Source organism: Stigmatopora nigra, chromosome 12 (genome assembly GCF_051989575.1).
Source record: "Stigmatopora nigra isolate UIUO_SnigA chromosome 12, RoL_Snig_1.1, whole genome shotgun sequence".
Classification (NCBI taxonomy): Eukaryota; Metazoa; Chordata; class Actinopteri; order Syngnathiformes; family Syngnathidae; genus Stigmatopora; species Stigmatopora nigra.
In genome coordinates this window covers 8,461,065-8,720,084 of record NC_135519.1, presented here as the reverse complement: position 1 = coordinate 8,720,084, position 259,020 = coordinate 8,461,065, and the positions used below count along the sequence as shown (strand labels likewise).

Genomic DNA, 259,020 nt, shown 5'->3' with positions numbered 1-259,020 from the left:
AACTCATAAAATAACTAACACAGAATTTTGGCTTAAGGACAATTTTTTTCAACCTTAAACCAAAGTCATTCTACCAGTTCAAAGGATTTGAACTTTTTTTGTCATCAGTGTCAGCTTAGGCGTGAGAGGACTTTAAATGTCTTGGCTGTTAATAGTGATACCTTTTCTAATTAAAGTAGTCAAAGGCACCTACTGTTTAATGTAAAATGAAAAAGCAGAAGGTAGTTGGAGATGTAAGCAATATGTTGAGAATCATAAAGGCTCCATACAAAAAAAAGCTATTATTAAGAAGATAATGAATGGGTCATTAAAGTGGACTGTTTGGCATTACAGAGCCTCAAGTGCATTGTATTGCAGGCTTGACATAAAAGAGTGCAAACTGCATATCTCTGAAAAGCAGAGGGGCTCTAAAAATAGGAGAGGTGTTCCAGAAGATGCGATAATTGAATATTATTTTCAGGAATGATTAAGTTGACCTATTCAGTAGACTAATTATTTTTTTAGAGCCCTGAGGAGAACTTGTTTAATAGATTGTGGTTGAAGTGAATAAGGCAAAAAATAAAGGCACTAGCCTCCAGGCTTTTGGCACGCCACAAAGAGTTTTTAACCTTTTAAAGAACGAATACTCTTGCCGACAATAAGATGTCTTTCTTGTTTTTGTGTCCAGTATCTTTTTCTTCAGATGTGTTGAAAGTTTAAGGTCAGAACTTAGTTTCAGGTTTTTTCCAGTTACAGTGAAAGTGAATCTGTGTTCATGCCAGTTTACTGTGATTACAGCAAAAGAGCAACTGCACAATTTTACTGGAAAAATATATATCTAAAAAAAGGCATCTAATGCTATCAAAAGGAGGGCTATTTTTAAAGTTTCTGTCGTTCATATTATGGTAGAGCATACAAAACTTGGTTTAGCTCCATCAGAAGTTTGTGTTTTTCTGGGTTAGGACCTCATCCAGTTATGAAATGTAAATCAGCTTCAAGTCACACTGAAGAATACAAACTGATTTACATAATAATTGCCAAAAACGGAGTTTCAGTGAATGACTTTGAAGCGACATCTTGGCTATACTGTCTGAAAATTTATCATATCATAGGAAAGCCCAAAGGTAGGTAGAGCTACACTGGGTTTTGCTGTGTATACATAGTTTTATAACCATTAGCTTTAGGATATTTTCCATAGAAAAAGAAGTGCAAACCACATCTTATTTCATTTAAACCAGAAAATGTTGATTATGGTGTGCAAGTAGAACTATAGCCTTATTTTATATTTATATGCATGATAACCTTGTATCTGTGTAAGGAGTAATTCATTCATTTTCTGTTACGCTTGTCCTCACAAGTGTTGCAGGGGTGCTGGTGCCAACTTTAGGGCAGTAGGTGGGACACACCCTCAATTAGTTGCCAGCCAATCGCAAGGCATTCTGAAACAAACAACCAATCGTGCTCCCACTCATACTTAAGGACAATTTAGAGTGTTCAACCAGCCTACTGTGCATGTTGCTGTGATGTAGGAGGAAACCAGAGTATCCAGAGAAAACCCACACAGACAGAGGGGAGAACATGCAAACTTCATATAGGAAGTACAAAACAAGATATTGAACCATAAATCTCAGAACTGTATGGCAGAAACGCTAACCACTTGGACGTGGTTCTATCTGGACTGACTTTGATGCACGTTTTGTAGGAAGTATTTTATGTGTACAGGTGTGTGTACGGGTGTGTGTGTGTGCGTGCATCCGTGCACGTGTCTCTTTGTCACTTTTCATTGACTTCACCTGTCCTCCACCCATGTAATCCCTGGACACACCTGAGCCCATTGGCTTCAGGGCTTTTAGCAGATTGCATGTGTCGCACTTAGGACAATTACATTGATTGTTGCCCTAGAAACTCTGCTGACTCCCTGCCTTGCAGTGGAGGCATGTACTAAGACAAAAAGTCTTGCCAGATCCCCCCCCCCCCCCCTCACATATTGCATGGTCTAACGAAATCAAATTTAAAAGAGCGCTAAGTAAAATGAAAGAAGTAGTGTAATTTAATTGCTGATCTGCAAGCAGTAGATATGATTTCTGGAAGATAATCACAACAACTTCGTATTAAATCTGCAGATAGTATTATCATGTTTTGTAACATGCAATGATTTTTTAGCAGCTACTTATGCCAAAGGGGCGGGGCTGAGCAACACACCCGCGGCGAAATAGCTTACCCAGTATTTAAGGACCGCTGCGACAATCAGCAGATTGTCGGAGAATTGTTTTGTGCTTTGCTTACCGCCATTGAGACCACCTGCAGTCATATGGTTGTATATTTTTGTGATTATTTTGGTACTTTGCATATTGTTTGTTATACCTTTTCATATGCGTGCTACGTTTGTTAAATAAATTCTATTGTGTGTTTTGATTTCCTTTGTCTGAGTTTTGTCAGTATTCACATAAATATTATATTTCAATTACATCAGAGTGCCAACTAGAAGCAACATGTTTGTCATTGATTGTCAAAATAATTGTCCAAAATTGGAATATCCAACTCCTAATATTATTTATAAATGAACTTGTTTGTAAAAGAAAAAAGGAAATGGATGGAAATAAGGAATTAAAGATCTTGCAGGGAGTTAGTTATCTGTATAGGTGAGATATTTTCTGTCGCATTATACTATATTGGTCTATTAAAATTGCATAAAATATATACTAGAGTCCATGCTGTCGTATTTTCCGGAATATAAATCGCATTTTTTTTAAGAGTTTGGCTTGGGCCAGTGACTTATACTCAAGTGCAACTTACATGTATAATGTTGTACTTTTTAGGCTATCCAAAAATATTATGTAAGGTTATTATTATTGATATTACTTTAACATTTAAAGTTTTTCTTGGTTTCTGGTCAATTAAAAAAAATCCCCATCAAGAATGCAAGTTATGCTTTAGTACAATGTATGTTTATTCTTCACTATGCATTCCATGGTTGGTGAAACTTGTAGTCTGAAAATAAATAGCCAATCTGAGCATGTTGATATTTTCTGAATGAAAAAATAGTTTTACATTCTATTAAAGAAATGGTGTTTATTCATTTCCACGCATTCAATGGATATTCGGTGTGGATGTTTCTGTAGAGTGATGAATGGATTTAATAGAAGCTGTAGTTAAAGGCAAATTGGACTCGTTTCATTTGCCTAAAATAATTGTTTTTTTGCGCAACTCTTTTCATGTTGTGAAGCATTTGGTCTTACATTGATTGGAATTGATGAAAAGAGGTGTTGTGGGACTAGATTGTGTCAGGAAGAGTGGAAATACTAATTAAACCTGCATCGGCTGGAAGTTAAAAACATTGAAACACATTTGTCGTCGGAATCACAAAACAAACCTCATCAATGAAATAATTTGTTTTTTCCCATTTGCTCAACGGCTACCAATGCCAACTTCATAATGGATTAGCATAACCTTTCAGAGACGTGCAAGAATCGGGTCTTTCTTGACTTTGATCGAGAAATGCTGAAATTTGGGCCAGTTATTTTTATTTGTGTACCCAAGGCTGTGAAATGATTTGCTTAGGATAGTATATGCCATCCCCTGTAGGGCTGTGTCAGGTAATGTCTTAGTCTATTAGCCCTGATATGAACTATAAACCTAAATTTTGTTTATTAGAGGGGCATTGGAGCATTGTTGAGTGATGATATTTCATAAGGGAAGCATTATGTACACTTCATAATATTGCCTGCTCAGCACATTTTTGCTCTGCTTGTCCAGCCTTCCTGTTTATGGTTCCAGAGGGCTTTAGGACACTGTAAGTCAGTGTTTCCTGTGTGAGGGCAACATTATGGTTTCATTCCTAGATGTAATTGTGTGATACATTACAAAATGTATTAAAAGTGCCATCATCTCCATTTTTCTTGGGTGACGTCAAGATTTCTGTGGTTTAGGGTATTACTTGTGTTTAGACAAGTATTGTACCCTATTTCTATCCTCTGGTTTATCGCATTCATTTTACATCTCTTCTGTTCATGTGTATCCTCTCTTTAATGATTCTTGAAACACTGTAATTTGTTTTGAGAGGCGGCAGGAGGCAAGAGAGAATTGTTTTTGTTTTTTTTTCCCTGCAAGAATCTTCAAAGAACGCTATAGGCTATGAATGAGAATAGTAGACACAGGAACACAAGCTGGGGCGCCACCAAATGATCCAAAGCAATATAAAGTTGTAAAGGGAGGGCAAGAGAATCGTCTGGAACGGAAGCACTTGTCCAATTTTACTATTCACACTTTTGATCTAGAAGGAAAATCCTCAACTCTAACCAGAAAAAAAAATACTATAATACCGCCATTACCACACTTTTGCCTGCCAGGAACACAAAATTACACCTCTAATCCTCAGATGCTGAGAGAGATACAATTTGGGATTATTTTAAGACTTTTCTAACATGATTCCGATGGGTTATTGTTAAGAAAAAAAAATGAAATAGCTAACCTATGTCCACATAATTGCCCTCACAAACCAACACGTTAGTCCTTGTGCCGAAACTGAGACTAACTCAGAAGAGAACTGAATTCAAAACAGGTTTCAACTAACAATATTTCAAATGCGTTGAGCCTTTAAACAGATAAATTGAATTATGTGCTGACATTACAATCATGATGCATTGCTTTTATGCTAGAGCGTAGATGTGCACCCTATAAAATAAAGCCCCAACATTTACCAAAGGTTAACAGTCACTAATTTCTTGACTCAGCATGGAAGAGTACTTAGTGATCCATGCTTGACCCAAGTATTGTACAGTAGCTGTGCTTGTCAAGTTGCCAGACAAGATGAATGGTGGCAACATACATCTTTCTGCAGACCTTTATATATTCTGTACCCAAAGCCAATCGCCATGTGCAATACAATATTGAATCTAAAAATCTTTCTGTTATAATCTACATGAACAAACTGACTTTTTTTTTATATTTTCCTAATTCTAACTGATGCCTTTGACGTAAAACATTAGTGTTTCAACTAAAATTCCTTTATTCTTAACAGGGCTTTTTGTACTATGTTATATTTCCTAGGAATCATAAGTCAACAGTACTTTTTTTAGGACAGAACAAGATGTAGCAGTACAATGAGTTCGCATACGGTGTAGCTAATTTTCTTCAGTTCACAAACATGCACACACTCAAGCAGGCACACTAAAGGAGGCAGAAATGAAAATGATTGGCTAATGGTCAACTTGCCAATTGAATATGAGAAAGAATGATTGCCCTTTTCCATGAGTCAGACAAGTAAATGAGCCCTGGTCTTTGCAGGATGTAACCTGCCTCAATTGGGAGGGATTAGCTCCCAGAAAACCTCCAAAAGATAATCAGTAAAATATCCTCACAGTTCATATGCATTTCCTATTTAGAGGAATTGCTATACACTCATGTCAGTATTTAATACATTTTCAATTTGGCACAAGAGAGTTCACCCTGGGAAAGTGTATTGTAATTGCACCCCAACTCATAAAGCAGTAGTATATTTGTCGATGTAATAAAATTTAAAGTACTTTCTCAGCAGCTACAATAAAATAAAATATAAACAACAACAACAAATAAAATCAGCACTTTAAACTATGTGGTAAAGAATAAAAAAAAATCAAAAAACTAAATATGTTTTGTGTATAGTGAATAGTTTGATTAACAAGAGTCATGTTTCACTACACATGATTAAGCAGTTTATGAAAATAGTCTAAATGCTTATTTGTTGATATTTTCAGGCACAAAAAAAGCCAATCAGGATAACAGTGAATTTATGAGTTTAGTTGGACTAGCTGCCGCATTAAATAGCCAATTAAAATGGTAATAATAGCTTGGATTTGTGCAAGATGGCCATGAAAAACAGGGGCTGACCTCACTGTGCAGCCAGTTAGTGGTCATGTTATTAGCTTGGAAAAGAGCTCAGGTGTGGGGGCGCGTTTTGTTTGTCTTTACATCATCTCCCATCATGGTAAAATCACCTCATTTCAGAGGAACAGCAACAGGGGAGAAAGAAAAAGAGGAAATCTGAGCGAGAAGGAGGTAAAAGTAAACCAGAGGAGTAAGTCGAACTAGAAAAAATACAATTTCCCCCAATAAATGGAATATTGTTGTTTTTTCCTGTGATGGGTCAAATTATACACTTCAATGTCATCAGTGAATGTGCACAGTGATCACAATCCTAATCAGAAGTCCTTGTGATTTGCCAGTTGCGGTACTTTTACTTTTCATTAGATGCAAATGAGAAATATGTTTGCCAAGCAAATGTATGCAAATCATTTCAGTCAGCTGAGAATACAATCACAAATTAGGTGCTGGACATTATTCAATACTGAATAAGGTCAGTTAAAAGCCATATTTGAACCATCACTATTAAGACATATAAGTAAATACTGTACTGTATTTCCAATAAACCTTTTTCACCTGTGGAATATGGTGACTTTTCTTTCATTATTTCAATCTTGAAGTCATTTGCTGCAATTTTTTTTAAAACGATGGCATTATGAAATATACTATGAATAATTTCTAACTGTGTTGATACACATTGTGTATTTTCAGTGCTGTCAGTCTAATTTAGGATCAAATGGTTTGTGCAATCATTTGTCTTTATTTACTTTTAACTCAATATTCCTATTTCATTGCCAATGCATAACTCTAAGATAAGTGATTGCTTCAAATTTGACACTATAAAAGGGAAAACAATATGAAAAACCAATTTGTTTACATTTTAAATAATCAGGAAGGCCTTTGTTGATAGCTAAATTATATTATTTCTTTTTTGTGCAAAGTGCAACACCAATAATCTGTCTTCATAAAAAAAATGACAATAGTACATTTATAAAGTCGCAAGGGGATTTGTTGCTGTAAAACGCTAATGACATTATTATGATTATTCATCTGGCTCTGTCTGAAGAGCGCAATAGAGAATGCTTATGTTTACATGCTGCTGGAATTTAATATTTCTTGTGCAAGTTGTTTGCTTATTGCCAAATCAATTCACTAGTCATCGTATCTGGTCAGAAGCCAAGATGAACTATATTTTTTGCCATGCCCAAAATATTGTCAGGTAGTTCTTCATTTGTGTAAAACCAATACTGACAATATGACATTTTATGTCGCTGGGAACCACGTGCCATAAGTTTCATTTGATCATAATAATCGTGTGACCAGATAATAATTTCAAGTGTCAGTCATGCGGTTGAGAAATATAAAAAGGGAGTACACGTATCTACCTTCATGCTACCTGTCCAGTGTCAAGTCACTTAAGAAAAAAAGGACAGCCAAAAGGTGAACCAGTACACATTAATCAGAAGCTGGCATTGACTGCTTTCCTTGCCAAGAGACAGTGGTAAAAACACTAGAGACACATCTGCTACATGTGGACTTTGGGCTTCATTCTCATCATTTGGAAAACAACTGTCTTTTTATTTTTCGCTTTGTGGAAACTCATCTGTGACCTCTTGTCATGCAATCAAAGTTCAGCCATTTCAAAAGCGAGTGATCCCTTGAGGTGAAAAACAGTGATAAATCTGACGCTGAGAATTTCACAACCTTCCACCCAGGGTCTTTAAAGTCACAACAAAAGGGTGACGACAAGATACAAAAGAACAAGCACACAACTAACTCTGTGTTAACATGCTCCCTAGCTGCCTCGTTCCCTTTGGAAGGCACATTGCAGCCTTTCATCTGTGTATGCATCCTCTCATCTTTCTGCTTTATTGCTGCCTTATGAGCACACTTCAAACATTGGGGACCAGTTTAAAAAGCGGAGGTTCCCAGTGCAGTGCAACACTCAAGTAAATCCTACAAAGAAATAAAAAGAAGCCTTTGCTATGGTCCATTTTTCACTGTCTACAATTGCATTTGTATGAATGGACCCCTTTTCTTTTAATTAAAGCATATTGAGAGCTGTGTTGTTACACTGGTCGTTAACTTTAAAGCCGAGGCTATTAACGACCAGGAGAGGACGGATCCAGAAGGACGCGAATGGCTGAAGCCAGAATATGATATACCAACAGAAAAAGCAATGCAGCTTTTCAAATGTAGGAATCAATATACACACACACACACACACACACACACACACACACACACACACACACACACACACACACACACACACACACACACAAGCTAAATAAATGGAAGGAAAGACAATGCACGAGGGTCGATATGCGCAGGGGATTCAGAACAAATAGGAGCCTCGCGTGTTTATTTACATTTTCTGTAAATTTAGGGCCATATTTCAACCATGTATTGACCATTTGTTGGACAAGAAAAAAATGTCTTGTTTTTGTCGTGTATCATTTGGATGCTGACTTCTGGCCTACTATCATTCTTATTCCCTTGCTTGATTTGTAAGGAAAAAAAGCTTCCTTCAAGTAAAGAGTGGGTTTCAGTGAATGGCAAACAATAAGAAGCAAAGCAGAACAACTTGATGTAACTCTTAAGCACATCATTGACCAAACTCACTAGCATATAGCAACACTCAGCTTCCACAAAATTCAGACAATCCAAAACATCCTTCTGAATGCATAGCAAAAAGGCCTCACAGAGGAAAAAACGGGAAAAAATACGAGCCAATAGATTCACAAGTCACCAAATTGATTGTGTATCTGACATAAAATCTCGTAAGTCAGATATTAAATAATCATAAATTAGATTGAGCTACTAATACCTCATTTCAATTACCTTAATACTGCACTTCCGTCAACTGTGCATACCTGTGCGACAGGGTTATTGTGTCATGAGAAATTAGATTACACAATCACAAACGTCCCAATCGGGACTCATGCATATTTCATCCCGTCTGCCTTTCGTAATTACTTAATTAATTCACCGCACAAAGAGATAGACCAATGCTAATCCCCGCCCCTGCCTCCTTTGGAGAATCCCAGCAGTACAAAACAAGTTGCAGGCCATCACAATTTTCTCTCTCTTTGTTTACGTCAATAATATACGTAGGTTGCGATCCAGGATACTAAATTCCGAGTTAAGACCTCGTGGATTCAAGTTAAGTTTTTCCAGCCCACTGCGAGTCTTACCAAATTTCATCACCTCTTGTATCTGCTCTCAGAGAGGAGAACTGATTACGTTATTTTTGGTGGAAGAAGGTAGGAAGACGATACCTGCTCGCATAATTTCGTGAAGCAATGTACGGCTCAGCTTCAGTTGTTGTTTTTTTTCTTCACTTTGCCTCTTTTACTTTTTTGTTCTGTTCCTTGGAGTGGTAAAATGCCTCATGCACTCCATTTGGCCTGCAGGCAGATTAAGATGTATAAAAGGGAAGCTTTTTATATGCACTCCCACGTTGTCATGCTTTTGAATACTCAGCATGGGCACAAACATTGGGCAAGGAAACATTTGAACATCATTTTTGCGCCTTTTGTTCTGTGTTAAGATTTGAGCTTTGAATGTTTAAACACTGAAAGAGCTTTAAGGACATTTCCTTAGGACTGATGAAGTAATTTTGGTATTTTTCTATATGTGAAGTCTACATTTCCTTTCTTTCATTAAAAATTGTGGAATGCAGTTGGGAGTGTTTAGCAGTGCTACCTCAAAGTTGTAACTTCTGCATCCAATTACAGATCCCAGGTTACTTGAATTTGTTCAGTTCACTGTCATTCAAAATCAGTGGTGTCAAAGTTAAGGCACGGGGGGCCAGATCTAGCCCACCATATAATTTTGTGTGGCTGACAAAAGCATACCAGGTCCACTGATAACACCAGTGTGACCAATATTTTTAAAAAAATGATTGTTAGTCTTTAATATGTTAATATAACTACAATGTAGAGTATAACAAATATACATTTGACCAAGTCCAAATGATCGAACAAGAGCCCGATGATAGTAATTGCTAAAGAAAACAATAGATGAATTAAGGAGTAATTTACCTTGGTTGTGAATCAAATTAAATTGAGTTTATATGAAATAATGACATTTATTTAGAGGCACTTATGCAGTAATAAACCTATATGGGTCCATTCAATTCATTAAACAGACAGAACCCCATAATGATCTAAAATATGATGATATTTTATAGGCCTTCGATTTAGGGTCATTCTGCTTTATGGGCTCATATTTTTATACACTTTGGGCGCTGCAGTATTTTTGGGACTTTCTGTATAATTAGCTTTATAGCAACAGTAAACAAATGCCTTAAAATTTGCAAACATTGCAAAATTCATTTACTCACCTCTCCAGAGGTCCAGTGGCAATGCCAAACAACATCCATCACTGGAATGATGTTGATCTAAAATATCAGTCGTCACGCCCTTGAATCCTTTTGCCACCTTATGAGAAATGAATTAGGCTGTGCCCAGTAAGAACCTGCAGAAACAAATAATTTATTTGAGTAATTCAATATCCACAAGGAGATAAAGGCATCCCAGTTGAGCCTGCGTAAACATCCGGCAAAGTAACTGGTGACCCGCGGCTCTAAGTTCCCACACTGGGACTGTAGTCAAGACACAGTGTCGCCAGTGAGGGGGAAAAAACACCTAACACTCCAATCATTTTGATTGTCTCAGGGCTAAATCCGTATAGATAATTGCAACGACTGTTTGGGTGGTACAAAATTTCCATTGCAGGTGCCCAGAGGCTCTTGGGGGACTTGCACCGTCTCTTCCCCTCATTAACTCTTCTCGTCATTGCCCCTTGTCTGCCTGATCCTGTGAGCAGTTTCGGCTGCTGGGTAATTCCGAGCCAAACTGTTGCCGGAGGCTTCAACCGTACCCTACTGATTTTTAACCTTTATTAGATTGTGCAGTTTTCCAAAAAATATTTCCAGCAACACTTTTTTTGCCCAGTTACTTGTTCTCAAATACAAGGAAGCCTCATAGGTGGGTGACAATTTTCACATCCTGGAGGAAGTTCTCCACCGTGAGATCATGTCGGATTTGAAAAAAATATCTTCTTTTCAAAAGAATTGAATGGTATTCTACAGTAAATAATCCATTCCAAGAGGAAACACATTCTATTTGAAAGCATTTATGAAGTCTATTTGAAAAGGTATTGTTATTCATCCTTCATTTTCCTCTTTACGAGTTTTTTGTTTTGAGTTGATTGCAAATTTGATATACAAGAGATTCTGTTATGAACTCTGAAAGTGAATGCAGAAGGCATATGAATGGCACCCCAGTTTCCCGTTAGCTCATTAGAATGTATTACATAGCTTTTGACTCAACATTGATTTTGCTTTTGTCTTCAATACTGCAGCTTTGATGTCCTTGGGATTATTACCATGATAGAAATATCGAGGAATTAATACGCTCACACAATAAAAACATAAGTCGAAGCGGTCAAGAGGTCCGATAGAATGCAGGTAGAAAAACATGATTCTGTGTTGTCATAAATTTGATAAGGGCCGTGCAGGGATGCTGTTCTCATAGAAATCCACCCACGCATGCACGCACACAGTAATGAGTTAGATTTCACATTATGATTTTGCACATAGCCGTTAAAGCTTGGCTACAATGTAATTATTGCCTGTGACAAATGAAGAGGTTATATTCAAACTATTAAACAGCTCATAGCTTTTGATGGAAGACATATATGATCTTTTAAAAGTAGCTTGGGCAGAAACCAGATTCGACTTTTTCCTTTTTGTTCCCAGCTCACTAGAACACAATGTGCACTAAATATTACGTGTGTCGTGTTTTAAATCATGCCATAATGTGGGATTTGACATTTATGGAAGATAAATCAAACAATGCAAAATTTTTTCCCCACTCAGAATCACAGAGTCGAATGAGCGTAAATGTGAATGCGCACACATACCGCACAGGGTTGAACTCTCAAATTCTAATCATTGAAAATCAATGGAAAACAGGTAACTTATGGTGACAGCTGCAACACACTTCACTGAGCTGCTTCACCTTCCGCCGCATTGTGACATGGTGAGCTGGTCTAAGCAAAGCGATGACTGTCACCGCTAATCTCCCAAATCCAATAGGCGCATGCTCACGCTTAGAAATGCATCAACCACCACTGGCGCGGAAATATGTTATGCTTTACACTCTGCATGTCTCATGGTATCCTGAATCACCCAGAGGGGAATCAAAGTCAATGTTCCCCAGAGACTCTATTCTCGCACAAAGTATGTGCACTCCCAAAGGTTTTGTCCCATCTCATGCTGGCCAAGCCCAGGCAGGCAAGCTGTGCTTTGATGACTTCCTTCTGCCTTCGGTTACAGCTCTGCATTTTAGGTTTGGCTGCCATCAAAATAAAAGGAAATGGGAGGTGGGGGGGATTAGCATATCAGAGGTACAGATTAGCGATGATGTGGTGTTTGCGTGTACTGACAGAAGGTGGTAATGAGAAAAAGCCCCACCTTGCTCCAACGCCAATGCTAGACCTGATAACCCCCCACCCGACTCCACCCGATGTGAGCAAAAGAGTTCAGTTGGAACGACCGATAGGGGAGCAGGACCTCTGCTTCGTTATCTTCCCTTTTCAGGAAGACAGGCTGCCTGTTTTTTTTTTTTTCGTTACCAAGGGAAAGGCTGCTGAAAATGGGAAAAATGCATTGAAATGACTTCCAAGGACCTATCATATCAAACAGAATGTATATTCTTATTAGGAATTACATTCAAACTCCAAGTACTATGCAACCTTTGTTGAAATACATTTTAATACCTTTTACTGGTGAGGCTGTATTTGGCCCATTTCCCATTGTGTGTAACTACAAAAAAATCAGCCTGTGATACAAGAGACATGACCTCTGTTGCCCTTTTTTGCCACAGGACTGATAAGATCTTAACCCAATGGATTTTTCATTTGTTGGTCTTGCAAAATCAATGTTCTTTTTTTGCTTTCGTAGATGTTGAGAAAGGATTCCAATATCCGTTTGTACACTTTTATTTCTTTTGAGATTGGCTAGTATTTCAGAGATGATTTTTGGGGATTTCATTTCTTTATAAAGTACATCAACATGATGGTAGAGGGGCCAGAAAGTTTTAATTTAAAACACTTTGCAAAATAATTTAAGAAATACACACAATGAATATAGAATACAATGATGGAAGCAGACTTGCAACAGAAGCAGACTCAGTAACTGGTATTATTGTTCACTGTATGTTTGACTTGCACTTTGAGGGCTAATATTTGCGCCAACTTCAGGCTGGCCAAGGTCAAAAGAGGGGGTTCAAGCTTAATTTTTACTACAGCAATACTTAAGAGGTTGACCACAGGTCAAAACAGAGATCGTAGAAATCATATATTTATGGCTCTACTAACAGAAATGATGAAGTTCAACTTTCTGGCAAAACATTTATGATAGTTTTAGAAGGCCAAAATCCATGTCAGTCTCCAAAATGTGTCCTTGAATATTACTATCAGGGCTTAGAGCGAAAACATCTCAGACTGTCAGATTTAGGCCTACGCGAGGGAGAACCTGTATGAGGAAGAATGCAGGGATGTGTTGTTCTTGCAAACACGAATTGTCTGCAATAACAAAAGCCAAGGTGAGGATGGCCTCACTTGGCCAAGACAGAGGAACGTGACAGACTGGAAGGAGCATGACAAGAACGCCTGACACGATGATGCCTGGATTCTAATTGTTTGATTTGCGCTACACACCGTGAAGTACTTTTGAGGTCACGCCTTTGTAGTACACACGTACATCATAGGTGGGCTGAAGGACAGTACAGATAATTTGCTGTAAATGGACTTTACACTGGTCAAGGGCAAGATAACACCAGCAGGATCCTCTATTGTACTTTGAAATGGCAATAAATGGTTAAAATATCAACTGATTTTTAAATAGTCTTCTTTCATGAAAGACAGAGATGGAGTAAATTACCAGAACAATTAGAAATATCACACTTTTGTCAAAATCCATCCTGAATCGTACCTAGATTCTTACAATTTGCTATACCAATCTGTTTCTAAATCCACCAGGAAATCAGTGAGTAGTTGTAAGAGTGTTTTGGGAGAGGAAATCACGCTGGTTACATTCTCAGCAATACAGCTCTCCATAGATCTCCCCCAACTTGCGCCACCAACATCCCCTTTGGACATATAGCCATTATAAGTTTTGCCTATGCATACAAAGATATCCACTGATTTTAGCAGGCATGACCATGCTAAAAACAGGGATGAGAATATTTGGCAAAAGAGTCGTCTTGGAAAGATGTCACCATGGAATAATAAGTTCACTGCAGAAGAGGCAGTAGACCTTGGCTTTTTGTAGTTAACTCTGTCCCAGATTCCACCATTTGGGTCATTTTCTTAAAATGTTCACTTAATACCTCATTGAACTAGGGCACGTTTTATGATGGCTGCTGCTTCAACTGGACTTTGCGTTAGGAATTGGAAACCTCCCACACAGCTTTAATTACCATTCTCAAGAGTCAAAGAATAGCAATATCAATCGTCAATCAAAGTGAGGGATTTAATTGAACAATTATGGCAAGCATGTTTATTTGTTCAATGAAACTTGTTAAATGCTACAGACCCCAGGAAACAGAAGATGATTTAAATTTGCTCCAAGATATGTTTCTTCATAGTTAATATAAGCAAAGAAATGCAAAGAGCGGCCAAAGTCAGAGGGTGACACAGCTATCTATGGTTTAATTTAAATGCCTCAAAGAAATGTGTCGGTTTTCTAAAGGAATATTCCTGCTTCAAAGTCATAATCCATCTTTGTCCCATCAACATTCCACTCAGAAAGCTCTTATCTTTTATATGGGCTACCATATTAGATTTTGTCATTCCCATGGTTGGGCTAGAGTAACACATTTTCTCTCCCAAAGGTGTGGCTTCTTCGTCACACCTACCCAGCCTTTCTCCCCCGATTATTCTCACTACCCCGGGTCCTGTTTTGTTATGCAACAATGCCATGTGCCAGCCGTTATGCGCTAGCCGCCAAATAGTATCAGTGTCCAGCTTTATTTCCATGACTCCTTTCTCTATAGCCAGGGGACAGATTAAAAGCACGGGTAAGAAGTTATGCAGGCCTTGCTTCTCCTCCTCATTCTGCCTCTTCCACCAGATATTAAAACCCACCCACACCCTTGGAAAGCAGAGCGGCTGTAAAAAGCACCGCAAGAGGAGGGAGGGAAGGAGGAATCATTACATGCAATTTATAAACCATTAAAGGCCCTATTAAAAAGCCTGCAATCTAATTCATCCAGCAGTGGGCGCTGGCAATGATGGTAGGTGTGGGAGACAGTTCAGTCCTTCATTTATTTACACAGTGTGCTTGGGCACTCGTTGAGTGTGTGTGATGAGATCCATAGTGTCATTGTGACCAAGGCTAACTGCTTACCCCTGTACGGATGCCCAAGTCAGCAGAGGGAGAGCGTAAAATTTGGCAGACGGAGAAAGATGGATGCCATCTCATAATACAGTGGTACCTTTCATTCATACATTTTCTGCACCACTTATCCTCAAAAGGCAGTGATACCTCTACTTACGAAATTAAGTTGTTGCAAAAGTGGTTTCGTAATTTGAAAATTTCGCAATTAAAGTTGCATTTTAAATGTAAAAGCCCTAATCTGTTCCAAGGATCCCCAGACCACACAAAAAAATTCTAAAACTTGACCAACAAGGGTCAGAGGCACACAAAATGCAATATGGTGACGCAGACCACTTAGCCAAAGAGAGGCCAGCGGGGTGGTGAGACATAGCCAATGGGAAATAACCTCTACCATGCCAATTTTGAAATAAATTCAGGTATATTTACATTTCGGGAAGTTTCATAAAAAAAACAAGGATATCTAAGATCTGAGGGTCAGTCTGCAGTCCAAAGAGTCAAGTGACATCAGTGTCGCTATCACTGCGAATTAATTTTTTTTAGTTGTGATGTTTTGTAGTCTCTCAAAGTCCCGAAAGGCTTCCACAATTAATTGTGATTAAATTTGGGGCACTCTGTCTTTCGCCACTAATTGATATGCAAATGGAGACTGATTCAAGTGCAGACCATTTCGTTTGGCTAACATAAAAATACCTTACAGTAAACAGTAATATAGGAGAAGGTCAAAAGGGTCAATAATTGGAGCATTGACAGCGTCTTGCTGGAGCCTGAGGCGTTATCACCCCCCTCTTATCCATATCATAACAACACCACAGTCAATATCATCCAAATTGAGCTTTTGTGCAGAACACAGTGAAAATCAATATTCTTAAAAAGGTAACACGTCAAACTATTAAATAATGCATTGATCTCTATGTGATACGTAGTGCCCATAAAAAATCTATATACATTTTATCCCCGTTTAAAGTCGCTAAAGCTGTAAAGCAAGCTTTCATATGATGGTTTTATCGAGTATGCCACGGTAAAGTAGGGTTTAGAGAAATTCAGATGACTCTTATTTAATAATGCTGCTTACCGTTTTTTTTTCTCTTGGGAGACAATTGTCAAAACGTACGCCAACAGTTGACAGTTTATTGTTTTTCTAGTAGCGTACGTAGTTTGATGAAATGTTCTCCCTCATTCATAAGAACAAAGATGCAAGGGATGACGGAATCTTCCAACTCAGCCCCTTACGTAAGCTATGTTTGGAATATCTCTGCAAACAGACGGCACATCCCAATTTGAACCCATTCAGCTTTTGTCTTACAGCTGTCAACATTTGGAAGACGAATTTAGCTCCTCAGGCCGACTGAGTCAGACAATTGCATGAGGGCATCAAAACCTCCAAAATGAACTTTTTCTCCCCCAGGTGCACTTATCGCATTTACTGGAGCAACATGACCACACCGCATTTTAAACTAGCTAAAGTGGTGTAATCGAGATTTAGAATTCTTGCACCAATTAAGTGAAATTGGAAAATAGCCAAGACCACCCATGGTGATGTCTGTGTCATGGAAGATTATTTTGTCAAATGCCTTTTCAAAACAATTATTCACACAAAACTGATTTTGAAACTATGTTTAAATACAAATCTCAAATATGAAAACAGGTTTAACAGAGGTAACTACCCTAGGACTAAAATTGGTGACCACAAAGGAAACTATAAAATGAATCTTTGGCATCGCCATTTCCCACATCTTTGAGAACTACAATTACATGTCATTATTAAACAACGTTAACCACTGGTGAGGCGCCATACTTGTAAATGAGTCATCAATGTGAGCTTTACCATTACCCTTTAACGTCTATGTAAGAGCTGTCAAAATTATTTTCTGCTAGGGCCGCTTTTCGAAAAATGTAAGGATGCAGGGAACAACATGAAGTTCTTCCAATTGTGCTAAATAGATAATTGGAAATAGGTTACAAAAAAGATTGGGTTTTCAAAATGTATTTATTTTTACGTATTAGCTCATTAGATGCCATTGATGACGATAAATGATCCAATTTGACTGTCGGGGCTAGCAGCGATTGGCTCAACGACCTTGAATCATGTTCACTCAATACCAGCCTTCCCAGTTAAAATTGATTTGTTTAGAAGTGCCCTACCTTGATTTTAACATGTCAGGATTTTACCACTGCAATAAGCGGTGGAGAGGGAATATTTAAGTAATTGGCTCTGTCTGGTGTTAAAGGTGAGTACTGCGACAGAATGTAGCCGAGTTCAAGCTTCATGTCCGGGCCATGCTCAATTATATTAAAATAATTTGCTGAAAGGCTAGTAACAACTAGTCAGCAGGCTACAGTGATGATTTCGAGACCCCTGGTCTATGTAAACTACCGAGTCTACAAACAAAGGTAATAAAAGCAGTATGTGATACCGCCGGATATTTATTGTTCTAAAGGGGGAAAAGGAATCGCCTATTTTGAGAGAAACGCTTGTTTCGCAGTGACAAACGCAGCCAGAGATTATCGGCTTCAGGGTGAAGGCAATTGTTTTTGGAAATAATACGATGCCGTCTAGCAGATTTAGCAGAAAATGGGGTTTAACCGAGATGCAGAAATATTGCTAATCAAGGTGAAATGCGTACAATCACAGAAGAAAATGCAAGGCAAGGAAGAAGTTTGAGCAATTAGCTGCCAGAAAAAAGGTTATCCAGAGATATTGATGTAGCGCTATTGCATGTTATTATTTGTGATCAAATTATAGTGAGTGGCATTCATAGGTTGGGTCTTCTGTATTAGCCTTTAGGACGATGAGAGTGAGAGGAACATCCCATGTGGGACTTCAAATGAAATTGCCTCTGAAATGCAGGGAAGTACCAGAGGCAGTTATGAATGCAGAGTCAATACAGAGACTGAGAATAGACAGGGAGGGAAAAATCGAAAAAGGGCAATCGCAAGGCAAAATAAAGTGAGTGGGATGCGGACACAAAGGAGTGACAATGAAAAATGGAGGCAGTTAAACAGATCTGAAAGAGTGATCTGTTATTACACAAGGGTGGATACAGACTATAGTTTTGTTTTTTGCAGAATAAAGACAGTCATCAATTTCAAATGTCAAGGTTCCAGGATCTCACCTGAACGGTGTCAGATACAGAGCGGAGGAGGCACGCTGACCCTCCCGTTTGTACATTCATCACATGCGTGAAGAAGACACCCCTCTTGGGGAATTCTGGGTATTCTTGCGTGGCCAAACAGCATTGGGAAAGGTGGCCGTGGTGGAGCGGGTGGCAGCCGGGCTACTTGTTATTTACTGCTCACTTAGCCCTTCTGCACCCCGACACACACACAATTTATGAGGACAATTGTAAGGCTGGGCGCGCTCCACTGGAGCACTTCCTGATGGATGTACGGGGAGCCACCAGAGGAGAGGGTGTGAGACAAGGTTGGTGTTTCCGGTGGTTTTCATTCACTATAAACCGCTCCTTGAGCCTTAAAACAGGTCAGATAAAACCAAGAGTAATGAAACTCATTTTGTTACAAGAAAAATATGTATGGAGTAATAAAGAAATGTGTTGTGAACCAGCCGTTGTTGTACAAGTGCTTCAGAGGAATTCAGATATGTTTGCAAGCTGAGTTACCCACTCTTATGTCTTTTGAAATGCCACTGACACGCCAAATGTCACTAGAATGTCAGTAGTTCCACACTTAGTTTTTTTTAATGATTTTTTTCATCAATGTCACGATTTATCCACTTTTCGAAATCTAGGTGTTTAATCAGAAATGGTGTGCAGAGCTCAACGATCCATCAGAATGATTACTGATTGCAAATCTTTTTCAAAGAAGAAGAAAGGAATTCACGACTTTTTTTAATGGATGACACTAAAGTTTTGTAAATCAATAATGCAATAATGGTCTGGCTTAGTGGGGGCAACAAAGCCCTGAAAGCACCAACCCCCATCCATAAAGTCTTATTTGAGCTGCTCTTTAGTTTGCAATAAAGTTGTCTTTTGGGACAGCTACTGCTATTTTTTTAGTCGCTTTGACCTTTGCCCGGGTAAACCTGGAAATATGAAAAAGTAGGATGTAATGTATGTATTATGGTTTGTGAAGCACTTTACCTAAAAATTGAGACGAAGAAAAATTAACACAGGTATTAAGTAAATAATTTTCAACCAACAATAGATTGAAACATAAATTATTTTAAAGGGCTTTAGTTTTGGTGTTTTTCAAGTTGAACATTGGATATTATCGAATTCGGTAAGGAAATGAGAAAATACTGTTTGTGATCATTTTTGACAGAGTGGTATCTTGTCCAAAATGGGATTTTCGAACATTTCCTGATGTTTATTTCATAGTAATGGGAAGTTAAATAGATTTTTCAAAAGTTTTTAAAATTCAATTCATGAGGAAATGGGAGTTTTCTAAAATTTGACCTCAGAAATAAAACATTCTTGAACATTCATCTTGCCACCACAGTTTACATTCCTTATTTTCATTTCTTTGTGTAACTGTTTTCTTTACATAAAACAAAATCCAAAACAGCTTGGCCTTCACTCTTCCCACAATTGACAGAGACTGAACACATTTGGCATGAATTTTTGCTATCATGCCAGTCAATTATACAAAAACACCATCAACATAAGCAGATAAAATGTAATTTCTAATACTCTGCATCCACCCCAAAACAGTATATCCAAACTATGGCCCGTGGACCAACTGCATCCCAATTCCTAGTTTTTAGTGGCCCGTGGCAAATAATGAGAATATATCATTGAATATAGTGGTTGTGATTTTCTCGACTGTTTTTGTTTGTCCTGCAAAGTTTAGTATGAATCTTAATATACATATATATTTTGCAATATCCTTATAGCTCTTAATTATTTATTTGCCTTTGTCCTTATCTCATTCACTCCCATTGAGAGGATCATTTGATAACTTCCAACCCTCCCAGTGAACATCAGTTGGATGTCTACCACCATCAATGGAAACCATTGAGTATAAACCTACAAAAAACATTACTACAGCCATGCAGTTTAAAAAAATGTCCTTGCATTTCTAGTTTTACTGAAAGCGGCTATTAAAGAAAAAAATGAGACATCCTCGATCTAGGCAATGTTCCAACCTGACGTACACATAATTCCTTCCCTTAAAGGATTTAATGTTTATCTTCAACACACTTTTAATGACCCCGTACAACACCTGTATCTTAGCAATGAGAACTGTATTGAAGCCAGAATGCAAGAAAAAAGGTGAGCGATAATGAGGAGCGAACTGAACTGCAACAACAAGTGAAGATAGCAGGGATGAAGATAGAATTTTTTTTAAAATTATTATAACATGCCTTTGTTTGTTCACGGTTTATTTTTGCATCTCACTCTTTATCGTTATTTTTACACCTCACCATGATAGCACATCAGTGATTCGTGATTTGTTGTTCATCCACAAATTTATAGAAATGACAACATGATTGAATTATTTTTTGTCTCCTTTCAATTTTTTCACTAGTTCTAAAAAGCCCTGCGACCAGCTGGCAACCAATTCAGGGTGTACCCTATCTGCTGCCCATTAGGGTAGGTAGGCTCAAGCACCCCGCAACTCAAATGAGGATAAGCTAACCTAATAGCCTCCCAAGAAGTGAACTGACATTTCTCCAGAAACCTGCAACTGTCAATATTTTCCATCTGTACCAGGTTTTCCAGTGCCATTGTACTGCCTCAATCAAAACCACTTTTACAGTACAAGAGATGAATGTTGATGTAATGACTTTTGTGATTTTCTGAGTGCTGAATGACTTTTGGAGCACCAGCTGGCAGTTTTTTCTTCTTTTCCTTTTCTCATTTGGCAGCCCACTCCTCCACATGACATTGAATACTCACGTGCCAAAACCAAGCCCAAACATAATAAAGTATTATCCTCTCAGGCTGTGTCATTGTCTGCAAATTAGAGAATAACTTATTTCATCGTAGATATTGTTTTCATTGATATTCAGTTAGTATCCTGCCGACAGAACCCTGATGCTGACTCCTGCTTTGCCCTATTTGTATTTTAGCTGACACAGCCCCCACTGCACTCCAGTGCAATATTTACAATCAAGAAAAGTAAGGAAGGTGATATTCCAAAAGACGATAGCTCACTCAGGTAAAGTTTCCTGCCCTCCAAACACTATCTTGCCATATTATGCAAGTAAAGCAGATTAGAAATGGCATGTTACTCCTGTTACATAACAGCATAATGGGCTGGAACTGTGTGGGGAATCAGTGCAATACTATCTAATTGGAACCACGACTTCATTAGAATAACTACCACCATATTTGTGGAAATTTATCCTATATTACTATCAAGTGCAGCATCTTAAGAGTGCAACATAAGTTCAGCATTCCCAGATGAGATAAGTAGAAGACAGTCGTAAGAATGAAAAAGTGCCAGAGGCCATCTGCACGTGCTATTAAACCGTCCATTGCTTTGCACTAAATCCCAGCAGTGGAAAGAGTCCAGCAATCAAAGCGCATATGGCGGACGAATGGTGACTGAATTATCCTTCAAATGTAGGTTAATGAATTCAGGAGCTGACTGCACTGGTGAGCATCGCATCCTTAACAACCTGATGGACACACCTGTCCATGGGGAGAAGCCAGGGAAGGGAGAGTGCTCGGGGGCGTGACTATCGCGGGTGGGATCGATGGGGCTAGTCTGTCGAGGGCCGGGACACCCAGGGCAAGGCCATTCATCGGAGGCTATCAGGAGCTAATGAAACACGGTCAAAGAATGATGAAGACAGAGATGCCTACCTAGTACAATGTCAGGGTCTTGTGTACGATACATTCATCACCGTCGCTGTCTACAAGTCTTCATACATAGAATTACTGCATTACAGAGGTGCCAACTGCTCCAGTATGGTGGTCTGTATTAATTTTCTAGGGAAGGCATAGACAAGGTTCTGTTGTCGTCTTTGGATTTGCCCTTCTAAATGATCCATTGCCTTTGTGATTGTGCTAGTAAATGTTGATGATCTTGAGTATCCCGTCAAGGCTAAAAGGCTGCTCATAATGATCGTTAAACCACCAACATAACAAAGTGGACTCACTTTACTAAAAATATAATCATTTTGAGGATTAAATGTGAGAAAAGCACACAATCTTAGAAGAATTATTGATATTTAGATACTGCTAGTTTTAGAGGTTGCATGATTGGAAACTGTCAGGATGTTCAATTAATGCTTGGAATAAACAAAAGTGGTCATTTAAAACCTCCAACCCTTCATGGAACAAGTGACTACTTTTAGTCATTTAAAAAACTGTCCATTTCAGCAATTATTTGTAATAATATAGATTCAAAATGATTAAAAATAATTATATTGTTTATGTATTTGTTTACAACTTGAAATGCATTTGGAAATTGGGTTAGAAGGAGGTTTTATTACTTAGCTTTATTGCTTAGCAAGCAAAGAGACTTGGGGTGATTATTTATTTCTGTTAATTAAGTTAATTAAAGTGGGAGGATTTCCTGTTCAGCCCTTGTTATTAATTACCGTAAATCTCCGTCTACAGCAAAGGGTAACCGCACCAAGTCCAAATGTCATTCCTAACCAGACAAACATATTTTTTTAAGAATACGCTCATTTGTACTAACAGATTTTGCTATCTTTCGCCAAGGTCAGCAAGCATTCTGTGGAGTGGCTTACATTTTTCCCTTTTCAGAGCCGAGATGGACAACAGTGAAGTGCAAATGAAATATAAATAATCCCTAGAATGGCTCATGTTCTCCCATTATGTTCAGTGTTTTCTCAACCACACCAACTGGTATTACGACCTGCAGAGTGAGCAAAATTGCTCTCTCTCATTCTGTCCCTTCATCAGTCGCACTTGTGTTGCTCAAATGGGACAGCGACCAAGGGGTCTGCACTACAAGCAGCAGATTAGAGGATTATCATTAATTAGATGTCGGGGACAGAGAGGGGCTTTGCCTGTCTTGGCCATGATACAATATCTGTTAATCTGCTATGCTCCTGGATAAAAAGGAATCAACCCATTGACAGGAAAATTGGAAAAGAGCGACAGGGCCAAGGAATAATAGGAAATAAGAACAAAGAGGTAAAGGAGAATTGCGGGTATACTAAAGATAGAGGAAGGATGAATGAAATGAAATGTAATATCACTGGGGTCCACTTGAAAGTACACTCAGTTTTCTTATAGAAGCAAAGATGTGAAGAGAGGTGAAAAATGTACACAGAAAAGGTAAAAAAATAAAGTATGCTTCTCACAAGGCCTTGTGGTTATTTCACATGGAGAGTCATTTTTCAGTATTTCATATTTTTCCACCGCTCAAACTAAGACACGTGTTCCAGATTTGAGGGCTATTGCATTAAAAAGATCAAGTCAAAGTGATTTCATATCATGTCTAGGAATTAATTTGAATAAATTAACTCCTAGACATCATAAACTCCATTTTAAGTAACATTTTAACATCCATCCATTTCCTTTAGTACCATCTTTTCAGGGGCTGCCGCTAAATTAAAGCCTATGTCCAGGGACAGCCTGGACTGGCATTTTACCACCACTTATCATCAAGGTATGAAGAAAGATTGACTATATCATAAAAAACTAAATGAAGATATCAGCCAAGTAAAAAAAAACAAAAAACGTGACCACTCTTTTTCATCTGAGTCACCAGCAATGATAGCATTGGCGAACATATTGAACACCACTACTTCTCCAATTGAAAGAGAAACAAAGAACAAGCAAACTTCTGAATTAATGTGTTTCTCACTGATAGAGCTATTTTGACCATTTCCCTAATTAACGATTCCTCAAACGCATGGCAGGTAAGTGAGGTGACTGACAGATGACTGGCTCCAGTTTGATAAGGCACTGGTCCATAATGGAAGATCTGACCCTCATTTTTTTACGCCATTAACCCAGCCCGGAGTGGCTGTGTTTACTTCGTCTTATTTGACAAGGAGTTTGATGTTGTGCCTGAGGCAAGCAATGGAGCCAGTAAATACCTCCTAGTAGCAGGGAGATAACAAGCACCCAACAGCCACTATGCAGCTATAGCAAATGTCCTCCTCATCTGGACAGATCACCCACTGTACGAGACCCAAGTTGCTTCAACGCTTAAGGCGCAGCACGTATTTATTTTATTTTTTTACCCCCATAAATCAGTGAGTAGCACCTAATTTGAATTATAAGGAGGTAATTGATGGAAAGGGTGTGGGACACCACCTTTCATAGGGCATTCCCTCTATTTGAGTAGAGTGACTCCAGGCACCCCTATGAGCCCCTCTCGCCTGAGACTCTAATTACATTGGGGACCTGGAGAATTCAAAAGATTTAGATATGAGGTGGGGTGAGGGAGGATTTCCAATTTACTGCGCTACTTGATGTTTGCCCCCGTTTGTGCTGTAACTTGTGCTTGAGGAAACACGCGCCAAAGTGCAACATTTGTGCATCCTGATAAAAGCTGAACATTATTAGAATGCTGTCACGCCTGTATTTATCTCCAGGGAGTGTTGGATGCTAATCTTTGGACACTGAAATCGCTTCTACAACTAACTACAGCTCACTCTAATGTTAATTTAAGTCTCTGGTATTTAAGCATGAGGTAAAACAACTGATATTTATCGATGCATTTTTATATTGTGGAACATGAGAGTTTGAGTTCTTTAAAGCCTGTACAACTTGGGGTGTATTCAGATCTTTTTTAATATGCCCTAAATGAAAGGTACAGGTAAGTTCAAGTGTAGCCTATCTGGATTTGAATATTTTGTAACTGCTGTTGTATATTTAAATTCAATGCGTGCTCTTTCTTGCTAAGGAACACTAACTAAAGTCATAGGCAAATACGTTTCTAAGATACCTACACAAGTCCTGAAAGCTTTGTTCAGTGGGTGTCTAAAAAAATGACCGTCTTTGTTGTCATACTTATTCCAAAAGCATGTGTAACCTCAACCAAGAGAGTTTCGAAAAGAACAAGATGGTACAGAATATCAGAGGTTGCACTGAGAAAACTTAAGGGAGAATTTTTTTCTGGGTGGGAGTTCAGCTGTTAACTTTTGATTATACACTTGCAGAATGTTAAATGTGATGGATGAAGCATCCTCCATTTTATTATTATAATGTAATATAAACTAATAAATAATAATGGGGAGTACATGCACAACAACTTTCATTGTTGACTGTAAGACTGTAAAACCTATTATTTCTATTGCTTGTGGGAATTTTTCCATATTCAAATTTGAAGTGAATTTAACTATGGTCTCTAAATCTGTTGCTATTCTTAAAAGCTTCCGCACTTAATCTACAGGTAAGATGACATTTTATTTCGATACTTTCATTTCTAATAACGTTTGTCACCTATATTTACATCTGCAATATCCAGAGAGATCTACAGTGTCTCAGACATTTCATTAGTTTTAACTGATATCTTTTCATCCTCCACCAATTACAATTTTGTGATGAAATTCACTTTTTTTGGAAATGACCCTAACTTACCTTCCCCCCTGTTTTCTTTTAGTTTCTGGCTTAGATTACATTTTTGCTCGACTGAGAACAGCCCCCTGCGGAGTGTGGAAGGTGCTGTCTCAACAGTTTAAACATTGCTTCCTTGACAATAGACTCTTTGAAGCATGATAATCAGAAACACATTTTGGTTATGAGGTCAACCGACAGTAATTGGCAGGCAGGTTGGTCAATTAACACTTTTCCTTTGGAAAGTATCTGGGTCTGCAAGTGCATGGCTCACTTTCATTTAGTGACTATGAAACGTTCATTTTTCCCATTTGCATAAATGGTTAACAAACATTAAAGGATGCTAATTACACGAGCGGTTGTTAATATCAGCGAGCATGCATGACTTTCATGCAGACTTTGGAATTATTACGCTGTAAAAACGAAAAGGGATTTCTTTTAGGAGGGTTCCATTGTTGTCTCATAAAACACATGAAAAAGTTTAGAGTGAAATGAGAATTTAGTAGTGTTGGGGGTGCTTTGAAAGTTCCCAGTGATTCAGTTGTGATCATTTGAGATCAACAAAGACAAAACAGGCAGCGTAACTGTGGAAAGAAAGTGTGAGAAATGGACAGTAAACTTCTTTCATGTTTAACGGGGATGTTTTGCAATCGCTCTGAGTGGCCGGCATTATTAAAAGCATGTTTGACGTACTACTGGCTTCTTGTTGACAAAGATCCGGCACAAGAGAGAGAAAAAAAGACAAAGTCATGAAGGACATAGAGCAAAGTGATCCTTCCTCCACACAATCTACAAGTGAATGATTTAACAGCACAAATGTACTCTTTAATTGAGCATCCTGTAGGCGAAATGTCAAATGTCAGTTCCCTAAAGGGTGGCATGAATGCTGTTTTGTTTGTTTGCTTTTGTAGAATGTGTGTGTGTGTTAGTCTCACCTGTGTGGGAGTGGGATGGACAGAATGAGGCCTCACAACACTGGGAGACAATCAATATGTTGCAGGCTTTTTTTCAGGGTGGAAATCTGGAGTCCGGCTGAGGACGAGCCCGGGGAGCATGGGAACGTGCTGCCAGAGGTCTTGTGACGCTGGCCTTTCCTGTTTTTTATGATACGTGACAAGATAATGAGTCTGTAGCACCCCTGAAAACATCCCCCAAAGGTGTATTGTTGCAGTGTGGTGGAGTGCTACTGTGCTTCTGGCATCATTCATAGAGGCTCTTTTATTTTAAGTGTGATGATGGTGCAAACAGAAGAACTATATATGAGGATGTTACAATAGGTAGTCTATAGAATTTGCAGAATGTGCAAGTGTAGGATATTTAAATAAGAGGCCTCATTATCTGGTATTCTAAATGTGGTGTTGGCAAAATTATCATTCAAACAAAATCATTCAAGCATTATACAAAGCTGTTTGACAATTCTGTGAAACCATCATTACGTTTTAAAAGTTTCATACCTATAAACTTTGCCAAACCGCTGATATTCCTCCTTAAAAAACAGAATCCAGGAAGGAGTCCAACAGCAATAGAATAATGCATCTTCACAGGAGTCTGGAAGGGAAATAAAAAAGATTAATTTAATTCATGGAATATTAATGCCAGTAAAAACAGGGCCAATGAACTTTCGCTAGTGGTAAGAATCAAGTTTTGTGGACATGAAGTGAACCAATCTTCCCCACTTTTTAGATCAAAAGTTGCAAGATGAGCTTATTGAGGTGTGCATTACATTTAAGTGGAAGTCAAGCCTTTTGATTTCTTCAGTGTGACACTGAAAGTACAAAATGTATTGACTCTTTCCCATTGCCATTTTTATCCGCGATCAGCCACGATTCATGGAAGCCAATGCCATGTAAATGACAAGACATCTGAAAATAAACCATAGATTTTAACTTTTTGTTGACTGGGAGGACCAAATGGTGGCCAATAAAGTGACGTAAAACAACAAACTATCTTTCTAAAATGTTGCTGTGATTCACAACATTATAAAAAGCAACAAAAGTAACTTCATTACACACACTGGGGAATAAAAAACTGACGGAATGAAGTGACAACAGTGTTACAGCAATTAGGCTTGATTTAATTATGTTGCAACATATTTAGGGTTCACCGGAGGCAAAGTGTTAATTGGAACAACTCGCCTTTTCCACCTTTTTTTTTTGGTATTTGCAGTCAATTATTTACATTGGTTTTGTGCACAAATTGAGATCTGTATTTTAAAAAGAAATATTGATACTTTTTGAACACTGTTACAATGCGTGCAAAATATGCCGAATGTTGACATTAAATTGGAAAAGGGCATGTATTCAAATGGATAAATGAATTCTCTTATCTAGCCATTTGTTGCTATTGTTGCATTTGGTTTGAGTCAACCTGAAATATGGCGTTTACAAAGGTCACAACCAATCTCTGACTCCTATTTTTTTTAAATAACATCCTCATTTTTCTCCTACTTTCTCTTCCCCTGACTAAATATGCCAAGTTAACTCACTCAGAAGGACTTAGGTGCACAAAGTAGATTCATAATACAGCTTAGAGTTGAAAGCCTTTCCAATGCCTGTTTTTTTTATTTGTTGTTTTTTTATTTTTCCTGAAGCGACAGGGCGCTGCAGGTGTGGTAAAGGCCGTTCACTAGCAGATAGAGCCCAAGGATTATAGCCACTCTAGATAAAACCACCGATGTTGCCTTCTGGGAATTCTCACAATGATTAGTCTTGTGCTTCTGGGATGTGAGACTGACGGGGGAAACAGTGGGGTCCTGAGGCAGAGCAGGAGGAAGCCCAACATCGGCTGTCAGGCGGCTAATGAACATCAGTCTGTCACATTAAGATAAACAATGCCCGCAGGGCAACTATATTACAGATTACGAAAATTTTGAGAAGATGGCTTCCACCATGCTATGTCATGCGGCTGGGTGAACAAAAAAAAACCCTATGACTCCTGCCATTTTGTTTCTGCCAGCATCCGTGACTTCGCGCTGGCCACTGCTGCTGGGGCTGAAAATGTGCAAGGTAAGTGCTCCCTTCGGCCACCCACTCCAAATCAGGAGTCGTTTTGGTGCCTGTTGTAAACTGATGGGCCCTTAAGATGCCATGTCGGGGAGAAAGAAGGGCCCGGAGTGATGGCAATAAAACAACATATGCTGCTCGCCTGCATTTTTTTTGCACTTAAGATGCTCTGTTGTTCCATACGCTCCGATTTCACAGTTAAATTCCTGTTCGCCTACTTTTGAGAAGTCATTGAGTGTCTTTGACAAAAAGCAGGCAGAGTGAAAATCTGCTGTTGGCATTGTTGACTCATTGCAGGTCATCTGACCATTGGCAGCATTTTGGGCCATTAGTCCAACCTGAGAGAATTGGGTAGTCACTGCTGCCAAGCTGCTCCACTCTCCTTCAAGCTTCAGACCCTCTCCCTTTGGGGGCCGACTCCTGCTCAGTCAGATCCAGCTAAAAAAGTAGAAGGTAAATCCAGCACACGCTTGTGTGTGTGCACGCTTGCCTGTGTGCAATGTCGTTGAATGGCACAGATATGAAAGACCACCAGTGGCAAAATGGCTCTCCTAAGTGGAGTTGTCAAAGGAGGTTCAGTCCCAGGTGGGCTAATTTTATTTGGTTGGCCAGGTGACCTTGATCTTGGCTGCTATGGAAACGTTTCACCCGTGACTTTGCGAGGTGTCTTGGTGGCGCCGCGTTTCTGTAGCGACAAAGCCCCCTCACCTCACAACAGAGAGAAATTGCCTGAAGCATAAAGACTGGAAATATTAGGCGGGCACCTTGAGTCCACAGAGGAGAAGACATTTTGGCTGGAAATCTTTTGTTGTGCATTTGCCACGAGTCCACTTCAGAATGATAGTTCTATTGATGGCGTGGTTCAATCGATGGAGCAACAGAGTAGTGGCACGTAGAAGGTGAAGAACTACATTGTGCAATTTCTTTTAATTTGGCGAGTGAGCCTCCTGATGACATCCTGGTACACCCGGCTTCACTTTGGTACGGGCAAACGTGGGACCGATTCCCCCCCTGATGTAGGTATGTATGATTGTGAGTGCGAGAAAAAAGAATGGAATACCTCAAGCTCACAGAATGCAAAATTGAGCTAAAAGACTGACATCCATGGGTTTCATCCACAAAAGGAATTCTCTCTAAAAGGCCATTAGGAATTTGCCAGGGTCCAAACTAAAAAAGTTGAAGACGAAAGGTGTTCTCTATACTGGGGAAGAATGAGCCCATGATGAATGTTTTCGCATATGCTGGCTTTCAAACTGAATGACATTCCTAAGGATGACAAGCATGAGCTGCTTCCGGAAAAAAATGGAAATGGTAGTGTCTCTGTGTGTAGGTCTTTACGGGGCGGATGTTCGGAAGCTCTGATTTATTGATGGAGTCATTAATTCACATATTCCTTTCATGCTTCTCAAAAAGACCCATACTGTTGAGCGTCACATATCTTTTTGTTTCCATAACATTGATGGAAAACAAATATCAAAGGAGGGCACTCAGTGGCCAAGTAGTTATCCTGATCTCAACTGAACTCTCTGGAGAAATTAAGAAGGAAATAAATAGAGCATCTTTCCTAGCCATTTGGCTCCAAAACATGTCATTTGTTGAAGTGCAGTTAGGAAGGTACATTCAGACATCATCGAGAGCATTTTTTTTGAGATTAGACAACTTTGTTCATCCCGTGATGAATTGAACCTGCACTTAACCTCATTCTTCAAACCCTCTTTTTTTGTCATGAACTACATGAACAGGATTTGTGAGGAAAAAGCGAGAAGAAGCACCTCTCATCTTGTCGTATCCCGCCCACTGTTAGCTGGCCTGTTAATTTGATACACAAAAACAGCAGGAAATACAGATTGTGCCCTTTAATTTAGTTGCTTTTCTTTCACCGACAAAGAAGCCTGAGAAATGTGATTTATTTTTGTAAACACTGCTTACGAATCCTTTTTTTTTACCCTTTGGAAGGAATTTGGACTTACATGATAACATTGATTGAACAGAAATCAATTCCAGCAAAACCCTTCTCCAAATAGAGACTAAATAGCTTTTGGATTGTGATTTAGTATTTACACCTAGCAAGCATCTGAAGCACGAGCTGCTATCTCTGCTCTTGCAAAGTGCCCTTGGAAGCAGTCTTTTATATCTCAATTAAAGCGCTTTCCCTGCGCTCCCTTGCTCTGAGCGTGGCCATTATCACCATGGCTCCCGATAGCATAATTACGTCCCCACCCTGCACTACTCCATCACCTCACTGCACCCACGCATGCTGCATCTTGGACCTTTGCAAACTCACCCCAGTCTCTTGCAGCAAACACAGCATATTGGGTCATCGTTAGAGTTTAGCTGCGTAGCATCAGTGAGTGTGGCCAGGCTGAAGAACTGAACCCCCGCATTTCTTGAGGCTGAAGAAGGAAAGGCAAAACCTTCATGTAAGTAATTACTCTTTGACAATAAAGTCATTTGCAACGTATACATCCCTGAAATAAAGTAAAATATTATACATATTTTGTTCAGCTCCATTTTAGGGCACAAGACCTTGTAATATTGATTATAAAGCATTTGGCTGCAAAACTTTACAGATTTTTTTTTGTGACTTTATATTCATTTGGCGCCATTTTAGTTCCACATATTTGCCAATTCATTTTAGGCTCAAATCAAAATTGATTGGATTGAGTGTATAAACAACTGTCATGCATGACTTTAGAGTAACTGTGTTTCTATGCTTTGTTTATCATTATTATTTTCTCATTAATAATTTGAGCCACTTAAACTCACGAGGGTCGTGTGCGTGCTGGAGCCAATCCCTGCCAACGATTGAGCAGCAGGCAGGGGACATCTTTGAATAAGTTGCCAGCCAATTAGAGGGCACAAGGAGACAAACAACCATTCCTGCTCACATTCCTACCTAGTGACAATTTAAGTGTGTGCAACCAACCAATCATGGGTTTTGGGGGGGCATGTGTGGAGGAGAAAGCCAAACATTCACGGGGAGAACATATAAAGTCTACACTGGAAGTTCAGAACCCACCAGAGCTGTAATCCTCAATCTCAGAACTGAAATGCGGATGTACTGACCACTTCCATCATGCCGTCACCATGAATAAATATGCAAATAAAGAATATCACCGGACAACTTATGTGTGGGGCCCTAGTGAAGAATGATTGAAAGACAATGTTTACGGTGGTCTTCAGAAAAATAATTACTCCTGTAGCGTGTTTCATGCAAAACAACTTGCGATTTCTTCCTGGTGTTCTTGGAATTGCTTTATAATTCATTTAGCACCATGCAATGTGTCATCATCATTTCGCTGCGTGCTTGTCCCGCATGGGAACTGCTTCTGCACCGCAGGGTGCGCTTCGTTCTGTAAAATAGCAGCATATTCTGTAGCCGGTATGCAATCTCGCAGTATAATCAGCAGGCCTAATGATCCCCGGTAGATGTCTGCCTCTTCTATTACATTTCCGCTGCCATGTTTAACAGTCGGCATCAGACATTGTGGCTTGAAAGCGTCATTTTCTTTTCTCAGAAGTCTCAAGGAGATGAAAGATTTCTCAGATGATATTGGCTCACAGCATCGCTTTGAGTTTGGATCAGGGGATGCAAAGCTTTCTTTAGATGGACCTTGTCACTCAAATCTTTCGAGGCCAAGATTTGTGCTCCTCAAGAAGTCAAGTTAAGTAGTATATCATTTACTTGCATTTATGCTGCCTGCCAGGATGCCTTATTACCTATGTTTTATTTCTTCTTCTTTTTTTTTGCAAAATCTTTGAAATAATTGGCTCCTGAGCTGCAAGTTTGAGATCTCTGACCAATGTGGATGTGATAAAAAGTTTGGAGAACAAAAACTAAAGAATCATGCATAACATTTTTAACCTTGTTTCCATGAGAACGTGACACTTATTGATTTCACACCGTATGTAGACTGACAACATTGCTCTGAATTCGGTCTTCATTTTGAAAAAGGTAAAACTCCGAATACCCCATATTATTGAAATCACCATATCGGTAAGTGCATTGATAGTTTCCTCCTGCGTGGAAATTTTAGGAACCCTATAGAATTACAGTATGAGCTTACATCTATACTCATAATGGCAATGAAGATGATGCATTTTAAAACCCAATCACAATACATTGCTTTGCCTGTCTTTGCTACATTGTTACTGAGTGTAAAAAAAAGCTGATGAATCAATTTCTAAGTAAAAGAGTAAAAGGGGCGAATCAGCCTTCTGAACAATTTGTATTAATCAATTTGTACCATTAAAGGCAATGAAAATTGTTGGCAGACAGCTTAGGTAGCACATTAATTCTAATGGCATTTCTGTGCTAAGGCCTTCAGGTATTGTGGCCCTGTTAACCTCAGTGAGCTTGTCTGTCTGCATTGTGGGGCTACGCATCACATCACTGATCACACTACACACACACACACAAGCGCACACACACGACATCATTAAGAGTCCATCTATCAGTGCACCGTCTGTGCCGTTTCCCCCCTCAGGTCATTGTGAATCATCCGGGAAGGAGCGAACGAGCAAAAGAGACAGCGATACTGTAAATATTTTACGTACTTTTGTACAACCGAGCTCTCCTAAAACTTAAATGACAAAGTAGCATTCATTTTCCGTTAAAAAAAAACGATATAATTTTAATCTTGGCTACAAATATCGAGAAGCTTTTATTCATTTAGCTAATGAGGCTTTGGACTTAATGGTTGATCTTTAATTTAGAACCTGTTTTTGTTTTTACCTCTGTTAGAAAATACAGTTAAAAATATCAGCGTGGATGTATCAAATTTAATTGAACTGCCGCTACGTTCAATCAATATTTTTGTATTATCACAACAATAAAAAAAGTAGGACGAGGCATAAGAAAAGTAAGCTGAGAGAACAAAATATGCAGGGAGCCAATTAAAAGATGTCTGTTTTTGTTGGAGACTAATAATGATTAGGAGTGAAACATGATGATTACAAATTCATAGACATGGAAACAGACAAACAGCTATACATCTTTTCATCAACAATTAAAAAGGACAGCCCACCAAAATAGCCTTATCACATAATTTATATTGCCAGCCGGTTTAATGCCTGTTTAATGTCTGCTGATGAGGAAATTGTACTTGAAAATAAAAAAATAACAAAACGTTGAAAAGGCCTAAGTATTTTGAGCTGCATTCAATATTAGAATTTCTTACTGTCAATGCATTCTTATACGGTAAATATTAGAAAACAGATTTATAGAACTATGTCATATCTTTTTGATTCTTTGGGCTATGCAATTCGACTACATGGGAAGGGAAAAATACCAGAAACACCTCCCGGCATAACACTATTAAACTAAACCTCCTACTGCTATTAAGATGTCTTTGACTAAATCAGGCTTGACAAATATTTTCCGGTCTAGCACCTATCTGAAGCCTCACGTATAAGACAACTAACAGCATGGAAGGAAGTAGCAAGCAGGGCACGTAATCAATACATTGATAATACTTCATAATCCAAACTCACATGAAAAAGGAGGACTCGGACTTTAAATTGGTTGTCAGAATGACAGACGACACATTTTGATGAGGTGGCCGTAGGATGGACAAGCAATCTCAATGACGGACATGGCCTGAAAAACAAAACAAAATAACTCAACGTTAAACTTTGTGTGTGGTCTCCAATGACCAAAGATACATGGGCAGGTGGACTACTTCTTCAACATACAACACACCGAAAATTCATAAAATCAACTTGTCCAAAGTTTATGAAGCTTTTTGCCAAAAATCCACAACTTCACCAACTGACAAAAAAAACACATTCCCAGTAATTTGCCTCATTTAATTCAAATGGGGAGAGTAAAATAAAAAAAGACCCAATATCAACAATAACCTGACAAGGCCCTAAGATCTACAAGAAAAGACCACAGATCAAGATGAAATGATACCAAATGTGCAGGAAATAGGTAAAAATAATAAAATACCCTAAAATTAACAAGGAAATCACCCAAAATTACTTCATGGACCTCCATTGACAACGATAGATATCCAATTTATTGAAATAAGGAGGAATGGTTTTGAATGCTCAGACATTTGATTCATTTTTACTGGGAAGGACGAGCCAAGATTCAGTAAATTCGTTAATTTGGCATTCCCAGTCAAAATAAATTAGGTGTGTGTAATGGTAACCATTAAGCCAACTAAGAGATCATCTAAAAAAAAAGTTGCAAAATTAATAAGAAATGACTGAAATATTACACTGTGTGACCCGTGGGGGAGAGAAAGCATCACTCTACGCAATTTTCCTCAGAAAGTGTATTTTCCTTTTATCTAGAGTAGTTCACACGGGATCAATAATGCTGCTCTTCAGGAACTTAGAGACTCATTTGTTTTTAGTTTCACCAATCAAAACAGCGTTGGAGAGAAAAATGGCACCATTGTACTTAGTTTTTATTGTTTAATTATGTTTATAGAACTAATCATAAGAAATCAGTTTGGGTTCAAGACGGAAAAAAAAAGCCAGATGGCGGGGCTGATCCAATCCTTGACTGCTTTGACATGTCCCTCTTCTCTTTGACAAATGGGCATAAAGTGGGCTGGAAGAAGATCACCGCTCATGAAAAGGTATAATCGCAGAGGGGGTAAAATGGAGGTTGCCAGAAAGGAAAACAAAAGAACGGGTGAAGACTGAGTGCGAGTGAGCAGAAAAGAAAACTTTATCATTCAACGTGTCAGTCATGTGTCTGTCATCACATCTAAAAAGCAGCACCTTGCTAAAACGTTAACTGTTTCCAACAACTCTGCTCAATGAAGGGAAGATGTGTGAAGAAGGGACAAACTTTAGATAGAAATATATATATAGTTGGGAAATAAAGGGAAGAAGCAATATACAGAGGCCTTGTCATGTGGAGAGAAATTAAATAATAAATATCCAATTGGATATATGCTGACCATTATATTTGCTCTGGTAAATGGAATTCTGCCGTTGACTTTTAGGCCCCTATGAGAGATATTACCCTCAAAGAAATATAATTTCCTGCCCGGTGAGTTTCTTTGTTGCATATCCCGCCTTTCAATCCACAAGGAGTTTTTAGATTTTTGTGGTTTCAGAGACCAAAACACCATCCCTATCCAAATAATAGGATATGTCAACCACCACCATCCCTGTCCATTGTCGTATAAATGGCCCCTGAGAGACCATCTGTTAACTCAATCTCTGAGTACTTCTCCCTTTTCAGAGTTGGATGGGATGATTAATTATTACTGTCTATCTGCAACAATGCAGCAATGATAATGGACTATATACCAGTAATGGTAAGAAGACTGCAACACATAGTTGAAGTGAATCAGTGGTCAACCAATAGCAGGGGACAAGGAGACCGTCACACTCATACCAAGGGGCAATTCAAGTGTTCAAACAGCCAGAGTACCCAGAGAAAACCCACGCAAGCCCGGGGAGAACATGACAACTTCACAGAGTGAAGACCGATCTGTGGCAAAATCCTCGATCACAGAACTGTGAGGCCGATGCGCAAGCCTCTCCTTTAATCCAATGTGTACATTTTAATGATTCGGGCTTTCATCGTTTTGAAACGTTTAAAAGACTTCTGAACTAAGTGGGATCTGTAAACTGGAAAAGAAAATTCCTGCCTGGCTTTCACAGGTAAGTTGGTGAAAAGTGCTAATGCTGCTTCACGGGGGAGCAGTCCCACTGGTGTTTGGCTCCGGCTGTCCGGGCAGCAACTCTCAGCTCCCACGAGACAAACGAAGGAATAATCAGTCATTAACTGGTGTGGGCCCAGCCCCAGCTCCAGAGTCCTGTGTCCCTGGGTGGATCAATAGTCCAGGGTAATTAAAGAGCTGACCAGAGAGGGTGGGGGGCATGTTGCCAGTAAATCCACCGCAGCGACAGGATGCCTGCAGCCACAATGACTACAGCTCTGACACTGAGAATGCCACTAAGGGAGCTTGACTGACCACACGTATAAGAAATCGGACACATGAACCGAAACATCGCACACAGCAGACCTGAGCGTGTTCCGTAATTACCTGACGTTTTGGATGAGTTTGTTACCGCAAAGAGAGCCACGCGAGTTAGTGGAGCCTGCTGTAAAAATTGGCAGAGATCATCATAATGATGGTGATTTAGAGTTTTATCCTGAGCACAAACAACCAATGATTAATTGCGCCTTCTCGTGCATCCAAGCAGAGAGTCAAATCTGTTGAGCTGTCAGTACACATGGTGATTTCGTTTCACTAAGCTGCATTATTATGAGGAATATTTGTTTGGAAAAGGTAATTGCACAAGGTAAAGCTAAAAAAAATTAAGCCATGCATCTTTTTACTTCCAAAACATCAAGTAGACACGGCTCATTTTGAGTTGGATATATCCTTCTGCGTTACTTAATCAAAACAATTATGCATGAAAGAATAGGGTAAATCTCCATGGAGGTTTAAAAGACTCATTGCCAGATACATAAGTTGTTGCTACACAGGGTCGAGGAACTATTAGGCTTAAAGGGATTTAATTTGTTGACGTTTCTGCTTGCTTTCTGCTGTCTTTCATGAATAAAAGCACCAACATTATCTTTGTTTGGTAATTACTTTTGTATGATGACCTTAAGCTTTTAGTGTCTCTAAGTCTGTCGTTTTCGCATAATTTGATATCAATGAATCGATCAATAACTATTTTATCTTTGCATTTATTCCATGACATTAAATATTCCTCTTTAAGAAAAGATAAAGGATTACTATCACTTTTTCATCTCAAGTAAATTACTAAAGTGACATTTACTTTCATTATCCAAAAAAACATAACGAGAAAACTAAATGTAAGTTATAGATAAACATGCAGATAAGTTGAATTGGCACAGGACATTTTTAACTTTGTTCGAGCCAAAGTTTGTCTCATTGTATGAAGGACAATGTTCTACAGTTCTCCTGAATGAAATGGAAATGTACCTTAATTATTTTGACTCTGGCCATTAATAAAGGCACTGTCCCTGAAGCTCTCAAAGTGCAGGTTGGTTCAAATGGAACCAATAGAATCAGACAATAACCATCAGTAATTGAAAAAGCATAGTTTTTCTGTTTCTGTGTGGGTGAGGCAAGAACAGATTTTTAAAAACTTTAATCTTGTGCTAGCCTGCAAGGTAAACTGGACTCAAATGTCGCAAGTGGTTACTACTCTGACGGGAATAATTTATTCAAAAAGTAATTGTAAGGGGATAAATGAAAGGAAAGTGCACTACTTTCTTTAGAGAGAGAAAAAAAACCTGACCAATCACCTTGCATTTTTTTGCAAAACACAGCGTGAGTGAATGTACCCAACAGTAAGAAATTAAGCTATGGGGAGCAGATGAAATACAATAATTACCTGTGAGTAAACTTGTGACTAAAGTTTCTGGTGCCAACTGAATCCCCCATACTTTGCATGCTTCATTGCTCAAGTTAATCTGATCCATTAGTGCCCCACACTTCTGTTTAACAAGGACACCCAGGACTCGTGTAGCTGTGAACCCTTTCACGCTTGGTACTTTTTCCATCGGAGTCCAGAAGGCTCTTTACTTACAATGACCTACAGCAGTCAGTTACAAGATTGCGTGGCGTATTCAGATGCAGGCAGATTGTGTCGACTGATGAATAATTAGCTCCTATATACGGTGACATATCACTTCCTATATTGGGATCGTTAACCAACAGAGTGTAATGTCAAAGGAGACAAGGCACTGCATTTGTCACAGAAAATGTCAGTCATCTCGCACGATGTAAGGTGGCTGTGGCAGTAGAATGTAGGTTTTAAAGTGAGTGTTTGAATATTAAGTAGGCTCTACCTATAAAAAAATAAAAAATAAATCAAGCCATAAATGCTCGCATTACCTAATGTTTACATGAGCGATCCCATTCCTCTGTCTATTTAATCCCATCTATCTATCTGCAATAAAACATATACAACCAAGTTTTTTCCCCTCTTGCAAACTGTGCGGATTAAAACTCACAACTCTTGTTTGTACATAGAATTAATTTAGTTGAATATTTTAAAAGACAGGTTTTCATTTTATGACATTGCTTTTAGCCTATATTTTAGTTATTTATTTATTCATTGCAACTAGTCCCAAAGCAAATTAAAATCATGCCTTGTTATATGTTAGATGGCTAGCAATTCATTATATTTTAGCTTGAACCAACCTACAAACAAATACACTTTCTTGCTCATCTTCACAATTTAGATTCCTCAAAGAAATGCATGTCATTTTTAATGTTAGGAAGACAGACAACCTATACAAGGACAATGAGACCAAGCAAGGAAAATATTGCATTTCCTATGTGTCTATATTATGCTGCTATGTCTTCTTTAACAGGGCCAGATAACTTACATTACCCAGAAGCTTAATGTCATCAAGGAGATTTTAGAATGCATTTTACATACCACGTAATGTTTGTCCATAATACAAATACCGTGCTTTCACTTTTATGTCTGTCTAATTCCCAATGATAACATTTGTTTTCTTGTTGGGCCGACAAGCTTGTTAAATGTTTATTCGTTGGGGATGGAACTTCTCAAAGTTTCCTTACTGCAATGTTAATCTTCGTTATTTTGTGTAATATTGCAAGGGCCATTTGGAAAATTAGAGTTGATTTGCTTGTCAACTGTAGAGGTTTTGCCCTGGGTATTTTTATTTTGAACAATAGACACACTAATGGACTAAATTACTCTGCGATGCTTAGACGTTGAGGGCCTGGAAGATTGCAGGTTCACGTCTGACATCCCCGTCAGTATTTTAGCGTACAAATGAGAAGTACATTAACAGAACATCTTAGTTGTTATTTGTTTCCCTTTCTTTCGTGGAACATACTCCTTTATAATGACGTACGTACATTCAGTCCTTAAAAGCATTAGTTCAAGTGTGCTACCAATCTTAATAACTTTTGTACATTTTTAGTATTTCATATAATTGTCTTATGTAGTGTATTTGAGCACAAGATGAACTTTGAAATTGCAGTGATATAGAAAAATGAATGAAAAAGAATGTAATTTTGTGCAATAAATAGTAACCTAGTCACCATTGCAATTAGACCTTTAAATATATATATATATATATATATATATATATATATATATATATATATATATATATATATATATATATATATATATATATATATATATATATATATATATATATATATATATATATATATATATATATATATATATATATATATATATATATATATATATATATATATATATATATATATATATATATATATATATATATATATATATATATATATATATATATAATATATATATATATATATATATATATATATATATATATATATATATATATATATATAGAGAGAGAGAGAGAGAGAGAGAGAGAGAGAGAGAGAGAGAGAAGCAGAAGCATAGTCTTTGATATGCAACATTAAATTATGATAGTTCTTTATGTGTGAATTGTACGGTGTAAAGATTGTGATGCTCCTAGAATATAGAGCATTAAAACTCTAAAAGTCAATTAATAATATGTAAAAAGTGTACCAATCCTCAAAAAAAAGTTTGGTTTTACACAAGATAGATGATATCATCAAGTGGTCCAGAAAAACAAAGTAAAAAACAATCTGACTCCAGTGCAAACCCCAAACTACATTTCAATGAATCGGTGTATCCAGCTTTTGGAATATTTTCTTTTCCGGGGGGTTCTTTCCTTGGCATCATCAGCGACTTTGTAATAGGAGAAGGCTTTAAGGGTATTTAAAATATTGTATTTTCTAAACCCATGTGCAATGACTAAATAAAAAATTTGGACGACGCAGCAGAATAATGTTCAAAATGCTTATTTGCTACACTGCTAACACTCCAAATAGTCACCATCTTTCTTTTTATGCTGAACATTTTAAAGTTGCTACTGAATATCTATGCTACCTCTAAGGACCTGCCCTACTGATGACTTTCCAGGCAAAGAACCTGACCTCTCACTGAGTTAATCCTTCCAGGGACTCTATTCCTCATTGACTATTGATCGGACTGATGTTCTTTCCATTAGGACGTACAGGAAAACTTTGTCCAGCATTGAAGGAAGCAGTGAACAAGACAGGAAGCTGCAGGAGCACAAGTCTATTGATTCTTTGGGACAGTGACTGTGATGGCTTTGAACAGCCTCGGATCAACAAGAAGTCCCCAGACGAAGGATAGTTTTGTTCCAAAAGTGGGAAAAATAGTCGCCAAAGGGTGTGTCACACAGCAGCAAATATGCCACTGTTCAAAAAGAAACGAGTGGGTATTAATTCTAGGATACCCATTGGCGGAAAACTTGCAGTCGGAAAGACCTGCTGGCTGATTCAATTTATCGGGAGACTGAGACGTTGCAAAGAGGACAACAGCATTGTTAAAAAGGCCATTTTCGTAATCAGCACTGTGTTAAATAAACAGAACTGGTCTGAAGCCACATGGAACCACAACATTCTTGACCAAAACAATTTGCAGCCAATTATTCAATAATTTCTCAATTTCAAACCTATTTTTTTTGGAAATGACAGACTATTTTTTATTTACTCCCGATTTTTAAGTTATAAGAAAGAAAAAGGAAGAAAAGACGTGATGGGGACACAAATTGTCCTCTACATTTGAGCTGAATTGTGTGGGATGACGAGTGCCTCACAACCCTCAAATTACATTTCCTTTCACATGCTGCGATGTCTAAACCATGAGGCCTCAAGTAGCAAAGGCAAGTTTTTACAGACAAGCAACGTGGGAGATCTGGAAATATTTGTATGGAACCTGACAACCATCATTGTGTAGGGGGGCATTGAATGGCTGCATAAGAATGCATTTTAAAATGGTGTTTTCAATTTCCAAGGAGAGATGGAAATGTACTGTATATATACTACATATTTACAGCTTTAGGTTCATATCTAAGTCTTTGTTTCACTTTTTCTGGACTGACACTATGAAATTACTCAATAACCATGTTGTCTTTGTTGATTGAAAATGAACTGTTAATTAAAGATAAAATTGAAAAAAAGGGCCTGTTCAAACCATCACCATTTTATGAAATGATTTTAAAAATGAACAAAAAAATGTTTATTTACCTCTGCATCATGAAGTCCACCTGTTGAAAGAAAAACAAGTTTGATTTAGAAGTTTTGCAGGCAGCAATGTAAAGGTTAAGCTGGTAAAAGGGTTTTTCTAAGTGGATGGAAATTTAATTCCTTAAATTAGCATTTTACAAATAGTTCAATTTGATTAAATTTGTCCCATGTTATGTTTCAAACAAGTGATTTTATCCCAGTTCATTATTTATTTTGTCAATAGTCAATCAGGATAATTAAGTGTTTGTGTAGTGATACGCCACACACAATATTCTCTCAATCAAAACTAAATAATTCATTGTTGTAAATATAAACTCTGTTGTCCACCTCAGCCAGAACTATTCCCCCTGTATGATATGATTGATTGATTAATGTCCACGGGAATGAAGTCACCACCCGATTCTTTTGAAATGCGAGAGTGAGTGAGCGAACTGACAGTTTGATGAAGAACCAATCTAGCAGCATAACAAGAAAAGCTTATTGGAATTCATTGAATTTTGAACGGCTGTCATATTTGAACAGGTCAAAATTTGCTCTTCCCAAAGCCGCAATTAAAAAGGGCTGCATGTGACTAACTGCAGTCATAAGAGACAAGCAGTGGCTTTCTAATCATACGCATTCAGATGTCAAAGAATAGATGTCTCTTCAAATGACGAGTGAAAAACGTAATTTCTGAGAAAATCATTCCACTGAAATGTTTTCTTTAAAAGCTTTTTTTCTTTCTGGGTCTGTGTGACCTCGTCATAACAATAAGCAGGTAGGCAAGCATTCTCGATATTTAGTAGTAATACGTTACGAACAGTAAATTGAACTTGGTGGCTTTTTGGACTCGATATGAAGAATTATTTTTAACAAAAAAATCTCATTTATTGTGGGGGGACAATGTTGCAGGCCTACTTGTGACAAGTGAACCTTTGCAACCCTTGTGGTAACACTCAGTTAAGTTTCCTTCTCCAGTAGGTGACAAAGTACAAACAACCACACAAACTCTTGGCATTCCTAATACTAAACGTGGGGAGGAAATCGTTCGAACCTGGGGAAAACCCACACAAGCCTTGGAAGAACATGAAAACTCCCCAACCTGGAATTGAACCCTTAATCTCTGAACTGTGAGGCCAATGAATTAACCACTCGTCCACTGGGCTGGTCCTTATCTATACCAAGATTTGATTATTTTTTTAAACAGATGTTTTACCCAGGTAAACAATGTGACAGAAAAAACATGCACTGTTATTTTATGAGTGGAACATTTTGTTAAAAATATTTCTTGCAGCAATTGGTTGGCGACCAGTCCCAGTGTATACTGGTGTGTATGTCAGGGGTAGACTCCAGCTCAGCCATGGCCTTAATGAGGACTGCAGATAATATTATTATTTTTATTTATAACAAAAATTTTCGGTTATGCATCCATGACCTTACCTTCTATTTGTGCTTGCGAATAATGTGAACACAAACTAACCCACAGTGAAAGGTATTTGGGTTACATCGGGTCCTTGCACAATTTTAATAGAACTCATTCTAACAGATGCTGAAGATTTTCTCCTAATTTAAATCTCCAATTGCCAACGGGTCACTAGAAGTGTACAGCGAAGATGGAAATGTCCCAGGAATAGATTAACAGAGCAAGCTTTTATGTTTTATCACTGAAACACACACAGATGTGGTCAGGTTGCTTTGAAATAACTGAGTCAATTAGCTCGTCCATATGGTGCAACAGTGATTTGGGTATGAAAGAAAAGCAGAGTCGAGTATGAAGAGATTGTCTCAAACCCCCCCATGCACCCACCCTAACTAGCAAATGTCCCTAAAGGCAATACTTATGAACACCTGACTGACTGACGGATTTGCGGCGGTGTGCTGCTTGCGATAGCTTCGGCACGACACCTGATCCAAGACAAGCTGCTAATAAGAGACTCCCAATATTAGATTCACATCACTGCACCTTTTAAATATGTTTTGTTGCATCTGTCAGCTCTAGAACACTTAACGCACACTTGTGTGATGCCGTTAACTTCTTTCCAGTAACAAATATGATGACAATTAACCGAAGGGAACCGAGCTATGAAAAATACGCAGCATGTACTAAAGCGGCAACATTTCACTATCATTTGATGAGAGGTTATAAAAAGGATTCAAATCATTCTGCCTAATATTATCATTACAATGATGTACTTCTTGTCTGTTTGGCAACCAAAGTGTGACTTTCCTTCTAGTCGAATCCAGTTGTCTTCCAGACCGCGGTGAATAATCCATGTCATCAAATGGTTTTAATGCAATATGGCTTTTGGAAAGGTCACCTACAGATCTGCCATTTCTTATAAATCCTGTCCACTCCTCCGGTCAGCCAGTCACTAAAAGTCACGGCAGACTCGTCTCTTGCAGAAGACAAGGAGCTCAGCCAGGGTATTTTGTCATCCAAAATACATTTAGTCAAATTCTAGTGCAAAGACATCCTTTCCAGACAGTTTATAAGCCTTTTTTTAGAACTGGATGTAATTTATTAGCTCCATCCACTACATTTTGCAGAAATTTGACAATCAATTCATCAGTAAATACTTAATATATGTTATTTATGGCTGAGATGAATTTTCTTACATGATTTTCATTTTCCATTCCTTCTTTTTTTTAAATCAGATCATCTTTTCACAAATCACACAATTGACCAAACAAAAGAAAATCTAATCTCCCTGCAATTGGCTGTTAAGCCAACCAGGATGTACTCTGCTTCTCGCTCCGAGTCAGCTGAAATAGGCTCCTGTTAGCTGCGACTGACTGTAAAGGGGATGAGTGCTACAGAAAATAGATGGATGGACTATTTTTATTGAGGTGGGAGTATGCTCTGATCTGCAGTTTTAAAGTCAGTGTGACCAGAAAAACGCTCTGAATTCATCCTGAATCAACAGCTCCCATAATAATTGCAGCCAAGCAGTGTGTTCCAATTAACTACTTTTCAAAAATATATTCCATGTGGTATCATTGACAAGAAGGAGATATTTTGCAGGCATATTTCACAATTTCCTCACTAAGGAAGATTAACCATGTCATGTGCTAATTATTTTTTTCAAACGAGTTAAATGAATGTTCAAGCTAAATGCCTAATGAAAATGATGGTTATAGGCTGTTAAAAGAAGTAGTCAAAACACTCCAGATTATTTCTTGATTGCATGATTACTTCCCAGAATATTAAGCTTTTTCCTAGAAAAGTGCCTTTATGGAACCTTCATCTTTAGATTTTCTGCTGAAATCCAACGTGGAAGCTTCAGTTTCCATAGATCTAAACAGTTTAGTGGCGTAACGGGACCATCTGCAACAAAGTGACACATTGGAACTCTATAGCCAGCTCCTGCACTAAAAATTCTCTGGAAAAAGTACCAAATGCGTCTCCCCTGAGCGCAAGCATATTTATTATTAATAAGGGAAATCATGAGTGGCTTTTAATTGGAGATGCTCTGGTGGGCGTCTCAGAGGAAAGCGGGGTGCTGTCACTGTCAATCTGCAAACTAGTCCGGCTCTGAGGAAAACGACGGGATGTCACACTTTCATCTGCACCTCCTGATGACTGTGAAGGATGTAATTTGAAGACATCCTTGTCCTCTCACCACAGTTTTCTGATTAGCAACCTCAACTCCAAAGCTGGAGCGTGCTAATTCAGGAACGGTGGCTCGGGAATCACCAGTGGCAGGTATAGTATAAAACGGCATGATGTTCAAATGGGAGTTGAGAATCATCTTGTCTGTCAATCACAGTCAAAATTAGAAGAGGAAATTGCATGACCCAGAATAATGACCACTCCATCAGAGGGAAAAGAGATGCATTGAGGATATATTTAATAAGTAGTGCAGGAATCAAAAACCAAATGTTCTCCATGGACGGTACGTATGTGAGAGCTGGGGTTGCACAACCACCCATCCGTTTTGGCACTAGAGGAACATTTCTTCAAGTTATGATATCCATCCCTTATTCTTTTATCTTGATGTCCTAAAGTTCAAGTAATGATTGCCACCGGACATGCTCGTTAATATAAAAGGCATACTGAAGGAATGACTCTTAGCTGCATTGAACGACTACCTGTCTGGATTTGAACACTTTTAACAGCACTCTAGTCACAAATGAGGCCAGAAGTCAAACATTTTTCTAAATCATATTCCATCCAGGCGGCCGACGGACAAGTGGTTAGAGCATCTCTCTTGGCTTGCTTGGTTTTTCTCCAGGTACTCCGGTTTCCACAAAACCATGCAGCACTCTAAATTTCCCCTAGTGTGCCCTGCAATTGGTTGGACACCGATTGAGGGTGTCCCTTACCTGGTGCCCATAGTTAGCTGGGACCTCCCGTGATCCTAGTGAGGCAGGTAAACTGCCTGTGAATGTTCATCTATCAGTGGCCTTGACAGTGCCAGACGTTCAATCCATCCAACGAATGATTGTTGCCATCCCTTCCACTCCAATTGGTCAGTGGCAGCCAACGAGTGAAAAGAGGGGCTCAAGTTGCCCTTTTTCATTTACACCTTCTTGCCATGCACAGGTGTTTATATGTGCAACTTCTTACAGCTGCAACCTACATTCTCACTTCCTCTTAACACATGTAGGTAGCAACAGCTGCTACTACTAATATATATGTGTCTCTTGGCTCTATGGGTGAAGCAAAGGTTAACCTAAGCCCGACTGACCATGCCATGGCAGCGGTTTGTTGCCCTCAAAGCCACTTAAACACAATCATTTCACATCTAGGCAATCAGTCAACAGCCACGGGCTCAATTCTCACCCACTGAGCTGTGAGACGGGGAGCGCTATCAACCCGTGATGGCGAGCCTGCCTCTCCCTCCTTTGTCACCTCAATTACTGTGAAATCAAGTCAACACGAAACATCATACATCTACTATTATAATCAGTCGGATCTTACATATGCGTCACAGCTGCCAAGTTTGAAAACTCAAGAGTGAGAGAGTGAGATCCTGGCACATTGTAGCAGAGAGAAAGCATGGCTAATTATAAAAGCACTCTGACTGCCTGCTTGTAGGGAACCATGGCTGCCGAGCTGCTCCATGCAGAGTGGGGAAAATGAGCCTGTCAGTCCGGTCCCAAGTTGCAATGATGAGGGCAAATGAGGTAAGGCCCTGGGAGTCTTTTGGAGGGGGCATACAAGAGAGGTTACACAGAAGGGTGTGAAAACACACAAACTTACGCACACACGCATATATATAAATATATATATATACAGTGTATGTAACCTGATTGCCTTGATGTGTGAGCTGTCAGAGGCAAAGTGGGTCATTATGTGACAGACAGGAAGACATTTCACATCCTCGTGCCAGCCATCCTAGTGACTAATTATCAATGGGAACCATCTTACCGATCATACATTTGCAAATATTCTATAGCCTTTTTGTAACTTGTGATATTTAAAGGACAATTCAAATGGGGGATATTTTAAATGTACATCTAGTCAGCTGTAAGATTCATTCCTTGACTGAACCGCTTATCCTCACAAGGGTTACATGGGTGCTGGAGCCTATCCCAGCTAAATATGGGAACCAGGAGGGGACACTAAATAATAATAGTAATTAAAAGGATTAATAGTAGAGTCAACAATGTGTTCTCTCTATTATTTAAAAACATAATAATATAAGGAACTGTTATGTATTTTTAAATTTGGACGGATGGGAGGGAGGAAGGACATAAATAGAAGAGCACAGTGACTTGAATAAATTATACTTCAATCCAATTAACATTGAAAAGAATGACAGAAAACGTTTTTTTCTTTAAATACAAAACAAAAACTACTGTATTGGATTCACATTTTACTGTCATAATTGTGTACCATGATGGCAAGGAGGAAAACTGTGATGATTTACATAAATCTGAGGTGACTATCAAAATAGTACCATACTAAAACTAAAAACTTAAATTTCATAATATGAAGAGATACACCATCTTTTAATTTCCCCCTCAACAAAAAATATGGAATCTTCTAGTTCATTCTAAGAGGTTCTGGTGTTTTGTATATTATGGACTTGTCAATTAAAATGTTGCTGTAAACATAAAAGCACAATGTGCCTCATCTAAAGTCAGAAAACCACCTTCATTAAGAGAGATTTTAACATAGGTGACTGTTCCAAGTCATTTGTGGTAGGGTTTCTGATTAACTAGATTGCAAGCAATGAAGACCCACTTGTTCGACTTCCCCTCTTGCTTTTTAGGACGGACGGCATCTGTTGCTTAGCCATGCATAATAGAGAATAGCACATCCGCCGAGTGTAGAGGTGGAAATGAAGCGATCAATTAGATTTTAAAAAATGACTCTGTGTATTACCTAGCAGCTGTTAAATCGGTCAACCCTGGCAACAGTCCTCTCTCGGCGGAGCGGATGAAGGGGCTTGTCTGCGTCGTGTGTTACATCCTAGAAAAATACAAAGAAAGTCAGATGTGGCCTGGAGCTGGAGTTTGCTTTGTGGAGTCTCGCTGTGGACAGAGATGGAGGAACAGAGGATGGAGGTGGGTCAGCGGGACCCCGGGGCCCCCAGGAGGGATGGTGCATGGGACTTGGGGGTCAAGAGATGGGCCCGTTACAAATGGAGGTCCACCATTTCCTCAGGCAATGGCTCGAGCGAGCCATTTTCTTAGTTGCTATTCTTTGTAAATCTATCAACTAGAAGTAGCCGTCATGCAAGTGTCGACCTTCACCAGGACTGAATGTTCCTCATTTGGATACATAGAGACTCTATACCTTTACAGTCCCCACCCCGAACCCGAGATTATAATTCGGAATTTTCGACTTTGACATTCAGCACTACACCGAGGGCAAATAATGGTGAAATTGGATCAGTTGCAAACCACACAAACATAACGAACATGATATAAATATATTGTGGTTTTACTATTGTATTGGTAAAACAATGTTCAGGTTTCTCAATTAAGTCATACCCTAATGCAAGACCTCCCAAAATGGTTTGTTTAATTATAATGCTTTTAGTTTCCTTAAATACATTCATGTGTGCAATAATTGCAAATAAAATAAACAAGCAAAATAATAACAGTATAAGAAAACCACAAGTCATTAGATAGATTTGAAACAGAAATGTATGAATCCAACCTATCACTGTTAGCATTTTACTGTAACGTACATTAAGTTGTAATTTTGAAGTTATAATTAGAAGAATGCATTAATTTTCTGAACCACTTATTCTCACAAGGGTCAGAAATTCAAGTCATACCAATAAGAGTCCTGTGGACAAAACCAAAGAACAATGCTTGAATCAAACTGCAATAATGATAATGCAGCTGTATCCAGAAACAATCAAAAACACAGCAACAGTATAACAAGAAGCTCCAAAACAAACAGTGATAAAAAATACATCTTCCTTGGTAATAATACTTGTGCCTGACTACTGCACTGTATATTCATAACCCCAAACTCAATTGAGGCACATACCCAGATTTCATTCTCTTAATAATCTCCTTCTTTCAAGCGGTCAAGCCACAGTCAGCCCACAAAATAGGGAAGTTTGAACGTTAAAGCCCTGCCGTTGCCTCATAAAAGAATTCTAAAGACATTTAAAAGCTAGCAGCAAACCGCTGAAGTGAAAGTGGAAACGAAACAAAAACTTTAATGAGCACACATCTGAGTGAGAAGCTGTTTCTGACAGCAGCGAAGGCACGCGATGTGTGATTTCATTTGCAGGCTTAGCTTCAACATTTCACTTGCTTGGTGTTGTTACATAGAGGTGTACTCCACTGGGTGCCTTTTCCACAGCTTCCAGATTGGTAATGCTTGACGACAAACGGATGTGTTATAAAGCCAAGGAAAGTTATTCCCACTTTGGAAGCATATGCCGTTTTAGAACGGAACCTATATACATTATGGCCAGAAAATTGTAAGATTACTGATCACATGAGAACAAAATGACCACAGTCGTGACATTCTAATCACTGTGCACAATGGGTTGAAGTGATTTAACCTACAGGAAGTACGGCAAAATTGCAGAGTGCTTGGTTCAATTAAGCTTTCGTAAGTGTTTGACGTGCTAACTGCCAGTGACGGAAAGTTATGTTTGGTTCCTTTAACAGGAACTTACAGAGATTTTTTTTCTAGTAATTACCTCCACTTTGCTCTAAGTCTAAGGACTCCCTTGACCTTATTCTTCTACGCCATTTTTGTGGTGTGGTGCCTTGTGCTAACGGGGAAAAAATGTCATTAGTTCTCTTGGTTTAAATGATGTTAAATATACAAGAGACGGTTCAGTTGATTTACAGGCGAATACATAACTGGAATATTTGAACTGTTGGTGTATTTCACAGATGTGGTGCATACATTTAAAAAAAACAGTTTCAACCTAAGAACTGCAATTATATCTCAAATGATATATATTATATATATCGTTTTTTTTTTTTTAATTCAGGCCGTTTCATACAACACAGATTGGAAAATGTTGCAAAGTACACAAGTATATGAGTGCCAACTATAATTATAATTTTCCATTACAAGTTCAAAAAGCGTACTCTCAATTATTGCATTTTCTAATTTGAATACCAAATGGTTATGTTGGGACACATTTGGACCGAGACTGCTGTTGCTCTCTTAATTCGGGGAAGAAAGACAAAACTGAGTTGCATTGCCACGAAATGTGAGCTGTAGGCACAAGCAGCTATTTAATTGCTTTGGGTTCTATTTTACATTCAGACTGTGTCTTCCTCATAATATTCTGTCTACTTCTGTCTCTTGTCTAATGTTTTACTCTGTCAGTGCACCTCTCTTTGGAATTATGATTTAAGCGCAATATTAAAACACATACACACACACAAATGTATTAAAGTGTAACTTATTTTAGAATGATATATTTTCTCATGTGTGTCTGCCTTTTTGTATTCCAGTGATCAGATTCCACATGATTTCAGTTGACTTCTTCATTTCAAAATACAGTCATACTTAAATTATTATGGGGTATGTTCATTTAAGTTATTTTATGGCCAGGGTCTCAAGTCCAGAGCAGATTCAAATGATTTCCAATCGTAATAGTAAATAAAATAAATGAATTTTCAAGATTTAATCTGGAGAGCAGGATTTTTTCCCTTGTTGAAAAAAAGTCAATTTTTATTCCAAAGAACATAGAAAAGGTATTGAGAGTCACACAGGTGATTTGCATGCTTATAAAAAAAATTAAAAAAAACCTAACATTTCCGATATCCTTGCAACTCATTTGGGTATAAAGTGCAAAAGTAAACATTATTTTGAGGCACCAGCACTTCACCTTAGGTTCTTTGCGGCTTCCACCTCCTTCACATTCTGCTCTCAAGAGACGATAGCGTTTGCACCATTTCGCTTTCTGTTATTGCTGAAGCAAAGGCTGTCTATTTTTGTTACTCCCAATAGGAACAGGATTATACAGAGAAAGAGCTCTTTTGATGAGCTTTTTGTAGAATTACCTCCTTTCCACTAATTTGATCTGCCTTAGAGGAGGAGCACACAGTCTGCATCTTCACGTTAGGATGCATGTTTTGACTTTTTTTCCCTCAGAATACAGAAATTTGGGAAAATATTTCAAAGTCGGCTGAGATGTAGTGTTTGTGGAAAATGAGGTTTGCAGTGCTTAGTTAGTGATCAATGCTATTGAGTGTTCAAAATGAATGGAGAACAATTTGGATAGTGCAGTGAGACGAGAGGAAAGTGGACTTTGGAGCCAAAAGCAAATCGCATCAGTAACTGCTGCAGTCCGGGGTGAGGGCAAGCTCACTCAGCCGTACTGTGCAAGTGGTTTAATTAATTTTGGAGCGCAATATCAACCGATATAATTGAGCATTCTCCACTAATGAAGATCCTCTGTGTTGTCACCAGTGAGGCGCTAATTGATGGGAGAATGATGGGAGACAGAAGAGAGGAGGGTTGGGGGAATAAGGGGGGTCCTCTGCGGGATATGATGATGGAAGTGCTGCTCACAGTTTTCAGCTTGGTTGCTTCCTACTCGACAAGTTTTTTTGTTTTTTTTTAATTTCACCAATGACTCACGGTCTGCTTTCATTCACTTTGAGTCCATGATGTGTTTGAGAGAAGCTGCCTCAACAATGTTTACCCTCGGAGTAAACGAGGAAAAAGAAAATCACAGGAGTCCACAGGACGAGGATGGAGGCAGTTTCGGGGTTGCACAGGTCGTGTTGCAAGTTTCTATTGAGTAAAGCGGAGGGTCAAGGTTTTGTGGAGTGTGGGGTTGTGTGAGGAGGGGTGCTGGTGAAATCACTTGAGGGAATAATAGGACAGCTAATTGGTTTTGACAAGTTTGGCGAGCTGGAAGCAATGTAGGACCTTTTTTTTAAAGCCGAGACAAGAGAATATCCAGGAAAGCTATGAGATAATCAGGGGGACCATTCAGGAGTCGAATGAAGAAAAAGAGTGTGAGGGGCCCGAGAAATAACACTGGGCCCTGATGAGTCTGAGAGAGGACGTGCGGTCTTGTTCAGACTCAAAACAGAAAAAAAACTGAAAACGAGCAAGGTCAAACTTATTCTTCATCATTACATCAGCTAAGAATGACATTTGCATGCATATGAATCATCTAATCATCATTTAATTGTTCTAAATTGAAATTTTGTGGCCCAGAAATTGGATATTCGGGCCAGAAGTATTAAGTCCATCCCAAACTTTTAAACATGAACTATATAATAGAATGTTGAGTACTCCAACAAAGAATTATCTAGACTCACAGAGTTCCATAACTATTGGAATTGGACAATAACAATAATTTATGTAACGGTTTGCCTCTGCATAGTTGAAACTGTTGATCTAGTAGAAGGTAACGATTCGACAGAAGGCGTATTACTTAATGGAAAATTATATAGGATAATCATTGTTCTTTCTATGTATAAAAAAATCCCTTCGAATCATTTTGGGAAGAAAATATTCTTGGTACTTATACAATGTTTGTAGAGTAAAGGTTGTCAGATGGTAGTAGGTAAAGAAAAATATCTGATTCAGTTGAAAACAAAGGAGTTTATCGATCTACTGTGTGTGACTCGAGTCAAGAATCGGACATCATCCGATAGTGCATACTGCCACTTCAGGTCGACTGGCAGCCTGATTGACAGTCAGCTTCCAGCATCCGCTGAGGAGACACACTAATGCACCGCAATGAGGTGTTTAAACACCGATACGGGATTAACTGACTTGTTGGGTGTGGTAAATAAAACAGCAAACACACCTACTTAGAAGGAGAGGGATGACCACACGAGCATACAAAATTCTATTCTCAAATGAATGGAATGTCAAACGATGCAGTCACGGCTCTATTAAAAATGCAGAGCAAGGCGAGCAAAGCATCCAGTCAAGATGATCCCTTCAAAAAAGGAATGCTGAAATATGGTAGTCAGATGGCAGTCCTTTGTCAGACTCAAAATGTGTGAAGTAACCAGTTGAGATAATGACAAATACTAGCCTCAAGCCTGCTGACAGCTGCATTGCTCCATAAGCCTTTCAGATGGCATCACATAGTAAATATGCCAAAAGAAAAGGCATTAAATGATTGATGTGAAAGCGCCTACTTGAGAATGATATAAATTGAATGCATTACATTATACGAGTTTTAAAGCTTCACCATAAAGTGAGTACGTAAAAAGTAGGCATAAAAATATAATTTAATTACTTTCCATTTGGCTTATCCTCACAAGGGTCGTGGGGGTGCTAGAGCCTATCCCAGCCAACTATGGGCAAGAAGTGGGGATTGAACTTTCGATCTCAGAACTGTGAATCAGATGTGTTAAGCACACATCCACCATGCCCCATTTATAAAAGTCCACTTTAGTACTATTACAAGTAGGTGTGATAAAATTAAAAGTTTAGATCACATGGAAAAATATATATTTATATTATAATAAACGTAAGAAAGCAAACAAATATAGTCCTAGGCTGCTCTTTGTTCAGAAGTGAAAATGTAATTCATTTTCATGCTAAATTTAGACTATCTCTAGATAGTTAAATTTAAGACTTTGAAAGACATTTTTAGACCTATAATTTAACACGGTTCCCTAACAGACAAAAATTTCACAATTTCATCAAAGCAGCCGAAAATAAAATTGAAAGACTAATATTACCACACTAAATGTAAGTAGGAAACCCAGAAAAGGGCAAAGTGACACTGTTGAAAACTTGAAAGCATCTTTTATCAGTCCTTATAGTGATTTTGGATTTGAAACCCAGTTATTATTAGATTTGTTCAGGATGTATTATGAGGCAATCCTAAATTTAAAATGTTTTACTGCTCTGGTCGAATGTCATTTATCTATTTGAATCATATTGCAGTTGTTAAATGTAGGAAATGGTAACTTCAGTGCAAAAGCAGAAATGTTCACATGTTTCACCTTGTCCTTGTTTTCCGCGTGACTCCATGTTGTTTCACATTAGTTCAGCGCTGCGAAAAGGCGCTTCAAGAATCAGCATGCGGTCAACTGTGACTGTGGAGGAAAAGAAGAGAAGAAAAAGGAAAAATAGTTAAGGCCTTGCTCTCTGTCAGCTTTCCCTTCACTTCCTTGCTTGGTCTTTAATCCTGGCCCCCAACACGAAGCGGTCACAGGTTTTGACAGCAGACTGAAATGACCTAAGCTGTTGCCGGTGGGGGGTTGGGAGAAGGAAGGATGATGAATAGAGGTGGACCATTATTTAATGAGAAAGGATTTGGTATTTATTACCAGGTGTACTGCAGTTACACAACATGGTCTCCTGTGGACTGACCTACATCAAACATTTCTAAGAAGTGTTATTAAGAGCGTCAGAGTCAACAGGTTCTCTCCTTAAATTTTTCCTTCGTGTAATGAAACAGAGTTCTGCCTTTTAACCGAGTGTTTATCACATCCGCCTCACAGTTCTGAGATCGTGGGTCCAATTCTGATGTCTTACAATCTTCCTCTGGGGAGTTTACATAGTCTCCCCGGGCCTTCGTGGGTTTTCTCAAGGTACACATCCCCAAAAACATGCATGGTAATCTAGTTGAACACTCCAAATTGTCCCCAAGTATGAGTATGAGCGTGGATGGTTGTTTGTCTCCTTGTCCCCTTGCAAAAATGAGTAAAGTTTCATATCTCAGCAGGTATGGAATCCATCGCCCACTAATTTGAGTCTGGAAAACCCATCTTTCGCCTTCAAAAGTGATGCCGTTACAGTAATTGCTTTCCGCACAGCGGCAGCGACTAAATAAATGTCTTCGTTAATAAGCATTTGACCATTGAATTCTCTTGACAGGCAAGAAGGGATGGTTTGCCTCAGACAGATGTGTCCTTTCAATGCTTCAATTCATCAAATTCCAGAGAACAGATTTATAAAGTAGTGAATGCCTTGTTTTGTTTACAAATGTAATCCCACCTTCTGCGTGTTAGTTTTACCCCCATCTGTTAAACAAGGCTCATCCCATTAGTTTCCATCACTTCACATGAGAATTGGCTGACTTCTTGTTGAGCCTCCAGCTTAGACAGACAAAAACTGCAGCCCAAATTGAGTCGGATGTTCATATTCTAAACACCATCATATCCCCTGTGGTCTCTAACCTTTCTATAGTCCATATATTAGCTGTGTACATTTCATCTCTCATATGCCAATCAAATACTAAATTAAAGGTTTAATTAAGAAATATTGGACTGGAGGATTTAGAGGTTTGCAGATTGTTGGCTAGAAAGGGGCCAGAAAATACTATCGAAACATTTCAGTCATAGGGGGCACCACAGAATGGCGGAATTACCGTAATGCATCAACAGTTGGATCACTATAATTTCAAATTCGAGATACAGGGGGCCACATAAAATTCCTCATACATAATATTCAACACAGTTGGGTACATTGAAACTACTGCATTTTACGGACTATAAGTCGCACCCGAGTTACAGTCACACCACTCAAATATATTTTTTTAAAGTTTGGATTCAGAAGTCACGCCAAAAAGGAACATTTTTATGACCATTTTGGTGATGAATTTGGGGTTTACCGAGCAACAACATAAGTAATGTACTATAGTGGGTTATTTCCCTCAGAGATACAACAGATCAGAGAAAATCCTGAAATGTAAACAGCGCATTTTTATTCTATTACAATACACATACATAGGTATCTGCTTTGTATGTTGTCCTCTTATTCCAAATCTCTAGCATTGCCTGCAGCCCCAAATGTCTTAAATCTACCCTAGGTGACACATAAGCCTCACCTGTCCAAAGCATAATAAAATGATATTTATTTAATATCCAGAAGCTTACATAAATGTCACCATCCACTTGGCCCTTTGTAATAAAAAAGAAAACTCAATCGAGAAGAGCATACAAAAAAGATATACTTTTCCCTTTGTAATCACCTTTCCAAGCAAATACACTGTAGTGTAGGATTCATCAAAATTAATTGCAGTGGAAATGAATTTCAAGCCTAAGGTATGTCTCATCAAAACCACACTCTCCTTTATCAGGGTGAGTGAGTCACCGCAGCAATTTTATTCGGTGAACATCCTCTGTGTTGCTGCCACTACTTCATGAGCTTCTGACATATCTGATTCTATTAAAAACTGAATCTACGTATGCAATGCCTGCATTATGCATTGAGGTATTCACAACCAGTCATGCATATGCAAAACAAACCACATACAAGAAGTTAAAATGATACAAATTGTGGACAAAAATTCTTCTACAGACTGCTGCATTCATAAAGCCATTGTATGTACCATGTATGTATATATGTGTATATGTCTATTATTTTTCCTAAAATGCAATTCTTAAATACGGTGTATATGTAGTATAAGTATTCAGACCGTGCAATACATTTGTGAAATTTCTCAAAAGAGGAGCAGAATGTTTTTTCTTGTTTTTTTTTTTAATTAGGACTCCAATTGATGTAGTTTGAGGCATTTTTCTAGAGTGTCACTTTGTCCCTGCCCTCGAAACGGCCAGCTTCACAGAAGGTGGGCCAGTTAGTTATGTTGAGAAAAGTAGCTCAGGCAGGGGAACACACTCATTAAACAATTCGCCCTCTCTTCTCTTCATTATCTTCCCCTTTCTTGAACATATCCTTTCTTCCCCTTTCTTCACTTTCCCTATTTCTCCTCTTCCTTGTTCCATAAAGTAAAAAGTACTTCTCCCGGAGTCCAAAGGTAGATCACTTTAATTCTGCTTCATAGATCTTTTTCAAAAAGACCCAAGACCCGAGGACCTCGAAACCAGTGACCGTTAGATGAACTCTGGCCAGCAGGCTGGTTCCTGGATGCTTGTAAACATGGCGATCGTCTCACACGCTCTTATTGCCCCTTATTCCTCCTCCCCTGGCCTCTAAAGGCATCCGTATTTGAGTGTTTTCAACCACTTGTCACACTCAATGGTCTTGTTGGCTGTCACTTTGTACAGAGAGACCGCTTAATGATTTAAAGGTACATGGCTAACACATGACTCATTAAGTTGTTTTGGGAGGAAACGCGGATTGTAAAGTCAGTTGGGCTTGAAATAGAAAACTGTGACTGGACTCATAAGGAGGAGTATCTTTTACTTTGAGAATTCGCGATTTTTATCATCTCACTTGGAATATTCATCCAATTTAAGTCAACTATAGTACGTGCAGTTTGGAATTGCTTAATTGCAGTACAATAATTGCAAACTGGTGGTTTCTACAGTAAGAAAGATGAAATGTTTGGTTTTATATTTTGCTTTCTTTAAGTGTCCTTCCTTAAAGGGCAGGATTAGAGGATAAAACATATTACAATTGAAAGAACGCACCTATGATGATGACCTTTGCTTAGATGACGTACATGCACAGCAAGTGTGAAATATGATGACTGACATAACCACAGGCTTTGCACTTTGGAAATTATTGGCTATATTGTTTATCCTGCTTAGGGTCACAGAAAGCTGGAGTCTATCCTAACATTCTATATTAACAAAAGGAGAAATACAACTTTAGACTGGTTACGAGTCAATAATAGCGGACATCCAAACAGCGAGCATTCTCAACATGACTTTACAGTTTGTGGTGTGTCTTGCCTTCTCTCCAATTTGAAAAAAAAAAAAAGTTTTTCAATGAAAATGGTTGTCACTCTCTGCAAGATAAACCATGAATGATTCTAACCTTGAATACTGCATCCCATGATTTGGGGATTGTGTCCTTCCAGAATGTGGCTTCACTTGACCTGATGTCCCTCTTAATTCCAATAGTATTCTGTCATCACATTTAAGGGAATATTCAATGCTGTATGAAAATTACCTACAAAACACAGAAAATGCATCATAACTAACATAGCAAATAATTATGGAAATTATTAGTGCAAGGACCATAGTTGGTGGGAAATGGTTTGATTTAGACAAACAGCTCTGGTGAAAACAAATATCTTAAAAATAAAAAAAGAAGCATACACAAAAGAGATTAGGTGAACATCATCACTGTCGGTGAAACTTAAGTGTGGTTAGAACGCCTTCCAGTGGTGGATGTGAAACTTGCATGATGGAGAATTGCAGTGTTGGTTGATAGTGAATTTTTCATTTAAAATACCCAGTTTCAGCATTTGAAAGAACTCTAAAGTGTCCAATTCAAATATACTTCATCTAAAATACCAAATATATGACATGACACACAATCAACAAAATCAGTTACTTGGGGGAAAAAAATACCAAATTAAAAATGTATTTTTTTAAATGTTTCATTTATTTATTTTGACATATACATGAACACAGAAACATTGAAAATTACATGCATTTGCATAAAATTCAGAATATACAGTGTACTTACTACAAAGCAATGATACACCAGGGTATACAAATAAAACTTGCATAAATAGTATTGTTTAAAAAGAAGGTAAATATTGGTGACATAATTGTATGTCTTCGATAAACATGAAAACTTCCCTTTCATGTTTGAATACTTTGTGTACATAATATTGATATCTGATAGTTTTAATACCTTGAGTTTCTATTCCTCAACCATATAAAGCACTCACTCATTTAAAGGTTTAAGTTTTCTATGGATCTGCAGTTACTGCTAATGACTTTTGCACCACATTCCAAAATAGCTCATCAAACAACTGTTGGGTGACAACACAATGACACACTAAGAGACTTCTACTCACCCTTTTCTTTTTTAACATCCCTTCTGAGTCAGTGGAATGAGAGCTTTAACTGTGCGTGTATGTTTCTCAGTGGAAATAAATCCTAACAGATAATGTAGCACTTGTTTTGTCTCTCTTATTTAACTTGTTTAAAGTAAATAAACCATCAGACAGCCACGTGAGCTCTTCTTAATGGCTTTAATCCTATGTGGTGTGCATAATCCAACAGGCACATCACATTTGAGCAACTCTATGCAATGTAACTAACACATGCATCTTGTGAACCAGGTAAACTCTACCTGAAAAAACTGTGGTACAACAACGTCAAAGTCAATAATATATAGTTGAGTGTATGCGGTCGGTCAGCCGTGTTTGTGATATTGCAGTCGCTGCTGTAGCAGCAGTGAACACTCACACCAGGCGTCTTGCCGCTCTGACTGTTAGCCTGGCTGCAAAAGGACTTGTAGGAGCAGGATTTCATAACTCCACCTTAAAAGACAAATTCCCTTCCACTCATTCATTTCTTCTTTGATTACGGAAAATGTATATTTGTATTGCGAATGGCTAAAATCTTTCATATCTTATCTTTATTTGCGATTTCTAGTGTTTGGCAGTATCTTGGGATGATGAAAAACAAAGCAGACCATATCATATATAGTAATGCCTTACCACTTCACATATTGACTATCACCACATTGCTGCTTGTTTCTGCCAAATATTTATGAAAGTTTATTGTGTCGAAAACAAAATAAACGGAAAAAACGCACAATTATAGTATTTCACTGCTCATCAGAGGTCAGTGTCTACCTTCAGGAGTTAAATAAGAATGCAGATGGCTTAAGGTCCAAATAATGTTAAATAGACCATAAAAAACAGTGTCTTAACGTCACGGTTATCTATTGCGACGAGTCTTAGAACCTATTGAAGGCGAAAAACGAGGTTTTACTGAAGCACTAATAGAAATTGCCCACAATGTAGAGGTCTGATAAAGTACAATAACTAACTAAAATGTGACTGGGTGAACCGCAGAACCCCACACTTAGCGATTTTAATTAAGCGCAATTTACACTTTGACGCCATATTTACTAGCGAGAGTTGAGGTATAAAAAACGGTGCTACCACTACACCGTCATGCAGTGGTGGACTCACTGTTATGTCCCACAACAACAGCACAAGCATCAGAGAAGCTGGGACATGTTCTGGAACCTTGACGGTTGCAATCTTCATTGTTGGAGCCCATACACGTGTAACATTGGAGGGCCTTACCTGAATATGGGGAAACAGATGGAAAATTAGTAGTTATTATGAACATGCACAATTGTAAGATTTCAGTACAAATATATTTGAAGGAGAATTCTCATCAAAACACTGCCATATTGATTAAGACCAGATCTCAATGGAGTTACAGTTTATGAATATTTAGTCGGACCTAAATTTATTATTATCATTATTTTATAAATACAGTTCCAGGTGTTATCCAATGGGTTACATGAGATTTCCTGTCTCTGAAAAGAAGATGAGTCCCAGCTAGGGAAGTGCAGGTGTTATACTTGGCAACCACATGCCTCATACTGACTCAAATCAATCCCCACAGCATAAGTGCTCTACACTCACGCTAAAAGCATTAGCCCACAGTCCTATTATAGGATTAGATGTTGAGATTGCACGGTAGTTGATAGACAAGGACTAATTTAAGGCAAAAATAGCAAACGTGACAATGCTTCATTTATATAGTCAGTAATGCATTTCTAATAACAACCTATCTCCTATCTAAAATTAACTCATTTGAAAATAGGAATACATTTTAGTTTAAAAGACTGTATACATTGACAAGGTAGAATAAACTTCACTAGCTAGTGTCAAAAATTGGAATAGTTATATTACAAGATAGATAGAAAATTAACTCACCATTTGATATGAGCAAAACTTGGCAAAGCAGAATCAGCAAACTGGATCGTAACGCTCTCATGGTGCTTTTGTCTTGATCCCGAGATGTAAAGCAGGTTGTTGTTCCCGATGAATCCCCCGGCAACCTAACCCAAAACCTAATCTAATCTGTCAGACAAGCTATTATTTAGAAGAGATAAGATTAGCAGGCCCTCAATATGTTTACTTTGTTGGAACTTTCTGAGTTACTAACTCCCAAGACCAACAGAAAATACAGTTGTGGAGTTCCATCCTGAAACTGGCGCATCTTTCCTCTAGCCACGCCCATTCTTGTTGTGAGCGCTCACTGTTTTCCTTTTCTGCTCAATGCTGTATTGTTTAATGGGACAATGTATTTAGATATGCAAAAAGTGACACCGAATACACTGGATAATTCCTTTGCAAAATTTATCACATGACCTAGCTAAATAGATGGCACAGAAAAACAGTTGTTCCTTTAGTTCAACAACTTCATGTATTGTCAAAAACATGTTTTATCAGTCAAAAAATAGTGTATTTTCTCAACAGTTAAATTAGCAAAACAAGTGTTTTTTCTCTTCATTAAATAGGGGATTTTTGATGGAATGGAGACAAATTGGAGACAACATTGCATTTGCAATAGTTTTTCTATTTGTTTACATATGCAATGATAACAGACACCTAATACTGTGTATAATTCTTTTGTAATATTCATCACGTGACCTACCTATACAGAAGGCACAGAAAAATAACTGTTGTCCTTCAGTTTAATAACTTCATACATCGTCAAAAACATGTTTTATCACTCCAAAAATACAGTGTATGAACCTACTGATAACGTGCCATTACAACACTGCATATAAAAAATACAAACTTTTTTTGCAATCAGACGACTACTTTTTGACTTGAGTATAATAGAAATATGTATTTACAGACACAAAACATCCTAAACTTGCATATGCATTATCTGCACTTTGACGTATTGTGCATAGGTCACATCAGACAGGTCCCCTTTTGCACAGATTATGTACAGACCAGTTACTGTATTTCCAAATGAGTCCCTTAATTGATGACAAAAATACTGCAAGAAAACTGACCTCCCAGCAATTTGGTGTTGTGCAATTGCCTTGTTTAGGGCTTGTTGTCGTTCGATGTCTCGGTCTGCTTTGGAAGCAATGCAGCCCAGGGATCCTCCAACATGGACGGACTAAAGTACCGCTCGATGGACTCAGACGTCTCACGCTGAAAACAAAAGAAGAAATGGCTTGTCACTTCATTAAGGCAACCGTTGCTTTGTTTTTAGTTTTCATCTTTTTACATTACTATTATATAATATTTCTTAATACACCTTTTACTTCAATGTTTTCATGACCTTTACGACTCGACTCCAACCATCTCGTGTGAGAGGCAGTCATTGATCTATTACCTTAGTTTCCTTATGCTAGTCCTGAACACCAGGCTATTGGTCCTGATGATCAGCCATGGACTACTGAGGGACTGTGTGGATGGATCATCTTGGAAGAGTTAATTCTGCATATTTTCAACCTAAGCATCAGTCTGCAGAAGGTTCAAGGTTTTATCTAGGTCTATATTATCTTTTCCCGTGTTTGTGCTTGCCTATAAAACTGATTTTCCCAAATGCAGGATGAATAAAGTATAATCCAATCTAAACTATTTGGAAATCTTAACATGGTGACCAAGTATTCAAAGTCAATTTGCAATTGGTTGCACTAAAACAAATAAATGGCATGGGGTTACTTCCCTTAATTTTGGGGCATTTACAATACACGTACGTTTCAACTCATCGTCTGCCATTGACGACACAGGACGTCATTTCATACATTTCAAGTTATTACTTGTTATAGTTCCCAAATGGAGATCCTTTTTTATGAGACCTTACGGTTTTGGCACCTTGATGTTCTGATTTTATTAAACGTAAACTTTGCACATTGGATGCTTTTTAAATATAGAACGAGATCTTGATATGTTAAATGTTTTATGCCATTGGAAACGAATGGCGCTTTGATTGCCCAAAAACTGCGTTTTAAAAAAATATAAAAGTCATCAGAGCATTCCCAATTAATAAAAATGTTGAAATTCACCTGCACATTTGAAGATGGTGTAAAATTAGACGGCGATCCGAAACTGTGTCGCCCTCGTGGCTTCTCTCCGAAGTAACGACCGCCGCTACCGGACATACCCGGAGAACAGCCAAAGCTCCGTCTTCCCCCACCGGACCCATACGGGGAGCATCCCCTCTGGCCACGGTTAAAGCCAGGGAAAAACGGAGGGGAATTGGGCGAGTGACCGTGGTAACCCCGGCCAGAACCACCGCGATGTATTGGACCTCTATAGGGTGGGCGACCCCAACCCGATGGCGGGGATAAAAACATTTCGTTCCACCGAGGTCCAGACGAGTTTCCATCCATGTTGATTGAAAACAATTTCCTCCACGTGACGAACACCACCCGGAACAAGAAATATGCTACGCACGGAAAAAAAAATCCAGTTTGTAACTGCAACGCCATCTAGTGGTCACTTCACACCACTTGTTTCCCACAAAGCTCTTTCAAGCAAATCTTTTTTTTTCCTCTTCATAATCAGATATAATTGTGTTCTTTTAAATAGTTAATCCCTCTTTTCATGTAGTATTCCAGTATGTTTAATTAGTTCTTTTTGACATATTCTGAAGTGGTGGACAAAATTGTTTATAGTCTCAAAAACAGTCAAAATGTTATACAATTATAAATTTAACATAATACATCAATAAATTCCATCTTAAATTGACATCTTTTATTGCACTTTGTAAGCAGATGCTATACAGCAGCTGTGTAGACAACTTTTAGTCATAAGAGTGACACAACCACCCAAACAGGACTGCAGCACATCTGTATACAGTCACAATTAGTTTGATTTATATCAAAATAAAATAATAAAAATAAAGTCCAAGGATATCCTCATGATGGCTATGACAAGTATGACAAATATCTACAAAGTTACATGAAGAAAACACAATAATGTAATAATTAAAGCAAAAATAATCATGTTTGTTTCACACGGAGCACACGTCTCTTCCCTAAATAACACTTTCTACAATGTATACAAAATGAAGCAAAAAGGGGGTTTTATCTTCTCTTGCATGCAATAGGCTACTGAGTTTTCTACTTTAAGAACTGATAAATTGTATAAAATGGGTCGATGCTCCATTTTCTTGTTTTGGAAGAGGCATTACAGTGGGTAAACAGTCTTCTCCTTCAGTGGCTGTCATGGCAACAATAAATCCCACAGGCAATCATCATCATATGTTCATTTGCACACACACTCATACACACAGATAATCACACACACACGCACACACTGATATCAAAGTAATTGATTTGGAGTATATTCCAAAATTTGAAACGACAACCCTGGTACATAACAATACAGTGATACATCAAAAAATATACACCATGATTAAAGAAAACTGCCCGTGCTCATCCCCTAGTAGAAAATTCAAACAGTGTGTTTTCTAAAGTCCCCCTAAGCATGTTTTCCCTCCCACTGAAGCTACTCACATGTGAACAAGGCTGGTTGCGTAAGACTGATTCACAATGGTGTCCGTTTGCTAACACTTGCCCATTTTGGCTATTAACTCATCGCAGATCTTCGTTAACTCCTCGATCTCTTTGTTCTGAAAAATAAAGTTTTACAAATAGATCATAAATTGAGTAAAGAAGAAAAGCCTCCCAGATTTGCAAAAATCACATTTTTATAATGAAATTTAACTTTAAAGTCAACATCGGAGGGGACTAATTGAATTAAATGAGTTTTTCAAACTATTTACATTCAATGGCATTGATCTGTTTTTTTTTGTATAATTGAGAGCATTCTTTTTTCGGTGCATTGCATTAATTGTGCAGAGGGATCAAAGATGGTGCCAGGTTAGATTAAAATGCTCAACCAACAGACCTTTTGTTCCAAAGTGCGCTCCAGAGAATCCACTTTCATCTGCTCCTTCCTCAGACTGGCTTGGTGGGCTGCCTGCTCCTGCTTGGACTTGACCCTCACCTGAGCTATTTCCGAATTAGCCCTGGAAACAAAAAAGACCCCTTTCAAAAACTCCCATAATCTCCAGGTTTGAAAACAGTTCATAAAAAGGTAGAATGTTTCTGAAATCAACTCAATCATCTATATCTTTAATTGTCTTTCTTTCGATACATAGCAATTGAAAATGATTAACATGCACACCAACTTACTTGTCTAGCTTCTCCTCTGCATGTATTTTCAAAGCTTGGTATCGCTGTTCCTCTTTACGGACGCGAGACAGATATTCTTGAGCGCATTTCTTCAAAACTTCTTCATTCTGCACAGGGTGACACACAACTACTGCGTCAAGTCTACGATTCTATCCGCCACGTCATATTTCTGCAGAAATGTGTCATGCTGGAGATGACCTACTACGTCATGAATGCAGCAAATTTTGTCATTGCTGCAGACGGTGTCACCTATCCTTAATGTCTAAGTAAAAAAACATACATTACCTTGCGGAAGCCCTCAAGCACATCTTTCATCTTCTCGTAGCGTCGAAAGAGGTCGGCCAGTGACTTTTCCACAGAATTGAGGTCGGCTAAGGCCTGGTCCTTTTCCACAATCAGCTGTTGAATGGTGTGGTGGGAAAGAGACTTCTCTTTTTGGTCATCTTCTAACATGTGCACAAATATAGTAAATGCATTAGAGAATTTGAAGGAGAAATGGACTTTTAAAACATGTTAACACATTTGTAAAATGTTTTAGGGTGACTGTTTATATACACTTGATAGATTATGTTAATTAGAGAAGGACTGAATGAATAATGGGGGTGTCCATGATAGAAAAAGAGTTAATTTGATGTTAAATGTCATTATGTCACCATTCATAATCCCAGGAATCTTTCAAAACATTAGATCATATTATTGATAACATGTTTTTGTAGAAATTCCGACTGTTTTTGTTCTAATTATCGCAGTTAGCACCCGTATTTCAGTAATTCTGTATTTCAAGTAAGTATTTGTGGTTGGATAATTTAAAAAAAATGATGATATACATTTTTAGCCGAGGTAAAGTGCCTCAAATCATTTTCCTGCAGTTGTAAGACATCATTCTTTTAATTGCAACTTCATCACTTAAAGACTTTGCATTTATTTTCTTTTTTCTATTAAAAAGCAAACCAAAGTTGCAATTGCTGTAATCAAATAAAGCAGGTGGCAGGCGCATCAAACAACATCTTGACCATGCTGTCCTAAAGCTAAAGTGACAAAAATGTTATGGCTTGTACACAAACGAGCATGGTGAGTGAAGCGGAATGACAACAAACAACGTGAGGCAAACCAAGGGTAATGTTGGATTCCCATTTTATGACCAATGATGAGCAGATATGAGCAGATATGAGCAGGCACACACAACTTGAAGTCTGCAGTACTCACCTGGCATGCCTGTCAGAGTTATCAAAAAGTAAGAGGCAAACATAGGAGCAGAACAGAAACAAGGGAGTGCGTTAAGTCAAGCTGGGAGCCGACAAGGCATGTGAGAGAAGAGCTTTAGCAGAGTGTGACTGAGTAGTATCAGATTTCCAAAATTCTGTAAAAAGACACGCGCAAGCACCCAAGCTGGCATAAATTTCTCATTTGCAGTGCGGCAAAAAGTGGCATTGGGAATTGTGACTCAAAACAAGATTTGTGTGCATTCAAACTGCTTGTGGAGCTATTTGCCCATTTCATCAGAAACTCACCTATCATCTGTGCAATGGTCTTCTCATACTCAGAAACGATTCTCCTATGGAAAAGAATTGGGATGTTATTAGACGGAAATGTGGCTCAATGCTTTGTATATTTCAGCAATGGGTGTTGCTCTATAACCTGAAAAGCAAAACCACTAACATTTGAAATGTAAGATAGCCCTTATCTTTTATTTCCCTTTTTTTTGCTTGCAATAAACTTGATTGAAATTGGCAAATGTAAGAGGATTGATTCATACTCCCCATCCTCCCAACCTTCTTATCCTGATAATCATCCATAGGAAATAAGCCAAGACTAAATGAAGCTTCTACTAGCTGAACCCTGACCCACCACTATGCATTTTGCTTTGCAGGGCTATATTCATGACAATTTCAAACCTCCAAATATTACCTCATTTCTAGCACTTCCTGTCGGCTGTCTTCATATTTCCTCTGCCACTCGAGCACCTCTCTTTCTTTTGTCACAATCTAAAACAGGAAGCATCTTAATGAATTTGGTGTGAAAGGCTTGTGCATATAAAGACAACACCATGTGACCCATATTTTGTATAATGAAAATATATAAGCTGATTTTATAATATAGAGGAACTCTTTCAGTGTCGATGATGCGGCTGTTTTCATCATTCTGGTGTGAATTTAAATTTCTTTGCAACTAGAAGACGCCTCGTCCATTTGAACTGGAAGAGGGGCCCCAGGAGTTCAAATGGAATGGACATCTATCGCTGTCAATGGGAACCATTGTGTTCATAATAAACCCAGTATATATTTGTGATGGCCATTTCTGGTGATATTAAAAATGTCGGGGGGAAAACACTACCATATATAGAAAGCAAACTTTGGAAAAAACATCAACAAAGTATTTTCCAAATTTTAGCAATATGAGCTCCATGAACAAAATCCTTTTTTTCTTCTACATCCTATCAAGTCTGATTGGGTCGAATTTGTAATAGAAAATTCATAACCAGGCAAAAAAAATCCAGCAAAAATAACCAAATAAATAAAATAAAATAAATCCCATTTGCGCACCTCCTCTTTGGCGATTCCCAACGAGTGGTCGAGGTCTTTGGGAAGATGTGGACTCTCTCCATCAATATAGCTGGGAGCGGTCCGGACATACAGCGAGTTCTTGGAGAGCAAAATCTCTGACGTTGAAGATGCATCTTTGTGCTGCTTCCAGGTTTCAATTGAAAGAAGTGAGAGGAAAGGAAACATAGCAAAGTTACAATCCAGACAGGTTTGAACACGCTGCCCCCGGCTGGCTAGTCTAACCGCTCTCAAGGAGTCGGGGGGTAACCTCAACCCGAGCTACGGGGTGTCATATGTAAATGAGGCAGGCTAGCAATGTTCCCGAAGACTTGGTCAGCTGCAATATGAATTGATGGAACAGTCTTCATAGCCAAGTTATTGGCTTGTTAGAAAGCATAGCTTGTTTGCCATTGGTACAGGCAAAGGGGAGGAGGGCAGAAAACGCATACTGTATAAAAAGGAGAGGGAGGATGAGATAGCAGCCTTTACAACATGGCAAACGTGTTAGGGTTATGTTAAAGCACATAATATTTCATTTCTTAAACACGGTCAAGTGCTGGCTGATTCCTGACTTCTCTTCAAATGAGGCCTGACCCTAAACGTTAAATTTAATTTTAAAGGGCAGGGTCGATAAACCATAGTACGTTTTAATGTTTAAGGACCACTCTAGGTCTCTAAAACTATTATGCCCTCAAGGATTTATTCAATGGAGACGGATTAGGCTTAGACCACATGGAGGTAGATAAATGACATTGAGACTTAAAAGCAGAAAAGGGAGGAGAGGGAGCATGAAGAAAAAGCCAGAAAATTGTCTACTTCAACTCTAGACTTCCATTGATGGGGCTTTTTTCCTGGCATTGCTTCAAAAGTATTTAGTGTGTATACAACAACAACAAAAAATCTTAAATATTGACAGTAGCTGCATTGAATAAGTGTAAACGGGAGTAAGACCACAACCCCTTCAGCACAGAGCATACTGACTTAAATCACATACTAAATATGATTTCCATCTTGTGATTCAATGTCTTGCATTTGGCAAAAAGTAGAACACATCACTTTCTGCAGCAAGGTTACTAACAGAGATAAAGTTTACAGCATTTCAGGGATGAAAAAGGAGAATGACAGAGACTTTAGTAAAGGATACTACAGTTCTAGGGATATGTTTTCTCATGAGATATAGTATGTAGTATTACAAAGATCTAATACACATCCTAGAAGGGAGTGACAGGGTGTATTATTTCAAAAAGAACTAGGGGTACACAATGCAGTCGCCTGGTATTTGGACAGTGATTTTGTTGGTTTAAAGCTTGAGAGAATCATGAGTGTATTGGCACTTTACGTTGATCTTTGTGAGAAGTGGAAACATGTAACCTTATTGATATTGTGAAATTAAAATTATTCTTTCATTATAGTGCAAATAGTCTTGTAAAGTGTCTATGCAGCAAAATCACTGGATGTAGGTATTTTGTGCCTACATCAGTGTTGCCCAACAACTATTAAATCAAGGCATATATTTTGCAGAAGTACAAGAGCACATAGTTATTCTTCACTGTCACTATATATTGCAAATCAGCACACTGTCGGGAATCACTCCCGTTTTACAAATTCAGTGTATACTGAGATGCAAAGCTAGAGGATTGACTGTCAAAATGTCCAAGGACTGAGCAGACATGGTACAAGGACGGGTTACATATAAATGTTCCTCTTACTTTCAGTAAGGGTGAACCGTTGATGTTCCACCGTCGTGTGCTGGGTTTCTTAAGGCGCGACTGTGAAATGTGTGGGACAACGCTTGTGAGAAGCACTCAGAGTGGCGTATACAAAGCGTAATCAGCAACCGTGAAACTCAAGTTAAGCACTTGTGTAAAATAGGTAGAACACTTCAGAGGAAATACTGCTATATATTCCAACGCTGACTAGAAGTTGGGGATTTAAAAACCTGAGTGACTGATTAACATCTACTAAGAAGCCATATCTGATTTTTTTTTGGTACTATCTTCATTTGAGGGAAAAAAACGGAATAACTGAATATTAATATAGTTTGACACCCTGTAATTCTTTCTTTTAGAATCTGTTTGTTAGCAGTTTTAGTAACACTAAAATCACAGAATGTTATAAAAGGAACAATGATAAGCAATGATTGCCTGAACTGCTTCTCCAGTACAATAATATACATAAGCAGTTGCATTCAAGCCGCCTGTAAACAGCCAACATGCAAAAAAAGAGGCAGAATGGCACTAAACTCTTTTCCTAGGGGGGCAGCCTGAAAGTACTTTTTCTAAGTTTTTCTAGATGAGGGAGACTTGACACTTGGTCCTTGTCTTACAGGGCTGACAATGCAGTGGTTCACTGAAAATGGTGTGTTTAAGGACAGGGATACTCATGCACCATTTCTACAGCGCTGGTCATCAAGATGCATCCTGGCAAAATGCCCCCACCACACCCACACACACCCCCACACACTTACAGCAGGTGCAGGCTAAATCAGCGAAGTACCTGGGGGGCTAGATTGGAGAAAGAGGGGCACTGAGAGATGTTTTTGGCTACTTGCAGAGCCTCTATCCTCAAAGCAGCGAGCACCAGCTCCTCCTGGGTCGCACAATTTGGGGGAGTTGGGGGTGCGACCCAAGGATGTGAAAGTAAGGGAAAAGCATATAGAAGACTTGAGTTGGTCACACACACACACACACTTGGCACACTTCACTTATAAGCTATCACAAAAAGGGAGGAATGAAAAGGAAAGGGTGGAATGTTTACACAAAAACACAACAAAAGGAAAACGAAACGTGAAAATTATCAGGTTGTTAACACACCTGTAGTTTTTGGGCGAACACATTAGGGTTGGTCTCGGCGAGGTCAGGCTCCAGGTACCGCACAGGATCGTCACACTCAGACAGTCTTTCTAACAGTGACGCGGTCAGGGCGGAAGCAGGGATCTCTTGGCTACTGAGCTATAGTGAATGACCGGGATGGGGTGGGCAAAGGGCGGAGGGGTTGGTTGGTTGGTTGGTTGAGGTCAGCATGGTACAGCAAGCGCTCAGCAGCTGAACTAGGAATGTGTTTAGTGTGGTTTTCTATATCCTGTTGTCAACCTGACTAATGAGGATCTTACTGGGGACGTACTTGTGGTTATCTAACTGTTGTACCTTAACTTAAATTAAAGGACAATGGAATGGACAGTGATGCTTTTTTTCCACTCAACAAACAATGAGCTGTAGAGTATACAAATCTATAACATTCATCCCAACATATATTTTTGTTTTTCCAACACACCTGCTCATCCCTCTCCGTGCTTTGTGTTCGACTGAGCACTTCGCTTTCTCTTTTCCTGCCTTTATCACCAGCAGATCCTTCAGGACCAGGCCTGGAACTTAGGACTGGGGACTTCATACTGGCTGTTATCTGAGCTTCCATTTCCTCAAAACTCCTACAGAGAAAAAGTGAACATTGAATTTCAAATTGTAAAGCTTGGTTCATGTAAAAATGCAGGAATAAAATGTCAACTTCATGATGACAGACGTACCCTGTGCATGGGGAGTTGGGTTCAGATCCATGTGCATCTTTATCCTTTGGTACGGTGTTGGATAACGAGTCCAATTTAAGGTATAAGGATGGTTTCTTCACAGAGAGTGGCTTCACACATGAGACAGTATGTTGGCAACATATTTTTCATTTTATTAAATAAAAACTGATCATACCACTGATACATCTTAGACAACATACTCACAGGTGAAGAAGAGCCAATCTTTTCCATGTATTCTATTTCATAATCAGGCACTGAAAGGAAGAAAATGGTATATATCAGATGCAGATGAATGAATTTTTGTTTAAAAAAAAATCAGCAATACGGGATGAAATAAGGTTGTAATGATGTAATCTAAATATTTTTGTTTGAGTTTAAAGGTGAATGTATTCGAAAGTATGTCTCACCTGAAGACTGAAGACTCCTTTCATTAACAAATGATGTCAGATCTGACGGCTGAGGGAAATCTTGTTGGTCAGAGTTCAGTTCTGCATCCAAATCATGCAAGCCTCCCCACTTGTGAGTGGTGGAAGAGGCTAGCTTTTCCTCATCTGTTGCGTGGTCGTCCTGCGGTTGAATGGAGGCGGGATCATCGGCATCCTGACGTACAAAGAAATCGAGTTAGACAGAGCTAATACAGCAAAGTACAGTGATATAACGGATGTCTGAGTTTACCTGTGAGCTGTCGGACAACTGTGATTTCTTTGGTGACCTCTTCACCCTGAAAGTATTACTGTGGGAAAAGAAAAGTCATATATTATGTTCATCATTCTTTACAATTCAACCTCTTGTAGATTTGATTCTTGAATGTTTGCAAAGCTGTAAGATTTAAAAATCTATATGATTCTTGCTTTGGAAAACACTCAACTTGCCAAGCTAGTATGTTGGTTAGGAGGACATTCATGAAAAAAAATATATCATCAGTTGCTATAAGAGGCATGAGGCAAAATGTAGAAAGCATTAAAGAAAATCGAAAAAGTAAAAAGCGTTTTGATGACCCACAAAAAAATAAGTAGCGATCATGCGGTTTTATAGGGATCCTGATGAAACTGATAGGGAAATATGGTAAATAGTTGCATTATCCCTGTACTTACAACAAACAACATAGAGTTGAAGCACCTCTGGACTTCCTGTGATACGAGAATACAGTCATAGCATGGATATGTAAAAAAATCTACACACCTGTGATCAAATGTCAGAGAGGGGATTGTGTAAAAAAAATATATTGACAAATCATCAAAAAAAAAGAATGCAACCAATAAGCTGCATAATATAATTGAAAACTAGACTTTCTAGGGAAGTAAAAATAAACAAATATCATCTGCCATTTGTACAGAATTGTGTAGACTTTTCATAGCCACTAGTCCAGGTGACTTGAGAGAGACAAAAGACAGTAGTGTAAAGAAGTGAAGAGCACATAATACAGCAAAACTAATCCAAACAAAGAGACAAAACACAATCGACAGTGTCAATACTTAACTTACGATTTGATAGGAGTTTTCTTTTTTTTGGCTGGTTTGTTCTGATTTTGATCCTCCAATTCCCCGATACGGTCATTGTCGTTTTCTAAGTCGTCATTTGACAACAACTCAACGGAGGCTGAGGCTTTAGGTGGTGATGTCGCTATCTTGTTGGAGGATTTAAAATGGTCCCCTATGGAGTCTTCAAAATCAAAACTGTAAGAAGGTCCGGATGCTTTGGGAGAGTCGACCACAGCTGTCTTAGTCAAAAATGGATTGAAATTTGGATCGTCCCATTTATTTGATTCAAAGTTGTAAGAACCTTTGGATAGGGGCTTTTCCTCTTCATTAACATTGTGTTCTGACAGAAGGTGGTTGTCCAGTTGCTCCGCCTGCCCCTGATGGGGCTTTTTTAATCCTAGTTTTGGCTTTCTCAGAGGCATTTTGTGACCAGGTTTCTTGCCTAGTTTCTTGGGCGGTGGAGAAGCTCCGTGTGTTGCCTCACTATTCTCTTCTGAGTAGTCAAACTCTAGTCTCACAGACTCACGTTTGGGTGGAATGGGTTGTTCTTCGGGGTTAATTACCGGTGCTTCAATTGTAGCTGGATGAGGAGACACCCTCAAAGCAGGGATAGGGGAGCTATCTGACTGGGTGGCTAGGTCTTTACGACCAAGAACTGGTGAGTTGGCAATCTTACTCCCACCAGTCTTGAAAGGGTCGATACCCTCAAAACTCTCTGGATCCCATTTGTAGGAGCCCCTTGCGGGGACAGGGAGGTCTTCTGTTGCAGGGGGAGGAGAAGGGTTGCTGTTCTTCTGGCACGTGGGTGAGGGAGAGACAGCAAGACTTTCGACTAATTCTGTATGAGTGCTTTCTTCTGGTAGTGGAGGTGGAGAATCTACACGAGTTTTCCTTGTCTTTTTGATGGTTCCTGTAGGACTTCCCCCTAAAATAGGGCTACTATTTTCTTTTACCTCCTGTGTCACAGTTTGAGGCTTTGCACGCTTAATGATCTCTGGGGTGCTACTAGTTGAACTGGGTTTCTCTGGGTTGGAGTTCTGCCTCAGGAGAGGCTTCTTCTTCACAGATCCAGGGCGGACTTTCTTAAGCCTGCGGAGCGTTCCTGGGTTGCTTTCGGTGCCTACACTGAAAGATTCTGAATGTGGACGGAAGCCTTGTGTTCCAGATCCATCCAAGTCAAAAGTGTCAGGTTCTCCTCCCTGGAGGCTGAGGGAACGAGTAAGTGGTTGAGTTGTTGAAGCTGAAGCAATTTTTTCAAAGTTGTATGAGCCACTGGCAGCAATTGGCTTATCCTCATCAAAAACAATAGCGAAGGGATCAGAAATCAAGTTAGACGAAGCGTCTCCACCTGAAAAAGATGGAGAAAGGAACACCATGAGTTTATTAGTTTCATTTATTTATACATAATATTTGATTAATACATTAAGAGTGGGAATTCGATCATCCTTTTGGGACAAAGGATCTGCAAAACATGATAATCTCTAAGAATGTACTTAAGTGGTTGGTGTTATCGCATTACTTTTGGGAAACAAAAATGTCACCATTGCAATTCTGCTGGATGAGAGACACTGTTAATCTACTAAAATTAAACACAACCCACTTGTGGATAAAGAAATCTTTGGAACTAATTACAATAAGAGATCTCCTGACAGGAATGTGTAAAGAGGAGGAAGAAACTCCAGAAACGTTGACAGCATGGAGCAAAACATGCATAATATTGTGTAATTCCTCTGCATAGAGCCTCTTCTGAGGCTACCTAAACACCATTTTTTCCTCACCTTTGCCATCAATAGTTAATAGTTGGCTTTGCAAATCTGCAGGGCCCTTCACAGGAGTTGTCGATTCAGGAGTCTCGAACGCTCCATCAGAGTCAGAGCTCCTACAGCAAAAAGAAAATTGCATATTGAGTCAATTGTGCATTGAATCAGTTCAATACCTTAACTGTGAAATAATGATCCTCAATGATTTACCAGAGGAAATATATTGGTGTCAACTTGGAGCCGATGATTACAGAATGAAAACGATCCAATATAAATACATTTGTCTTTCCCAGCACAGGACACAGCACCAAAGAAAAAACCAATTCTCTTGGATCGATGCAGATGATGATGATTTTGGTGTTGTTGAATAGCATGCGTTTCTCGCATCCCATTCTGTCTCACCTCTGCCTGACCAATTCCCTTGCAGTCTTAATCATGTTTTCATGATGGGAGCTCCAGGAGAGACGCCGGAACAGTCCTAAAGCTGGATCCAGGTCTGGACTGCCTGCTGCCCCTCCCAGCAGCGTGTCCCAGCCCCAGCGTGCCCACTGCAGTGGAGAGAGAGCCTGCCACGTACTCACCGCCATATCATCCAAAAAACACACGCCACTGTCTGATATACACGTAGATGCCCACTCTTCTGCACAAGTTATCTTTTGCTGTGATTTTCGATATTCAGCTCTTATTTGTTCTATGTTGCATATACAGTGTTTTTCACCTATAGCCCCCAGTCAGCTCTCTTCCCATCTGAATGAGACGGCAGACTGCTTGCACTCTCTCTCTTCTCTCATCCTTACTCTGTTCATCGACTTTCCCCCTCCCTGCCCGTCCTTCTTCTCTAACACTTGGCTAAATCTAGAAATAACTTCAATGTTTAAAATGTTACCATGGACACAGACACACCCATTGTTTTTGAACCTTGAATTAAAAAAAACATAGACTCCAGCACTTACAGAATTGAAAATGAATGAATGAATAATGTGTTCCACCACCCATTGCTCAAACCAAGGCTGGACAATCGAGGCCAGAGGCAAAGTATGTCTGCCTTGTATTGATGACCAGTCAAAATAAAATCCCAATAACTTGCAAAAGCTAGTTATATCCCGGTTAAATGTTCATTTCAGTTTCCCTGCAACTGCAAAACTGAAGTTGTCATAGTAACTGGAATTGCCACCATATGTTTCATTCATGTGCAAATATATTGGTTATGAAAGGCAGTCTTGCAAATGGATTTTACCCAGACAAAACATGCAACATATAAGTGAACAGTGAGAGAGGGGAATCAGAACAAATGTAAACAAATGAAGCAGCCCAAACCCTACAAAATAAATCCAGCAGCTATGACACTGGAAAAAGGGTGCGTGGTTACCTGCAAGTGCTCTTCACAAGGATTAACTGATCCCTCTAAATCTGTTTAATCGGTTTTGTGAATGATGATGATCAATAATCTCATCCTATCTCTCTACACACAGCATCTAAAGAAATGTTGTTTTCTCTTCCCACTACCTTCTAAACACCAACTTCTTTCCACTTTTTCCTCAATCATACTAAACAATTAAGTGCAAATGAACGTGAGGCTACCATGTCAATATAGACCAAAGTTTTTTGGTAAATGCATCCCACTAAAGACAAAAGCAATTTTGATGTCTAAAAGTGGCCCCACTCTGTTCCAGCAAGTTAATAAAGTGGTTGTGTTTGTTCTTCAAAACCATAAATTAGAGGCAAATACACCAACAGATAAAGACACTGTTTGTTATGACACTTCAACAGCGTTAAGAAAAATGTTGACGGTCATGGGGAATATACGAAGTAGACGATTTTATTTAATAAGGAACTGTCTATTTTTAATTACAGCTGTCGAATTGGGATCAGTGCAAGTCAAGGTGTTTCAAAACGCCAAACAAGAGATCTAATTAGCTGGAGTTAAGGGTCAAGACAAACAGGATTTCACACAGACAAGAAAACAATCAGATGAATAATGATGGTCAAAACAATGAAATACATTGGTTTCCCTTCCTGCCTTAAGAAAGGGGTTATCCCACATGGCCTAATCTGACATATTAAGAGCAGGCAGATGGCATATCAAAAACAACAGTGCTGCAAGTGCAGCAAAGGCAGGGTTTAAATAATTATCATTATGCTAATGAGATCAGAGGCAAAGGCACCTCTCAAAAGTCCCAACATTCATCCCAACCGACTGTAACACAGCTCTTAGTTTTGATTTTTAAAATTTTCTCTATAATAATACAAGAGCATATAGAATACGTTGATTGCTTAATTGTAATCTCACAACTGTGAGCCAGTATAATAAACACAGCAATATGACATGAAGAACAACTCAAACAACCATCTACCTCTGGAGTCCAGATTTAGAAAAGCTTTCTTGTAATAAATCATTCATTCCTACATTCCAAATGACATCTCTCTCACACACGCTCTGCACGAGTCCTCGCTCCCTAGTGCAGAAGTGTCTGAGCTATAAATAACACAAAATGGAGCATTCTTGCTCGCGTCTCGTCCAGTCATCTTCCTGCACACCATCCTCTGTTTCGACTCTGACTTCTGCCCATAGCAACAATGAGAGCAGGCCAAAACATTAGCCCACCAGCTTGAACTTATTGCCTCCATCTGTTCCATATAACATTGATTCTCATGTGTACGCATGTGCCTCTGACTGCGCATGTGTGCTGATCCCTCTACTATTTACATCACAAAAGCAAAATGACAAAAAGCTCCGTTGACTGTACTGCTTAAAGAGACAAGTTAATGGCTAAAGGAAGGGGAGGGGAGAAAAAGCAACCAGTCTGAGACTCACATATGTTCTTGAGTAGGACAGGAGGTCTGTCCTTGCTCCATGGATTCGTTGGCTCCCATTCTCAGCTGACTCTGCTCCTTCCACCTGCCACTGTCCACATGCACCTGCTTCCACTTAAAACTCCTTCTTGCATTTGCTGTGATCCTTGCAGCAAGGCAGCAATCGAGGCGAGTACGACCTCCTAAAGGTCTACAGAAGAAAATAACAGCGTCCCGCTCGTCGCATCGATTCACCGGATGATTAAATGCTCGTCAAATTATGCAAAGCATCTCTCATCTTCGGCTTCTTCACATGCTGGAGCCATCATTCCTTTTACTCCACGCAGTTAATCCCATAAATGCTGATGCAATTAAATTCAAGCATAGACTAATCCAAAACGATCCAATAACAATTCAGCTTTCTTCCTGTCTTTTGTGTGTCTGAGGTACCTCGTCCCTTGTTTTTATGTGGCTGAGCTCTATGATGCTGCGCACACTGCCTCCTCCCCCTTCTATTCCCTCTGACACCCCCCACAGCAGCAGAAGATGCCTGTGCCTTTAAAAATTCAAGCAGCCTTTCCGAAGTAACTACCATAGCCATTAAAGAGAGAGTCAAACAATAGCCCATAAAAAAAGACAATGCCTTCATTTTGCCTTTCTTCCACCTCCTGCATCCAAAAGCTTCATGGAAAAAATACATACCCCCGTAGTGATGTCAGAAGGAAAATCCTTGACAAGAATAGTGGTTATAAATCATCCAACTGGAGTTCTGTCCCATTTCATTGTACCAGTAATCATAAGATCCAACTCTGTTGTTGCAGCTAATGTAAAGAAACAGCCACATCTAGCAAACATATTGGCCCTTAATCCTTTTAGTAGGACAACTTATTATTCATGGGGACATTCCATTTGGGGTCAGACAGGCTACAATCGTAACATGACCCCAAATGTGAAGTCCACATAAGTGTAAGCCACACACATGTTTTTATTTATTTTCTGTATTTTACCAAATATTATAAATGATTAAAACAAATTAAAATTAAAACTGAAATGGACAGCTCAGATGAAATGCACATTTTTTCCTGATAATTTCATGGTATTTAAGTCATTGTCTGCTATTGACAACAATAGACATCCTATTCATTAAAATTTGGAAAACTGGCTATGAAAGCTCATCTTTAAGTGTCATTTAATTATCACTATCAGCCCTCCCAGTATAAATTAATTGGATTTCTAGCAGCCAACAAGTCAAATATTTGCCCTACAAGGGTTAAATAATCCCACATGCATGTGAACCCGAAACACAACCACCCACCCACTTTTAATGCTGACTTAGCGAACTCAAGCCCGTCCCAGCTGACTTGGGTCAAAGGTCTGGTATATTTTGAACTAAAATTACGTGCTTGTCTTATTAACTGAACTCTGCACCAATTTTGAGCAGCATTGTAAAGTCCATTAATGTATTCCACTTTGTCATTTTCAGACATCTGCTATAGAACAAGTCCCATGAGATGGAATAAGAGCTGGAACATGTTTCACTATGTTCCTATTGAGTGTCCAAGAAGAAAAGAGGGGCCCAGGGGTCCGGTGTGAAATTTAAGGAGGATGAATCTGCTATGCATTCATGTAAAAGGTGTGTGAATTCGGGCTTACAAACACAGAAAGTGCCCACAGCACTGAAATTCTGGGAACAGAGACTCAGGACTCATTTTCACCCAAAAAATATGAATATTAATATCATGAATGTGAAAATAAAAGTCGTTCATGTACAATGCAACATCAAGTCAGCTCTCTGTGTCAAATGACATTTTCTTCAATGGGGTAGTGCAAGTGGGTTATTCGAAAATGTGCATTAAGGGAATACTAACATAACTAAATAAATACCCCCATTTATGAAGTTCTTGCTTAGTATGGCCAGTTCAATGTTCAAAGCATGCAAAGCCATCTGGTCTTAAATTTCAGCACCAAATGCAAATCAAAGGCAGTAATAAAATATTCATTGCAGCGTGGAAGTAAGAAATGGTGTTTTCCTTGAAAGATTTATCAGATGGCTCACGTGAAATCAAGGTCACTTCCATCAGAACTAAAAGGCTCTTAATAAAAGGATTGATGCTGAGTGTAAGATGAACTAAAGTCAATTAAACCTCTTGAGTGTAGTAATATTTGGCAACAGAGGAAAATCTACTGTATATTTCCTTATATAAACACATGATGCACATGATAGATATGTGAAGTAGACTTGCTAATTACAAACATATTTGTATTCTCTGTTTATTCTCATATTCTCACTTAGCAGCCCAAAAGGATGAGTGTCAGACGTGGGTAGAGCTACCATCTGAACTGATAGGATGAACAGAAATAATCAGCCTAACTCAAACAAACAGTTGTATGTGTACAGTTTTATCGCACTAATAAAAAAGACAGTTTGGGGAAAAGTTGATACCTTAGAAGGAGGCAGGGGTCCTCACACTTGTGATTGGAAGGTGCAGTTGTAGGAATAGCAGACTGGTGGGAAGATGCAGGTGAAGAAGCAGGGAGTTCGGGAAGGGTAGTAGATGGGATGTGTTTGGGTAAAGTTAAAGGGAATTCACCACTCTCCTCCGTGTGCTCAGTGATAGGGGGTCTAGAGGAAGGGGAACACATTCAATCAACAGTTGCATCTTCTCAAGTGATGTAGACGTACCTCACAAGTCCTCTGTGACTTCAGCCTCACCAAATATTGAGTTGAAGAATGACAAACATACGAAACATTTCCAAGTATGGCCTTTGTATTACTATTTCAATCAGTTGAATGGCGTGAATGGAGAAACTTGCTCGAATATGTCAAGCTCTGTTGTAATAGGCTAAGTAGAGGAGTGGATTTGGCCCTGATCCAGGTTCATCTTATCAGGAGTGTTAGGCCCTAATCTGACAGGCAATGCGGTGGACACCCATGCAGCTGCTAGCACTTTGGGGAAGCTTCCTCCAAGCTCTAAAAATATTCAGGGAGTCTACAGAACTAAAGCAAGTTATTTTGTTTTTTTTTAACTCAGAGGTTTGAGTATTGTGACTGAAATAAGAATTTTAAAAATTCTGTTACTCATCCATCTTATTTGGCTGTGTTGCGTGTCTCATTTGGCAAATGCATGCCAGAAATAGACAAAGTCACAAGATAGAGTCAGACAATTTACTTCAGACTGTAAATCAGTCAAAAACACTGCAGATTTAAAAAAAAAATCAAGAAAAAAAATGATATGAGTTAACATGGGTTCAATTCTTACTTGGGCCAAATTAAATTCCAAAGGAAAAAAAAAATGAAGAGAGAAGAAAAAAGAAGCGAGATCCCTTTCAGTGACACACTTTAAAGGTAGTTGAACACTTATGGCGGGAGTCTGTGTATCTGTCAGAACACGTTTGGCTATGACTGGCTCTTGGAAACTTCATGAAAAGCATATTTGTTGACTTATTAGCGGAAGTGAACAAAGGTGGTATAATTTATATATACAAATGACTCCAATAAAAAACTAAAACATCATTACCAATTCTTGACCCACGAGATTAAAAGATATCAAGCAGATGAGGAAGGTAAAGCATGATTTGAATAAGTCAATTCAACCTTCTGGACCCTCGTCTAACTACTTGACCCTCCCCTATGCCCATCTGCTAAGGTCAGCAGAGTGCAGTCATCACCTCCACACCATATGCTATATCCACCTGGACCTACTTAATCAAGTACACAAACATTAAAAAGGCATTGACTTAAAAAATATTTAAAAAACTTACCCCCATTTCTGCCATGGAGTCTAACTTTAAGTCTAACTAAATTAGTGGAAACGCTTCCGTAGAGTTCCAAACCAATAGAGTCCAACAGTGGTTCAAAGAATGTCCCAGGGCTTCCCTTTAAGCCGCTATTTTATACTGATCGAGTCAGTCATGCACGCTCAACACATAGCACATGCTCAAGTGTTTGTCTTCATTCAAGTCTGGCTTTTGTTCAACTGTCTGCTTGGTGTAAATGACTTCAGAGGATCGGGTAGAAGAGGGCAGGCTGGGAAGGGAGGGACATGCTCATCTAGGGGTGGAGTAAACACACATGGGCAGACTTGCCCAGCGAAAGGATTTTTGTGTACATTGATGAAATGTCTAATAATGATTATATTGTTTCTCATTAAAGTATGTGATTAAAATGCCTTGAATGCAAAAGCCGAGCCATAATTTGAAGACTTCTACAATGCTTGTCCACTTGATCTCAGTTGGTGGTGGTAATGGAAGTTAACTCATTGTGTGGACAACTGTCAAAGAAATTGCTCAGACTGCATATCGAAGTGGCCAGTTGCAGGCACAGAACGTGCGCTGTGACTGGCAGAAACAAATGTTAATCTGGCATGTCACACGGCTGCTGGGCTTTCACTAGTGAAGCGAGAGTCTCTCATAAAAGCCATTGAAAATAATTGTGGACATCATGATATACAATCCGTCAACCATGTCCTGATGTAATTCTTAGCAAAAGTCAGTCAACATAGATGTATCCCTTTGAATGGCAAAAACCAAAATGCTGGCACATCACAGCACCTTTTCAGAATTAAAATGCGGTATAGTATTATGTAATTAATAAAGTTGTGAGGCAAAAAGAAACAATGCATGCCAGGGAGATTTGTGTGTTGGCAAAGGCACCAAAGTCCAGAGTGTAAATTAGAGCAAAACCATTATGCTGACAGTCTCATCTGTAAATATATCATAATTATTATAATTTTTTTTAAAACACTTAAAGTGGTAATTTTCACCGCAGTCATATTTCTTTGAATCTCTTTACATACAAGTGGCTCTGTAGTTATGGATTACAAACATGTGACTTTCCATCCACTTTAAGAATGTTAAGGAGAAGCATGACTCCCATTGTTTATTCTTACTACAGGCGGCTTACTGAACTGACAAGAACAAGAGATTGATCAGGTTTGTTCTTCAGTAAAACGTCTGGTGTTATGAGTAAAATAGGTGTGTCATACTTAATATTTAATCTCAACATTGGAAGAAACTTGAATGGTAAAAATAGAATATTAGTTTTAAGCAAGGATACTAGTATTTTAGTCACTTACCCACTTTCTTGTTCCACCCAAGCAGGATCATTGATTGTTGTTGTGGTTTCCTGCACCGTGTTTTCTGGTTCCTTCTCTAGATGTTCACTGTTTGGCCTTTTCTCCACTTTTTGGTGGCTTGTTATTTTCTGACCTTGTTCTATGGGCTCTATTTTGCTCTCCTGTAATTCCACAGCCTCACCAGTGATTTTTGATGTTTCTATGAGCTCAACTTCATGTTCTAATGTTGTTCTGCTTCTTATTGGATGCTGTTCAATAGATTCCTCTTCTTTTTTGTCAAGTTCTGTTTTCTCCTTTTCAAGTTTCTCCGTTAAATCCACCTCTTGTTGTAGCACTGGGATGTCTGTTTGCCCCTGATGGATTTGATCTGGCCCCACAGGAGCAACTACCACTTCAGTAGGAGTGAGAAACTCTGGCTGGGGAGAGTCCAGAGGTGGGAGGGGTCTGTAAAGTATCATAACAAGAGAAGGGGGAGATGGAGAATTGTTTAGTTTTACACACATGTCCAAGCTACGACTGTCAAACTACTAATGTGTTTGGTTTGCCAAGGTACAGCTGCTTAGGGTTTCTCCTTGTTTGTTTTAAAAGCTGTACTTTATTTAATTGGGTGTCACACTGTGTCAAGCTAAGGGTGCCGTGTGTGGAAAAAAACAGCTCCATTCAAGATGTGGAGAGATGTCGCAGTTGATGTCATCCTTCCGATATAAAGGGCTGCATTACTTCCATTAGGCTCCAACATCTGACCTCAGCATCAGTTAACACAAAGTGAAGCAGTGTACTCACCTCCTCATTCATATTCATTGTGGGCCTGTTCTCTTCAACAATACTATACACAAAAGATAAATATTGCTTCACTCCATACAAGTGTGATTAGTAGCTATACAAAGATGAATGATAACGGTGATGTGTTTGTATTGTAAAAAAATATGTAAATATTATTCATCATTGGTTTTTTTTTGGCTAATTTATTGTTGAAAAATAAAAATAAAACCAATCACACTATATAACCATCGGACACCTAGTGAAGTATACATGCAATATGTGTAATTTCAAAAGTATTCAGAAAACTGTAATAGTTGCACTTAATAGGCCAACCTGAAGGGCAACAGATAAGAATCAAGAATAACAATGGTGGAAAACTATTCAAGGTCCTGTGTAGTTCTGTTTACTCCAATTAATTTCATGTAAAAAGTCATTTACTTAAGAGTAAAAATCTTTCTTAAAACCCTTCATGCTTTACCTTATGATTTCTGTGCTCTCTTGTTCAGCCTGAGCAAGGGAAGCAGCTTCTCTGAGAGATGTTATCCATTGTGAATCAGATTCTTTTTCCATTAGTCCAGTGAGGGAATTGTCTGACGTATGTGGCAGTTTGGTGTCTGCAGATGCTTGTTCAGAGTTGCAGGTAGAATGACATACCACACCCTCATCCAGTGCATTTGAAAAGGAGGTTGGATTAGAAAGTTTCACATTGTGAGATATCACTGGCTGTGGGAGTATTGAATTATCATCTTGATTGTTCAACACTACACTGGTTGTGTTTGAGGCACTGTTAAGTTGTGACTTGCTAGTTGTGTCTTTGTCATTTTCCATTGTCTTCAAAAGACTCGAGTTGTTATCAGTGTGGCAAAAGTTTGAAATGTCAGCAGATGGTGGGTCTTGAAGAACTTCTGTTAGACTTGGTTCATTCTTTATCATTGCTTCATTGTGTGCTACTTTAAACACACTTGTTCGCTTTCCCAGGATATCTGAACTGTCTACATATAAAGCAGCATTGTTGCCAGTGGCAATTTCCTCTGCATGTGCTCCTGTAGGAGTTTGGAGTGCTGAACCATGTGCTAGGGCTGAACTTTTATTGGAGAACTGGGGCTCAAGAATCTCACATACTGTATCTGGGATTTTATTATTCTCAGTTTCACTCTTTTTGGTGTTCACAGCCTCTGCAGGACTCTGATCCTTTTCTCTGGGACTATTGTTTATATGTTTATGCAAGTTGGAATCCTTGTTATTGCCCATGCTGACATCTGTAGAGAAGTCATTATTTTCTATCTTGTCTTTTTCAGATGCAGAAAATCCTGAAGGCAAAGGGTCATGTTCATCCAATAAAGGAACAACAGAAAGGGTGTTGCTTCTAAAGTCAAAATGATTTTCTGGTAACAGTCCAAATGATTCCGATGGGCTGTTTTCGGTCTTGGCTTTACAATTTTCACTCTGGCGAAAGTCATTGTCCTGCATTAAATCTGTGCTTGAATCCTTCTCTGCTAAACCACATTTTCTTTCAGTAGTCATTTCTTGTTCAAGCTCATTTATGTGATCTGTGTTTGTTGTCTTTATATAATTTTCTTTTTGACTATCATTTAAATCACAGACAAGAGGTGCGAGAGTGCTGCCGACACCAGAAATTATTTGTGATTTGTTCTTTTCAAATTTATCGACAGAACCAGTTTGTTTGGCGAGACTGCCGTCACCGATGGACAACTCATTCTGACCTTTTGATGTCTCAAAAGAGCCATTGTCCTCTCCCGTGGTGTCTGTCACCACAGATACCGGTGCTTGAAGCCATTTGACCTGGCTGCCCGTCTTTTGCCCCTCTTGAAATGCCTCTCTGCAATCACCTGGAAATCCATTAGTGGAATATTTGTACAACAAACTCTGATGCAGTTCCTCCTGATGCTGGGCCTTCAGTTCAGTACTTGAACTAAAATCAGGTGGTGTGTGCTCAGAAATTGAATGGTTTTTCTGTTGAATTCCTTCCTCCAATCTTATAACCATATTTGTTTCAGTATTTTGGATGTCATATTTGGGAAACAACTCCATGTCTGCACTTGCCTCTTTAGCGCCACAATCAGACTCTTCATTCTGTTGTGTCACATTTCCTATATCAATATTACCACTCCTTTCTGTTTCCTCTAGATTAGTGAGCTTTTCAGTTTTGTCATTAAATGACACACAGTTTTTCTCATCTATATTCTTTTTTTCCTCAACATCACATAGTTCTGCAATATTATCCTTCACATTGGGCTTGTTAGAAGAAGTGAGGTCAGGTTTTTCCTGAATCATTATATAATTGGAGTCATTATTTGCTAGTACAAACTCCGGAGGCTGTTTCACCTCACGTAAAGGTATCAAGTTGTTGTCGGATAGCAAATATTTGCCACAATCAACATTATTTCCATCCAAACATTTTTTTTCTACTCCATCGTTAGCTTCCCTATGTTCCTGATCATCAAGAATGTTACAATCAGCATTGACATCACTAATAACGTCAGAAAGAGAGACTTCTGTTCCATCACCCACTTTTAAGTCACTTAACAAAGGGCCTTGGCATTTCAATAATAATGTAGATTCACTGGCACATTGCTCACTAACAGGAATTGGCCGCTCAGTGACTATAGCCTCTGAAATTACTGACTCATCCCTTAGTAGGTCAACAGAAGCCACAGACTTCGAGTCCTCCCTAGATTCCATTGGCTCTGTGCTAATTAGTGCATGTGATGGTGGATGATCGAAGTCAGCAGCAGGCTGACAGCTTTGTTCTCTCTGTTGTGTCTGAGGGGGTACTGAGCAGGTCAAAATCTCAGTTTTAGGCTCAGAAAAGGAATCAAGATCATTGGCACACTGTCCCTCCATAGAATCAGTGAAGACATCTTCGATTACCTTACAGGTAGCATTACTGACAGAAAGGGAAGTGCCTATTTCACTGACCACAAACGTTTCACTTTTTATCTCCTCTGGCTTAACAGGAATGATCTCCATATTAATTTCAGGTGTGTTATTTCCCTCTGGCATTTGACATGAAATTCCAACGCCATTTTTTGGAACAATTTCTTTCTGATTTGTAAGCACTTCAACCCTGTTTTGGCAGAGTTGATTACTGATTGACAAAGGGTTTGTCGTCTCCTCACATTGCTCGGGCGGCTCCTTCTTTGTTGGTTCATTCACTTCACACTTATTGTTTTCTGAACGGTCTTCAGTGTTTTTTGCTGGTTCTGAAGCAGCATCTGTTGAAAAATTGGCTTTTTCGATGCCAATATGTTCAGTCCTGCCAAGACTTTCCTCAGTGGGCCTTTTTCCATCTCTACCTGACGGATCACTGTTAGCATCCTTGGATTTATCTTCGTTATCTGAAAGAATATCATTCCCAGACGTTGTGACATTTTGAATTGCCGCTCCAGCTTTAGTAGATGTTACGTCAGTGCTGGTTTGTGGCTTTTTTAAGCCGAGAAAGTCTGGGTAAGTATAAATCGCCTCGACAACAGGATGGTACAAACTCTCGTGAACTGTCAACGGGGGCAATGAAGCGCATGTCATAGCAGGCATAGCCATATTTTGTACCTCTAGAGTAACACTATGGTCTTCGTTGACACTGTCCACAAAGCGAACTCTGTTGCTGCATCCACTTTTTTGACGTGCAGACTTACCCCCACTTGTGGTTTGGTTCCCAGCCTGTTCTTGGATCTTGACTTCTGTTATAGGTGCAGTGGATTTGGGTATGAAACTTTCTGGTTGCACCTGTTGAATTCTTGCAGTAGAAGAAAGTGACGTGTCGGTGATGGCCGACGCCTTGCATGTGGCTCCCGAATGAGGTAGCTCCTCCAAATTAAAATTTTCCTGCGTTCCGGCTCCGCTTTCTATATTGCTTTGGTCGCTGTGAAGTGGAATCGGTGAAAATGTTGTAGTGAGCTCCTCCTCAGTGCACAGGCTGTCTGTGCCAGTAATGATCGTCTCACCATGGCTCGGTGACTTCACACATGACTCTGCAACATCAATGGGTGGACATAGCTTTTTCTCAGCTTCCAACGCCTCACTAGCAGCCCCCTCCGGAGGGCTGAATGAACCGCTACCAGCGACATCTCCACCCTCCAGTCCTGCAGCACTATCATTCAGATGATGAGCAACAGCAAGTGTCCCATGGGGGAAATTATTAAAAATGCCTTCCAGGCAGAGAGGCTCAATTTCTCTGTCGCTTTCTTCCGCAGGGGAGATTCCTGCATGTACGGTGCTCGTCTCCCTCTGTCCTTTTGAGCAACTCTCAGTTGATGTGTGTGGCATTTTGCTGTCGGAGATTTTGTCACTAGCAGCCTGTTTCCTTTCGTTTGTGAAATCAAGTGAGTAAAAGTCAGATGAGAGCTGAGCACTACTATCCAGGAGTGTCCTCCGTTCTTTGTATCCCTCCGAGTGCTTTTCAGCCTTTCCTTTCCCAATGTCCGCAATAGAATTAGTAGCTACTCCCTCCAATGAATCAGAGCTCACTTTTACTCCCTCACATTTTATCACTTCTTGTATCGTGGGTGTTGTTAGTGGCAACGCAGCAGCCTCCACTAAAGCATCTTCAATGGACCCATCTACGCAACTCTCTCCCACACATGCTGTGATGCTACATAGGACACTTTCTTCATTGTTTACCCATGCCTCAGTGTTAAAAACATCATGATTTGAATTCTTTTCGGATTTATTATGGACACTATCAGCTGTAATTTGGTCTGTTCTCTCATCTTTTTTTATAAGACTTCTGGTGGTATCTTGAGTCCCCGGTGGTTTTTTGTTTATGTTATTTTTTACACATTGAGCATCAGTTTCACTGATTTTATCAGACAGATTCAAGTGTGAAGGAACAAGATTGGAAGCAGAACCGACAGAGTCGATAAAATGATCCTTCAGGCTATGAGAACAGGGTGGGGAGGTGCGTGGCATCCCCTTGCTACAAAATTCATCATTATGCTGTGTTATACATGTCATTGTCTCTGTGATTGGGACTGAAAGTGCAACAGACTCTGAATGATTCTCTGGATTTACAAAGTGGGGCACCTGTAATTCATTTTCATCCTGTGCCATTGTTCTATGTTCCATTTCAGTCTCTTTGTTTGTCCCCGCCCTTTTCTTTTTATTGTGCTTTTTTCTATCTCTCTTTTTCACCCTTTTGCCTTGCGCAGCTTCACCCTGTTTGTTTAATGCAGGGATCACTTTTACGTCATCAACACTGATTGATCCTGATTCCTTCTCTGAACATATTTTCCCAATTAAATGTTGACTCTCAAAATAAGGACAATTCAACTCAGGTGATTCTTGAAAAGAACACATTGTGTCAATAGTATTACACGTGGGATTTTCGCTTTTTAAATCCACAATCTCATTTTTTTGTTCTCTGTCTTCTTCCACATTCTGTGAGCTTATTTTTCCAGTAGCGGAGTTACATTGAACATATTCTTCATTCAAACTGACATTTTCTGCCACTTGTTCAAGTGTCGCTTGGGACTTTTCTGTATGTGTATCAGATAAATTCTGCTTCTCCTCTGTGATTGTTTCCTCTGATTCCAAATTCTCTGTTCCAAGTATGTAGTCCCTGAAACTAAACAGAACTGAATCCATCTGCTTGCACCCTGCCTCACTTTTTCCATGTGCACTTTCGTTTATGAGCTTATTACTAACATGATCCAACGAATCTTCAAATTGAGGCGGTGATGATGAATCATCACACTTTGTAATTGTTTCTTGTCCAGCTTTTCTATCCTCTTGATCCAATTTTTCACACTTAGGCTTGATGGATTCTTTGAGATGAGGAACGGTCAACGAGGCCATTTGTTCCTCACATTCTTGATAGGCTGCCAGAAGTTCCTGGTCATGAAGCACACACGGAGTCAAAGTCAAAGGTTGACCAGCTGGGTGAGGTGTGGCAGTATGCAGAGGTAAAAGTGGAGCATCTGGAAGGAGTGGCTCAGCCTCGTGAGGCCTGAGACGAGGGTAGGGTAACACAGTTAAAAGTGTGGATTTGCAGGCAAACAGCTGCTAATTCCACGATGCCACACAGCGCCACTTGTGGCGGACAAGGCTCATGCTCAAGCTCTGCACCAATGCCACTTCAGTTGAAATGCCGATCATACTGTATGTCAGCTGTTTCCAAGCATTTGGTTGTTAATATAATACCATGTTTAAATCCACAACACCAATTGTTAAACGCCTACATTTAAATATCCAGCCATCACCAGGTTATAACAACTGCAATAGTTGCAAAACAATGTTATTTAAGCACTGGCAAAATATTATTAAACACAAAGAGTTGAATAATGCAACAGTTGGGCCACAGTTAGCCATACATCGCAATGCTGATATTTCTGTTAGCTTCATGGCATCGTTCCATGCACACTGATTATTTTACCATCATGAAGTCCGGTACCTGTTATCTAGAACTACTGGAGGATGACTGACTTCCCTGTGATGCTGCAAACCAGCCATCAAGGAGTTCACCTGCTCATATGTCCTTTCTCCTGAACTAGTCTTAGGTCTGTCAACACAACCCCAGTATATAGCCATATACACAGAGAAACTATGAATTAATATGTTGTGCAAATCTGCGCCCTTAAAACAACAAATACAGTCCACTTTCTGCCAAGGAAAGACTATGTCAATAAGTGGATCAATTGCACAATTAAATAATAGGTTGTATTTTAAAACAAATAACAAAAAGAGCATTATATTCCTGATTTTAAACTTTTTTTGACTCAAAATTGTTTTTTAATCGGTATCAATTACTGTGGACAAGTCATGACAAAAAGCTGCAAAAAATATAAATGTTTTCCATCCCACACTTACCCAAGAGAGGACTCCCAGATGTTAAATTCACTGCTGAAATCTAGACTGGGCAGCAGATCATGGGGAAATTCCAACTCCTCCTTGTCTTCAATGGGTCCTGCAGCACTTTGGCTCTCCTCTACACCTTTGATGACTGGGACATCTAGGAGCAAGGGCTGGAATGGCAGATTTTGTTGGCTGACAGGCTCCTTGGTCAATTCCACGCCAGCATCTTTAACTGCCTCAATCTTTAAGGAGAACAAATACAAATGTGAGGGAAAAGCCAAGTACGAATCACCAACCTATTCTTGGTTCGCTATAAATGAACTCAACATTTTGCATTTTCTTTCACACGCACACCTGCAGAATTCAACCTCAAAAATAAACAAAGAAGAGCAAATAACTCCACCCAGAGCTACACTACACAATAAAACTTTTTGTGTGTACAGCCTGGAGTGATGCACACGTAATATTAACTGATACTTCACTGCAACTTCCCAGTGTGCTTTTATAACAGGTAAAATGTATACCTAAGCAATACAGCTTTATTAATATTCAAACACCTGCTGTTGTTTACTTGAATTTTAAATGAATATAAGTTGCATAAATTCCAGGAGTCTTTTTATACCCTTCATCTATACTTTTCAAAGTACTCTAAAGGTTTAGAGCAAGCGAGTATTGAAATCCATGACTAGACAAACCTGTCTTTATTGCTTATATTCTGATGAAATATAGTGTCTAACTGTAAGGAGCTGTCTAAATAACATGGCAGCCTTAAAGCCTATCACTTACTAATGTGTGAAGTAAACAGTGACTTACATGTAAATAGCATGTAAAGTCCAGTACATCATTATTATTTTCCAAAAAAAAAGTGCAGTTGGACATTGGTCAATAGGAAATGTCTAAAATGAAGACCACTAAAGTATAATGTGTACAGTATGAATTATTACGATTAAGAGCACTTGTGAATTATTTATGAATGTTTCAGTGCAAAGAAAGCAAGGACACATCTTAGCTATTATATTTGTTAGATAAGAATGGATACTAGATAATACATCAATGTGGTTGACTTGCCCACTTCCTTGATTTATATCAATTATTTCTCTTCCATGGCTATTGTGATGTCACACATTCACAGTGAAGCTAATTTGGTTTAAATATGCAGTTCAGTTAAGGTGGAGACCAAAAAATGCTAAGGTGGCTGGTGTCACCTGTATTGTTTTGTTTCTTCCCACGGTCAGTGGCGAGGGAAAAAATATTGCAGTTTTTCCAGTGTATTCTCCTAATTATGGAAATCCAAGACATACAACATGCTATTGCAAATTCTCAACAACAATAAAATACATTTCATAAGAAAATGGTTGATAAGATCGCTGTAAAAATTCTACATTGATTATAGCTCAACTTCAGTGTTTTAAAAAATGTGTACTGTGAATCACTTTTGTCCCATTGGAAAAATATTCAAATTTAAGTTCACATTTGTGGACAAATCTGAACCTTGTAATCAACCAGGCACAACTTTTAAATTATGGAAGGATCTCAAAAATAAGGAAAAAAAATAAATGCATGTGGACTTCTTCCAGAAAAACAGACATCCAATCCATTTGACAGGGAGGCGTGGCAGCAAAGCTCTAGCACCCTCAGTGGCACAGAAACATCAATCTTCCCTGTTTAGATTAATGGCACAGTTTCCATTGTTAAAAGCAGGAAATAAGTCAACAATGCTACAAAGGAGACGAGCAAAAACAGATGGGAACTTTCTGACCCTGTTTCTTACATGTGAAATCTGAACATTATCAACATTTCTAAATGTATTTGTGAGATCCAGGTGTACCCAGTGACACATCAAGTAAATTTCTCTCTCCAAAGAACATCTAATGTCACTTTGACAACTGCCCACTCTGCAAAAGCAAGGTTACTAAGACACAAGAAGCCCTTTAATTAAAAATCTATTTCCCAACTCATGTCAGTCCAACCCAAACATAAATAGTACACGCTTGGTTACTTATTAAGCCAACTGGAAGCAAAATGACTCTCACTCTTCAATTTCCACAGCAAGAAGTTCCAACAAATATATACTTACTTACTCAGTACGATCAAGGAGATTCTACCAGCTTTCCTTTCTGTCCCCGCTGTCAACAGGCCTCCATGGTTTGTTTTGAAACACGCAAACATGCCGCAACGCGTGCAGCCGCTTTCCTGGTCGATCCTTGACTGAGTGGTCTTGGATGCCCCTCCTTCTACTGCCTTCTGCCGCCTCCCTTCTAGATTTCCATGCAACTCCAGAGGCTCTTTAACTGCGCAGACACGTGCGTATTGCTAGTACAAACACTGCTGCTGCTGCTGCTGCTGAATCACTCGGCTGGCAAGGGCTGGGAATTCTCCTCCCCCATCCAAACGCATGCTTCCTACTCCCTCCCCTTCCTCACCCCTCGTTTCTGGGCGGTGCCATCCCTTCCTTCCCTTCCTTCCCTCAGGTTTACTGTATTGACCCGAGTATAAGACGATCCCCTCCTTTTCAAGACTCAAGTTTGGGGAAAAAAACACTTCAAGTGGTTTGCACGTCAGCCTCACAGTGGGAGAACTGGGTTCAAATCCAGGTCCGTCCACCTGTGTGGAGTTTGCATGATCTGTGTGGGTTTTTCTCCGGGTACTCCGGTTTACGCCCACATTCCAAAGAGATGCATGGTAGACTGATTGGACACTCTAAAATTGCTCCGGGGTATGAGTGTGAGCGTGGATGGTTGTTTGTCTCCTTGTATCCTGCGATTGGCTGGCCACCAATTCAGGGTGTGCCCCGAATCTGGCCCGAAGTCAGCTGGGATAGGGTCCAGCACCCCCTGCAACCCTAGTGAGGATAAAGTGGTTCAGAAAATGAGATGAGATGAAAATAATGACCGCACATTGGAAACAAATGATTATAACAATATATTGTTACTCACACTCATACCTTGGAGCAATTTAGATTGTCCAACCAACCAGTCTTTGGAAACCGGAGTACCCGGAGAAAACCCACACAGGCCTCATGCTCACACAATGTACTACTGAGTATATGTTTGTTGAAATAGGATATCAAGATATTAAAAGGGTGCCAAACGTCTCTAAGAGTTATTGTGTAGTATTGTAATAACAAAAATGTTTGTTTTTGACACAAGCAGTGCTCGTTTAATTTTTCACTCAACACAAATTCACACATTTATTCCCATTCATTTTGTACCTGTTCTGTGTCATTTTCTTGTGGTGGAAATAGAACAACATGTTCTGTAGTGCCCTCTTCTGGCTGAAATTACAAATTCGATGGTTCAAGACTAATTCAGGGAATGGGAAAGAAATTATGCTGTGTTTACAAAACATAATGAGGACTAAATGTAAGCAGTATGCAGCATCATTGCCTTGAAATGATGCACTACTAAACACATACTATACTCCTGCAGAGAGGGTTGAATAATTTCTCTTTAGACACAATTATGCTGATCTTTATTATTAATTATGTTGGAGCTTTACGAGAGTATAAAACGTTTTTCACCTCCAATTGATTCTCATTTGATATCATACCAGTATTAACATTTATAGTAGTACTAAATCAAAGTAATTTTAAAATTATAGTACAGTGATTGTACTAGTTGCACTAACAGTGCCATGAAATGTGTTTGCTGAATTTTCACTTGTGTTAATCTGAGTACAGTTGCAGTTTTAGTGAAGCAGTAGAAGTAGTTGTATTACCAGTAGAGGAAAACTATTTGTTTGAGTAGTAGTAGTAGTAAAGTTATTATTTTAGCCATGACAGTAGTATTTGTCTGAGTACCAAAAGTAGTGATGGGAGTAGTTTCTTAGAAACATTACTACTGCAGCAAATTTAAGTACTTATTTGGAGCTTTTATGTATACACGTTAGTTCTTGCCCTGTAGCATTTTTAGTAAGTAGTTGTGAGGTTATAGTATTGTTCATTTTTATTATTATTGCTATTGGTAGTAGTACTAGGAGCAGCAGCAATAGTAGACAGATTCTCTTACCAAAGCCTCAGTTGTGCTGCTCTCATTCCCCATGTCTCATCAGGCCAAGTGGCATAAGGACGCTTCAGGCCTTCCCAGACTCAACAGAGAGAGACAAAATGTGAATGGCTTCTTCCACATGATTAGAGCAGCAGAAAGTGAAGTACTATGCAAGGTCATGTATAAGACTACAATACAGTATGTATAGGTTTTAAGATTAGGACGTGGTGACGTAGCACCACTTGCTCAGGCCAAAGTTCAACCCTAATAGCCTGCAGAATGGCTTAAAATCCAGAGGGAGTATGTTCAACAAAAACTTACATTCATTCATGTTCATCCCATTGAGTTCAATGAGTAAATTATTCTTTTTTCCTCATAAAGGGATTATTTGTAATAATGTTGGTGTTGATAGTATTTATCAATATTTGATGCTTTATGTAGTATCTAGCTACACAAGAGGTGGAAAGTATAATATATTTGAGTGAAAAACAACTACTCTTTTAAAGTGATAAATCTAAAATACAAAAAGTGGCCATATACAAACTGAATAAATGTCTTTTCCACCTAAAATCTTGCAGTCAGTCATTATATTGTCATCTACAGCTTCACTACTCTACAGAAAAGCTCATTTCTGCATGTTATTTACTACACAAAAGTGCACACACACAATTAGAAAGCACTGACCCGCAAATACACAAGATTTTATAAATAGATACTCTCTCGTTTGACAGTTTCCCCTCAGGTTTTCGGAACTGTTTGTCACAATTCATTGAAAACAACATCTGGCTGAGTATCTCACAAGCTCTAAAAAAATCAGCTTATTAAGAATCATGACACCAAAACCGGCATCAATAATCCTCGCATTTTCATTTTAAAACATGTGTTACGACAGCATCAATTCTTCCCGAATCCAAAATAGCTTAAGAGCTTCCATTTTTCAAATCTCCTTACACTCCATGTTATATTTTCCCTTTCACTGTTTTTGCTAGTGAGTACATAATATTATAAATAGGAATATGACAAGGCTGTAATGTGTTTTGTGCTGTTTATTCTGTGGCGCAGCAACACTTCTCTGCTCCTGCCTGCTTGCTCTTTGGATAAAAGGATGTAATTTCAGCCTTCAAGCTGTAATTGTGTACGCACTTGAACTAAGAGTAACATTTCAGAGTTTAATGTACCAACATAAGAATAATCATTAAAAATTGGATCATAAACGCCTGTCAAAAATGACCATTCAACAACAAGGCCAAACTGGAGATTGCAATTTATTGCCTTTTATGCAATTCATCTACTTACATAACTTCAAACAAAACCTATGTTTCTAATAATACTCTCTATGAATTGTATGTCCAATCTATATATGCATTCTGCACAATGTCCCTTCAAAATGACAGATAATAATTACAAATTACAAAGAGCAGCATTTCACTACTCACCGCCGGCAAGAAGACACGATACGTCTCCTTCAAGCTTTGCACAAGCTCGTCCGGTCTGCTGTGTTTACTATCTGACTAAAGTTCTGTCCTCTCCTCCGTCACGCCTCAGTTTCTCTGATGCTATTTTTGCATTGCACGTGGGGCGAGCAGGTGGACAACGGGCGCTAAAGTGGGTTGACAGCGACCCGAGGTGAACGCTGGACCGGAGAAATGAAGAGAGTGGGTTTGAAGGGAGAGAGGGCAGTACTGAGGGGCGGGTGGGAGACAAAAACTGAGACCAGGAGGCCATTATTGCTCAGAGTTGAAGTGAGAGGTCATTCTGTTGAGTGTTTTTTCAAGCACTACTTGGTGTATGAATGCTAGGGTATAAAGTCATGAGACTTTGTCCCAGAGGGGGAAATAACTTAGTATGAACTGTAACAGAATTTAGGATGCAAGGGGCACTCTAAACCAACAAGTAACCTCACATAAGGAAGAGTAAAAAAAAAGTGTGGGTACTATAAATGCGTGTTCTAATTTGTGTTTATTATCATGGCTTTATCACATTATTGAACAAATGATTTTCCAAAATACTTTTCTGCGTGAAATTTGAAAATACAATTAACTTAATCCATATATTTATGCAAGAGAATAATAGCTTGTAGCAGACATTTTGAGGCACAACACGGGTGAAAAGTGGCCCAGCCTGTTGTTCTATATATCTATGATTTAAGTTCAGCATCCTGTATTCAAGAAATCACACTATGTATGTAGCTAAGTGTTATGAAGAGACATCTTTTTAAATACATTTTTTTGTCAATTTCTAGGAGAGGTATGAAGTAGTATTTCATATTCATGGGACAACAAGCAACAACAAAAACAGAGGGATCCAAGGGTTAATATCCCATGCTGTTCAATTTCTTAATTTCTCATCACTGTAGTTCCACAATCATTAAAATGTTGATACATATTTCTCTTCACTCACCTGGCACCAACTACTAGATCTATAATTGCGTTGTGAAGGGCAGATTTGAGCAACACATCTGAACTTTAGTGCACTCAGCATGTTTTCAACATAAGTAAAAATGTCAACCGACATTAATTTAACCAAAAATCCTGCATCCTATCCAATATTTCATCCTCCCCATCATCCTCTCTCTTACTCCCCCTTTCTCAGCTCCCTTTGCCATAACCAAGATTACCATTTACACTGTCACAAACAATAAAATTAACACTGCGCAACAACTCGGACCGCCATTTACCTGTCTTGGTGATATTCCAATGCAGCCCCCCATCCTATATTCCATACCCTCCTCTGGCGAAGTGACTCTGGCACTACAAGGCTTGCACAGCACCTTCCTGCAGAACTGCATCCTCGTTAGTCAGCCGCACCATCGCAGAGGGAGCAGAATCTTTGAAAAGATGCGCGCCGGGGTGACTAATGCATACACTGGCTTGCATTGCCTGTGGTGCATCTGTGACATTCTTTCAAGCCATCGTTATATAATAAAAAATCTACATTACATGAGGAATTCTGGCTAATAAAACGAGTGATGCTTTCCAGCCTTGAGTGCATCGCTGCTTGACGTCAGTGTGAGGATGAAACACAAAAAAAAAAAAAAAACGGTTTGGAGGGAAACATAGAGGAGGAGGAGGAGACAGAATGGAAGAAAAATAAAGGGTGCCTTTCCCTTTAAATGTGGCAGTAGGCAGTGAGAATGACGAAAGTAGATAGTGATGGAGAGCAGTACAAGTGTTGCTACAGATTGACAGGCAAAGAAAAGAAACATACCATCTGTATGTGTGTATATATATATGTATACCATAAATATTTTTCAAATGCAACGACAAATAACAGTTTCCCCTTTATATTTATCATAATGTATGCAATTTTCCAACATTACTTTTGTGAAAAGTAGCAATAAAATGAAAAAAAGCAATGAGACACCTTGATAATTGTGCCATTGCTGAGGATACACTTTTACTCAGACCGCTTTTATCCGAGGTATGAGGATAGACTCCATGGATTGGTCACATGTGCACACTAATCCTCTAAAGACTGCGTCACACTAGATAACTAACTGAGCCGTGGTCCACTTTCAAGCGCTTCACTGCACCTTTCCCGTCAGATAATCATCGTTTTATTTCAATATGGGAGAAATGAGGTCGCCTCCGCCTCACTTGGATCTGAACAACTTTGACTCTGCTGATGCAGAAAAAAGCAGGTATGTTTTAACCAGTCCACGCTCTTTGGAGTCCTGTGCACGACTTGGCGTCAAACCTGTGGATCTCCTAATGAAATCGCTGAATGACTTATGTGAGCAGTGTGGCTTGCCTGCAGAAGCGGCGAGACTCGTGTACGAATCCAAAGAAAAGGAAAGAAGGAAGCTTTTGCAACTGTGCCGAGATGAGAGGGAAAGGATTATCCACCAGGTTGCCATGAGGCCCAGCCCTACGAAAGTTGCCGGGCGAAAGGATGACGCTGCACTTGCGAAGACGATGGATCCGATTCTTTACGCAGATTTGTGCAACAGAGACACTTGTGCCCGTAAGACATCATCCTGCTCTACTTGGGAACAGGACAGGACGACGGTTTGCAGTCTAGGTGGACTCAGGCCTTCCCAAGCTATCCAAATGAAACTTCAGAGACTCACTGAAGACATAAACAAGGAGATGCGTGTCCCGATATCGCAGACAGATCGGAAAATTGCAGCTCTGATGCTGCTGAAGCACCAAGAAGAGTTGGACCGCCTTGGAGAAAGGCAACGGAAGGACGAGGAGCGAGAGGAGGCCCGCAGACTGCAGGAGGCACGGCAGGCAGAGGAGGAGAAAAGAAGGAGAAAAGAGCTCATGCAAAGTGTCCAATGTTGGCACGAAGAGCTGGAGGCCCGCAGGAGGTTGAGAGCGCGTCGAGAAGAGGAGAGAGCGGGACAACTCAAAAGGGAGGTGAAGTTACAAGAGGAGAGGTGGAAGAGGCTGAAGGAGCAGGTGGAGGCACAACGTAGAGGACAAATGGCAGCAGCGCAGAAGGACGCACAAGTGAGGAAATACTGCCAGGAGAATGTTTTGAGGGAATTGGAGGAAGTGGACGCCAAGAATCAACGCTTGGAGATGCAGAGGGCTGTGGAGAAGGAGTGGAAAGCCAGGAGCAGCAAATTACGCCAGGAGGAGAGAGAGATGAGGCGTCTTCGGGAGGAGAACGCAAGAGAGCTGCTGCATCACATTCTACGAAAACAACAAGTGGAAAAGCAAATGGAAGAGGAGAAGGCACGTTTGAAAGAGTCGCTGCAGAGGAAGATGAGGCGTTCATGTGAGAAATACGCCCGTGACACGGCGGCTCGTCTCACAGCGCAACAGGAACGAGCAGCCCAGGAAGAACAGCAGATTCACAAAGCGCAACTTCGAGCCAAGTTGCACACCATCCAGCATCTCACGCATAAACGGAAACTAGTCAGGATGAGTCAGGACCGGATGCAGTGGGCCACAGAGCACGTGGCCACCCGCCAAAGAAAGAAAGTCCGGCAAACGCATCGGCACAACTGCCGGAGGCAGCAGCGCCACCAGCGCCTACGGGAAAGCGTTCGTAGAGAGGAGGAGGCTTTGAGGACAGTGAGAGAGAACAATGTCGCCATGAAGCAGCGGAGGTGCCTGAGGCTGCTTGAGGAGCGAGAACACATCCAACAGGAGTCGCGGAAACAAGCTTTCGCATCCTTTCATTTGAGGGAGAGAGTGAGGCAAGAGACGCAGAGTCGAACTTTTGCTCAAATGGCTCAGGAAGCTCAACTCACAGCATCCATCGGTCGACTCAACCTCTGACACATTCTATAGCAAGGGGTCACCAACTCTAGGGATGCCTATCTAATCTGCTTTCCATATCTCCCTCCTACAATACACCTCAATCATCTGACCAGGAATGCTATTAGTTTTCTGGAGATATTGCTGAGGACTTCAATTAGGTGAGTTAAAGGCATGGAAAACAGATTGGACTGGAATTTGTGACCTCTGTTCTGTTGTGACAAGCAGAATAATTGATGCTTTGCCGCTAGATGGCAGAATTCGTATGTGTATGAGGTATCCATTTGTTGGCATCCATCCAGCAGAATAGCTTGTAATTCAACCAAACAAGCCAAGATTCCACCCTGGGAAAAATTAAGACTGATTATAGATGCTAAAATATGTAGAAATGTTTTCCTATCTTTACATGGTGGTTTCTTGTGGGGATTTCCTTGCAAGTAAGATATGTGCCTTGACTCAAAAAAAATTGGGAAATAAAGTTTTCTACTAAGACAGATGTTGCACGCTTTAGTGATACATGACACATGTCATGAACCTTAATGAATGAACTCAAGCAATGACGAGTATCATTAAGGTTAACCCTAAAAAAAATTAAAAAGCTAACCCAAAGACGTGAAATTGTCAACTTTTGCCTCAAAATGTACATGATTGACAGTTTAATGGCACCGTAATAAAAATAAAATCTAAACCTTTGGTTCAAGCCTAAAATGTCCAAAGCTTCCACCTGATTTTACTACTGCTTCAAAATGTAATTCTCTATAAAAGAAGGTGAGGTCATAATATTAAAAACAGTGCTGCACCCTACACTTCTAAAAAATCTTTTGTGCTGTTTTAATCGAAGATTTTTCTTCAATTTGTGTAAAACACAGATGACATTTTTTTTAATTCATTAGTGCCATCTGATGGAACAATGACCTATTTGTTCCTAAGGCAAATTGTCCAAAAAAGCTTGGTTTTTCTCACAGGTGTGAGCAACCGAGCCCTTCTTAGTCATCATGAACCACCACAGCCAGCATCATTGGGATCCCCACTCCGAGAACAAAAGTGAAACTCTCCTCAATCCCCAAATGGCTCTGCTGCTGTGGAGGTTCTGATTGTTGTTGACTCGCACGACCGCGTCTGCTACTGTTGATGATGTCAGGAAGAACGTGCACCGTGGCAACAAAAAGGAAAGTCCCACCTGAGAAAAGCATTCCAACACCAGTTGCACCGATTTGATTCTGAGACGACGTACGAGTCTGGAGAGAGAAACATATTCATTCCTGGTCATGACGGTAATTGACTCAAAAATAGCAGGGGATAACTTGTCGGTCGTGTCTTACTGCGTGCAAAATGAAGTACGTCGCAATGGCAACAATGGGTGCGGCGGCGGAAAATGCTAACAAGTGTCCCTGGATGGATTTTTTTTCCAGTCCCGCATGCATCAGGAAGGCAACCAAACCAAAAGATGCAGGAGCCTAGTAGACAAAGGAGAATTTATTTTAGTAATGTGACAATCTTACTAATTTTGTGGGAATTTCTATTTAAAATTAGCCCTTGGAAATAATCCATGAACACATTAAAGAAAAAAAAAAAAATTAATGTATACACCAAGTATATATGGCCCATTTATTAACTATACTCAAATTTATCATTGTACTATATTATTGCTACATTTGTGTAAAATAACTAGTGTCTTTCTTGACATAAACACTTTTGTATTGGAATTACATTAACAATCTGTTGGTTATTTGACACATTTTTAAAATGACACCAGGGCTAATTGTTGGTCTAAACCAGTTCTAAACCAGTTCTGCATGAGTTGTCATCTGAGCAGGTTTTTTTTACTAGAATGCAGTAACGGTATAGATGAGAACTAAATTTCGCCCTTAGGTATGAATGTCTGTGTGCGTTGTTGTTCATCTCCTTGTGGCCTGTGATTGGCTGAAAACTAAATAAGCCCACTGCCCAAAATTGAGAGTATAAGTGGAATATCACAATATTCTCACCTTGTGTAGAATAACAGCCAAAAAGACAATGATCTGCACTGTGACCTGGCCTGTGGCTACCACTGCACCCAGGGCAAAACCATCAACTAATTTCCAAAGCAAAAAACAAACAGGTTAGTGCAAGTAAACACACCTTTCAACACATTAGTTTAAAAAGAAAAGTGACATGTTTCATTGATTCAATAAAAACTAAAATATCAACCCATCAGCAGTATTAATCTGCTGAAACCAAATTGGTATTAAAAACAATTCTGACATGCCTCCTCAAATCTTAATTTGACAAAATACACAGAAGTGCTGAATATTTTTTCTTATGCACAATTAACCAATGATTTAATATTTTTCGATTAGGCTGCAAAAAGAGTCTCTGGTGATTTGTAGGAGGAGAAGGGGCGTGCTTAGGCGAGTGCAGAGTGCAAAACAAAGCTAAAATGATACACGGCGGTATAAGATAGTGTTTAAGTCTGAAAATATTTCTGTCAGGCTCCCCGTCTTTGACTGAAACAGCCTGGTGACATATATGGGTTATTTTTGTCTGAAACTTGAAGTTCTACAGGTAGAACTGCTTCGATTTTTTTTTTGCAAACTATAAAAGTAGGTTAAGATTTTATGACATCAGGTTCATAACCTCAAGATGTTGTAAAGTTTTGCTGTCATAAACTTTTTTCCCTCGACACTAACACTTTGAGTTCCTTCCAACCGACCGAACGAGAAATGCTGCTCTAAATACAGCCCTAAGAAAAGAAAAAAAAACACATGATGGTCACATGAAGTCTGGATATTGCTTTGTGGATGACCCTTTGTACTACTGATATGTTATGTGCCACACACTAACAGAAGTGAAATTTTTAAGTTTTCTAATTTACCGTACCTGCAGCGTGAATAACCAGCCCCAGTGTTGCTGTGATGGCGTCAGTGTTAGGAGTCTTTTTTCCTGAAATTACAAATAATTTATCAGGGTCACTCGGCTAGTTTACCATCTGAACATAAGCAAAAGTACAGATTTATATTCACGTTCCATAAAATGGTATTATGTTTGCAATTGTTTATCTTCCTCATTTTACAGGATTTCTTTTCACTGCATTATCCACATGAAGGTGAGACTTAAAGTATTTCTCCATTCTTTTGGTTAGGCAGCTTGAATGAAGCATCTGATCATATTACATTTAACCCTAACCTTAACCACCCCAAGATGAGGTGGTGTTAGTTAGTACCCAATTGAACTCCTGGTACCCAAAATTTGACAAGTGAGTTCTATGTTTGCAAATCACACCCACCTACCACATAAACAGAAGTAAGCCCCCACTTGATCCACAATGAACATTAAGGTGAAGCCGGATGTCAAAGCTACTCCGATCCACAGCTGAGGCAAGGGAGCTCCTTCATTGGTGGGCGTTACATTCACAGCAAGCACAGAAGCTGCTAAGAGAAGATCCACAAATTAGGCCAAACAGACATCAATGGAAACGAAATATGCAGTTGTGATATGAAATTAACCATTCTGGTGTTTCTGGGACTCTTGCATTAAGCCCACTCCTTCGGGGATGGTGATGGCTAAGGCTGTACCACACAAAAAGCCTGCACCCAGGATGGAGACAAAGTGTAGACTTCTCTGGAAACACACAAAACACACACACACGCGCACACACACACGCGCACACACACACGCGCACACAGACACACGCGCACAGACACGCACGCATGAACGAACACGCACACGTATACACAAACTATACAATTATGACTGAAAATCCACATTTCTTTCCCCACGTGACCATTTAAGGACACAAACCACAGTGGGTTTTTTTTAACGCCATATGAGTAAAACGACTTCACAAACACTGAAAAATCCTCTCTTTTTTAAGACTTACCTCCGAAAGTCGAAACAAGAGAGGGATGAATCCAAGTAGGAAGCAACCGATAAACATTGCTACCGATATTAAAGTAATACTCAACCCCCCGTCCATTTTAGTGATGCTTTTTCGGGGCTGGTTTATTTTCAAGTCACGAGTGATGTTTTTTCTTCATCTTGGCTTGTGAAAGCCAATAATAAAACTGTCTTCACGAGGACAACATTTGTCATAAGACATATTTTCCCATTCCCGTCTTCCACGTCGATGCTCCTGTTATTGCGATTTCTGCCTGTCAGACATTATGTTGAAGTTGACCTCACCATAGTGGAAATATAATATACGCACTATAGTAGTAGTATGTATTATATATTTCATTCGTTTGTATTGGGTTTGTCTCCGCCCAACAACGTCCGATTCGCTGCAAATTGTTCGCAAACGTTTGTGGTACTTTTGTCCAGAAAAATGTTGTTTCTGTGTGTAACATGGTCGAAATGCATAAATCTTATGTGAAATAAGTAATAGTTACACAAAACGTGGCTACTAATGTATTATTTTATAATGTTTATGTAAATTCGGAAAAGTAATTTGTGTTTTGTTTCCTGTACGTCAGTTGTTGATGTAACACGTTTTCCTTGTAGTTTTTCTGGTATTGTGGTCTCTTTTTTTTCCTCCTAAGTCAATAAGGAAGTAAGCACAACGTGCTTGCAGAAATGTTTGTTTTTGGTTTTAAATTTTAGCGTGTGCAGAATGATTTATTGCAATTATTTGTTATTAAACTTGAATAGCATCGCTATGTGTTTGGTAGAATTGTTTTGTTTGCTCTTGACATGTTTGTCATCGCTAATAAAACAAATTGTAATGACATTACATCGGCATGTTTTTTGTAGTCCTACACTGACCTCGTCTGGGAAAAAGTCGTAACTGCATCTCTTTTATGCCATGATATTAAAGGTGCTATGAAATTGTAAACATGTCTTATCTTCTTTTCTGAACTGCTTTATCCTCATTAGGGTCGCAGGGGGTGCTGGAGCCTATCCCAGCTCACTCCAGAGGAGGGTGACACCACGAATCGGTGGCCAGGTGATCGCAGTCCACCATTAGATGGACCACCATTCACACTCACACCCATCCATACCTAGGGGCAATTTAGTGTCCAATCAGCCTAGCATGAATGTTTTTTTGGAATGTCGTATGAAACGGGAGTACCCCGAGAAAACCCACGCAGGCCCAGGTAGAACATGCAAACTCCACACTGGCAGACTTGACCTGGATTTGAACCCGACCTGTAAGGCCGACATGCTAACCACTCATCTGCCAGGCTGCCCTACTAACATATTGAGCCCTAAAAACATATACAAACAATAATTATTCACAAAAAAACCCTAAAACTATAATTGCGAGCTGTCATCCACATAAGTAAACGGCACATTTTGGGTCACTTACTTGCACCACACCAAAAATAGGTTAGCGCACGTCACCCTTTTAAAACGTGACCATTTTTAATGACTAAAAATGCTCCTTTTATCCAGCACTCCTTTCCCCCAAATAGAACAATAAAAATCCGGCTTGGCGAAGATAATCTTTATACACATCCATCCTAAAATGTCCTTAGACTGGGTGGGGGGAGTAAAATAAGACAAACAGAGGACATCTATTCCACTATAATTGGTGTACACTGGCTTCAAAAGCTGAGGTGAGACCCACAAAGCATCCCTTCGTCAAAGGGAACTCTAAAGCACATTAAAAGCGAATTGCTTTTTGTTTAAAGTGTGTTGGGGGTCATTCCGGTCACGACGAGCGCACCTCTCCAAAAAGCGCACGCGCACCCAAAGGCGCACTCCATACTTTCTAAAAAGACGCTCACATTGTTTAAAGGCTTCCACAAGAGCTGTACATATGGCATCCGGGTTGCAATTAAATGTTTTTAAGATGTTTTCCCTTTCTTGAAGAAGTTTCTTTTCCCTTTTTTTCTCTCTCTCTCACAGTAGCTCTTTGGCAGAAGGAGGGAAAGGAGGGGGTTGCATTGAATGGCGTCCCTGATAACAATCTGGTCAGCGAGTTGTTGGACTTCCATTGGTCTTCTCAAAACGTCCTTCAGACAAAAAAGCCCAAGACGGAAATAAAGCCCCACCTGGTACCCCTGTTTGTTAAAATAATAAATAGATTGTGTTTGATAAATAAGCAATGGAGGGCGTCAAGTATATAAACCAGGCGCATCGGAGCAGGTATCACCTGCTTCTTCTATCACGCTCATTTGTATTGTTAAATATTGTTAAATGTCACTTTTCGTCCTCATATCTACCACGTTTGCCCATGTTTTGCATAACAAGCAACAAAAAAGGGAGGAAAAAACGAGTAAAAGGGACTCGACTTCTTTAAATGAACACCTGCCTGTCATATCGCAATATGGATAGGTTGGCGTTGATTATTTGTAAGGTGAGGTCTTTCGTTTACTTTAGAGTTTTTTTTTCGGGACTTTTACGAGAGTAAAACGAGCAGTCATATCTCGCCTGTGTGTGTATTTGGATACTTTATCGAGCGCATATGGACAATTGCATTGATTCCAAAACATATTTGAACAGTAAATTAGGGAGCCTTTTTGTTTAAACTCTTAAGAAGATAATTATATTTGATAACTACATTAAATAAAGACTAAATAAGACGCCTATTGACATACAGGTCTTGGAGCATCTTTTGTACCTTGTTTTGCCGTAATAGGATTCTTATTTTTAGACTTTGCTTTTAACTGGTGCCATGCGTAATTATATATGTGCACATGGTTTTTTTTTTTTACGTTTTGTTGGTTCTTTGCCACTTTGTGGCACATTCTGGTTTTCTTCCTTCTTTTTTCCCTAAAGTTTCGTCTATTTATATATTAACGTGCTATATACATTTCCCCGCATTTCTGCTATACAAGGAATGCGTAAAATGTGCCAAAGTAACGTCAAATAGCGAATCAAAAACAAAATAAATGTTCAAGCTATACGTTGGGGATAATAAATTAAGACAACCTTGTGCGTTTTCTAACAGAATGCTGATATAAAAAATGATATAGAACAGGAGGATATCGATATTTAGTCATGAAAAATTATCAGCCTACAAATCACCATTAAACTACTATATTTAGTTTTTTTCAAATAGTATACGCAACCAAGCAAGGAGGAAAAATGAATCATAAGTTTGCTATTCCAAAATCTCCCGCAATAATAACTTTAATTAATAAAAAGTGAATGGACGACTGCCCTCGTTAATGGCAGGTAAGCTTATTTAGACACTTTAAAAACAATCTGGACCTGGAAATCAAGGAATATACTTTTAATTTAAGCTAAATCAACCATTAAAGGTTAAATCATGAAACAATTTATAGTTTTCATTGCCTTTTTTAAACCACCAAACCACACACAAAGAAATACAGTAGTGGGTCTGCATGAGAGGGGGAGAGCGTGCAAGACGTGCTTTCTAAAAGCTGATTGGTCATCTGACACATGCTGTTGATTCAGTCGTACAAAAAGATAAGATAAAGGCCTTATAAAATGGCATGGATGCGCGTGCAGCACGCACAGTCGGATGCCTCCTGCTGCTATACGGTGAATCAGAGCTCCAGGTACGTGCAAGTGCATTTTATTTTAGGAATCTATTGGGGGATGTGGGGTTGGTTGTCACGATTTCAGTATGTCGAGAGTATCTTCCAATATATCTAAGAAGAATCTGCAATATATTATATGAACCTTAACATCCATGTTTTTCAACTTTTTTGGGGGGAAAATATTTGTTTATTTTTTTTAAAGATCAATCAAAATAAGAGTACAACCTTTTGATGGCTGGGATGATGTTATGAACAATGCGGCAGTTGTCACTCTTAATTTAGACGATACAATTTGAAAAATAATGACTTTTATTATCTTTACAAATTTGTAACAGGTCAGAAAATAGAAGGAATAATGTAAAATATGAAATTGACCCTAAGAATGGTTGCCTCTTACCTCAATGTGATGTGTGACTTCACAGTAGAAACTCTGGATTATTTTTTTTTTTTTGGGGCACATTTGTGATTGTTTCAATGACAATAGTTTACAACAACGTCCTCTGGCGGTTGAAGTGGAAAACCAAACCCACTCTCATATCTATGAAAAATACAATTAAGGAAATGAAGTCATTCAAAACGTAATATGTGTATTAATTATGTTTATTGCTCTGAAGTGAAGAAAATACCAATAATTAACAATAGATGATTCAACTTTGCTTTTGGAATGCAGAATTTTATATATTTTCTCATGATTAATATGAAGTGCAGCTATCATATTTATATCGCATTGGAGACATAATATTTTATTCTAAACCATAAACTTATTCACATTTGTTTTTATTTTAAATAGGATGTTTCCCAAAGAATTCTGTGCCCCAACTGATGGTGAGACAATTAACACCGCTGAGTCGCAAATGAATCCAAAAGACGTCGATGTGCACGCGTGTCCAAAGGAAAAGGCCCCATCCAAATGCACGCATTCTGCGCTACGCGGCCGACGAAGGGTGAAAGCCAACGACCGAGAACGTCATCGGATGCACAACCTCAACTCTGCTCTCAACACGCTTCGTAACATCTTGCCAACTCTTCCCGAGGAGGCCAAAATGACCAAAATAGAAACTCTGCGCTTTGCCCACAACTACATCTGGGCCTTGACTGAAACTTTACGCATAGAACAAGCGACAGACTCTTCTCCTGTCCTCGGCCGTCCACCTGCAGCTCCCTCAGCATTGTCTGATCTCAAATGTTGTGCATCATTATCATTTTATCCCAAGATACTCTATTGTGAGAATACTATGTTTGATCACGATTGGCAGTATTAGAAATACTCATTTTCCCAATCTTATTTATGCACATTCTATTGCTATGACTGACATCTACATTTTTTAAAAATATTTATTGTAAAGCTCAAATCAGTAAACTGACAAAAGGGGCACTTTAGTTAAACTAAAATACGTATTTATTTGGCATTGACATTAAAATGTTTCTTGAGATATTTCTGTGAAATAGTTGGTCTCATCAATAAAAAAAATTGTACAAAAATTGTGAATTGTGTGATGTTGAGTATGACAGTCCCTTGTCTCAAAACAACAACAAAAAAAGAAAAACAAACCGATAGTGGTTCCTCTCTAGTGAATAAGTCCCTAATTACCATTCAACTCAATGTATTTAAAATAAGAATTTACCAATTGCAGATACTATTGTGTTTTTATGTGCAAATCATGGTTTGTCAACTCTTCCAGTGTGTACACAAGAAGAGTAACTAATTCAAAGCTAAAGGTTTGGGTGTGTCTTAGAAAGCAGCGTGCAGTCTGAGGCCAAACTTCCATGTCCCTCTACTTGGGAAAGACCGTGACCACGTCGTAGCCCTCGGGCGGGGTCATTCGCTCGCGGGCGTGCTTCTCACAGTAAATCTGATCCTCCACAAAGAAATGTCCTTTCTGTTTCAGGTTGACGTCACAGTCTGTGCAAGTGTAGCACTCGGGGTGTCGGAACTTGTCACGCAGCTTTACCAACATCCCCCTGTGTCATAAAAGCAATACTTCAATCTCCACTGCAAGAGGAATTACTGTGTAAGACTCAACTTTGACAAGCTATGAAAAATTTGAGCTGACAACATTTACACTGATTTATTCACAGTATTTTTGTAGGATTATATATATTAGTGCCAATGTATACTTTTTAGTTAAGCAGTTTTCACACTGAATTTGACAATTTAGGGCAGCAACAATTGCAACAGATCAGTAGTGGGGGGGAAAGTTATTTTATTGGTTGTTTTACTAGAATGACCAACTTTTGGTAAACTTACCACTTGCCGAAAGTAATTCTTAAAGTGATAGATATTACTAGAATATGTGAAGACCTCTAACAGTCACAGAACATTAAACATCTCCCATGAAATTGTAAATAAACAAGATAAAAAGTCATCTTTCTCTGGACAACAAGCCCGCAAAAAAAGACTGGCCACTTAAATTTAATTGGTGTCAATAGATCATTCAATGATAGCTATCTCAATCGAAATAGATTTGATAACCAAAAGTACAATTCCAAACTAGCAGAGCTGCAATACAGCATAAGAAAAATTGTAGTAGATGCTCAATCCAGATGAGTTTTGTGTGTACATTAAAATGTGAAAAAGGCTTAAATACTTACACAACTCCTGATCCACACTTGTCACAGACAGACAGCTTCTCTGTATTTCCAACAGAGGAGCCAATCTTTGTTGTAGGTGCTTTTACACTCCTGAATCCTGAGGGTCTGTCAGAATTGCCTACAAACAACCATCAGTCAATTATATGGAGACCAGTTGTAAATGTTCTATTTACAGGGAGTAGGTAACATGAATGAAACATGCAAACATTTACTTCTTCAAAACAGATTGAAAAGAGAGGAAAAGTCACTTGGAGGAGAAAAAAAGTGATCTGTACCTGTTTCAAGAATCTCCTGAAGCACCTTGAAGGAAGCAGACTGTCGTGGGGGCTCGTCTGACTCCTGATTCTCTTGCAGCATTTTGTAGACTTCCGAATCTTCAGCTGTTGGTGGTCGCTTAGTGGACTTGGATGGATCTGCAGCTCTACAAGGAAAGTATCAAAAAAATGGATGCTTGTTTGAACCATAAACAAAAGATGGTGTCATGTGTTGTTGACCCCATCATTGTACAAGTTTGTTCTCACATGTCAGGCTCGTTGATGGTCGTCGATGTTTTGACTTCGTCCACAGCCGAGTTGAAATTTTTGATGTTTTCGGTGGAGTATAGGCCAGCCGGGTTGTTGTACTGGTTGGTCACAACATTGGAAGCAAAACCTGAGAACGGTAGAGCACTCCTGTTGTGGGCGGAGCCTATTTGTTTCATTTCCTGCCAAATTCAGAAACAAGGATGAGAAAACTGTTAGTGTTGCACCCATAGAACACTAAAAAGATGTCAGTGCTATCAGCGTGGTAACATGGCATGTCCAAGGTCTAGTTTCCACCAATTGGTTGCCCTACCCAAGATGGCTGCCTGCTATGCACGCTACAGTTAAAAAAACGGAGGGCTTGTTCTCCTCCCCAAAAATTATAGACATCCAATCGTTTGGCATATTTGTTTAAATTAATTAAATATTAAATCAATAAAGCATTGACTTTTATGTGAATGTTGCCTCTACCAAGATGGCTGCACCGAGACCATTTTGGTAGGTGCGAAGAAAGGTCAAGCTTTTGCCGTGAATTGGAATATTTCTTGGTATCGGGAGCCAAAAAAAAAATGATTAGTAAATGCCACACAACACTTTTTTAGGAAAACAATGGGCTCATCAAGCCCAAGGAAATGTCATAACAAACAGACAGAGAAAAAGCAAACCAAATGACAGATTGACCAGGTCACACAAAAGTATAAAATATCAAAAAGGCATCCAAGTGACAAATGGCATACAAGCATTCAACACGCGTGCTGGTGACAAATGTGCACAGCAACTACTAGACCGTGTGGCCTTTGGACAACACACATCCGGCTGGCCTTTGCTTTCCACTCAGTAGGCAGGAACCGAGCGAGTCTGACGTCAGAGCTTGGCAGATAAAACTACTGTCGTCTAGGAAACCTCCTGTTAGGAAGTAAACAATGACTTCATCGTTTGCCGCAGGGGTGCGGCGAGGACAACGTTCAGACTCGCAGAAAATTATACGGCTACCAGTAAGTTGAATGCGCCGAGTTTCTTTTAAATGGCTGATGAAAGCGAGTCATTGAGCAATCCCTAGTTTACAGTCCATGTTGAGTCTGCGGACACGCACCCTTGGCTCTGATGCAAGATTCATCTTGTAGGGATGTGATTTTCCTTCTTCTGATGACAGCGGCGACCACAACTTATTTTCTGATCTGAAATTGAAGGAGAGGATAAAGAATCTTCAGGTACAATAGTAGCCATTTTAACCCTTTTGGGGACAATGGCAACTAAAGTGACAGCTATTTAAAAGTTTTTGTACTTAAAGCCTTTAACCTTTATAGTGTAAGTGGAATATATAAAAGTACTTTAATATTAGCATTTTTTTATTGCTATTGCTTTTTAAAACCATTCAGCATTATTTTAATCTTCCCATTATAAATGAATGCATAAATTAATGCAAAAGACCATCAGAAAATTGCACAATTGCGCCAGTCAAAATGGGTTGGATGTCTATCACTGTCAATAAAAATGTCTCAGGCTGATGTTTCTTATAGTAAAATATTACTCTAAAATTATGGGACAGTGCCCGATTTCCAATCACACATTTTCTACGGTAATAAAACCCATTTAGAGAAATGTGGGGTCTTACCTGTCAATAGAAAGTGCCATCTCCTGTATACACCCCTTAATTTTGTTCTGTGCTTCCAAGTGAGTCATGCTGTTTGTGGCTTCACCATCAATAGCCAAAATCACATCACCAATACAAAGGTTGGCCTGGGCTGCTTTGCTTCCGGGTGTCACCTGCACATGAAAAGAAATACTTTGTAGAAGAACAATTTCATTTCAATGGAATCTTTCACCCGAATTACTCCCAGCGAAGTGGACCCTCATCAAGTGACTTCAACGCGTGTTATTGTTTACAGTAGACACCGAGCCGAAGTTGCCTGACCTGATGCAAATGATGCCCTGGAGACAAGAAACTTTGGCGCAGCTCAGGAATTTGCAATTATTTCAATGGGTGAGGCGAACAGAGTACTGAAACACCCAAAATAGAACTGTCATTTTACTCAAATTCTTAGAGCCAGTGAGAACATGACACTACTACATATATTTAGTAGACTCATTAGTCATATTACAAAATACAAAGCCCAAATTATGGAGTGATATCAATTTGATGAGCAAGCTTATCCTGTCTACTCTATATTTCGAAATTCAGCGCTGATTTGGCATTTAAGAAGCCCTGGGGTGAAAAAATCTGTTCTAGTCAATTTATCTAAGTTCATATGTCGAGCACTACTTTACTTAAGCCTTTACAAAGCATGTGACCACTTATAGTAATTGAAAAACAAACAAAATAAAGACTTGGTGTCTATATAAACAAACGTGGATGTCACTTTTGGGTCAAGTAGGCCAAAATATTAACATTTTGTATATATGTGTATACCATTTTAATTTAAGAAATCAAATTAAAGTAAAACACAAATAAACCAATATAACATGCTTAAGTCAATTTAAAAAAACTAATAATGAAATCATTTGGACTAGGATGGCTTGCATTTTGCTGCCATCCTTCCCAGTCCAAATAAATATGGCATCTATCTTAAATGGGTGTTTTTAAAGGGTTTAGCTGTCAGATTAATTTATTTTCTTTGTGATCCAAAACACATGTGATGCCATCTAGCGCCTTGATATTCGATCGGAAATATAGTTCAACTTTATAACACTTGTAACATGATTTTAACCATCGGCACGTGAGTTAAAATGCATTCTAGTGACAATTTACTAGAAATTTGAGTTTAACCAAGCCATGTGTTACCTGGATAGCGGATTCCCATCTAAACTTACCCGAGAAATAGTCAGGGGTTGCTCGAAGTCTTTTCCTCCAACTAATCTGAATCCCCATGGCCCGGGACCTTGAACCACTATCCGCAGAGGCATAACTAAAAAGTTCCGTACAAGTTGATGTCGAGGAGCGTCAAGTATTTGTCAGGATGTCTGTCTGTCACTTGCGTCTATTTCCTCGCTCTAAGTGACCTGCGAGGTGATCAATGGTCGGGAGGGGCGGAGCCTCAGGTTAGTAGGACGAAATGTATTGGGAAACCTTCATTTTGTCCAGGAGAATCCCAAGATCGTCTATTGTGCAAAGTGCGAGTCTCCGATACTACTACAGGCAAAAAAAAAAAAAAAAAAAAAAAACACAACAGGACATCAAGTGATGTAGGGGTCTCAAACTATTTTGGGGGCCATTACTTGATATCTAAATTGTTATTTTTTTCATTTCAAATTAATGTCAGTTTTCATGGAAGTGTCATTAGGTCAGTTGTCCAAGTGGATTTGTTGGCTAAAGTAAAATAATTCAAAAACATTAAATTTGTTCAAATCCTCTATTTTAAGGCTTTTAGTAACATTTTAATCCACCTATATTTTTAATTATTACAAAAATAAAAACAGGGAAAACAGTTAATATTCAGCTTTAAATTAGTTTTACTTTTTTCTCCCCAATGCACTTATTTAACTTTAAAAGGGTGACAGAAAATGATGAAGCCTTGATAACTGTGACTTAGAAGATTGGAATTCTTCTAAAATATTGGAAATGTTATTTTTTTGTGGAATATTTGATGTGGCCTCCTCACCCAACGCACCCAAAATTACGCACTTGGATAAACGCGAAGGCGTCATTGTATAAACAACTGCCATGGAAAGACTCGAGAGCGATATCACGTTCAAAAGCGATCTCCGACGCCCCGTTTACAACAGTAGGCTTTCCTTGATGTCGGTGCCGTGTTACACGCAAGTTTACCATTTATGGTAGAGTTTAATTCCAGGATGTGGAATGTGCCGCTCCCAAAACTTGAATTCCTTCCAGCATTGCTGCTGAAGTGGAGTGGGAAAGCTTATGAATGATGACTGAATCAAACATTTATGCTGAGTTTACTAACACAGCTTGATTCCTCAATTGTCTGAAGTTTGAAGATCATTCCAACATTCCAAAAAGTATATGCAAAACACACTTTTAACCCTTTCAGGGACATGCAAGACATTTAACCCTTTACATAAATTTAAATAACTTATTTTTCCAATTATTAATTATAATGGATTTTCCCTACTATTTCTTTCAAATAATATACATATATCTTCAAAAAATTTAACTAATTCAATGCCATTGACAGCGATATATGTTTTAAAATAAATGATAATTTCTGCTTGAAAGGCTTATTAAATACTGCATAACACAGCCACAGCAGTGTATAGCGTTTTATTCTAATATTGTCAATGTAACAACACTGCAAATGGAAGCAAACAAACCAAACTCGCTGCAGGTTTTGTGTTGCACACACTCAATCATAACATGATCAATATATATGGAAAGCACTTAGTTGCTCTTTTGAAAATGGACAAGTTCCAAGTGAACATACTCCCAATACAGAGACTAGAACTAAATTGGGAAAGCATGACAACGGAAGAAATTCTACAGAAACATTGCAGGAATACTCATAAATGAAAATGAGGCACAATTTTGCATTAAACGTAAGGCATTTTTGAGCTGACAAATGGCAGAGAGATGTTCCTATGCATCAAACTTCCTGTGCTCAGTAACGTTCCACACTGTGACAAAATCCTTCAGGTAGATAAAACGCTGCACATGATTAAAAGCTTCAACCGAAGCTCTGATCAGATGCAGTCTATTTCTTATTTTACATATTTACAATCCTTCTTATGCAATCATCTTTCATCATATTTTGCATACACAGAATCACATTCATATATCGTACATTCATACATCCGGTGATGTGTTACGATGCATTAAAATGACAAAAGCATGTTGTTTTTACACAATAATGTTCCTGTTGCTTTGTAATAAGAGAGAATGACAGATGAGTTGGAACACAAAACATTGGATGAGCTCAATTGATATGAAAACTTAAAAAAAAGAAATAAAAACAGGTCAACAGCAGAGAATAAATCATGCTTGTGTGATGTGACAAATAATGTTGCACCGATACTAGTATTGGTACCATTTTACCACTAAAATGCTGTCATCGGTTTTGGGGAGTACTAATGGTAAATATCTTGTTGCCCTACCCAAGATGGCTGCCAGCTACGCATGCGGCCATAAAAAAAAACGCCTGTTGCTTTTGTTCTGATAATAAAAGTCCAATTATGTGTTAAAAAGATCTATTTTGCTGTAATTGAATCCATTAAAAGTGGAAGAATGGCAGCAAATAAACGGTAATTCATTAACCCAACCAATTCCAATGGACTAGATGGTAGCTAATGAGTTAAACAGCTATTGACCAATCCGTGATTACTTTACATTCAACTAGGTATGCAGAAATGGTGCATGAAAAAAAAAAAACGTGGCATGGGTACACTATTGCCTACATCAGTGCAACACTAGTAAAAAAATACCGCAACATTCTCTAAGTAATCGTATGCAGGCACACTCATAATACAGTTTATTGTAGTCATTGTGATAACGGTAAGGAAGAAACACATGATTTTTGCCTCAAAAAGCACACATCAGTGAGGGCGAAGTGCAGATTGCTACTTGTTAAATAAATGTTTTTAAACCATATCATGTGACACTCATCACTGCACAATGTATCTAATATGATGTAATGCAATATCCTTCTATAGTCTGTATAATACTGAAGGGCTACTGATAGTCTGGCAATGTTTGTTAGCTATTTACTCCAAAACACTTATATAGTATAAACATTGACTGTTTATCTTTTTTAAACTGCTCACTTACTGGAGCAACAAGCACTAAGAATAACTCTAAGTACGTAGTAATATACAGGTTGTCAAGCATAACACAGTCTGTGAATCGTAAATTTGAGAAGGACATTGTTAGGTTTGCAGTATTTATAAGGAGGGTTAGGAAATCACAGTCAATACACATTTTTGGATTATATTGTGATTTTGACTGGTTATATGGTGCTATGGTGTTGACTACACTGTTCCAATCAGTTTGGGAATCCAAACTGATTTACAAAAATATCTATCCATGTTCAAAAGGCCTCTTAAATTGTTGTACTTTTACATTATTGATAATTTACCGTATTTTCCGGACTATAAATTAAACTCACGAGCGATTTATATAATGTTAAAATATATAATTTTGCTTTGTTGGAAATGTTACTAAACCCTGGCTGACCATGGAGTAAAAAAATATCCACGATCGGTCGTGGCAGGACACTCTTGGCTTGTGAATAGGAAGAGAGAAAGATATATAAAATTTGATGTCATTTTTTTTGTCGTTTCAATTGTTTAATTTAATCCTTTAGGTTCTGTGCGCATTTTCATTTCCATCCATTTTTATACTGGAGAGGTAGTTTTTTTAACAGAAACATTTCCACAGCAATCTGGACAGTCTAAAATTAGAGAGTTGAGAGAAGGAAGCTATGAGACCTGAGCGAAGAATCAACAATGCAGGAACACCTGGTAGCCAGGCGGAACAACAATTTGGTCACTGGAAACTAGTAATCGAATGTGACGCTACTAGTACAGCTAAATTAAGGTAACGGTACAGTTGTGGGATACCAAAACTGTCAGTGTATATGGCAGTGTACAATACAAATGTTAGAAAAATAGCAGACGACGTGGCCGTTATTGAGCCCAATTGCTGTAAAGTTGTAGCGAGCTAATCTGAAAGAATCTCACATTTGCATTAGCACTGTGAAACTGTGCAATGCCAAGTAAGGCAACAATTTATTTCTTGTAAAGTAATACCAGTTGACTGTGTAAAGATACTTGGCAAATGACATAGATTCGTGCACTAAAATGGGAACTTTAGTCCAGTGTGAACTTTTTATGTTTTTTTTTGCTGTCATGAGGCATTTTTTATATAAACACTGGAGCAACTTATAGTCCAGAAAATACGGCAGGTTGAATCTCACAATGCTTTATAAAAAAATAAAAATAAAAATCACCATTTTCTAAGAGACACTGTTATCTTTAAAATGTTGATGATTAATCCTGTAGTTATTTGGTTTGGCTGGATTTCCCCAAATGACCAAACAGGATTTTACATGCTACCACAACTGTTCTATGGTCACAATGACGAGAGCAGTTTACCGTGCTATGTGTCAGTAAACATGCTTTAAAATGAGGTATAAAATGATAAAAGTGTCAGAAAATATTTACACAGTTGTCCTCTCTTATCACGAGTTATATGTCATTGTTAAACATGTGCTTCAATTGTGTCGATTGAGAAAAACAGAAGGCGGAAGCACATTTGGAAAAACAAAATCAAACATGCACACGTGAGATACTGATTTGGAAAAATGTTTACACTGTAAATATTCTAGCAGTGCTACCTACCAAGGATTAAAAAAAAAATGTAAATCCAGTTCTGGTAATAAAATCTATTGCTTCATTCATCTTCTGGTGTGCTGCTTGATTTAGTTTGGGGTGCTACATAAACATATGATGTGTAAATGACATGACGTGATTGGAAGCTTGCATCTGCAGGATAAAAATATCTTGATATATATATTTCCATAAAGAATATACTCAAGGAGAACAGCATGTGTGTAAAACGTGTATACATCATGCTGTAGTTTGGGCATTGAGCATACTATACAAGGACTGTGCAATTTTACATTCTTAAGAATGAACTATAATCAATTTGGATTAATGATAACCCTACCACACGTCCAAAGCGTGACAGGCAAAAAGTGTGTTAAAGTTGCTCTACAGTTTCACCTCCTTTACGTAATTCCCCGGAAAAGTTCCAAACCGATTTGTTCTTTTGGACGTACCTGGAAATAAAGAGAATACAATCACATTGTTAGTGTGTTTATTCACACAACACAAAGAACATTATTGAAAAAAAAAGTCCGCAAAGTCTGTTTTGATCATTTTGCAATTGTTTTAGTCACCAAAAATGACACAATATGGCAATGAATCAGCAGTTTAAGATCTATTTGAAAAAAACAATCTCAGAAAAAAATACATAGAGGTCACACATATTTTAATGCATTTGTTTTTTTTGTCTATTTTTAAAAAAAATATTAATGGATTTTTGAGGAAAAATCACTTTAATTAGACTTATATTTCATATTATACTTGTATTTTTTTTACTTTATGTTCCGTATTTCTATTTCAATAATATACCCCCCAAAATGTATACTTCAATTAAATCATTCCCTTCGCTTAAAATCATTATTGCATTAGCTTTTTGCCAATCTCTATAAATATTAAACAGACACTACTAAAGATTGTTCTTGTGCGCCACAAGTATGAATGTATAAAAAATGTCCTCAAAAAATTAAGGAAACTAACAAAAAAAAATCCGAATTCATGCATGAAAGGGTTAAAATGATTCACATCAGTCGGCAGAAGCCCAATATGGACGCATACTCTACGACACAGGAAGACTGACTGCATTCTCTAGGAATGTGAGGCCTGCGGTACATACCAACAAACCAGCCGTCATCGCATTTCTCCATGACGCTGACGAGATCTCCCTCCTGCAGCTCCAGCTCGTCTTCATTCTGTGGCGCGTAACTGTACAGAGCTTGGAAACTGGAGCGGAGCAAAGGAGACAGACACTAAGACAGGGTGGACATTTGAGAGCCATGAAAAAGTATCAATCAAACCAATGACAAATCAAATCCACCATATGGCTTTGCTTTCTTTCTTTTTTTTTTTTTTTAGAATGGGTATTCTTGAGTGGGGACTGCATCAGGAAAAAAAGTTCTTTGTTTTAAAAGCTTTGGTTTTACTTTACAAACACATTTGAATGTAGCCTATGGATTAAAAATGGCATCATCTTGTTCATTAATGTTTCAATAACTTCTAACTGAAATGGTTCATTATTTTCTTCTTAAATTTGCCACTTGACAAAATGTGCCAACTAATCCAAATGAGTATTTTTAAATTACAACATATTGACAGCTAAATTCAAATGTGACATTAATAGTTGACATGACAATTAAAAATAACTTAAAAAATATATACATATTTGATTCTTTGAATTGGCTCAAACATGAGGAAAAAAAGTATATCATATTTTTGCAGTAACACCGAAATAGTTTAATTTCATTGAGCCAGAATCAGCAGTTTGCTTTTTATATTATATCATTTTTTTAGTAAACACTCTCTAACACAATACATTTTATAGCATTGCATTGCCAAGATCTCTACCACCTGCCCATATATTGAATTGAATACATTCATTATCATTATACAAGGATACTTAGATTTAAAGCTTTGATTATTTTAATATTCAGTTTTTTTATGTGCCTGTAAGTACTGAAGCAATGCTATGCATGCTTTTATGTTCACTTCCTATTACAGTACAGTCTTAATGACCACACGACGCCATAGTTCAAACCACAGTAGGTTGTTATCACATGCAAATGTACACATTTATGGTCCTACTTACATTCCACCGTTGAGATGGCTGGGCTCTGGACTGCTGCTTTGGGACAGGGGTTGCTGGGAAATGATGACAGATTGTTTACTAGGGTGGGAGTGCAGTCTGTGAAGTGCGTCGAGAGTGTGCTGGGACAACTTGCTGCAGTAGCTCACTGAGATCTCAGTTATATTCAATATTTCATTACACACTGCCTAGTAGTAGTAATAGTAGCAGGTGAGTCCCAGGAGAAGTTTAGGTTGAAACGTAGGGGAGTGAATGAAGGTGTTAAAAGAGTGAGGCAGATAATTGGGGCAGGAATGGAGGCCCAATACGTAAAAAGAGGAAAGGGAAGTGATCCGTTAAAAGCCACAGAAGAGCAGGTGAATGTGGAGACCAGGAAGGAAAGCATGGAGAAGCAAGACAGCAATATGAGTTCATGTGAAGGAAAAATGAATTATTAGTGTGTAGTTATTCTGAAAATATATAATTTAAATGCAGCATTAAAAAAAGAAATGGATGCAGCTGTTAAGATTGCAGTTATATTGTTGTGGCAATGTTCAATGGATGAAAAGGAAGGATTCAAACTGTATAGTTTTTAAATAAATATGTAATTGGTTCAATTATTTATTCTACAAAGTCAGACATAATTCTGGTTAAAGATCAACTGAGGAAGACACTTACCGCCAAAGAGTTCACGTTGTTGTTGTCATGGATATCAAACAGCATAACAGGGCTTCTGGAGTTTCGGCCGTGGTAATCAATGTCGTTTGGCGCGGGCTACAAGACAAACAACATCACATTACCAGTTAAGACCACCAAAATAAGAGTTTACATCCTTAGCTTACCCCCGTAGTCACATATACTGTATGTCCAAGGAATTAGCGGTTGAACAAAATATCAGACTCAGATGCATAACATGACACATCATAATGAGAAAAATAAGCACCAATCTCAACTATTGTGGGTTAGTTGCACACGGCATGCAAACCTGTACCAATAGCACGTAGTTGAAATGAAGTTCAATTTATGCTAAAATAATGGTCAGTACAGTTGCGAGAATATTACTATGAAAAAAAGAGTAGAGTAAAATAAAAGCAGTACTATTGTGCTTCCCTAATTGTAAATGGTATCATATTTCTAATAAACTAATCATTTCCTCCTTTACCATGACTCCTAACCACACTGTCATTTTAGTAGTGGAACATTTAGACCACTGAGATAGAAGCTGGAAGTAAAAAAAAAAAAAAAAGAAAAAAGAAAAAGAAAGCCTTACTCCCTGAGAACATAAAAGTGTGTGTGGCAACTGAAACTATATTTGGACTCTCCTCTCAGTAGTCAGCACGCTTGACTGCAATAGTTTAAAAATCTACATTAAAGGGGGCTAAGAATGAGAAAAACTGGTTGTACATATGCACTTTTAACATTCATTTGCTGTAAAAAAAAAAAACTGTTAACATGTAGTTCTATTTAAAATGTTTTTTTCTTCTCAATTTGGCAGTAAGGGTAAAAATCTGGCAATCACACAAGCCAGTATTTTACCAAACGTATTTAATTATTTTTGAAACGATTCTTAAAGTAGTGTGATCCAACTGCCAAAACACTCATGTTAGATCAAACCTTCCACACGCAAATGTTAGCCGCACTACAACAACAAACACTTATTGGCGGGTTCCCAAAATCCCAGAGTGAGCCTGAATTCTATCACGGCACACCATGCACAAGGTACCTCTGGGGGGCTATTTTGTCTGTTCCCAGTGGCGGCACAGCTACTTCCCCCGTTACCCTCTGCACCTTCCAGCCAGCCTTCCAACACCGGCCCACCACAAGGGCTAATGCTACGCGAGAAATGCGTTGATGGAGGGGAAAGCAGGAAGCCCTCCCCTTGAGGAGGAGTGAAAGTGAGGTAAGGGGTGGCAGAGTTGGGCCTGGGTGGGTACGGCGGGGGTAGAGGGGAGGCAGATGGCGAGGTCATGGGAGAGATGCAGTATGGGCTGCCGGTGATGATTGGCACGGGGCTGGCAGAGTAAGGAGGGGGCAGGTATTCGCCACAGCGGTAAGACACAGAGGGGAGAGGGGGCAAGGGGGGTGTCGGGGCGGCAGGTGGGCTTCCGCCTCCCACGGTCAGAGAGATCCACTCAGAGGACACGGCGTGGACTTCAGGGGACACAGAGCGGCAGGGGGAACGAGGGAGGGGCAGCGGCGAAGTGGTCAGCCGATTACGATACAACTTTACGAGACGAGGGTGTGAGAGGAAGAAAATGGAGGGGAAAAAAAGAATGAGAAAACTTGAAAAGACTGAAGAATGAAAATTAAAAGACGGTGTGAAGGTGGATGTAGATGGAGTCAAAGTGTTGTGTTGGTGGTCCTTACCTGAGGGGAAGCATTAGTGCTGCGCTGTGGCGAAGAGGAGAGAGGAGGGTCGGGGTAATCCAAGCCATTTTTCACACGCGGTCGTTTGTGCACTTCGACATAGGTGACAGGGAAGATTCCTTGGCGGTTTGTGCCTGAGATTTTGCCTTCATACCAGTTCTCGTCTACTCTCCGAATAAGCGTGATCCTTTCTCCCTGTAGTCATTTTAGAGCAAAGGTGTCAAACTCCATTTCCATTGTGTGTTTGTGTATTGTAGGTTGAAGATGTGTTGACTTTGTCATACCTTTCTGAAAGACATCTCCACCACCGTATCTCCTGCAAAGTTAAAGCGAGCAATAGCATCGCCATATTCCAACACTTGCACTGGTACACTTTTCTTAGGCTGTGCTTTCTGAGTGGGGGGCAGAAGCTGCGCAAGAAGACATAGCAAATCTAAGTGATTTCGAAAAAGCTTCTTAAAAAGCAAAAGAAATCCCTTAATTAGGAGCTCAAGTACCTCAACGTAACTCCGAGGGAAAATCCCAACTCTTCCATGATGCTCCCCTTCATACCAGTTCTGATCCACCTGTCTAATGATGTATACGATGTCTCCCTTCTGAAAAGGTAATTCCCTAAAAACATACCAGATACATGCAATACTAGTTAATGTGTGTACTGTATGTGATTGTAGTACTACAAGTATTGCATCAAGTGAATGTATTAGGATCACAACTGATCACATTTACTTACTTTAGAGTTTCTGCTCTGAAATCGAAGCGTGCCATGGCTGGAGTTCTCTGTGTAGACACACAATGGCAAAAAAAAAGGAATGGTGAAAAAGAGAGAACATTCTGGCATAACGTTGTGGAGTAGATATTTGAAATGTATGTTATAGTTAATACATTGATTCAAATAGAAGAAACTCCTAGGAGGATGGACTATAGTTGCACAATACTGAAATATAAAACATATAAACTGCATTATATTTCTTCAAAGTTAAGATTCTACTCATCATGTTTTATTGTGGAACATATCAAATTAGCCAGTTGGGATTTTTCTGTGAAATATTCTTTCAATTAAAAAATGATTACTACTACCTTTTGTTCGAAAAACATTTTGTAGGCAGAAGACAACCCTCCGAATTTCCACTGGAGTTTGACTCATGCACTAACAGACAATGCAGTCACTGTCTTTTTCCTGTTTGCAACAGACTGTATTTGTACCTCAATGCCTGATTTCCGTTTCTCTGTGTTATCTGTAACGTTGAGCAGGTCTCCAAAGCGCTCATTGGTGATGAACTGGTGACATGTTGGGACGATGCCAGTATGACGCCTGGACGCAATGTCAGCTTCTTCCTGTTCCCGCTTAAGCCGCCGCTGCTCCTCTAACATTTTCTGCCAAGGAAACAGACTGGACTGTTTTTCTGTTCAGATAAGCTTAAACTGTGACACAATAATAGAGTTGTTTAATACAGTTCATTTTCTTCAGGTTTTCTAACAATGTGACTGTCGATAGCAGTGAATTAAGGCAAGACAACAGTAAGAGGTCAAGAATATCCTAACCAAAATAGCTCAATTTATCATTTATTTACTTAAAAAAAACTTAAATTCTACACAATTTCTTTGACACCCTTGACTTTGGACACCCTTAATATAGATAGTAGTAGATGGGGCATTCCAAAATGGATTATTTTTTATTTTAATAACAATAATAATAATAATATATTACCTCTTTGTCTCCATGGCGCCTCCTCAGAACTTCATCCTGGCTTTCACCATGTACTGGGGATGGGTCTAATAAAAAGGAGCGAAAAAAATGGTTATACATAGTGAGAAATGTCCTTCTTAGAAATATACAAGAACAAAACATTGTAGAAAAAGATGATATTGCAGTCAAATCTCGGATTCCAATGAGAAAAACTACAAAGAAAATCATCAGTGAATTAATGATCAAGGCACACATTGAACAAAGTCTACTTCAAAAGCCACCCATGCCAAACTTCATTTAGCATGCATGAACAGAAAAATGAACACACAATGATCAAATGTGTTCATGAAGAAAATTAAGAGATTCAGGAAACTAAAATGTGCAACCTAAACACATTTAGGTTGTAGATGTACGATATATGTTTCTTACCTTTATAACTAAAATGCTTGATACGCTCTATTCCCTTTAGTATCTCAGAAAGGGTCAAAATAAACATTTTTATATACAGATGAACCTGAATAAGCTTGCCTGAACCTCCTACAGTCACTCAAATGCTTAGATGGAACCATATTCATTCACATTGGAATGGAAGATCATCAAGCAGCACACGCAAAAAATGGCATGGAAGTCTCACTGTCACTTCGGAAAAAACAGCACACAGAATTAAAACAGATGTGCGTGCGTTGAAACGGGAGACAAGGTGAAGAGTCAAGCTCAATGAGTGACCACAGAAGAAGAGAAGATGACAGTCGTGATGGAATGGAGATAGCCACCTCTGTGGTGAGCTGCCAGGGACCGCAGCAGGTTCCCGTTGCTGTCCAAGCCCTGTCCATTACTCAGCTGCTCAGAGTTGTCTCCGTTATTCAGCCTTTCCAGGACCTCCAGGGAGGATAGACGCTGAGGTATGGAAGGTCTGGGTTCAGGAGAGGTGCAGTGAATGCCTGTTGTCACCCTGGTTGCTGAAAGTGTCCTCCGTGGCGGTTGGGATTGGAAGTTCTTCCGTACCCTGAATGGGGCGGGGCCCATGAGCAATAGATTTCCAGGCAGCAAGGTCCTCTTCTCCGTAGGTCTTTTCTCCCGATGGACGGTGGCTTGCTGTCTCTCGTGCCGGAGGATAGTAGTGAAGCGGGTGTAGGAAGCTGGACAGGAGCCTTTGCATTTTGTGGGTTTCAGGGGGAAGTGGTGGTGGTTTAGATGGTGGAGATGGTGGTGGTGGACTGGGTAAGACATTGGGGGCAAGTTGGCGGGACTGCGACCGTTCTCAGGGGAGCACTTCTTGAAGACCTGTGGAACTTCTGGATCGGCGGAGGAAGTTGACTCGACTCTAAAAAGGTCTCCGTCATTCTCTACGCTTTCAGAGCCAGATGGCAAGGTTTCCTCTATCTCCTTTTCGCCCGCCTCCACAGGTGAACAGACATTTGTCTGGGATGCGTCGACCACTGACAGACTTTTGGCTGGCACCGCATAGGGCGGGCAGAGTGCGGCACAGTGTTCTGGGCTGCGGTCGGCGTTGGAGTTCAATGCAGGCAAAGATGAGGAGCGACCGGGTGTCAAAGTGGACTGTCGAATGAACGTTTCAAACTCGGTGACCCGTGACAACACCGCGTCACGCCGAATGTCGGACTCTGACTTTTCGCCGCCTTGCGTCTTCGGCGCTTCGAAGAGAGACGCCAAGTTACGGACGCTGCCTTGGGGGCTGCTATCCACTGAGCTGGGCCTCTGGATGTGATGCATATTCCGGTACAGGTTCGAAAATTCGGATGCACTTCTCTTAACTGTAGGGGGATTTTCCAAGGAGTCTGAATAGCCAAAGCATTCTTTCTCTGTCTCATCATGGTCCAGATCGGTACACGTGTACAGATCCTCGCAGCTGTGTGCCTTTGGATGCCTCGCAGTGTGTGTCCTGCATTCTTGGGTGTCACCAGCAGGCGGCAGCAACTTGGGTTTGAATTTGGATGGCAGGATTTGGGGTATGCAGGCTTTGGCAGCAGAAAGAGGCTTCTTATTCTTACATTGGTTAGCAATTGCGTTACCGGGGGGAACCGATTGACTATTTTTAGATGAGCAGGGTGAATCTATACAGCCATTCCCACCTTTATAATCCACTGGCAAGCATGCAGGACAACAGAATAAACAACATATTAGATTACAATGGTCACATGTTCACACACAAACACACTAAAGCAGAATTAGCCACATTTCTAAAGTAAAGAACTAGATTAAATTAAATGAAGCCATGAGGGCAGACTTGATGCAGTTTACATCAAAGTGTAGAAGCAGAAAAGAGTAAGATGGAATAAATTTCCTCTGTAAAAATACTAAAATAATTGAAAAATATTGAAGGATCGCATGAAAATGAAACAAAGTGTTAACAATATTCAGTGAAATGTTATGCAATGTTGAAGGTCAAGGAATCGGAACTGTGACTGCAGTATCAATAACAGCATTTAAAAACGCCTTACCAAGTTACCTAACATTTTAATCCACATTGCCCACGAATGCAGCACAAATTAGCAGAAATATTTTTTTTTCAAGCCCAACATTTGTAAATGCTGAGTAATGATACTTCCTTGCTCTCTTGAACTTGACGTTGTGATCCAAATGGGAGCAGGAAATGACACTTTCACATGCTGTGTGACACACGTCTGCAGTGTAAGTGTACCATCTGACACTTCTCGTCTGCTGTGCTAATAAACACACAAGGGAGAGCTTTGCCTGATATTATTATAACTAAAGCACGTGGCATATTATCTGATTTTGCAATAAAACTGCTTTGGCGGAGTAGGAGGAGGCTGTGGTCTTTGGAACATTAAGACAAAGAATTTCTTTCATTCATTTAAGACAGTAAACAGTGACTGAGTCAATTGGTAAAGGTTGAATGGTGTGTTTGTCATTTGCATGGAGCAACAGATGCATTTAGAGAATCATCCTCTAAATTGACTTTGTATGGCTGCCATTTATCCACTCGATTTCTTTTAAAAGTTAGCTGTTCTTTAAAATGTCTGCATTGAAGTTGATAAAATGGGTTTTAACGTCATTTAAAATGAAGTAAAAAAAGTTTGCTTTGTTTATGTTGTAAATTTAATCTGGAGTTTGTGCAATTTCCAATTGTCTATGTTACATTTTGACATTTCTTAGACCATTATTAATGGGAAATCCACATTTTATGATAAAATCTAGCATTTCTTTTTTTTTTAGATAGTTACACTGTGTATCAGGAATATTTGTACACCTAAACTTTGCCAACTTTTCAGCAAGAGAAGGTGAATTATTTTTGCTTGCTAATTAATAAAGAATTGAAATGAAAGTGCCTTATAGCAATAGTAATTTATTTGGAAAGTTACTATTTTGGTAATTTAAATAAAATTTAATTACGTCCCATTTTGGGCCACAATATAAACATTTGGTATACAAGTCTAGGTGACTGACATGTCCCAAAATGGGATGTCTACATATGTAGATGCTTGCTTGCAATTATTTCCATTATTGGGGTGTTGAACCGTAATAATATTATTTTATGGTGACATGTAACGCAACATTACATGACTAGTGCTGAATCATGTGCCTTTTTCTCTGCCCATTCTTTCCCTTCCTTGCATTCCATCTTGTCTCCTCCCACAGTGTGTTTTGCTCTATGGCCATGTGCTCAGACATTCCTGCCTCTGACCTCACACTGACAGCTGATTTCCTCCAGCCCACCCACCCTCTGTGTCCCTCCTGTTTACCTCACCCCCTGGCCTGCCCTGGTTTTGAAGAGCCCAGCTCTTGTTTATCTCACTCATCCCTTTACATCCATCCCCTCCCTTGGAACACTTTGGAGTCTTGCCCTACCCAAACCTTCCTCGCGACAGGAGCGAGAAGGTGGAAAAAAACTCCCAAGGTTAGAATCCCGACTTAGCAAGCTTGATCTTTAACTTTTCCAAAGCAGATGTCCGGTAATGTTATCATCCATGTCATTGATCATAAATCAAAAGTGACTGGGGATGAATGCTGCGGGGTGATTGGCTAAAGATGTACAGACTCTCGCAGAACGGAAACACATGTTCATCATCAGTGCTGTTTTTTTTTCTCTTGCATTTTTTTTTCAGCTTATCGCTTCTATAAGCTTTTCAACCCAAGACTCACAGTGAAGTCCAACCCTAATTTCCATGCATGTTAATTGACTAAAAGTTACCTTTCGAGGAGGATGAGCTGCCATGGCGCTTGTTTAGAGCTCGTAGACCTTGTAAGGGAATATCGCCACCTTCCAGAACATTCTTGTAAACATGTCGGTCAGATTCTGGAGCCAGAGGCTCGTTTTCTGATGACCTTCCATCTTTCTCCACCTCATTGTGTCCAGAATTGCTTGAGGTGCTAGACAACAGGGAAACAGACATGCAATTAAGGTAACTCATCCGGAGGAGGAGTGGATTTGATGATAAACAGTCATACTAATTAGGCAATGGGTTGCCATATGGTTCTTATTTAGGATGTCTCGAGGTAATTCCTGTTTAGGGAGACGTGCAGGGGTCAAACTAATGAGAGGAACATGAGAAAGAGCAGAATTTAGGGGGAGTTCTTGGAGAAAGCACTCTCTAGCACGGATATCTTTGCATTCCGTAGAGGCCAATGGGACAGCGGTCTATAAATATTCTGTAGTGCAGAAGGTTTTAAACATTTTACTGCAAAAAGGAGAAAAATGGGACATTAACAACATTAACTCTTTGGCTGCCGGCTCAAGACGGTCAACCAATTTGGGAAGGGCTGAAAGTATTTAGTTAATGTACACAGTAAAGAAAAAAAAGTTGAATTTATGGTTTAAGTATTGTGATTGCCATTGATTTTATGTAAAATAAATATATACAATAAAGGGAAAACACACAAAGTGCTTCAGTGACAGTATTGGCTGGTAGATATTCGTAGATAAAAATCATGGTAGTAAAACTGTTGTTTTATGAAGAATAACAGTTAGAGTTCTTTAAAAAATGTCTGACGGGAATTTGACAGGAAACCTTTCAGAGCTTTAAAGTACAATTCTGGAAACCAAAGCTTTCAATATATTTGTTGAAAAGAAACAATTCAAACATCATTAATAGTGAATCAATCCTCTGAAGTTATTTTGAACACAACCACTGGGGGCCCTCGTGCCACACTTTGAGAACCCATGCTCTAGTACAGTGATTTTCAACCACTGTGCCGTGGCACACTAGTGTGCCGTGAGAGATCGTCAGGTGTGCCGTGAGAAATTATCCAATATCATTTTTTTTTAAATTAACATTTATTAATAGTTTTCTGCAAATATGATGTCATTGTCCAGTGTCCGTGCTGTAGTAAATATACTATACAGAGTGTCATTTTGTAAAATTTTTGGTTAGTGGTGTGCCACAAATTTTTCCAATGTAAAAAATGTGCCGTGGCTCAAAAAAGGTTGAAAAACACTGCTCTAGTATATCATCCCTTCCACCTGCATGGCATCTCATGTTCACTCTTATTCTCTTGCTCACGTGCCACTCATGGCGCTGCTCTATTTCAAGACAAACAGGGTCATTAAACTGACATAGAGTTTGGCATTATAGAAACATTCCAAACCTGAAATCTCACCCATTACTAAACATCTGCCAAGTCAGTTTTACAAGCTTGGACACCAGCACGCATGGATTCTTTACACTCCTTCTCACTACCTTGACAAAAAGTTCTTTCATAGCTGCTGGAAAAATATGAGAATTCCCAAATGCAGTGAGCCAATAAAATTATCTTGGCTTCTAGTGAGGAGCTTTGCGGTTAAAGTTCAGCTGCAATGTGAGATCCAAGATAACTTCTTGAGAAGGTCCTAGTAAACTCAAGACCATAAACATAATGGAAGCGACTCATTTTACTTTGGATGGAGGAATTAATTACCAGCACAAAGACTAATGTATGCTATGGAAACTGTCACATATCTTCGTTTAAATACCGCCTACACAAAAAATACACTTACAATAAAAAAAATAAAAAATAATAACACTTATAATCACATCATATTTCAAACAGACCCCAAAAGAGAAAACACCCTGGACTAAATATATGTGCCATTGAAGAAAGTGACTTCAAGACATGAGGTTTCCTGGTATGCTTATGTGTGAACCTCCACCCAAACAGCTAAACATCAAAAACCTCTTGCAAAATAAACTCACTCACTGTCATCGACAGTAATAAAGGTCCAACTCATTTGAACTGGGAGGGCAAATAAACAAATTTCAAAACTATAGAAAAAAGGGTGTTCCACACTCAATATACAGGAATCCCAATTTGAGCTTTAGAATGACAAAAGTCCCGGCTTTAACGTTTGTACCAGATGGGATCTAAAAAAGGGAGGGAAAGCTTTCTTTTCCCAGTGGATGCTTGACTTTTTATTGCCATCAGACAGGAAGCAAATGAGACAATGGAATAGGCTTTGCTTTAATATCAGATAACATCTTTACATAATTATCCAGTAGCTGGTTAGTCTAGCCAAACACTAAGTAAGTGATAACGGTTTTTAAAAATATGCCAGGGCCTGGGCGACTTCTTTCAGGTTACTTTCTTAAAATAAACTCCGAACAAACAATCTCTAACCCCTGCCTTGCCCAAAAATAAAGACAAACAGAGAACAGAGTGTTCTGGTAGCTTGCTGCCTAATTCAAAGGTTCCCATCAGGAAGCAGGAATCCCCCGCCGAGACTGACGTTTATCCCACCCAGACGCCCGAATAATCAGGAGCAAGTATTTGTGTGAGATTGAGAAGCGTGAACTCACTAGTTCTTCAGGTCGGAGGCTGTTTCCAGGGGACTGAAGGAGGGGGTACTCTGCAACAAACCAAACAAAGAAGTCATTGATAGATCCACAGGATGGTGTCCCCCCAGCTAGAACAGAGGCAGGCGCATTAGCAATGGCCGAGAGTCTCTGGTCGTTTTTCTTCTGCTGTTCACTGGTTGCCGTGGATTTCGGTCTCCACCTTAGCGTCTCTGGACTGCTCTTGGCATGAACTGGGAGAACGCGTGTGTTTTGGCCTGCATGCAAGTTAGAGGCAAAAAACGGCAGTGAGGAGAGTGGAGGAAGGGGAGTGGTGTGTGAGTGGGCGGATGGCTTTTGCATCAGTCAGGGGGGCGCCCAAGCAGGGAGGGGGCTGTCACAGGCTTAGCCAATGGACTGCTGTCTCCCGGTGAAGCCATCGCTTTTGTCTGGTATTGAGTCACTCTCATTACCTACCGCCTGAGCAGACCGGAGGACAATTAACCAGCTGCTGGTGTAAACAGGCCCAGTTACATACTCGCACTTATTTGATACTCAATAACACACTCAAGTGTCGAAAGACACAAGTTCCGGCAGGAAAATACACTTTAAGACTGATGCTTGAGTGGTAAATACGTGATGACAAGGAGAAGAGCAGTTGTAATCTGGGAAAAGTTAGTGGTTGGTAACCAGGAGCACTTTTGAAAGAGGCTACTAATTTTAGGTCACTGTTTCTGCTGCTTTGCTCCTCTCACACGTCACAGCAGGTAAAAATAACAGACTCCACATGGGCACTCTGAATATGAGCTCAAGTGTTGTTAGCAAATACGATTGCACAATCCCCACCGTAGCCTACTGCTAATACCGTGTCCACTTCGCCACCGTGGCGCTTCCCTAAACGTTGGCCAGACAAGTAGCATTCTCAACACCCCATTTGCCACAACATGCCTTTCTCCTTAGTTGCCAGGGTAGAATGATCATTAATAACCTATCCGAATAAATGCCTCTCTTTATACGAACAGGACATCACGCTGGCAGGTCTGTGTTCTGATCTATTTAAAGCTAAATGTTCCATCGTAACTTGGAGAGAATGCGTGTCATTGAATAATCTCATGCTCTTCCTCGCACCTCAATAGCCCTGAAGATCCGGCATACACGCTAGTCCTGGGCAATATGACTATATATTGTCAAAATGACAGAAAATGACGTATGGTCAAATATTCCTTCTATCGCCACTATGGGCACTTTGAATTATATATCAGAAAAATACACTGTACTCAACTTTATGGAGCAAAATTCCCACCATCAGCCATATAACATTAACATCATTTAAGATTTATCCTAAATTGCCCACACATTCGCAGCCTCAATAGAATGTAATTAAAAGTAAAGAGTATAATCATCCTAATCTGCTGATTCCCATAATGTCACTTGGCCTTTAAAAAAAAAAAAGCTTAAGAAAGCATCTGACTGTCATTACTGAAAATCCCAAGGTTTACAAAGAAACAGTTGCTAGACTTAAAAACAACACAAAACACTACACAATCAGTAAATGCACTGCTTTCAACATCATTTTTGACATTCGCCACATTGTAGTTAGAATTTCAAACGGAGACCCATTATAAGTCTGAACCCAAATCATTGTATCATTATGTTATCACATATAAGTAACAAATTGAGCAATACTTGTTTTTTTTTTTAATCACAACCCATTAAAACTGATCACAAAATATTCTTAGGGTTTGTCACCTATTTTAAATGTAACAAAGTGCAGTTTTTTTATTGATTTAGTTTTACGTGATAAAACCTGTCAGAAATCTGCTGGAATGTCAACTAAAAAATCTGAAGTTGATGCACATGATTTGTGGGCCCCACAAAATGATGTGCCCCCAGGCCCTGAGTTGGACACCACTGCTTCACATGAATCGAACTGGCAACTATGTGAGTCAACGGGCGATGACAAAGTTTCAGCGGGAATTCCATTTTTCCTAACAGGTGTCTCCAACTACTCAGAGGCTAGGCTCCTGTGTGCCGCTTTCGTATTCAAAATAGCGATCATGAGTAGGTCATGGTAACATGAATCCCATTCTTTCCAGCACCTTCTCTACATTGATATGTTCTCGTGAAAACAAACAGCACCCCCGATGTGAAATCTGCACCTCATATCTCATCTCTGCTAAATGATTAAAGGTAAAGGTTAAGTGAATAACAGAGGTTAAATATGAAAGCACAATGAGCCGGTGGGCTTACAATGTTGCCTCCTTTAGAGGATGCCAGGTGGCAGGCTTGCTGAGACAGTGTGGCAACAGCCCTCTCATCAGCATATGCTAGACAGATGGAGTCATATAGTCGCTTATATTGGGTGGGGGCAAAATACTCATCCTGTTCAGTCTTATAAATACTTCAAAAAGACTGCGTATCCTAATGTCAGAGTCTGTTATTTACGAGTCTACAATGTGTTTGCAATATCACAGTAGACACTCCTGGGTGATCCATAATTTATCTTTAAAAAAAAGAATACCACAGCTGTCAGTCAGTCTGACATGACTATAAATGATTAATATGCAATAAAAATGTGGAAAAGAAAGAGGGTGATGATTTTTTTTAATTGTAGATTATTGTAATTTAATCTTCAGATGAATTCATTTTTCATTTTCCAATCCAAAGAGTTCCATTTTTTATGTGCAAAAGTTATTTGTGAAACAACGTCAGTAAACCAGTATTTCAGAGTTTACAAAGATAATTAATGACTTGCTATTTCAAAAACAAGCTCAACAAGGATTGAGTTCTTTCAAGAACTACTACATATTATATGCTACTTTTCAGTAAGGCGTGGTCCTCCACAACACTCCAAGAGCTAAGAGCTTCACTTAACTCAAGAGTTTCTGTCTTGAGTCATGTCTGTCCCCAAGTAATCACGCACAAGTACCGATACGGTAATCAAAGTCCAATGAGTCTTAAGGTCACATACTTCTCATACCAGGAATCCCATTATAGTGACTTTGACATTAAACAGAAGCAAGACATCAGGCTGACAGAGGAAGGAAAGATCCTAAACCTCCTTCCCAGATTCCGATAATTTGGAGCTACCGGAACAGCAGCTTCTGCCACTACAGACCTATGAGCTCATCTGAAAGTCAACTCTGCCACCCCATATAAACCGGGATGAGGTGGCGTGACCCGACAAGGAGGAGAACATCTGCTCGTGACTAGCCGGCAAAAGACTTGGTGCCAAGCATGCCGAGGTGTAGATGTCAATAAACTTGCCTGGGATTGTACTGTACTCGATTGTAAAAAAAAAAAAAAAGGGAGTTGAACATTTAAATCTGTCAAACTTTAACGCACCACTGGTTGTACTCAAACCACATTTTGAGAACCATTCTTCTAAAGCAAATACACATTGCTAGGATATCTGCCTAAGCTGATATATGCTTACTCAGCTACAAAGGCATTCAAGAAATGCTGAGAAACACTTATGAAGGGAGTAAAAATAGACCCCAGTCAACTATTTTGGGCACAATTGAGAGGAACTGCTACATTATCAGGTGCGTTCACAGTAAACGAGATTACAGCGGCCAAGTGTTGTCATGAGTGACATTCCCTATGACCTTAATTGTCTTTTAAGTTTATGGATTTTGTGAGTGCATGTCGAAATCAGAGTCACGGACAGACATCAATTAAACATGTAGGTTATCACATGCAATTAAATATGATACACGGACATTTTAAATATAGCAACAACTTACCGCTTTGTCAAAATCCATCTCTGAAAAGAATTTATACCACGGCTCATTCTCTAAATCTACATCTTCCAGACATACATCCCGAGTCTACAGGGGCATGGCAACAAGAGGAAAAGAAGGAAAAAGACAAAGAGAAGACAGTTCAGACAGCATGGAATAACACACCAAGATAATGAGCTATCAGACATTATATCGTAAAGTTTTGCAAGGTAATACTTTATGGAGCCCTTATTAAACTCATTGCCTGTCATTGACAGTGCTTTACCTTCAATCTATTTGGATTGGGAGAGGAATATTCACTGGCAGGCTTCCCACTCCAAATAGATTTGATGGCTAGCACAACACTGGCAATGAAAGATGAACATTCACAGCCAGTACTCCCAGTTTGTCAAAGGCAAACAATGGGTTTAATACTTTAAACATCGATTTTTGACTGTCATTTGGGGTCCTAACCAGTATAAAAAAGTCACCTGCCATATAAAGGGTTAAAAAAACCCTAACCAATAATGCAATGTAATATTTTATCAACATTTATACCACAATAATGAATGAGCATGCAAAGTGGGGCAAGAGTGAAAGAAAGAAATGCATTCTATAGAATGCTAACTAAACAATAATCGTCAACCTAGAAACAACAGCAGCACACACACAAGTAATTCTAATATCAATTAGAGAACGTATGTGTGGCTATAAATCTGGTAGATATCACAGTGCCAATCAAGGTCTAAGCAGCAAATATTCACGTATGGACAAGGACGGCCCTCAAGGACACCACCTCTAAAAGGTTAGCATTTCAATTCCTCTCACCCCAAAACACATAGCACCCACGATTTGGCACCACTCGTAAGCCGATTTAGTCCAATAACCTTAAATTGAAGACGAACGACAATAGCTCCCCTTGTAAGCGATATCCCTCCCCGATGTAAAATGGGATCGTCTGTCAAAGGAAGAGGATACCCTTTAGGAATGCGCCCCACAAGGCGATTCGAGCTATGTTTCCTCCGATGCCGAAGATGCAGAGGTTGGCGGGGGGGAGTGGATGGATATAGGAGTGGGGTGCTGTCCACACAGCATGCAGTGAGAGAGTAAGTGATAGAGCGACATAGAGCGGGCGAGCTAACATACCGTTCTCTCCAGTTTCAGCACCGATGATTTTCCCGGCTCGTACTCAAAGATGCTCTTGGGCTCGGCGCGGTACTTCCTGGTGTCGACCTTTTTATCCGGGGGCTCCCACTCATTTCTGTTGAGAATTGAGTGTCAGGGTGGGAGAGAGAGAGAGGCAAGCCTCATTATGTAGTCACCATGGCAACCATCTTTGGCAAAGACATTTTTTAATCTAAACGTCATGACAATCCCCCCAGCAACACTTTTTTTACTTGAATGATGACAGAAATGTCAAGATATGAAATCTACATTTAAAGTTTTTTTTTTAAATCATTCTCATTGTAACACTTTATATATTTTATAGCGTGTGTTCAGGCATTGACTTTTTCGTGACTAAGGAGGAAAGGTCAGACCTCGACAAGTCATCCACAGCTTTAACGCTAATGCTTCCAATCTTCTAATCCTCCATCACCTGTTCTCCTTTATCACTCATCTCTCAACAAGCCCCTCCTCCTTAGCCAACTTCGATGTGCTTGTGTGAGTGTGAAGGTGTTAACGACACACATGAAGAGCAAAAGCGGATGCATGCTGTTAGAGTCACATGGGACAAAATGTTCGTCTTAAAGATGGAAAGCCAGACAACTGTTGGAAATACTTTTCCAGTGAAGAGTCCAATCTCAACATTAGCACTTGGCATTGGGAAAAACTATTTCTAGTGTTGACAATCTAGAACTGATGTCAAATTACCACACTAAAACAATGCTTAAATGCAGAGCATTCTACAAAACTGTGAAATAAATACTTCACAAATTACTAAATATTTTATGAAATAAAAAATAACCACATAAATACACTCACTTTATACCCCCACAATAACACACCTAAATTATTTTCGGGGCAATTTCATAGTATTTAACTTATTGCTTGCCATTGACAACAATAGATACCCAATTCCTTTAAACTGGGAGAACTGTGTGTTAACACTCATCTTCCAGTGAATAATGCCCCCGTCAAAATAATTTAGATGTCTAGTGCTGTCAATGGCAGCCAAGGAATTAATTAAATGTTTTATAAAGGGGTGGATAGTATCTTAAAGCTTTGTGTTATTTTTCAATCATTAAATATTGTTGCTGAGTGTACTCCATGTAAGTAAATATTAAAACACTTTATTTTTAATAAAACTATCTATATGTATTTTGTTCTCTACAGGCTGATCTTGGTCTACAAGATGACATCATAATGTTGATGCATGTTACAGTCCACTAACCTCTTAGCAGAAGGCTTGAGTGATGAGGACCGTGTTGGCACTGGCATTGTCCTCCCTCTTGAACCAACGTTTGCATCACTCTGAGATCTTGGCACAGCTTTCACTAGAAAAACAATACATTAAGTACCAAAAAAAAAAAGAAAAAAACACCTCAATTCCACTAATGCCTCGCCAGAAGTGAGGCAAGTCAATCAATTTCCAAACTTACCCTCTTCCAAGTAGCCAAAGGGGTTCGGGCCATTTTCTGTAGCACAAGAATACATTAAAATGCATGAATCAATGATTGCATCTCTGAGTGTACTGTATTTATGACCCATCATTTTTTCTAAAGGCAAAGATATAAATCAAAGGGGACTAAAATGATGTTTTCAGCTTTTTCCCGCATTCAGCACATGGTCAATATCACCGTTTCGCAAAATGCAATCCAAGTGCGTCAATGCTAAGCACTTTATGGGATAAAATGGGATCCAAAATTCAATGAGCATCACAGTGAGAGTAGTGCAATAGCTGGTGGGGCAAAAACTACGACACTTATAGATATTCTAAATAAATATGACTATTAATAGATTTGACCGACAGATAGTTCAGGGTGAACAATAGTGTTGCACAGATACCAATATACCAGTTACCAATATGTGACACTTAATAAATGATGTCATTGGTATTTGAGAGTACTATGAAAAAAACATGCCAAGCCTGCACGATACTAAGCACTTTTTAGTTAATCAATAGTAAATATCCAATCTATTTCAAATGGTTTGTACATGTGGCAATGTCAATGCCAGACAATGAGTTAAGCGGTGTCAGCAATGACAGCAATTACTTTACATTCAAGTATGCATTCATTATTTAAAAACAACAAAATCTCTATTTAAAAAAAATAGTATCAGTACATTTTTGGCATTGGCTGATACCACACAGTATCTATTGGTATCCGGTGGCAAAAAAAAGAAACCATTGCAACACTAGCTTCAGCTGGGAGACAAAGTTGGAAACCTTCACGTGGTGTCTCCTGAGAGGCCGCTCGCCGCGGCCTGCGAATTCCAACAAATACCACTCAGAGCTGCCAACAAGGAACGTGGCACCCTACGTTTTTCATCCAGCCGGAGACATTTGACTGCCCCTCACCTCCGACTACCCCCCGGATGAAATAACCCGCGTTCCAGTGGCAACTCTAGCGCTATCTGAGGGCAATCCTCAGGCGCTTGTAGTGCAACAACAACAACAACTAGCTTCAGCTTGCCCGTGACCCTCAAGGGGAAAAGTGCTATATAGCAAATACATGCATAAATTATATTCAACGAATTGGTATAAAAACACACACTGGGTAAACATGCTTTTGTGTTGAACTATTTCTTTATGATACTGGGAGTAGTAGCAGTAAATTTTCTGTAATCAAAATCTGAACTGACGCTTAACTTTGACGTGCAAAACAAGCCTGTACCACCATCTAGTGGGAAAGGTACTACACTATATATATTCAAATGTACATACGCATGCACATTGTAATAGATAGTAGTACATACTTGAAATATTGTATAGTTTGGTATCTTTCACTCTGGTTTTTACATGGATGGGGATTAGTAAAGCAATTGACAGTAGAATTTCACCAAAAGATACCTTTTGATTTCACGTGAATGTCATAGTTTTCAGGGAATATGTAGGTGGGACGGTAAGGATTTTCCTCAATGGGCTCTGAGTGAAGTGATGGAGAAACACACCACAACATGACATTGACACATGCATCCACCCACAGTATTTGGACACATGCAAGTGAAAGGGTGAAACGTGATCATTGCATGCTATGAGTTGGCAAAGAATTCAAATAGTCTCCTACCCGGTATCTTGTGAATCTGCTTGAACATTGTCTTGTACCAGTCCTTGGACTTTTCCGTGTTCTGAAAAGAGGAGGAACAGGGCAGGTGAAGAAAATCAGATTTTAGCTTGATAATTATCTCATCATATTTTATTTTCTCAGTCTATACTTTGGTGGGGAAATGGTTATTGATATAGCAAGTTATAACTTACCCGCACTGGCACAATGGGCCTGTTGAGTGGACTGAGAATAGGGGAGTGCAGTGAGAGTCGCTGTCTTTTGCCGTCCATGTCTGCAAGGGAAGTGACCAAGTCTCTCGCAGGTTCAGGGCTTTTGTCTCTTTCTGGGGTGGGCGCTGTAACCCCCCAAAAACATAAGGCCATAATAATTTTAGGACAAGTCAAACTTGATGAGCAAAATAAATCTGAGAATTCAGTTTGATGTGCCATTTTTACTCATTGGACATAGTATTGGGTACTGCATTTGGACCAGACAATAAGCTTTAACACAAACTTCAAAGAGAAATTGCTTCAAAGATGATAATTCTATGTTTTGATTAAAGTTTCCAAAAAGTGTTACTTATTACGATAGCTATTATTATGACAAATAATAATAAGTGACAAATCTGTGGCATAGCAATGTATTATCACCTTGTCCCATGACATTGATGCAACTATAAATTGTGGTGGCTCTTATTTGGTTAATACATTGTAAAAAAATAAAAAAAACAACAACAACAGTTTTCAATAAGGTATGCTCATTCAGAATTTTAGGTAGGTACAACTTTTGACTTTTGGGCAACAGCATGCCTTGGTAAGTTTTCCATCAACATCTCTTGACTAAAGAACATATGAGTGCAAAAAAAATAAAATAGTGCAAGAAATGAGTCATTACATTTAATCAAAAGAGGACATACATTATAATTATGCCCCCAAGTACTATTTGTAAGTATAAAACAGTATACCTTTCAAGTGAGAAAGATGCTTTTTCTGCTCTGTTGTGGGAGAATGAAAAGCCGAAACCAGGTTCATGACGTGACAGAGGAACAACGCAACAAAGTGGAAGCACAGGTTAGGAGGAGCAGCACACAGACGATGAAGCAAGCGGAAAGTCAAAGTTCACACAAATAAAAGTGACAGACATTGAAGCTTGTTTAAAATGTCGAAACTCACACTCAAGAGACTGACTTGACTCACCTCTGTTGTGTTGCAGCAAAACAATTGTGGGATTAACTGTGCTGGTGCATGGATAGATGGAACTGGGGGATAATGGGAAACAATTGTTTTTGTCGCATGTAGCTGGAGCCTGATTTTCTTTTATGCTTTCTGGTGAATTGGCCTGAAATGGGCAGAAAATACAATCCACTTAATGCATACTGATGACACCGTGCCAGCCATTCAGTCATACTGCATTTTTTTGGGCTATAAGACTACGTGCATAGCGCAGGCCATTAGTCATTTTTGCCCAATATGCATAATGCAGTATGCAAACCGATACCAAACTGGGCCTTTTTCATATTTAGATGTGATAGGGTATCAAAAAAAGAATCTGGAGGCAAAATATAGTCCAAAGCCCAGAAAAAAAATTACAAAATAGTGACTTGCAGTCTGAAAAAGACAGTAATTATAATGCAGTTGACAGTGAGTGAAATCACACTAACGTACCTGGCAGTGGATGTGGTTTACAGGAGTGAAATCAGCTGTGATGTTAGCACTTCCCTCAGCCAAACCTCCATTCATCTGGCTTGAGCAGATACCTGCAAAAAGTCCAGATATGTTTGACTTTGCAGCGACAATAGCAAACACATCCAGCTAATTAACGACCCAAGCCCAAAGAAGGGAATGTTTTCGTTTGAGTCAACGTGCTGATATCCCCGGAAAAAGGAGGAAATAAAAGATTCTCCCACAACCTCTGAATTTTGTCAAGAGAACAAAGGGCCTATTCAGTGAGCTGCAAAGCCTCATTGTAGCCGTGGCCTTTATAGTCCGACTCTACAACAATTAAAGCATCGCTCCAAAAGACTTGGCCGGCCTCCAGCACTGTCCCGATTGCTCATCGCCACAAACAGGCTCACATTCAAGGCCTCTGCAGCAAAGTGCAATGTGGGCACGCTGTGACAAAAGAGCCCTTTGACACACAAACGAAAATATGAGCAATTGCCCTTTGTGGTGACCCTTAGTTGCCTAACGACCACAGATTTACTTCAAAACATCATTTGTTATGCAACTTTGACAACTTAACTCATTCACTGCCAACTAATATTCTTATATTCAGAGTTTGTGCTGTGGTATATTTCAAAAACAATCTATTAATGGTAACCAAATTTAACTCATTAGTTGCCGTGGATGGCGCAACATGTCTAAACCATTAAATATTCATATATTTCTTACAGTAACTACCAGACACTTAAAATACTTGACAGCAGGAATGAATTTGTACAAATGTACATTACAAATGTGTTAGGACTTTAGTATTATTTAGGAGTTAAATCTAATTCATGTAAGTTCCAATAAACCAACCTGCATTTTTTATTGGGAAACAAAAATGTGGCATCTACACTGCAGACTTACTTGGTTTTGTGCCAGACCCCTCACTGCTGCTGCCTTCGTCATCAAAGTGGATGCGAGTGGCCTTAAGTGTCACAACACCTTTCCCTTTGCAGACCCTGCTGGGATCCAAGTCTGAAAATCATTCCCATATTACACATACACATAGTATAGTGCTGGTCTTTAAAAAAAAAAAAAAACTGAAGAATCATGTTTTTAATCCCTCATATGACAAATGACAAACACAGAAAATTATAAACTAGATAATTAAACTAGATTTTCAATGCTTTTAAAGATTATTTGTGTGTGTCCATAATGCTGCAGCCAATGGGTGAGTGTAGGTACCCATGTGTGTAATTGCACTCAGTCATAGAAATATAGCACAAAGCAGCCAGGCTTTTAACATGATTTTACATCCTTCTGAGTTTTCATTGGGGAAGGTGAGGTGTTCCACACTTGTCGTGCTCAAAGATTAATGAGAAGGATATTACCTGCAGAAGGAATCAGCTCAGGGGATCCTTTCATGGTTGACAGAGGCGTGATCTTGACGGCATTCACAGCTCTGGGACCTAATCGTACTCAAGTAAGCAAAAGTGTGCAGAGACAAGAGTTCAGTTAAACGTGTTCTGAATTCAAAATGCTCCTGTCTTAGTAAGAGTAGACTTACCGGCAGTTGGGTTGGGTGATAGGCTGCCCTCTTCTGGACGCACCGTCGGGCTATTGGGTGCAGAGATCAAAATAAAATTACTATTGTTCTCATCCATTAAAAAAAAGTGAATATTCAACAGAAGGCAATTGTGTTGCTGTTTGATGCGTGCGACTTCCTCTCCTCCAGCTGACAAGACTAAGTAAACCACTTTCCCACATTAGGTTCTAATATTAGCTGTGGTTCAGGCTGAACTATTAAACCAGACGTGTGATGTATTTCAGAATGAAAAACTGTGACAACTAAAGCAAAACATCATACTTGTTTGGTGGTAGGGATGTAATCGGACCATATTCAGACTCCGAATGAAAACCAGCAGATAAAATAGGTTGACCTTGGGGTGTTGTGATGTAAATAACAGTCTTGGATGAAAATGAACACCACAAATGGAGTACAAGTGCCCTAAAATTACTAACTGTGGAATGTAGTAGATTGTTTCCACTGTATCCTTCATAATTATTTATGAGCTCACTGAAACTTCATGTTGCTATATAGTGGTCCATGGGGAATTTAAACTTTCCTGTCGCTAAATTTAAACTGTTAGTTAGATCAGCATTCAGGTCACGATTCTCTTGCCTGACAACACAAACTAACAAAGGATGTTGCATTAAAATATGCCAAAAAGGCTGCACATCGCTGGAAAAAAGATTTTCTTAAACCATCCGATTCTGTCAAAAAAATGGACATGTCAGTTTGAATATGTCCGCTCTAGCTTCATTAGGGAAAATTCTATCAATTCTCCATTTGAGGCCTGTCAGCACCACTGATATAAATCACTTCCAACTTACAAAGTAACCAAACTTGCCAAAACTGTCACATCACTTGAATGATAAAAACTTATTGGATGCCAACATTATCTAAAACAAGCCAAATTGAGGAAAGAATTGCTCGCACTAAAACATGGCTGATTCTATTGTCATTCAACTTCTGTTAGAGAGGATGTTAGGCAGTCTAAAGTCTTTTGGGGGAGTTGGAGTCAATCCAAAAACATCCCAAGGGGACATGAAAAAGAAAGCTTGACTAAATATCACTCAGTTCATCCATTGGCGCAGCACTTACCCTGTCAAGTGAGTGAAGTCTTATCAAAGTAAAAACAATTAATAATGTTATAATCTTTGAAATCAATGCTTCTATCATCACTCCTTTCAACTCATCAGATAGACCTCCAATGGGTAAAGAAGTATAAAAAATGATAAAACATGAGATGACAGCTCGAAATGTTATTAGTTTGCTGCATAAACACATAGAGGGCAAAGATTTCTCTTGGCCTTTTATGGAAGAGATGGCTCAGAAGAGATCCATCTGTGCTGTCTGCGGAAATTACTTCTGAATAGTTCAGGAGCTGTGAATTGCTAACAGTAATCCTGTGACGACAAAATATGAAGCGAAAAAGAAGGCAGTCCAGTCAATGACAAACAATGAGCTAAGCAATGTCTGACCAACACAAGATAGCTATCACTTTACAGTCAAGTGGCTTGGCAGTAATTTAGTATTCAAAGAAAAAAACATTCTGTCCGTACAACACTATGAATGAATAATTAAAACTAAATATAGCCATTATTTATTTTGCAAAGTCACAGAGCCACAAAAGGAGCACGAAAGAGCCACATGTAGCTCTAGAGCTGTGGGTTCCAGACCCCTGTACTATATATTTACATAAAATAAGAACCAACTAGATACACCCTCTCATCAATTCCTATATTTTTTCCACTAATCCTAAATATGAACAAACATTACTTACTTTTTGATGAGCAAGTTTGCAAGAATGTTGGGTGACCTGTCCTGCTGAGTACATCAAGACTTTGTCATACCTCCCGAGACGTCTGGCTAAGCTGAATAGATCAGAGCTGGACTTCCCAGTTTTGACCTTGACTATGTAGGGGGTCTGTTTGTTTCTGATGGCAGGTGTGGCCAGATGGACCTGTCACCACATGCCACCTGGGAATGTGGCACCCACTCTGCAGAATCTGTGCAAACCGCCACATCAAATCTTCCTGGCCCTCCCACGTCATGCGAGGCTTTGCCTCCAGACTCAATCGTGCCTCAGTCGACATGATGCACCGCTACAATGTCTACTATTCCATGCATGTTAATTGACATATGCGGGTATGTAGCCAAATGGGAGGAGGGATTTTCAGTCAGGCTAAAAATACTTTGTTGATAGTCAAAGTAGTCTGTGGCTTTTGTTACATTAACACCATAGAATTGGATGGGTCAGGATGCTTGCTAATATTGTAAAATGTTAACAGGCGAATGAATAGCAGTGGTGTGGAGCAACACGTAAATAATATAGTCACAAGCATATATTATTTATCCGCTGCGAAGAATATCTAACATAGCGGCATACTCTGGTGTTTTAACTGGCTTTAATTATTCAGAAATTGTGTTATACTGCCACTATGTGGCAATGGCTTTTAACCCAGCAGGACAACAAAGTCAATATAGTTTTTCCATTCTACTTTAACTCATTCACTGCCATTGAATTTTTTCATAACTAATTGTTTCATTAGGGTGGAGGCAGATTTGAGAATTACTACGCACTGTGATTAAACACAATAATATGAATAAAAACAAAAATCACATTTTTTTTTAAGATAATCGATTTCAGTTTCATTTGATCTCATCTGATGTAAATATCTGCGTCAGGTCCTAATGAACTCATTGGCTGAATGTCCATTTGTGGACAGCCCTCACAGTTCATCTACTTAGGACAAACTCATTGAAATTCACAGCAGAAGAATGATTGGACAGCACGAGACTACGCCTCCATCATTGTCAACGTCACAAAAAGAGTTGAGGACTATTAATATATCTACTTTTGCATCCTCCCCACACACCCAAGTGACAGAGTGAGACTAGAATGTTATGTAACGTCCTTTTGACACTTGTTTTGTCAACGGCCGGCAGATAGGTGAGAAGCTATCCGGCAGAGTGTGCGGATCCCAGAAAAGAGCTCCAAACATGGCTCGAAAAGGCTGCACCAGCGCAGCAGCTTATCCTCCTAATTGAGAATCCCTTTGCCCTGCACCCTCCCAGCTCTCTTCCATAAACAGCTTCCACAGTGGACAGCAGCCGGGGATTCTACGCATTCCTCCAGCAAGCTATTTGAAGTTCATTTCAAACAACTGCAGCATAAAAGGAAATGTATGTAGCGTTCAAACTGCAGTCATTATAGACCTCACAGAAGGATTACATATTCATGTCGATAATGGAAGCAGCTTAAAGTGTATCTGGATGGACAACACTTCAATGAATTCCTTAAAATCCTTCTAATTAACTCGTTACAGTGTCAGGAGAAGCAATAGCTCTAATGAAATTTTCTGGTACGTTTATTTGGAGGTTTAAATGAAAATAAAGTCAGATCTCATGGTGAGAAATACACTCTGTTGGGATAGGTGAATTAAGGGATAACTGCAGTTGGCCTCTTTGGACAAAACGCCTTTTACAAACATTGTTTCCAAAGAGGGCTTTTAATAGGCCTGCTAGGCTTTAACAGACATCGCAGTAAGAATGCCAGTAAGCTGAAAGTAACCAGGAAACGACATATAAAGCAAATACTTCAGGTTATACTAGAAGAATGACTTCATGGATCATGTGACTGGAACCCATGAGGTGTTAACTGGTTTAAAATATTATAATTTGAATTTTGTTTTTGTTTTGTTTTTTAGATTAAAACAACATGACTTTCAGGAAAAGTGAACTTGGATAAACTTTCACAAGCATCTAGTATGTTAATCACAGTGACACTATGTTCAGATGGAATAATCGTATAACCATTGGGGTCGGAATGTCATGGTGACACTTCATTAAACTAAGGACCTACTTTAAATGGATTTTATAAATTGTAAAATACAAGAAATCATAAATTCCTTAGTCCCAGCTAGTAAAATAAACATGATCATACCATTAAATAATATCTATGTTAAATATATAGCATCACCTAATGTTTTGCCCTCAAGTAAAATGTAACACAAAACATAAAATACGGAAAAATATGAAATTACAAAAGAGACTGCTCTATAGTGACTGACATTTAGAGCCAAAAAAAAGTGATTGCAATTTGGGATAAAGTGAAACAATGCTCACAATGTGGTTTGATGCCATCACTACAGAACCAGCTCAGCTGTGCTCAGATTCCGTCTGGCTTAGCTCATAGGGCGTACTGGACAACAACAAGTCCAATCTTTGTCGGAGAGAACGCTTGAAGCGTCTCTGCTGGATGTTTTGATTGATGCGTGGATTGGAAGCTTTGAGGGCCCTTCTTAATATAACACTTGGAAGACCTCATGCAACAGGCCAAACTTGATAATTGAGTCAGAGGATATGGTAGCTAATGTTGAATATAAACAGCAATGTGATAATCCAGCAATTTCAGGCACTATGAAGTTATCCTCGTGTGAAATGGGTTTACAGCGGGACTCCACCGGGATTTCCGTTGGCCTATTTAAGGAACGCACGGGACGTCAAACCTAACTTGCCTCGTTACATCCAGACACAACACAATGCACGGAATATCATCCGTGCCTCTGCTGTTATCAGTATCACAATAATAGTGCTTCACGTATTTCATAAGGAACCATATTTTCTCGCATATAGGCCGTATTTGTAACTCAAAGAATTATGACTAATGGGTACGGTTTATATGCACACAAGACTTGCTATACTCTTTTTCACCAGAAGATAAGTAACATTTACTATTTGTTGGTTATTTTCTGTTTTGCAGGGTTTGTATAGGTAAACATTAACGTTTTGTGAATGTCTCGCGGGAACAATTTTGTCATTCCTGGGTGATAAATGATGATGAATATAGGCTCCAGCACCCCATATGAACCTTGTGAGGATAAGTGGTTCAAAAAATAAATAAATGAATAATCTCACTGTGTCAAATGGTAGCAGAGTTTCTGTGAGTGATGACAGAAAAGAAGTGTGAGTTATACATTTCCAATTCATCGCTCACACTCGTTCATTGCGGTGAGTTTGATGATGAGTCACCTCACACGCTCATTCTTTTTTTAATATTTGCCGGCAGCTGCAGTGACACTGTTGTTTTCCATCAGTTGCTGATAATTTACAAAGCAGACAGAGCAGGTGGAAGAAAGGGGGCATGGCGCTTGAGGCTGCCGCAGTCCAATTCCATCATCAAAGCACAAATTGCATTTTCGATACTTCCTTTTCATACCCTCCTACGTGATGGACCTTATCGCTAAAGCACCCCACTTAAAGAGAAAGCGGACAAGGGGCAATGGAGGCGGTTGCTAAGTAACCTGTTGTGTTGTAACATTAACATCCAATGAAAATAGAAACCTGGCGTTTGCTTAAAACACTCATATTATTTCAAAAGATCCCACTAGTGTGCCTATCATGTATAATTTTCCATTCCGTCCACGTTCTAAATTGCATTGAATAATCTTGTTCTGCCACTTATTGTGCACTTAGAGGAGATTACATGTCCCCAATTACCATATTGCTCACATAGCAGCAAATAATGGCCAAGCTCGCTAAGAAATGCAACAACACGGCTAACTTTTACACCATTAGTTCAAACATCAAACATAGATAAAGCACTTAATTAAACTTTTTTTAAAATGTAAATCTTTCACCATGATTTTGGTCATTCCATTCGAGCAGCGATTGCCCTGTTAACAAGACAAGATGGCACATAAGACAGGCAGTGTCGAGTAGCACTTGTACAGGTTCATTAATATTCATCCCTGTATGGGGTTTATACCAAGAGGTCTCATACCAATCCCCTTTTGTTTTTCTACAATACATTCTTAAAAAGGGAAAACAAGACACGACAAAACCAAACAGTAGCTGACATGTATTTACCTCCAATAGCATAGGACACTATAAAAACAAGCAGTTCCGGCTCTTTGTCGAGCCAGAGGCGAACGCAACATGCAAACTGTGTGTCATGTCATGCTGTGAAGCAAGTGTACGCCTGTTTCTCACTGCTGTGTTAGCACTAAGTAAATACTTGAAAGACTCTTATAAAATTGACTCCAGATGGATGAGAATGGACACATGACATCTTTAGTCGTCATTTACTAAGGTAGGCGGTGGATAAGATGTTCTTTTTGAGTAAACAACAGAGATACTTCACTGATCCTGCCCAACCAGGTGAAAAGAAAAAGAGCAAGCCTTTGTTTGCTTTCCTGAAGAGGAAAACTTAATGTTTTTTATGCTTTTATATATTAAAGATATAGCCCAGAAAGACAAACAAAATCGGAATACTCAGGACATATTAGAGTGTGGGGATTGCCGTGTTTGTGCAAGGGAAATGGCCATTGGAAGTCATGCATCCAGTGTTTTGATCTGTTGTGAGAGTCAAAACCAGAACCAAAGTCTGAATGCAGAGTGACAGTAGGAATGTAGCAAACACACAAAAAAAGCGTGGCTTATTTTCCTTGTCTCTTTTGATTAATTATTTGTTTGTGGTAAATATTTTATCACGCTTGTGTAGCGTCAAATTACCACATCGCTTGGAATTAAAAGCAAAATCCAATTTTGTGAATGGGAGTGCAGAAACAATGACAGAGAGCAATTTAGAATTTCACACCAACAGAAGCCATAGATAAATTGAAATTATCTCAAGCAGTATGTCGCTGCTGATGTAAAGAAATGGAAAGAACATATAATCTATACTGGTGTCAGCGTATAGTGAGTAGTAAAACTCACGTGTGCTGTGTGACATTTGGTCATGTCACATGCTCTTCTGTTTGTTCTGGTAGAGCATGTAGTTAAACAGTTTGTGTCAATAAGAGCAGGGGCTCACATTTACTACTGTGCACTGATATAAAACTGCTAAGTAAAATTTAAATAATAAAAAAAAGCTTATGCTCAGCTATAATTGAATTATGCCTGTTTTGATCAAATGTGATATCAATGCTGGAAACTGATGTGCAAATGTGTGACTAAAGTAAAATCATAAAACACCATGTAGGAAGGCAGTAAACGAGATTGCTTCTGCACATGCCGTCAAGATGACACAATATTTAAACATTAGTTAAAAACTTACATGATCTAGCAACAATTTTCAACTAGCTCTGATGCTTAAGTAACTGTCTATTCTCATAGATGTGCTCAAAATGAGATTACCAAAACAACTGGGAAGGAAGGAAAATCCAAGCAGTGCTCTAATTCTAACCATTGCAGTGATAAATTACATCTGGAATGGGCAATAAAGTCATGAATAGCTTCTGTGAGGGGCTTGCAGCACAATATGGTTTAACCCAGTGTGTGCATTTGCCTTTGCTGCAGTGACCGTCCTGGACACAAAACTGACTCAGAGAAAATGGGTTGCTTCAAATAAAATTGACATTGAACACAGAACTGCTGCTGCTTGGTGTCATCAAAAGTAGAAAATAAATCCAACTGTATTTAGAAATAAGAATAGTAATTTTAAAAAAATGAAAAAAGGGGAAGAAGAATAGAAAATGTGCTCACCTGCACTTGCTGGTAATCATCCAGTGTCGTGATGGCTGGTGCAGCCTGCACTCTCCTCGGATGGCTTCTGCCTGTCTACCAAACACGCACGGACACTGCACGCACATTCGCACAAAGCCCCGGCTGCGTCAAGCTGCAGTAGAACCTCTAGCCTTTCACAATAAAAGCACACAGCTCAGATGTTGATGATTACATACTTGGATTTATTTTTTAAGTTAATGTCCTATGCTTATGAAACAAAATATTACCAGTAGATACAACAAACATATCGTGTGTGTTACGACTCCCTTGATATATTCCTATGTATGAAGTTCAGTATTTATGTTTTCAAATATTACTGAATTATATGACAATGACCATTATAAATTGATCGGACATTTAGGCACCATCAATGGTAGCCACTGAGTTAAGGGTGTCTGACCAAGTGGTGATAGCAATGACTTTATATTCATGTATATGCTGTAATTTAATATTAAAGAAAAAAAATTAATCATTATTTAGTTTGTCAATACCTCACTACCAAATGGCATCGATGCAACACTAATGGTTGGTAATTTCAGCAATAGAAACAGAGTGAATGCAAATTGCCAGTGGCAATATGCACAAAGACTGCCTCTCTGTCTAAAATAAATACTTTAGAAATCACAATAAAAATAGACATGACAAAAAACCTTCAGACAACCAATGTGGCTCTTAATCCCACATATCACAGTATAAGATTCTAGTTTTTGCTATGTAGTACTTAAAATTAATTAAATGGTAATATTAGGTATGGGTCAATTTACGTTCATCAACGTTGTCGACGTGGAACAGGAGGAGCAGGATTGTTGTGTCTTGGAGGTCTTTGAGGAGGTGCTGGGGCCGGGGAAGAGATATAGCGCTTGTATGACATCTTATCAGACTCACTGTAAAACAAGGTGGTATATGTGCAAGAATTACATTAGAATTAGGGCTATACCCAAGAATACAAATAAACTTTTTAAAGCACTTAAAAGTAGCTGTGAAAAAGTGCTGCACAAACTAAATAAATGATAAATGAAAAATAAATATGCTGCCTTTACATTAACAATAGAAATACAGAAGTTCTCAGGTTTTACTCTTCTTGTAGCAGATGTGTGATGCCATTAATAGGTAAAAAAGAGGAACATGATTGACTATGACTCACAATTCTGACTAGTGTCAAACTACTTAGCGCCCATCTGATGACCAAGACAATAAAAAAAAAAGTGGCGGGAGCTGAATTATATGACAGCATGCAAAGCATTTCTTGTAAATAGCTGAAGTTCGCAAGTTTTGTCTGAAATATTCATAATGTCCTCATTTTATGACAGGAAATGATACTTTTCGCGAGCGGGACTAAAAAAGCAAAAATATCTCAATGGGAACTGGCGCATATTGTTGTGAAAATATATATTCCTATCTGTATTTTGGGAGTATCCAATGTCATGTTGCTATGTTAATGCTGACATTCTTTTAACTGGGCATACTATGTTCATGATCGGACTGACCTTTGTGAGTTACGTGGAGGAATTCTGGGTGGAATTAGATGGGCCACTTCAGAAGGTCGCTGCGCAAGAGGGAGGTTTTCTACAGAGTCCTTTGACCCCCCAAAAAAGATTATTGCAACCTTTACATTGATAAAAGATGAACAAACAATGCCTTCATAGGATGTACCTCCAAATCTGGATCCGTCCCACTACTGTAGCTTAAATTGCTGTGAGTGCTGAGACGGTTGCTCTCAGTACCTGATGTAAAGGAAAATATGCTCAGTTATGATGTCATCAGGCTCATATACTAAATTGATTGAAGTCTAATACAAGACAGGTATAATATGTATGCCGTTCAATTTTTGTACTGTTTAGAAAACTATTGTAAGCATGACAGTTAGACCCACTGGATGTACTAGATGTGCTTCCTGTCTTCCAGTTTCCTCTTTGGATAGAATGAGCTGTTAAAGAAGTTGGATGCACCATTCTAGGCGATCCGTCATAAACAGCACACTCAGCTCCACAAAAGGAGTTTCTCTGCAGTGGTGCACTTATGTTGTATTCTGATAAGTGAGACATAATATCATCCTTTTAATAAGTTTGTCTTAAGAATGCCATTTTAAACATCCATGGAAGATATTACCAAACTCTTTTCCTGTCTTGTCTCTCTCATTGTGGCGCTTGTTGATGCTCTCTCTTAAACGCTTCAGATTATCCTAAAGTGCAAAAACACAAGCAAGTTGCAATACTCCCCGACCATAAATAATTATTTCACTGATTGTGACCATTTTACCTGTTGATAGCGCACTGAATTTGCTCTGCTCTCGTGGTCCATCTGCCAAGCTTTGAATTCACGGACAGCTTCATCCACAGTAATTTCTCCTACTTTGACCCGCTCTTGTAGGGTTATGAGCTGTCGCTGACCAGGGGTTTTCATCCCAGCAAAAGGTTCATATATAGGCATGGTGACTTCCATCGTAAGATATATAAAATACATTTGGGGGAAGAAAAAAAAAGGGCTGTTCAATATTTTGTAAAAACTGATGATTTACACGTAGGAAAACTACAGGTTCAAATGCATGGCAAGAAAGATTGGTGGCGGTTAAATGATCTCAAGAGATACTGAATTGGAAGACTGTGGCGGTCAATGGCAGTTTAACATGATCACTCAGTGCCAGCTTTTCCAGGTGAAATGAATTTAATGTCTATGACTGTCAATGCTAGTGAATGACTTAAGTTTTAACATAATTTGCAACTTCGTTTGACACTGAAGGAAGTTAAAAGCATCCAAATGTTTAAAAATTCAACTAAAATGTGATGTAGATCAATTAGTTAAGTATATATACCTTCCTGATAATCCGCTTTTTGACTTTGGGACTTGGATTTATCTGAAAACACTGTCAAAAATAGAGTTAATGGTACAACGTAGGAGCAAAATGAATTTGTAAAAGGTTAAAAGGTTAAATGTAAAGTACCACGTGAAATATAGGTAACAGGCTTTTCACGATCAGGCTCAATGTCAGGTCTGGGCATTGGGGCTGGTGGCCGGGACAGGGCGGGTACATTCGCTTCATACACAGTATCATATATGGCTGTACTAGAGAGGTCGTACATGTCAAACTCGTTGTCAGTTTCATTCAGTTCAATGGTTCGGATTTGCTGTACTTCATCCTGGATTTCACTGGTGTGAGGATTTGCTGAGAGTCATAAAAGAAAAAACAATTTATGTTCATTAGTCACACAGTTTTTAGGCCAATATTTAAAGTTTGTTCACCTTGAAAAAATGTCCTCAGCATAGCTTCTACTGGATTTTCACCTATTGTAGTCATCACTTCATCTAGAGGAGCAATATGATCACACTTGGTCCAATATGAACAAAAATGTATATATATATAAAAAGATATTTACATAGGTCATCTGCACAGCCAGGATTTATGCCCAACATTGACTCATACATGTCGCTAGGAGAGTCTGAGGTCTTGCTGGCCGACATCATTTCATAGTCCTCACCTGCCTCATTTGGACACTGGTTGTGAGATTTGAGCGATGCTGCAGTCTGTGCCAAGGTACAGTAAACTTTGAATCAACAAATGGCAGTCAGAATGTGAGGAAAAACAATAAAGCAGCTCATTTTTGGACTTACAACAAATCCATCAATAAACTGCCGGAGAGAAGCGAAGCCACTCTTTTCCGCTAACGTGTTTGGATAATCTCCATTCTTATTCATCACACGGTAAGCTTGAAGCGCTCCGGGAATCTGAAGGAGGAAACTGGTCAGCTTCTTTAGGCCGTATTTTGCAGCAAAGTGGAGAAGAGTGGGAAGTTCTTCCTTGCGTTTATCTGAAGAATAAAGTATTAGTTATGAGGTCTGCTAGACAAAGGTCAACATGGCAGGCGCCTCTGTGTGAAAGCCCCATTTAAAAATAATAATAATTTAAATTGGAGATTAATTCTTAACCCATATTTTTTTGTGGTAAGGTTAATTGTAATGTGTCAACACAGTTGAGCTTTAATTGCATAAAATGACATTGTTCATACATCCAATCACTACTAAATGTCTGTATTATAGATTTACTTTATTTGAACCATGTACAAACTCTCAATAGCTGAGCTGCAAAAAAATATGCAATAGGCCAATGTACTTTATGCCTTCCATATTAACATTGAAAATTCTGAAATAACAAATACAATAAATATATATAAATATATGGATGGAGTTGTCTCATTTACTCATTTAAGGAATTCCCTCAAACAGTGAAGCAAGAATAGGTATGTTGCACTCACAAGCTTCCATATTAGTTTCCTCTGTCTGTCTGATTCCAAACATCTGAAGACCTTGTGCTGGTATTTTGGATTTTATGGAGTCAGTTAGAATGTTGTCCAAAATGTCAATTGAGTTGGCCCCTAAATTGAAAGCCTGGAAGAAAAACAAAACAGACTTAATATCAAAATATACCAAAATAACATGGAAACTGAATACTATATAACACAAATCTGACCTGGCAGAGGAAATGTATAGGATCAGCAGCATTCTCAAGACAGCGGCTCACTTCTCCCATGTTGGTATAGTAGGTGACACACTTCAGGTTTATACGTAATTGGTTTAAGCACAAATTGAGGGACACCACACCTGCGGGCATGTCTAGCAAAAACATATATTTATTTAAAAAAGTGATTTCAAATACTTTTCACTAGTCCCTTCAAATAAGTCACTTTTCCACTGAACACACTAAAATGATTATTATCAAGAGAACAGGTTAACCCAGTTTTATAATACAAATGTTCAAAATATACACCAGTGAGAAATATTAAATTCCAAAACAACTTACCAGGTGCAGTAAGACTTAATGTGTATTCATTCACAACAGTGCCTGGAACTGTTTTAATTGAATTATTTTCAGAAGAAAACTCTACTTCTGATAGTGGGAGCTCATCTATTTTGTTATTAAAGATGATGAAAAGGGTGTGGTCCACCTGAACGACAGAAGCAGATCAATGTAGTCTGAAAAATATTCATCTTGGCATAATAGGCTTACCCCAGTTAGAAGTCGGGTTGGTTGGACAGTGAGGCATTTGATGTGTGCACATGCATTTGTTTCTTTGGTTCCTGAAAAACCTGCATGCACACGTTCATCGTCCTTCCAAGTTATTTTTTGACAATCCTTTGACATCACTTCCTGTTTTTCATTAGAGTTGGACTCTCTTGTTGCACAGGCCCTTGTGACGTGCAGCTGTTCGGGGGCTATGCCTTTGTTTACTTGTTCAGCCTGTACTTTGCCTTTAAATAAAAAAGAAATAAGACAAAATCAGGCAAGGAGGAATAACAATGGGTGAAAAAATGTGTTGATTTATGTTTGATAACTGTGCTGTCTTGTTTTGGAAAATTCAAATTCTGCCTTTTGAGCATGTATTCAGTTTGTTTGTTTGCGTTCAGGATATGTTTGCTGTTTGAAACAGAAGAGGTCAGTTGTTTTGAGGTAATTGAGATCAAAGGTCACATGGGTCAGAATTAGAAACTAGTGGTTTGCTCATATAGTGTAACTGTATTTATTTTTAAATATATGGTACAAGCAAAAATCTTCTGCATGTAATAGGTTCTTAAAATAAAATAAAAAACAGGATCTCTTGTTCATAAACTGAAATCACTTTTGAATTGTGCACTCCAAGATTAGTGACTGTTTACATTTATTGTGTGTTATTGGAACATAACTAGAGTTTCGACCCTAATGAGGATAAAGCGGTCCAGAGAATAAATGAATGAATTCTTTGACTGTCACCGTCAGTAACAGCCAATGAATTAAAAAATAAAAAAGGTTGTTACATCCAGCTACAGAAAAATTGTGTTCCCCATGGTAAGTCTACAACATAGAAAAACTATCTTGATGAAATAATTGGCCTACTGTTAGTGATGGTTTCCAATATGCAGGAGACGTATACAGAAGGCTCATCCTCAGCGTGCATTTTCCTCCAGCTGGACCAGTCTTCAAAGACATCCGCTGTCATGATGTCTTCTTCGGACACGCCACATAACAACGCCACAACTTTATGTGATGGGTGGAGCAGCGTCCGAAGGGCTCTCTGCAGCTCAGGCTCAGACATGAGGTCTATGAATGCCCCACTGAGGAGCAACAAGACACAGTTGAAAGTGACAAAATGGTCAAAGTTGTATTCGTGGAGCTGATCAGTTGGGTGAACGGTGTGAAGCCAAACTGCGTTTTGGCGGAACATCTTAGAGGATTTCTGTAGGATCTGCTTCAGATACATTGCCCATTCCTGAGCCTCGGCTGTGTGCAGAATTAGTAGTTTGTACGTTGAGAGGGATGCAGGAATAACTGTAGAAAAAGAGTTAAAATGTTGATGACGTACTGTTTCTTTTGAGAGTTTAAAAAACTAAAAAAATGTTCATTCAACAAATTTAAAGTACAGAAAATCTATGTTTAATTAATATAAAAAAAAGTTCAGGTATCTGTCTATTGGCCAAATTAACTTACTATATTAAATTTACAGTTCATAATCAGAGTAGTTAATAATCTTAATTAATTAACTTTGGGAAAAATATATAGTCACATTTTTGAGATTTTTTTTAAAAATTGATCATAAACCAAGTACACACATGGTACATTAAAGTAATAGTAAAATAGGGAACAGCAGGCAAAATAAACACCTATTAATATAACATATTTTTTGATAACTGGTATTTATTTTTCATTTATATTTTAATACAAAAAATCTAATTCTCACTCATTTCATCGAGGACTACATCTTAATGAAAGTTTGGGTTTCTTAATCCACATTTCAATCAAAAATATTAAGACCATCATAATATAAACAGGTTTTGACATGCTATTTTTATTATAATCTGTGTTTAACCGACTATCAAAATAATCCTCTGGAGGGGATATGTAGTAAATGACAGTCCATAAACCTGTAAATGTAAGTGTTAATTTGCATTAAGGCTCTTTCATTTCACCAATCCATTGAAAGTTTATCGCAAATCCCTGTAATCATCACAAATATTATGATAATGATATACAGTGGTGATATTATGCCTTCATTTCCCCATAGCCGCTACTAATGTTTATCAAGGTAATGTTCGACAACATACCAGCTGTCTGGCGGTGGAATGTCAAGGTGAGTGGGCTTTGAGCATGAATGTCCGAACTGTTGGCTATTTGAGTGCACAAGAGTCCACAAGGAATTGGACAAGCACTGCACTGTGTCAACAGCAGTCTGGGTAATTCAGTTTGACTCATTAAAGTGTTTAATCAGGTCAAGTTCACCTCTGTGCTCGCTAACTGGGAATGAAACCCAACACGTGTAATCGCCTTCATCACAGTTTGCCACTGATGGCTGTGCTGAGAGAGTTGACATGTACTTTATTTGTTAATGGGCTGCTGCCATGCGCCATCAACAGTCCAACTTGTGAGACCAAGAAAAAGAAAAAACGACTCATGATTTTAACCTCAAAATAGGGCTCAACGTTTTTCTTCCTCATTTGCTGCAACCATCCATAATGATTAATTCCTTGAAATTCCCAATAAATCACATTACAATAAATTAGCTTTGGCCCAGGGTGTGACAAAATAATGAGATCTTGAAGTATGGATTATTACAGAAAGATAGGTTGGCCCACTCACCTGATTTACCACAAGAGATGTGATCGTCCATGGCTAGGGTGTCTTGAAGGTGTCCAATCAGATTACGAGGATCATATCTTGAAAAAGTGGTCTTTTATTCCTCTCTACAACAAGCAAAGTTGTTGGGTTCGGCAAAAAAGGAATGATGGCTTTCACACATTGATGTTATATCAATAGAAACTTTCAGTTTCCTGATTTCAGAAACTCACCCCACTTCCTGAAACAGTTGAAGTGAGAAACACAGCACACATGACTAAAATTAGCAACAATTGAGTGACACTCATGCACTTGTCATTTTGTGTGTGAGCGACACTATACTACTATTGTTATCTCTTAAAATTTCAATTTATTATCATTACTAAACAAACCGTAATAAGAAAAATACAAACAACTTGTCAAGCATTAAAGTCGAACAGATTTCAACCTAAGCAGCCAATTTCAAAGCATCTCCTTATTTGGTAGATTGGGCCAATCCTTTAAGTGTGAATGAAGGAAGTTATAGCTAAATGCATTTTCTGACCTTTGCCATCTTTGAGCTCATTTCCCCCAAATGTAATCACCTCCTCTTTTTCAAATTACAAACATATCCCCTCTCGTTATTAATAATCTCTTTCTTTATTCTTACATTAACGCAGAGGTGTAAAGGTACATTACTTTCTTTTGTAGCTTTCTTCTAAGGAAGTAATACACTGAGGTATGTGGAGAGGTAAAAGAGAGGCTTTTTCACATACAAAAAAATAAAAAGACAAACACACCAATACCAAGCAAACACAGATAAACATAGATATAGTTTACCAAACAACCTTTTGTGTTTACAAAATATTTTGGATAGATGATGCTGGTCTCCAGATTTCTCACAATTGCTCACATAATGTCACCAAGATAAAACCGACACTAGAGGGAAGCAAAAAATCATTTACCAGAGTGGTAGTGAATTCCTTTCAGTGACAACAGTGTAAAAACTTAGTGCAAGTCGTTAAAAAAATATAATTCAGCTCTTCAAAGAAAATTTTACAAATCAATTTTACTTATTAATGCAAAAAATGCCTTTTGAGACACTTCTATTTGTCTTAAATACAGCCAATGAATGCCTACAAATGTCTTATTTCTAACAGTTAAACTTTCAACTCGTCTCTACATTTTTCTAAAGTGAATTTAAATTATTTTGTAATTCAAGGAGAGGTTAAATCCATTTAAACTTGCAGGGTCGGAACCTTCCTAGTTCAAATTAATTAAAGATGCTGATACTAGCAGTCAAAAAGTTAAATATCATTAAACTTAACACCCGAACTCTAATATTTTTTAGTTTTTAATAGTAATAGTACTTAATAGTTTTTATTGTGTTAACATAACACATTAAACGGTAAAAAAAACAACTAAAAACCAAAACCTAAGCATTTAACTGATGCATTAGAGGCCTGGCTTCTTTGCCCTACCTTGACTGCTCCAAGTATTACAGTTTATTAAAGTAAATTACACAGCATATACAGTCATTTTCGTAATATTGCGGCAGCTGAATTATTAAAGTTTCATCATTGCGCTGCTACTTGAGCACAAGTAAGCTATATGAAAGCCTCAATTTAACTAATCAGTGAAGCTTTGGACTGTATGTGGTTTCTGAGGTAAAACACATTTTTTTTTATTTATGTGTGGTTGAAAGTGTTTAAGGCTACACTAGTGGAACATTTTCTTCAGAATGATGTTTTCATATCTGGACAAGGCGAAAGCCAATGAACACACAGAAATCGCGGATGATCACAGCAATTGCATTAGATAACCAGATCTTTTTGGCACCCTTTAAAGATTCTGCGGTAATACATAAAATAGCTCTCGGCAGCATTCAACCACCAAACCGCCACATTTCTTTTTGAAGCTACCTTTTATAACCAAATAGAGTTCTCAATTCAATGCCCAAAAAAAGATGTTCACCAGCCAATTCAATATTTATAGTTTGGTGTAGTTTTTTTTTTGGCATCACCTGAGTATTTGCAATGGCCTCAATCAAAGTTTCCTAATACGGTAGTTCCAAAAGACAGCTAGCTATTCACTTGCCTTACAATAAATCCAGACCGTGACATCAATTTACTTAGCTTTGCAACTCTCCAGTTCTACAATTAGTTTGGTTTCTACTTTGACCTTCTGCTACGGCGACCTTTTAATGACTGTGGCAAAAGTTCACTCTTTGGCTTTTGAAGCTCCTTGTGAAGAACAGGGTGATCCATGACCTGTATTTAAGAACAATTTCCTGTGGAAAACGAATCCCCTAATTTTTTTTATAACCCTGCTATTAGACGCCATGTGCATGACCGTCCCGTTACCTTTTGTTTGGTCTCCTTTAAAACCACTATCTATTAGGTGGCTCAAGCTAAATCCCTACAGCCTGAGTTTAATAAGACAATATTTTGCTCCTTTATTTTAATCTTGTTATCCAATCTCAATATCTATTTTTTTTCCTTACACACAGCATCTGCTCAAAAATGTGTTGGCTCAGAGCAAAATGTATTTTAAGTTATGCTTCAAAAATGGTAACTTAATTATTAATAATTGTTTATTCTTATTTAGTTTAGATTTCCCCTCTCTAATTCAATGGCATTTTAAGTGTTTATTGTTTTATGAAATAATTAGTAGTTTAATTATGTCATTGCAATTGACAGATGTCCAATAATTCGGCTCTCTTTATCCTTTAGATGGGAATTTAAATGACTAGTTTGTTATAGTGGAAGTCTAATCCATTTGAAATGAAAAATGTGTTTACCTGCCCTTTATTTCAATACTTGAGAGCTTGAAACCTTTTTTTGTGGAATACCTACACTTGGTCAAGGTATCTCTACCGGCCTCCGAATAAATTTAAGTTTAAAAGCAAGATTAGATCAGGCATTCAAAATCCCAAGAAGTTGTCGACATAAAAAAGGAGTTGTATTTCCAATGTTGCAGCTATTATTGTTTTCTGACCTTCTCATTTACTGTACTTCCCCATCTTAAGAACACTTCAGGTTATTGCTAGTGCCATTTGTTTGGGAGACTTTTAAAGTAGGGGAAAACTCGAAATAAAGCCCGATCTGGGGAGACGGGGCGCAATCTTGAAATGGAAAACTGAAATGGGGAGTCTCTAGTTCAAATGTTATTTGGATGATAGCTTGCAAAAGAAAGAGAGTGTGTTTGGTTTCTCATTGAGAGTCACCAGCAGGGCTCATTGTGATAAGAAAATAAGTCTAATGTTACCTGATCTGGTATAATGCGGACCAATTACCACTCCATTGCACTTCATTACAGGACTGTAATAGGGCCTGGGGTCAGGGTTTGAGAAGTAGCAGCAGAGGGAAATTGAGTGGTCATTGATAATATGATAAACTGATGGCGAATGGGATCCTCCAACAAATTATTGAAATTTACAGTAAGTAGGTAGAAGAGGATATACTATAACCTCATTTGCTAAGCAGCTGGTATGCACTTGTATAAGTGCTTTAACACAATGAAAGGCATGGTGAAAGAAATTCAAAACGATCACACTACTTCTTTTTTTTGTTGCTTTTAGGAGAAAAGCACTTTACGGTAAAAAGAAAATTGAGTCCCTACACAGATAGGCTAATAGAACATAAAGAATTCAAGAAAAGAAAGGAAGAAGACGTACCCATTTGTTTGCTTTTAAACCATCCTTAAAGGGGGCCCCTAGAATAAATAAAGCAAATAAACTAGCATCAGACATATATTTTCAATCCATCTAGGTAATCAGATTCTGTTTACCTGAATGGGAACTATTCTAAAATGTTATTAAACTTTAAATGGAGTTTAGGCAATGGAATAACTAGGAGCAGGAAACGATGAGCAAACAGGAGGATAAGAATCCAATTACTATTAAGCAAGCAATGCATTGACTGGTAAAGAGGGAAATAGCTTTGACATTTTCCACAAGCGCGGCTCCCACCTGACAACGTTGTCGTAGGAGCCTGCAGCAAATTCAATTCAGCAGATTGTAGACATGCGCTCGCCACAATAGACGTGTGTGGTGCTGCACTACTTAGAGTAGTATACTAATTGTAAAAAATAAGTGCTGTCTGGATTAGTAGTAAACAACAAGATGATGGGAATATTTTGGAAAAATAATGACAAATCTAGCAAAATGTACTTCAGAAATGAACAGAAAGGTAGGTGGTGAATAACTGGACTGGAATATTGCAGACAATATGTTTAAAATGTGCCTTTTTTAGAACACTTGATCACGTCCTTGCCAGATAATGAAGGAAATATAACTTATGAATCATTTACAGGACCTGTTAAATTTATCTCTCATATCTAAATAGGCAATATATTGAATGCATGCTTCATTGATCAAAACTGTTGTGGAAGAACTTATCGAGGAGCCATCTTTAACTCCTATTTAAAGATTATTTTGCTTTCATCTACAGTCTCCGCTCAGCTGAAAACCACTACAACATGATAAGACAGTCAATTTGGATGTCAGCTCTGTAATCACACTGTCCACCAGATAAGTGCAACTTTTATTTATTTTACATTGAGTCCCTATTCGTCTAGTTGAAGATAATAGTTTCATTTTGCAGACAAAGTTTGCCACTTATCCTCATTGTGGAGCAAATGTGACACATTTCTACTTCATTAGGATTCGCTGGGTTGACAAAGATTGATTCATGTGATGAATTCACAATGGCTCAAGGAATAGGAAAGCTTTTCACCTTCTACCAATGTCTTTACGTGTCTTTTAATCATATATTTATGATTAGAGGTGACATCAAATGAACATAGATGAATAACTCCATATGTAAACACATTACATTTTATGATTTCAGCACATGGGTGAAGACTACCTATTAATGATTTCCATGACACATACACAATTTGCGTAGCAGTTTTTTTGCAAGCATATTAGGGGTAATGAAAATAAATGAATGACAAAAAAATGCTAAAATGAATAATAACAAAAAATGAAATTATTTCTAATTTATTTTCCTAGAATAATACAAGGTTTTCTAGAGTAAAAAGCTTGGGTCTGTGCTTCCACTAAAGAGCACAAGAGGTCAGAGTTCCACTACAAATCCAGAGGATTTGATCTGTGCTCCTCATGTACTCTTTGTTCTAAATTCATAGCAATCCTTGAAATAAGTTTGCTTCTAATATCATTAACTGGGTCTTTAAGCTATAATGAAAAGAGCAAAATATTTCGAAATTTAAAATGATGACGGAAAATCCAAATCTAAAACCTAATGTAATACTCTGACATTTGACATTAATATTGATATTATTCGGTCAAGACCAAAAAATGACTTGTATATAGATAGATAGATGTATATAAAAATATAGGAAAAAGGTTTCGGCTACTGACACAAGTCAGTATCAAAATACTGCGTGCAAGTAGGTTTTGTCCGTAGTATTACTTTTAGCAATACGTGACGCATTGAAAAGCTGATATGAACTGTGAAATATAACATCCATAAGCTTTAGCAGTCAGTTCATCAAAGCTTATGTCCACAGTGCATGGTGTGAGTCTGTAAGCTGTTGTACTGCTGCAAACTGACCACTGAAGATAAAGCACACTGAAGGAAATGGTTTACTGGAATTTACCATCTGATCAGTGATATCTCTCTTGTTTGGAAGAGGTTTGTGCATGTGCTGTTTTCAGCAGAGTTTGTGCAAAATGAAGATCAACTCTTCTGGCTGTAGTTTATATAGTAATGTAATATATAGTTAAAAATGAAATATTAATAAAAATCCCATCTACTATAAACCCATGTTTACTAAATTTAGAGGCTGATATTAACATTTCATTGGATGCTTATTAAATACAATTCCAATTATTAATTCCAACAATTCCTACTGGAATAAATAGGTCGATTTGTTCATTCCTGCGCTTGTGCAGATCTGTAATTACATGCATGATGAAAATTTGACCTCCTACTTTGACAAATTTTATTTTATTAGCTTGAACAAATGTCAAGACAAAGAAAAATGCCACATTTTCACAACGAAACCTAACTTTATCAAATTAAAAAAAACTGCTTGAGTGAGAACCACAAATCCATGCCTTAGAGACGAACAAAAATATCAGTCTTCCGTTTATGCTAATCTGTTGTCCCATTTTGGCTGAGAAAAATGGATTTGGTTATTCAAGCTGTTACTACATCTTTCACCTGTGTCACTTACAACATTATCACTCAGAGGATTACAAGGAAAATCAATAAACAGGTTACATGTATGTGGTGATACTATCTCTGTGGGAGCTTACGCTATTCTATGTGTGATGCTATTCCGTTACGGCAATGCCCAATCCAATAATGCTGAGAGCCGTCTCCGTTTTTGAAAAGCAAATTCAGTAAGCAGGACTCCACTATGGATTAGATATTTAAAAACTCACGCAAATTATCACTAGTATTTAGCATTGGCGAGTTCGTTGATCTCGGAGCAAAGAGCGACAGAACATACGGACAGACTACTGTTCCGCTCTCCAGCTCTTAACAAGCATAGTAATACATCAGTCAAAAGCAATAATTTTACCATTAATGAAATTCCAATTTGCCTTCAGAGCATTTCACATTGACATTTTCCACATTGCATCAGCGGCTTGATAAAGTTTTTAAAATGCAAAAACACATCTAAGAGGCTAAAGAGCAGCCCGGGTGTCAGCGTGCCTGGCAGAGGACTATGGTACTTAATTTTTATCGCCACATGCCCAAGGCATTGGAAGCCTGAATGTAACATTGGCTCCATTTTCATTATCATCATATGATTATGGATTTTACTGCATTTAGCTGATAATACAATTCGGCGCTCACCTTAAAAGTAGTGGCTCGGAGGTTTCATTTCTGCCCAAATGAAATTTTCATTTGACAAACAAGTATAATTAGGCTGCACTTCTCATTCAGTGTCAGTCTGTTTTCTGATTGAACTTAGACCAATTTGGTGCCACTAAATGAGTTTGAATAATTTCCATTCTGAATGTCTTGGGGACATTAGCTGTAGGAGTGCTAAGTGGCAGCATGCTTTTTGAAGTTGCTGATTATTTGATGCCACCCTAGTCCACCTATATACATTTTCAGCTAACTTCAAAGTTAACAAAGGAAGGGAAAAAAAGCTCCACACAGCCTACCTTAGAGTACAATGGAAAAAGTGAGTGTTTTTGCACAGGTCTAGAAGGCAAAGTGAAAATTACTTTAATAAGTGTGTAATGTATTTGGTTAACTCCAATCCTCTTGCTTCTCCACTTTATTTCTTTGATGTGCCCGCTTTATTTTCAACTCAACGAGTGGATTTGCTTGCGAAACTATACACGTAAGAACTAATATTGCAATGGAATTATATTAAACCTCCTAATTGTTACATGTAACATCTGAATTAACTGGCTCTAATTTTAACTCCCTGATATTGACAACAACAAGTTACTTTAGCACTCATTGATAGATAAGACTTAATACATTATGAAGTTTTACCAGAGTGCGACAGATTGCTGCGGTTTAAATGTACTTAATAGTATTTCTGGAAAAAAGAAATTGGGTTTCTATAGAAAGCAAAGTTTATTTTCTAATGGGTATACCAGATTAACTTCAGTCTAAATAGTAACTATTTCAAATGGGTTAATCCAGTCCTATTTACCAAAATACAGAAATAAATTGAATGTGACGAATAGGTTGTGTAAACCATACGAGGGCAACGGCAATTGGGGATCACAAAATGCAATGTAAGATTGATGAGAGGAAATGGGGATTTTAAGAATGGGATTCAAATACGAGAGCAGGGGTAAAAAGAGAATAATTTATGTGGTTAAAAGACTGCTGTATGTCAATAAGGAACAGAATTACATTCCATTATCATAAATACAGGAAGCCAAATAGTGGCTGGGTTATAGAGAAGCTGAAGAATGAGACAGTTATCCGCGGAAAGAGCGATTTTTCTCTCCACAAGGATAATCTCCATCTCTTCCAAAGATAATTTCATTGGGTAAAGGTTTTCACATGGCAGCAAGGGCTGACGGTGGTGTTCTTATAGGGAAACCGTTCTTAAAGTTCAATGTGCCATATACGTTTCACAGTGTTGATCGCTTACAGTACGTACAATTAGGCCAATATGAAACAATTCTAAATAAATCTTAGTTAAGCAACTGGGTTAACTCAATTAGAGCCACTGATGGTAATAGATACCCAATCCATTTTGACTTGGGAGTCTACAATAGTAAAGTACTTCAAATCTGTCCCAAAACGAAATTGTATCTTTCCTGACTTCCTGCCTGTCTTTGTAAATTCTCATTAGACTTAGTGCCATCATCATCTCAAAAGCTCACCCTCAGCTAACAAGCTGTCGCATAAACAAAGTTGAAAAAGTCATGAGAACATAATGATAAACTGTCATCTCCCCTGGTAAGGATTTCCAAAGATTGAATCACTGCAAACGCACTCCACAAACACTGATAAAACCAAAATCGGACTGTGGTATCTACAAGCCACAGTTTGCGTTGCTATCCATAAAAAAGCCGCTTAGCCTTGGCAGCTGGTGCATATTTGGATGATTCCAGTGACAGCACAGCAAAAAGATACTACCTCCAACTGCAGTTCAGAGCATTTCTACTGTAGAGCAAGGGTGCCAAATTTATGTTTATTATGGGTCACATTGTAACATTTTTGTTCCACCAGTCCACGACAAATACACTAAACAACAGCAAATTGTCTATCAAGTAAGTCAAGAGTTGTTATAATAGTCAAATTGTTAAGATTTTGTTGACCAAAGAAAATGATCCATATCCTCATTTATTAGCCTCTTTATTTGAAAACTGTTTTTACATTTTATTTAAAAACATTACTTTTTTAAAAATTGTAAATATGATGTTCATTTCTTTCTGATTATTTGTTTTACCATTTATGAAAGGCAAAAACACTAAATCATTTATTTTCAGCTTTTCAATTATTTTTTAAATAAAACAAAAAATTAAAATAACATTGAATAAATACATAATAATTGGATTAATCATTTTAAAATTTCCTACATTTCTCCTTTTTAAAGGGAAAAATAATAATATTCTTTGCTTTAAGCAGTCCTCAATTTTCAATTGAAAACCGGTAAACTTGATTTAATTTGATTGAATGTACACAATTAACCGAATGACGTGGCGGATCAGATCAACGACGTAGCGACTAATGTGAATAAACAATGCATCTGGTTTGAATCTAAAGTAACTAAGTTCCGTTGAAGGAGCTCTTTTAGCTATAATAGGCAAATTAATGATATGGCATTAGGAGTTTACTCAGTCTCAATAAGCCTATGAGTCTGCCCATTCAAGATGTGCAGTGAAATCCCAGGTGAGTGACAGGTGCCAGCGACAGGGCTGTTAGGAGAGAGCGTTTGTTGATATAACCATGTTTTTCTCTCTTTGAGCGCCTGATCTGCAAAGGTACACATAAAGGCCCTCCTTCAGCAATGCACACAGAGCACTTGGAAAGGAGCACATAAATGCCCCCCCTCCTGCACCTCCCTACACATTAAACAGTGTGGAGGAGGTGCAGTGGAAGCACAAGAGGGAGGCTGGGGGACTCAAACAAACGCTGGAGAGTGGCAAGTTTGCATTTGCCCATACCAACAAGCTCCTATCTCATTAACAAACCGCTGAAATAAAAGAGAGCTTTTTTGGCTCGCAGCTATAAAAAAAAATTATCATAGTGATGATGTTTCTCAGCCGTCAACAGAGCTGTGATAACGTTGTTTGATGATGACTTTCCCATGAATGTTAAGCAGCCGCCGCGGCAGAGGAAAGGAGCTTATCAGCGCCTAATGCCCATCTCTAATTCCTGCCCTTCTTGAACTAGCCATTTTCTAACAGCATTAACTGTCAAATTTACATCCCGTCTTAATGCCACTAAAGAGTACGGGGGATGAAGAGTAAATGACAGCAGTGTAATGAGGAAGGCAAGGCATTCCATTTCCTACTTCTTCTCCCCCTCTTTTTACGTGAAAAAAAAATTTTTGACAATATGGGTGCCTTTTTCTTTGCTCCCGTAGTATGAACTTACAATGTTCTAACGGTACACTAGAAAAATAAAATGAAATCTAATGAGGCACGTTTTTGGTAAAATAATGTCTGCCGTTGATGCCAGAATTTTACCATAAAAAAGGTGGTGGTGGTGGTGGTGGTGGGACCATAAAATACAGTATAGTGATTCATTGACCGTAAATTTGGCAGTAGGTTTTTGTAGATTTATTGAAAATCATACAAAAAAAAATGAATTTCTCTATGACGTCTCCACCATTAAACCATTAGGTAACATTTTGTAAACAAGCTAATAAAATCTGAGTCCCAAACTACTACTTATTATTGTATATTTAAAGACCATAGTTTTTTTCATGAATAAACAATTCAAAGAAAAGAAAATGGAATTAAGAAGAAATTCATTCAGATTACATTTAATAAAAACTAAATTGATTTTTTTTTTAAATGTACCTTATTTAAACGAACTGGGAAAGGTCAAAATAGATTGGACGCCTAGCGCCGTCAACGGCAGCAAATTAATCAAATGAGTATCCTCTTTGGGGTTAAAACATACAGCAAAAATATACTATTAAAGTAAAATTGAGGATTTTCCAATTGTAGTCAACAAACAGCATTACCTTTATGGTGTTTCATGTCTTAAAATAATGAAATCGTTCCAGGAGACAATTAATTGTGACATTCAAAAAAATATTATTGCCACAGCTTCAATATGAAAATAAATTTAGACCCATAAATTATAACCTTTACTATGGACAGCATTTTTTCAATTAATTATTTCTTGTTACGATTGAATCCTGCGAGCCATTTTATTTCCCATTACAGTCTGATCTATAATAAGGATAATATTATAATAGGGTGTTACCTGTAAAGCTGCCTCCACAATAACGAACATGCAATTTATTTAGATTCATCCACAAGGTTTCTTGAGTCTAAGATGGCATTTAAGCTTTCGACAATGGATGCTATTATCATAATTAAATCATCAAGGTAATATTTCTCATTTTTGAATTGATTCACTTTGCTTCAACCCAAAAATATACACACCCTTATTTCAGATTGGCCAACACCATTCCCACCTACCACCATCAAATATTAAATCATTGTTTGCATACATGCATTGAGGATGGGTTTAAATTTATTTCATTGTCTCCTACATCTTAAGTGTGCAGAGAGTCATAGTCATTCAATAGTACTATATTTTCGCTCCAGTTTCGAACAGGAAAATTTGAATAACTACAGAGAAGAAAGCTGGCACTTTTCATCTTATGCTATAATCAACCATACAAGTGAACCCTATGAATATGTAGTCCATTTCATTTAAAAGGTCAGAGTCTGCTAGTGCAGGCTGGTCCAGATTAAATCTGAATAAAACCGAATAAAGATTCAAACTGGGCTAATTTCATGCCAATCCAGTCGGCTCCAGTAAAACTATATGCAGAAGGCATGGGGGCTATAATTATTTGGAAAAAAAAGAGAGCAGAGATAAATGGGCAAAAAAAGTTGAAAGGCTTCTCACCTTTGAAAGATAATGATTTCAATTTAAATGTATCAGTATAATATGTGATCCATCTTTATAGCTCAAAGATCACATTTAACATCACATACGGATCGTAGATTTTCATTGGTCGTTGACTTCACAGTTATGATAGGATGTTCGGAGGAATACAGTTACAATTTACAAGAGTTTAGTCAATGTCAGTCAATTAACACATACTAAATGTACATATAAGTAATGCATTTTAAAAATATATATATTTTGAGAGATAAGGTATGGTTCAGCCTAATTTTTGCTTTGTCTTGAATGCAAAGAGTTAGAATAGAGGCATGTGATTTTGCAGTTTAAAATATTGTCCAATTAATTAAAAGAGAAGCTTGAAACCTGAGATGTAAAAAAGATAAATGAGAATAAACATCCACATCATGCACTCATTTAACTCATTGGCTACTATTGATGGCACCAATCCATTTTTACTTCCTTGTCGTCAATAGGTCTTCAGAAGGCAAAGCACACCTCCAATCGGTCCCCAACCAATCGTAGTGTGTCTAAACAACATTTTGATATCTTAAAATAGTATAACATACAGAGAGATCACCTATTAACTGTGAAACATTTCGAGAGGAATGCAGTCGTGCATTTTCTTCCTTTACAATCTCGGCTGTTGCTGAGCTCTGCCGGTGGGCACAGTAGATTTGACACAAGAGTGCTGATGATTCTCATCAGTTTAATGTGTTTATGCTTGCTAAGCTCTAAAATCTGATTGGTGCTCAATGGAGTGCGACAAAGTTAGCACATTTTCTCCATGGGCAGTCTTTCGCTCTCACTAGGCCTGCTACACAGGTTCACAGTCAGTACCTTGATGCGCTATTCAAAATGTATCCACAAGTCGAAAAGCATGCTGTCTCTGTAATTTGTGTTATCGAGCACAAAATAGGCCTTGACACAAATACAGTCAACACAGATATTCTTTTTTTTTAACTACCTCATGTCTTCCACCCTACACATTGATCCTTTTTACACCCTTTTCACACTAAATACTCCAGTCTTATCTTCAGTGCCCCCACCTTGCCAGACTACTGTAGGAGCCAATGAGACTGGAGGCCTATATGACAGCTAACACATCCGTATTAATTCGAATGTCATGCCTCTGAATCAATATTGTAAAAGAGTTTATACACAACTCATCAGCACTGTGGTAAGTGTTTTTAGGGTGACAGGTAAGATTAAGGAAGAGACTTACGCCCATCTTTCAGGAACAGCATTTCCGTTACTGCTTTTTGATGTTTGAAAAAATGTTGGTAAAGCATAATCAAAAAAAGTGCTTGTATTGGGATCATATGGTGTTTATTTTATATTAAAATATTAGCAAAAATGTCTTCATGAAAGGGTAAAAACATTAAGCCCAAGTTTTTTTTGGGGCATTTTTGTATTTTACACTTGGATCTGGATTTCGGTTTTGAGATTTATTAGGCAAAATAATTTAATTTCCGTTTCATGCATGGTTTCAAACTTGAGGCTCCAGGGCCAAATCTGGCCCGTCACTTCATTTTGTGAGGCCAGCCAAAGTATATAGTATTGCGTACCATGATCAGTTTAACTTTGTCTCACACAATTGCCATTTATCCACTCTGTTACGGAATGTGTTTTTTAAATAAATAGGTGCATTAGTCCGCAGCAGCTGTTGCTCAGCTGTGTTGGATAGTAGAAAAAAAGGAAATGGGAAGCTGGGTAATCAACTTCTCTAGAAAAAGGTACGTAATTACACTGAAAAGTTTCCAAAAGTGACAACAATCAAATAATGAACCCCTTATAAATGCAGAACATTCTATATTGTATGTTTCAAACATGGTTGAGTCAAAAACTTTGCTACAGTTCACTCATACTCATTCACAGACATTGTTCCAAAGCATTGCTCAGGAAGGGATAGAATGTGACAAATTCTGTCAGAGTAAATATGGTTTAATAAATGAATTAGCTTCATAAATAATGGCTTTAATGACATTTTAGGGGACAATAAGCCAGAGCGTTGTCAGGAAATAGTTGATGTATGAGTTTCATGCCTCAGCGGTTCCTCAAAATGAACAGGCTTGGGAAGATAGCAGTGGCCTGCACCTAGCCTATTTCCTCGAATTATCTACTTGTTGTCAATTTGCACAGTCGAATTACACATGCAAATTGAACTGCCTGCACAAACACCACTTGGAGATGATAAAAACAAATTAACAAAGGCTATAGAAGAAGGATTTATTTCACTGGCTAACCAGGGTCAAGCAATACATGTATTTTACAATTGTGTGCACAAATTTCTGGTGTAATTATATCAGTGAATTATTTCTTGCAATGCAAATTCCACCCCAACCTTCTCCATACACCCAAAATTAAGTTAATATTCTTACAAATATTAGCTTCTTTTCTATGTGGTTGTGCTCAGGACCAAGGTCAAAGGTCAAGGGTTTTGTGAAGTCAGGCTCAAACAATACACGCTATAGTGTTAAAATATCTACTATCACCTTTTTACATCTTGCCTCCTATTGGCAAGGACCTCCATGTTTGGTATTACATATCTAATTTACTTTGTACACACAGTGCTAATCTGCTCTAATGAATTCTACCACACCAGATCGAAATGACTTAAAATTATTACCACTTCCGCAGATTTTCTTTCCTTCATTTGAGGCCCAATTTGGTGGGCTTGTGAAAACAGTCTGTCACAGCAAGATACTAATAATTAGGGTTTTAAGATGATTAGTTTATCTCTGTGCTCTTCCAGGCCTGACTCTTATCCACCATGGTCAAAACTTAATAAGAAACTCCAAGTTTTAAACAGCCAACTCCAAATTACCAAGAAATGATGGAAATAATGAATTGGAGAAAGTGTGGGCAAAGAGAGAGACAGGGGGGTTGCGGTCGGGGAATCTTTGTGACAGTATATTGAAGTGTGAGTTACATTAAAATCTAGTCATTAATAAGGGCATTTGTACACCTATAACAGCAAAATAATGTTGCATTAGTGAGAGCTTAGTAATGTAATTTACCTTCAAATGTCATTTTTTCATCAACTAGTCACACATAATTTAACTCCCATAATGCTGAGTGAGTGGTAGCAGTTAATGATTACATATTTTAGAAGATAACTGACATTTTCCATGATCAAGATGACATTTAATATATTAAAAGTTATATCTGTCCAGTTTAATGTTAACTTTATTTGGAAAGATCTGTCATTTATGGTATAATGAGGCCAAGGATGTTACAAGGTCAAGGATTCTACATGGTTCATATGATTGTATTTAATGTTATATTTTTCACCTCTCAACACTGTTTTGAAACGCAAAATATTTTTAATTACAAATAATAATATCTCTGATAAAAAAAATCTATTGCACAATGAACTAAATATAGTGGTATCTAAAAATTACAGTTTTAATAAGCTTACATAATTTCTCTGTCTCACTCTCGCTCTACCTCTAGTGACACAAAGCACAGTCTTAAACTGTAGATGTTACCAAAAGAAAACTTAATGGGAAAGAGTGTGAAAGAGCAATTTAAGGCGAGATGTGCATGTGCCAGTGCTCTGGGTTATACAAGATTTGCATGCTAATCTTCCTAATAATAATGTCATGCCCAAAGCAATGGGGGCAATAGAAGGAAGCTTATCTCACTAGGAATATGGCACAAAAATAGGTTAAAGGCATACTTGTGATTTATGGACCTCACCTCATTTGGAAATACATCACTGACAATAACGTGCCAAATGTTTTTGTCTGAACGAGTATGCAATCATAAAGAAAAAAACTAAATTTACACCAAAGGTCCAAACATACTGAAAATTATGTTTTACACTATAGTAAATAGCAATAACAAAAACATTTGTTATTGTTTGTATGCATGTATGTATATTATATACATGTAATTGAGATGAAACATGTCTCAGGATCCCCAATGATGAGTAAGAATTTTGGACAACAGTATCACTCACCCAGATGTTGGTCACCAGAAGCCTTCCCTTTATGGCTGATGTAGGTAGACAAGTGATGTGTAATGACCTTTGTCCCCTTTCCATGGCCACCTGTGTAAAGGCCAAAACAACCATTAGTAATTAATTCAACAAAAAATAGAAATTAAATAAAAATCATGCTCCGAGGATCGATGTGTATACATCTCCAAATGTACCATACTTTATTGTGATCCATCCACGAATGAAATAGGCATCCATTCAAAAAAAGAAATGGAAGTGTACACAACATCATCAACAACAACATGAGCAGAGACTTTGCATGCCTGTGATATTAATAAAAACAAAGACGAGACAAGAAAAAGACTAGCTTTAGGATATCGATATTGATATAAATCCCCCAGCAAACAAGGAATCAATAAAAAAAATGCTGTTATGGTCTACTCTTTGGTTGTGTACCATGCCAATTATGATGAATTATGAAGTATATGCAAGAGTTGTGCAATGGATTTACCTATAGGTAGAAATAGGCTTGCATGAGAAATATGGGTCAATTTTTATATAAATGAGTGGTTGATTAAATGCATGTGAGGCGTATTAGATTCAATTTTGGCAAGTGATGGTTTTATGAATACAGATTTGTTTTAGGTTTATTAATTTTATCAAGAATAAAAGAAAAATCCAAAAAATTTAATTTTTTGAATGATAGAATTATACATTTTTTTTATTATTATAATTTCTTTAGTGTTATTATTATTTTATTTTTACTTTTCAGTATTATTATATAAGTCAAAGGCACTCTAGAACTGTGAGGATGAATGTGGTTGGCTTTTCAGTTCAACCTGACTAAGTCTAAGCCAATTGGCGGTTCGTTGTGGGCGTGACGTCAGCGTGTTTACACGGAAATGTGCACTCGTCTTTACAGTTGCTTGTCAAACACGGTTTTAATCGCAAATTCCTTCCTTTAAAGCCATTAAAGGAATAAAGTGTATCAGTATGTACAGCGGTCTTCTGCCTAAAGGTTTAACAGAAGACGATCTTAGTCCGGATGATGAAGAAGAAGAGAGTGAATGTGTTGTCAAGACCCCTACGGTGATCGATGATAGAAATGAAACGACAAGTTGCCTGCCTGGCATTTCGCAGGAAATTTGGGAAGTACGTTTTATCTTATATCCAATTTAACGTGATCTATAGTTCATTGTGTATTGCTGTTCGTTTGTGTTGTGAATGCAACTGAGGATGACTTTGATGGCTTGCTTTTAACCCTTTCTGATGGATTTCCATCTTGCAGTAACAGTGATGCATGTTTGAAGCATCCCATTGATAAAAAAAATACTATGTAATGGATAAAAGCAAGCAGGATGCTGACAAAACTCATGGAATGATTGTGATCTGTGTTGAAGAAATTTAACGTGCTGCGAAAGAAGAAAGAAGAGACGATGATGACGAAAATGCCGAGGAAAAAGAGAAGAAAAAGACGACAAGACAAGAAAGGTTGGGATAGTTATATATCATAAACTATTTTTTTCCCCTCATAGTGGATCAGTTTGTTTTTTCAACCTTGCTTTTAACTTAACTTCAACATCAACCAGTGCATTTGTAATAAGGCGCTTATAAGGCTACCCCATTATACTTATACGACACATAATTATGGTTAATAACACAATTACAGTATTTAGATTTTGTAAGAGCTTGTTTGTTTCAGGTCGTTGACAACCATATTGATGGTCTGCTATCTGAGGAAATTTCGTATTTGTATATTTTGTATGCGATGCTGGCTTATATATGTTCTATAACTGTGTCTCTCATGTCACCTAACAGGAACGGAAGGCGAACAGCAACCAGAAACAAGGTATGGGATCCGACATTGGAAAATGAGTCGGGAGTTCTAAAAAGAGATTCCAAAATAAAATGCTAAAAAAGTGACATCATAAAATGTTCCAAAATCACATTCTGTAGACGGAAGTCTACCTAAACATTAAAAATGATGTCCAAATAAAGCATACTGGCATGAGAGAAGAGGGAGAATCCTCAATTAAGAGGCATCAGTATTGTCTCATTGGCTGCCATTAAAAGTGGTAGGCCCCAATGAAATTGGATGGGACTACTTGACCCAAAATGTGTGTGTTTTAATTACCAAAAGTAGTCACTTGCCCTACAAAGTGTTTACCGTAGTAGCTGTACTTCATATTTATTTGAATGAATACTGAATAATCATAATGAAGGGCCAGGAAAAGTCACAATTTTAACTCTAATTTCTGTCAGCAGGGAGCGTCAGGCGGAGTTGGAGAAGCACTGTGATGGACTTAAGCAATATTTTGGTGTAAATGATCGATTTCATCCCCCTGCATGTTCCAAACCCCCACCAAAGGTAATAAAACCCTCCGCCTTACATCTTATCTGCGGCTGAGGTTTAATATGGTGCCTGTCGTTGCTTTTGGTAACACTGTCACATCCTTTGTGATTCCATGCCACCATGTCCTTTCATTGTTTTATATGATATGACATCTGGATTAGAAAAATCCTCCCGGAAACTCAACCTGACATTGAGAAGAATATTAAGGATTATGTTCGGCTACATTTAGTGATAAGATTAGAGACACACTCCTTTCTTGTGTGGTTGAGATTAAAGTCAGATGTGGGCTTCTCCTTCTTCACTGTGCAAATCCTCATAAAACACCCAAATTTTGCTTAGCAAGAGAAACGGGAGCTTGAATGTAAAAATTATGATAGCTATAAAAAATGGCACCATTTCCTCCAGCATGTCTCACAAGTTGTGTATGTTAATATTCAAGTGAAACTGCAAATGAAGCTAAATGTAATGAGCGTTATAACTGACCTAGAGAATAAAGGCTGCTCTCATTTCAATTTGAAATGATTGTAGTAATTATTTGGGGTATATTCATATTTAATTCAATTGAGACCAGACTGATTTTGTTTCATTTTGATGGGCAAAACTATACAGCTGAGAAGATAAAGAGGTTGAATGAAACCTCAACTTTTTTACATCTGTATAATCATCCTCTCTTCATCCCTCAAATGCATTTTGTCAAATAATTAATGTCTTAGTTTAGCTTATGGCATAAAAAAACAACGGGACGTCACTGTAGGCAAATATTATTAATTTTAGAGCATTATTGAAAGTTGTGAATGTACTAGTTTCCTGATATTCATTTAGAAATATTAGAGTTCAGGTCCACAAATTTTTCCATCAGAGTAGACAAGTCTCTCGTATTTTATTTATTTTTGGCGCTGAAGAAATCTGGTGGTCTGCTTTCATAGATAGTCTCACCACAGCAGAACTGCCTTGCGATCACAAAGCTTCGCTTCGTCCCGTAATGGAAATTTGTAATTAAAGTGACATTTATGTTTGGTAATCTCCTGTAGCATTTTTTAAGATTTCCCCACTAATATCCAATCAAAAAGGTTTTCATTTGTAAGGAGGAGAAATCTACATATTTGTAGTAATGGCAAGCATATTAAAAATACGGCCCTGGGGACTTTTGAAGTTAGTCTTTGATTTCCCCACCACTGTACTCTTATTCCCCCCCACCCAAAAAGGCTGATTTTTTTTTCCTCTCCCCCCTCTTCATGTAGTCCGGCCTAGAAAAGAGCATAGAGAAGGCCATCGCTGAAGGGGACACTGCAAAGGCGGAGGAGATGAGCGACAGACTCGCCACTCGAGAGGTACATTGTGCTGATAAGAGATCTTTGGGGTGCTCGCGCTGTGACAAATCAGGCTAATGGATCCGTGGCCATTTCTGCCGCAAAGACATAGAAGGAACATAAACACACCCAGACAGCCACCATTCAGTCCTGCAGCCCTTTTCCATTGAGTTAATGGAAAGCCCTCCCCTTAGTTTTGAAGTGCTGCAGTTTTAAAGGACTTTTGGCTCTGCTTTTTAATGAAGGGAACATTGCTTTCAAGCCAATGCTTAAATAATTCCGCAGGTAGGAGTTTCATACCTTTGAAGTGTACATGTCCCCTAAATGCAGTGCCTGAAGTTTGTAATGTACCGTCTTGGTAGGCATCAAGGATCAAGTGGTTTGAAAGTAATTTAGCATAAGTGTATCCCCCACAAGTGTAATTGTATGTATAAAGGAACACAGAAGCCACAGTACTTTGCTTTAGGTTCCTTAAAATGAGAGTTCTTTGTTTCTTGATGTATTTTGCTGAAAGCAATTCAATATATGTTGACATCTGGCAATATTCATAGACATTTAACACTGGCAAGTAACTACGTTTTTTTTCTATCCAATGGCACAACTGTAGGATTTTCATTGATGGGGTAACGATGTGACATACATATATCATCACATGACAAGTATCGCCATTCTCAGTAACTATGGTGTGTTTTAGTTACATTAATATTAAAACTATAACCCAGATAATTATGTCCCATGTAGAATCCATTTACTAGCCGACAGTAAATTTGATTGTAAAATATTCCTTTGAGTGCTGTATCTTCTTCTAATGGCAAAGATACAACAATATATACGCTTTGAAAAATATGCATTTGTAACATTTTTTGTCCCCCGCCTCGTGCCCGAACGCAGCTGGGATAGGCTCCAGCACCCCCTGTGACCCTAGTGAGGATAAATCGGTTCAGAAAATAAAATAGCATGTCATCTGTTCATATATTCAGGAAATGTTCTAAAATTCTGGATCCTGTTAATATATAAACAGGTTTATTAATCGACTAATAGCAAGTGCTTTGACACTCACTCATACGGTACATTATATTCTTATTCAAAGCTTGTGCAAACTATACTAATTTGAAGAGGTTAAGAAAAGCAATTGTGACTGGCACCTGCACTGTAATTTCAAAAAGCCTCTTAGAGTGCTGGTGGATGCAAGCCGAGGTTCTTGCCTCTTTCTGCATTTTGCCAGAACGGTGATGGCACCTGACGGCATTCTGGCATCTTCTTGTTTTGCAGCCATCATTTTATTCCCATGAGGGGAGTAATGTGACCAGGCAGAAGTAATGTGCTTTGAACTAAACTGAAACTAAAAAAAAAGCCAGTCACCTTTGAACTAAAAAGCAATAGAAAACTGGTTCATATAAAGAGTAATGACAGGGATGCTTCATGCCAAAAGTCTATTCTGAAATACATTGTTATTGTGAATGCATATGCTCAGTGACAAATCTTTATAGAATCCATCGTACCTGGTCTGGCCAGAGGCTTCATAATTGAGTGGCTAATTTGGTAAAGAAGCTTAGAGTTTTAATTTGTTCTTGCTCATACAACATTGTGGCAGGCTTTACAGAAAATAAACCACTATGAACATATTTTCATAGCTAAAGACACTAAAGCATTATAGCAGCTGTGAAGAACTAAAGTGGCCTGCTTGTCCCTTCAGGCATTGTTTTGGAAAGAAAATGCTATGGTTTTAAGACTCATAGCCTTTTTGGTAATGATATTTATATATATTGTGGTTTCCATTTATATTCTACCTTTTTTTCATATCAATATTACCACTCTGCAGGGAAAGGTTGTTAAAGTTATTTTTAAGTGAAAACATGTTGATCAGTGCACACAAGCTATATACAATGACAAATGGTGTTTTAAAGAAGTAGTTAAATTCTCAAATATGAAGTAATCGCAACCCCTCTGAGTTACCAAACGATCACAAGTGCCCACATGGCTAAGCTCTAAGATGTATTTCTTTAAACCATGTCGTTTAAGTCTCTTCTCTCTTGAAGATGTCTGTTTTTTTTAAATTCATCATCGTAATACTGTTATTTTTTTTAAATATATTTCTTAGAAGCTATGAAAGACACAGGCTTGGTGGGGGGATTTTTTTTTCTTGAAATAAATCCATGTAGCCCAGTACTTTATATTTGAAGGTCCAAGTTCTTCAATTAAGCAGACAGGTTCTCCTTTTGATGAATGCACATGCTTTTACAATACTTATTATAAATTTCATAGGGGCTAATTAATTCTGTAATTAGCATAACATTTAGTGACTGACACATGGTGTAGCCCCGAGCTCCATCAGGAGATGTGATAGCGTCCAGAAACTAGCAATGGACAGATTGATTTTGCAGCTCTTTCAATTGAACGAAGCGGTGCAAAAATGTTGATAACAAATTGTAACTATAAAGCTACAGGGCCTCTTTCGAAAGTGAAGCTAACTCTGCAGAAGTATAAAATGACATGCATTTATTTGCTCTGCAAATGTATACTCTTCAGTGTAGGAAATGATTTTGACTACTTCAAAATGCCTACTAAACAAATAAACAAAAAGAAAATGTACTGTGGAAGAGAATGTATTAGTTTTAGGGGGTTTGTCCATTTTTGCGAGTCCAGGAATAAAAATACATATCAAATAAGACAAACCTGACTTTGAACTCAGCTATAGTTTTTCCTCTAATCAACTCCTTTGTTATTGTGTTTCATTCATCCTTAAGATGAATAATTACTCCATTTTTTTTCTATTTAAATAACAGTGCAAGTAAGGCCTTTTGAAATTGAGGCTGTCCTTTTTGTAGAGGAATTGGCTTTATTTTATGACAAAAGACTGTCACACTGCGTTAGAGTGTGGAGTCTCCCCGTAGCACTCATCTCAACTATTAGAGAAGCATTACCACTTCAAAACAGAAACTCTATTCATACTGCCACAATGGGGCATATTGGGTCCATTCCATGACTGCAGGAGGCAAAGGAATATGAAAATGAAAAGTTATATTAATTACACTGTCAGGAAGCCTATACCGAAGATCCTTTTTCTTGTGTATTTAAACCATTCACAACATATACAACTTTGATCACGTATAGTTGTTGGTCCTGAAGCGTAGTAATTTTAATCTTAAAATTAACAGATATACATTCGGTAAATTTAGTCACCTGCTTTTGACTGTGTTATAGTTAAAAAAAAACATAATGCAATGTTTTGGTTCTGTCAGCATGGTTTAATTCTCTGACATAATATCAAGAATACCGTTAGGTCTCCCATGCCCTGGGCTTCTCGCATGTATCCGGGCGATGCGCCAAGGTAGCAGTTGTGCCAGGGAGAAAGAAGATGCTAACCATTTATGATGTTTTTTTAAATGCAATTTGGTTGAGATAGTTCAGTCAGAGTTGAAACTGCTAAGTATATATATATGTTTTGGCAGTAAAGACTACTTTGTTTTGTGGCTTTTAACTGATTCACTGTTATTGACTTCAAATTCATTTGAAATGGGATAGATGCCATGAAGCATATTTCAATACCTTTGACGGTGATAGACCATGATCCGATTGCTGCCAACTGTCCCAGTCCGAATGGAAAGGACGTCCATTGCCGTCAGTTGCGATGAGTGAACTTTGGCCTTGAAAGCCACCCTGAATAAATGAAACAAAGGAACAGGCATTTTAACAGATTGACATAGCAGCTTACCTAAAACAAAGACCGAACTAAGGCGTTTTTGTGATATTAATTTCCCTCCCTCCCTCTTTTACACCTTTACTTTGCCCTGCCTGTGTTGTAATGAAGAAAAAAAAGTGCAGCGCATTAATAGAAGCTTGCCTTTATCAGATTTGGACTTTCTCCTCACCACCATGCGAGAATTAGTCTGGCTGTCCGTACGCAACCCCCCTCAGGCCACCGTGTGTAGAGTTTAGTGAAACTCTGTTCTTTGTTCTCTTTCCCTTCATCATAAGCAATTTATCAGCCAATGAACTTTTATTGTATCTCTGGATGACTCACATTAAATTTTCGCCCATTAATTTTGAAATGGATTTCAAAATTGGGCACAAAGCTTTTATCAAATGCCTGGGAATCTCATTTGGATTATTGTATTTCATTAATTACTTGATAGACAAAGCATACTTTTCATTGTAGATTTGTGTGCTGTTTAATTAATTAGCATGTTTTCTCTTTTAATTAAAGCCATTTTTAAATTGGAGCCCACAGCAAAACACATATATAATTTGTTTGTAATTATGCCTTAATTGGTGGTAGTAAAAGCTTAGCACCCATGGTTTCTTTTTTTTTCTCCCCCCCTTCACGATTGCCGTTTATTGCTAGTCACTCATTAATTAGACTGTTTTCTCTAATTAGCTTATAAAACTGTTGATGGCATATTATTCTAAGTGTGAGTTCAAAGCTTGCTAATAAGCCCACCCCACTCAGAAGAGGCAAGATAATGGGTTGTGCACAAGCAAGTGAACTTTTTTGTGTCTCTTCTGTTCCCTAATGATGACACGTCATGTGTATCTCAAATCAGATTAGTTGAAGAGAAAATTGAGACATTGCTTTTGGGCTGTGTCCTCTACGGAGTTCTTTTCCTTTTGCCTGCCATGTAATTGTGTTTGTCAAAGTGGTGGCAAGATTACTAAAGTTCTTCTGAGTCTGCTCACAGGGATGCGCCATGGGATTTTGCATTGTATCTGACATAATGCAGTATTTCACTTATTCATGCTTATATACTATACATTGTACAACACATTTATGTTAATATTGAGGAATTAATTTTAGTATTGCAACTTTTGGTTTACAAAGGCATGATGACTATAATATGGAACCACCAGAGCTTTTAAGAAAATCCTATCTGTCATCAATAAACCAATTAAAATGTGAAAAAGTAGCATTTTACAGTGTGAAAATTATGATATATTGTGTAATTGTATAATAGTACATATTCCTCCAGCACAGTGATACGGGTTATTGCTGAATTTAATAATGAAGCAGTTATCCATAGGCCCTATTTTGAAATGATCATTTCTACAACAACTTTAGAAAACATCAATGTCTTAATAGTGATTCAGTCCTGGCTAGCTGGTGGTCAGGGTGGAACCCTTCAGTGACCCACGGTTGCGATGTTCATTTAACGATTCAATTGATTTACTCTCACTTGGGTTTTATTCTTTCGGATTTGCAACTTATTGTATGCTTAGTTTATTCCACTCTGTTGGCTTGCATTTGGATGACAGAGGGTCTCTGTCTTCTCAAAGGCGATATGGGTGGTGTCCATTGATCTCTTGATCCTATGACCTTATCAATGTTGCTGCAACAAAACACGCTTTCTTTCCCGACTGCCCCAGTTTTAAGAAATTATGCTGAAATAACACACACACACACTCTTTAAATCTGATATTCATTCTTTTTTTTTATATAGCGCTTTTTTCCAAGGTTGACTAAGGCCACATTATTTAGGCATTAAGGTAGTGTGATAAGGGAATTAGGCTGGTCATTAATCGTTTACACGTCAAATGCAGCGGAGCAGCTCGGGGAGGTGATTTAGTGAGGCAAAGCCATATAGCCCTTGTTAATCCACCTCTCACACGTTTTAATTGGAAGAGTCTTCCTGGATTGGAAATTTATGAATGGCTTTAAAGCAATTTTGGCCTTAAAGCCATCATTTATTTGATATTGTTAAAGGAAGCTTTAACACTATCCACATGGAGAGACATTTTTCATCTTTAATTGAGGTGTTGAATTTTAAAGCTTTTTGATTAGACCTGTTTTGGAAACCGTGGGTTGTATTCTTTTAGTTGTAAAATACTCAATGCTGCTGGCAGCTATGTTGTATTTTTTCGGTGTTAAAATCACATTGGGGTCCCATGTTCTCATCTCCATTTGAATCTCCATGACAACCTAAACTTGAATGAATACAAACTATTGACTTAACCCTCGTCGTGGCCTTACGCTGCAGTGGCGGCGTTGAGTACAATGATGTTTTTTTTTCTTTATTTGGATTCAAATCTACGAAAGGTCAGAGTATTAATCCTCAGAATAAACCTTATTTTTAACAGGGCTATGCACAGGACACGCAAGAGAGGGAAACTACAGAACAGGAGCATGATTATTACAGCCACTTAATCGTACATTAATATGTACGGCAGTGGAAAGAACTGACTCTTAGGGCCACATAAACATAGACTAAATGAGGCTTCTTGTCTCATGCCTTTGTCCTAGCTTTGTACTTCCATTCTTATTTGCACCAGCTTTTGCTGTGAGAGGATTTGGCACTAAGATGCAAGGGGTGGGGGAGGCAAAAAAAAAACATATCCTGAAAAGTGGATCAAAAAGTAAATGAAAAATAATGTCATATTACAGAAAACATGAGAGGCTAATTTGTGCCGACTTTTTGCTAATTTTGTTCTCGCCACAGAAAGAGGAGCCGTCACCTGCTCGGCGCCACAGCGCTGACAGTGCCAGTGATCCATGAAATAAGCTGCCGCTGGCTTTGTTCAGATAAGAATGAACAAATCTGCACAATGTACTGCTCTCGGAATCTCATTTTCATACTTGCATGCAGGCTGAGGGAAATAAGCTGTTTGCAGGCTTGATTAATCAGACATTTGAGGGGTTTTTTTTTGTTTCTTTGATCTCTTCTGTCTCCTAGGTAACTTGGTTGACATTATTAATGTTGAGCCTTAGCTAAGACAATTACAATACGAAAGTGATTAAAAAAGGGGGAATTGTAAACCTTTGTTTAAAAAAAATTATGAACTAAGGTATGAAAGTGTGGTTTAATTTTCATTTTACAATATTTGAGAACCTTTCAAATAGCCCAAAAGGAGAGCAGATGTAGAAAAAAATATGCTGCCTCTAAACAAACCCATTTAACATCATGATGTTTCATAGAACTCAATTTTAAATCGTAACTCGAAGAAGAAAAATAGGTCGATCTCGACAATCAGCTATGACATATTTAATTGACTATATTTATAAAATGAAGATGCAGACGGACTGATTTGACAGCTTTTGAACAGTCCATCAACAATTCAATGTTTATGGTTTTTAAGTAGATTTTTGCACTCCAGCTGAGTTAAACAAAGCTAAATACATAACAAAGAAAATCAAATGTATTACATGCTGAAATTTAAAAAAAAATCGCCTCCTAACTACTGTAAAAAATTGTAATACAACATTTTTATGAACGTGCGTGTGAATATTATCTCACCAATGAATCACTATTCAGAAAAATCGACACCAGTCCAACAAAGAGCAAGAAAAAGCCCTAGTGTGCTATCATCTGCTTTCACTTCTTGTGCAAAGGCACACTTAGTTTTCCGTTGTAAGGTTTGGAAGAGTAGAAAACATGATTTGGAGAATTTTAAAATGGCAAAGGACTGTCACCATATGTACCCTCCAGGTTATACAGGCTTTTTTTCCTTTTTCCCCCCTTTTTTTTGACAAATCTTGTAGTGGCGGTAAAGATGAATGCCTTAAGGGCCTTGCCACAGCTCGGCACTTGCAGTCAGCCGGAGCCCTTATCTTAAATCCAAGCAAAGTACCATTAATCTTTTTGAAAGACCTTTATGGCTTTTAATGTATCCCAAATTAGAACATTTTACACCCTTGGTTCCTGAAATATAGTGATAAAAAGCCTTTAGAGTTTAATTTTTCCTGCCTGCTCGCTCTGACCTGCTTAATCCCAGCATGCATTAGGCGATATTTTAGTTTCAGTCTTTCTAATAAAGTTTATCCCACTTAATTATAATTGAAACATTTTTTTTCCCCCTACCAGGCCCTTTTTCCCCAAAGTGTCGCAGTGGTGGCACATTTCTTCATTACTGAAGACTTTCTTCCCCTTTGATTGTACTGTGAATATTAGAGAGAATTACCCCAACAACGTTTGGTGAATTTGTTGTTTATCAAAGTTTGCTTGCCTCTGCTTGAATAATAAACCTATCTCAGGAGTGACAGAGGAGGCAGGATTTAGCCTTTGTTTCTGTGTGACTGGGGTTATTGGGATTATTCTGCTTCACAATACCCTCGTGTCTTCCCTGGGATTTGAATGTTTGCCTCTTGCTGTCACGGTCCTTCTCTTCTCCAGTATTTTGCCTCTAGTATTCCAAACAGAAAAGTCGCTACTTGTGATGATTGAGATACATATTTTTTCTCATTATTTATTTTGAACTGCTTTTCTTGACAAGCAGAGACATCGAACAATAGTGACTCATTAAGCTATTGTTTTGTATGAAAAGAAAAATATCTATTGAAATGGACACCTCTTATGTAAGCATTAGCGGGCTCATAATGAATTCTTTCAACTTTTTCATTTTCGTTCATTTAAAGTGTGCTCCTGCCGATGTGCATTCAAACACTGTTTATTTTGCCAAAATCGTGGCATTTTTCTACAGTGTTTCATATAAAGTCTTCAAATGCTTGAGCATTGGGAAACCTGATTCTATATACTGCATAAATGCTGAGTGGAGGAGGCACCAGAGACCAGTCAGACAGATGTTATTTTATGCCTCAGACTGATTTCCATTCTCTAACGGGCTTCTCCTCTGTCTCTAAATAGTTGGCTGTGAAAATCGTCGGAGCCACTGATTGCCGTGACTTCTTGCAGCACAAACAGGAAGAGGACGCTTTGAGGGCAGCGAAGAAAAGGAAGAGGCAAATAGCTTGGGGGTACGAAATCTCCATCTTTATGTTTGTGTCTGCTATCCAATCTTGCATTTAGTCAAGTACAGTTAAGACGAAGGTGTTGACGACTGGGGACTTTTGAGTCATTAGTAATTTTTAGATGCAAGTCGACAGTTTGAATGAATATGTCAAGTTTTCGGTAATGGACTGTTTTTATTTTTTTCTCCTTTCTTCTTTTGGCAGGTTCGAGGCAAAAAAGCGCTGGGAAACCAAAAGCAACATGGGCTTCATGTGAGCAAGATCTCAGGGAGAAAGATGTTTTTTTTTTATGTTAATTGAATAAAACTCAGTTTCTTATGGGAAACTGATATGGTTTAGTTTGATGTTTTTTGCATAGTTAAAAGCCTCAAGAGTGTGTGAGCTGAGGGCGGAATAGAAAATCCGTCTGAAAGCAGGAAAAAAAATGGGACATTTAAATTAATTCCCTAGGCGTCCATTGAAAGTCTGCATTGTGTTAGTTTTCCATTACATTTCAGTGATTTGAGCGTTCTGGCCTTCAAATTAAATCTGCTGTACATTACTGGATGATGCGTTTATTTATTGCTGTAAAGTGGGTTAATCATGGAGGCGCTCCTTTCTTCTCCCCGGGAAGAGAAAGGAAAGATTAGGTCCCTAATGCAATGTACAGGATAATGTGCGATAGGATTTGTGGGAAGAAAATGAAATTTGCTTTCTGTAAGTTGTTGTTAGCTAACATAAACTGCAAGTTGAGAGAACGGCTGACTGTGTGTGTGTGTGTGTGTGTAGGGGGGTTTCTTTGGTGCGCCAGATACATGAAACGGAGGCTTTGCTTTGCTGTTGGCCGTCTCCCATGCTGGGAGACATACTATTGTTTCTGCTTCTGAAACAACAGGCACGCGTTTCTTGAAGCCTCTACTCGGTGCTCTTTGTGCAATGAGCGCTCTTCAGCATGTTAACCAGTCTAAAACTGTAACTTTGATCTTTTTCCCCCAGCTTTTGCCCACCAAGCCGCTTTTAAATGATCGTTCTTATTCTTGTAACTGTTAATTCTAAACAGCTTTCGAACAGTTACTTGTGTTCATAATTCTTGTGCAGTTAGTTTTATAACGGTGGGAAATAATTGTTTGCTTTCACGTGGACATAATTCCCCTTTATAATGCAGTTGAATATAACTTTAGTGCATGAATTACAATTATTTTGTTTGTTAGACTTACCGGGGGCACTCATTTAGCTCCGTGGCTCCCATTGACAGCCAGAAAGGACCAATCCATTTTGGCTGGATTGGGCATTTGAAGAATTGCATAGGTAGGTCTCCAGTGTCTGCTGTGGTTTGGGCCAATTTATTTTTCAGGCTTCCCCCCTGAAAAAAAAAAAGAAATTATATCCATAAAATAACAATAACAAATGTAAATACAGTATCGAAAAGCTCAGTTGTCCGCCAGGTTTATAAAGCAGCAGGAAGAAACCTTGAAATTGCTACTACAGTATTATACTGAAGCAATTTTTATGTTTTAATGCGCTTCCAATGCTGTAAATTGCTTAGAACATGTGCTAATTAAACCATTAATTATTTCTGTAATGCGACATGAGCCAAAATTCTGTTAAGCACATCAAAGTACAACATGGGATTTCTTCACTTTGATGACCGCAATGAAAAAGATCTTGTCTGAGAATTGAGAAAACCTGAGATGTTCAATTAAGAGTATCGAAAAAAGCTGAATAGTAGAGCCTTCGGAAGTTGTGCTGACTTTGCCGATCATACGAGAAGCGTATGTTGGCTGGATCCCAAAGCGCACTTGAAATAGCACTTCAATATGATTGTACTATTTTCTCTCACTATTTCTATAGCAGTGTTCACTATTCTAATTAGCAAGTAATTAGCAAATATGCTGGTGCTAACTACATGAGGTGTCTGAGTTGGTCAACCTAAATTAGAAGTGATTTGCAGTTGCCATGGCAATGGCATGGTGCACATTTTACTCCATATTAGAAACTAAATGACTATTGTGAACACTTTTGATAGGTTCCAAAACTGCTCGTGACCAGGTGAAGGTCATCAAAATGTTAAGAACATATACTTATAGTCTATGAAAAAAAAATAGTAGTATTAACACTTTCTTTTGCTTTAAATGAATTTAGACACTTTAACCCCTTATAGCACACTCACTTAACTCATTGGCTGGCTTTAAGCATTTAGGTGACCTAAGAGGTCCCAAATGACCAGGAGTGATGCATCGCCATGCAATTTCTTCAGAAATTGCATCTTTTAGTTTGAAATATACCAGTTTTCTGGCTACTATTGCTGTATTCAAGTGGTTAGGTAATTTTCTATGAAAGGGACACCAATTAGTATGATAAATGAATAGTTTAGCACCCCCTCCTCTGATCATGTTGAGGATAAAAGGATAAACTAATTAAAGTCAATGTATATTTGTTTATAAATTGCATTTTTCTGTAGATAGCATTCAAAGCATATTGTGAAAAAGACGAGCGCTGATTCAAGAACAGTGAGTGCGTCGCCCTATCCCTAGCATCTCCCTTTATTAATCTCTTTGAACACAAGATAATGCCTTGAGCAGAGATGATTCTGCTTTTAAGCTGGAAAATCCACTTTCCCCCCTTGTCATGTGGAGGAGATGTTTTCAATAGTCTGTAACTGGAGGCCAGTCTTAGCCCCTGACCTAGGCTGATTTGTTGGGGAACACGGAGACAAATTCCTTGGGCATATGACGAACATCTTCGAGGAAAAGTGTTTGTTGTGAAGAGTGGGGTAAAAGAGGAGGGGGAAGAAAACAACAACAATCCCATTAAACGGTTGGGAGGCTTTTCTGGTAAGAAAGGGTAACATATGTTGGTGATAATAAGACATCAGCCCTATCTCGTACTGCTATCAGCAGGTAGAATAAGATTAACTCAAAGGAAAGATCCCTAAGATAAAGTTGTTTCTTAGTACAACTCACACACTAAGAATCAGGAAGTACTATATTGAGAAACATTCAATAAATGTTATTACTATAATGCAGTGTTAGATTTTTTTGTGGACAGTTTAAAGTTTTCAATGGAGTAAAAAGGTATTTAAGTGCAACTTACATATAATTGAGCAGTGGTTCTCATCGTGTGGCCCATGGACTCCCAGTAGTGGCATGCAGAAGACCAACTGAAATAAAAATTCAAAAAATATTTTTAAATCTACAGCAGTATCAAGTACAGTTCAGTTGCATTACACTTAAACGACAAAAATATTCCAATTTCAAGGTTTCCCTTCAGGTAGAGAAACCCATTGGTGGGTCCGCTATATTCATTCATTTATTTTCCATGCTGCTTATTCTCATGAGGGTCGTAAGGCAGCAGAGAGCTTATACATACTTATTTACTAAGCCAACAATAAACTATCACCATTGTCCTTTAAAGTGCATCACAGGACACAATCAAATATCTATACTTTTTCGATACCTTTATCTAGCATAGTTTTAGGCTCAAATCAGAGTGCAGACCAGTGTTAATTCTCCCAACTGTACCTTACCCCATACACCACTTAGAGATCCTATTAATTTATTTTCTGTCCAAACTTTATTGAAGATATATTTAGCTTTTAGCTCCTCTGTTGAATTGAACCAGACTTATAGTACATTAAATTCCCTCTCCTGGTGATCCCACATTGGAGGGGTGACAAACTGTGTGGTTGTTGACGTCTTCTCCAGCTAATTTAATGACCTGTTTAATTCTGGCACGTCAACCGCTCTCAATGTTTTGCAGGTTTAATTAGCGTAATCACCGCTCGAGAAAAAGGCCACGGGGTTGTTTAATGGGTCATGTTTGTCAAGATGCACAGAATTATAACACAAAAGACATGTCATTCATGCAATGCTGCAGTCTTCCAGTAATTATGGGTGTCACAATTGATAATTACAGAAAGGATTGCATCTTGTGAAAGCCAAAAGGAACCTCTGTGCTGTGAAGAAATTACTTTGACAGTGTTTGGTATGAACAATAGACTTGGTGTTAGGGTAAACACTTTCACCTCAGTGGTAGTTTGGTTTCGATGCTAACATCTGTAAATGTACATACAAGCTGGTTACGTTGCAATGTACAGTGCAATGTACAATTCGCTTCCCTCAAACTGGAATATATAGGCCAAACTGAGCATGTACTTGATCTATAATAAAAAAAAAAATAGTTTACTCTGTGAGTTACTTACATGTCCACTTGAATACTTTCATTGGAAATATGCTTAGAAAGCCTCTGTTATATCATTTAGGACGAGATTAAATGAACTTTCAATTAATTCTTTTCTTTGATATCATGGAATAATAACTCTTCAATGAACAAAAACGCTGAGCAGACAGCCATTTATACATTCATTTTCTCTGCCCGTTCCACATAGTTTGATTTATCTGAATACATTATGAAAGAAGTTTGTTAGTATTTCATATTTCTTTATGAAAATGTTTGATCGTTCTCTAGGTAATTCTATCTATCTTATAGTCACAGAGCGAAATACTCTTTGTTTATCCATTCATAAATAGATTATTTTTAGCTTTATTAATAGTATCATAGAACATTGTAGATAATTGTTTTTGTGAGCATTGTATTGTAAATTGTGTCATTCACGCTGATTTTGCATGTGGTAAACATTTCTTGACCCCAATTAGCAGCTAAATTCAAATAATAAAATAAATATAATTAATGTTCAATCAGCCACTGTCCCCGTTCAACATTGTAGGAGTTAAACTTAGTTTCTTAAGTCAATTTTAAATAATGATTATTTGTAGCAGTCATATGGGTTATGAAGGGTTTTCTTTTCGATATTAATTGGAAATATTGCTGTTACTTTTTTCCATTTGCTTGTAGTAGGATTATTTTTTTCAATTCCCAAACCGATCAGCCTAAAATCATGTGAATGACCCCAATTTGTTTGTACTTGTTTGAAAAAAGTATTGAGAGCGTATTTTCTAGTTCAGAACACTGGAGGTGGTTGTCTACATGTGGAAAGTAAAAAACAGGTTATAATATACGTCTACTATATTTATTTGGGGATGCATTATTATCAACGGTATTTCCAGTACATGTTCAACCCTTCCCTGATTTACCTCTGTAAAACCCAGTTCCTGTGGTAATGTGTCCCTTCCTGCCACAATGTGGTAATGTCTTAATGTGTGCCCAAATGAAGAACACTTGCCCTCTGTTTAGCAGGCAATTATACAGTGGCATCTTAATTAAAGGGCGGAAGAAACTCGTTACTATATTTCTGTTTTGATACTGCTAATTCGTAACGACAACAGTGGCCCTGTGCTCCTTTGTAAGTGTTCGTCCTGCCATGGTCGAGACTCGTCTGACTCTCAGGCCAGTTAAGCGAGGAACTAATTTGTGTCCAAACCCCAAGGAACTCCAAACTCTTCCAAGTAATTCCCTTATTTCAGACTTAGGACGTTGTCTCGGCATAAACAATGGCTGGGCTTTGTAAGAGTGATGCTAAAACCTCTGCCAAGTATAATTCATCATTTGAATGACAATAGACCACTTAGCACTGCTTAAATTATGTCTGTTTTCCATCACCACGACTTCACCGTCTCAGACTTGTGACAGTGGACCATCATAAAAGTCAACGGGTTATGTGGCGCTCTTATCTCACACGCAGTCCTTCGAGTTTACTTTTGACAGAAACCACTCATACATGACATCTGGGTCATAAAAATATACAGTAAGTTAAACAGAAGGATCACACCAGAATGTTAGAATAACAGGTGCACAAGTGCAATATTTTGACCTTTAAAATAAAATCGTAATACGGAGAATATGTTCATGACCCTGACTGTCTTTTGGCCATCCTTTTATTTTTTAGCCCTTTATCTTTCCAATCAGCAATTTTAAAGGTGTCACATAGTACTGAACATTTGGCTTTTTTTCTTTCCAAGTAGTACAAGTAGTAGTAGGGGATGTAGCTCAGTAAAGCCTAACAGGGAGGGAAATTAGGTATCCATCTCGATCTGAAATAACAAAGTATCATGTTCATTAGCTGACAAGTACTCTGCGGCTTCTTAGCCCTCTGTCGACATCTTGTTCTATATACAGTCATAACTACCATAATGAGATTGGCTATTAAGAAAGAAAAGAATGAAAAAGACCCCGACCATCCGCATAGCTCACTAAGGTAAAAAGCTGAACGCTATCACCCTAGAATTCAATCAGTGAATTATAGCTTCTTTGTGTGTGTAGGTCCAGCGAGTATCTCGCACTACAGCATTCATTTCAAAAAGACCTCAATTTAATTAACTCTCATATGTTGAAAAATTCATGATTTTTTCTGTTATTCCCTTTGTTGGAGCTGACTTGAAGATGATGATTTCCTTCTAAATACATGAAATATGCTTGAAAATAAATGGGGAAAACGTGGACATGAGCTGAGAACAAGTGAGTTCTGAGTCTCTGACATATAGGCAGAAACTGTTTTGGTCTGACTTTTGACATTCTTGTTTTAGACATTTTTCTAACTGCCAATGGATGGACATGAAAAGGTTTTCATTTTCAGCACACATACATATTCACACACAATCACCCCCTAAAGAAATTATTTACGTAAATAGGGACGTGTTTACTTGGCGGAGAAAAATGAGGCCCTGAACACAGTGCTAAGCCTGGCATGCCTCAACCCTCTTACCATCAACTTCAGCCTTATTAAACTGATTACCAACTCAGCCTAATTAATCAGAGACAGTGGCCTTTCTTGTCATGCAAGGAGGGAGTTCTGTGCCTCAGTGTTCCTCTCTCACTTCTCCCCACCCATACCCATCTGTTCTCCTCTGGTCCCACTGTCCTCCCTTTTCTTCTCACAGCTTTGATTGAAGTAGGGGAATGGTAATTTTCATGCATCATGTGGGCTGGCTTGATGCAAGGACAAGTAGCAATTACCTAAAACAAACAAAGCTAAGATTGCTGGAAACGCAACCTCTTTATTCAAGCTCGCAAAATAAGACAACAGACCGAGAGCATAATGGTTGCAAAACACATTTTATGGGCTATTTTGTTTGTTGTTTTGAGACCGCTGAGGTGTAGCGTGCACTGCCAATATTAGGATGTGATTGGCATTTTGCGGGTAGCATGTTAAACGTTGTTTTCAGTTTTCAAAGAAAAACCACTATAGACTATATTTGACATCTGAATTTGTCAGCTGTGCTTGAATTAAGTTTTCAGCAAATGAGTGATTAGTTGGCTGGTTGATCACTGACAATTTCCCTAATGGTGGGGATTTTATTTGTGAATGACAAATTGAAAAAATTGGGATCTAGCATCCTCTACTAGTATTGACCATACCCAATTTGCATGCTATTTTTTGTTTTCGTAACAAAAATAACTAGTAAATTACAGGTGTTGGCTGCAGATTTGTTTTTAATCAATTTTCAAATTAAATAATTGTCGTTTTTCTTTTTTTTTTTTCAAAAGGGAAACCCTTAACCCAAATCTACTCCATGAGTCAGAGTTTTCGAGCAAGGGATTTTGGCAATATTCAGTCAGGCAAGAGAGAAATAAGTCATTGCATGCAGCAGACTTAAAATCTCACATCCCCGTTTTCCCAACTCACACTTGCTGCTGTTCTGACTGATTGTGTCATCTTTGTTTTATCCTGCTATGCTCACTTTCTCCTCTAGAGAGTCTAATAAAGGCCCTTTATTTCTACAGCAATCACACCAAATGCCAAGTCTGACTGGTCCCCCTATTGCTCCTAATTAATGCTTGATTAAAGAGTGAAAATCAGGATTCTACCAGTGACTTGTTTTTCCAAGGAGTACGGAATTAATCCCCTTTGGATCTTGCGGAATCATTTAAGGATTCGCCTTGTTCTGTTTATCAAATAAACCAAGTAATTAGAGACTTTAGATAAGTAGGCTAAATTGATGCCCGCCCTTTGTCTTCCCCAGCTAGTGCTGGCTGATAGAAACAGCTGTGTTGCTCTGGTAATGTGCAGCTTTATACTTGTCCAATAACAATGCCCTTTGTATTTGCTCGGCTTGTAATTACGCTGGGGAGCCTCCTTGACCTTGGTAAGCGCATCTATCTTACTTCTAAATCAGTGTATTTCATTTCTTAACCCACAAAGATACATCACATGGGAGTTTACTGACATTCCCATGAATGTAACTCAGACTACGGGCTGCATTAGAGCTCTGCACAATTGTGCAGTATGCAGTCAAGTGCTGAGACACATATCTATCCTCTGGCTTAATCCTAAATTTAGTCTGTGGTTCCATTGTACGTGCAAAGTCGCAGTCTTTGGTGTGGGTTGTATCTTTTTTTTAACTTTCACCTGAAAACTCAAGGACGTTTGCTCAGATCGCTAGGATTGGCAGTGCACAGAATGGATTTCATTATATTTACATGCGACAGAACAGACATCTTTACATGATGTACATACAGATGTTCATATGCAAAATTTGAACAGACAAGAGAAGACTGTATGCGAATTGCTTTACATTGACGTTCAGTGTGAGATTTGCATGGAAGAATGTATTTCCAAATTGAATGTGTATTTGACAGATATTTACATTGTATTGTGTACATTGTGAAGGGACAGCATCATTTCACTTGAGCGTCTACTTTCGTTTTCTCTTTCAGCCTCCATATTCCCTTCATGTAGCCACGTGATCTGTTTTCTTTATTCTTTTACGACAGGACTAACACTGAGCCTTCTAATTAGATCAGGAATTATAGCGTGGATTAGGTGTTGGAGGGGCACGCCAGTTCTTCTGACCATGGTAGCTATTTCAAGTCACCATTTCAAAGTTATACGCTTAATACCGTTTCTACCCCTCCCTTTCCCCTCCTTGCTTCGCATTATAACACAGCTGCAGGAAGAGTGACAAACACTGTTAATCTCTTGTTTGCTGGCAGCCCATTACAAAGGACTAAAGAAGGATTTTTCGCAAACGCTCGTAAACACTCAAAATTCAGCATTGTCCATTACTTCTTAAACACAGCTGATAACAAGCATCATTAATTAAACTGGGAGTAAGTGGGGTTCCAAAAATTTGACTTAATAATTGGACGCAAGCATAAATAGAATGCTTTTTTAGGAACTGTTTCCTCTGAAACTCCCAAATGTTAGCAATGTAGATTAAGAGTGTTCGGGTTTTTTTTCCCCTCATGAGGTTTATACCAGTCCTGGGGAGAGGTTTAGTCATGGAGTGCTCTTTTAAATTGTTTACCACATTTTACCAGGAAAATGATCAAGTACGCATTTAATTGCTTTGACAAAATAAATTACATCCCATAAGCTATTGTCTTGCTGCCAAGTCCAGTGAAGACAAGTTTTAAGAACAAATATTTTAAAAATCTTACAATGAAGCACTTATATTTCAAACAGCCAGATTGACAATGGCTTAATTATTTGATCTCTTCCAACACTTTCCAATTTTTTTTATTTGTATTTAACAAATATATTTTTCATTTATCACAATTATCCTCCCTCCAACTATTTCCTTAAGTTATTTATTTCACTTAATTTAAAATTAAGCATTTTTATTTGTGGGAAAATATGTCTGGGCAATTCTAGTACTCCAATTGTTTGTCAAATGGTGGGCCGCAAATATTGTCCCATAGGCCACAATTTTGCCAGTAGGGTCCATAGTTTAGACCCCCGTCCAATAAGAATGTAATTAAAAGATTTAAGAAAAAAAAACTACCATATTATCTTTGGTCCTTCAACTAATACACTGTTGTGACTAGTTATTATGTTTTGAAATATGTAATTTGGCAAGTTCTCAAATGTTGTTTTACATGGACTATCTTGACCAGTTCCTAATGACACCATTAAACCTGTTTGTCTTGAACTGATATCACTAAAAGTCATCTATGTGAGGTATATTTTAGGGACACAAAGAATTGGATGTTATGTTTCTATTGTTTAGTTGACATGAACACCCAACAAGGCCCCTGAGGGCTGATGGCCTCATCTTTTGTTGTCAAGGAAAATCAAGTCAAGACAAGCCCATTTGCCTGACAGGAGATGGTAAAACCCATACCACCATATTCATTTGTTGTTGTCAATGATATAAATGGAGAATGTTTTGGGTGACCATATACAATTTGAATCATTTGGATTCAAAATAATCTGCACCGAGCAAAAGTCGGCTGGATTTCATGCCAATCTTTCTTCCGAAGAAGGATTGCTCAACACAACACAGCAATTACTTTCAAACAAATAACAGTCGTGTTGGACCAAGATTTGCCCTTTGGGAAACAAACAATCCACCTGTTGGAGACTGACGACAAAATTCGGACAGAAATCTCCAAAATTCCCAAAAGGTGACACTGACTCCCTAAGGGCCAAAATGAGCACGGTATGTTGGATGAACAGCTGCCAAAAGTCACAGTTGAAACCCATATGGGCCCAAATTAATTGGCGCGCACAGGCCCGGGCTTGATGTGAGCATGGATACATAATCTGTGTGGGTGGCCGAGAGTCGGCTGGAGATTTGAGCTCGATTCCCAGTCCTCAATTGCACGTTTTCACAGGGCCTCCTAAAAGTTCATCTGATAGACGGACCGGAGACCTTTTGGCACTTTCTAGAAATTGTTACTGACAATGGTGACCTCAGCCTCATTTTATGGGCCTCATGGAAATATTGCGGCCATTACATAGTGAATAATCTGGCAGACATGTCAATATTTTTTTCCAAAATCATGTCATTTATGTCAAGTGACAATAAATGAGCCATCTCTGGTGACTTTACTTTCGTCATAAATAATCACCGTATTTCCTCCTCGGTTATATTCAGAGTGCACTAGCTTGATTGACTTGGACAGCTCGTCTCTAGCGGGGCATTCTCAAGGGGGTTAAAACCATGCAAGTGACAGCACAATTAAAACAATGGGGCAAGCCTACCTGTAATCAGTGGTGTAAATCGTTGGCAATGAGCCAAGAGAAGGAAGTTATTTTTATCCATGGCCCTTGTTCTATATATATCTATATACCTATATATATTTATATATATCACACTCATACACACACTTCAATACATATTCATTGGCTAACAATAATTTCATTAAGAAAATGCATTTGCTATGGTTAAGTTAGGCCATCTTAAGGAAATTGAGTTAAATGCTTGGTCACGGAACAAATTAAATTCACAAGTACTTTCTTAAACTACTGTAAACAAGGAGTTGGATTAGATTACAAACTTTAACGAAAGCAACGTTAAGGTAACTGCCACTTATTTGGCAAGTTTTAAAAAAAAAAAACTTTTTTTGCCACTATCATAGCAAAACAAATGAGCTCTCAGTCAACAAATTGCCACTAATTCCCTACCCAATCCCCCCTTTCTTCCCCTGGCCCCCAACTTCCAGCCTTGGGAATTTCCATTAGAGGCGTTTGAGTCAGAATCAGCGCACAAATAAATGCAGCACTCCTGGGAAATCACAGCAACATGCAGATACATGTTAAAACGCAAGAGAGGCTTCTCCACTGCGCTGGGTTTCCCGAAATCCAGATGTGGTGGACGGGGAATCAGGCTTCCACGCCAATAATAAAGCAATTAGACAGACTATTATGAACACCTGTGACACTGATTGGCACTATGTAGCTCGGTCTCATCGGCCGCACTAAAGACGCCCCAATGTTGCTAAGTTCACCTCTAACAAGGGCTATAATGACCACGCACGCACATGCATGCGCACTCACAGGAGGTTCACATTAGAGGACGTGCTCATCCCACATAGCTCATTGCGTCATGTATTATTGAAAGCCACGCTTGTGTAAACACAACTCCAGTAAATTGGGGTCTCAATTTTTCAGTTTCATTAAGGTTAATGCAGTTTTAATTGCTGCTTGATTTGGAACCTATTAGAAGTAATTTATAAGTCCTTTTCAGGGACCCTCAAATGATGATGTGTGGGATTAATAAAGTAAAAGGCACCAGTTGGAAATGTGGATCCCCGCCGGGTTGACGTGCAGTCTATGAATGCCTATTTTTTCCCCACTCTTAACAGCTTGCTTATTTGCACAAGTGCTTTCAGGACCATTGAGACAATGTGCTAAAGAGAGGGTTTTGGCATCATGGATTGCATCACGCACTCAATGAGCCACTGAAATAATGCTCATGGCCTGATGAACATGGCCGTTTTGTAAGTAGCTTGAAACATCTGAAAATTATCAAACATTATTAAAATGGCAGTATTGCGGCAGTGGCGGTAACGCAACAGTTCAAATCTATAGATCTATGATATGCTCACTGTCGCAAATTCAATTGTTAAAAAACACTCTTATCATCATCTTAGATGTATACCTAGTTTCCCTTTCTGTCCAGGAAATTTTGCCTTCAACAAATCTATGAAACAGGTGGAACTTCTACTTATACAGCTCACAGGTTGCAGTGTAGGACTTCCCGTTTTGCATGTTTGTAAATTGCCAACAGAAGTGAATAAAATGTTCCCATCTGTAAACTGGTACGCCAAAGGCCCACTTCAGAGACCTGAGATCAATTTTGGAGCATTTATTCTTTGAGTGTGGCACACAATGGGAGCGTAGTGGAGATCAGTTTTCAATTGGATAATAGTTTTGTGAACCGAGGGGATTCAGAGGGCATTGCTTTCACACATTCTCTTGCCTTCGTATCTCTGTAACACAAAACCACACGCTGCTTCAGTCTCAACACCTCCACAAACCTTTTCAAATTCAATCTGAATGCTACTGCAATTTCACACACTATTGTAGCTTCTCTTAATGACGTCTCCAAACAAAATCAAACTGAACTCAATTAGATTTCTGTTTTCTTTTAATTTCACAGTAAATTGCTGACAGTTTACGCAAGGATATCTATCTATTATCTAGGTATCCATTAATCGTGGTAACTATTTAGCTAGCTTGCTTTCTAGTTTTCTACCTCTGTCTTTCTCTGTGTATGTACGTCCCTCATTTTACAGTAGTATACTACTTCGACAATTCCCAAGGTTACTGACCCCTCAGCCTTTAACCTAACATAGCCACTAGATGGGGTATGATAACCACAGACAGGCTCTCCCATTGGGACGTATCCCCCGCAACCCCCAACTTTAGCTGGGCGCAGCAGCTTCATGGGAGAGGTGAGGGGAGGAAATTGTCAGCCAGATCCCTATCATCCGCTCAATCTGTGTCTTTTCCAATTCAAATATTTCTCAAGCTAATTTAATGTCTCTTTCCCGCAAAGTATACCCCCCACATTTTCCCTTTTTATGCAAACCCAATCTGTGGATGACTTGACACTTGAGTCATTATCACATTAAAAATAGACAATGCTTAATGTGAAAGCTGTTTTGATTGATTTTCCACAATCTTGCATTCAATATTGATTGTTGTGATCTCGTATACCATTTCTATATTGGAACCTCTGCTGTATTTGAACCCAATTAAGGAACTGCAAATTGAGTTTATATTGTTTACAATTTATTAATAATTTCACCTTGAACTCAAAAGGTACTCACAAGATGAAGATGAAAGTATTACAACTATTGTGTCTTTACAATGTACGAATATTCAAGGATTTCCAACTTTTAGTGTTTTACATCATTATTACAGGTATTGTTTTTGCCTAAAAGTTTGTTATCAATATGATTTTGAAAATATAGTTGTTTTGGTTCTTATATGAATTAAATCTCACAGGAATAATATGTTTTGGAGATTTTACTAATCCCTGTGTGGTGAATAAATTGAATAAATTATCCATTACCCACTTGAATGTTTTTAATGGTTCATGCAGAGTTCATTTGCATCAATGGCCAAAATAGATTTATTTTACTTGGGGTACCTATGTCAACAGTAGCTATAGGAATTACTTTGGATGCAATCCCATTATAGGTTGTCAAATATTTTGATGCCATAGGTAAATGGCAGATTGGTGCCGAGGACAACAACTGAATGGAAATTAAACAATTTCTGGAAATAAATAAATTAATAAATATATATATACAGCACTGTCCTCTCACCTTTGCTATCTCGGGCTTCACCCCAGTTGGCAATATAATACTGAACAATGAATTTTAAATAAAGTCAAACATTTGCATCATGCTTCTTCTCAGTTTAAACAAGACATTTCTGATGGAGACGTGTGGATTTATTGTAAGTAAGAGATATAAGAGATAACTTAATCCCCAATTGGATTGTAAAGCCCAACTCTACTTCACAGACATCCACTCTGTCATACTGCTTTCTTGACCTTTTGTCTCATTTCTCGGTGGGTAATGAATGCTTTCGGACTATTTCGGATGAAAAGATCTTCCACATAGTACGCCGCGTTGGAATGTCATATCAGAAAATCACCCAATCAGCATGCCGGTGTTGAGAACAAACAGAGAGCTAGGCCGCTACGTGCATAGAAGAGTGGTGCACTGGGTCGTCTAGATGTCCATATAATAGACTGGCTTATGATGTGTAAATAGCACGCCACTTAATAGTCCTCTCCCTCTCTGACAGAACATTTTGAATCACATAGAGGGCAGCGTCTCCCCGGACACACACAGAAGGTCCTGTCGTCCCAGTCTTCATTCAGCCTTTGCTCTGGCTTTATTACATTTTAGGATCAGCTAAAACACTCCGACGTGAGTGTAAATATACAAGTGAAAATAAGATATTTTAATAATGCACCACAGCTTCAAATGAAATATTATTTCCTTTTCTCATATAGCCAGTGCTTAACTAAAATCATGTGAATAAAATCTTTATTCATATTCTGATTACTTGTTCGTCTTTTCAGCTGTTATATTAAAATGCCCAAAGTCTCAGTAGTTGAAAAGTAAAATTTACAAAAACACAGAAATACAAAATAAGGCATATTTCAAATGAACAGATGCGTTATGTTCCCCTACTCTGCACTGATGACCAGTAAATGAAATTTAAATCACTTACATGGTATTGATTATCATAGTTGTGTTGTATGTTAACATTATATCTACAAATAAAATGAAAATGAATCCAAGTATAATTAAATTGACACTAGTCTGTTGCTAAATGTGCTCCATCACAGAATGAAATAACTTTTGGAATTATTTTATCATGGCACGTCAAGTAGTTCTAATACAAAGAAAATTCTTCATACTATTCATTCAATTCTCCAAACTTGTTTATGCACTTTATTAAAAAAATAAGTAGGTTTGCTTCCCAATCAGCATTTGTTAACCTCATAATTCTCTTGCTCAAACACATTAAAAATAAAATTTACAACTTTACTAACAAACATGCCCTAAATAATCAATTGGGCCCTAAGGGTGCTGGAGTGCATTTTGCAATTAATAATTAGAACACACTATTTTTCATGTTTGCTGTTTCATTTTACTCGAAAAGCACCATGACATTTCTTACAATAGCCTTGAAATTGCAACATAAAGTCAATGACACACTTTCTCTGTGTATTGGTTTTATTTGTTTGACCAAATTTACACATTAATATAATGCAACACATGCTTTAATTTCACACTACATTGTGCAAAAAAGAATGTCTCTGAATAAATAAATTCACTGATGATTCCAGGCAACTGCTCGATCAGCGTAGTGTGTATATGTGCTACTTTCCCTTCGCAGCAATAAATAGATGTGACCTCGGAAAATGTATCACTCAACTCATGAGCTGTCTTTGATTCGGGAAGCTATTCCTGTCGTACCCAGGAGACAGCAACAGTTCTCACATGGAGTGACCGCGGAGGCACTTTTGAGCTCCGTCTAAACTCCCTGCTCAAGGTTGCATCAAATCTGTCTGTTGTTTCACAACTACCACACCCCACAATCCCCCTCTTGGAAGTAACACCCTCTGAGGTGTTGTGAGTGCGCAGGTTGAGGTGGGTTCAGATAGGATGATCAAAAACAATGCAAGATGATATAAAATATAATTTTACCTCCCTCTTAATCCCAGGCTTCCACCAATGACCTTTGATCTCGCAGCATGCGCGGTGTGCTGAGCCGCCCGCTCGCGCTGCTCGCCGCTCTGATCCTGGGAAGCAATCACCGAGCGCTCTACTATCAGAGAGGCTGCTGAGGAAACACTCTTAAGCCCACGTCTCGAAGTGGGCGCCCAGCAAAAAAGCAAATGTGCGGATGGAAAAAAAATGACCAAGTGCAGCCAAGCACACAGAAGCTTGATGTGTTGGAGAGCAACACGATAAAGTTAAAGTGGATATTGTATCTACAACACAGCTCGAGGCCTACTGTGCTTCAACATTAATCAAAAATTAGACCTACGCTGGTGAAAGTTTGGTTTATGTCAACTTTTTAAAAATTCAAGAATAGCATATCAGCTCTGTTATTTTTGTTTTAAGAGTCAAACTGTTTTTTTGTGTAAAAAGGAAACACCAATAGTCTAAAATGTGTTCATGAAATGTTATGCTTTATTGTATTGTATTTTTAGTTATGTAGAACTGACAGCATTATGATGAGGGCTAAAATTTTACACTTGCAAGTTACTAGCAGTCACAAATTACCAGCCATGCAAACGTTTTCTATGCAACTTATGCTCACAAAAGTTACGGGTTAAATGCAGCCCATCTCATCTGAATTTTTAGCATGAGGCGGGGTCCACACTAGCCAATCAGAGGCCACATATAGACAAACAACCGTTTCCACTCACATTTACACCCAAAACTATTTAGAGGACTGTTTTTTGAACATTATATATCAAGTACCACATCCAAAAGTAACTACAGTTGTGTAGTCAGAAAAAAAATGTAAAATAAAATGGACAAAAGTTTTATGTAAAAAAAAAAAAAGAGTTTGAATATTAATAACGCACTCACATTTTGGAGTAAAATGGCAATGTACTTGAGGCTTCAGTTAAATTATATCACACTTAGAAGGTGTTACTAAATATTTGAAATAATAAATAAATGTACTTGAAAATTGATGTGTAGTCACTTGAAAATAATAAAACGATTGGTAGTTAATTTGGGCTATCTTTTGCATATCAATAGAGGGAGCCCGCATACCAATGGTGTTTCTCATACAACGATTTACAGTCTGTAGTTGATCCAAGCATGTTTTGGAAGAACAAGCAAAAGGACAGGGATGTGCAACCATTTGTCAACCTTGTAGACAGTAAAGAAAATATTTCTGATAATTGATTACTTCTCTTAGTGCTAACTCGAGTTAAAACTAAATACGGTAGTCCAATCTTGCACTTTTTTTTAATCAAAACAAAATGTGAAATGTTTCCGATTTTGGTTGTGTGAGTCATTCAGTGCTCTACTGAGGATTAGTACAGTCATTTTTTAAGGAACTTGTAAAAATTGTTGGTTGGAATATACAGGTGCATTGCTGTGTACAGTATGCAATTGCATACTTCTAGTAATGACAAATATTACGACCTAATGATGCATATATCTGTCACCCCATAATTATTCAGTCTTTAAGGTTTTATGTTTTCAAAGGTGTCAAGTCCAAACAGTGAATTTGTAATCACCGCTTGAGAGCCTCATTCTGGTGGCCTCGGGCATGGAGAATTCCCCACATGAGCGTTTATTTGATTGCTTAAGAGCGATTTCCGGAAACCAAGTTTTGGATGGCCAAGAGCTGCCTTGTAACAATTATGGGGTTAAATGGCAGTTGGCCACACAGAAGGGCATTTGCCTGCTGGCAGCCCCTTCCTGCTTCGGCATGGTCAAAGGTCAAAGACTTTTCAGGAAAAGTTCATTTCTCAAGCCCCCTGAAGCAGGTGGAGGCCCAGGCAGCCATGTTTACTCTAACAGCAAGGAGAAAATGAAAAAGATTTCATCTATGATATCATTTGCTCAAGAGCCAAAAGTTGTGTTTGTTTTCCATCACATTGGGCATATTCTGAATCTATGCGAGACATCTACAATCCGTGAAAGTGAATCAACCTGTGATATGTAACTGTATTACTAGTATAATTGTTGCCATTCTGGAATTAATATTTAGTGTGTTCCCGTACTATCGATGGTGCTAGAAGTCCAATCAGTTATGACTGGGACGAAGGAATGCTCATTCGCCTAGTCAAAATGGACTGGACGTCTATCTCAGTCAATGGCATTGTAACAGAAGCATTCACATCCAGTAGTCCCAGTTTAAATAAATTGGACATGTATTGTTTTTAATGTCAGGCGATTATTCAAATACAAAAGAAAAAAAATGTATGATTATTTTTTGATTATTTTAAGATTTGTTGATCTTGGAATTTAAAAAAAAACATGTATCAAGCAGAAAGCAGCATGCATTGAAACACAGGATAAATCAAACTTCATGCCTCAACCTTTTAGAACACAAATTTTACACTTCTTTAAATGAAAAAATGGCAATGGTTTCTTTTTTGTTTACTCTGCTATATTGTGAGGTGTAATTAAATTTAAAAAAAGAAGAAAATCCCTTAAATGTTTTTGTCCATCTTTAGATCTTGAAGGCATATGCGGAATTAAAGGAGAAAGGGGCAAAAAGGCAGATCAGAATGAAGCCGACCCCTCGTTGCTCCCGCTATTTGGATTGGTTAAATCTTTGGGACCTGCAGCTGAACCCATCAGGAAGGGCTTAAGTGTTTAGGATTAGGGATCTAAAAGGCATTTGGAGGCCTTGAATCAAACCCCCAGGACCGGGGCGGAGGCAAGTTTTGCTGTTTGGCCGGCACCATAATCAAACAGCGAGAGCCAGCACCTTAGCACACCTGCAGGAAGGGGCCACTACAGAAAAAAAGGTCCTGGTAACACAGGGTTGGCGAGTAGGCAGAGTGACAACAGCTGGGCTTGGTGCACTATGGTGTGGCCCAAGGGCAAGGTCAGCCCGACAGACTGGGGGGGAACAGCAAGAGGATTGTTTTCACTCCACAAGTGAAAACAGCAAGTGTGGAGACAGTGAATGCGCCAGCTGTGGCAGTGGATTTCAAGTCCACAACCTGACCTCGTATTAACACTTTGAAGGGAAGCTGGATGGCTAATGATTGCTGACCTTTAGCCTCACCTGAGCTTCCCCCACATGGCGACCTTTGGACAGACTGAGTTGATGAGTGTTTGTGCCCTGGTGGTGCTGGAGCCTCTCCCATCCAATGGGAAAAAGGTGGGGGACAATCGCAGGGCACAAGGAGACTAACAACAGTTTACGCTCCCACTGATACTTAGGGGAAACTTAGAGTGGTCAACCAGCCTACCATGCATGTTTTTGGGAGGTGGGAGGAAACCCAAGTACCCAGAGAAAACCCAGGCAGGCCCTTGGAAGAACAAAACCCGTCCAAAAGCATAATTTTGGCAAAGAAGCAACTTGTCTAGTAGTAATCTAGTAGTAATTTAAAGGCAGTCTACATCAGCAAGAGAAACCTAGTCACAGTGAATAATTTGACCACTACAAACAGCCCCCCTCCCTAAAAACACACACACACACACACCTATTGTAACTATGGACACGTTTCCAGGACATGAGCAGACACTGCAGGATATTTCCCATTAGATCACTTTTTCCTTGGCATAATTTGATTCCCCGTACACATCGACATCTGCTGATACTACTTTAAAAGTTCTACTAATGAAAATAGTTTGATATTTTAAAAGTCCCTCTTAAAATGTAGTTTAATTGAATTTCCGGGAGTTGGTGTGTGGTTGCAGCAGAGTGAGAGTCAACCTGAATCCATCCATGAAAGCGACAGGATTCACTCGTGTCCCCGGGCCTAATTGGTCTGGACAGTTAACATCAAAGAAAGCTGGGCTTTATATGTAATCTGCTCGCTCCTCTGCCACATTCTCACGCCGGCACTTTTTATATGTTCAAACCTTGTAATGAAGGTCATTCTCCATCAATTCACTTTGATCTAAAATGGCAAAAAAACTTTGTATTTTAATAAAAATAGAAGTAAAGTCATCGCTTTCTAGCTTCATCTGTCGACTACCCACAGTTTTTGACGAACAACTACAGTAGCGTACCGTACTCTGCAAAAGTGGTAGCTCATCACTCAACTTGTTATGGCAATGTGACTGTCGACAGTAAATATATCTTTTAATGAACGATAAATGTAGGAATTGTTTTTTCATCCAAATGGTAAAAACTATATAGGTGTGAATCTCTTGTGACAGGTTCAAACATTTTCAGAACACAAACTGCAATTACACTGTGTGCGATTAGCATAGTTTATAATGATTTATGGATAGAACATTGTCAACTATCTGCAAGTAGCAAACAAAATTGTTGGTGATAAAATTCACCTTTTTGGAATTTCCCTCATAGCAGACTAAATATTATCATTTAGCCTTTTTAAATTAGTGGGAAGTTTAGTGACTTCATTTACTGCACGCCAGTTTAATTCACAGGAAGCACTGTAGCACTCATTTTGGATGAATCATACGTTTTCTCTGAGATGAAAGTTGCATGCATGCACGGGCAGAGACTCTTGCAGCTGTGTATTTTTATCATTCTTCCCGACTCAGAAATCAACTGTCTGAAGATCAGCTGCTGAAACACTGTAATGAACCACGGGTGCTAATACTTGAGGATCAGTTGCACTGGATGAGGCAGCTTTATCCAGTTATTAGGGTAATGTAATGGAGTCTCCTAATCCAAACCCACCAAACTCTTCCACTGCAGGGGGCACAATCGTGAGAAAGCACGTTCTCCCTTTGCCGCTAATATGACGCTTTGCATAGAAACTGGCGGCCTGTTCGTTAAAGTCCTTCACACTATCTCCCATAAAATGATTTTCTCCCTTTTCTCTCTTCCTCCAACAAACGCAGCGCGGGCAAGCATATTCTACGCTGCTTTAAGCCAAATTAAACCCCAACTCTTTTATTTTAAATGAGAAAAGGGAAAAGAGTGCTGACAATCTTGATTAGGCCAAACCAAAGGAGGGAAGAGAAGAGGAGCAAAATTAAATGGTATTAAAAATGTATAGAGGACATTAAATTAATGCCGTCCAACGCAATTGGTGCTAATTGGCAGATAATCCAAGAGCTCTGGGCCGCGTAATGCCAGCCTGAGTAACGGGACAAGTCAGGCCTCGGTTTGCTCCCCCCATAAAGTCCTGCAAGCCATTGGGTGAGGTCAGAACGTGATGGAGGGGGAAGGATTAGCGCGAGCATTGTTGGCTCTTTCCACTGGAACATGACCTTGACGAGAGTTTGGTTCAACCTCGATCCCCCCTTCTTCCTAGTATCGGAGCAATGAGAACTTTAATACGATCATAATGAGCAGTTTTGGGTTTCTGAGAGTTACACATGAAATGAAACCTGGCATTCCTACAACTTTAAATTGAAACCTTCTTTTAAAAGACTGTTTGCATATCAATATAACCCTGCTCTCCAAAATATCATCCCAAATTAGGATAATCTTGATTTAAATAAAGTAGCAGGTATTGAATTGATAAAACTATAAGCAAAATCCAAAGTGGGATTAAATGAACTTTTAGTGTTTATAAACTGTGTATAGTATTGTATATTCCTTTCCTTCACATAATATATTTTTTTCTTCTTTACATAATTTTATAAAAATCAATAAGAAACATGTCTCAAACTTGTGACCCAGGGACCGATTGTGGCCTACATTGCACATTCAAATGTAGTACAAATTACTATTAATATTTCTTAAACAGTTAATAATTATAAAAAAGGCTACTTTGGTGGTTTTTACACTGCAGGAATTGTCCACTGTATTGACATTGTCTCTGAAATAGTTAAACAAAAATACTGCAAACAACCATTTAAACAATGAAATTAAAGCGTTATGCCATGTTAGTGATAAAAAGACTAAATGTCAGTTGCTTGAAAAATATTTCCTGACAGTCTGTCTAGTAATTCGTTAATTGGGAATCAAAGGAGATTCATGTGAACATACTGAATTCTGGTCTTGTCCAAAAACAAGGTCTTAGAGGACCATCTACACCTGGCTACGCATTGTGCCGTTCAGCAGGCTACTCTGAAGGGGCTTTCAGCAACTCCTTGGCTCCTATGTTACAAGCAATACCTATTAAAGCACATCTGAATGAGATGTATTTCCACCAAGTGTTTGAAGATTTTTCCATTTGCATAAAAAAGGGGGCCTCAGCAAAACTGTAACTTGTGAACTGATCAAAACCTAGGGGCTGTTCTCCAGTTCAATGGCTTTCCCCCTTTGACACGTAAGAGGCTCTCTTGAGGCGCCTTCGCGGCGGTGGCCTTGGAGGTTAGGAAAATGTAGCCTCTCAGACCATACGGGACTCCTCTCTGGAGGCTGGACAACACTCAAGTCTGCAGCAATAGAAAGGAGCTGGTTTGCTGCTGTGGATCCGCTCGTCAACGGGCCTCACTAACATTCCATAAGAGGGCTTTTATATTCCTTTGGACTCTCTTTCATGTTGAGAGGAGGAAGTTTGTTTCTGTGTGAGTGTTGTGTGTGTGTGTGTGTGTGTGTGTGTGTGTGTGTGTGTGTTACTTTCAGGGTGAGATTTTTTTTTAAAGCAGTAAAGAGGGTTTTTATATTTGTTTCAAGGACTTGTGTAGAGTTTTCAAAAAATAAACTGATGTCTGTAATGTCACTGACAAATCTGTTTATGTATACACAGTGGTACGTTAATTTAGAGCTTTCATATATAACCTAAATGCGCTTGTGATTCTAAATGTATAATAACCAATGGAATAATCCACTTTTTAAAATGGGTATTTACATTTGAGGACAAAAATATCACTAATTCGGGTTAGGCATAGCCGCGGGTGGTATCTGTCGGAATACATGAGGAAAGGCAGGGTTCGCATCTGGTATGATCTCAAAAAAAGGCCTAAATTCCTCTTCCCAACTGCTATTTAAATGTTGGCCAATCACTGATAGAACAAAAACACTTATACTGAGCAGTTTTGACTATTATTGAATACCTCCACGACACAGCATTAAAGAAGTAGATCGCAGATGCAAGAAAATACTGCTAAGAATACATCAAATTTGAAAGAACAGTGATGTGTTCAGTAATATTTTACAGAAGAGGAGGTAAATCCTTCCCACTAGTTTGATTTCCAGTCATTGTCTGATGACCATGTGCAGCTTGACGGTTGGCCATTCTACCCTTCCCTCGCCTTGGTCTGTGACTCAGCTGGTTTCACTTAGAAAACATAGAGAGAAGGGGGTCACGGGGTCACACCATGACCTCATCAAATTAGACCCAACCGAGTGAGGTGTTTAGCACGAGTTAAAACAAGTAATCTGAATAGCATTAAATGCAAATTCACCAACCATATGCTCACTTCAAACAGGGACAGAACTCATCTTGCGATGCACCCCCTACCGAAGCAGACCCCCCCTTGCTTATACACACAGCAGAACAACTCAGCAACTCAGAGTTGGGAGCTATTAAGATGACAAGGAGTTTCTGTCATGCTGACCAGGTGTAAACATTTCAACCAAATTATTTCATATTTACCAGGTGATCACCTACCACAACTGTAACCAAGGTCAAATGCATGCTGATTGGCTACCATTGATGATGCTAGACATCCAATCCATTTAGACTGGGAGGGGTGAATAAACATTTAACAGTCAAAATATAGAGGACGTCTAGAGCCATTAACGGCACTGGAAACAAATTGAATTAAAAATAAAAACTATATTGGTACTCGTACAACAAGAGTGGATAAAAACGGAAAACGGAACTGATTACAGGCTTCAACATCACTAAAGGTGTTTTTTCTCAATAGTATTTAACACACTCAATACATTTCAAGTGAGAGGAGTATGTGTTTCATTTTCTTTACCACTTATCCTTATAAGGGGTGCTGGAGCCTATTTCACCCGACTTTGTGCACGAGGTGGGAGACACTGAATTAATTGGTGGCCAGCCAATCACAGGGTATGATGAGACGGAGAACCATTCACATTCATACCTATGGGCAATTAAAGTGTTCAACCAGTCTATTGTGCATGTTTTTTTTGGAAAAGAGTTAAAAAACTAACATGGAAACAACACGTCGAAGGCTTGAAACGGTCTTGCAGTTCAGCGAGAAGAAAAGGCATCAGAACGTTAATACCTTCTGCTCAAGCGCATAAATGTTCCGCCATGTGGCCCTGTTAGTGAGAGCGAGAGCCTGGTCAGGTTGTGAAGATTATGGGCCAAGACTGATTTTGCACCCTTGGGCGGTGGCTGAGCTGGGAACATGTGGCAGCTCATATGTGCTAATAAGCACCTGTGGAGAAGAGTGGGGGGTGGAAGTTGGAGCTGAAAACCCCCGGCGGGCTATGCAACCATGCCACCTGCACAGACCTCCACTATACCTCTGACTCACTGATGGCTGGGAAACCTGAACAGACCAATGATCAGGATTCTCATTTTAGGATTCTGGCTGAAATGTCCTCTTTAATTTTTGTGTGCTTTTTGCATACAAATGCCTCTGTTGGTTTTAGAGTGAACCCTTGGATAAGCAGCAAACATGAATTAGTTCCTGCTCTTAAAAGTCATAAGCACACTAGTGAAAGTTACACACGTTTTGAAAAGGTCTGAGCCCAAAACAACATTGAAAAATAGCTGGTGTTATATACCCACCACATTTACACAACTCTCGGTGACACAAAATAACACTTCCAAAATGTGTCACAATCAATTCCAAGCATGTAATAAAAGTTCACCTTGTTATGAATCAGTCTGTGTGTGTGTATGTGTGTGTGTGTGTCTGTGTGTGTTGTGGAGAAAGTTTCAGCCTTCATTTCATTCAAAACGGTGCACAGCTGCTGATGAGGAATGTGAGAGCAAAAAGAAGACATTGTGGGAGAAAGCTCTCCTGTCAATCAAAATAATTCATATTAAATTTGTTGAAGCTGTGAAAGCATTCTGACGGGAAGAAACAATGTTCCTCATGTGTTCTGCATGACCACCAATTCTCCTCGACAAATGTCCAATCACACATTTACTTCAAAATCAAGGTAGGAATGGCAAATGCATTTATTTTTCTTCCCCAAAAAAATAGAGCATCACATCCATGAGTAATTTTTTTCCAAGCCAAAATCAGCGATGAACAGATATTTCTGCGTCACATTAAATAGAAAAACGGTCAAATAATTGACGTAACATTTTGTTAAAAAGTACTAGAATCTTGTATATTTTCTATACACGTGATTTTTAGCAACGGCTTAATCCTTAGAATTCTTATCCAAGTTATTTACATGTATCAATGACAACACATCAAGTACTAATCGCTCTCCACTGATTTACTGTGTTTCATAATTCTACATCTGGATTTCAAACAAACGTGAGACTCCTCAGCATTCTTTAATCCTATTTTACTTTCCTCATCACAAATGCTCCCTTTGTGATTTAGCAGGGAGATGCCAAGAGGAGGGCTGTTTCCACGGATGCATGTGCGTGCTTGACGAACTTTTGCATGTGTGTTAGGCTCACAGTACTAAATAAAACATATTTAATTCAGCATTAGCACTATTTTCCATGATTGACTCCATCAGATACTCCAAATGCAATATTTCTCTTCTGAAAGTTAGTTGGAACAATATTAATAAGATTTTCAATTTATTTTTTAATTGAACTGCTAACACAGAGTTTGAAATCATTTTAATTATCGAATATGCATGGAAAAAAAGTCGTCTATGTCAGCAAACGAGTTATCGTATTCACATTATATGATTGTGTGCATTGCCGCTTTGCTTTTAACTTTCTCTGAAACATTACAAATATATCATTAATGAAACAGATTCACCTCATCTGAAAATTCAATTTGCAGTTTGAGCTTAATTGATGACAAGTTTCTCTGTTCATTTTTCTTTTCTTGGAATCGACTTTGCCTAGTTGGCAATTCAAACTAGTCACTCGCATTGTCTAGTTTTGTGCTGACATTGTCACACCGATGATGTTTGCTCCCTGACGTAAAACTGTAGTGACACTTCTGTCGTCTGCACTTGCCAACTTCTAATGCAATTCACACGGTGAAAACCTTTTGTTGCAAACAATAAATAAAATATAGTTAGGTTTGCAAGTGTTGCACCTCATCAACAGAGCTCCCTTCTAACTGCTTTTATCACAAACATTAAAAACAAATACTCCCTATTTAATGTTACTGTTTTCCAACACATTTGCACTGTTGCTTATGGTAATTACAAGCATTCTAAACAGGTTTTGGACTTTCTAACATTATATATCTTGAAACATTCCCATTCTGACCACCCCCAACAATTGACTAATGTTGCTGATTCACCTGTCAGTAAAAACACCACTAAGTTATCATTATCTTAGACTATGTCAATTCACTAGAGATTTACAGAACACCACAAAAAAATTATACTCCCCACACAAAGTAAAATACACATGGGCCACACGTATTTGAATTTGTTATTTTCTTTTTCCACCAAGTGAATACAATTGTAGTTTATTCTTATTTATTCATGAAGTTTAAACTTTTTAAATAAATATCTATATATAATATTCTCCATGTTTGAAACCCCCGTCCTCCAAAAATGTGAGAAACAATATACATATAATTTGTGCATGGAAGTCTTAAATAAAACACGTTCTTAATTAATTCCCAACATAAGATATATTGCTTTGAGTTTCAGCCTCCCGCTGTTTTTGCATTCATCTTGTAATGAAAGTTGGTTCTTCCCTGCCTCTCTGTGGTCCTTTGGACCTTCAAGTAGTATAAGGAAGGCCTTGATAGTTGACTACATGTTTGAGATGCCCCCTCCTCCTCACAAACATTAAATAGCTTCAAACGTAAGGGATCCTGATCAATGCTTCAAGTGAAGGAAGCATAGCAAGAGCATGAGATCAACCCCTGGATTATTGAGCCATTGTCTGAAAAGCAGCACTCTCCACTTATCAGAGCAGGTATAATACCAAAGGAACACTATTCGGATTAAGTGGTGCCCCTTTCACATAAGCAACAAGTGACAAAGGAGGAGACTGGGCAACTAACCTGCTGTTTAGATAAAGGTACTTTATCAGCTCTAATAATTGCTAACCGCCTCTTCTGCCGTCCCATTGTCCACTGACAAGTGCTTCTTAGCCTTGTTCTAATTGCTGACAGATTTGATTTTTTTTTTTGCAACAGTAAGCGTTCTGTTTGTAGCCTTTACATTCAAGTAATTACTCACCCCTCGCTCCCCACTGGCACACATTTTGTCCTCAGGTTTTTTCTAAATCTTTCTCCTCCTTCCCTAAAATGTCTTTCATCACACGCTTCTACAAGATTTAGTTTAAGTTCAAACACATTTTTGTGGGTTGATTTAACAGGCTTGTTTATATCAAATTATCACAAATACAATGTTAATGCTTGCTTGTGGGTGTCGAAAAAGCAGATTACTCATGAGGAACTGATCAATGCTAGTTGTAGTTTTCCGCATGAAACGCCAACATTTTTTTTCAATGAAATCAATGTAAAATTATGAATAAAAGTAAAGTTATAAATAATAAATATTTGATTCCCATCAAACCAAAAAATAAGATGTCCACATGGTATGTGGATGCCAGGTCTATACGATAATTATTGTATAACTTCTTAATTTTTTGATTAAAAATTATCATTGCAATTTTGCATCAATCATACATGTGCTTTGGTACATTTGTTTTATATCACATAGATTTTTTAGTTTAAATAAAATGCTAGATAGAAAGGGAATTCAGTATAGTACTTATTTTGCTTCCCTCTATATTGGGGGGCAAGGAATGCCTTCTTAGAACATGCAGGCTGCATTTATTAAGAGAGGAGCTAGAGGGCTCACTCCAAAAGCGGCACATGAGGGAGAGCCTTTGTCAACACTACATTAAAATGCCAATTAGGCCACTAACAAAAGTAACCCTTATTTTTCACTTAATGCAATTAGTCATTAACTGTGATTCTAAGTTCTACATTTATACAGGATCCTTTTCTCTGCCAATTATTCATAGTTTCATGTTCATAAAGCATTCACAGTTTCAAAGCAAACATATTTTCAGTGCTGGCGTCTGTGTTAATCATCCAACCCACACATTTCATGGATTAGTCATTCACATTGCATGAAATATGAGACAGGGTGAAGCTTTTCCTACTGCGTTTGCCCATTATCAAGAATATTTATATTGCAAGGTTGTGTTTGTATACCGTATATATTTAAACATACTATATTATATACACACACGCCCACAAACGTGCCACTTTATATAACTACATTTGGATGTGTGTACAAATATATAAAAATATATATATTGCCAAGTAGTACATATATATTAAGAGAGCAAGACAACAATAAACTCTAATCCCACAACAAGCAGCTCAGATAATTATGAATTTCATGAATAATTAACAAATACATTAATATGTAATCCATCTTTGCACTGATGTATTTCAAACAGCTCTTTTGAACACCAGGGCATATGATGAGCATCAAATTGACATTTTGTGGTGGAAAATAGCACATTTTGGACAGGGGTGGGAATAGAACACACCCACACATTAAAGTTTTGCATAAATAAGAATAGTATTTTTACCATTTTCAGAATTGAAATTATGAGAACATAATCAATTGAACTGTGTAGGTGAAACACTCAAAAATAATGATCAGGAAATCAATATTTTAGCGCATTCGAGTGCGCCATAGTCGATCTCTTCTCCACTTTGAGTTCCATGTTTAGCCTTCCTAGGTCAACCCCATGAGCCTTCTTTTCTAACATTGTAACTTTTTTGCAACTTTGTCTTACCATAAACCTTTGAATAAGAAGTAAGACATTTACATGAATAGAAAACTATCTGTGAAAAGATATTCTAAAAGAAGTTTTTTTCAATATCTGGAAGCACCAACTGTGCATCACAAAAGGTCATGAGCCTCAAATTGCCAATCAGACATGGCAGCTCAGTTTAATGTCATCTGACTAACCTTTTGTGGTTGATATAACGCAAGGATTAAACAATATTATAGCATCTCTCCATCATTGGCCTTGACCTTTGTTGTCACACTGACAGTGAGAAAATGATCTAGTCATCAGTGTGTCACCCACAAACAGACACAAACGTATATAATTTAATGTACAGTAGCATAGATATCTCTGTGAAAGTGCATAACATGATAAATTTAATTTTCCAACCCAAAATAAATGTGCTAAGTATACACATTTTTGTGGCACTGTCATAAAAATATCAATGTAAACAAAATTTGCAATTTTGGAATGTGTCTGTTTGAGAATTAAATAATTGACTTCATTAAAAAGGGAAGATAGGGTACTTACAGTTGCCTCCTGTTGACATGGGGTCACTTCCTGCACATTTGGACATTTCTGGGTCACTTTCCATTGATTTGGAGCATTTTTGAGTCACTTTATGGTATTTTGGAGTTAATACTTCTTGCAAATATTGTGTAATTTTCCCCCTGTAAAGTAAGAAGAGATACCATTTCAAATTTGAAAGCTTAGATGTTATTGGAAATAATTTGTATTTGTTTTATTATAATTGCCTCATTTCTACACAACAGTTAAGTTTAAGGGAAAATAAAAAAAGAAAAGAAAAACACACAATTATAATGAACAAGTGGACTATGAAATAATACAACTTTAACATGTGGGGAGCATTGCAGAACATCCTACATTTAACCAACTCTTTGAATTGCAAATAATTCACAGGTACAAATGTTAAGAAAAAGCACGAAAACCGCATTTCACATGGTGTGGCAAAAATCTAAACATCTGGCAGACACGTTAACTCATATGAAGTTAGCGTATAAGGAAATGACAGTGTGTCTGTGACATGCTTTGGCTTGCAAAAAAGAGCACGAAGGATGTTGAAAGACTAGCAAAGTATCTCACCTGCTTAAAAAAATACTCCTGGGAACAATGACTACAGATACACAAAATTAATCCTGAGACATTTAATGTGAGTCAGAGTCACACTCAGACATACACACACATGCGTGTTGACCCATAAGTGATCAATCTCTACAAGGCCAACTTTCCCTTGAAATAACCAAGGAAAAAATGCATTGATATAAACACTTTTTACACAATTTTTTAATTGAATAAGAAACAAAATGCACCACTTGCTCATTTCCAGTCAAAAGCATTGCTTTAAATCTAAAAAAAAATCCATTTTTTTGTGTTTTAATTTTGGCCTGAGTAAACGACTGTCATTGAACGCCAGTATAGTTTAATCTGTTTTTCAGCATGTAATGTGAAGAGAAATAAATAGCATCTTCTACAAATGTTAGAGTTCCTAATATTGGTAAATTACTTAAATATCAGAATGGCATTAGTTTGTTGTTGGATTCATATTTATAAAATGTATTGCCTAACAATTCAATCACAATACAACTACTGTAGAACACTTTTCAAATGTAAAAACATGCATTGCACATGTAAGAACCAGTACTCCTCTTTCTTCAAGCTTGGTTATGGTAAAATGCTATATTTATGGCTGGCTCCAGCTTGTCCTGATTCATTCCTTAGCTATGCTGCTTGCTGTACATATGCCTAGACATCTGGGGGATTTATTTTAACATATTGAGCTTCTGTCTCCCTGTAAAGTGCAAAACTTATTTTACTAACAATATTTCTGCTATTGTGTTGTTATTACTGCTATTAATTTCGTATAAATGGGGTACCATGTTGGGTATAATATAATAAATAATCATAAAATGTAATATAATATGTAAATATATTTAAAATGTTAATTGGAAATGTTAAGTAACTTTCAAACCTAAACAGAATATAGCACAAATAAATAAATCCAGTTTTATTTGTCTGTGTATACTCGTTACTACTGACTGTACCTTTCCATACTCATTTGATGATGGTACTGAGGTGAACACTCTTAAGAGTGAAATTGTTCATTTCATTTTTAATGTAGGCAAATTGCTATAAAAATGAAGAGAATGAGTAGCTGTGTGGGATGTTTAGCCTCGTAGAAATTGATAATAAGATGATTCCATTCTGCTTCTAGCAATGAAGGTTTGTAATGATACAGCCCACTCTATTTTTCTTCACCAGTAAAAAAAATGTGATGGCATCCAATACTTAAAGTGTTTTTTTAATTATGTTGTACATGCTGGCGGATTGTATATGCAGATGGTCGAAAAACAAATAAATAACGTTTCCAAACAGAGGTTGCACATTTAGTTGTAGATTTGTAGGGGAACGCTATCCTGTTGAGTAACATAAACAACAATTTGAAGTGCCTCATTTTCAGCCCATTAACTTTACACTTGAGTAAGCTATCTGGAATGTAACAGCCAATGTCATTAGCAAAAAGAAAACATTAATTTATTGGGTCAGTAGCAACATTACTCCCCAAAAATGTCTGACTATATAGAATACTAACTGTTTGTTGCAACTCATTAAAAAAGCCATTCAGTTGGATGATGATCATTGGGTTGACTGTTGTTTCTTTTATTTTCCGTGTAAGTGATGGGTCAATCTTTTGCATTTGAATTGAAGACATTTCCGCATTTTACAGGATTAAACTATGTTGAAAGTAACCCCCACTCACGTATTCTTTTTGAGGTTAAAAGGTGGAAGTGAACACTTTTAGGGAGTCGCCAGGCCCCGACTTAGTGGCCTGTCTAAGCTCTGCTCTTCACACTGGAATTGCATTGCACATCTGCATCCATATATCAATGAATTTCCACAAAAAAACATTCCTGAAAGCAAAAGCGGGGATGATTTGTGCGCCTCTCTCCTTTTTTCATTGAAATTTATACACGATCCAAAGTGATCACTGAACTAAAAGCTAAAGGCCTTTTAAATCAGTCAGTCTTGCAGAACTTGTAGATCACCTCCACATTTCGAGCATAAATTTAGTACCTCCCACCAGCAGATGGTCAATATGAGGTTAGACATGATTTTGAGGACTTAATAAATGTGATAGAACATATTGTATGCTGTGTAATTTTAAATATAATAGTCTAAACCACAGCCAGGTGCAGAATAGAAAAGGTCTGTCCTAAGGGGGATAAAATTGTTGAGTATTTAGGCTTCATTTTGTGAGCTGAATCATTCATATTTTAGACAGTTTATAACCTTTTGAGTAGGTTTCTTAGAAACTAATCTCTAATGTAGTGATTTAAGTTAATTTAGAACCATTTCAGGGATAGTGGCCATGAAAGAGGATGGCTTTTCAGTGGTTGTTACTTTTAACAATTACAAATACATAAAGGGATATTTTTTTAATTTAAAATATATATTTTGTATAACCTTTAACCTTTTATTTAATATTTTGTCCCATTAACAATCAATCTGGTATTTTTATATTATTCTTTTTATCATAAAGACATTCCAAAAATATACAATGGCAGTAAAAATACATGAACAATTAAAATAAACCATTTTAAATTGATTTTTTAAGCTCAATGCATGTCATTGTGGGCGATAGATGTCCAATTCATTTAAACTGGGAAGACTGGCTGTGAATGGTCATCTTTCTATGTCATTGACAGCATTAACCGTCCCATTTTCTATTTTGACAAAATGGATTGGACATCCAGCTCTGTCGAATGGTAGCCAATCAGTTAAATAAGTACCCTGTAAGGGTTAAAAAGGGTTATAGTTCTCTCACTTGATGAGAATAAGAAGGTAAGATTATTCCGATTAGGTGCTGCCAATATTTCACTAACCTATCATTCAGTGGAATACTAAATAAATAACTATCAACAGTGTTTGATAAACCACCTAGCTAAAGCCTCAGCCTAGTTGTGTGCACAATCGTAGTGGATGCCACCACGATAAAACCAACACACTTGTGTGTTTGGTTAAGATGTACTTGTCAAGTGGGCTGACAATCACATCTGTGCGCATTCAAGGGAACCTCTTATCTGTGCCTCCATGTCCTACTCAGGAGACATAAGCACTTACGATGTTTGTATGATTTTGCTCTCAAGAAAAGTACACACATCCTGTCACACACGTGTGTATGCAATGTACTTATGGTTAGACAGAGGTGGTAGAATTACTTGCACTATTTTATACTTGATTTAAACAAAAAAAGAACAAATTGTGGTTAGTGGTTAGCAAGTCGGCCTCAACGTTCTGGGGTCCAGAGGTTTAGATCCAGATCGGTCCTCCTGTGTAGAGTTTCCATGTTCTGGGTCCTGTGTGGGTTTTCCCCGGGTAGTCCGGTTTCCTCCCCCATTTCAAAAACATGCATGGTAGACTGATTGAACATTTTTAATTGCCCCCAGGAATTGAGTCTGAGCATGAATGGTTGCCTGTCTCCTCGTTCCCCTGCCTTGTGCCTGAAGTCCGCTGGGATAGGCTCCAGCAACCCCTGCGACCCTTATGAGGATAAGCGGTTCAGGAAATCGAATGAACAATAATAAAAGTTGATCATGTGTCAACCACCCATCCCCACCACTGTTTCATGCGTAATAGGTCAAAAATAGTATTTAAAGCAGTTCAAGTTTGCCATTACATTGTCAAATTACATTTGAACTTCAAATTATGTAAATTACCTGTTTTGAAGTGAGTTTTCAGTGGCAGTCTTTGTGGTATTTTGAAAAACCTCATTTTCCTTCAATGGTTTGCTCCTTCATGCATCTCCATGCAGTACGCCAAACAGTTATCTGCACACAGAACATATACCTTATTTCTTCATCCATCACATTAATATACAATCCATGGGAAAAAAAATGAATCAATAAATATCAATTTAGAAAATCACACAACTGCAAGTATAAAAAAGGAGTAAAATTGAAGATGTACGTTTTAAAATGTAGTGAGTGTAGGACACACCATTTTAATGAATGTATATACAACCTGCAGATAGAGCCCACATTTAATAATTTAATAACCTGATTGATGACTCCTTAAAATGCAGTGTAATAAATAGCAATACCATTTGCTTCATATTGTATCAGTTTCATAACAACATGATATTATATTATTAAACTTACAATTACTGTTTAGCATGCCAGTGAGTCCTGCTGGGCGTTTTGCTGTACGCCTGATTGGAGCAGCTAGCTGATGTATTTCCTGAATAACTGCCGGCATGAGGTGGAAGTGACGCCAACCAGGAAGTCTTGCTCATATCTACACGACAGCAGTATTTAGCAAAGAGCAACAACTATAATTTTAACTCATTTTATATTACTGTCATCTCCAGTAAAGTAACAAATCAAGACACTCCCATAATCTGTGTATCTATGGAGCAGGAATATGTTATACATTACAGTGTCGTTTTGATGACTTCAAGGTAAGAACCATTCACTTAGCTCAGTGTGAACTGCTAACACGGCACCTCTGCCAAAGCTAATATCTTTTGTTTTATTGATTAAAACATCAGTAAAATAAGATCGCGTTTTTTTCTTGATTCGGTTTTGAGTTTTAATACTCCTGTTGTCTTGAGTTGATTGGTAAACGTTTATATATTGTGCAAAGTCAGGTTAATGCAGGGGTGGTCATGTCCGATTCTATAGGGCAGTCCAGTCTGTTTTCCATATCACCCTCCTCTACCTTACCTGAATCAAATGATCAACTCATCAGCAAGCTGCCCAAAAGCTTCTTACCGATCCCGATGCTTTGGTTCAGGTGTGTTGGTGGAGGGAGACATGGAAAACAGATTGGATAGGGGCTCTGGAGGACTGGACTTGGCCACCCCTGTGTTAAAGAAACGACAGAAAATCATACCGAGTCATGTAGTGTATTGAATCATTAAAGCCCCCTTTTTGTAAACGTAATTTGCTGGATGATTTGTGGCTACATAAAGCCTTTACTAAAATAAAATAAAAAAACTACATTTAACATTAACATGCCAATATGCAGAGCAGGCACGATTTACTGGCAGACCATCATGTGGCTATACTCTTCTGGGACCATGCACTGCACCATCATCACAACTATCTCTATGTCCTCAAAATGGGTCTTAACTGACCATAAAGTTGAGTTTGAGAAACAAATATCACACTGAGGCAAGTCAGGTGACTAAGGAGGCTGCTCATCAGATGCTCTTTCATGCCACTGTGAAAGGATGTTTTATTATAGAAAGCATAAGAATATCATGTATGTCTGTCTTAAATATGGCCAATTAATGAAACAATTCATTTTTATTTTGGGGGTTTGAAATAAACCTCTTGTGGGCTGGTGGCGGACTTTATACAATACATACATTGCGATATTCTTGTATACGATAGTTGGTTACTTTTTTGTGCTAATGTCTATTTACATTCTCTCCCCTACAGATGACTGAACAACAGCTTGGATATTTGGGATTGCTGCTTTACGTTAATGTGCCTTACTAATCTTCCACCTTATGTAACTTTAGGGATGGAACACTAACTTGAAGAAAAGAAAACATTCTTAAATATGTTTGTTTCATGTTACATGCTTATTTCTATAACACTATAAAAGTCCAATTGCATACCAATACGGAACATGTCACTAGCTGAGCAGTCTCAAAAGTGGTTTCCAACTCATGTCCAAGCTACTGCTCTTCAAGCTGCTAATTTACAGCCCAAGGGCAAAAATGGCACCAATGACGCATATACCATCATTCAGCTGGGCAGAGAAAAGTACTCTACAACAGTGGCGGAAAAGACCCTCAATCCTGTTTGGCGAGAAGAAGCTTCCTTTGAACTACCAGGTTTACTTTTGGATGGCAACCTCGAAGTCTATGAGCTGTTGTTTATCGTTATGCATCGGTCCTTGGTTGGGCTGGACAAGTTCCTTGGTCAGAGATCTATCAACCTCAATGAAGTTTTTGACAACAAGCAACGACAGAAAACTGAGTGAGTATTCAGAGTATTTGTTTAGTTAATGATTTGTCTATGAACCTTAACAGACACATGTGCCAACCTGTCATTAATAGCGCTTTCTTGTGAGATAGCTTTATCAGTACTTGCAGTATTTGGTCACCCACCAATTGTTTAAGTTCTCAAATGAAGAATCAAAAATGAAAGTTAAACGTAACGCTAGACGTAATCACCCAAAAACTCCCGGGTACGACTGTGTTATAATTGCAGTTATAGGGTAATCTAACTGATTTGTTTAATTTTGTCCTGAAATTTATACTAGTGTATATATAAAACATCAACCAAATTGGATCTGTTGTTAATTAGCTCACCAACATGGAAATACTTTAGCACTTCCCGTCTGCTTGCCAGTTTGGAGAAATGCAGTATGTTATAATCAGTGTGAAAGTGGGACATATTTTTCTTCTTTGAGCCTGAGCTGATTTGCTTCAAGGCCGTGGACCTTTTCAGCTGGGCGTCGGTAATGGATATGGCCCGTGTTGCTCTTCGGCTCATTCCCACACTGCGTGCAAGTCTGACAATGACACGAGGAGCCTAGATACTATGACCGCATTTTGCCGTCTCTGTGCTGCATTTGTACTGCCCATTTGTGATGTTTTTGAATTGAGATATCAGGGAGGAAAGACTGTCTCGATATCTGAGCAAGCAGCCTTAATTATCGCACACCTGTGTTTGTTGATTGTGAGGAGTTTCCCAGCGGTCCAGGGGCCACGCAGGAGGATTGTGGTTCCAAGCATAGGGAGGTTTATCTTGGCCTTGAGACACACTTGAGCTGCAGTGTCGGCCCCATTGCGGTGGCATGCTGTGGCTACTGATCTGACCGAGCATGGCGTGCAGCCTGGGAAAGGGACCCTTCATGATTTGGCTACTGGGCCATGAGCTTGATGGTTTAGAATACTGCTCAACAGCTGCAGTCCTGCCTACAGTCATTGATTCCAGAGACTCATTTCAATAGTCTTATTCATTCATTCATTTTTCCTACCTCCTCACCTCACTGCTGGGGCATATCCCAGGCAAATGTGGGCAGAACGCAGCAGACATCTAGATTTGTATGCCAGCCATTTTTTATTGCTGTTTTTTGGGGTATTCTTTTCATTCGTAGTACTTATAGTGAAATAAATCAGACGTTCATGTCTGTCAATGGCAGCCACTGAGTTGAATAATTCATCTATAGAGGGTTAATGCCCCAATTGCTTGTCTTTGCAGTTCTGAACAAAGACCAGATTTGTGCTAATGCCACTTTATTTTGAATGCATAAATCCCATTACCTCCAGTTGAAAATGCAGGGAGGTTAAATGAATAGAAGACAAAAAGGAAGGCTGAAATATTTATATTCAAGATCATCCTATTTCATCTATTCTGTTTTTGAATGACATATTACATTCTCTCAATATCAAAGGATTTGAGCCTCTGAATTGGTGTCAAGATTTTGGATTAGTATGCTCAAATTAACCGTGTATCATATTTGAATTCTGCTTAAATGGATATTCAACATAGATAAAACATTCTTGTTTTCAACAATATGGCCCCATGGAATATGCTAAGCATTCTCATTTTGTGTTTTAGCTGGTACACCTTGCAGTCCAAACCATCGAAGAAGAAGAAGGAGCGGGGACGCATTCAAGTCAGCATTCAGTTCATGCGGAATAACATGACAGCCAGTATGTTTGATCTGTCCATGAAGGAGAAACCCCGCTCGCCTTTTTCTAAACTTAAAGTCAAAATAAAGGGTCGGAAACATGACAGTGACACATCTTCAGCCATTTTACCTCGCTCTGTAGCATGTGATTCAGATCCTAATTATGATCCAGCTGCCACACTACCGCGATCTCAGCCTGAGACCAAAGCCAAGAGATCGTTACTTTCTGGTGCCCAGAAACTCTCTGCAGCCCATTCCATGTCAGATCTTATTGGGACACACTTTCGGCCAAAATTAGACTCCATGAATTCCATCGAAGAAAGTGGTGAGTACATTTTCTTCTTATGTACAAATTTGTAATTCATTAAATACAGAAATGCAGATTTTTTGGTAGCAATGTGTATGTTACCCTTTCTATGATGCATAGCATATTTCCGAATACTGTGGCTGAACGCTGAAACCATTTCTTATTTAAAATATTTGCTATATTCTGTTTATATATAGATTTTTTTCATGTTGATTATGTTTCGAAACATTATTTAAAATTCTTCATCTGTATGGTTACACAAATATTTTTTGATATTTATTTGGTGCAACATTTCAACAATGAACAACATGAGATCACATTAATCAAGAAATTATTTTTTACGAAATGCAGAAAATCCAATTTTACTTCAGGTAAAGTGCCATTTTTTTTTTTGATGAATCATGCAGCGGTATTGCTTTTTGGCTGCAGGCACAGCTGCTCCTCACAGGCGTTCTCAGAGTGAGGTACCAGGCCTCCAAGACAACGAGGCACACGGTGACCCTTTTGCTGATATCAGTGACACCCTGCCACAAAAGTATGCCACGCTCCCACGCAACCGCAATCCCTTCGAGGGGGATCAAGGGCAGCTGTGGGACAAGCCCAAGGAGAAAAAGGAGAAGATCAGTCTACTGGAACGTATGACTGGAAAGAAGGATGGCCGCAAAACCAGCAATGGGGGTCGTTTGGGCAGTTCAGGCAGTTCAGGAGACCTGCGCTCCCCCAACCCTTTCAGTGGCGATTCACAAATGCACTCTAACCCTTTTGGCTCAAGGTAAAAACCCTTCATAATGTAGTCAACTGACAATACTATTTACTATCAATACCATACATTTCAGTAACCTTTGCATTCCCATGGCCATAAGACAGATCTCAGTTTGAAGGGTTGTTCAGGTATTCCCATTAATGTTTCTCTTGTCTGTTGTCAAGTGTTTTTGTTCCATTGAACCTGTTATGTCTTCCTGGCATCCGTTGAGAATTGAGGAACACTAAGGCTAGCATCATTCTTTATCAGAATTGAAGGTGTCATTAGAGGCTCTTTAGAGAGCTTTGGCTTGATAACAGAGCCCTCTGAGCAATCATAATGAGATCCTCTAAAGTGATAGACCACCTAATTAACCACTTATCTTTATAGACACATCTTAAATGTGGTCTTTTCTTTCAGAAGCATTGGTCAGCCGTAATGCTCTGAATTTATACATTGAAAGAATTTAATCTACAAAATTAAATCAATCTCAACCATCACAGCTGTGTGTTGGGGAAATAGTCTTTTTCTGTACTCAAGTATTCAAACAAAGTGTCTACAAGAAGTCAATGCCTCTGCCTCCTGACACTTGTATGCATAATTTACTGACTTTTCCTTTTTGATTGCTTTTCAGTGACAAAAAGCCATTTGGAAATAAAGACCTCACTCTGAACCAAAGGAGCAGAAACCTCAATGCCACGAAAAATGTGAGACAATTCAGAACGTGAAACCATGATTTCTCATGCATCTTCCCTGCGTTTACTTGAGCAGAAAATGCAAGAATGGACTTGCAAAACGTTGACACTTTGTAATAGAGAACAAGCCTCAAGTCACATTTGATGCAACAGCTGGTGACATTGATCCTTGTGGCCTCTAAAAAATTCAGATGTGCTATTCAACTAATTAGCAGCTGCACGCTCATCATCATGTCTGCTCTGAATATGAAATACTTAACTGCGAAATATTCATGTAGTTAGTTGAGTTCTATGGTTTGTATTTGAAGGTAGTTGAGAAAAGAGGTAAAATTGACTCCTGTCGCTTTGTTTCATTTACACAAAACTTCTACCTTATCTTAGAGCCCATGTTTTCAGAAAATTTTATGTCTGCTACTTCCCAGCAAAATTGGTATCTATAGCAATAGCTCAAGGGATGCCTAAATGAGAAAGGGGATGCTGATAATGGCTTTCGTCACCTTTCTGTGTGAGTGTTGAGGTCTGTCATTATCCACACGTGCCCTATGCACATGCTGCACTGGCTTGCAGAAATGGCAGCTCCCATTTCCTCCTCTTCAAGGCCCTAATTAACCACATGCACAAGCGTGGAGAGGATAGCACACACATTTCAAAGGATGAAGCATTTAAATTCTCAAAGCTGAGCTCATTAGAAACGGTAATGACACAACTGGAGAATGGCAAATGCACGTCTTATCTTCTCCAACTACCTATTGTAGAGAAACGGTAATCATTACTTTGCCAGTTCATTGTCAAATTCAGACTTTTGCCCCCCTTTACTACCCTAAATGACAACCAAACATCCATTGCAATATGGTGGTCAGTTTCCTTCCCCTGCGCCAAATGGTCCACGGATGTTATCTATTGGTTTGTTGCACATTTAATCTTCAGTAGTCAAAATCTTTGAGAATTTCTATTCCGTCTCCACTCTTCCCAGTAGCCTTTGTGCTTTTAAAATGATAAGACACCTGGCAAACGGTCCAACTCTGAACCATTCTGTATTGTCCTTACCTTGCAGTGGTCACATGATTGAGGCATGGGAGTGCAGTATGATAACTGTGGTATTTTAAACAAAGTCAAGCCTTTGCTGTGCTATCGATTTTGCGGGAGGGTGGCTTGGCATTAGACTGATAAAGGACTCCCTCATTAAAAACGATTACCAGCCCCCGTTCTCATCCAAGATCTGCCCCAATTTTTATATTATTTTTTTGGAAATGGACATTGTAGGACTGGTTTCACACAGAATAGTTTAAATCCAGACTACAAGTTTCACTTATGGTAGAATCTAAGGCTACGTTTGCACTGCAGTGCTCGAAACACAGTTCATACATTTTGCTGATTCACATTCTTTTGTGTATCCTTTCACATTGCAAATACAAATGCTACTTGTACTTTTTTTGCTGGTTTCGCTATTTTACTATAACAGACCATGGTTTTGTGATCCAGATACCTTCACGTGATATCACGAATTACAATTTTTTTCTGCATATTGCAAGAACTAAATTATTTCAACTAGCTTTTATGAGCCACACTATGCCAATGATAAAGCTGACACAGTATAAATTGGTAGCTCAATTTGAGTTCATGACATGAAAAGTTGAAGCATATTTTTTTATTGTTGTCCTTTTTTCCTGTCCAGGATATGCTACAGGGGAGAATGGAACCCTATAGAAACTTGTCCTTTGAGGAAGTGGTGCAAGACCTCATCAAGCATAAAGAAATTGTAAAAAAGAAAGATACCCACATCAGAGAACTGGAGGACTACATTGATAACCTGCTAGTACGTGTCATGGAGGAAACACCGAGCATACTGCGGACACCCTATGAACCTAAGAAAAAAGCAGGTAAATTTAAGTAGAAAAGTTACCAAAAAAATACAATAGTTATGTCTGTCAAAGTAGTTAACAAATTGTCTTGCAGTTAACAAAGTGGAAGGAAAATTACTAGTAATTCTATATGAACGTAGAGTTTGTCCAGTTACATATTTCCTTTCAGAAACTTGAAATTCAACAATACTGGGCTCAGTAGGTACGTAAACAAAATGCTATTAATTAATTAATTTAAATCAAATACAGTTATTCCATACAGCTCTGATTTAGTTTCAGAGTTTCAGTGTTGGCACTTGTGTGCAACATTGGCCTATTTCTTAATCAGCTTCTGTCCATACAAACCTTTCAGGTTAAAAAAAAGAAGGCAAACATGTTTACTAGAAGCTGTGGAAGCTAGCGTATGCTGTTTATCAAAAAGTGATATGTGGCTTAAACAATTTGTAACATTTATGTTTACTCTTAAGCACACTTCTTAATTCAGCCACATTTATTCAGGCTGTTAATTCCAGCTGCTTCCTCAGCTTCAATTTCCTCTCGCCTATTTTTGTTTTAAATGAACAAATTCAACATTCTCAATATTGCGTAGTACTTTTTATTTTAATTGTGAAGACTATCATTTATTTAAAAGTTTTGCTGAAAAATTTTAACTGGAAATAATATTTGACGTGCAATAGTTTTTATTGAAGAATCATTCTTGGTTTTTTTGCTGGAATTTAACTACATTTTAGTTCATCTTACATTTTAATTAATTTGGGTATATACCCTTTTGTTACCTTTTTTTTCCACTAGCCTTCATCTCTTTCAAGGTATATTACTGGGGAGTACATAATGATTGACGCTAACACGGCTCTGTTACATTTGAATTTTAAAATGTGTATGGTACTTTATGTAAAACTGCTTACTGTATCCCATTACCCTCCCCATGACTTATGTGGTATTAACACTGGTACTAAGAGGTTTGTATTATCGACTTATACAACAATGTATAACGGTTATTTGTTTAGGTTTTTTTATGTACTGAAAAGGCAGTAAATCACAGCACTTTGGTTGTGTCTTTTGAAGAGTTAACACAATCAATATAACAGTGTCTTCATACATTCAGTAAACCCAAAACTATTCGATGAACAAATTGCCACATCTTTTTCGCTGAACGGTAGGGTTACATTTTTTATTACTTTAAGAAAAGCAGCTTCATTTTGCAAAGTGTTAAATTATGTGTTGTACTGTCATTATAGTGGTTTTACACCCAAGGGTAAATTTGAAGTCTTAAATCACCTGTATGATTGTACCATTCCTGCGCTATGTATTCCGTTTTTTTCTGTTTACGATACCAAAAAAAATATTAGTTGGGCAATCAAAACTGGGTTTTGTTACGTTTACAGTAGTTCTTTTATCTGAATGTACAGAAAGCCAAACTCTAGTGAATGTATTTTAGTTCAAATGCAAAATGTCTCATCACTGAACCTTACTTGCCTTAGTTCCAAAGACCTTATTTAGTTAGATTTATTTTTACTTTCACAATTGAACTTCCTTATTCTCGTCTTAAATGTGATCAAACATGGACAACAGTTTGATGTGTTTTCTCTGTTTGAGCCACATCCAAACTTAACCATTAGTTGTTGGGATGGTGGTTTGAAGCCAGGCTTGATTTAAATTAAATTTTCTTCTTGGCTTATGTCGTCGGATAAAAGTAAATACACTTATACCATTTATTTATACCAATGCGATACGATGTGCATAGAAACAAATTGAGTTTTGTTGAGTGATTTAGCTTTTAGTACTTTTGTAGCATGAAGACTGTACTAAACATGTAAAATCAATTTTCCAATTTATATAATCCCCTCACTGATTGCCTTCTAATATGTGCTCAAGTGTTACCTCTGGTTATGCACTTATCCTACTACTTTAAGTGTGTATGTATAGCTAGCAAGTTAAAAAGGACCTTAGTTGCAGGTAGTATTGTTATCACTGCAATCAATCTTTGTATTATCTGTCCCCCTCTTTTGGGAAAATTTACTGCTCATTTTGTTGTGCTTGAAAATATTTGACAATGTATTCTGTAGGGATTTACAAGTGCAGTAAAAAAACCCTTACTGTAAAAAATTCAACACCTGTTTTCCATTCAAGGTAAATGTGACATAATATTAATCCTCAGGAATTTCAATTGTTCGACAACTCAGGCATTTTTATAGCTGGAGATGATCCAATAAACCAAATAAATCAATAGATTCCTATTAGCGTGATAGACAACAGCATGTAATTTATGCTTATTCCCACCAGGTGCCTGCAGAGTGAAGGCACGCAGCTTCTTTGTGTTCAGCTCAAATGATGAAATAGGAATATTAAGAATGAGATACATAATACATTGAACACATTTGAACCCTGAAGGGGATTTAGTTCAAATGAAAGAAAGTGATTGTGTTGTAATGAATTAATTTTGCCCGTCATTTTTTCCCCTTTTTAGCTTGATTGGTACGTTTGCTTCATGCTATACAATAATTTGGTTCCTTACTAGATGTCAGACTGCAACACGTAAATCTAAAATGAAAAGCAGTTTCAAATCATTTTCTAGCACAACATTCAAAGGCAGTGACTATCATTATGATTACTTTTTCTCAGCAGCCGCTTTGCATAATGTTTTTCATCCAGATAATGCCATTTTTTTGGATATGCAAAACACTAAATATGCTCCGAGGTAGTGTTCCCTTCAAAACTCACAACTGTTCCACACAGCCAATAGACACCCATAAAAAAAAGTTTGATTGATGTGTAGAATTGTGGGTGATTATAAAACCCTTCCATAAAACATTGCAAAAGTGAAGTTGAATTTCTTTACCACTTGAAGCGCTCTTTCCCTGCCTTGTATTATAATTTAGAAATATACTCGTATATTACTTTGTCTGACACAACAATTGAAGCTGCACTCTGAGATGAGTTAAGTTCACCAACATACTAGTGGTTTGGTTATTCCACACGTGTTCTAGTTCTTCTACGTTCTGTTAATAATCACTACATTTTTGTAAGGGGTGTTGGGGCCTTGTTTCTGCAAATGTATTTTCTAGACCACCTGCTTGGACTTTAAAAAATTACCTTTTCTAAAATGTTGGAGGTAAACTGACATATATTACATTAATATTTGCCTTTGGTGGCCAGTTTGAGGTTTTTAAACCAGCATGTTTTGAATCAAGGTTGTTTTGAATTTTTTGGGCGCAAGGGGCACTTGGAAACAAAATTGTGTTTGAGTTTAAAGTTCATAATTCAGAAATGCTCACTGTATGTCATGTGCCAATTGTAAAAGTTCTAAGAAAAAAAAGCTTACTCCTACTACAAATGGCAAAAAGTTGAAACTTTGAACTATTGCTGTTATTGAATACCCAAAACACTTGAGAGGCACAGGGAGGATTGTTCTGGTCTTTTCAATAAAGTCACTCTAAGTATTGATGACTCAGTGCTCACATACTTTTTAACCAATGCATAATTGTTTCAATTGTATTGTCCATTAACATATATCCCAGAAGAAAACATTCCTACCTGAAATATACTTTATTTCCTTCCAATTTTTCTGAAGTCATTATACTGGCTCTTGCATTTAAACCATGACCAATATGAGGTTTTTTTTTTATTTCCCCCTCCTGCCTAAACGAATTCTTCATTTTGTTGACCAAATCCCTATCTATTGAGTCTATTGAGATTTTAGTTTGATTGTCAAAACTCAACTCTTTTTTGCTCATGGAAGTTTAGAAACCAAAAAGTAGTACTTGTCTCTTTTACAGCCTAACACTCTAGCTGGTGACTATCACAGGTTAAAACCATGAACTCCAATTATTCTTTTGTACTGATGCCACCTGTAACAGAAAGGAAATAGCTACTTGTGAAAGCTGGGCAAAGTCACACACAATGCCTCTGAATGGTATAAAACAAAGACTATCACCTGTGCTCAAAGTTGATTCATTCTACATAAGTCATGATTAAATTTTCATCCTGTGTGTCAAGTTATCATCTCCCCTGGAAGACACTGGACACAAAAAAGTTTGTAATTGGGCTTTATGTAGGTGTCACCTGTTGTATTCATAAACTAATTGGCACACTCATTGTCGTCTTTACGCATTCATCATCTGATCAGATTACAACCATGGCAGCTTGTACGGCGCTGGCACGTGTCATTTGAGTGCTTCCCAAATTAAAGCCCATTAGACTCATGTGCATTATATCATATTGCTGTAATTTGAGGAAATATCCCCCAAAGTTGTTACGTAAGGGCCCAAATGTGGTACATCAGGGGTGCGGGAGGCAACTATAGGTCACCTGCACGCCTTTTAAATATGGATGGGCGTCATCGTGGCAGATCAGTGTCAGCATGCACGCGTCTGTGGATGGGATGGGCTCTGGTAATCATGGAGAAACTTGTTTCTGGAGAAATTTAGCAGATGGATGAGGTGTTTCTAGAGAAACGCAAACTTATGCAAGCAGCTGCTCTGGACTTGTTGTAGCGAGGGCCAGATGTCAAGGTTAACCCCCTTCAACTCCCCAGGGTGAAGACTCCACCCTTTCCTCCAATGCAGGACTCTTGTTGCATAGTTAGCTCATCTAAAAAGCTCAGCTGGTGCTTCAGATAAATCAGGTGTCAAACGTGCTGTTGATCCTAATGTTGGGTATTGTGTTGAAAGCATTGTTTCTTTTGATAGCTGCCACGCGTCTGGTATCAGGTGAACAAAGACAGATGACTACTAGAGAAAGGGAACAATGTGTCAACACCAGTGACAATCCAAGAGCTGTGTCAAAAACTCTGGTGTGATGCTTCATTTGCGTTGGACCTTTCAGAAAATTGTTTGTAGTTAGTAGAAAACATTTGATTCCTTTAAACCAGTTACTGAGGGTAATGTAGGTAATTGTGATGCTTATGATCAAAACAGTAATAAATACTAGAACATATTCATATATTGCCAAGTCCAGAATGTGTCATGGTCTAAATGAAATAGTTTTTGTTCCTGCAGTTCAAGCAACGCTTGCCTGTTCACCTTATATAACCATTCAAAAAACATTCTTCTTTAAACTTTTCTGACATTATGAAGTCAGAAATTTCACAAAGCAGAATTCAATTTAAGTGGAAAGCAGCAAGAAAGACTTACTGAAAGGAAAATTTATCAGCCTGGTGCTTACTGCTAAGATGAAGGTGTTTCATTTTCACAAGTGTAACAAAGTACAGTATATAAATAACAGCATATGATGCAGTATATAATAACCATGTCTGCCAAGTAGTGTCTGCTTTGTGGTCATCAGTGGGCTAACATCATCAGACGAGTGGCTTGCTGCTTATCTGAAGTGTACTATATTGTAGACAGAAGCCATTAAAAGTTTACTGCAATAGATTGGTAAAGCTATGCTAAAACTAGAGTAATTCAATCAATCAATCAGTCATCTCCAGACAGAGGAGCCTTGCTGGAATGCTGCTGGGATGCAGATGTACCAGCCAAAATCCTCGAGGGGGGGGAATTACTAGGCCATAAATCCCGGCGTCATTTTGACTGTGGCCTATTTCACGGTAAAAAAATGAGCGCAACTTGTTTTCATTACCCCATAAAAATGTGTTGGGTTGTGAAAAGCTCAACTAGCTCCGCACAGATTGAAACATGTTTTCATATAAACATACATGGCATTGAATCACGCAGACCTGCACCATGTTGTGACAAGCCTGTTTAAATGAATGATCTATGACATTGGAGACATGAGATTTAGGGCTCACAACAGGCCTGCTATGTTATTAATGAAATAAGATGATGAAAAATGAACATACAACTTGAAATACAATGATTGCAGAGCAAAAACAAAAACTAGTCAAAACAAGTCCACAGTGGAATGTGCTCTTTTAACGTATATTTTTGTAACTTCAGATATTAGTAAAATGCCAAGTGTTAATGACTGCTCTAATAAAACCTTTAAAGTGCAAGACAACATCTTGTATAAATTACATTTAATTTAACAGGCAGCTAAACAGACTGCCAAAGGCACATGATGCAACGCAAATATGATTCACCTAACAAGCTCGAACAGTCATCTTGCTCATGCCATACTTTAACGAGTTTCGTCAAAATTACGGTACAATAAAAAATAACTTTTATAGACCATAACAATCAATAAGATGTAGGTTTTATGATGACAAACGTTAGTCATCTAAAATAAATTATTGTAATATGTACCCGCAGGATAATTTGACCTATTTCATTCTGACCATTTTCATGTAGCAAACAGTCAAACATATCCTAGTCAACACAACCAGTGGCATCAGACAGTTGGCATCAAGTGGGCATCATTATTACTAATTAAGATGTCTGAATATGTTGTCTGGCTTCTCACTTGTCATTTGGAATGGGATTTTTTTCCATGAAGCTCTGAAAGTGCCAAAGTAGACAAGTTGAGGGCCTGAATGAAGGTAGTGACGATGCATTGTGTACCTATGGGCACACTGCAGCTCGGCTGGCATAAGTGGAACTGGCGCCTTTGGGTGCCAGCAGCTAAACAAGCTCAGGCTTGAGTGGAGAGTTTCTCATGTTTGGGTTGTGATCAAGCAAATGTCTTTGAGTGACGGGTTCCATGGTACCCCTTTACACTGCTGCATTCTCCAGTACTTTATTTGTGAGTGCAATAGACAGCCCTTTAACTCATTGGCTGCTGTTGAGGGCACAAGACATACAATACATTTTGAATGCGAGAGTCTGTTTTTACCATTGTTTTCATATTTTTACATTATTTCTCAATGAAATTGTATAAAGAAAATGATTAATAATAATCATCATATTTTGGGTAACAAATGTTAAAGCAAAGTATAACACAATATATATGACCTTTTCAAAGGTGCTCTAAAGGAATTTAATTTTGACCAAAATGAATTGGAAAAATAATGAACTACGCAACGTGTTGAAAACATTGTGTGATCGATTTGACATCAGTCACGCCACATACGCACAGCAAATAAACATATAAACACTGGAAACAGGAAAAAATAATCTAAGAAATGAAAACATGTCTGTACCTGTGCAATCTGTTTGTCTTCTATCGGCATTTTCCTCAGTCAATGAAAGGTTGTTTCTGTAAATGTTGCACACTTTACTGTGTGTAGCCAATGCATAAGCAGGTAGGTTTTTTTCTTTACTATTACACATAAGAAAATGAAATTCTTTGTTTTTTCACATTGTTAGACAGGTTTCCTCCATAGATGCCCTTGATCAAGGTATTTTCTTGTGCTTTAATATTGTGACCTACATGATCCAAATTATGATATGAGGCCTTTTTTTTAAAGGCCAAAGTTAGTCCTACAAAGTCTTACAGTTTCATGTTCATTTCTACGGTTTTCATAAATTTTCTTCAATATGTATTGTTCTAGGCTTTTATTTACAACCCCATATTTTTTAATAAAACTGTTTAATTGTAATCATTTCCAGAAGTGATTGAAATGTGTAAGCTTTCCTATGGGTGGGAGTTCACTTATATTGAATGATTAGTGTTTACTGCCTCCTCTCTGCTTACCATTGCAATACCTGCCAATGTGCATTCATCATTCTTATTGGTGAATCTCCCGTGACCTCACGTAACGCCCCACGTCCCATCTTTAGTCCGAGCGGAGAGCTAATCAGTCAGAATAACTGAAAACACTTGTGGCATTGTGCAAACTCTACTTTCTCTGCATGATTTAATGCAGGGGCAGGGAACCTATGGCTCTGGATTCATATGTGGCTATTTTGATGGGTGCATATGATTCACTGCTAACCTGTGAAGTAAAATTTGGAAACTGCTTGTGAGAGAGCTGAGTCCCGAACTCACCAATTGGAGCTTCACACCAATGCGTAGGGACTATTTATTAGTGTTCAACCAGCCTACCAAGCATGGTTTTTAGATGTGGGAAGAAAGCGGAGTACGAGGACAAATCCATACAGGCACATGAGAACAAGCAAACTCAACACTGGAAGGTCGAAAACCACCGGTGATTGGACCCATGATCTCAGAACTGTGAAGCGGACATGGTAACCACTCACTCACAGTGCCAAGGGATCTATAAGATATACACGTCTCCCTCCAACTGGGCTTTACATTACATATTATATGAAGTCTTGTTTAATCTACTTGACTTGGCTTCGAGCCATCTGGATTTGTTTTTGAAATGTATGTTCACTGCAGATAATTGTACTGCACTTTTCCAAACAGCTCATAGTGTTTGATTGACGTGCTGCTCTTGGCCATATGGGCTATCATCAAGAATTTGCATGCTCTTTTTCCTGCCTCCAATATTATTGACGGTATTCACTGTTTTGAAAGTCTCACATTGCTGTGTGAAGACCTAGAAGGCCTTGTCTTGGCTAGCGAACTTCCTTTATGGAGACTTTGTGTAGAACTCTTACAATTTGCAAGTGAGATGACTTTTCAAGCTTTGGAGAATTGCAGGTGGCGCAATTTGTCTCCCTGTTTTGATAAAGCTGAAGCACTGAATATTGGCAAAGTGTTGTTAAGGCTCAACATGTCTGTGGGTTCAGCGAGTGGTGCAATTAATTATGTCGCCTAAGTTTTGACACACATAATATTATGCTGTCACTCTCTTAGACCTGATGTCTTCATCCATCCCTTGGAGGTAATTTGCGGGTGTCTGTTAGTCGTCTACTCCAGAGTAGGAAAGCCTGATAGTTTGGAGGATTAAATGTATGAAAACATAAACAATAGTTAAAACATTCAATCTTCCCTAAACATGAGCATGTTAAATCTTGGAAAATGAATGAGACATTAAAGTATTATTTCATGACGTTAATTTATAATTTGAGGTCCACTATTTTTTCCTTCCATGGAAAAAATGACGGGATTGGGCTCTGCTACTTAAGCAAACTCGCAAATCTGCAACATTCCAGCTACTCTCCCTCTTGCTTGCTCTTCTCTCTTCATTCAATTGCTCTTCTATTCTGAAAAAGTATTAGTATTTTCTTGAGACGGCATTAGCATAATAACTCACGTTGAACAGCTAGGTGAATGAACACGTCGATGGCAGAGACTGAGTTAAATGAGTTCGTTCTGACAGGTTAAAGCTGTTTTTGACCAGACCAGTGAAGCCAGATCTGCGTTTTGAGAAAGCAGCAGTCGCAGACAAGTCTTTCAGTTTTTCTGAGGCATTCGTTTGAAACATGCAGTCCCCTCTCCTCATGCGTTGAACCAGAACCAAGTGGACTGAGCTCAGTCGGACACAAGAGCACCATTGTTCTTCGTATTAATCAAACTGAAGAACGGCAGGTAGCATTTCTCGAGCTCACCCCGTGCGCGCAGAGCCTGCCAGCCTTCATGAATAGAGTGCTTTTTTAGCTGGCAGCCATTGGCCATCGGAGCTCCGAGAGGATGTGTGTCTGTTTAATTAGTGTGATGAGCTCAGCAGAGTTTATGTGCAGTGTCAGACAGCAGGTATTAACCCCTTGAGTTTGACCCCGCGATGGGGGCGGCCCACCTCAATCTTGACATCTTTCTTTCCTCTGTTCTCACTTTCTTCCTCTTCATTGGCACACCCCACAACCCTTGCGAAGATAAGTGGTTCAGAAAATGAATGAATGAACTTCATGGGCATGTGAACAAGTCTTATGACTATACTGCTACATTCAGAACATGCACATATTTGTTTTCTCTCATTTTCTGAACCACTTTATCCTCACTCACACTCATATCTATGGGCATACTTAGAGTGTCCAATCAGCCTACCATGCATCTTTCCGGAATGTGGGAGGAAACCGGAGTACCCGGAGGAAACCCACGCAGGCAAACTCCACACAGGTGGATGTGATCTGGACTTGAACCCAGGACCCCGGAACATATTTGTTTTGTCTTTTCTTTGGAGGAGGAAACTCATACATGTATACACATATAATCAAAAAGCTGTCGAAATAGACTGAAATATAACACACATTCAAAGACGATAGTAAGTGTTGTGGCTTTCTTGCATTTGTTCCATAGAGAGCCGTCCGTGTAGCTGTCTCATAGATCATTCCAAGGCACGTGACTTTACACAAGTGTTAACATCACCCAAAGGCACTCTGTTTTAATGCACTTAACCACAGTAGTTTTTTACTTTAACAGCTTGGGGTGTTTGCTAATAACAGAATTGTTGGAAAACATAACTTGTCTTGTCTACCATCATAAAGTAGACGATTTGCTTATTGAATTACTTGTACTGTTATTGTATTCTCAATGTAATGGCTAATAATTCACTGAATGTGGATTTTAAACTTAAAGAGCACTTTGACTGATAAGTTACGGTAATGATTTAGGAAACATGTTTAGATTAACTCCATAAATGGTTAATTTGTGAGGCTGTCTGGTAATCTTGTCACTGCTTTTGTGGCTGAACCACAACAGATTTTTGTAAGAGGGAATCATAAGGACATTTTGTGAGACAGTGCAGAAACAATATCAAATTGAAAACGATAAGTTTCCTCTTTTTTTTTATAAGAAAATACAGTCCTCAGCATGAATAGAAAATGCACAATTTGAAACCTTTTTTTTTAAACCTTTATAAATTTTCCTCGTGTTTGTCTCGGGCAAATAAATGGTTTTACTCGCTAGGTGTCGTATAAACCGCTTTAGAGAAATTATGTTTCAAAAAAGACGTCTTTTCATCGTGACTTATCCTTTGCATTTTTGCGAAACCCACAATAGAAAATAGAAGAGTAATTCTGGATTTCCAAACATCACTACTGCCAGGAAGAATGTGAGTAACAAAGAAGTGAAGTCAAAGCATGTCAGCTTTCTAAAAGGAGTGTTTGCTACACACCCTCGGAAACCACTTTATTAATTGGATTTAGATATTTGCAAAATGATCTATTTAATGGGATTACCACTAGTATAATGATCTTATTTATGAGGGAAGCAATCCAAGCTTTGGGGCGGGCTGATAATACATTTCCAGCTCTTTGGCAGTTAATGTTGTGTTACAAGGGGAGATAAAGTTGAAGTCCCATTGTAAGTGAGTAGGTAGGTTTAAGCACAGTGAAATGGAGCCGGTACGGTGGCAGGTCAGACGGGCTTGAGTGGCCGCAGTTGCATTCCAGAAGCCTGTCTGGACTGCAGGTTCAAACCTACTGAACTTCTTACAAGTTCAAGATAGACATAAAGAGGGACACAGAGAGATAGAAGCCCCCCGTCTAACCACTTCACCAGCATAATGGCCCTTTCTTACATCTTTATCCCCTGAAATATCTCAATGAAGCTTTTAAAGGCCCTGTTTCCTCTTTAATGCCTGGAAGTAATGTCTTACCTTCTCTTAGCAATTGCAACCTGAAAACATGATACCATAAGAAGCCTTCAAGTTATGTATGGATTCATCAAAACACCATAAAAGTAATTGACAAAGAAATACTTTTACATTTGCCAAGGTTTTCCAAATGCATTCCTTGATAGGATTTTATTTTTTAATTCTCGTTTATATCCCCATGTTGTCACCAATGAAATAAAAGTATGTAAATGCACATATTTTTTTGCCCAGCTGAGACTTTAAAACATTACCATTTCAATATGAGGTTTGATTTGTGTTTTAAAAAATAGGTTATAATCTTTTTACTTTAAAAGGATGTATTCTCAAATGGGATTATGCTAATAGACTGCAATTTGCATAAAACGGGTGGAAATATTAAACCAGATTAAAAAATGTTGAATATTTAAGGGTTTTATCCATGCTGTTAGTCAACAAATATATTCATTCTCCCAGAGAATATTAGAACCTAAATCTGTGACAAATACAGAGACAGTTTTGCAGTTGCAATGATTTTCTCAAAATAAGTGTATCTAACTACATATCTGTAATATTTTTTTTTTCATTTCACTGCTTAATCTCTTGTGATTTGAGGGTCGTGCGAACAATAGTTTCAAATGAGGGGTTTTACACCGTGCATACTCACATGGCTCAATTAAACAACATTAATCCCAAAAACAATTATTATTATTTTTGTTTCCTTGATTCTTACTTTCAATTCCGTCATTTTAGAAAACACTGAGTGTTGCAGGTTAAAGTAAATTTATTAACATGCATGGTCCATCTGCTGTGTTTTCCTGTTTTGTCCTCAAGCCTTTATGTAGAATGTTTAGCTTTCATTATTGTCCCTCAGGCAACAAAGCTTTATCGCCATTTTTACATTTAAATCAAGATGTTTTTTTTTGGTGGAAGTAATATCAGTTAGTTATAATGTTCACGTGCATATTAAAATATAGTATATATTTTTTTAAATATTACGTAAGACAATTGAGAGAACAAGGTTTTTACCTCGAAGTTGCAAAAGGCATAACCAAAATATATCTTTTGAAAGTACTTAAATATTTCAGCTAATTTTTTCGGATGTTTTTTCCTCTCTTTCGGTCTTTGTTCCGACAAATGAGTACTTCAAAGTTTAGAGTCCAAAGTATTATCACAACACATGAATCTTTCTCATAATAGTTAAGTCTGAAATAGCCTACTATAAATTTGTGTGCAAACTTGACAGCCCCCTCCCACAACATACAGTATTTGTAAGGCTTTAATCAGTTGCAGATGTCTGTCTTTTCTTCTTTATCAAGCAGTTATAACTCTCTAAATAATTTTTCAAGCAGTTCCACTTGACTCTTTTGCGAGTGCCTTGTCTCTTTGACCTGCGCTCCCTTTCTGTAATTAAAGAAACAATATTTGACATATTTGCTCTATTATGTGTTTTGTGGAGTTCCAATTTTGCTTATATTGAATTATGAAGTGCCAGCAACAGCATTCACTGCCCTTTTGGAGATTTATGAAATGGCCATGAGACACTATTATTCAAACGTAATAAGGCTTTGCTTGTGGAACAATAGCCCATAAGTCTGATCAAATGAATCTCTTGTTTCCAGATTAGTAAGTTAAGTCTTTAAAAATGATTCCAGGTCATTCGTAGTGCTTCTGTTGGTGCATTATTTTTAACAGATTCATCAAGAAGCCAATTTGTTTGACTCATTCAACCACCTTCTTATAACGCCTTCACCTAGTCCGATTTTCCTTATGCCTATGATACTTCTCGTTTCCTTCAAAACCCCAAGGCCTCCTTAGATTTAATGATACAGCTTCCAGACTAAAAGACTTGTGCGAGTGCTTTGTTCAAGTGTACTCTTGGCAGTAGGTTTATTGAAAAGAAATAAGAACATCCACAAAAGGGCTCGGATTTATCCCTTGTAGCCAAACGAATGCAGTCAAGCTGAAGGTGTATAAAAGGGAGTTGAAGTCATCGTCTCGAGGTTATGGGGGTTTTTGTGAGGTGTATGTGATCAGTTTGCTATTATCCACATCATGATATAATGCAAACGGTGGGCGTAAGTGTTGTGTTCTGGTGGGCAAAGACATTTAATGTCCCAAATCTACAGTATGAATAAAGTCATATTGTGAAGTGTGTGGGCTGATGTGCTTGGCAGTCAACCCTGACAAGTAGATTAGCTCTTAGTGGGCCACCTCTGAATGGCATGCACACGAATCGAGCGTTTTCAGTCACAAAGCTGCATATCAAACATCGAATGCCCGTAAACATAGATGAAAGCGTATCAAAACATGGGAAATGGGAAGAAACACTATGTTCCATAGCATCTTCATCGCTGTATTGGTTAACAGGAGTCAAAAATCGGCATGTCTAAAATGTGGGATAATGATTATAAATGTGACAGGCTGAAAAGTAATTACAATTGTCTCACTGTGTTTTCCAATAATGCCTCAAACATTTCTATAAAACTCATTTAAATCTTTCGCAAGTCCAAATTCAGTCTCTAAAGCCATTTGGCACATTTTTCTCCAGTTTACATTTAGAGAGGATTAGCTCAAGAGCTGAAAATAATCACACCAGATGTCTGCTACAGCAAGAAAACTGCCTCACCATCGGGCATTAGACTGCGTTGAGTTCTTATCAGTCTCAAGTCAATGCAATCCTCTGGCTGGTGTTGTGCTTTTATGTACGCACACTGAATTACATGTCACCTATTTGAAAACAGTAAATGCAAATGAGCCCCTCCCCAGTCAGAATTGATTGGACGTCTAGCACTGCCAACAGCAGCCAAACATCTGAATGTGAATGAAATGATTTGAAATCATTATTGCCAAACAAAAACATGCCACTTATATAATTGAATGGGCAAAACTTGTTCATTCCTAGTTAAAACAATGGCCATCCTAGAATTTTAGCAATTACTGAGAAACATCGAATAAAGATAGAAGCATTGGTTGTGACAGGCGTCAGTTGTCATGGCATATTGTGCATATTTCATGTTGCTTGTTTGAGCCTGGGGCTAGTGTTTGTTGGATTTGTTTTTTAGCTTTAATGAGCTCTGCTGGAATGTGGTGTCTCCCACATGTCTTTGGAAGGGCAGGGCCATCTTATTGCTGCCACATGTTGTGCTGTGAGTGACTCTTCCAGGCCTGTGTGGTCAGCCGGTTCAAAGAGCCGATGCTCATTTGTTATACAACTTTATGCAAGAGCGAACTGATACTTCGCTGTTGTCCTGACCTGCTCTGACCTCGCACACTTTGAGATCATCACCAAGCACTTTTGGGTGGATAAGATGGCAAATTACTGTACGTCTATGTGAAATCACTTATTTGAGTCTGTTCATAGTTTGAACTCCTAACAGTAAAGCCTGTTGGATGGTTCTGGTGATAGCTAGCAGTTGATCACTGTCAGATCCCGCAGTTCTGCGCCGTGCTACATATGGCAACAATCTGATATGGTAATCCTTGACTGAGGTTATGAGTGACTAGGTGTGGGCTCCATGGATCAGGCCAACTCCATAAATTCTGATGTTAACGTTTTCTTTGCAATAGTCAAGCCCCTGCTGGTGCTAGACAAGACATATCAGCAGGAGCACCAAACTTTAAAAGTTTGTAACTAGAAAAGAAGGAATACATTTCAGAGGAGTATTTCTTAATGTTGCTATAGTTTCGCATGCACATTCACTCAACCTTCATAAATTAGTAATGAAGCAAATTGTTTTTCAAACTCAAAACAGCTCTAGATCTTATTAATCTTCAGACATATTTGCGTAAAATACGCAAACTGTTTTGAATTGCCCACATCTTTAGTTCCCGGATGTTTTTCAGCCTCAACAATCCGTTGGAGTCTTTCAGGACATGCGGGTCCATTGCATGTGGAGGCTAGTGGGCCATTTACAATAATCTCCTTTTTACTGTTTAGAGGCTAATTATGTAACATTACACCTGCCTCTCTGAGCCTGGCTCTGGCATGGTGGAGACTGAGTTGCTCCCCCCCACCATATCCCAACACACACCACCACCACCACTCCACTAGGGGTGGTTAGAGTTTCTTAATGAGATTATCCCAAAGCTAAAATCTGCTTTGTTTCCCTTGCTATATGGCAAGATACTGGATCAGCTGAATCAAAGCTGAGAGGGGGGAATCATTGGAAGATGGAGGCAGTCGACCTCGTTTCTGTCTCCTCCACCAACCCCCCCTGCGTGTGACTTGGACCGGATTCGTTGCTATCACACATGACATTGTGTGCAAGCTTTGCATAGGAAATATCTTTGTCTCACTCTGATGTTTGCCTGCCTCTATTTTCGTGCTTTTCTTTTATCTTGCTGTCCAGTTTCTATTTGCCTTTGGATGAAACTTCTCAGTAGACACTTAAGGAATTGAGGACAGATGGGCTGAATCGTGAACATTAGAAAAGAAATACAAATATTTAGTCAGGCTGGAATGTGAATTTATTTTGTCAAATTAGGCTGCATTTTGGTAGAAATTTAAGGCAGAATTTAATTTTGAATTTGTCAGTAACATCAAAATTTGCTACTCATCTGCAGTTAAAGGCTTTCCTCATCGCATTTACAAATATTCTGATGTTCTTACGTTCAAGGCAGACAAAGATGAAAATCCCACAAAAGAATGGAGTAGTAGTAGTAGTAAAACAAACACACTAAGACTCACTGTAGATGCATTCATGCAAATTCTTTTGTCCATGCAGCAATGAATGCAAACACACAAGTATCTTGTGTAAAGACAAATTCTCACTGACCGCTGCTAGAGATAACATGTAAATATTTTGCCCACTTGCTCAAGAATATGATGTTGATTAAGAGAGTAAAGGTTGAGGTTAGGTAAGGGGCAAGGATTAGTACTATAGGCTGCATCTTGGGTTACCATAACAGCCAGACTGCTGGGACTAGTAATAACAACAGAAGTAATAATAATCACAGACTAATTGATTGAACCTTGTGGGTTCCTTGGAAGAGTCATATTTGTAATAGTGGGTTCCTTAGAAAAGTCATATTTGTAATAGTGAGTTCCTTGGAAAAGTCATATTTGTAATACTAACACCTAAGTTGCCGATTTGACTTCAGGTGATGAATGTTTTTGTCGAATGATTTTTACTAGTAAAGGATCTAAAGGAGATTTCGAAATAGATATGGCCAACATCAATTTCTTACAGTATGAAAACTTAGAACTAAATACTACATATATTGCACCTAGGTAAACAAATATCAGATGGCCAGAGGTATATGGACACTTACATTTTTTGGGGAGGAAAGCCTTTATGGGGAAAATGATATTTGGGTCTGCTTTTTTTCCTCCTAAATACATTTCCAATGTATTGGAACTCCAGATCCAAAAAATCTGGTGACTCTGATTCAGTCTAATGAGTGGCCTTTAAAGAGGTGACACTGGTTTTCATACTGAAAAAAGTACAAAATGATAATGGATTTTAATGTCTCCTCAATTTCATTGCACTTTATTCATCTGTAACGTCAGAGCCTTGCAGTCTGCACAAGATCATATCATTGCATTATAGTTTGTTGCATTTCCAAAGAAGCCCAGGAGCCCTCAAGCTATATACTGCTACAGAGAGCTATTTGCTCTGCGTCAGCGGAGTATCCTGTCATGGAGAGAAAATCCCGTTTGAAGTATGGCCCCCGTCTTTCACACTGACGATAATGCTACTGGCTTTATCGTGTCCTCCGTGCAAAGCCCATGTCTTCTCTTTTGTCCGTCTCTCTCTCCCCCACTCCTGCACACCCCCTGGCTTTCCTCTTTTGTGTCACTCTCTGTCACTGTGCACTGTGAAGAGAAGCTGTCCAAACCTTATCCCCTGAGGCATGCTGGGAAATGTAGTAGAGTTTATGTTAAGGGATTGTTTGTTTAGTTTGGGGTACTTTTATGGCTGAGCCTTTGACAATGGACTGATGTAGATTTTTTTTGAGGGGGGCTGAGGATTTTAAGAGATGATAAGGTTTTTATTTTTTATTTTTTTTAAAACATCATATTAAATCCTTAGTTTGACTATCTTTTTAATTTGACAGCCAATATGTGTTTTATTTAAGCTTTTTATGATTGAATCAATTCAAAGGTAAATACTTTGCATTTTAAATTAGACAGACTATTAGTATTCATTCTGCGCAAGCTCTTCTTAAATCCACAGCTTAAATGCAAATGCAGTGCAGTCTTTCCATCCATGGCTTTGTTGGCCTCTCAGAACCTTAAGCTGCTATCTTAAATAGGGCCTCTCGTGGCATATGCATGTGCCATATTTTATCTGCTGAATATCACAATCATTTCTAGGACATCAAATATTTAGACAGACCATACAAACAAGAGACAGGAGAGCGAGCATTAAACAAGCCTTTTGTGTGAAAACAATAAATTGGCTACCAGCCCTCAATATTTTCATATTCAATGACTCGGGAAGATCAGCATGATCCCAACATAAAGAGGGTCTGTGAACCTTCTCTCTTAAACTGTAGCAGGCATATATTACTAGGCTTAGAGCTTGGCAAGTGCTGTACCCCAAAATAGATTTCAACCATTTTCAATGAGGATGCATTAAATAAATCGCTGCTCGGCTAATCCGTGAAACAGTTCATATTTTTGTGCGAGACAGTCCGCTAGGACAAAAGCGCTCCTCTCACCGTGCCTCCATCTGGAGACAGCCACACATAAAGATAGATATTTACAGAGAGGAGGCATGGGGGGATCTAGCTCTAATGTGACAGAATAAAATAAAATAAATATTTTATCCATATAATATATATAGGGTAATTATTGATGAACCTATATATATATATATATATATATATATATATATTGCATAGCAAAGCAGATTTGATATCACTATGATACTTTTTCTTTTCTTCCAGTGAGTGCAAAAAACTTAATCTTCCTGCTAAAATGTGGGCATGAGGGCCATATCAAAACATGTTGTAGATAAATGTTAATCATATTAGCATTTCCCAGACTTCCGTAAATCTCCATAAATAGCATGGTGAGGTTTATCCCTCTTTTTTGCCCATTGAGGCAAAATGATGAATTGCTTTTGCCATGCATGTAGGCTAATGAAAGCTTTGCTCCTGGGCCTTACTTCACAAAGGCTCATGATTTTTCCACTTTTGACTAAAATAAGAACCTGTTCCACTTTTAATTAATAGTGCTAACCTCTTCTATGCAGGAGTACACGCTTAGTTTTTCCTAAATTAATTTTTAGGTGAGACCTGGTTATTAATATTGAAGAAACAAGCCTTTTGTATTGAAGTAGCAGGGAGGGAGTATTACCCTGCAGCTTTACAACAGTTTCCCTCTCATGTCACGGAAAAGAACAGATGACACAGCTAAAGCTTTTCCCACCAGGTGGCTATTCCATTCACTTCCTGTTACACTTGTTCAATGGATGTCACTAGTACTCAAAACACAGCATATACATACATAATCTCCTTTAATGTGCATATGCCTAAATTATGATTTTGAACGTGCAGTGGCACGAGTCTTTATTTCACAGTGGGTCGTCATCATTGTAATTGTCCTGTACTCCAAACCAAAGTGGTAGTCGAGCACTCCTTTGTGATTTCATACCAATTAAGGCAAATTGACGAGTACTTAAGATTATTGCCTGTGAATTTAACAGCACATTGAGACTAACCCATCTTCAGTGTGTTTCTTTTGCCTCTGTATGTGGTCTATAGACATGATTTATTTTGAATACGATTTTTTTCCGGCATATTCTTACGAGGGAGAACTCTTCCAGATGATTGCTGTCCCCTTCATTTCAAGAAGGGACAGGGTGGATGAGCTGGGGACATACAAAATAAACATATTTGTTGCCCCCTCATCTTGGGGCTTTGGCGGAACTACTCTGGCATGAACTGCACTAACCACTGTCTCCATGGAGACGAATCAATTCAACCCCACCAGTTTTACCCAGGACATAGTACAGGTTTGCAAAAGAAATTAAATCAAACAAAACATGCATAGAAAATACACTTGTTTGTATTGTGTCCTTTGGCAGAGAAAGAACTACCCCAATGTGTAGTGTCTGCTTTAATGTAAAAATGTCTTGAATATGAGTTGAATAGCTTCCCTGCTGGTGAGACGCTAATGGGGGTCGGGGGGAGACTTTGGCAGAGTGGGAAGGCCAAGAGAGGAAAAAGCCATCCCAGAGGTACGGATGGCGCTGCTGTGATAGTTGTGAACTCTCCTAGCATTTATGTGTCAGCCAACAGCCTCCAGAAGGAGACTTGAGATGTATTCTCTACCGTCTTGCGGACAAGAACTGGCTCCCTCAATTAAATGAGCTTATTCAAAAGCATAAGCTCGTCTTTAATTAAGAAGAGCTTAGACAACTCCTGAAATGAAATCAGCTATGTTGAAGACATATGATGTTACGCTCTCCATCCTCTGTCACTCCATACACAGACTTGGGTTCTTGCAAGACATAGATATGCCAAAGGGAATCTGAGAGTATAAATTTGAAGCGATTTTCAAAGTAGATCTAAAGTATTCCTCATCTAGCTGCACCCTGGTGTCACAGAGTGGAGAAGAGTGAGAGAGATTGTGGGTTTAAGTAAATAATTTGTATGATAATTCATTACAGAGCTGTCTTTTTTAACTTTAATTGGTCTAAATGAAGAGACATTTCACACCATTTAGATTTAAAAAAAGAAAAAAGAAAAGAAAAAGGAGGCCAGCATAATGAAAAGGGGCCTGCCTATCGGACTTCAGAGGTTTGCTCTAAATGAAAATGTAATTGCAGGCGGAATGGTACAAGAGGAGAGACCCGCGCTGCAGATCCGGGGGTATCTTCAGACAGCCGAGCAAAAGCTAATGACTGAGCAATTTGGAACATTTACTCACCCCAAAGACTCTCATTAAGTCAATCACAGGCTTAGCCGAGACCCACTCGCTGCGATGGTGCCGGCCTCGCGTTTATTCCGACATCAATCAGGAGGGGCCGTCGTCGTCGTCTTTCAGAAGACACAAAAAAACGCCCAAGTAATTTATTCTGGATCTTTGAGCGGATAATGGCCAATTATTTGTTTATAACACTGGTTAAATTTTCATTAGGCAGATTAATGGAATATCATGTACTGTCAACACCGGACTGAGGGGTGGTGTGTCAGAGATAAACGGCCAAACAGATGATGTCGCTTAGTTAGTAAATTGGTTTTTCTGCCACCCCCTTTCCATGCTGGGAAAATGTAAAGGTGGACAATACTTTGAAGGGAGGGATAGGAAAAACACTCATCATGTGACATACACACCTCATCCAATGTACAGTGTTTTATTGTTCTATATGTCCATCCTCTATATGTCCTGTTTTCAATTATAGGTGTGGGGTTTATTTCACACAAGCAGTATTTGAATTGATATCTAAGATTGGTTATAGAAACCAAGTTATTTGAAATACAGAGAAGGCTTTTCTATTAGCTGAGAGCCTTATCTAACAATATGCAACCCACACTCATTTTTCCCAGGTATCTAAATCTGGAAAAATTGTGTGATATTTTTTTTTTGGTCTGACAGCGATTACAATAAGGTGTATATAAATGCAATGACCCTTTTCTTTCAAGACTTTCATCCTTAGCGATAGTATGCCTACTAATTCATTACAAAGACAATAACTAGGTACTAGTTCAGGTATCCTATTTTGCAAGTAATCTATGTTGCAAAGTGTACTACTAAAGATCTAACTACTTCTCAATGAAGAGATCCTCATGCATCATTACATTCTCATTACCAACATTTCAAGGAGTTTATCCATCATTTTCTCCATGAAGCCAACATCTTATAGGAGTTCATTTATAGACGGCTGGATCACAATCTGCCAAACTTGGGTCACCACTTGCTCCCCTATCCAAACAGTCATCAGCTGAAGGGGGTTATCATTGAGCTGGACTATCTGTCACCCGGCCATGGACAGCCAGCAGGACACAAGGGCCTTTTAATTAGGCCTACTGCTCCTCTGTGGTGTGAAAGACTCTCGGGCCCCTTTGATTCCCTGTTGCTCTCCCAGCAGGAAGTGGTTGGTGATAATTGACACAGGATTTCCTTGTTAACCAGCAGCAGACTGTGGATTAAAGTGACAGAGATCTCCAGAAGAAAATGGGGTGTAGATAAGGGAAGGGGGGCTGCAGTGGGGACAGCAACTATTTACCACTCTTAAGAAACCAGAGAGGAAATGGCAATATCAGACTGGTGCGCAGTCCTGCTGAGAGATGTTGCCCCCACTTATCTTAGCCATTTCAGCTTGACTGATCAAAGATTGGCTTTCCTTAAAATAACCTGGACACAAGGTTGAGTACATGCTCCCATGCCAAGATTTTTTTGAAGTGGGGGCAAATTATTATCTTTTTCTTTCCTGCCGTGGCTGCATGACATCTGGTGGAGGGCTGGCGAGATAATCTCATTTCATTTGTACAATTACACTCTATCCGGGAATAACAGTATATTTGCAAATGACGTAATTTCCCATTTTGCACTGTCTGGGTCACAAAGCTTGACAATAGCATTATAATGTCAACGGGAGCGGTATCCAGTCGACTGTGGTCAAGTGGATGTAATCCTCTTTCTTCATACCCAAGTGCTATGCAGCTAGTCCTCTTTGGAAAGTTTGGACATCCCACAGTGCGTCATTATCAAACGGTATTTACTTATTTAACGGCTCGGTTAAATCATACTCCACGAACCCACAAATTATTTCACTGAGAACATATTGTCTTTCTTAGTCTTAATTTCCAAGCATTTATATATCCTTCACATATCCATTCTGGTCAGAAGCAATAAATGAATCTTCATGAGCTTGTGTACTTGACGTAATTATTCATTCACCTGCCAAAACTAAATTCTGTCTGAATGGACAAACTGCCCAGAATGACCCAAATGCGGAGTATTACTTGATCATTTTCAAATGTTTACTGAATGAGGTTATGGCAAGCTTCTAGCAGTAAGCCGAGGTCACTCGCTGGTCTATCATATAAATCATATGAGAAATTCCATTCTCTACTATCCCCTAAGCCCATTCATCTTTGCAGCGGTAGATCTGTGTGAAAAGGAAAAAAATAAAGAAAGTTGTTGCTTTATCGTATTTATTTATGAAGAGGATTTTACCTAACTCGAGACAAATCTACCATGCTCAGTCCTGTCATAGAACACTTCCAATTTATTTCAATGGACATGCTTGTGTATGCTTGTGAGCAACTAAAGCGTGCAGAAATTGCAAAACACCTTTTTTTCAAAATTACATACATTGACAATACTACTTGTTTCATCACAAGCCCAGTGTCGGGTGCATAAAATGAGTCATACCAGTGTTTAGATTCCTTCTTACTTAGAAATGCTGCCCAGGCTTTCTTATCTGGGAACCCTTATAGGTACTGTATCTTAGCCATGCTCCCTAAGACTTCAATATGTGAGCATTAACACGCTTCAAGGTCCTTGATTTCTCTACAGGAATTACTGGGTTGCAACCTGGAGGGGAGGTTGGAGATTTGTTCATAAGTAAACAGGATAGAAGTGCAAGCAATTACAAAAGCAGCACATGTACTACTATCATGAAAACACAGAAGTCCTGAGCAAGATTTTGTCATTTTCAAAATCATTTCTGTTTATTTTAATCTGTTGTATTAACATAAACTCTTAGCTTTTTTAGCTCTTTATTGTCCTAAATTACATTTTACTTGAATCATTTAAGATTATGAAGGATTTTAAAGTCTGGCTTAAGATACTCTAACAGAATTGCTGAATTGTAAAATAGTCAGTCTCATATTACTCCATCATATTTTAATAATGAGTTTTAGTATTGAGTCAGACTGAGTGGGAGTTTGCTGCTGATTGTAGTGTACTATTAAATTAAGCCTTTTTATCGTGTTAGGATTAAAGTAAGTGCATCTTATTTGGCCGGGATAAAAATCTGCACCTATTGTTTTACGTTGTGGATTAATCTGGAAACCACTGTTCTAAATTTGAAAGTAAATAGTTGTAGTACACCAATTATCAAGTGGTAAAAAATAAGTGGATGGCTTCTTATTGCACTTCCTTTTTTGACTAACGGTCTAATATTTTGAAATGAATACATGATGGTCTATTAGAGCATTAATTTCATTGTAAAACTCACATAGAATACGTGTCCACAAATATACTGCACTAGATAACAGTTATTTTTGAATGTATCCACTCTCCTAAGTTATTTCTTCCTGATTGTATCTCATTGAACGATTTACCAATTTAACAACTAAAATATGTTGCATGCAAGGAACCTAAAGGTACATCCTCAGATTGAGAGGGGAAAGGAGCTGAAGGGAGGAGAAAGTCATGACCTCTCTTGGCCACTCCACCTTGGCCAAAGGATTAACCAAACAGCGGCCACTGACAAACGTTTAGGAAATCAGAACCATATGCTTGAAGGGAGGTATACTGGAGCGATTATTTGTTTTTGGTAAATTAATGAGGGCTAATTGTTAATGTCATTACGCTACGGGAAGGGCACCATAAAGGTCAATGGTGGAAAAAAAAGCAAGGAATGCCGGCTATCAATCGTATTTGAATATCACAGATGTTGGGCTCACTTCCAACCAAAGATTACGATTGGCTAGGTTATCCAGAAGCAGACCATAAAAAAAAACATTGCAGAATTATACCATTGAAAGTCAGCAATACACTGTGTTTTTGCCTTAAATGCTTAGTTTAAACATGTAAAAAATATCTATCCTTATTCATTACAAATTACTGCAAGCCGCAGGAATTTCTAGAATATTTGACACAAAATATTTCAATTAACCTGCACAGTATTAACATTAGACTTTGTATTTTTTTGATTAGCATTATATAGATCATCAAAGTCTACTAAGTAACGTTGTTGTGTCACCAAGTAGATCTAAAAGGTTTTCTTAGATGATTCACTGTGCTTTCTAATCCTCGGATTGAGTTGATTTGAGGCTGCACAATTGTAGTTGAATGCTGGACAGAGTAGATGGTGGCTCAAGTGCTCCCCAAGTGATTTAAGAGACAGCAACAATGCTTTAGAAAAGGAAAACACGTTCATTACACTTTCTTACTCGCTTATCTCTCCCCAAAGACTCGTCCATGAAACCAGTGAAGTTGAATAGCAGGCCTCATCCTTCCTGCGAAAAGTTTCGCCACAAAGCCCTCGGGTGAACGTGTCATTTACATTTCTTAAACGCAGACCCCTTGACCTCAAAGTCTCTGGGGTCACTACTTCATTTCAAAGTGTTTGTATTACTCGGGTGCTCACCAAGCACAAAGTTTCATGCTTTGCTCCAAATAGTATAAGCCGGTTTGGTACGTGTCTGTGTGTAGGTTGCAGGGCTGCTGTGATGGCAAATGATTACAAATGTCTCCGTTCTAGCATAATTGGATCAAGCTGACTCAGAGCTTATTGAACAAGATCTCGGTTGTTTCAAAGCAGATGGATTAACAATTAAATTTGTTTGGTTATTCCATGCAATACACCTTGAAAAGACAATAAGGCGCATTAACTTGAATAAATTACATTCCTTCCACAGGGAATATCATTAGCTGGGAATTTGCACTTAAATCCTCCCAAAAGACTTTCTTTTACTTTTCATCTTTGAGAAAATAGAAAATGTTTGCAGTGATATTGACTGCTTTACTGATGCCTCGAAACGTTGTTGGTACTTGCGGATGAATCTAAGATTTTTCTAACTAAATTTGCTGATAATAAATGTGAATCATGATTCCCAGATAATAGAGACATGCTGCTACAATTGCGTTATTAGATGTGATTACTACAGTGTTTGTTTAATAATATCATTATGTGAAACTTAAGCCAATTTTGTGACTACACTGTTTATTTTCAGACATCCAAATTTAACTTGAAATTTAAGGGACACATTCAACGGTAATGTGTTATATACATTTACCGCATTTAACACCAAGCACAGGAAGTCTGTGTTCTATCTAGTGTTCTTTTTGTGTTGAAGTTGAGGAAATGTTTCAAAGAAATGTCAAAATACTAAATAATGAGAACATATTTATGCAGAGCTTGAATATTTTAAATCTGACTTCAGATGATTTATTTTTTATTTGTTAACTGCCAACTTTTAAAATACTAGTACGTAACTTTCCTTCTTCCACTGCAAAGGTGAGACTTTGGTCTGTCCAGCCAAGCTTGCAGGTAACACATTAGCTTGACAAAGGAAAATATCATTTGTCCAAATCTTTATTTTAAAGCACAATGAATGTCATCTTGTGTTGCAGCTCTTCAAGTGAGAGGTACTTGGCCTGACTTTTTAATATATGGGCACACATGGTGCCGGTCGAATGTTTTACGATGTGGGCAAGCAACACCTGGTTAATGTTAGCATCCTCCTCATTGTATACTTGACATTCCTCACATCACTTTCTATTTCATTTATACAACGCAGGTTAGCAACAGATAGGAAAATCTATTTTTTTTTACCAAACCAAAGATTTTGTGATGACCGGAATGAGATAAATCCATGCTATATGTTATGAATGATGCTCCTGCAAGGTCATTTTTATAGATAACGATACACATCGCAATAATGTTGCGGTCGTGATTTACACTTAGCCTCCTGAGGTTCGTCATCTGTATATGATTCAGACCGAGAAACTAAACCTTTTCATGTGGCTAAGATCATCTGAGAACCTTATTTGTGAAGGGTGGTTGGAAGTCAAACAGCTGCGGCAGCGGAAGTAATTCATATTGTGTGGTAGAGTCTGTCACCCAATGTCTTAGTTAAGCTTGTTATCTATGTATCTTAAAGTGATGTTAACAAAGGCAACACTTCCCACAAGGTGCATAAATGCTGTGACTGCACCATCAAAAAGCAATGTTCAAGTTATTTGATAGACATATTCTACATTAGGTCTTGCGGTAAAAAGCCTTTGTTCACCAAATGAGTTTGCCCTGATCCCTCTTTGTGAACCTTGTCGCAACCACGTGCTCCCGAAATGGCTTATGTGCATTTTAGTCCTCGATAATAAACCAACAGCTGTAGAACTTACAAATGTTTTAGCAGAGTTAATTGAGTAAATTGAAGCAAGCTGCAGAGCAGTGCTGATCTACGATCCCCTGTTGAGGGCCCAGAAGGGAGACAACAGATTTACTGCGAGGACAGTGGGCGGCCTTTTGTTGGGGCCCTGGTTCACGGGAAGTTTGAGGTCAATCAGGATTAAAATGTTTTAGGGAACAAATGAAGTAATTTGAGCACAATATAAGGAGTGCTCTGCCGGTATTTACCAGGGATCCAGGTGAGATTTATTTGATTTTAAGCCCCACGTCCCCTTTTCATCTCTCCATGTACCCCTTCCCTATTATTTGGGATTTATATAATATGAGGAGTAGACCTTTTTAACAAGCTCTTTAGTTCTGGTTGACATAACTGAGCAAGAACAATGAGCACAAACGGATACTAAGGAGGAGAAATCTCCTTTTTCTTTTGGGGAACTTTTGATGTATTTTGAATGGAGATTTAGATAGACTGCAGACATAGATCCGTGTTTAACCCTTCATAGGGCACTCATTTAAATTGTCGGCTGCCGTTGACGGTGCAAGATGTTCAATTCATTTTGACTGGGAACGTCTGGCAGCAATTGATCGATCTCATACCACCCAATCAAAATGAATTGAATGTCTAGTGTCATCAATAGAACATAGAGATAAGAAATCATAGCCAGTCTTGCCAGTTTAAAGTAAATGGAAGGCTATGAGTTCATTACTTTAAAAATTATTTGTTTATTTTATGGATTTATTTATATATCAATATAATATAATAATATTTATATATCAGTCCAAACTCTTTGTTATTTTTGCCTCTGGATTCGTGTTGTTTCAATGTTATTGTACATGTTGCTTGTTTTGCTGGAGTTATACCTTGTAGGATATGACTATATCTTACTAGCATGTACCTGCTTAGCTGTTTTTATGGCATGTTAGAAGTAATCTAATTGCACATGTAACTAGAATATTAAAATAGATGATCCAAGAATTAACAATGAAATCAAGCATTCAGGTTCTCTAGTGCAAGAACTTTGAAGTGAGGTTATGCCCTATGGTATATTCAGTAGCAGTCTATCAGTTTAATTTGAAGAGAGACCATAGCATTGAGTAACAAGGGTCAAGAGTTTGATCCTGCTTTTCCTCATGACGAAATGAGCCAGGTGGTTACGATAGTCCTTCTGTGCTATGATTGTGTTAAATCGAGCATTAAAGGGCAATTTCTTCAATTTCTTGGTGCCAGGAGTAAAATGGGAGAGAACATGACGGATGTTCTGCACTATGAGGACTCTGTGTCACAGGGGTGTAATTTAATAACCTAAACAAACAATACATTTTAATATAATCTTTTTAGTGAAGAAAGCTGTTTGAAATAAAAGTTTGTAGCTATTTTGAGTTACCTTATATGCAGGATTTTCCTTTATTGCAATATTCTTTCATGTCACCCTCCTAGTGTTAGACAGCCATGTGATTTGGAAGGAGACAAAGGCGAGAAGTCCTTAAGAATCTGGCTTTGGAACACTGGAGTGATGGAGCAAAAATATCTTGGCGGCTTAGGCGTTGTGGACTGAAAACAGCTGTAAGTGATTTATGAATTATTTCCTTGTGTGTCTCAATTTAATATCAATATAGGGTAATATGCAAGCACTTGCTATTTTAATGACATATAATGAATTAAATATTTTAAAAAGGAGCCAAGACTCTGCTTTTCCTAAGATGTAAGTAGGCTTTTGTACATATGGCAAAGTACTGTAACTAATAGAATCTGCATATTTTATCGAGCTTACTTAAATAATGTTTCATTAATTTTAAAAATTGATATTAGGAAAATAATAAGCTTCAAAACCCCTATGCTGTGACATCCATTTATTTTCCCTACCTCTTATTCTCGGTTATATTTTGACATATAAAAAAGGGGAGGTTGCATTCCATGTCCCCAAAACATGCATGATAGACTGTTTGAACACTCTCAATTGTCCGTAGCTATGATTGTGTGAGTGGATGGTTGTCTGTCTCATTGTGATTGGCTGCCAACCAATTGAGCGTTCCAGTACCCCCATGATATTTGTCAGGAGTATATATATAGTATGAAAAATGAATAAATATATACTGAACTTTTATTCACATGTAGGAAAAGTGATCAAATTATTAAATCACATCACAGTTTACTGCTTCAACATGTTGTTGTGTTTGCAGTTTTAAATCTTTACACATCCAAGCTCATTACAAATAAGAGAAAGAAAAGTAATAGTTTTAACTCAGAATAATCAACTTGGATAGAGGTACTGTGATTCAAACCCCACTCTCAGAAGCAAACACGTGAAAAAATAAATGCATTTATGCAGGCCCATCTGTCTAATGAGGATTTCCACAAGGCAAGATAAAGCATAAGGTTTATCATCACAGTTCATACAAATTATGCTTCTTCTCTCAAATCATATTGACAATCCCATGGTGAAGCCCAGCAGGCTATTGTTGGTCTGATCTTGGCCCAAATATGTAGCCCATGTCCTCCAATTCAGAGTGTTAATTAGTCATGTTTTGTCAATGGGCTGCCAACTACACCATCTTTTGATGCCTTTAACGCTCGAACGAGGCCAACAATTGGCTTCACAACCTCAACATTCATTCATACAGTAGAGTCCGAGAGCAACTGCATGGGGGCTTTGTAAAGAAAGGGGCGGGGGGGTTGACTAACACAAGCATCCCCCCTTCCAAAACACACACACACACACACACACACACACAAAGCAAAACAGGTTAAGAGAGTTAGAGAGGAAAGATGTTTCGGTGATGGTGGGGTTGGTGGAAGGGAGAAATTGCAGGCCAAACTCGTTTTCCGCTTGATGGGTTGGCTGGAGAGAATGTGCCTTTACTAGGTAAATGATTAAGGGGGCTGGAGGGGGCCAAGCTCCTCGGCTATTATGTACTTCAAAGGTCTGCAAAGGCAGGTTAAATGAAAAGCAAATGTGCTACCCCACCGCTCAAATACCTCAAATGTTTTAGCAGGTGCAAGCAATGAAGAGGTAGGCAATGACAGTGGTGTACTGCACCTTGCTTGTGAGTCCTGGATGGATCCTCTGTCTAGGAGGGAGACAGTGTCTGGAGTTTTAGACAGGTCCATTGTACACTTGCAAGAGGGAGGTCCAGTTCTGCTCAGTGTTCTCACCACTCTGGCCTCCTCAGCTGATAGCGCAAATTGGGTGCAAGTGACGTAGTTGAAGGTTTTTGATTAGGAGGTTGACTTATTTGGTTGTAGAACTTTGTGGTTCAGTGAGAAGACAGCAACGTAGTTATAATTCATTGATCTAATTGCATGTCATCCACTAATAGGGTGACATCTAAATAGCAAATAGGCTGGCCATCATGTGCAAGATTCCAAGAAAGGTCTGACAGTTGGGTGTATAATTCATTCAGTATTGTTAGAGATTCTCAAAAGTGTTTTTTTTTTTTTTTCATTAGAACTACACAGGCTGGGATAGCCTCCATCAGTACTACGATTCTTTTGAGGATAAGTGATATGGAGAATGAACAAATGAAAATGTCAATTAAAACAAAATGAATAGTTATTTGCTCAAGTTTCACTAACACAGACGGAGCTGGGAGGTGTGACAGTAATCATTTGCGACCATCCATTTCACTCAAATTGGATTTTTGGTAACGCTGACAGTTTATTTAATTGCCTGAGTGACCTTTAAGAATAATTCAAATTCTTTGCAGTTAAAATAATTGACATTGACCCTTAACCGGAATACCTTTAATTCTCTGTTGTGAGAAAAAAATCAATGGGGTTTACCTCTCCCATATCGGCAAGGTCCATGACATAATCACCACACAGTGATTACAGGTTTCCTTGTTACAGAGCAATTACCTAATCTTGGTCTTTATCACCTCTTAACATCATCTGTGCTATGCATCAGTAAGGCTGCATTGCTGCCTTTCTCACTATGATTACTTAGCAATACGTCACCAACTACATCTGACGCACTAATGCAGTAATTGGTTCATTATATAAGTGGGCATGTAATAGCAGTAAGCACTGATTAGCACACTTACGATACCTATACTTACTTTTATGTGTGGCATTTGAGAGAGTTGTCAAATCTAATGTATGATTACATGAAAAGAATAAAAAATGGAGGAATTAATAAATGTAAAAACATTTTAGCAAATGAGTCATAGTTTTTTTCTTAATAATAATAATACGCACTTTTTCAAGTCAAGTTCTTTTTTTCCACAAGTCTGGTTTTGCACTTATGGACTGCACCGTTTGGAATCTTAGTGTCTTATCTGCTGTGTTGAGTGTGGGGTTCTATTCCACCCTGTTTCTCTTTTTTTTCTCTATCTCTGGCACCAAACTTATCAAAATAATGTACACTAAGATCATTTTTGGCTTGCTCCTGAAAAACTGATATAAATTTCAATCTGTGTCTGACAGAAGTTTCATTTTGCCAGAAGTGCAAAAAGACGCAGTCGTTCATGTGTGTGTATCTGTGTGTCACATATTTGTGAACACAAGTCAAAATTTTACCAAAGAGGCCTTTGTAAAGTTGTGTTGGGAATCAAACAACATTTGCATTTACAGCACAATCAATTAATTGCTCAAGTATTTTACAGCCAGTGCTGTTCCCCAGATGAAAATAATTTAATGCTTCTTTCCAGGAGGATAATTTTATTCAGTTTAGCAACAACACCTGTTGGGAAACAGCTCATTTTAACTGAGAGACGGACACGTCACAAGTCTCAAACTCAAGGCATGGGGGCCTGATCTGGCCTGCCAAAGTAAATTAGGTGCATCCTGTTCATGTGAAAAAGGTCAACAATAATTATTTCACTTCTACAAAAGAGTTCACAATGAATTTGCTGATGTGTTAGTTGTCAATTTATCGTATTAGACAATGTTCCTCCAAAGGAAAACCATAATTATAATGTGCTCCAAAAATGATCTTTAAAATATTTTTTATTCTACTTTTTTTGCAAAAAGGGACTGGTTACTGGGGTTTCTACAATGTACACCATGGAACCTCCTCCCTATCCGTATCACTTCCAGGAGGGTAGTACTCAACATTTCTTCCTCACATTTTTTTGTTGTGGGGCTCATGTCACAGTGAGGGATATTGAACATCACTGGCCATCATGCCAATCGACAGGGTGCCATCAGCACCCTAGGCCAGTTTGGCTCTGACTTCCGTAGAAGGAATTTTGCACCCTCATTACACCTCAGCCACTCTAATTACAACCTGCTCAAGAGCTGTTATTCTACACCTCACACTGACAATGACAGCACCTCCTCTTTGAGGCCAGTTTTCTGTTCTGTGGCGCAACACAACACCTCTGTAAATGAATGACGCCATTGCTGCAGAAGAACTCATGCAGCAGGTACCAATTACTTCCAGCATTTTGACTGTTTGGACCACACAAATTTATATTTCTTCAATTTTGACAGTGATGATGTGTTGGAGCTGTAATGTATTCAAATAGCTGATGATGATGAAACTGAGCCCAAGTCTTTATGGCCCTTTTCTTGTTGTCATGGAGGAGAAATCCATTTAAACAACAGGAAGCACCATTGAATGTGTTCCACGGTGTCCTATCATACACACACATAGGCACACACATTATTGTCGGAGATCCTGTGTTATGCTGACAAATCCTCTCGTGGCAGCAATCACCTAAGCGTCTTCCATGAAGGGGATGTTCATATTCCTCCACTTATTTCAGAATTTATTGTGTTCATCACTAATCCAAAGATGGGTTCCTCATGTAATACCCGCCATCTAATCATTCTTTGTACTCCAAAAGACTTGTTAGACAAGATCCTGCCGACTGTAATTGTTTTGTCTATAGCTCCCTCAGCGGAGTGCAAATAGATTAAGGCTTTTGAAAGTGTATCATTATTTTGTACAAAACTAACCCGTTCAAATATCTGACGGGGGGATGGCACATTCACTGCGATGTAAACACCTCACTGGTTAAAGAACATTGCATTTCCATTGTTCCCCTAGAGTGGTTGGCTGTGAAATCTGGGTAACAGCAACCTGTCTCTGCCTGAACTGTACTAATCTAAACGTATTACACAGCATAATGTTTATATACAAGTCCATATTAGGCTGGGCAGATCCTAAAAGGTTTATGGCGACCATTTAGCATCAAGAGAGAGAGGCTTAACATGGCCGTGTCAAGATAACATGCAAGCGCCCGTGTTGTTTTCAGTGGCTGTCAGCATAGATTTTACAGTGGCTGCCGGGAAAGGGGGCCATATGTGCTTAAGATTCTCATGCAAGGGCTGAAACTGCAGGAGAGCTGGGACAAGGGCATGCAAAAATAGAACACAGAGACAGATAGCTCTCCCTGGCCAAATAGATGTTGAGGAAGAATGAGCACAGCGGGTAATTTGATTGGAGAAGCGGGGGATAACGTGAAAGCAAATATTTGGGTGAAAGTGACAACTCTCCTCTCATCAGAGCCTCACTTGGTCATCTGTGCACAGAAACTAGGTGGAGCTATTGCTCACGCTTGCGACTCTGATGGGGAAGAATAAGTCAAAGAGAAGGAGGTGAGAACATTGTTTAGGAAATCAATGCAGTGATACAGGCTTTGACCAGGAGTTCAAATACTGGCAGTCGTGAGATGCAGTATGAAATCATTTAACTCCTGCAAATGAGGAAAAATGTTGACTCCTCATTAAGTGACTCGCTCCAGATGATATCCATGGAGAGATTGTGTTGCACTTGTGCTGAGTTGAAATTTGCAGCCGGAATTATGCTTTCGCTCTATCTCGCCCATCAGCCATGCATCATAAAAGCAAGGGTTTAGTGTGAGATGAATAATCTTGCTCCAGCATGCCTCCTCTCGTCGGCTGCAAACCCCCCTACCACCTCACACAATAATCGTCAGAAGGCAAGCCAGCTTAGTCAACCCTGCGCTACGGGCAAGGATAATAATTGCTGTATTAATTGGTGTTGTCCAGGCTGGACTAAATATAAGAGATCCCAGTGGGGCTAATAATTAATGTTTTGCACCCTCACTTTCTCTCCCTTTGCTCTGCCTTCATCAGCACAGGCATCTCCCTGCACGCACTTGTTTTCAGTGTCATTAACTCATTGTCTGCCATTGACGACTAAATAAGTACACTTCATTTTGCCTGGGAGGGATGGCAGTGATCGTTTGCTGCCAACCCTTCCCGGTAAAATCGAAGGTTATTTTCAGATTGGGTGATTATTAATGTGGAATTATAGAGAAAATGGGAATAGAAGCCAATATTTACATTAAGTGGGAAAAATAACTGTTCTTAGGCATTTTTTTCAAATACCAGAAGCATTTTAGTAATTCGAAAACATTTTTTTCAGATTGTGCCGCCTGCTCGTCATGCACAGGCTACCTACGCTGTTGGAGAAATCATTTTTAATGGACCCAGGAAGTGAAGAAGGCTTCAGCTCAGTCTCAGACGGTGAAAGGGTCAAGGAAGCAACAGATTACACAGGTACAGAAAAAAAGTGTGCGTGCCTATTTTCTTAGCTATTTTTACCTGTTTTGACTGATTTGCTGCTATCCCTCCCAGTCCAAATGGATTGGATGTCAATTGCCGTCAATGGCAATGAATAAGTTAAAAACTGCATTTTATGTTATCTTTGGCACATTTCTTTGACTCTGCCACAAATCAAATTACCTTAAAGATTTTCAATTTAATTTACATTGGCTCCCATATCATCTAAGCAACAGCCCTCAGGGTATGTGACTGGAAAAAAGCCTTTGTTAAGGTTATGTTTAAAGGCACGCTTATGCAAATTAAGGGCCATGATTTCCTGAAATAAGTAGATTATTTCATGTGGCCCTTCCCAGCCGGGCTATTGGTCCAACGAGCACTACAAGTCGTCATTTATTTGACTTTTGTTTGCTTTACAATTCTTGTTTTACTTGTCTCTCCTGGTGTGAACCTGTTGAGGTCCTTCTAAAAGAAATATGCCTCAGTGCTTGTGAATTTATTGCCAAAGAGGACTAAAAGCATGTTTTGACGGCACACAGGAGCATGGGGTACTTTTACAAAGCACTTCACCCACAGGAAGAGGATAATTACAGGCTGCATTATGTGCCATAATGTCAAGGCAGAAATATAGAAACTGCAAAGGACATTTTGAAAAGGCCTTACAGCATTTGTGTGGATATTTTTTTTTTATTGCCGTTAAAATCTGAGATGTTTTCAATCCAAATATTTTCAAATGCCATTCTAGCAACCATCAACACATATCACCTCCTTTTTCCTTTTATATGTGGTCTCAGTAATTGTGCAGGTGTTGTGTATATAGACTTTTTGTATTTCTCATTTCGACTTGTATTTAAAACAAAAAACTGAAAAA

General features: G+C 38.4%; 9 protein-coding genes and 1 long non-coding RNA gene across 25 annotated transcripts; 3 read left to right on the top strand and 7 right to left on the bottom strand.

The window, feature by feature from the left end:
* Nucleotides 1–54,142: 54,142 nt before the first annotated feature.
* ly6pge (lymphocyte antigen 6 family member pge) lies at nt 54,143–63,158 on the bottom strand. Of its 2 annotated transcripts, none has more exons than XM_077730394.1 (4): nt 62,790–63,158; nt 61,785–61,929; nt 57,810–57,899; nt 54,143–54,178 (listed from the first exon to the last, which is right to left on the bottom strand). In XM_077730394.1, exons 1-4 carry the CDS (start codon nt 63,110–63,112, stop codon nt 54,158–54,160), a joined length of 579 nt encoding a protein of 192 aa, XP_077586520.1. In that variant the 5' UTR covers nt 63,113–63,158; the 3' UTR covers nt 54,143–54,157. The 2 variants fall into 2 exon arrangements, with proteins under 2 accessions (XP_077586520.1, XP_077586521.1); XM_077730395.1 differs by lacking the exons at nt 54,143–54,178; nt 57,810–57,899 and adding exons at nt 58,467–59,271; nt 59,932–60,048 and having other exon boundaries at nt 60,691–61,929.
* A 300-nt stretch (nt 63,159–63,458) lies between these two features.
* Nucleotides 63,459–96,514, bottom strand: tacc2 (transforming, acidic coiled-coil containing protein 2). The gene is made up of 29 exons (XM_077730101.1): nt 96,336–96,514; nt 95,171–95,365; nt 92,884–92,946; nt 89,688–89,914; nt 89,272–89,379; nt 83,341–88,827; nt 82,101–82,544; nt 79,469–79,648; nt 77,048–77,236; nt 76,640–76,708; nt 75,739–75,779; nt 74,635–74,950; nt 74,251–74,351; nt 72,476–73,820; nt 72,086–72,121; nt 71,667–71,724; nt 71,399–71,591; nt 71,196–71,245; nt 70,992–71,101; nt 70,742–70,895; nt 70,282–70,419; nt 69,965–70,057; nt 67,469–67,609; nt 66,834–66,910; nt 66,437–66,480; nt 65,211–65,371; nt 64,926–65,032; nt 64,639–64,759; nt 63,459–64,360 (listed from the first exon to the last, which is right to left on the bottom strand). Exons 1-29 carry the CDS (start codon nt 96,444–96,446, stop codon nt 64,295–64,297), a joined length of 10,425 nt encoding a protein of 3,474 aa, XP_077586227.1. The 5' UTR covers nt 96,447–96,514; the 3' UTR covers nt 63,459–64,294.
* A 21-nt stretch (nt 96,515–96,535) lies between these two features.
* LOC144205725 (zinc transporter ZIP9-like) lies at nt 96,536–103,106 on the bottom strand. 2 transcript variants are annotated; one of them, XM_077730287.1, is made up of 7 exons: nt 102,728–103,106; nt 102,354–102,468; nt 102,138–102,278; nt 101,728–101,790; nt 100,857–100,942; nt 100,191–100,325; nt 96,536–100,106 (listed from the first exon to the last, which is right to left on the bottom strand). In XM_077730287.1, exons 1-7 carry the CDS (start codon nt 102,821–102,823, stop codon nt 99,855–99,857), a joined length of 888 nt encoding a protein of 295 aa, XP_077586413.1. In that variant the 5' UTR covers nt 102,824–103,106; the 3' UTR covers nt 96,536–99,854. The 2 variants fall into 2 exon arrangements, with proteins under 2 accessions (XP_077586413.1, XP_077586414.1); XM_077730288.1 differs by having other exon boundaries at nt 102,138–102,275.
* Nucleotides 97,152–99,568, top strand: LOC144205723 (uncharacterized). 2 transcript variants are annotated; one of them, XM_077730285.1, is made up of 2 exons: nt 97,163–97,298; nt 97,415–99,568. In XM_077730285.1, exons 1-2 carry the CDS (start codon nt 97,283–97,285, stop codon nt 98,887–98,889), a joined length of 1,491 nt encoding a protein of 496 aa, XP_077586411.1. In that variant the 5' UTR covers nt 97,163–97,282; the 3' UTR covers nt 98,890–99,568. The 2 variants fall into 2 exon arrangements, with proteins under 2 accessions (XP_077586410.1, XP_077586411.1); XM_077730284.1 differs by having other exon boundaries at nt 97,152–99,567.
* Nucleotides 103,107–107,671: 4,565 nt separating the features above from the next.
* Nucleotides 107,672–112,461, bottom strand: pdlim1 (PDZ and LIM domain 1 (elfin)). The gene is made up of 7 exons (XM_077730286.1): nt 112,220–112,461; nt 111,024–111,175; nt 110,502–110,586; nt 109,409–109,590; nt 109,163–109,308; nt 108,888–109,005; nt 107,672–108,257 (listed from the first exon to the last, which is right to left on the bottom strand). The coding sequence occupies exons 1-7, from the start codon at nt 112,310–112,312 to the stop codon at nt 108,071–108,073; spliced, it is 963 nt and encodes a 320-aa protein (XP_077586412.1). The 5' UTR covers nt 112,313–112,461; the 3' UTR covers nt 107,672–108,070.
* Nucleotides 112,462–115,595: 3,134 nt separating this feature from the next.
* On the bottom strand, nt 115,596–148,263 carry sorbs1 (sorbin and SH3 domain containing 1). Of its 10 annotated transcripts, none has more exons than XM_077729238.1 (28): nt 148,153–148,263; nt 140,668–140,717; nt 140,492–140,578; nt 140,025–140,135; nt 139,119–139,210; nt 138,651–138,792; nt 138,419–138,448; nt 137,667–137,809; nt 137,476–137,536; nt 137,259–137,333; nt 135,847–135,882; nt 135,639–135,741; nt 134,393–134,507; nt 133,271–133,354; nt 129,549–129,598; nt 126,971–127,149; nt 123,570–124,901; nt 122,818–122,882; nt 122,313–122,483; nt 121,840–121,886; nt 121,607–121,721; nt 121,394–121,519; nt 121,110–121,304; nt 120,466–120,966; nt 119,421–119,516; nt 118,767–118,951; nt 117,798–117,904; nt 115,596–117,138 (listed from the first exon to the last, which is right to left on the bottom strand). In XM_077729238.1, the coding sequence occupies exons 1-28, from the start codon at nt 148,257–148,259 to the stop codon at nt 117,071–117,073; spliced, it is 4,473 nt and encodes a 1,490-aa protein (XP_077585364.1). In that variant the 5' UTR covers nt 148,260–148,263; the 3' UTR covers nt 115,596–117,070. The 10 variants fall into 10 exon arrangements, with proteins under 10 accessions (XP_077585364.1, XP_077585370.1, XP_077585365.1 ...); XM_077729244.1 differs by having other exon boundaries at nt 118,767–118,819; XM_077729239.1 differs by having other exon boundaries at nt 140,492–140,569.
* Nucleotides 148,264–148,375: 112 nt separating this feature from the next.
* pik3ap1 (phosphoinositide-3-kinase adaptor protein 1) lies at nt 148,376–171,326 on the bottom strand. Of its 2 annotated transcripts, XM_077729713.1 has the most exons (19): nt 171,239–171,326; nt 159,408–159,445; nt 155,777–155,880; nt 154,040–154,471; nt 153,176–153,417; nt 152,969–153,113; nt 152,639–152,781; nt 152,424–152,556; nt 151,783–151,979; nt 151,548–151,695; nt 151,414–151,476; nt 151,115–151,336; nt 150,986–151,036; nt 150,433–150,608; nt 150,283–150,355; nt 150,047–150,202; nt 149,827–149,897; nt 149,661–149,749; nt 148,376–149,057 (listed from the first exon to the last, which is right to left on the bottom strand). In XM_077729713.1, the coding sequence occupies exons 3-19, from the start codon at nt 155,805–155,807 to the stop codon at nt 148,943–148,945; spliced, it is 2,487 nt and encodes an 828-aa protein (XP_077585839.1). In that variant the 5' UTR covers nt 155,808–155,880; nt 159,408–159,445; nt 171,239–171,326; the 3' UTR covers nt 148,376–148,942. The 2 variants fall into 2 exon arrangements, with proteins under 2 accessions (XP_077585839.1, XP_077585840.1); XM_077729714.1 differs by lacking the exons at nt 159,408–159,445; nt 171,239–171,326 and adding an exon at nt 155,986–156,176.
* Nucleotides 171,327–172,059: 733 nt separating this feature from the next.
* Nucleotides 172,060–184,103, top strand: fam204a (family with sequence similarity 204 member A). 2 transcript variants are annotated; one of them, XM_077729601.1, is made up of 7 exons: nt 172,060–172,369; nt 172,618–172,708; nt 173,036–173,066; nt 173,480–173,585; nt 174,812–174,901; nt 183,454–183,563; nt 183,762–184,103. In XM_077729601.1, exons 1-7 carry the CDS (start codon nt 172,211–172,213, stop codon nt 183,811–183,813), a joined length of 639 nt encoding a protein of 212 aa, XP_077585727.1. In that variant the 5' UTR covers nt 172,060–172,210; the 3' UTR covers nt 183,814–184,103. The 2 variants fall into 2 exon arrangements, with proteins under 2 accessions (XP_077585727.1, XP_077585728.1); XM_077729602.1 differs by having other exon boundaries at nt 172,066–172,369; nt 173,483–173,585.
* Nucleotides 177,929–217,382, bottom strand: LOC144205310 (uncharacterized). The gene is made up of 6 exons (XR_013328057.1): nt 217,288–217,382; nt 216,847–216,957; nt 212,642–212,781; nt 186,630–186,696; nt 184,754–184,899; nt 177,929–178,540 (listed from the first exon to the last, which is right to left on the bottom strand). It is a non-coding gene; the product is annotated as an uncharacterized LOC144205310 (long non-coding RNA).
* Nucleotides 217,378–258,153, top strand: rab11fip2 (RAB11 family interacting protein 2 (class I)). Of its 2 annotated transcripts, XM_077729600.1 has the most exons (8): nt 217,378–217,586; nt 218,572–219,117; nt 220,708–221,105; nt 221,517–221,859; nt 222,464–222,536; nt 224,200–224,404; nt 252,117–252,242; nt 258,013–258,139. In XM_077729600.1, the coding sequence occupies exons 2-7, from the start codon at nt 218,765–218,767 to the stop codon at nt 252,164–252,166; spliced, it is 1,422 nt and encodes a 473-aa protein (XP_077585726.1). In that variant the 5' UTR covers nt 217,378–217,586; nt 218,572–218,764; the 3' UTR covers nt 252,167–252,242; nt 258,013–258,139. The 2 variants fall into 2 exon arrangements, with proteins under 2 accessions (XP_077585726.1, XP_077585725.1); XM_077729599.1 differs by lacking the exon at nt 252,117–252,242 and having other exon boundaries at nt 258,013–258,153.
* The last annotated feature ends 867 nt before the right edge of the window (nt 258,154–259,020 follow it).

What these genes read in the sequence shown, in the direction of transcription:
- LOC144205723 (XM_077730284.1), top strand. Translation starts at nt 97,225, where the DNA reads ATGGGAGAAATGAGGTCGCCTCCGCCTCACTTGGATCTGAACAACTTT.
- rab11fip2 (XM_077729599.1), top strand. Translation starts at nt 218,765, where the DNA reads ATGTCACTAGCTGAGCAGTCTCAAAAGTGGTTTCCAACTCATGTCCAA. An exon ending in GAATTCCATCGAAGAAAGTG is followed by an intron (nt 221,106 to 221,516) that starts GTGAGTACATTT and finishes TTTTGGCTGCAG; the next exon opens with GCACAGCTGCTCCTCACAGG. An exon ending in TGAACCTAAGAAAAAAGCAG is followed by an intron (nt 224,405 to 258,012) that starts GTAAATTTAAGT and finishes CATTTTTTTCAG; the next exon opens with ATTGTGCCGCCTGCTCGTCA.
- tacc2 (XM_077730101.1), bottom strand. Translation starts at nt 96,446, where the DNA reads ATGCAGTTCTGCAGGAAGGTGCTGTGCAAGCCTTGTAGTGCCAGAGTC. An exon ending in AAGAAAACTCCTATCAAATC is followed by an intron (nt 72,122 to 72,475) that starts GTAAGTTAAGTA and finishes CTCGTATCACAG; the next exon opens with GAAGTCCAGAGGTGCTTCAA. An exon ending in TGGGAATCGCCAAAGAGGAG is followed by an intron (nt 66,911 to 67,468) that starts GTGCGCAAATGG and finishes TTCCTGTTTTAG; the next exon opens with ATTGTGACAAAAGAAAGAGA.
- pdlim1 (XM_077730286.1), bottom strand. Translation starts at nt 112,312, where the DNA reads ATGCCTCTGCGGATAGTGGTTCAAGGTCCCGGGCCATGGGGATTCAGA. An exon ending in ACCATCAACGAGCCTGACAT is followed by an intron (nt 109,309 to 109,408) that starts GTGAGAACAAAC and finishes CTTTCCTTGTAG; the next exon opens with AGCTGCAGATCCATCCAAGT. An exon ending in TCAGGAGATTCTTGAAACAG is followed by an intron (nt 109,006 to 109,162) that starts GTACAGATCACT and finishes GGTTGTTTGTAG; the next exon opens with GCAATTCTGACAGACCCTCA.
- fam204a (XM_077729601.1), top strand. Translation starts at nt 172,211, where the DNA reads ATGTACAGCGGTCTTCTGCCTAAAGGTTTAACAGAAGACGATCTTAGT. An exon ending in AAGACGACAAGACAAGAAAG is followed by an intron (nt 172,709 to 173,035) that starts GTTGGGATAGTT and finishes GTCACCTAACAG; the next exon opens with GAACGGAAGGCGAACAGCAA. An exon ending in GTTCCAAACCCCCACCAAAG is followed by an intron (nt 173,586 to 174,811) that starts GTAATAAAACCC and finishes CTCTTCATGTAG; the next exon opens with TCCGGCCTAGAAAAGAGCAT.
- ly6pge (XM_077730394.1), bottom strand. Translation starts at nt 63,112, where the DNA reads ATGGAAACTCGTCTGGACCTCGGTGGAACGAAATGTTTTTATCCCCGC. An exon ending in CACCATCTTCAAATGTGCAG is followed by an intron (nt 61,930 to 62,789) that starts GTGAATTTCAAC and finishes TTTTGTTTTCAG; the next exon opens with CGTGAGACGTCTGAGTCCAT. An exon ending in CAACACCAAATTGCTGGGAG is followed by an intron (nt 57,900 to 61,784) that starts GTCAGTTTTCTT and finishes ATGTGATGACAG; the next exon opens with AATACTATTGGAATTAAGAG.
- LOC144205725 (XM_077730287.1), bottom strand. Translation starts at nt 102,823, where the DNA reads ATGGACGGGGGGTTGAGTATTACTTTAATATCGGTAGCAATGTTTATC. An exon ending in GGCTTACTTCTGTTTATGTG is followed by an intron (nt 101,791 to 102,137) that starts GTAGGTGGGTGT and finishes TTGTAATTTCAG; the next exon opens with GAAAAAAGACTCCTAACACT. An exon ending in GCTGGTTATTCACGCTGCAG is followed by an intron (nt 100,943 to 101,727) that starts GTACGGTAAATT and finishes TTTGGAAATTAG; the next exon opens with TTGATGGTTTTGCCCTGGGT.
- pik3ap1 (XM_077729713.1), bottom strand. Translation starts at nt 155,807, where the DNA reads ATGGACGATCACATCTCTTGTGGTAAATCAG. An exon ending in AAAAGCGGATTATCAGGAAG is followed by an intron (nt 150,609 to 150,985) that starts GTATATATACTT and finishes TTACGATGGAAG; the next exon opens with TCACCATGCCTATATATGAA. An exon ending in GGACGGATCCAGATTTGGAG is followed by an intron (nt 149,750 to 149,826) that starts GTACATCCTATG and finishes GGGGGGTCAAAG; the next exon opens with GACTCTGTAGAAAACCTCCC.
- sorbs1 (XM_077729238.1), bottom strand. Translation starts at nt 148,259, where the DNA reads ATGTGCGTGCAGTGTCCGTGCGTGTTTGGTAGACAGGCAGAAGCCATC. An exon ending in CATTCACGTGAAATCAAAAG is followed by an intron (nt 135,883 to 137,258) that starts GTATCTTTTGGT and finishes CTTGTGCTACAG; the next exon opens with AAAATGGCCCGAACCCCTTT. An exon ending in TGGAGATGTCTTTCAGAAAG is followed by an intron (nt 121,305 to 121,393) that starts GTATGACAAAGT and finishes AAATGACTACAG; the next exon opens with GGAGAAAGGATCACGCTTAT.